Below are 288,358 nucleotides of genomic sequence, written 5' to 3'. Positions count from 1 at the left end.
TCTGCCCTGCACTATCCCCGCCTCCCAACCACCAGCCCCGCCTCCCACCACCGGTTCTGGCACAGACCATATAAGTCTGCCCAGCACTAGCCCCGCCACCCAACCGCCAGCCCCGCCTCCCACCACCGGTTCTGGCACAGACCATATAAGTCTGTCCAGCACTAGCCCCGCCTCCTAACCACTAGCCCCACCTCCCACCACCAGCTCTGCCACCCAATCTCCGCTAAGCTTCTGAGGATCAAATGTCAGGAAATTATTTTTTTCACAGAGAGGGTGGTTGATGCCTGGAATGCCCTCCCGAGGGAGGTGGTAGAGATAACAACGGTGATAAAATTCAAAAAGGTGTGGGTTGAACACAGAGGATCTCTAATGAGAAAATAGATGGTATAAAAAGCCTAAACTTAAATGGCTGCCTGTGTGTGGATGTGTCGAGTGACACTTCGATGGCGACTCCAGCTTTCATGAACTAGGGCCGGTGCCAGGCAGGCTTGGACAGTCTGTGACCCACAAATGACAGGACAGAGAGACTGGAGTGGGCTTTGATGGCAACTCCAGTAGTTGGAATGTAAGGTAAGGACCGGGCGGACTTCTATAATCTATGTCCCAGAAACGCCAAAGAAAGACCGCCATCAAATATTTTACATCGTATTCATGGTTGATTTAATCGTGAATTTTGATAATGAGCGTGACAGTTGGGCAGACTGGATGGACCGTTCAGGTCTTTATCTGCCGTCACTTAGTACGTTACTATGTAATTAAAAGAAAATGACTTAAGACATAAGCATCGCCACACTGGGACGGACCAAAGGTCCATCTAGCCCAGCACCCTGTCTCCGACAGTGGCCCATCCAGGTCACAATCACCCGACAAGATCCAGGGAGCAAAGCATTTCGTACTGCTTGTCCCAGGAATAGTGGATTTTTCCCTACATCCATTTAATAACATTCTATGGCCTTTTCCTTCAGGAAGCCGTCCAAACCTTTCTTAAACTCTGCTAAGCTAACCGCCTTTATCACATTCTCCGGCAATGAATTCCAGAGTTGAATTACGCGCTGAGTAAAGAAAAATTTTCTCTTACTTGTTTTAAACTTACTGTACTCCAGCTTCATCGCATGCCTCCTTGTCCCAGTATTTTTGGAAAGCGTGAACAGACGCTTCACATCTACCCTTTCAACTCCACTCATTATTTTATAGACCTTTATCATATCTCTCCTCAGCCGCCTTTTCTCCAAGCTGAAGAGCCCCAGCCGCTTTAGCCTTTCCTCCTAGGGAAGTCGTCCCATCCCCTTAATCATCTTTGTCGCCCTTCTCTGCTTACAATAAAGTAGTAATCAGTACAAATCCATCTTTCAGCCTACTCCGTTGACTAAATACAATATGGAGGTCATTTTTTGCAGCCTTGCCCATGGTTTATTCAACTTAATGTTTTGCTGAGCATCCCAACGAATTAGAGAAAGAGCAACGTATTGATAAAAATAATCATATAATAGACAATATATGAATTCCTAAGCACATGATCCCAGCAATAAAATCCCACTTTATAAATCAGTGGTACAGAACCTCGTCCATGACCTTTTCCCCCCAAATCTCTTTAGTTTAATTCAAACCTAAACTCAGAAGGCAATCTATTCCCCGGCGCCTCTATTTTCCGAGATGCACTGATTCAAAAGGGCGTGATTTGGGCCATCCAAAAGTCTATCGGGTCAGTGTTCAGCATGAATTAACCGGGTATGAGGGGCTCCCAGCTGGTGAACTCATGCAAATGGAGTCCTGCCCACATATTAACTGCCTGGTGCCAGGGGCGTAGCCAGACACCCAATTTTGGGTGGACTTGAGCCCAAGATGGGTGGGCAGAAGAACTCTGCCTTGTCCTACAAGTGACTTGGTCTCTTCCTCTGTGGCCTGCATACCATATGGTCTCTCAAACATTCCCCCACCCCCACCCCCCCCCCCGCATACCTTTTAAATAGATTTTCACCGGCAGTGAGCAGCAACCAATACACACTGCTCATGTTGGCCCTATAGCACGTATCTATTTACAAGGTATGCAGGAGGGACAGTTGTTGGGGGTTTTCGGCTGGTGGGGCTTGGGAAGAATGCCTGCCAGCCACATCATAGCTGTACTGCTACTGGATGGGCCTGAGCCCAAAGTGGGTGGGCCTGGGCCCACCCTTGGCTACACCACTGCCTGGTGCAACTGAATTTCTGCTCAAAGCAGCCGATTAGTGCCAGGGCAGCCTGAGGGTGGAATGCTGGGGGAAGCTGGGAGTTTCCCAGTTAGCAAACCAGGTAACTGCATAGATGAAGTTAAGCCAGTAAAACCGCTGTTCTTTCGTTATCCGGGCAGTTATCTGGCTATCGGTCTGAATATTTCTGACACTTGGATAAGTACCGGCAGCCTCCCAATCCCTGAATGTTCAGCGAGAGTATCGGTGGATGACTCAGTGCTGAATATTTGAGTGTTTAAAAAATTACTGACTGCCGTAGATTGACTATCACATGGTATGAGATAAATTCAATAAATAAATGGCACTGAAATGTAGGCGCCAGGATGCTGCACGCCAAATGCGAATTCTATAATGGCAGTTCAGTGCCAGCACTTACACCAGCGCAAAGGCTGCTGTAACTGTTCACGCCTAAGTGCCCGACGTGCCCCTGCCCCACTCCTACCCCTCCTATGTCCACGCACCTCTTGAAGTTGCGCGCTCTGCGATTGTGCAACTTCTAGAATAGCCACGACGGGCAGTTATATGCATATCTGCTAATTGGTTCCAATTAAAGCCGAATACAGCTAATTATTGACTGTTAACTCCAATTAACTGCCAATTATGGAATTAAGTTGCACACGCAACCGATCTTATCCTATGAACTGCACCCATGCATAGAGTTGAGCACCAGCTTTGTCGAATTAGGGGGTAACCCCCAGATCCTATATAGTGCGACTTACATTGCGTGCACAAATATGGTCGTATTCTGGATTTGCGAACATGACTAAATTACTTAACAAGCCCGTCAGCGCCAATAATTGGCAATTAACAAGCAATTATTGACACTAATTGGCATTAATTAGAATTTATACACACAATTGTCTAAGTATATCCTGCAACATGATGTCTGTAAATTCTAAGTCACATAGTTGAAAAGGGAGCGCGGCCATAGACGGGTTGTGCGCATTTCTAAAATCTACGCATGTTGTTATAGAATACACAGGCTCCGCACGTAATTTAGGCATCACATTTGCATCACGTTTTACTTGGCGTAACTGCGCACAACTAAATGTAGTCATGTGGACAGGTGTGCGGCGTAGTCTCTAGCCCATGTGGAAATTTAGGCATATTCTAAAAAGTATACCTAATATTTAGGTGTATTTCATAAAATATGCCCAAGCGTATTTTTTTTCGGTGCTGCTTTTTCAGGTAGCATATTTAATTTTGTTACATTTGTACCCTGCGCTTTCCCACTCATGGCAGGCTCAATGCGGCTTACATGGGGCAATGGAGGGTTAAGTGACTTGCCCAGAGTCACAAGGAGTTGCCTGTGCCTGAAGTGGGAATCGAACTCAGTTCCTCAAAGTCCACCACCCTAACCACTAGGCCACTCCTCCACTGTTGCTACTATTTGAGATTCTACATGGAATGTTGCTATTCCACTAGCAACAATCCATGTAGAAGTCGGCCCTTGCAGATCATCAATGTGGCCGTGCAGGCTTCTGCTTCTGTGAGTCTGACGTCCTGCACGTACGTGCAGGATGTCAGACTCACAGAAACAGAAGCCTGCGCAGCCTTCTACATGGAATGTTGCTAGTGGAATAGCAACATTACATGTAGAATCTCCAATAGTAGCAACATTCCATGTAGAATCTCCAATAGTATCTATTTTATTTTTGTTACATTTGTACCCCGCGCTTTCCCACTCATGGCAGGCTCAATGCGGCTTACATGGGGCAATGGAGGGTTAAGTGACTTGCCCAGAGTCACAAGGAGCTGCCTGTGCCGGGAATCAAACTCAGTTCCTTAGTTCCCCAGGACCAAAGTCCACCACCCTAACCACTAGGCCACTCCTCCACTCCACTATGTAGAATCTAGTCCAATTCTGCAGTAGGAATATCTGCATATTTTAAAAACATATCTCTGAGGCATAGAGAGGGGGGGGGGGGGTATAGCACCATAATTTAGGTGTCATGAAGGTTCACACTGAACCCTATTCTGAAGGGTGCCTGATCTTTATAGAATACTGGTATAACGGGCAGGTCACACCTCACTCTGGGCACTGGATTTACACCTTGAACACCGAAGAGAAGTAATTGATTAGCACATTCGCTTTTTCTTCATCACTCTCCACATAGCCATTCTCATTATCTTGCAGTCTTGCAATTCCATTCCTATTTTTTCTCCTTTCTCCAATATATCTGGAAAAGGCCTTGCAACCTCTCTTTGTGTCATGTCCCCTACCTCAACACAAGCGGCGTCCTCGGGCTGCGCAGGGTCCCGTTGACACACACACTTGACTGGCACAGCCCTGAGCCATGTGTGTGTAGTTCTTCTCTAGCTGTAGGCTCCTTGATTGCTTTTCTTCCATGCACCTGGCTCTGCTCTCTCTCTGCCTGGCTTCCAGGCTCCTTGATTGCTTTGCTTCCACTCACCTGGGTCTGCTCTTCCTCTGCCTGGCTTCCCTTGCTTCTCTCCTATTGGTCTCCCGGTTCCTCCTTCTCCCTGCTGATGTCAGACTAGCTCTCCCTAGACTCCTTGCTTCAGCTTTGGTAGGTGTTACTTGCTCAGTAGTGTACTTCTCCTCTACTTTGTTCTTCGTTGCTGACTCTGCCTGTACCTGGATTACTCTTGTGTCTGTTGCCTGCCTACTGACCTTGCCTGTACCTGGATTACTCTCGTGTCTGCTGCCTGCCTACTGACCTTGCCTGTACCTGGATTACTCTCATGTCTGCTGCCTGCCTACTGACCTGCCTGTACCTGGATTACTCTCGTGTCTGCTGCCTGCCTACTGACCTTGCCTGTACCTGGATTACTCTCATGTCTGCTGCCTGCCTACTGACTGTGCCTTTACCTGGATAACTCTTGTGTCCAGGACTAAAACTTAGATGTTTTGGGCTAGACCTGTTTTTATTAAAAAAATAGCTGCGGTGGGAATTGAACCTACTACCCAGCATCAAAGTTCGCTGTACTAGCTACTAGGCTACTCCTCCAATCCACATTAAAAGGTGCCCCAAATGACCACTGGAGGGACTCAGGGATCACCTCCCCTTACTCCCCCAGTGGTCTCTAACGCCCTCCCACCCCCCAAAAATTGTGATTAAAAATATTACCTGCCAGACTCTATGCCAGCCTCAGATGTTATACTCAGGTCCATTAGAATAGCATGCAGGTCCCTGGAGTAGTCTAGTGGTGGGTGCAGTGCACTGCCAACAGGTGGACCCAGGCTTCTACCTCTCCCTACCTGTTACACTTGTGGAGGAAACTGTGAGCCCTCCAAAACACACCAGAAACCCACTGTACCCACATATTGGTGCTTCCTTCACTTGTAAGGGCTATGGTAGTGGTGTACAGTTAGGGATAGTGGGTTTTGGGTGGCTCAGCAGAAAAGGTAAGGGAGCAATGGTGAGATGTGTACCTGGGGGCATTTTATAAAATACACTGCAGTGCCCCCAAGGATGCCCTATTGCTTTCCTAGGATGTCACTTTTCCACTATTCTACCTGATGCCAAGCTTTCTATTTTTTTATAACATCTGAGCCTTATGTCTATTGTTTATCGGCAGATTTGGGCTTTGAATTCATATCTATAGATAAAAAGGAGGTCTCATTACATATATCTAAATTCCAGAGTGCTATTTTTCCATACTTCATAGCAAGAGTTTACATTCCCTAATTACCTGTCCCAATACAACTGAAGCTTTTACCTCCTCAGTGCATGTAAATCGTTTCATCCCTGTGTGGATTCTCTGATGCCATGTGAGGCTTTCTTTCCAACCAAAGCTTTTACCACACTCAGAACATGTAAATGGTTTCACTCCTGTGTGTATTCTCTGGTGCATTGTGAGGTTTACCTTCTGACCAAAGCTTTTACCACACTCTATGCATGCAAATGGTTTCTCTCCCGTGTGGCCTTTCTGATGCGCTTTGAGATTTACATTACAACCAAAGCTTTTACCACACTTAGAACATGTGAATGGTTTCACTCTATTGTGGATTTTCTTGTGTATTTTGTACGTTTTGCATCTGAATGTTTTTGTTTGAAAAAGGACCAAAAAAATAACACGTCCAAATCACAAAGCGTTTTTCCAAACAGTATTTTCAAAAGGAAAAGAGAGACGTTTTTGTTTGTTGAAAATGACCTTCTTTCCTTGTAGACGTCATATCGAAAATGCCCCGCCATGTGTTTGAGACTGCCTTTGTTGATGCTGCAATGCAATACCCCCTTATCTAAGTGTTCTTCCTCCTCAAGCTGTCCTGTTATTATTCTTGCAGTTGCTTTCTATCTTTGTATTTGTTGATTGTAAACTGCTCAGATAGTATGTACTTACTTACTTATTTATTTACTAGAAAAAAGGCCCGTTTCTGAACACAATGAAACGGGCGCTAGCAAGGTTTTCCTCTGAGTGTGTATGTTTGAGAGAGTGTGTGTGAGAGTGACTGTGTGAGAGAGAGAGAGAGAGTGAATGTGCGAGTGTGAGTGTGTGACAGAGAAAGAGATTGAGACTGGGTGCGAGTGTGTTAGTGAGAATGAGAGTGTGTGGCAGGGTCCCCCCTCCCCCTCCTCCCCTTCCTCCCGTCCAGTGCCAGCCCCCTGTCCTGCCGCCCTCGCCACAATGCCACGTCCCCCCATGTCACTGCCACCACCGCTCACCCCTCCACCACCCCCGAGGTCTCCGGTGGCGGAGGCGGGTGGGACTGTGGCGCCGGGCCCCCCTTGGGGGGGGCGGCGGCGACAACCTGGGGGTGGGGTGGCAGTGGGGGCGGGGCCCAGTCTCTCGGCAGCCCTGCTTACAGTTTACATTGAAATTGCAGTAGTGTTTTACAGTTGTGACTTGACAAGGTCCTTTGGAGTGGAGGAGTAGCCTAGTGGTTAGTGCAGTGGACTTTGATCCTGAGGAACAGAGTTCAATTCCCACCGCAGCTCCTTGTGACTCTGGGCAAGTCACTTAACCCTCCATTGCCCTTGGTACAAAATAAGTACCTGAATATATGTTAACTGCTTTGAATGTAGTTGCAAAAACCTCAGAAAGGCAGTATATCAAGTCCCATTTCCCTTTCCCTATTTGAGATTCTACATGGAATATTGCTACTATTTGAGATTCTACATGGAATGTTGCTACTATTGAGATTCTGTTGCTATTATTTGAGATTCTACATGGAATGTTGCTATTCCACTAGCAACATTCCATGTAGAAGCCTGCCCTTGCAGATCAGCAACGCGGCCGCGCAGGCTTCTGTTTCTGTGAGTCTGACGTCCTGCACGTATGAAGCCTGCGCGGCCGCATTGCTGACCTGCAAGGGCAGGCTTCTACATGGAATGTTGCTAGTGGAAGAGTAGCCTAGTGGTTAGTGCAGCAGACTCTGATTCTGGGGAACTGGGTTCAATTGCCCCTGCAGCTCCTTGTGACTTTGGGCCACTATTTGAGATTCTACATAGAATGTTGCTACTGTTTGAGATTCTGTTGCTACTATTTGAGATGCTACATGGAATGTTGCTAGTGGAGGAGTAGCCTAGTGGTTAGTGCAGCGGACCAGTGGCGTACCAAGGGGGGGGGGGTGGTGGGGGCGGTCCGCCCCGGGTGCACTCCGCTGGAGGGGGGGGGGGTGCCGCGCGTCTGTCGGCTCTTCGTTTTCATGCTCCCTTTGCCCTGGAACAGGTTACTTCCTGTTCCGGGGCAGAGGGGGCATGAAAACGAAGATCCAGCAGGCACGCAGCACCCCCCCCCCCAGCGGCGTGCACCCGGGGGGGGGTTTCTTTCACCGGGGGATCGGGGGTTCTTTTGCCAGGGGGGGGGGCGTCTCGCTGTTCCAAGGGGGCGCTGCACCCGTGGGCGGGGCGCATCGGCGATCCGCCCCGGGTGTCAGCCCCCCTAGGAACGCCACTGCAGTGGACACTGATTCTTCGGAACTGGGTTTGATTCCCACTGCAGCTCCTTGTGACTCTGGGCAAGTCACTTAACCCTCCATTGCCCCTGGTACAAAATAAGTACCTGAATATATGTAAACCACTTTGAACGTAGTTGCAAAATACCACAGAAAGGCAGTATATCAAGTCCCATTTACCTTTCCCCTTTGTGGCCTGTGTAATTAGCTATTGAATTTTTTTCAGTTCTTTCCTGAACTTGAGGTAGTTAGTGATGCTTCTTGTGGCTTTTGGATCCCAGGTAGCTAAAACCTGCTGAGTAGATGGTTTTCTATGTTAAGTTCGTGCGTTGGGTAGTTGGAGCAGCAGGTAGCTTCTGGTGTCTGGGCTTGCATTTCTTGGGGATAATTCAATCATGGTTTGCATGTATTCCAAATAGTATGATGCAGTCTATTAAGAAGAAATAACTTGAACTAGCCTGAAGTTAGGCACATAACTGTAGGCTTACGCTAGTGTAATTATATAGTTAATTGCTGATATAGAATTTCTGCATAACGTGTCATCATGCTGGTGCCTGATTTTAGGTGACCCGTAGAGAATTACCCCCTAAGAATGTACCTTGGTTCTGGCTACGAGCCATTTGTGAAGGCTTTTAAATGCTACCTCTATGGGAGAGCCGCCGAGAGATTGACCCAGGCCCAGGGCCGCCGCCACTGCCGGCCTCCTCCCAAGACCACCGCTGCCACCCCCCCCCCCCCCCGGCCACATAGCCAGACTGTAAAAATTGGGGGAGGGAGAGGAGGCGGAGCCCAAAGTGTGTAGGTGTGTGGGGATCAGGGCCGCTGAGAGGGGGGGCAGGGGGGACAAAATTCCCCGGGCACGGTGCCGCAGTCCCACCCCCCGTCCGTCATCGACCGTCTGCCACCGGGCTGGGCCCCCTGCATTGAAATCACAGCACCTCTCACCTCCATGTGAAAGCGCTGCAGGCAGCAGGGCAGAAGATCGCTTCCCTTCGGGCCTCCTTCCCTCCCTGTGTCCTGCCCTCGTGGAAGTTACGTCAGACGAGGGCGGGACACAGGGAGGGAAGGAGGCCCGAAGGGAGGTGATCTGCTGCCTGCAGTGCTTTCACACGGAGGTGAGAGGCGCTGTGATTTTCAATGCAGGAGGCCCGGCCCGGTGGCGGACGGAGGGGGGCAGATGGAGGCCAGCAAAAGCCTTCCTCCAGCGCTGTTCTCCACCACAATGCCTGCCGTGCAGCGGCCGGAGTTTTCTCTCTCCTTCTCCTGTCAGCATACTGGGGATTGGGAGGGAGAGAAAGTGAGTTTACAGAACGGGAAGGCGGTAGAACGAGAGGACATGAAATGAGATTGAAGGGGGGCAGACTCAAGAAAAATGTCAGGAAGTATTTTTTCACGGAGAGAGTGGTGGATGCTTGGAATGCCCTCCCGCGGGAGGTGGTGGAGAGGAAAACGGTAACGGAATTCAAACATGCGTGGGATAAACATAAAGGAATCCTGCTCAGAAGGAAGGGATCCCCAGAAGCTTAGCCGGTGGTGGGAGGCAGGGCTGGTGGTTCGGAGGTGGGGATAGTGCTGGGCAGACTTATACAGTCTGTGCCAGAGCCGATGGTGGGAGGCAGGACTGATGGTTTGGAGGCGGGGATAGTGCTGGGCAGACTTATACGGTCTGTGCCAGAACCGGTGGTGGGAGGCGGGGCTGGTGGTTGGGAGGCGGGGATAGTGCTGGGCAGACTTATACAGTCTGTGCCCTGAAAAAGACAGGTACAAATCAAGGTAAGGTATACACAAAAAATGGCACATGTGAGTTTATCTTGTTGGGCAGACTGGGTGGACCATGCAGGCCTTTTTCTGCCGTCATCTACTATGTTACTATTTTATGATGTCTGTATGTGAATGAGTGATCACACACATCTGGAACACCACCATCACAAGCCATAGAAAAAACCTCCCAAGCTCACGGACACTCTGACCTCCTCTCACTTGTCACAAGGTTTCTCCTTGGTCCTGATACATATATCTAGATGTCCCTCAGAACAGAGATTTCCTCACAGGGGGAAAAAAACTGCAGCAGATGTGATAGACAATGTGCTCAAATGAGACAGAAGGCATGTCAGGAGCAGGAAAGAGACAGACCCCGGCGTCAGGTCCCCCTTGGAGGCCAGGCCCAGGGAAATCTCTGCAGCCTCAGCCAGCCTAACCAGCAGACTCAGGGACTGAACCCAGATCTCTGGTACGGCAGTGCTTATCATATACCTAATTAATTACCGGACTAGAGGGGAGATATGATAGAGGTCTATAAAATAATGAGTGGAGTTGAACGGGTGGATGTGAAGCGTCTGTTCATGCTTTCCAAAAATACTAGGACTAGGGGGCATACGATGAAGCTACAATGTAGTAAATTTAAAACGAATTGGAGAAAATTTTTCTTTACTCAACGTGTAATTAAACTCTGGAATTCGTTGCCAGAGAATGTGGTAAAGGTGGTTAGCTTAGCGGAGTTTTAAAAAGGTTTGGATGGCTTCCTAAAGGAAAAGTCCATAGACAGTTATTAAATGGACTTGGGGAAAATCCACTATTTCTGGGATAAGCAGTATAAAATGTTTTGTACATTTTTGGGATCTTGCCGGGTATTTGTGACCTGGATTGGCCACTATTGGAAACAGGATGCTGGGCTTGATGGACCTTTGGTCTTTCCCAGTATGGCAACACTTATGTACTTGCGATTCTAAGTGGAATCTTGCTACTCTTTGGGGTTCTACATGGAATGCTGCTACACTTTGAAATTCTGCATGGAATCTTGTTATTCTTTAGAATTCTGGAATCTTGCCACTCTTTGGGGTTCTACATGGAATGCTGCTACACTTTGAAATTCTGCATGGAATCTTGTTATTCTTTAGAATTCTAGAATCTTGCCACTCTTTGGGGTTCGACATGGAATGCTGCTACACTTTGAAATTCTGCATGGAATCTTGCTATTCTTTAGAATTCTAGAATCTTGCTACTCTTTGGGGTTCTACATGGAATGTTGCTACTCTTTGGGTTTCTGCCAGGTACTTGTGACCTGGATTGGCCACTGTTGGAAACAGGATGCTGGGCTCGATGGGCCTTTGGTCTTTCCCAGTATGGCAATACTTATGTACTTCTGAATAATTACTCTTCCTTCTTATAGCACCAAATTCTTGCAATGGTTCATCTTCCTAGAAGTACTTTAATTCTTCAGAGCGTGCATAAAAGTGATTACAGCCCACGTGTGAGGCACATTTATAGTTTTATTGTACATTTTTGGGAAAGCACTTCTATAGATATGATGCAATTCTGAATGAGCAATGAATGATTTTTCACAATTTGCTTGTAACTGGGCCTGGAGTCATTAAGTGATACGTAAAACAATATTTTTTTAAGGCTGAAAAATGTAAAGAGTTGTCCAAAAGAAATAAGGGCCTGTCAAAGCAAAGTACAAATGTTTACACAACTCTTCCACACACACACATACACACACAGGCCAAGTCATTTCACAAGAGTTTGTGCAATACACAAAGGTAAACAGCCTCCCATTTCCCCCCAACTTGAAATCAAAAGCAGTGAGAGAACTCAGGGAAATGAAACCAAACAAATATGAGAGAGGCCCTGCTGAGCGAGGACAGCCAAAGCTCATCTTAATTTTGTTGTTTTGTTACATTTGTACCCTGTGCTTTCCCACTCATGGCAGGCTCAATGCGGCTTACATGGGGCAATGGAGGGTTAAGTGACTTGCCCAGAGTCACAAGGAGCTGCCTGTGCCTGAAGTGGGAATCAAACTCAGTTCCTCAGCACCAAAGTCCACCACCTTAACCACTAGCAACATTCCATGTAGAAGTCGGCCCTTGCAGATCAGCAATGTGGCCGCGCAGGCTTCTGGTTCTGTGAGTCTGACAGTCCACCACCCTAACCACTAGGCCACTCCTCCACTGTTGCTACTGTTTGAGATTCTACATGGAATGTTGCTATTCCACTAGCAACATTCCATGTAGAAGTCGGACCTTGCAGATCACCAATGTGGCCGCGCTGGCTTCTGCTTCTGTGAGTCTGACGTCCTGCACGTACGTCACTGCTTCCACTGCATGCAAATCTCTCTCATGAATATTCATTGTGGGTATCCTGAAGATCCGACTGGCTGGGGTGCCTCCAGGACCAGGTTTGGAAACCACTGAGCTGAGAGATAACTAAGAGGCCTGATGCAGTGATTAAAGGATGGTTGAAGGGTCAGGTGTGAGTAAAAGGCCTGAGATGAATATCCTTTCCTTTTGAGTAAAGAAGTAGCCTACTGGTTAGTGCAGTGGGCTTTGATCCTGGTGACCTGGGTTCAAGTCCCACTGCAGCTCCTTGTGACCTTGGGCAAGTCACTTAACCCTCCATTGCCCCAGGTACAAAATAAGTACCTGAATATATGTAAACCGCTTTGAATGTAGTTGCAAAAACCTCAGAAAGGCAGTATATCATTTCCCCTTTCCCTATTTGTAGATTCTATGTGGAATGTTGGTACTATTGAGATTCTGTTGCTACTAGTTTTTTTTTTAGTTACATTTGTACCCCCGTGCTTTCCCACTCATGGCAGGCTCAATGCGGCTTACATGGGGCAATGGAGGGTTAAGTGACTTGCCCAGAGTCACAAGGAGCTGCCTGTGCCTGAAGTGGGAATTGAACTCAGTTCCTCAGGACCAAAGTCCACCACCCTAACCACTAGGCCACTCCTCCACTGTTGCTACTATTTGAGATTCTACATGTAATGTTGCTATTCCACTAGCAACATTCCATGTAGAAGTCGGCCCTTGTAGATCACCAATGTGGTCGCGCAGGCTTCTGTGAGTTTCCTCAGGACCAAAGTCCACCACCCTAACCACTAGGCCACTCCTCTCCATGTAGAAGTCTGCCCTTGCAGATCAGTCGCGCAGGCTTCTGTTTCTGTGAGTCTGACGTCCTGCAGGACGTATGTGCAGGACGTCAGACTCACAGAAACAGAAGCCTGCGCGGCTGCATTGCTGATCTGCAAGGGCAGGCTTCTACATGGAATGTTGCTAGTGGAGGAGTATCCTAGTGGTTAGTGCAGTGGGCTTTGATCCTGGCAACCTGGGTTCAATTCCCAATGTGGCTCCTTGTGCCTTGGGCAAGTCATTTAACCCTCCATTACCCCAGGTACAAAAAAACTGAGATTGTGAGCCCTCTAGGGACAGAGAAAGTACCTGCATATAATATGCATAGTGATGTTTACATCTAGTAGAGCTATGTAAATACAGTGATACCTCGGTTTTCGTCGATAATCTGTCTGAAAACAATGGGCGAAATCCGAAACCGATGAAAACCGAGGCAATTATTTCCATATGAATAAAAACACTGGAAAGCAATGGAATTGTTTGACTAGACGTGCGGGGTGATGCTCACCCAACGAGAAACAACGCCACACTGAGCAGGAGAATGCATTTTCGCAAAATTAGCGGTGAGGTCATGTGGGCACGTTGACGAAATCTGAGGCAACCGATGAAATCCAAGACAAATTTTTCACGAAAAAATCTACGAAAACCGAAACCGATGATAACCGAGGTATTACTGTAATAATAATAGTAGTAATTTCCATCTGAACTGTGTTTTAAAGCAGAAGAGCAGAGGTTGTCTACAGAGAACAGGATGCCCCAGGGGTTTGGGAACAGTGAGTAAAGAACAGACCATCAAGAAATTACAAACAGCCCAGAATACCGCAGCTAGGCTCATTTTTGGAAAAACAAAATATAAGTACATAAGTAATGCCATACTGGGAAAAGACCAAGGGTCCATCGAGCCCAGCATCCTGTCCACGACAGCGGCCAATCCAGGCCAAGGGCACCTGGCAAGCTTCCCAAACGTATAAACATTCTATACGTGTATTCCTGGAATTGTGGATTTTTCCCAAGTCCATTTAGTAGTGGTTTATGGACTTGTCCTTTAGGAAACCGTCCAACCCCTTTTTAAACTCTGCTAAGCTGACCGCCTTCACCACTTTCTCCGGTAACGAATTCCAGAGTTTAATTATACGTTGGGTGAAGAAAGATTTTCTCTGATTTGTTTTAAATTTACTACACTGTAGTTTCATCGCATGCCTCCTAGTCCTAGTATTTTTGGAAAGCGTGAACAGACGCTTCACATCCACCTGTTCCACTCCACTCATTATTTTATATACCTCTATCATGTCTCCCCTCAGCTGTCTCTTCTCCAAGCTGAATAGCCCTAGCCTCCTTAATCTTTCTTCATAGGGAAGTCGTCCCATCCCCGCTATCATTTTAGTCGCCCTTCGCTGCACCTTTTCCAATTCTACTATATCTTTCTTGAGATGCGGCGACCAGAATTGAACACAATACTCAAGGTGCGGTCGCACTATGGAGCGATACAACGGCATTATAACATCCTCACACCTGTTTTCCATACCTTTCCTAATAATACCCAACATTCTATTCGCTTTCCTAGCCGCAGCAGCACACTGAGCAGAAGGTTTCAGCGTATTATCGACGACGACACCCAGATCCCTTTCTTGGTCCGTAACTCCTAACGTGGAACCTTGCATGACGTAGCTATAATTCGGGTTCTTTTTTCCCACATGCATCACCTTGCACTTGCTCACATTAAACGTCATCTGCCATTTAGCCGCCCAGTCTTGTAAGGTCCTTCTGTAATTTTTCACAATCCTGTCGCGAGTTAACGACTTTGAATAGCTTTGTGTCATCAGCAAATTTAATTACCTCGCTAGTCACTTCCATCTCTAAATCATTTATAAATATATTAAAAAGCAATGGTCCTAGCACAGACCCCCGAGGAACCCCACTAACTACCCTTCTCCATTGTGAATACTGCCCATTTAACCCCACTCTCTGTTTCCTATCCTTCGACCAGTTTTTAATCCACAATAGGACTTTTCCTCCTATCCCATGACCCTCCAATTTCCTCTGTAGCCTTTCATGAGGTACCTTGTCAAACGCCTTTTGAAAATCCAGATACACAATATCAACCGGCTCCCCTTTGTCCACATGTTTGTTTACTCCTTCAAAGAATTGAAGTAAATTGGTCAGGCAAGATTTCCCCACACAAAAGCCGTGCTGACTCGGTCTCAGTAATCCATGTCCTCGGATGTGCTCTGTAATTTTGTTTTTAATAATAGCCTCTACCATTTTCCCCAGCACTGACGTCAGACTCACCGGTCTATAATTTCCCGGATCTCCCCTGGAGCCTTTTTTAAAAATGGGCGTTACATTGGCCACCCTCCAATCTTCAAGTACCACGCTCGATTTTAAGGATAAGTTGCATATCACTAGCAGTAGCTCTGCAAGCGCAAGACCTCTAAGAAAAAAAACTACACTGGCTTCCACTTAAAGAACATACCGCATTCAAGACCTGCACGATTGTTCATAAAATCATATACGGAGATGCCCCATCGTACAGGATGGACCTCGTTGACCTGCCACCCAGAAATGCTAAGAGATCTGCCTGAACATTTCTTAACCTACACTTCCCCAGCTGTAAAGGAGTAAAATACAAACAAACACATGACCAGCTTTTCCTACATAGGCACGCAGGCGTGGAATGCACTTCCAACTCACTTGAAATCGATCAACGAATTAAGTAGCTTCCGCAAATCTCTGAAAACTCACCTCTTTAACAAGGCTTACCAGGGGATCCCATAACTAACCATGACACAACTCCTAACTACCTTTATTCAGAACTTATCTATCTATGACCAGATCCTCTTGCTTTCCTTGAATCTGTATAACATCAATTTTGTACCCTGGTATGGCGATGCCATAACAGGTCTCTGTAAGCCACATTGAGCCTGAAAATAGGTGGGACAATGTGGGATACAAGTGCAATAAAGAAATAAATAAGGGTAATATTGATTTGGGGACCATGAAAGGACTCCTGATTTTCTTTTCATGGGAAGAAGCCAAATGCCCCCACACTAATAGTCTGCTGTCGGGTCCTAACAGTAAAATACAAATGGGCTTGATCCAGTGTCCAAGAATCTGGGGCATGAGCTAACTTTGCAATGCTGTCCTGCACATCATAAGGAGGAGGAGGAGGAGGATAGAGGTGTATTGTAAAGAATAAACTGTTCCCTGGTTTGGCTGGCAGGGCTTGGGGACCCCCGCCAGCCAAGGTATGTGGAGTTGTGGCAGGGGGCAGGGAGGTGGGGCAAAATGTGCTCCCCCCCCCCCCCCACCACACACACACTTTTGACTCTGGCCCTCCCATTCAAGTCTGTCTATGCGTATGGAGGCAAGAGCGGCCTGAACGAGCGAGCGAGGGAGGGGCGGCAACTGCATCTGTGTCCTGAGTGGTGAGGCCTGGGGGGGTGTGGTGGCGTCGGTCCTGCCCCAGGCCTGGCTGTCTCTCACCGGCCCTGCCCAACCCAAGGTACCTTCCTGAGCCAGAACTAAGCATTTGGAGGAGGAGAAAAAGTTACCCTACATTACATCTGTGGTGTCCAGTGCTACTGAGGCTTAGTAACCACAGTAACATAGTAGATGATGGCAGATAAAGACCTGTATGGTTCATCCAGTCTGCCCAACAAGATAAACATAAGTACATAAGCATCGCCATGCTGGTATAGACCAAGGGTCCATTGAGCCCAGCACCCTGTCACCGACAGCGGCCAAAAGAACAAGCAATTTGTCCCGCCCCTCCTAGAAATACTGTATTATTCCCTCGTCCATTCAATAACATTCTTTGGCTTTTTCCTCCAGGAAGCCGTCCAACCCTTTTTTGAAGTCCGCTACATACATATACTTGATCTTGATTTGTCCTTGCCATCTGCAGGGCACAGACTGTAGAAACCTGCCCGGCACTGGCCTTGCTCTCCGGTTAATGAAGTTGAATCTGTTCAGCCATGATCAGGGCACTGATCGCAGAAGCCTTCCCAGCACTGGCTTTGCTTCTCAGTTACTGGTGTTGCCATCTAATTACTGCTAAGCTTCTTTGGTTCCATGTCTTCTATACTGGATTCCTTTGTGTTTATTGTGCACATTTTTAAGTTCTGTAACTGCTTTTATCTCTGCCACCTCCCATGGGAGGACATCTTTTCTGATACACACTGGTTAGATTGAGCCACTCTGACTGGATAGTGAGGGGGAAAATGAAAAGTTCACTATTCCTATATGCCTGTATGGCATTTATTTTTATTTTTTTATTTATTGCATTTGTATCCCACATTTTCCCACCCATTTGCAGGCTCAATGTGGCTTACAGAGTTTTGTTATGACATAGACATTTCAGGATATCAGATACAATTGGTAATGTATAAAGATTTGGTGAGGGAAGAGAGAAGGAAGGTGTACTGCAGGATAATATAGAAGGTGGACTTTAATAACTGGGTGGTTTGGAGAGGTAGTTATGTAAGGTTATGGGTTCTCTTTGTAGGCCTTGTTGAAGAGATGTGTCGTCAGAGATTTGCGAAAGTTCGTTATTTCGTCAATGGTTTTCACGCCTGTAGGTAATGCGTTCCACAACTGCGTACTCACTTAGGAGAAGGTGAAATCATGGGATAAGATGAAATACTAAACTTGACTCAGTGGAAGAAAGGATGCTGCCTACAGATTCCTTGCAGTACATCTAAAGTTCAAAAGAGCAGTGGAGAAATGAAAATAATATTCCTGGGTACAGAACTGTTTCTACAGCATCCTATCAGGGGAAACTTTGCATCCGTTATAAGAATTGCCCTATAAGAGCTGGAGGTTGAGAAATCAGACTCTTCCCATGGGTCTGATTGATTTTTCTTCTGAAAATCCCTCCCTCAGGTTTGAGGGGGAGGCGGAAGGGACTAGAATGTTAATGAAAAATGGACTCTAATGTGAAACGACAGGAAGAAACACCCAGCTTCTTACAATGTCCTATGAGGCATCAGCCTTGGGCGGAGGATGTGTGATGAGACCCTGTGAATCCAGTAAACACCAGACTACAAATTTGCATAGGACAGAAATCTTAATTCTATGATTTAGTCTTGACCCCGTACCATCAAATTGCAATCCAATGTTGCTTCATAAGTAAAGAATAATGAAATCCTGGGGCTCAGAACTTTTATAAGAAAGAAGAATATAGATTGGGGAAATTGAGACAAGCGTTTAGAAATGCTCTTATCATGTAGGTGGATTCTCAATTTACTATATTTATTTTATTTATTTACATTTCTATACCATTTCCCTGAAAGATTAGTCATTCAAAACTCCATAAAACAGTAAAAGCATGAATCAAAGAATAAATAGACAGCCAAGAACAAAAATAACATTGAAGGAACAATAAAACCAAATAAAACCTATACACTTCTTCATTGTTGCTTCATGCTCAAATTAACTAACACAAAAAGTAGAATCTAATTATGGGGAAACAAAAATGTTTTTAGCTTTTTCCTGAACATCACGAGATTCCTTGTGAAATTTATTCCACAAATCTGGTCCAATCACTCAGAAAGACTTTGACCACCATCTGGCCTTTCTAAGAATATCCACACCTGGAACCTGAAGTAGGTTACCTTGGTTCAATCGCAGTGGTCAATTTGGTGTATAAGAAATAAGTTTCTCTTTCAAATATATGGGTCTCTGACTGTTAAACTCCTACCTTGCTGCTCCTGGTGGCGGCCATATTGAGAGGTTCATCTGAGGGGCGGCCATCTTAAGAGGCTCGATATCAGTTCCTGAAGGTCAGCCATCTTGAGAAGAGCATCTGCATTGGTTCCTGCGGGGCAGCCATCTTGAGAGGCTTATTCCTATGGATGTGCCCAATGAGGTTCCTCGCCTGTCAGCTGTGGCAGGGATCTCCTGATGAGAGGCCTATTTAAGAACAGAACACTGTCATCAGTTTGCTTCGGCTTCTATCTTGTTAGAGGTCTGGTGCTCTGGATTGTGCCTTACTCCGTCTGCGTCTTCGCTGGCCTTGACCGTGGACTGGACCTGACTCTTCTTTGCTTTGCTGCCTACCCTGACTGTGGATTGGATCTGACTGTTCTCTGCTTTGCTGCCTGCCACGGCCGGCGGCCGTTTGACCCCGTTTGTAACCAGAAGTCCTGGTGGCCACCTGCACCTGGGGGCTCAACTCCTGGGGAACGGTGGTCACTCCCAGGTGAAGCTGGGGTTGTTCAGCTGCCCGATCGAGTGCGTGTCCACCGTGCTCTGTCGGGGCACAAGGGCTCACAATCGCAGTTTTAACACTGACAATGTAACACCTTAAAAATCAAAGTTAGTAACTTAAAATAAACCCTTTCCTTCATAGAAAGCTATTCAAGAGAGGTTTAGCATTCTCCCAATGATCCTCTTCTAACAATAATCTAGCCCCCGCATTCTGAACTATTTGTAATTTCTTCAAATGAAAGGTAGGTAAACCCACATATAAGACATTGCAGTAATCCAAAATACTTAATAAAAAGACGTTTTATCGTTATTAACATCTTCATATCCAAAATGGTTTCAGCTGTCTAATTAACTTCAATTTAACATAGGCTTTCAGTGAGACAGCTGCTATCTGATCTTTCCTAAGCTCATCATGACCTAACATGACTCCTTTGACTACTACTACTACTACTATTTAGCATTTCTATAGTGCTACAAGGCGTACGCAGCGCTGCACAAACATAGAAGAAAGACAGTCCCTGCTCAAAGAGCTTACAATCTAATAGACAAAAAATAAATAAACTAAGCAAATCAATTAATGTGAACGGGAAGGAAGAGAGGAGGGTAGGTGGAGGCGAGTGGTTACGAGTCAAAAGCAATGTTAAAGAGGTGGGCTTTCAGTCTAGATTTAAAGGTGGCCAAGGATGGGGCAAGACGTAGGGGCTCAGGAAGTTTATTCCAGGCGTAGGGTGCAGCGAGACAGAAGGCGCGAAGTCTGGAGTTGGCAGTAGTGGAGAAGGGAACAGATAAGAAGGATTTATCCATGGAGCGGAGTGCACGGGAAGGGGTGTAGGGAAGGACGAGTGTGGAGAGATACTGGGGAGCAGCAGAGTGAGTACATTTATAGGTTAGTAGAAGAAGTTTGAACAGGATGCGAAAACGGATAGGGAGCCAGTGAAGGGTCTTGAGGAGAGGGGTAGTATGAGTAAAGCGACCCTGGCGGAAGATGAGACGGGCAGCAGAGTTTTGAACCGACTGGAGACCCTCACAGACTGCTGCCAAACTAATACCTGACCCAATGTAGGGAACACTCTTAGGTTAGTGTGGGAAATATTGCCGGGTTGATCCCTTGGGCTACTATATTTTCTAAGCAAAGAAACAAAATTGCAAAAAAGTGATCTACAGAACTGTCCAGACTTCACTTACCTAGGAACCAAACTCCTGACCACCCAAAAGAAGAAATATACAGGAATATACTAGATTCCGCAAGATCCTCAAATCGTTCCTATTCAAACAAACCCTCACAAAGAACAACCATATCTCAAACAATTAATTATGACCTGAATTGGTTATTACTCTAGTTACCATTAACTTTCTCTTTGCTTCATGTACAATTTCTCATTCATAATAGATTTTCTAAATGTTAAACTTCCATAGTTATCCCAGTATGTTTATGATACTGTATTGTAAAATTGGATTCTTACAACATATTACTTTCTTATGTATTATTCTTTGTTATGTATCCTATACTGTTTATTATAAGCCACATTGAACTCAAACGTGTTTGGGATAACGTGGGATATAAATGTCACAAATAAATAGATAAATGCAGCCAAGAAGAAAAGGTATAGTATTCCTTCTGTAGATTACAGAGGAAGACTGTCATATGATGTAGCCTCTCGCAACTATGAAGGGCAAATCATGTATCTAGTGTTTATTTATTTAGATTTTGTTCACACCTTTTTCAGTAGTAGCTCAAGGTGAGTTACATTCAGGTACTCTGGATATTTCTCTGTCTCAGGAGGGCTCACAATCTAAGTTTGTACCTGAGGCAATGGAGGGTTAAGTGACTTGGCCAAGATCACAAGGAGCAGCAGTGGGATTTGAACTGGCCACCTCTGGATTGCAAGACCGGTGCTCTAACTACTAGGCCACTCCTCCACCCCAAAGAATCTTGTTACTCTTTGGGGTTCTACATGGAATGTTGCTACAATATGGAATCTTGTTATTCTTTAGAATTCTAGAATCTTTATTTATTCAGATTTTGCTCACACCTTTTTCAGTAGTAGCTCAAGGTGAGTCACATTCAGGTACTCTGGATATTTCACTGTCCCAGGAGGGCTGACAATCTAAGTTTGTACCTGAGGCAATGGAAGGTTAAGTGACTTGCCCAAGATCACAAGGAGCAGCAGTGGGATTTAAACCAGCCACCTCTCGATTGCAAGACTTGTGCTCTAACCACTAGCCCACTCCTCCACTAGCAACATTCTATTTAGAATCTGAAATAGTAGCAACATTCCAGAATCTCAAAAAGTGGCAACATTCCATGTAGAATCTTCAATAGTAGCAACATTCCATATATTTATTTGATTTTGCTCACACCTTTTTCAGTAGTAGCTGAAGGTGAGTTACATTCAGGTACTCTGGATATTTCTCTGTCCCAGGAGGGCTCATAATCTAAGTTTGTACCTGAGGCAATGGAGGCTTAAGTGACTTGCCCAAGATCACAAGGAGCAGCACTGGGATTTGAACTGGCCACCTCTGGATTGCAAAACCGGTACTCTAAGCACTAGGCCAGTCCTCCACTCTAGTAGACCTTTGATCACTGAACTTTGGAGCAATGGCAGAGCGTTGCTATAATGGACTGGAACCAGTAGCAGAGTGCTGGAAGAGTTTTAGTCCAAGAGCACCGCATCAGCACTGGAGTGACAGGACCAAGGATCCAGTATCAGTACAGAGGCAGAACTAAGTAGACTCAGCAGTGGGGAAATTGTAAGTGTTTTGTCTTCCAGGAATGATGTAGACCAGGGGTTCTCAACCCAGTCCTAGCCAGTCAGGTTTTCTGGATATCCTTACTGAATATGCATTTATTATGTAAATTGGTTAAAAGAAATTACAATATAGCTGTAACAATCACATGTATCTATCTCCAAACAACTATGCCGCTATTGAGTAGAGGAGTGGCCTGGCCTAGTGGTTAGGGTGGTGGACTCTGGTCCTGAGGAACTGAGTTTGATTCCCACTTCAGGCACAGGCAGCTCCTTGTGACTCTGGGCAAGTCACTTAACCCTCCATTGCCCCATGTATTGAGCCATGAGTGGGAAAGCGCAGGGTACAAATGTAACAAAAATAAAATAGATACTATTGGAGAGAATTCCATGTAGAATGCGCAGGCTTCTGTTTCTGTGAGTTTGACTCACAGAAGCAGAAGCCTGTTCGGCCACATTGGTGATGATCTGCAAGGGCTGACCTCAACATGCTACATGGAATGTTGCCTAATGGAATAGCAACATTCCATGTAGAATCTCAAATAGTAGTAACAGTGGAGGAATGGCCTAGTGGTTAGGGTGGTGGACTTTGGTCCTGAGGATTCCCACTTCAGGCACAGGCAGCTCCTTGTGACTCTGGGCAAGTCACTTAACCCTCCATTACCCCAGGTACAAATAAGTACCTGTATATAATATGTAAGCTGCATTGAACCTGCTATGAGTGGGAAAGCGCAGGGTACAAATGTAACAATAAATAAATAAAAATCTTTATTAAATACTCAAACACTTGGTAAAAAAAACAAACAATTGGTATATTCCCACTTGGACTTATCTCAACCTCCCAATTATTATAAAACCGTAACTCTCTAACATGACTAATAGAGCATATCTGCCTGACTCAAAATCACTCCACAAACACATGATCTATTAATAACATACACATGGTGTCCCACCCAATCCTGATCATGAATGTACTTGTCTCATGCCGAAGCATGAAAATGTCTTCCCAAAGTACTTTTTGTATCCATCTGGATGTTGATATCAATTGCCAAGTTCATCCACCAAATGTGGTAAAATCCTCCAGTTTCGGGAGCTGTGCAACCATCAGGTGCCCCGTGTGCCAGGCTGAGTACGTCAATATTTCAAGTCAGTAAAACCAGAAATCATAGTATTGCATGGATTCCAGTTGCGATTTCTCACAAAAACGTCCAAATCAGTATTTTTGAAACCTCTTTTGCAGACGTTTATTTATGCAATTCATCTGTATTTCATCCAAATCACAACGGGGCATATCAGAGGCATTTCGGGGGTGGGATTAGGGTGTTCCTAACACTTGGATGTTTTACAGCCATAATGGAACAAAACGAAAACGTCTAGGGCTGAAACCTTTTGGTCTACACCCGTTTTTGGAACAAACAAAGCACAAAAAGGTGCCCTAAATGACCAGATGACCACTGGAAGGAATTATTATTATTATTATTTATTGCATTTGTACCCCACATTATCCCACCTATTTGCAGGCTCAATGTGGCTTACAGCGTGTTGCTATGACATAGTCAAGGCAGGATCTTGGATACAATTGGTGGTAAGCAGAGATTAAAAGAGGAATTAGAGCAGAAGGTGGTAGATAGGGTAGTGTTGGAGGTGTATTTTGGTATTGGGGAGGGTTGGTGTGGTGATTTTGTGTCGTTAAGGGTTCTCTTTGTAGGCTTTGTTGAAGAGATGTGTCTTCAAGGATTTGCGAAAGTTGCTTAGATCATCAATGGTTTTCAGGGCTGTGGGTAGTGCGTTCCATATCTGTGTACTCCTATATGAAAAGAACGTGGCGTATGCCTGCTTGTATTTAAGTCCTTTACAGCTGGGGAAGTGCAAGTTGAGGAATTTACGGGCTGATCTTTTGGCGTTTCTTGGAGGTAGGTCCACTAGGTTTAGCATATATAGTGGAGCATCTGCGTGGATAATTTTGTGTACACTCGTGCAGATCTTGAACTCAATGCGTTCCTTGAGTGGGAGCCAGTGAAGTTTCTCTCTTAAAGGTTTCGCACTTTCATACTTGTTTTTTTCCAAATATGAGTCTGGCTGCTGTATTCTGGGCTGTTTGGAGTTTTTTAATAGTCTGTTCTTTACAGCCAGCGTACAATGTGTTACAGTAGTCCAGATGACTTATTACCATTGACTGTACTAGGGTACGGAAGATGTTTCTCGGGAAGTAAGGTTTTACTCTTTTGAGTTTCCACATTGAGTAGAACATCTTTTTCGTCGTGTTCTTCACATGGGTATCGAGTGTGAGATTTCGGTCAATGGTGACGCCAAGGATTTTCAGGTTTTCTGAAATAAGAAGAGTGCAATATGGTGTGGTTATGGTGGAGTACTTATTTGAGTTGTATTGAGAAGTGAGTACTAGACATTGAGTTTTTTCTGCATTGAGTTTTAAATGTAATGAATCTGCCCAGGAGTGCATGATTCAGAGGCTTTGGTTGATTTCGTTAGTGATTTCGTTTAGATCGTGTTTGAACGGGATGTAAATCGTGACATCGTCAGCATATAAGTAGGGGTTAAGGTTTTGATTGGCTAAGAGTTTGGCCAATGGCATCATCATTAGGTTGAAGAGAGTCGGCGAGAGGGGGGATCCCTGAGGAATTCCGCATTCCGGTATCCATGGAGGTGATATATCAGCGTTCGTTGTTACTTGGTAAGATCTTGTGGTGAGGAATCCTTCGAGCCATTTGAGAACTGGGCCTCCGACTCCGAAGTACTCTAGTATATGTAAAAGTATTCCATGATCAACCATGTCGAAGGCGCTAGACATGTCGAATTGTAATAAGAGTATGTTCTTACCAGTTGCAATTGTTTTTTTGAATGAATTCATTACGGATACTAGTACAGTTTCGGTGCTATGATTTGATCGAAATCCTGATTGAGACTCATGTAGAATTGAGTGTTTAGTTAAGTATTCAGTGAGTTGTTTCGTCACTATACCTTCCATTAGTTTGGTTGTGAGCGGAATGGATGCAACTGGTCGATAATTGGTTAGATCCATTGTGCTTTTCTTAGCATCTTTTGGCAGCGGAGTGAGTAGGATATTTCCTTTATCCGTTGGAAAGAGGCCATTTTGGAGTCTGTGGTTTACATGGTTTATGAGGTCTTTTTTGAATTGTTTGGGGGCGGATCTTATTAGGCTAATAGGGCAAATGTCTAATTTGCATTGAGACTTGGCGTATTCCCCCAGTGGTCACTGACCCCCTCCCACCCCCCAAAAATGTGAATAAAAATATTATTTACCAGCCTCTATGACAGCTTCAGATGTTATATCTAGGTATATTAGAGCAGCAACCAGGTCCCTGGAGTAGTCTAGTGGTGGGTACAGTGCACTGTAGACAGGTGGACCGAGTCCCATAACCCCCCTACCTGTTACACTTGTGGTGGAAATTGTGAGCCCTCTAAAACTCACCAGAAACCCACTGTATCCACATATAGGTGCCCCCTTCACCCATAAGGGCTATGGTAGTGGTGTACGGTTGGGGGCAGTGTGTTGTTGGTGGGTTTTTGAGGGCTCAGCAGACAAGATAAGGGAGCAACGGTGAGATGTATACCTGGGACCTTTCATTTGAGTCTAAAGCAGTGCCCCCTAGGTTGCTTCACTGCTCTCTTGGGATGTTTGTGTGACCAGTATACTAAGAATGCTGGCTTGACCTACATCCCAGTGGCTTGATTTTGTGCGTTTTTCACTTGGAACATTTTTTTTTTTTAAATGGACCAAAAAGATAAACGTTTTCAGTACAAAATATCTAGAAAATCGTCATTTTTGAAAAAGAAAGATAGACATATAGTAACATAGTAGATGACGGCAGAAAAAGACCTGCACGGTCCATCCAGTCTGCCCAACAAGATAACTCATATGTGTATACCTTACCTTGATTTGTACCTGCCTTTTTCAGGGCATAGACCGTACAAGTCTGCTCAGCACTATCCCCGCCTCTCAACCACCAGCCCCGCCTCCCAACCACCGGCTGTGGCACAGACCGTATAAGTCTGCCCAGCACTATCCCCGCCTCCCAACCACCAGCCCCGCCTCCCACCACCGGCTCTGGCACAGACCGTATAAGTCTGCCCAGCACTATCCCTGCCTCCCACCACCGGCTCTGGCACAGACTGTATAAGTCTGCCCAGCACTATCCCTGCCTCCCAACCACCAGTCCCGCTTCCCACCACCGGCTCTGGCACAGACCGTATAAGTCTGCCCAGCACTATCCCCGCCTCCCAACCACCAGCCCCGCCTCCCGATCTTGACTAAGCTCCTGAGGATCTATTCCTTCTGCACAGGATTCCTTTATGCTTATCCCACGCATGTTTGAATTCCGTTACCGTTTTCATTTCCACCACCTCCCGCGGGAGAGCATTCCAAGCATCCACTACTCTCTCCGTGAAAAAATACTTCCTGACATTTTTCTTGAGTCTGCCCCCCCCCTCCCTTCAATCTCATTTCATGTCCTCTCGTTCTACTGCCTTCGCACCTCCGGAAAAGTTTCGTTTGCGGATTAATAATTTTCAAATATTTGAACATCTGTATCATATCACCCCTGTTTCTCCTTTCTTCCAGAGTATACATGTTCAGGTCATCAAGTTTCTGCTCATACGTCTTGTAACGCAAATCCCTTACCATTCTCGTAGCTTTTCTTTGCACCGCTTCAATTCTTTTTACATCCTTCGCAAGGTACGGCCTCCAGAACTGAACACAATACTCCAGGTGGGGCCTCACCAACGACTTATACAGGGGCATCAACACCCCCTTTCTTCTGCTGGTCACACCTCTCTCTATACAGCCTAACAACCTTCTAGCTATGGCCACTGCCTTGTCACACTGTTTCGTCGCCTTCAGATCCTCAGATACTATCACCCCAAGATCCCTCTCTCCGCCTGTACCTATCAGACTCTCCCCGCCTAACACATACGTCTCCCGTGGATTTCTGGCTTGTTCCCCACTTGAATTTTGGACATTTTGAGCAAAACATCCAAAGTTGAACTTAGACGTCATATCGAAAATGCCCCTCATAGTAACACAGTAGGTGATAACAGATAAATAACACATTCAATTTGCCTAGTAACTCCTGTTCCATTCTGGTACCTCCCCCCACCCCCACTAAATACATTTTTTTAGAGTTCTGTTTTATTGTACACTTCTTTGATTGGTCAATGGGAACGGAAAGGCGGTACTTTTAGAAATAAACTGCACAGAGCTGCATTTACAGCCCTGGCCACTTTCCAGGGCAGGACTATAAGATGTCTGAAGGATGGTGGGAAAGTCTGCAGAGACGGTGATCATTTTCCCATGCTCTGCTATTTTTATTATCCAAGGCTTATTTTTTTAATTGTGTGTTGTTCATTCAGGTTGCTGTTTGAAGAGGATTGTAATATTTACATTTTGTACACTGCTATAGATAGGGTTTTGGTATTGAGAAAGTGGTTCATGTGGATTTTAAATAAACATAATGATGCAAGCAAAAATAAATAACATAATTGAAAGGACAGTGCCAGGAACGAGTGTTTTACATTTTGTGCAGTAGGGTCAAGTTTGGCTAAGTACATAAGTAATGCCACACTGGGAAAAGACCAAGGGTCCATCGAGCCCAGCATCCTGTCCACGACAGCGGCCAATCCAGGCCAAGGGCACCTGGCAAGCTTTCCAAACGTACAAACATTCTATACAATCAAGCCATTGTGACATCACTAATGAGGTTGGCTCTTATTGGTGGAATGAGCCACTATGACATCACAATAGGTTAAATCACTGCTCTATGTAATAAAAGTGAGCCAAGTAGAGGACAGAAGTACATAAGTAATGCCATTCTGGGAAAAGACCAAGGGTCCATCGAGCCCAGCATCTTGTCCACGACAGCGGCCAATCCAGGCCAAGGGCACCTGGCAAGCTTCCCAAACGTACAAACATTCTATACATGTTATTCCTGGAATTGTGGATTTTTCCCAAGTCCATTTAGTAGTGGTTTATGGACTTGTCCTTTAGGAAACCGTCTAACCCCCTTTTAAACTCTGCCAAGCTAACCGCCTTCACCACGTTCTCCGGCAACGAATTCCAGAGTTTAATTATATGTTGGGTGAAGAAAACATTTCTCCGATTTGTTTTAAATTTACTACACTGTAGTTTCATCGCATGCCCCCTAGTCCTAGTATTTTTGGAAAGCGTGAACAGACGCTTCACATCCATCTGTTCCACTCCACTCATTATTTTATATACCTCTATCATGTCTCCCCTCAGCCATCTCTTCTCCAAGTTGCTCTAATTTGTTCATTAACACTATCCGTCACTGACACATGTTTTATTTATTTATTTTATTTAATCATACTTGCACCCCACAATTATCCAAAAATGAGTCTTGGGTCAATATGGCTTACATTTAACAGTTGTGAGCGATTATATTGATTCAATTACATTTACAATGTTGTATGTTCTAGAGATCATTCTGTCTCCTGACGTGGGCAAGTGTTGCTGAAACACAGACTTGTCGAGTCCCTTTTTATGATTGTACCACTGACCTTGGTTGATGATTTTAGCATCTATTTATTATCAATAGAAATCAAACAAAATAAAACATGGAAAAGAAAATAAGATGATACCTTTTTTATTGGACATAACTTAATACATTTCTTGATTAGCTTTTGAAGGTTGCCCTTCTTCCTGAGGAGATCGGAAATAAGCAAATGTGGTAGTTGATAGTGTATATAAGTGAAAACATTCAAGCATTACTATGACAGTAAAATAGATACCATTGGAGATTCTACATGGAATGTTGCTACTATTGGACATTCTACATGGAATGTTGCTATTCCACTAGCAACATTCCTGCGCAGGCTTCTGTTTCTGTGAGTCTGACGTCCTGCACGTACGTGCAGGACGTCAGACTCACAGAAGCAGAAGCCTGCGCGGCCACATTGGTGATCTGCAAGGGCCGACTTCTACATTGAATGTTGCTAGTGGAATAGCAACATTCCATGTAGAATCTATAGAAATCAAACAAAATAAAACATGGAAAAGAAAATAAGATGATACCTTTTTTATTGGACATAACTTAATACATTTCTTGATTAGCTTTCGAAGGTTGCCCTTCTTCCTGAGGAGATCGGAAATAAGCAAATGTGGTAGTTGATAGTGTATATAAGTGAAAACATTCAAGCATTACTATGACAGTAAAATAGATACCATTGGAGATTCTACATGGAATGTTGCTACTATTGGAGATTCTACATGGAATGTTGCTACTATTGGACATTCTACATGGAATGTTGCTATTCCACTAGCAACATTCCTGCGCAGGCTTCTGTTTCTGTGAGTCTGACGTCCTGCACGTACGTGCAGGACGTCAGACTCACAGAAGCAGAAGCCTGCGCAGCCACATTGGTGATCTGCAAGGGCCGACTTCTACATTGAATGTTGCTAGTGGAATAGCAACATTCCATGTAGAATCTATAGAAATCAAACAAAATAAAACATGGAAAAGAAAATAAGATGATACCTTTTTTATTGGACATAACTTAATACATTTCTTGATTAGCTTTCGAAGGTTGCCCTTCTTCCTGAGGAGATCGGAAATAAGCAAATGTGGTAGTTGATAGTGTATATAAGTGAAAACATTCAAGCATTACTATGACAGTAAAATAGATACCATTGGAGATTCTACATGGAATGTTGCTACTATTGGACATTCTACATGGAATGTTGCTATTCCACTAGCAACATTCCTGCGCAGGCTTCTGTTTCTGTGAGTCTGACGTCCTGCACGTACGTGCAGGACGTCAGACTCACAGAAGCAGAAGCCTGCGCGGCCACATTGGTGATCTGCAAGGGCCGACTTCTACATGGAATGTTGCTAGTGGAATAGCAACATTCCATGTAGAATCTATAGAAATCAAACAAAATAAAACATGGAAAAGAAAATAAGATGATACCTTTTTTATTGGACATAACTTAATACATTTCTTGATTAGCTTTCGAAGGTTGCCCTTCTTCCTGAGGAGATCGGAAATAAGCAAATGTGGTAGTTGATAGTGTATATAAGTGAAAACATTCAAGCATTACTATGACAGTAAAATAGATACCATTGGAGATTCTACATGGAATGTTGCTACTATTGGACATTCTACATGGAATGTTGCTACTATTGGAGATTCTACATGGAATGTTGCTATTCCACTAGCAACATTCCATGTAGAAGGCTGCGCAGGCTTCTGTTTCTGTGAGTCTGACGTCCTGCACGTACGTGCAGGACGTCAGACTCACAGAAGCAGAAGCCTGCGCGGCCACATTGGTGATCTGCAAGGGCCGACTTCTACATGGAATGTTGCTAGTGGAATAGCAACATTCCATGTAGAATCTATAGAAATCAAACAAAATAAAACATGGAAAAGAAATTAAGATGATACCTTTTTTATTGGACATAACTTAATACATTTCTTGATTAGCTTTCGAAGGTTGCCCTTAAGAGTGGACTAACACGGCTACCACACAGCATCTATTTATTAAAGACCATTGTTTACACTATTGGATTGTCTTCATTTGACTTTTTACCTCACTTTCTCCACCGAAATTTAATACTATGCCATCATTAATGGAACAGCATATTACATTTTTCAGTAGCACCGTGGGTATTTCTGTGAATGAAATACATAAATACTAAAATGTCACCATTAATGTGGGAAAACACAAAAAATGTTAATTAACAACTTACTATTCCACATGGCTGCCTTTGGTTCAATCACTTGCTAAAGATCAAAATGGCATCTGTATTTAGATAAGACGCCCAGTCACTGGCTGCTATAGCCATGACGTCTTACCAAAATGAGCCAATATCTTGAGAAAAAAAAGAAGTCACCCAGATTAAAAGAAAGCATTGCATTCTACATGATCGTTTAAACTAACCGATATATCCAACGTTGATCGTGCTGTCTTAATTGTTGGACACAATCTCCTCTTCCTCTATTGGGGGGGGGGGGGGGGCTCATGGTCAATGACCAAACTTGCAGGTCATTGAACACATTTGTTCTCTCAATGCAGTGCACTACTTAAGGGTTCCTCCATTTTGTTTCTCTTCAGACTGGAACTTGTCTGCTTGTCTGACCCACATATAACTTTCTACAATATATATAACAAACTCCGACTTACAGTTTTCAAACCATCTAAGATAGCAAATCGTATTATCATTTGGGTTAACAAATTCCTTCTGTTGCAGAGTGATTTGGCAACTACCACATTTGTAACGTCTCAAAGTTCGAATATTCTTACACTGACATGTTGATGGTAAAGCTGGGCTCTAGATCTCCTTCAAATTCTTATTTCTGGAAGAAAGCTATCCGTAATTTAGTGAGTCAGGGCCTTAAAAAAACCCCATGTGATTTTATGATTTCCCATCTTTTCTTGATCACATTCGTAACAAAGAAGCTGCCCTCAGAGAATCTTAGGACACAAGCTTGCAGAGCTTCATCGTGGTCTTTACGTCTAGGTTGTACCAAAAATTCAAGGTGACTGTATTTAGCTCAGTTAAGACTTTGTCAGAATATCCTCACATTTTCAGACCTCTGGTTTACAAACCGGTTGTTTTGCTCATGTTTTAAATACAGGCTCTTGTGAACATAGTCTTCTGTAATGCAACATTTGGGAATACGGTAAACTGTTTTCTAATCTAACTGGATGGCAACTGAAGAAGAGCATCACGGTCAGTTGGTTTTGCAAAAACTTTGGTGTCAAAATGATTATCCATCTGGGTAATCTCCACTACAAAAATTGAATTCTATCTCTGGAGTATTGATAAGTAAATTGAATGCAAGAGGAACAGGAACTGAGGCAAGTAGAAAATTGTTGAAGTTGACTGTCACCTCCAGTCCATCTTCGCCATCTGTGAATCCTGCTGAGAAATAGAGAATTCTCAATCCATTCTGTTTTAAATCAAGACATATATAAGTTGGTGACTGAGGGTGCAACCAGAGGTTTATATCCAGGGGGGTGAGAGCTAAGTGTCTGCCTAAAATCCTGACATCCTCTGTTGGTGAAAGGTAACCTCAGCCTTTCAAATAAAGGAACTCTTTTACTACCCAGGGGTAGGGCTTGCCACTGGGTTTGTGTGCAGGAAATCGGCCCTACTACCGGGCTTGATCAGGAGCCTGGTGGTAGTTCTGGCTTCCTGCGTGTGCTGTTCCTGGCACTAGGAATTTTAAAAACTTTTCTAGCACCAGGGACGTGCCCGGTGGTAATCACCACCTCCCAGGGCTCCCCCAGCAAATGGCCACACGCCAATGTGTTTCGTTAGCACATGGCCATTTACTGGGCCTTTAAAGAAAATGACCTTTTACCCACGGTGGTAAAAGGTGACCTTTGTGCCTGGCAATCCCAAAATGGAGATGTTGGAAAATAAGAAAATGTGACCATTTAATTAATTTTCCTGACCTGTAACACCTGGATATATGATAAATAGACTAATATTCCGCCAAAGTCGCTATGCTCATATCAGCCCTCTCCTGAAGTCGCTTCATTGGCTCCCTACCCATTTCTGAATACAGTTCAAACTCCTCTTATTGACCTATAAGTGCATTCACTCTGCAGCTCCTCAGTACCTCTCATCTCTCCCTACTCTCCTGCCCAGAAACTCTGTTCACTGGGTAAATCTCTCTTATCTGCACCCTTCTCCTCCACTGCTAACTCCAGACTCTGTTCCTTTTATCTTGCCGCACCATATGCCTGGAATACACTTCCTGAGCCGCTACGTCAAGCTCCATCTCTGGCCGCCTTCAAATCCGGGCTAAAAGCCCACCTGTTTAATGCTGCTTTTAACTCCTAACTTTTTCACTTGCTGGTAACCCTTATCTTATCTTCCTCACTTCAATGTGTCCTGTCTGTCTGTCCTGACCCTTATCCCTTATTTGTCCTGTCTGTCCAAATTAGATTGTAAGCTCTCTTGAGCAGGGACTGTCTCTTCATGTTCAATTGTGAAGCGCTGCGTACGTCTGGTGGCGCTATAGAAATGATAAGTAGTAGTAGTAAATAGATGCCCTTCTGATGCCCTGCTTCCTCTTTCAAGGGTTCAGCACCTGCCCATCCTTGGTATTTAGTTGGACACAGCTGTCATAACAATCCCTTGAGGAAGTGGCAGCCAGAATGACCCTTCTTGGCACCAAAGCTGGCCTACTTCTGGGGGGGGGGGGGGGGGGGGGGGGGGAAGAAAAGCAGCTGCAGTCAAAGCAAAACAATATGTTCCGACAGCCATAAAACTCATAGAACTATCAGTGAGTACTTTCACCGCAGGAAGATTGGGTCATTTTCAAACTTTCTGTGACACTGTGGATTTATTATTTTGGTGAATTACAGACTGTGGTTATTCCCCTTTAGGCTATATGACCCTCTAGCCATCGCTTTGATTTTGTGTTGAAGGGAATTCTTTTGAACTTTAACAAGTATGCTTTTGAAGATTATGGGGCTTATTTTGAAATTATAAATGTATTATTGGGGAGTTGTTGTTTTTTTTTTTACCTATGATAGACAAAAGTTACAGTCTTACATATCAAGGGCTCTTCAGCATTTTTGATTGAAGTTTATACATATTCTACTACTACTTAACATTTCTAGAGCGCTACTAGGGTTACGCAGCGCTGTACAAATTAATAACTAAGGACGGTCCCTGCTCAGAAAAGCTTACAATCTAAAGGTTTATATGTTTATAATGCTTAGCTTCTACAGGTCACAGCGGTTTACAATTGAAAAAAATATACAAAAACAAGTATTAAGAAAGGAACTCCATTAAAAATAGGATATTTAAACTCAGGAATAATAACTTTAATAGGCTACAGACTTGCTTATTCAAACAATCCGATATTCAATTAATGCAAGTCTTTTTACAATTTCTCTTATGTCTTAAATAACTTCAAAATTAGGGGGAAAAAAGACTTCAGAAGCTCAGCCGACTGCTTTATATTTAAGGTTGTCTTGAATTGAAAGCAAATTCCCAGCTGAGCAGGCGTCCTCATAAGTCTTTAAAAACACCTTTATTTTCAAAACATATTTATGGATTGATTTTTCGTTTTCATTTTCTTGAACATTTTTCTGTATAATTTTTCATTACCGCTTCACACCCATTATGAAAAAAATATATACATAAAAATATTCAAGAAACTGAAACATCAATAAAATCAATAAAATGAAAAATCATGTTTATTCACTCCTATTGTAGCTGAGATAACATTGAACCATCTCTCTGACCTCATGTGCAACTTTCTTTAAACTAGTCACCTTACTTTCTAACGCTTCTTACTGTCTTACCTATCTGTGGGCCCTGTTTACTAAGGCGTGTTAGTATTTTTAATGCGCCTATAATTAGCACACGCTAACCATGTAGCCTATAGGGATATTGTAGGTACATACATGGTTAAAGCCCGTACATGGTTAATGCATGTTAAAAACATTAATGCTGCTTCTTGCTGGCCTCCCACTTAGTCACCTCTCCCCTCTCCAGTCAGTTCAAAACTCTGCTGCCCGTCTCGTCTTCCGCCAGGGTCGCTTTACTCATACTACCCCTCTCCTCAAGACCCTTCACTGGCTCCCTATCCATTTTCGCATCCTGTTCAAACTTCTTCTACTAACCTATAAATGTACTCACTCTGCTGCTCCCCAGTATCTCTCCACACTCGTCCTTCCCTACACCCCTTCCCGTGCACTCCGCTCCATGGATAAATCCTTCTTATCTGTTCCCTTCTCCACTACTGCCAACTCCAGACTTCGCGCCTTCTGTCTCGCTGCACCCTACGCCTGGAATAAACTTCCTGAGCCCCTACGTCTTGCCCCATCCTTGGCCACCTTTAAATCTAGACTGAAAGCCCACCTCTTTAACATTGCTTTTGACTCGTAACCACTTGTAACCACTCGCCTCCACCTACCCTCCTCTCTTCCTTCCCGGTCACATTAATTGATTTGATTTGCTTACTTTATTTATTTTTTGTCTATTAGATTGTAAGCTCTTTGAGCAGGGACTGTCTTTCTTCTATGTTTGTGTAGCGCTGCGTACGCCTTGTAGCGCTATAGAAATGCTAAATAGTAGTAGTAGTAGTCTCTTGTAACCAGAGCTAATAGTGTGATGTCATAATGCCTCAGTCCACCAATAAGAGCCAACCTCATCAGTGATGTCACAATGGCTTGATTGTCCTATACTTGGCTCACTTTTATTACATAGCTCTTTGAGCAGGGACTGTCTTTCTTCTATGTTTGTGCAGCGCTGCGTACGCCTTGTAGCGCTATAGAAATGCTAAATAATAGTAGTAGTAGTAGTAGTACTATAACGTGGTTTATTAAACATGGATCTACTGTATATATTCCACCTTTGCTTATACCCTACGCTGTCAATTAAAATGTTCTATTACGTATTGTGTTGACATTGTAAGTAGTAACTATGCCATACCATGTATTGTTATTTGAATATTTTTACTGCTGTAATTGTCTGTTGCTCATGTTTGATCTATTCTTACTGTACACCGCCTTGAGTGAATTCCTTCAAAAAGGCAGTAAATCAATCCTAATAAATAATAATGAATAATTTGTTTTGAAAATAAAGGTGTTTTTAAAGACTTATGAGGACGCCTGCTCAGCTGGGAATTTGCTTTCAGTTCAAGACAACCTTAAATATAAGGTAGTCGGCTGAGCTTCTGAAGTGTTCCCTGCCCCCCCCCCCCCCATTTTTTAAAATTTGTACCCCGCGCTTTCCCACTCATGGCAGACTCAATGCGGCTTAGGTAATTATTTGTACCTGGGGCAATGGAGGGTTAAGTGACTTGCCCAGAGTCACAAGGAGCTGCCTGTGCCTGCAGTGGGAATTTTGAAGTTGTATAAGACATAAGCGAGATGTAAAATGACTTGCATTAATGGAATATTGGATTATTTTGACTAAGCAAGTCTGTAGCCTATAGTTTAATTATCAAAATATTGGAAAGTGGTTCTAGGAGTCTAAAGGAAAATTGAGAGAGGGTGCAACACTGAAGGGTCACTTACGGGCACCTAATAGCTCTGCACTAGATCTGCTTGAAACTGCACAGAAACCGGACTCTCAGGTCATCTATCTATATATATAAAACTCACCCTCAACGTTCTATTGGCTGCTGATGTCACTGAAGCCAAGGTTCGTATGTTCAAAGCTCTGAAGCCTCGAAAATCACAGTCTCTGGGCCCCGCCCTTGCGTCAAACGTTATGACATTGACGGCGGAGCAATTCACCGCCCCCGCGTCAAACGTTATGACGTTGAGGGCGGAGGCGGAGCAATTCACCCACATCGACGACGGGTGGGGGGGAGGGAGCCATAGGAAAGCCTTGCTAGCGCCCGTTTCATTGGCTCCAGAAACGGGCCTTTTTTTACTAGTATTTCCATAATAAGGATGTATTGCTTCTTAGTCAGAAAGTCAAGGATTTCCCTGACTTCTTTAGAGTTTCCCAAGAAAAGAGAAGACAATTTCTGTAACAGTTATCCAGAATTATTGAGCTGGCTGCTGAATTGGTCTTTTTATTATGCATGTCATGAGAAATTTAAATTTAGCCTCTGAGCATGTAGTGTGCTTGTTTTTACGAACCCAGCTGCAGATGATATTAGAAAAATGTAGAGCTCACTCGGCAGCTGGGACACATCCTCAGTCTGTTAGAGGATCTGCTTACTGTTCAGGTTTTTATTCTCCCCACAGATTTGGTATTATGCCAAGATTCCTACTGGTGGTGGGTTTTTTTCCTTTTAAGAGTTCCTTGATGTAGGCGTCTTATTGCATAACGTGGAGGGGCATAATCGAACAGGGCCGCCCATCTCTAAGGGCGTCCATCTGTAAGGACGGGCCGGCAAAGGGGCGGGGAAAATCGTATTATCGAAACAAGATGGGTGGCTATCTTTCATTCTGATAATATGGTTGGGGATGGCCAAATCTCAACATTTAGGTCAACCTTAGAGATGGTCGACCTAAATGTTGAGATCACCGGACTTAGAGATGGCCGACCTCGGTTTTCGCCAATAATGGAAACCGAGGCCGGCCATCTCAAAAACGACTAAATCCAAGTCATTTGGTCATGGAAGGAGCCAGCATTCCTAGTGCACTGGTCCCCCTCACATGCCAGGACATCAACCGGGCACCCTAGGGTGCACTGAAGTGGACTTCAGAAATTGCTCCCAGGTGCTGAGCACCCCAAACCCTACAACTGTACAACACTACCATGGCCCTTAAAGGGTAAAGGGGGGGCACCTACATGTCGGTACAGTAGGTTTCGGGTGGGTTTTGGAGGGCTCCCATTTACCACCATAAGTGTAACAGGTGGGGGGGATGGGCCTGGGTCCGCCTGCCTGAAGTGCACTGCAGTACCCACTAAAAACTGCTCCAGGGACCTGCATACTGCTGTGATGGAGCTGGGTATAACAACTGAGGCTTGCATAGAGGCTGGCAAAAAATGTTAAAAAAATTTTTTTTTTGGGTGGGAGGGGGTTGATGACCACTGGGGGAGTAAGGGGAGGTCATCCCAGATTCCCTCCGGTGGTCATCTGGTCAGTTTGGGCACCTTTTCGAGGCTTAGTCTTGAAAAAAAAGGGACCAAGTAAAGTCGGCCAAATGCTTATCAGGGACGGCCTTCTTTTTTCCATTATCGGCCAAGGACGGCCATCTGTTAACCACGCCCCCGTCCCGCCTTCGGTACACTGTTGATGCCCCCATGAACTTTGGTCGTCCCCGTGACGGAAAGCAGTTGAGAAATGGCCAAGTTGGCTTTCGATTATGCCGATTTGGCCGACCTTGAGAGAAGGCCGCCCATCTCCTGATTTGTGTGGAAAGATGAGCGCCCTTCTCTTTTGAAAATGAGCTGCATAGTAACATAGTAAATGACGGCAGATAAAGAGCTGTACGGTCCATCCAGTCTGCCCATCAAGATAAACTCATTATACATGGTACTTTATATGTATACCTGAGTTTGATTTGTCCTTGCTTTTCTCAGGGCACAGACCGTAGAAGTCTGCCCAGCACTCTTCTTGTACTAAGTTCTGAAGCTAACGTCGAAGCCCCTTAAAATTTACACTTGAGCCCATCCATATCTATTCAGTCGCAATCAGGGCATAGACCATAGAAGTCTGCCCAGCTCCCATTTTGTTTCTCAATTACCAGCGTCGCCACCCAATCTCGGCTAAGATTCCGCGGAACCATTCCTTCTAAACGGGATTCCTTTGTGTTTATCCCACGCATGTTTGAATTCCATTACTGTTTTCATCTCCACCACCTCCCACGGGAGGGCATTCCATATATCCACCACCCTCTCCATGAAAAAATACTTCCTGACATTAGTCCTGAGTCTGCCCCCCTTCAACCTCAATTCATGTCGCCTAGTTCTACCGCCTTCCATCTCCGAAAAAAGGTTCATTTGCGGATTAATACCTTTCAAATATTTGAACGTCTGTATCATGTCACCCCTGTTTCTCCTTTCCTCTAAGGTATACAAACATGTTCAGCCCGAATTGGGATGTTTTGCTGAAAACATCTCAAAAAACCCGTCTAGCTCACAGCTATAATCAAACCAGAAAAACGTCTAAATTTCTGGTTCGATCATGGCTTCCCAACTTTAAGGGTTAACGGTTGTTATTCAGGATCAAAGAAAACTCAGCAAACATACAACTTTCCAACAAGTCTAGGCAAACACACCATGTAGGTATTATTCTGTCAAGCAAGCATGACAGAATAATAAGCAAAAACATCTGACAGCAATGACTCAGTAACACATGATCCCTTTTTGTTTACAATAGCTTTTCCATTACCCTCCAAACTCACAACTCAATTTCCGTTCAATTTTGACAAATCTTGCCAGGTATTTGTGACCTGGTTTGGCCCTGTTGGAAACAGGATGCTGGGTTTGTTGGACCTTTGGTCTGTCCCAGTATGGCAATACTTAAGTACTTATAGTAATATAGTAACATAGTAGATGACGGCAGAAAAAGACCTGCGCGGTCCATCCAGTCTGCCCAACAAGATAAACTACTTATGTAAGTGCGTTTCTTGGAGGAAGGCGATGCACACCTTCTGTCTGTTTAAGGCTTGAAGTATTTTTTGACGCTTAATTGAGGAAGAGATACCTCCCACATTCCAGGTCACTATTTTGAAGGGCATTACGTGAGAACATTATACATAAGTACATAAGCACCGCCATACTGGGAAAAGACCACGTGGCCAACAAGCCCAACATCCTGTCTCCGACAGCGGCCAATCCAGGCTTCAAGAACCCGGCAAACCCCCCCCCCCCCCCAATTTTTTTAAAATAATGTTCAATGGGCTTTTCCCTCAGGAATCTGTCCAAACCCCCTTTAAATTCCGTAAGGCCAGCTGCTGTCACTACATTCTTCGGCAATGAGTTCCAGAGTCTAACTACACACTGAGTAAAGAAAAACTTTCTCCTATTTGTTTTAAATCTACCATATTCTAGCTTCATCTTGTGTTCCCTGGTTTTGTTGTTGCTTGAAAGTGTAAACAAATGCTTCACATCTGTCCACTCTACTCCGCACATTATCTTGTAGACTTCTATCATATCACCCCTCAGCTGCCTTTTTTCCAAGCTGAAGAGCCCTATCCTTCTCAGCCTTTCCTCATAGGGAAGTCGTTCCATTCCCTTTATCCTTTTCATCGCCCTTCTCTGCACCTTCTCTAATTCCTTTATATCTTTTTTGAGATGCGGTGACCAGAATTGGACACAATACTCAAGGTGCGGTCGAACCATGGAGCGATACAACGGCATTATAACATCCTCGTGTTTGTTTTCCATCCCTTTCCTAATAATTCTCAACATTCTGTGCGTTTTCTTAACTGCTGCAGCACAATGAGCAGAAGTTTTTAATGTCTTTTCAATGATGACTCCCAGATCCCTTTCTAGGTCCGTAACTCCTAACAAGGAACCTTGCATGATATAGCTGTAATTCGGGTTCCTCTTACCCACATGCATCACTTTGCTCTTGTCTACATTGAACTTCATCTGCCACTTGGACGCCCAATCCCCCAGTCTCACGAGGTCCTCCTGTAATCTTTCACACTCCTTCTGTGACTTGACAACCCCGAATAACTTTGTGTCATCTGCGAATTTAATTACCTCACTAGTTACTCCCATCTAGGTCATTTATAAATATGTTAAAAAGCAGCAGTCCCAGCACAGACCCCTGCGGGACCCCACTAACTACCCTTCTCCACTGAGAATACTGACCAATCAACCCTACTCTTTGCTTCCTACCAGTTCTTAATCCATAGTAATACCCTACCTCCGATCCCATGACTCTCCAGTTTCCTCAGGAATCTTTCATGAGGCACTTTGTCAAACGCCTTTTGAAAAACCAGATACACAATATCCACCGGCTCCCCATTGTCCACGTTTGTTCACCCCCTCAAAAAAATGCAGTAGATTGGTGAGGCAATACAATGATACAAGTTGATAATCATTCTAAGAGGGTGATAAGGGCATCCCAGCCAGTGCCTCCACCTCCCCAGCCTTACTATCTTCTGGTGCATGTTCTCACATTTAACAATCCGGAGTTCCTTGATTACATCCAACCTCCTAACCCTCACAATCCTAACCAAACCTCCCACACTCCACTCCCCTCCCCTCCTCCCCTTCCTCAGCCCCTCCCCACCGCTAAAGGGTACCATAAGGTGCACGACTTCTGTACCCCCGGTTGCAGACCCCTTCTTGAAAAATAAAATTGATAAAGGCAATGGGTTCATAAGCACATAAGCACCGCCATACTGGGAAAAGGCCAAGGGTCCATCAAGCCCAGCATCCTGTCTCCAACAGTGGGCAATCCAGGCTTCAAGAACCCGGCAACCCCCCCCCCCCCTCCCAAATTAATAATGTTCAATGGACGTTTCCTTCAGGAATCTGTCCAAACCCCCCTTAAACTCTGTAAGGCCAGCTGTTGTCACTACATTCTCTGGCAACGAGTTCCAGAGTCCAACTACACGCTGAGTAAAGAAAAACTTTCTCCTATTTGTTTTAAATCTACCATATTCTAGCTTCATCTTGTGTCCCCTGGTTCTATTATTGTTTGAAAGTGTAAACAAATGCTTCACATCTGTCCGCTCTACTCCGCTCATTATCTTGTAGACTTCTATCATATCACCCCTCAGCCGCTTTTCTCCAAGCTGAAGAGCCCTAACCATCTTAGCCTTTCCTCATAGGGAAGTCGTTCCATCCCTTTTATCATTTTCGTCGCCCTTCTCTGCACCTTCTCCAATTCCTTTATATCTTTTTTGAGATGCGGCGACCAGAATTGGACACAATATTCGAGGTGTGGTCGCACCATGGAGCGATACAATGGCATTATAACATCCTCGTGTTTGTTTTCCATCCCTTTCCTAATAATACTCAACATTCTGTGCACTTTCTTAGCTGCCACAGCACACTGAGCAGAAGTTTTCAACGTCTTATCAACGATGACTCCCAGATCCCTTTCTAGGTCTGTGACTCCTAACGTGGAACCTTGCATGACATAGCTGTAATTTGGGTTACTCTTACCCACATGCATCACTTTGCACTTGTCAACATTGAACTTCATCTGCCACTTGGATGCCCAATACCTCAGTCTCGCGAGGGCCTCCTGTAATCTTTCACACTCTTCCTGCGACTTGACGACCCTGAATAACTTTGTGTCATCTGCGAATTTAATTACCTCACTAGCTACTCCCATCTCTAGGTCATTTATAAATATGTTAAAAAGCAGTGGTCCCAGCACAGACCCCTGAGGGACCCCACTAACTACCCTTCTCCATTGAGAATACTGACCATTCAATCCTACTCTCTGCTTCCTATTCTTCAACCAGCTCTTAATCCATAGTAATACGCTACCTCCAATCCCATGACTCTCCAGTTTCCTCTGGAGTCTTTCATGAGGCACTTTGTCAAACGCCTTCTGAAAATCCAGATACACAATATCCACCAGCTCCCCATTGTCCACGTTTGTTCACCCCCTCAAAAAAAATGCAGTAGCTTGGTGAGGCAAGACTTCCCTTCACTAAATCCATGCTGGCTTTGTCTCATCAGCCCATGTTTTTGTATGTACTCTGTAATTTTATTCTTAATAATAGCCTCTACCATTTTGCCCGGTACCGATGTCAGACTCACCAGTCTATAATTTCCCAGATCTCCTCTGGAACCTTTTTAAAAAATCGGCATAACATTGGCTACCCTCCAGTCTTCCGGTACCATTCCTGATTTTAGGGATATATTGCATATTACTAACAGTAGCTCTACAAGTTCATTTTCAGTTCTATTAATACTCTGGGATGAATACCATCTGGTCCTGGTGATTTACTACTCTTCAGTTTGAATATTGCAGCATGGAAAACAGAGGTTCAGTCTGTAAAACTAAAAAAACCCCAACCAACCAACCAAAAAAAAAAGCCACACTCCACACAGAGTTTATATTCCCCCCAGCCTCATAACCACAATCAAAAAGTCTCAGGTGTAATACTGAGAGTCTCAAGAGTCATTCGGCCTCTCTCGTTCCAGTTGATCCACATAGGCCTTGGCTGCCTCTACTTTATCATAATAATGGAAAGTGCCATTATGATGGATCCACAGCTTAGCTGGATACAACAAAATAAAGCATACTTGCATCTTGTGTAAATGGCTACAAAGCGGGGAAAACCTTCCACTAAAGAGAGACTTTGGAAGAATAATCTTGAAAACATAAGATCTTATGTCCTTCAAACTCAAGAGTTTTACCACTTTGAAGAGCAGCCAATCTCTCCATCTTATGATGATAGTGAAGCAGTCTAATAATAACTGTCCTAGGGCGTTCCGTTGTTGATCGTTTGGGGCCTATCCGTTGTGCACGTTCTATATGCAAAGGGACAGCTGTACTGTGATGTTGCAGGAATCTTGGGAACCATGCTTCCAGAAAGCCATGCAGTTCTGCTTCAAGTATTAATTCCGGCAGTCCAACTAGTCTCAGATTGTTCTTTCGAGAGCGATTTTCTAAGTCATCAACCTTCTCCTCCAAAGCAGCCTTATCTTGATGGCTCTTGATTTCCAATGAAGATGCTTGGGTTGAGGTTTCCACCTCTCCAATTCTCTGTTGGACCTCCTGAAGGTCTTTGGTAAAGGTAGCAAAGCGGTGTTCCATGCCATTCAATTTATCAATAATCTGTTGCAACTGCATGCCCATAGTCTGTTCTACTGCCTGGCGGACCAACTATTTCCGATGACCAGGTGGATACTACAGTAGGCGAGGGAAGTGTACTTCTCTCCGCTATCTTTAGTCCTCCTCCCTGATTCTTCTCCGCGTCTTTCCTGGAACCATGAGCAGCCATGCGGAAACACTACTCTCTCCAGGAAAGTCTAATGCTTCAGTGCCTCTCCACAAACAGGGTAGCAAACCAGCTCCACCAGGAGGCAGGAAAAAAAAGCCTCTCGGCCCTGCTCACCGTCCTTGGAAGAATCAGCCAAAGAAGCAGCCAATGCAGTCACTTCAATGTCAGCCCAGGTTACATGTGTAATTCAGAAACAGGGAGCAGTTCTCCAAAGGGTTGCAGGCCAGATATCGCCTCTGTTCTCCCCTCATACTGCCCAAACACATGTCCCAGGACTCAGCTCAGCGTCTGCCTGACATTGGATGTCTCGCCTTCCATCGTTCCCACACCGCCACTCCTGCGCTTCCCTCAGCAGTAATTGCTGCCGAGCAGTTCCTCATCTTCCCAACTTTATTACTACCTCCACCAAAATGCAAAACACATGTTATCACATCTTCACTCTCCTGAGTTTTACTTTTAGGAGTAAATAACATCTCACAAGTATTGTATAAAGCTCTTTTATAAGCTGTTTTCACTATGTTTTTCGGATATCCTCTAACGTGAAGCTTTTTTCTGTAGAAATTTTGATTGATGTTTGAAATCTTCCTTTGAAGAACAGAGACATCGATATCAGAAGAACTGCAAAAGGTAAACTATTTTTTTAGAGCTCAGGGATGACAGCTATCATAATGTAAAAAAGTGTTCCGATCTATAGCCTTTCGAAACACTGTTGTAGAAAATCCATCTTCTCATCTTCAAATCTCAATGTCCAAAAATGAAATACTCCGCTCCTGTGAATTCATCACAGACTTAATAGTTGAACAACAATTGTTCAAATAACATTAAAAAAATCTTGCATTCTACATGACATTCAATGTTCCTGTGCTTCATTGATTGATAGTACAGTAAAGTTCCAGTTTTTAAGTTAATTCCTGGTGTGGTCTGGATTCTTGTGTGGATGGAAGTCTGATGCCTGCCATGTCCAGCCCTCTGGCTCTAAGATTGGCCCCCAGCCCTTATGTGCCCTATCTCCCACCTCAACTAGGAGGCTTACACCATAATGACAGCACCATAATGATTTGGAGCAACCCAGTTCATGTGTGACCTAATTTTGGCACTGACACTTACCTTGAGGGTTTCCAGAAACCAGTGTCGCTGCTGTCTGATGTTTATGTTGTGTATTTAATGTCATAAATATCATTCAGTTTTACAAATACTTCAGAACTCTACTGTGTAAATGCTTTATAACAACATCCGAGCAATTAACGACTATCTACCCTTCTGGAAAATGTTGAAGACACATCTCTTCAAGCAAGTTTACCCTAATGACCCAACTTAATCCTATCAGCCCATCTACACAACTCTTGCTCTGACACTGACACGAACTCTGACACCGATTATACTTTTGACCCAGTGCATTTTTTCTAGCAAAAAAGGTACCGGTACTCAAATGCTAGGCCACCCTTCAGGGGTGGAGTGATCACTGAGGGGCCCACCCCACAATAGCCAGGCTCCCTACAACCAGTCACAGAATCCATGGCAAGGCAGAATTGGTGTGTAAAACCTGAGCTCTTTCATTAAAGTTTGGGGTCCATGGGTCAATTTTAGCACACAATGGAAAAGGTGCCGGTACTCAGTACCCCCTTAAAAAAAGCCCTGCTTTGACCTCGTCTCCCAATCTCCTTATACTCATCCTCCAGTCTTTTCTTCTCCATCTTTCCTGTACCATAACCCTCCCAATCTCTTCCTTTTGCCTATCTATCTTTCTTACCTTCCCATATCCAATTCATATTTTCTTAAAACCTTACTATTATTACGTTTATTGCAGTTTGTAATATTCTTCTTACAGGACGCTGTAATTCTTTTTTTTACTATGTAAGCCGCATTGAACCTGCTGTGTGTGGGAAAGCGCGGGGTAAAAATGTAACAGAATTCAAGCACGCGTGGGATAAACATAAAGGAATCCTGTTCAGAAGGAATGGATCCTAGGGAGCTTGGCCGAGATTGGGTGGCAGAGCCGGTGGCGGGAGGCGGGGATAGTGCTGGGCAGACTTATACGGTCTGTGCCAGAGCCAGTGGTGGGGGGCGGGACTGATGGTTGGGGGGGTGGGGATAGTGCTGGGCAGACTTACACGGTCTGTGCCCTGAAGGGGACAGGTACAGATCAAGGTGGGGTATACACGGGGGGGGGGGGGGGGGGTAGCACTTGTGGGTTTGTCTTGTTGGGCGGACTGGATGGACCATGCATGTCTTTTTCTGCCGTCATCTACTATGTTACTATGTTACTATATATGTGCAGTACAGATTGTCTTAATATATATGAATAATTGTGTACACATGTACATAAGTATAGCAATACTGGGACAGCATTCTGTTTCCAACAATGGTCAGTCCAAGTCACAAGTACCTGGCCAGATCCCCAAAAAGTACAATACATTTTATGCTGCTTATCCTAGAAATAAGCAGTGGATTTTCCCCAAGTCCATTTTAATAATGGTCTATGGACTTTTCCTTTAGGAAGTCATCCAAATCTTTTTAAAACCCCGATAAGCTAACTGCTTTTATCACATTCTCTGGCAACGAATTCCAGACTTTAACTACACGTTGAATGAAGAAATATTTTCTCCGATTTGTTTTAGATTTACTACTTTGTAGCTTCATTGCATGCCCCCTAGTCCTAGTATTTTTGGAAACAGTAAACAAGCGATTCACGTCTACCCATTCCACTTGTATATCACAGAGGCCCATAGCAAGATGTAAACCCTTCTATATTTCTAGTTTATTATTTTAATACTAGTAAGAAAGGCCCGTTTCAAAACGCAATGAAACGGGCGCTAGCAAGGTAAATTCCCACCCATCCTCCCTCCCTGGCAAGTTCCATACCCCCCCTCCCAACCCCCCTCCGTCCCTCCGTCTCTCCCTCCCTACCGAGTTGCAGACCCCCTCCCTCGCAGTTCAAGGCCCCCTTCACGCCCCTCCCACCGAGTTGCAGACTCCCCCTCCCTCCGATTAGAACCCCCCCATTCGCGTTACTGCCTGGTCCCCCCCTGTGGCGCGACCCTGTGGACACCACCCTTTCCTCTGCAAAACCTGCCCCCGAAGCCTCTGCGTACCTCTTCTGACGGAGGCGAACTTCTCTTCTGGGCTGCGGGGCGTTCCTTGTTGATTGAACATCTGTTGAAGTTTCTGTGCGTGCGTCTGATGTCAGACGCACGCACAGAGACTTCGACAGATACTCCTTCATCAAGCCACGCCCCGCAGGCGAGAAGAGAAGTTTGTTTCCGTTAGCAGAGGTAGGCGAAGGCTTCGGGGGAGGTTTGTCGGAGGAAAGGGTGGTGTGCAGAGGGTCACGGCAGGGGGGTCCAGGGGGCAGTAATGCGGAGGGGGTGTGCTGCAATCGGAGGGAGGGAGGAGTGTGTAACTCGTTGGTAGGGGTGTGACGGGCCTTGAAGTGGGAGGGATGGAGGAAGGAAGGGAGTAACGTGTGTGGGTGGGGGCGGGTGTGTGGATGACCGTCTGTGTTCTGCCCTCGATGTCATCACGTTTGACAAGAGGGCGGGGCACAGAGACATGGTGAGTTGGATGGCTTCACCACCATGAACTAACGAACCCTTCAGGGAGTGTGCTGATGGCTTCAGAATGTTGGCTTCAGAACGTTGAGGTTGCGTTTTATGTACAGATGGGGCGTGGTTGAGGGCGGGTCTATGAGTGAGGGTGAGTGGTCCTGATAGCCTAGCCTATGAAGAGTACAGGAGTTCAGTGCTTCACTGCCACGGAGTGAGCTTCAGAACGTTCGAGGTGGGATTTATTTATATAGATAAGCTATTTTTGCTTTTCTTAAGCTGGGAGCAGACTTAAGAGTTGCAAAAGAGTTATAAAATTGCTTTTTCTGAAATACCTTTCTAGGGCTGTGGTCTGACCTATGCTAACTTGTGATAAGATAACTGTAAAGGACTAAAATACAGATTAACACATGCGTCCAGCTTTTCCTACATGAGCACGCAGGCAGTTGTGGAATGCATTGTCACTTGACGTGAAAACAATGTGCGACCCAATCAACTTTCGGAAATTACTGAAGACTTATCTCTTCAACAAAGCATACCACAATGATCCATCATAGGACCTGTAACGCATCACCGTTTACCTGATATTCAGAACATAATCTTTCTATACTTGATTGCTTAATTCTATTATATCAGACATGTTCTTTATGTAATACCAACTGTATCTTTTTACTCTGGAATGGAGATTGCCATGACTGAACATTGTAGGCCACATTGAGCCTGCAAATAGGTGGGAAAATGTGGGATACAAATGCAACAAATAAAATAAATAAGTTGGCGGTCAGCAAACTAAGAGCCAGAGACTCCTATGACTAAGGACGCCTGCTGTATCCATAAACAATTGTAGGGAGAAGTAAGTGGGTGTGGGTAAAACTGTAGATTAAACCAAAGGGTGGAGGGGGCTAGTATGATGACTGTGCATACCAAGGACATAGGTCAACTCATATCAAATGAAAACTTATGCTTTATATGACAGGTTTTAAACTGTCAAATAAATAATAGAAAGTTGGAACATGATAGAAAATGCTAGAAAAGGATTTTTTTCCATGAAAGGAATAGAATGTTCTGGAAAGATGCATATTCATTAAGTAGGAAGGGTAATTAAGAAGAAGGAAAGAAAATGTATATAAGAGGAAATAGAACTAAGGATGGGGGGCCTCAGTGTGTCCACACTAGTAGGTGGACATATTTTTTTTGTTACATTTGTACCCTGTGCTTTCCCACTCATGGCAGGCTCAATGTGGCTTACATGGGGCAATGGAGGGTTAGGTGACTTGCCCAGAGTCACAAGGAGCTGCCTGTGCTGGGAATCGAACTCAGCTTCTCAGTTCCCCAGAACCAAAGTCCACCACCCTAACCACTAGGCCACTCCTATGGACAGCATCCCAGGGAAAGCTATGTTTATTTGCTACATATTATACTCTATTGGGGTCTTATATTTAGAAAAACGCGATATGAAAGCGCAAAACCCCTCCGTGAAAAACTACACTGGCTCCCAATCAAAGAACGCATTACCTTCAAAATCTGCACCATGGTTCACAAAACGGTGAAGCCCCTGGATACATGACAGACTTGATCGACTTACCAACTAGAAACACATCAGAATCAACACGAACATATCTAAATCTGCACTACCCGAGCTGCAAAGGCCTCAAATACAAATCAACTTACGCATCCAGCTTTTCCTACATAAGCACGCAACTCTGGAACGCATTGCCAAAAGCCTTGAAAACGACGCACAGCCACCTAAACTTCCGGAAATCACTAAAAACTAACCTATTCAAAAAGGCATACCCTGCCGATCCAACCTAAATGCCTGATCTCTGCGACGCAACAAAATTAAAGTATGTGATGGACATAAACTCAATGCCTCCGCTGCACGTTTCCCTAAATGTGACTTTTGCCACGTGAACTTTATTCTGCCACTATATCACTTTGTATCTGTTCTCACCGGAGCAGGCAAACGCCTTCCGGTACTATGTAAGCCACATTGAGCCTACAAATATGTGGGAAAATGTGGGATACAAATGCAACAAATAAATAAATAAATATTTGACTAATTGCTTATTAGCTTCTTTATATTGGTTTATCTGAATAAACATTTATTGAATCTAATACTTATTTACTAGCAAGAGTTTTTTGTTGCCTGGAGTTCTGCCTGGGGAAGTCAAGATTTACTTGAGGGTCTAAACCCCCCCCAGACCTCCAGAAGGCAACTCCTCAGTGGCATACCAAGGGGGTGGGGGCGGTCCGCCCCGGGTGCACGCCGCTGGGGGATGCCGTGGCGCGCCCCTACTCCGAGTTTGCTAAACTTCATCGCTCGTTCGCTGCAGCTCCTTCTGCCCCGGAACAGGTTACTTCCTGTTCCGGTCAGAGGGAGCTGCAGCGAAGTGAAGTTTAGTGAACTCGGAGCAGGCGCGCGCCACGGCACCCCCCCAGCGGCGTGCACCCGGGGGGGGGGGGGTGTCATTTCGCCGAAGGGGGGGAAAGGTGTAATTTAGCGGGGGGGGGGGGGGCGCTGCACCCGGGGGGGGGGGACGTATCGGCGCTCCGCCCCGGGTGCCAACCAGGCCAGGAACACCACTGCAACTCCTGTCTCTGAGGCACAGACAGGACTGCACACTCCACTCATTATTTTATAGACCTCTATCGTATCTCCCCTCAGCCGCCTTTTCTGCAAGCTGAAGAGCCCCAGCCGCTTTAGCTTTTCCTCATAGGAAAGTTGTCCCATCCCCTTTATCATTTTTGTCGCCCTTCTCTGTATCTTTTCTATTTCCACTATATCTTTTTTGAGATGTGGTGACCAGAATTGTAATTCTTGAAATTGTCACGTCTACATATAAGACTGATGGAACAAAAGCCCATCATCTTTATGGGTCTTATAGGCCACTCATGCCACAGAGAGACACAACCACCCGTCTGTTTTGTGGGAAACTTGTTTTCTACTTGTGTGCATTGCAATGACGTCTGTGCTATGGCTGACTGCAGAAGAGGGACCAGCAGGAGCAAGAGAGAATCAGAGCTCTGTTGTCAGCTAGAGCCAGACCTTAAGAGCAGAGGAAGTGGGCTGGGAGCTGGGGAGGCCTCGCGTCATGCAGGTTACCTAGCAGCAGTGATTGGCGTTAGACTCTTAGAAGCAGAATGTCAAGTCAGACAGAAACCTACAGCTGTAGACTTATCTGCTAACCCTGAGAGGCGGAAAAAGAGCCGAGTCCATAGGCAAGAACAAGAAATAAAAATAGACTAGATTGCTCTCACTTCCTCCAAAAGTTACATGAGTAATGTGGCACAAAGGAGCACTAAGAGGGGCATAATCGAACGAAAACGTCTATCTCCATGGGCGCTTATCTCCGAGACCGGGTCCGTGAAGGGGCGGACCGAACCGTATTTTCGAAAAAAATAGATGTCCATGTTTTATTCGACAATTTGTGAGCTGGGCGTTTTTGTTTTTCAGTGATAATGGAAAATGAAAGCGCCCAGCTCAAAAATGAATAAATCCAAGGCATTTGTTCGTGGGAGGGGCCAGGAGTCGTAGTGCACTGGTCCCCCTCACATGCCAGGACACCAACCGGGCGCCCTAGGGGGCACTTTTACAAAAACAAAAAAAAAGGTAAAAGAGCTCCCAGGTGCATAGCACCCTTCCCTTGTGTGTTGAGCCCCCCAAATCCCCCTCAAAACCCACTGCCCACAAGTCTACACCATTACTATAGCCCTAAGGGGTGAAGGGGGGCACCTACATGTGGGTACAGTGGGTTTGGGGGGGTTGGACGACTAAGCATTAAGCAGCACAATTGTAACAGGTAGGGGGGGATGGGCCTGGGTCCACCTGCTTGAAGTCCACTGCACCCCCTAACAACTGCTCCAGGGACCTGCATACTGCTGCCAGGGAGGTGGGTATGACATTTGAGGGTGAAAATAAAAAGGTGTGAAACATCATTTTTTGTGGTGGGAGGGGGTTAGTGACCACTGGGGGAGTCAGGGGAGGTCATCCCCGATTCCCTCCAGTGGTCATCTGGTCATTTAGGGCACTTTTTGGGGCCTTATTCGTGGAAAAACAGGGTCCAGGAAAAGTGCCCTAAATTCTCGCTAAAATCGCATATTTTTCTTCCATTATCGGCGAAAGGCGCCCATCTCTGATCGCCCGATAACCACGCCCCAGTTCCGCCTTCACCACGCCTTCGACACGCCCCTATCAACTTTGTCCGCATCCGCGACGGAGTGCAGTTGAAAATGTCCAAATTCGGCTTTCGATTATACCGCTTTATTCGTTTTTGTGAGATAAACGCCTATCTCCCGATTTAGGTCGCAATATAGGCGTTTTTGTCTTTCGATTATAAGCTGCTAAGTGAACTGATAACATTTTCAGATGACACAAATTATTCAAAGTAGTGAAAGGCATAAGAAAATATTTCTTCACCCTATTATTTCCTTCACACTTCTGGTGGAAACTGTGAGCTCTCAAAAACTCACCAGAAACCCACTGTACCCACATCTAGGTGCCCCCTTCACCCATAAAGGCTATTGTAGTGGTATCAGTGGCGTAGCAAGGGCGGGGCGATGGGGGCGGTCCGCCCCGGGTGCACACCACGGGGGGGGGGGGGGTGTCGGCTCCGCTGGTTCCCTGTTCCTTCTGCCCCGGAACAGGTTACTTCCTGTTCCAGGGCAGAGGAAGCAGGGAACCAGCAGAACCGACCCCCCCCCCCCAGCGGCGTGCACACGGGGACGGGGCTTGATGCGCCGAGGGGGGCTTGGGTGATGCGCCGAGGGGGGGGGGTCTGTTGCACCAAGGGGGGTGTCATGCTGCACCCGGGGGGGGGGTGCACAGCGGCGAACCGCCCTGGGTGGTAGCCGCCCTCGCTACGCCACTGAGTGGTGTACAGTTGGGGGTAGTGGGTTTTGGAGGGCTTAGCAGACAAGATAAGGGAGCAACGATGAGGTGTGTACCTGGGAACATTTATTTGAAGTCCACTGCAGTGCCCCCTAGAAGGCCCCATTACTCTCCTGGGATGTTTTGGGGACCAGTCTGCTAAAAATGATGGCCCTTCCTACATCCCAGTGGCTTGATTTTGTGTGTTTTTAACTTGTGTGCTTTTTTTTAAATTTTGAAAATGACCTGAAAAGATAAATGCACAAAGCACGAAACCTTGTTCGAAATGATATTTTCGTGGAAAAAAAGATGTTTTTCTTTTTTCGAAAATAGGTATATTTTCTATTTGGATTTTGGACGTTTAGCACTAAATGTCCAAAGTCCCTCCACATGATACAGAGGATGACCATCAAATTATCCAAGACAAACCCTCCAAATCCCCCTCAACAACGTGACCCCCACACACCCAAGCCAAGACTCAAGTAAACAAAGAATGTGTATGAACAAAAAGAGACCTATGAAACCACTCAAGTGGGATCACAATACACTAAAGTTCTAGATCATTCAACAAACCATGATGAACTCTCAAAGGCAAAGTAGTGAAATAGGCATCCCAGAGTTTAAGAAATCCTTTCTTTGCAGTTTGACCTCGGAGGACCACCATCATCTTTTCCATCCTAAGCAAGTCACGCATCTGATTACGCCACTGGGTGATAGAAGGGGGAGCTGAATCTATCCATTTCAACAAAATGCAGCGTTTGGATATCAAACAAGCTTTGCACAATAAGAACGGAGAAACTGTCATGCCCTCCAAGACTCCGTCCAAGAACAGAGAAACTCTCGTGCCCTCTAAGACTCAGTCCAAGAACGGAGAAACTCTCGTGCCCTCCAAGACTCCATCCAAGAACGGAGAAACTCTCGTGCCCTCCAAGACTCCGTCCAAGAACGGAGAAGCTCTCGTGCCCTCCAAGACTCCGTCCAAGAATGGAGAAACTCTCGTGCCCTCCATCGAATCCAAGTGAGATCTGCAGGGCAGCGCTTCCCAAGCACAGTTGTGCATAAAGCCCAAGTGATTCCACAAACTGGTCCAGGAGTCCAAAATTAAGGGACACTTCCAAATACAATGCTTGTAAATCACTTTCGGGGTTGAGTATTTCAAACAAGCACCATCTGTAGGAAAATCCCATTTTGTTGGCACAGTCAGGATGGATATGCAGTTGTAATAGAAATTTATAATGTAATTCATGGAGGTGAGCACTCTCCACTAGCCTTTGCCCATCTTGGATACTCCATTTCAACTGGTCCATGGAAAAAGCTCCAAAATCCTGCAGCCCAGTGGCTTAGCTACAGGGGGTCAGTGGGGCCTTGGTCCCCCCAATTGCTTCTGGGCCCCTGGTTTGGATAGCGGGAGTCCCCAACCCCTGCCAGCTGAAACGCTTGTCCAGCGCTGGTCTCCGCCACATTGCCTGCTCTGCTCTTACCCTCACGTCGCTGCATGCTCGTTTTAGTGAAACTGAGCATATGAGCGCATGCTCAATTTCATTAAAACGAGCGTGTGGGACGTGAGGGGAAGAGAGAGCAGGGCAGGCAATGTGGCAGAGACCAGCGCTGGATGAACATTTCAGCCAAGGTATGTGCAGTGGCAGCGGTGGGGTGAGGAGCGGTGGCAGGGAGGCGGACTAAAATCTGCCCCCCCCCCCACTTTGGGCTCTGGCCCCCTCTCACCTCGAGGTCTGGCTACGCCTCTGCTGCAACCATTTGGGATATGTACTTTTAATGTATTTATACCGCCTTGAGTGAATTCCTTCACAAAGGCAGTAAATAAATCCGAATAAAAAAATGTGTGCTCTGGAAGAGGGAGCAATTAGTGAGGTGATCAAATGTATAGATGCCACAAAATTCTTCAAGGTTGTTAAAACAGCAGAGGATTTTGAGGATTTGCAGAAGACGCTTGTGTCTAGGAGACTGGGCATCTAATTAGCAGATGAAATTTAACGTGGTCAAGTGCAAAGTGATGCACATAGGGAAAAATAATCCCAATTACAGGTAGAAAAAATGTTGGGTTCTAAGTTAGGAGCCAAAACAAAGAAAAATATCTTGGAGTCTTTATGGACGATACGTTGAAATCAGTGGAGGAGTGGCCTAGTGGTTAGGGTGGTGGACTTTGGTCCTGAGGAACTGAGTTTGATTCCCACTTCAGGCACAGGCAGCTCCTTGTGACTCTGGGCAAGTCACTTAACCCTCCATTGCCCGCCGCATTGAGCCTGCCATGAGTGGGAAAGTGCAGGGTACAAATGTAACAAAAAAACATGTATTTATCTTAAAACTTTTCAGAATTTTTTGAGTCTAATCAGTCACTCTTCCAGACTGAATAAGATTTAATATGGCATCTTACCATCTTATATGATAGATCTCATTAAGTTATCACCATGAAACACCACCTCATCATCTAAAGAATATCTCATATTACATTTCTCAAGTTGTAAAAATGTAACCTACAAAACTATCCATAATACTAATTTTTCTTACCAAAGTACCAAACTCTGGAATTCATTACCCAAGTATATCAGACACTCAGTCGATTATATGTCATTTAGAAGTTTGCTTAAAGCCCACTTCTTTAGATCATAAGTACATAAGTATTGCCATAATGGGAAAGACCAAAGGTCCATCGAGCCCAGCATCCTGTTTCCAACAGTGGCCAATCCAGATCACAAATACCTGGCAAGATCCCCAAAAAGTACAAAACATTTTATACTGCTTATCCCAGAAATAGTGGATTTTCCCCAAGTCCAATTTAATAATGGTCTATGGACTTTTCCTTTAGGAAGCCGTCCAAACCTTTTTTGAAACTCCGCTAAGCTAACCGCCTTTACCACATTCTCTGGCAACGAATTCCAGAGTTTAATTACACGTTGAGTGAAGAAAAATGTTCTCCGATTCGTTTTAAATTTACTACATTGTAGCTTCATCGCATGCCCCCTAGTCCTAGTATTTTTGCTAATAAGAAAAGAATTTTTTTTAAATAGTTGTATTCTTGTCTTGTAATGCTTCTTCTTAATTTGTTATATAAGCCGCGTTGAACTTAAGCTGTCTTGGGAAAATGTGGGGTAGAAATGTCATAATAAATAAAATAAATTATACACTTGATTCTAAAAGCATTATCAGAATAGGGAAGAACACACACCAGGTCCCTGAATCCATGTAATAGTAAATCCCTGTTTGCCTATAATGCTCTTTTGTGTGCTTTTTAAATCACCTTTAAAGGGTAACCTCACTCCACGAACTGTTGTATCATAGATTCTACCTTCTGTTTATAATTGGCCACATCAGAACATAAGCGTCATGACTGGATCATTGAGAAGACCATGTTGGTCGGTGAAAGTCCTTTCAAATTAAGATGAGCATGTTTTACAAAATTATCTCTCTGAAGAGCACATTTTCACTCGTTTATCAGGATTTGAGTTTTGTAAGTCTCATATTCAACGAAAGTCAAATGGGGATACTATATTGCTTAGCCGGCGGTGGGAGGCAGGGCTGGTGGTTGGGAGGCGGGGATAGTGCTGGGCGACTTATACGGTCTGTGCCAGAGCCGGTGGTGGGAGGCGGGGCTGGTGGTTGGGAGGCGGGGATAGTGCTGGGCAGACTTATACGGTCTGTGCCAGAGCCAGTGGTGGGAGGAGGGGCTGGTGGTTGGGAGGTGGGGATAGTGCTGGGCAGACTTATACAGTCTGTGCCCTGAAAAAGACAGGTACAATCAAGGTAAGGTATACACAAAAAATGACACATGTGAGTTTATCTTGTTGGGCAGACTGGGTGGACCGTGCAGGTCTTTTTCTGCCGTCATCTACTATGTTACTATGTGAAAATATTTTCTTTCAGAGTTTGGAATATAGGTTTTCCCTCTCTATACTTTTGAATTTCCCTGAGCTTCGAGAGGTGTAATATGGCAGGGTTTGTCTCCATCTCCGCGGACCCTGTCTCCATCCCCATCCCTGTGGGTTCTGTCCTTATCTGCAGAAGTTTAAAACACTTATGATTTTATATTTAAATCTTGTTATTAAAGTATAAAAAGGAACAATATTCTGTGCAACTGTTGTTTATAAATCACAAATCGATAACAATAATAACAATGAACAATTATAATAGCCCCCACCATCATCACCCTCTACCTTTCCAACCTCAGCAATAGCTGACTTCTACTACCCCAAAGAACCTTAATCCACCCTTTTAAAATGTCTTTGAGTACAAAATACAACCTGCTCTGTATGCCCTAGTGGAGCAGAAATATGCCCTACGAAGCAATGTTATGAGTTTGTAATCTGTGGATGAATAAGAAGTCATCAATAATCTCAGGATTCAGTCTAGTTCTTCTGCTTTCCACAGACCTTCCTGCAATAGAAAATCTCTTCTCAGAAGACGTACTGGTAGCAGGAATGCACAGGATCCTCCATGCAAATTTTGTCAGTTGTGGTCAGCATTTTTGCTTGTTTCGCTAAAAAATGAAAACATCGTGGTCTGCATCACTCAGACATAAATAACTGCCCAATTCATTAACAGCCTGCAAAGTGGAGAATGGCACGGTGTCAATATTTGTCTCCAGCCCCTGCAGACTCTGTCCCCTCCTCCCTCCCCGTGGGTCCCCATCCTTTACCGTAAACGCCAACAGACCACTTTAAGAAGACTTCAAAATTCTACTGTGTTCATAATGAATCGATCACTTAAAGAGGGTTTTATAAATAAAGCATAAGACTTTGAACTTCACTTGAAAAGCAGTAGGAAGCCAGTGAAATGCGCCCTACAAGACTGTAGCCCCAGTATCCCGCACATGCCGCAGATTGTCTAGTTATTTCTGATAAAGCCCCATAAAGAAAATGTTACCGTAATCTACATGACTAAATACGAAAGCTTGAACAACTGTGGATAGATATTCAGCTGACAAAAATGGTTGTAAATTCAATTTGTTTCAAGTGTCTTACCAGTTCACCAAACTAACTGGTAAGACACTTGAAACAAATTGAATTTACAACCATTTTTGTCAGCTGAATATCTATCCACAGTTGTTCAAGCTTTCGTATTTAGTCATGTAGATTACGGTAACATTTTCTTTATGGGGCTTTATCAGAAATAACTAGACAATCTGCGGCATGTGCGGGATACTGGGGCTACAGTCTTGCAGTCATGATAGGACCAGGGTGGAAACACTCCACCAGAGTGTTTCCACCCTGGTCCTATCATGTTTGTACACTGCTTTTGATGTTGCAACGTGGAAGGCGGTTAAGCAAATATAAAGAAACTAAATTAAAGCTCTGTCTTACAAGGGAAATAACTTGTTCCACCTCACTTCTACTACTACTACTACTACTATTTAGCATTTCTATAGCGCTACAAGGCATACGCAGTGCTGCACAAACATAGAAGAAAGACAGTCCCTGCTCAAAGAGCTTACAATCTAATAGACAAAAAATAAATAAAGTAAGCAAATCAAATCAATTAATGTGAACGGGAAGGAAGAGAGGAGGGTAGGTGGAGGCGAGTGGTTACAAGTGGTTACGAGTCAAAAGCAATGTTAAAGAGGTGGGCTTTCAGTCTAGATTTAAAGGTGGCCAAGGATGGGGCAAGACGTAGGGGCTCAGGAAGTTTATTCCAGGCGTAGGGTGCAGCGAGACAGAAGGCGCGAAGTCTGGAGTTGGCAGTAGTAGAGAAGGGAACAGATAAGAAGGATTTATCCATGGAGCGGAGTGCACGGGAAGGGGTGTAGGGAAGGACGAGTGTGGAGAGATACTGGGGAGCAGCAGAGTGAGTACATTTATAGGTTTGTAGAAGAAGTTTGAACAGGATGCGAAAACGGATAGGGAGCCAGTGAAGTGACTTGAGGAGACGGGTAGTATGAGTAAAGCGACCCTGGCGGAAGACGAGACGGGCAGCAGAGTTTTGAACCGATTGGAGAGGGGAGAGGTGACTAAGTGGGAAGCCAGCAAGAAGCAGATTGCAGTAGTGTAAACGAGAGGTGACAAGGGTGTGGATGAGGGTTTTGGTAGAGTGCTCGGAAAGAAAGGGGCGGATTTTACGGATGTTGTAAAGAAAGAAACGACAGGTCTTGGCGATCTGCTGGATATGAGCAGAGAAGGAGAGAGAAGAGTCAAAGATGACCCCAAGGTTTCGAGCTGAGGAGACAGGGAGAATGAGAGAGCCATCAACAGAAATAGAAAATGGGGGGAGTGGGGAGGTGGGTTTGGGGGGGAAAATCAACATTTTGGTCTAAGAACATACCAGTAAATGTACGATTAGGAGCCTCTCAGTGACCACCTACCTACCCAATGTCCTCCAAGATGTCCAAGTCCTGCCTCTCTTCAATCATTCAGCACACCTGCACTTGCTCTCTTCCCGGGCTGATTCAGAAAGCCTCACACTGACAAAGTATGGGCCAGATGCACATGGAGGACATCACACACATGCGTCAATAGATCAGGTGACCTCTGATGCTGTTGGCCTGTGCATGTGACAGTGTGAGCTTTGCTGCATCAACCTGGGCAGAGAGCGAGTGCAGCTGCGCTGAATTATTGAAGGGAGGAGGAGGCAGTACTTTGGGCGTCTTGGAGGACTCTGGGTAGGTAGGTGGTCACTGAGAGGCTCACACACACACAAACCGCCACGGACCTGGAGGGGATTTCTGCAGATTCTCACAAACCTCATTGCACTCAATGGCTCGCTACAGCATAACAACCGTGCACAAAATTCATGCAAACTTTAGCACCAGCTCTCGTGAGCTGGTGCAAGCCGGCTCCAGCACATCACTGGATTCAAGGGTCAGGTCCAAACAGAGCAAGCAAGTCACAAAAGCTGTGCATCAGTTATGGTAAAAGGGCAGTTTTTTGTCCAAAGCTTTTTCTTCCTCGAATTTCTGGGAAGAAGAAAGCCCTGCATCTCTGAATCTTAAATTTAGCATTTTGGCCAAAAAGTCCCATCCTGCTTGTTAAAAAGAGTTTGCCTATGCATGCTTTTTGTACAGATTTTTTTCCTGTTTCTTGAAGCTGTTTAACTGGAAACCCAGAGCAGGAAAAACAGAGAAAAATCATAAAAAAACCTACAGTCATTATTCATGGTGGATGAGTCATGGAAAGAAATAGTCCTTGCTCCATTTATATTGGTTTTCTGGCCCATTTCTTTAATCTTGCATTTACTGTTGACCCAACATTTGATGAACAGTATTTTTATAACTTCACATGGTTCACACAAGTGGCTTTGTGGCTACATTTTATTGATGATGTGTTTTGCTTCTGCATATCTACAAAGGGGCATTTGCAGGAATTTCTTGACTGGTTATAGTTGTTGAATAAACATCTTTGTTTTTTTTTTTATGACTGTATTCCAATCAAATGTAATTGTTGGATGTGTTGATTCATAAAGAAGGAATAGTTTTGACATCTATAGTTTTTCGTAAGTCAGTGGAACGTAATAGTTTCTTGCATTTCACTAGTCATCATCTTTAACATTGCTTTTGACTCGTAACCACTTGTAACCACTCGCCTCCACCTACCCTCCTCTCTTCCTTCCCGTTCACATTAATTGATTTGATTTGCTTACTTTATTTATTTGCTTTGCTTACTTTATTTTTTGTCTATTAGATTGTAAGCTCTTTGAGCAGGGACTGTCTTTCTTCTATGTTTGTGCAGCGCTGCGTATGCCTTGTAGCGCTATAGAAATGCTAAATAGTAGTAGTAGTAGTAGTCATCACCAGGTGACTTACCTGCCTGGTGCGAAGGTGGCGGACCTCACGCGTCACCCAGATAGTATTTTAGATAGTGCTGGGGAGGAGCCGGCTGTCTTGGTACATGTGGGTACCAATGACTTAGGAAAATGCGGAAGAGAGGTTCTGGAAGCCAAATTTAGGCTCTTAGGTAGCAAGCTCAAATCCAGATCCTTTAGGGTAGTATTTTCTGAAACGCTACCAGTTCCACGCGCAGGGCCCAAGAGACAGGCAGAGCTCCGGAGTCTCAATGCGTGGATGAGACGATAGTGCAGGGAGGAGGGTTTTAGATTTGTTAGGACCTGGGCGACATTCTGGGGTAGGGGGAGCCTATTCCGAAAGGATGGGCTCCACCTTAACCAGGGTGGGACCAGGCAGCTGGTATCGGCATTTAAAAAGGAGATAGAGCAGCTTTTAAACTAGAAATGGGGGGAAGGCCGACAGTCGCTCAAAAGCGAATGGTTCGGGACAAGGTATCTTTCAAAGATATCACCAAAACAGGGAAGATAGGGTATCCTGATAGTGAGGTTGCAAAAGACCGTACTAGATCAGGTGTCCTTAAATAAAAATAAAAATCAGACAAAAGATTGCAAATTAATACTGTCAAGTGCTAAGCATGATGTAAATAGGAACAACAAACACCGTTTGAAATGTCTATATGCGAACGCCAGGAGCTTAAGAAATAAGATGGGAGAGTTAGAATATATTGTACTAAATGAAAAATTAGATATAATAGGCATCTCTGAGACCTGGTGGAAGGAGGATAACCAGTGGGACACTGTTATACCGGGGTACAAATTATATCGTAGTGATAGGGTGGAAGAATTGGTGGAGGGGTAGAACTGTATATTAACGAAAGCCTTGAATCAAATAGATTGAAAATTCTACAGGAAACAAAATACTTCTTGGAATCACTGTGGATTGAAATTCCATGTGTAAAGGGGAAAAAGATAGTGATAGGAGTGCACTACCGTCTGCCTGGCCAGGATGAACAGACGGATTCAGAAATGTTAAAGGAAATTAGGGACGCAAACAAACTGGGCCACACAATAATAATGGGTGATTTCAATTACCTCGATATTGACTGGGTAAATGTAACATCGGGACACGCTAGGGAGGTAAAATTCCTTGATGAAATCAAGGACAGCTTTATGGAGCAGCTGGTACAGGAGACGAGAGAAGGAAAAATTCTAGACCTAGTCCTTAGTGGAGCACATGATCTGGTGCGAGAAGTAATGGTGCTGGGGCCGCTTGATAACAGTGATCATAATATGATCGGATTTATTATTAGCTTTGAAGTAAGTATACATAGGAAATCAAATACGTTAGCGTTTAACTTTAAAAAAAGGAGACTATGATAAAATGAGAAGAATGGAGAAAAAAAACTTAGAGGAGCGACTGCGAGGGTCAAAAATTTACATCCAGGAAGCCCAGGCCAAATATATTCCACGTATTTAAAAAGGAGGATGGAAGACCAAACGACAGCCAGGATGGTTAAAAAGTAAGGTGAGGGAAGCTATTAGAGCTAAAAGAAAATCCTTCAGAAAACAGAAGAAGGAACCGACTGAAAATAATAAACAGCATAAGGAATGTCAAGTCAAATGCAAAGCACTGATAAGGAAGGCTAAGAGGGACTTCGATAAAAAGATTGCATTGGAGGCAAAAACACATAGTAAAAGTTGTTTTTAGGTATATTAAAAGCAGGAAGCCGGCAAAATAATTGGTTGGACCACTAGATGACCGAGGAGTAAAAGGGGCGATCAGGGAAGACAAAGCTGAGGCAGAGAGATTAAATGAATTCTTTGCTTCGGTCTTCACCGAGGAAGATTTGGGTGGAATACCGGTGCCGGAAATGGTATTCGAAGTTGACGAGTCGGAGAAACTTAATGAATTCTCTGTAAACCTGGAGGATGTAATGGGGTAGTTCTACAAACTGAAGGGTAGCAAATCTCCTGGCTCGGATGGTATTCATCCCAGAGTACTGATAGAACTGAAAAATGAGCTTGCAGAGCTATTGTTAGAAATATGTAATTTATCCTTAAAATCAAGCGTGGTACCGGAAGATTGGAGGGTGGCCAATGTAACATCGATTTTTTAAAAAGGTTCCAGAGGAGATCTGGGAAATTATAGACCGATGAGTCTGATGTCGGTGCCGGGCAAAATGGTAGAGACTAACAAAATTACAGAGCATATTCAAAAGCATGGATTAATGAGACAAAGTCAACATGAATTTAGTGAGGGGAAATCTTGCCTCACCAATCTACTACATTTCTTTGAAGGGGTGAACAAACATGTGGATAAAGGGGAGCCGGTTGATATTGTGTATCTGGATTTTCAGAAGGCGTTTGACAAAGTACCTCATGAAAGACTCCAGAGGAAATTGGAGAGCCATGGGATAGGAGGTAGTGTTCTATTGTGTATTAAAAACTGGTTAAAAGATAGAAAACAGAGAGTAGGGTTAAATGGTCAGTATTCTCAATGGAGAAGGGTACTTAGTGGGGTTCCTCAGGGGTCTATGCTGGGACCTCTGGTTTTTAACATATTTATAAATGACCTAGAGATGGGAGTAACTAGTGAGGCAATTAAATTTGCTGATGACACAAAGTTATTTACAGTTATTAAATCGCGAGAGGATTGTGAAAAATTACAAGAGGACTTTATGAGACAGAGACTGGGAGTCTAAATGGCAGATGACGTTTCTCAATGGAGAAGGGTACTTAGTGGGGTTCCTCAAGGGTCTATCCGCAATCCGCAAACGAACCTTTTCCGGAGATGGGAAGGTGGTAGAACGAGAGGACATGAAATGAGATTGAAGGGGGGCAGACTCAAGAAAAATGTCAGGAAGTATTTTTTTCACGGAGAGAGTAGTGGATGCTTGGAATGCCCTTCTGCGGGAGGTGGTGGAAATGAAAATGGTAACTGAATTCAAACATGCGTGGGATAAGCATAAAGGAATCCTGTGCCGAAGGAATGGATCCTCAGGAGCTTAGTCAAGATCGGGAGGCGGGGCTGGTGGTTGGGAGGCGGGGCTGGTGGTTGGGAGGCGGGGATAGTGCTGGGCAGACTTATACGGTCTGTGCCAGAGCCGGTGGTGGGAAGCGGGACTGGTGGTTGGAAGGCGGGGATAGTGCTGGACAGACTTGTACGGTCTGTGCCAGAGCCGGTGGTTGGGAGGCAGGGCTGGTGGTGGGGAGGTGAGGATAGTGCTGGGCAGACTTATACAGTCTGTGCCTGTGCCAGAGCCGGTGGTTGGGAGGTGGGGCTGGTGGTTCGGAGGTGGGGATAGTGCGGGGCAGACTTATATGGTCTGTGCCCTGAAGAGCACAGGTACAAATCAAAGTAGGGTATACACAAAAAGCAGCAAATATGAGTTAGCTTGTTGGGCAGACTGGATGGACCGTGCAGGTCTTTTCCTGCCGTCATCTACTATGTTACTATGTAATGTGAGCAAGTGCAAAATGATGCATGTGGGAAAGAGGAACCTGAATTATAGCTACATCATGCAAGGTTCCACATTAGGAGTCACGGACCAAGAAAGGGATCTAGGTGTCGTCGTTGATGATACATTGAAACCTTCTGCTCAGTGTGCTGCTGCAGCTAAGAAAGCAAATAGAATGTTAGGTATTATTAGGAAAGGAATGGAAAACAAAAATGAGGATGTTATAATGCCTTTGTATTGCACCATGGTGCGACCGCACCTCAAATATTGGGTTCAATTCTGGTCGCCACATCTCAAAAAAGATATAGTAGAATTAGAAAAGATGCAGAGAAGGGCGACGAAAATGATAAAGGGGATGGGACGACTTCCCTATGAGGAAAGGCTAAAGCGGCCAGGGCTCTTCAGCTTGGAGAAAAGGCGATTGAGGGGAGATATGATAGAGGTCTATAAAATAATGAGTGGAGTTGAACGGGTAGACATGAAGTGTCTGTTTATGCTTTCCAAAAATACTAGGACTAGGGGGCATGCGATGAAGCTACAATGTAGTAAATTTAAAACGAATCGGAGAAAATGTTTCTTCACTCAACGTGTAATTAAACTCTGGAATTCGTTGCCAGAGAATGTGGTAAAGGCGGTTAGCTTAGCGGAGTTTAAAAAAGGTTTGGACGGCTTCCTAAAGGAAAAGTCCATAGACTGTTATTAAATGGACTTGGGGAAAATCCACTATTTCTGGGATAAGCAGTATAAAATGTTTTATTTATTTATTACGATTTATTTGCCGTCTTTTTGAAGGAATTCACTCAAGGCGGTGTACAGTAAGAATAGATCAAACATGAGCAACAGGCAATTACAGCAGTAAAAAATTCAAGTAACAATACAAAGTATGGCATGTTATACTACTTGCAATGACTACACAATAAGTAATAGAACATTATACTTTTGTACTTTTTTGGGATCTTGCCAGGTATTTGTGACCTGGATTGGCCACTGTTGGAAACAGGATGCTGGGCTTGATGGACCTTTGGTCTTTCCCAGTATGGCAATATTTATGTACTTATGTACCTTTGCAGGTTAAGATGAGTGCTGCTGAGAGACCGATTTCTAAGGCACAAACGCATTTGTATCACTTTGCCTTTGTTCACATTTTGACAGCAAAACTTTGGTTTAGGGGTATCCTCCTTTTGTCAGCCATAGAGCCTATGTTAGAGTGTTATATGCTAACAGGGATTTATTACTTCTAGATCAACCTATTGCAGAAATGGAAAAATTAGTTTGTGTTTTGAATTATTCAGATTAGCACCTGAAGTGGCACATTAAGGGGCAGATTCAGTAAATGGTGTGTAAAGTTCAGAGCTGGGATACAGGTGCTAAGCACACATTCTATAATGGCAGTTCCATGTGGAAGTGCGTATTTAGGTGTGAACACTTACGCCAGCCACAGGCCACCCCATAACCTCTGACAGTTAGTTGCAAAAATGCAAGTATTCTATAAAACCATGCCTAAATGCTGGGCACACACCTGACCTGCACAGTTCCTTCCCTGGCCACGCCCCTGATGTGCCCATGTCCCTCCCCTGGCCATGCCCCTTACCTACACGTGTCCCTCCCCTGGCCACACCCCTGACCTGCACATGTTCCTTCCCTGGCCACACCCCTGATCTGCCCATGTCCCTCCCCTGGCCATGCCCCTTACCTACACGTGTCCCTCCCCTGGCCACACCCCTGACCTGCACATGTTCCTTCCCTGGCCACACCCCTGATCTGCCCATGTCCCTCCCCTGGCCATGCCCCTTACCTACACGTGTCCCTCCCCTGGCCACACCCCTGACCTGCACATGTTCCTTCCCTGGCCACACCCCTGATCTGCCCATGTCCCTCCCCTGGCCATGCCCCTTACCTACACGTGTCCCTCCCCTGGCCACACCCCTGACCTGCACATGTTCCTTCCCTGGCCACACCCCTGATCTGTACATGTCCCTTCTGTGGCCACGCCCCTGACCTGCACATGTCCTCCCCTGGCCACATCCCTGACTTGCATGTGTTCCTCTCCTGGCCATGACTCTGACCTGCCCATGTCTCTCCCCTGGCCAAACCCCTGACCTGCATATGTCCTCCCCTGGCCACACCCTTGACCTGCATATGTCCTCCCTTGGCCACACCCTTGACCTGCACATGTCCCTCCCTTGTACGTACCCCTTCTGTGGCCATGGACCTGACCTGTACATGTCCCTCTCCTGGCCACGCCCCTGACCTGCACGTGTCCTCCCTTGGCCACACCCCTGACCTGCACATGTTCCTCCCCTGGCCACACCCCTGACTTGTACGTACCCCTTCTGTGGCCATGGACCTGACCTGCACATGTCCCTCTCCTGGCCACGCCCCTGACCTGCACATGTTCCTCCCCTAGCCTTGCCCCCTTTGGAGTTGTGCACTATAAAAATGAGGTGCACAGTTTATACAATAGGGTGGAGATGAGTTATGCGCATAACTGCTAATTTGTGCCAATTAGCACATGTTAAGGCCGATTATTGATAGTTATTGAGTGGAGGAGTGGCCTAGTGGTTAGGGTGGTGGACTTTGGTCCTGGGGAACTGAGGAACTGAGTTCGATTCCCGGCACAGGGAGCTCCTTGTGACTCTGGGCAAGTCACTTAACCCTCCATTGCCTGCCATGAGTGGGAAAAGCGCGAGGTACAAATGTAACAAAAAAAAAAAAATTAAGCCAATGTGCACAACTGACCTTACATACCTTACATAGTAACACAACGGGGGTTACATATGAGAGAATGGGTGACGGCAAGGGGCGGTACATATGAGAGAGAGAAAGAATGGTTGACGGCAGAGGGTACTATATGAGAGAGAATGGGTGATGGCAGGGGAGACAAATCAAGGTAAGGTATACACAAAAAGTAGCACATACGAGTTATCTTGTTGGGCAGACTGGATGGACCATGCAGGTCTTTTTCTGCCGTCATCTACTATGTTACTTACAAAGTTCCATAGGTTAGTATGGAACTTTGTAAGTCTAAGTGCTTTGAAAATGAGCCCCATAGTAAAACAGTAGATGATGGCAAATAAAGACCTGTATGGTCCATCCAGTCTGCCCAATAAGATAAACTCATTGCATATGGTATGAAGTGATACATCTGATCTTGCTTTATACTTGCCATTTTTAGGGCACAGACCGTAGAAGTCCGCCTGGCACTGGCCTTGTTCCAAAATATCTGAAGTTCTTGTCAAAATCCCTGAAAAACTCCACTGCATCTCATCCAAATCTATTCAGCCTCGATCAGGGCATAGACCGTACAATTTGCTCAGTACCTAATCTCCGCTATCCTTCTCTGGATCCGATTCTTCTAAACAGGCTTCCTTTGTGTTTGTCCCACCCGTTTTTCAATTCTGTTACCTTGTCATCTCCACCACCTCCCTGACATTATTCCTGAGTCGGCCCCCTTTCAACCTCAACTCATGCCCTCTGGTTCTACCACCTTCCCGTCTCTGGAAAATGTATGTCTGTGGGGTTAGACCTTTCAAATATTTGAACATCTGTATCATATCACTCCTGGATAGAGCTGGTCTAGAGGGTGGCTACGAATCTGGTAAGCAGTCTTGGTCATAAAGCATATAGGGACAGGCTTAGGGACCTCAACATGTATACGCTGGAAGAGAGACGGGAGAGTGAATATGATAGAAACATTTAAATACCTCAGTGGCATTAATGTACAAGAGGTGAGCCTTTTTCAAATGAAGGAAAACTCTGGAATGAGGGGGCATAGGATGAAGAGGAAATAGGCTTAGGAGGAATCTAAGAAAATACTCTTTCACGGAAAGGGTGTGGAATGGCCTCCCGGTGGAGGTCGTGGAGAACGGGGACTGTGTCAGAATTTAAGAAAGTGTGGGACAGGCATGTGGGATCCCTTAGGAAAGAGTTAGTGGATACTGAGGATGGGCAGACTGGATGGGCCTTTTGGCCTTTATCTGCCGTCGTGTTTCTACGTTTCTTCAATGTTTCTCCTTTCCTCCAGCGTATAAATGTTTAGATCAGCAAGTTTTTCTATGTATGTCTTGTTATGCAAAGTCCCTACCATTTTAGTCGCTTTTCTCTGAACCGCTTCAAGTCTTTTTACGTCCTTAGCAAGATATGGCCTCCAAAACTGAACACAATACTTATTCTATGACTGTGCACACAGTTGTGCACCTACATTTGAGCGCCATTTATAGAATTTGGGGTTGATACAGAAGCACCGGCATGCATTACAAACTGTTTTGCAAGCGGGACCCTGCATTGCACATGAGAGGGGATGTAATGTTAGAGACACGATTGTACAGCCTAACAACTTTGTGGTGCATGATAGGAAAGGAATGGATCCTCAGAAGCTTAACCGAGATTGGGAGGCGGGGCTGGTGTTTGGATGATGGGGCTAGTGCTGGGCAAGACTTCTACGGTCTGTGTCTTCAGAAGCTTAGCCGAGATTGGGAGGCGGGGCTGGTGTTTGGGTGGTGGGGCTAGTGCTGGGCAAGACTTCTACGGTCTGTGTCTTCAGAAGCTTAGCTGAGATTGGGAGGTGGGGCTGGTGTTTGGGTGGTGGGGCTAGTTCTGGGCAAGACTTCTACGGTCTGTGTCTTCAGAAGCTTAGCCGAGATTGGGAGGCGGGGCTGGTGTTTGGGTGGTGGGGCTAGTGCTGGGCAAGACTTCTATGGTCTGTGTCCTGAAAATGGCAGATACAAATCAAGGTAAGGTATACACAAGAAGTAGCACATATGAGTTTATCTTGTTGGGCAGACTAGATGGACCGTGCAGGTCTTTTTCTGCTGTCATCTACTATGTTACTATGGTGCACGATAGAGTTCACGGGGAACACTAGAGTATATGGGCAGTGTGATTTCTGTGGCACTGCTGTTACAACCACTGTTTCCTCTAAGCTGAGTTGGAGTCCTCCACATACAGTCCTGCCAGTAGGCGGCGCTGTTTCATTATCACATTTCCAATAGTCAAGGACAAGCAAGCTGTACAGGGCTCCCTAGTGATTGAAAACACAATATTGAAGCACCGCCCCCAAGTAGCAGCAATGCTATTGGAGGATTCCCGCTCAGCTTAGGGGAACAGTGTTTACAATTCCTCTGTGGACTAATCCTATTGCAAATAAAACGTAGCTCAAACACAACACTTCCTGCACCTCTTATTTTACTATTTAGGTTATCATTGGTCCTTGCCAACAGATTTCCGTGGCGTGGGCAGCACCTCTTATCCTCTCATGACTATCGCAGTCATCTCAATACACAAATCCCCGGCACCCAAAGCGTGCACAAATTAATTGAACAATGAGCCCTTATCTACCAATAATTGTTTGCTAACAAGAAATTAATGATGTTAATTGGCAATCATTGTGATCAATGGTAAAGCAAAGCTTAGCAAAGGGTCCGATAAAATCCCCAGACTGCGTCAGCAGCGTCTTCTTTGTTTTAAAAGGTATCCTTTTGTCCCTGAGACTCCTTTTTGCATGTTTTTGTCTTTTCAGGACGCTAATCTGGTGCCGTGATAATGGTATGTAACTTTTAAGAGTGTTTAGGGCTATCTCTGGTATAGCCGCTATTAAGTCATCCGAAGCGATACGGAGGATGGCTTTTCTCTGGCGGGGTAAAAGCCTGAACTAAAAGTTTTAAAAGCTCCTCTTTAAACGGCTAGACATGTCATTGCCTGTGAGAGCGCAATTACAGGGTGTGGAAAAACCGGTGGCTCGTCATTTCTTTTTAAAGGCGCCCGCTGTTTTCTCACTCTATATGACCGTCAAAGCAGGGGGGAAAGATGTCCATCCTCAATCTATATGCCTCGGGCGTCAAGGCATTCAAATCCACGATGAGATAGCCATATGGTTTTCTGGTAGCGTCTTCAAAGGCCTCAAGAAAGAAACACGTCTTGCCTGTATACATTTGTCTGGTGAGACCAGCTATCTGCTGTTTATCTCGCAGATTCTTACACAACACCATATATATTTTGGACTTAAGGTGATGGTGCAGCTTGTTCTGCCTTGGCAAAATTTTTTTGGACGCTATATATAATACTTAAATTTCTGTGGTAGGTATATTTAGCAAAGGCTTTTTCAATCTCATTATTTTTACAACTGGTCTCCATAAAATCAACGATGACCAGATTTACTTTATGAGGCGGAAACAACAGGTCATCGTTAAACGGGTAACGGTTTGACAAATGTATAAACGGATAATGGTTTTGACAATTCTTCATACATAGGTTGCCAACAGATGTAACACCCTATGGTTTGATCGGATTTCATGCTGAATTTAAGATTGGTGTGGTCTAACAATTTCTTAACAAAGAAACTTTTACCACTATTAGAGGGCCCCTCCCATGATGCGCGAGAAGGGATGGCAGAAGCGTGCGTCAAACTAGTCAGTAGCCATAGCAAAAATGTAAACTCCCAACCGCCTCTGAATCATAGTAAATACTGCTTAGGATTTTTTTAAAACATGACTTCATAGGGTGGTGTTAGTTTCAACACTAGCGGTGTAGGTTGGGTGTGGAGCCGTCTAAGGGGAGTGAGGAGAGTAGGTGTAGGATTAGCCGCACATTGCATCTATGTACAGTGCCCTGACTGCAGCCGGTTGGCATGATGGTTTTGCTATATGAGAGGTAGAAGGTGGGGGACCAGGGGGAATGCAGAGAGAGAGAGGTTTGCTTATCTGTAACTTTTTTCCCCAAAGCAGGGAGGAAAAGTACATCTGCCTTATGGTTACTGATTATGTCCACACTTCTTGGAAGGGCAGAACTAGGATTCCCTGTAAGTTTGCTGATGGTGAGAAAAAGGAGATGGGGTCATGGTGGAGGTTGCAGACCTATTGATCTCACAAACAGAGAATGGCTGCTTGCTGAAAGCTGAGAGGAGGAGGAGAGATTGAAACCACCTTTTCAAAAACAGCTAGAGTTGCACACAGTATAAAATGTGTGGGTCTGGAGTTTTTTTCTCTGCCTGTTTATTGTGTGGGGTGGGATTGTGGCTGAAGACTGATTTTTTACATAGCCAAGAACAGCGTGCTGTACAAAGCAATGAGATAACATACAGCCATTGTGATCTCTTGAAAAAGAACGTACAGCATGCTAGTTCTTCCTGTCATTCTTAAAAGCAGCCAGAACTCATTACAGTTTAAATACAAGGTATCCTTTTGAAAGAAAAAGAAAACAAATGCCTATTTTCTTTCCTGTAAGAAAAAAAAGTTAAGCTGAATATGCACATATTCCTCCGAGGCTGTGCGTGTGTTTGGGGGTGGGGTGGGGGATTTTTGACATCATTTCATGTGACCCCATCCAAGATGGCAGCCAGTAATCGAAACAGGAAGTGATGTCGTACATCCAGTAGTAACCGCAATCTTGGGACAAGGGATGTGGCTATGACATCACTAAAAGGGGGCAGGGTTGGGGGGGGTAGAGTTATGCAAAAGAAGTGTGGCTTGGACAGGGCTACAACATATCCAGTGACATCAACAAGGGGGTGGGGCATGGGCAGTGATGTCATCAAAGGGGGTGGGCATCAGTGGGGCTTGGGTGTGCGGGCATGTCACCTGTCAAAATCAATTAGTTTCAACAAATACAGGCAAGAAATACTAGTAACAGTGTATAATCAAATGTGGGCAAGAGACACCGGGAAGAGAAACCATGGGTGAAGCAACCACGGCAGCAGAGAAGCTTTATTCACTGAGAACAAGATCCATTGCGGCCATGTTTCAGCAATGCCTGCATCTGGGGTATACAATCAGCATGAAAAACAATATGCTTATTAAACTGTTGATATGTTGCCTTCAATAAAAAAAACCACCAAGCAAAGCAGTTAACAATCAAAATATTATTACAATTATGGACAGAAGAGAGAAGAAGGGAAAAGGGCCAGAGAGGGAGGTAGCAGGGGGAGAGAAAGGGCTACTGCAGATAGGCACCACTTACCGTGCGAACTGATCTAAAGTAAAGAGATGAGTTTTCAGGACATCCAGAAATTTTGGATACGATTGTTTAGAGCGTAGTGAAAAAGCAAGAGGGTGCTAGAGCAAAGGTACAATCCTGCGTATGTCTAGTAGCGCTATAGAAATGATAAGTAGCAGTAGTACAATCCAGAAGAACGAACTGAAACGTGATGACTCCAGGCGGGAGCAATATCTAAAACACTAAGCGGCTCATTTTCAAAGTACGTAGACTTAAAAAGGTACATTTGTTACTATGGAACTTTGTAAGTCTATGCGCTTTGAAAATGAGCACCTTAATGAGTCAGTACAGTGCAGAGCACTCAATGCAATAGTCTGGGTGGTGAACAATCGCAGGTACTCTGCTGCTATAGCTGTGTTTTCCTTATTCTTGGCTTATCTTCCTGCTGTCCCTACTACTATTAAACATTTCTATAGCGCTACTAGACTTACGCAGCGCTGTACAAATCAACATGAAAAGACAGTCCCTGCTCAACAGAGCTTACAATCTAAATTGGACAGATGAACAGACAGCTAGGGGTGGGGAAATTGCAGTGGTAGGGGTGATAAGTGAGGGCGTTGAGTAAGAGAGTCATGGTTAGGAGTCGAAAGCAGTAGCAAAGAGGTGGGCTTTAAGCCTAGACTTGAAGACAGCCAGAGACTGAGCCTGACGTACCGGCTCAAGGAGTCTATTCCAGGCATAGGAAGCAGCGAGATAGAAGGAACGGAGCCGGGAGTTAGCAGTGGGGGAGAAGGGGGACGACAGGAGACATTTACCCAGCGAACGGAGTTCACGGGGAGGAGTGTAGGGAGAGATGAGAGCGGAAAGGTACTGAGGAGCTGTGGTGATTTAACCAGAGCTGACATTGTGATGTCATAATGCCTCAGTCCACCAATGCCTAAGAGCCAACCTCATCAGTGATGTCACAATGGCTTGACTGTCCTATACTTGGCTCATACTACTACTATTAAACATTTCTATAGCGCTACTAGACTTACGCAGAGCTGTACAAATCAACATGAAAAGACAGTCCCTGCTCAACAGAGCTTACAATCTAAATTGGACAGACGAACAGACAGCTAGGGGTGGGGAAATTGCAGTGGTAGGGGTGATAAGTGAGGGTGTTGAGTAAGAGAGTCATGGTTAGGAGTCGAAAGCAGTAGCAAAGAGGTGGGCTTTAAGCCTAGACTTGAAGACAGCCAGAGACTGAGCCTGACGTACCGGCTCAGGGAGTCTATTCCAGGCATAGGGAGCAGCGAGATAGAAGGAACGGAGCCGGGAGTTAGCAGTGCTATAGCTAACTATAGCTGCCGCTATAGCTGTGTTTTCCTTATTCTTGGTTTATCTTCCTGCTGTCCCCTGACCACACTTAATTATAGACCACCATGTGTTTCAATGCCTGTCCAATCTCGTCTCCCTGCTCAGATTGCCAACAACTGTCAATTACCACTAAACTGTGCCTTCTGGAGCCAGGCTAGCAAAAAGCTGTCAGTATTCCAGATGTCTACCAACCAGAGCCACCTTTCAAGCAAGAGCCCCTGGCGCACACATTAGGAGTGTGCTGCTATCATTCTCAAAATAATTCCCTAATCCCTTGTTGCATTTGTCAGTCTTGAATAGATTGCAAGCTCTGTTGAGCAGGGAATGTCTCCTACATGTTTTACTTACAGTGTTGCATACATCTAGTAGCGCTACAGAAATAAGTAGTTGCAGTAGTCATCTAGTCACCCGGCTGCTGGCTTCTTGAATTAGTCAGAGGAGGCAGAACACCTCAGGCTTCACGTTGTGAAAAGACGGGCTCCTGTTGCTCAGACAGCCTATGGAAGACCAGTCCCAAGCAGATAAATATACAGATCACAATTCTTTGTAAAGTCAATCATTTGTTTTAATTATGGCGATAATAATGATCTTACAAAAACTGCTCAGAAACCTACAGCACCTCCCACCATGTTTAAAATACTGTAACAATGCACTAGCTACACATTTTGCTCTATGAACAAAAAGAATATTAAAAACAGATATGACTTTTTCCCTTGATACAGACATTGCATGTCAGAACTCAAGTAAGTTGGGTTATTTTTCTATCCATTTTACTGCTGGTTTCAGTTCCCCCCCCCCCACCCCCCCAGAGGATATGCTCTTTGATCCTGAATACTGTTTTCACAGCTATCATTGAATGAGCAGCTGAGTTGTATTTTCACTTCTAATCGGGGTCCTCAACACCCTGCCAGTCAGGTCTTCAAGATACCCACGATGAATTTGCATGAATAGCTTTGTATACAATTGAGGCAGTGCAGGGAAATTTATTTTATGCACGTCCATGGTGGGGATCCTGAACAGCTGTCTGGGTGTGTCTAAAGGACTGGATTGAGAACCCCTGCGTTAAAGAATCTATTCTTAGTGGTTCCTAAACCTGGTTCTGAAGGCACCCCAGCCAATTAAGTCTTCAAGATATGTACAATAAAGCGAAAGCTACTTACCTGTAGAAGGTATTCTCCGAGGACAGCAGGCTGATTGTTCTCACTGATGGGTGACGTCCAGCGGCAGCCCAGGTCCTGGGCTGCCACTGGACGTCACCCATTAGTGAGAACAAGCAGCCTGCTTGTCCTCGGAGAATATTCGTTAGAGAGATTTGCATGCACTGCCTCCACTGCATGCAAATCTCACTCATGTATATTCATTGTGAATATCATGAAAAGCTGGCTGGCTTGGTGTGTCCCGACGATGACCGGTTTGAGAACCACTACGTTAATCTGCTGATCACATTTTTCCTCAAATATTTTTTGACACTTCCATCTTTGGACAGATTATCATTCAAAGTATACCTCCGTTGTGCCTGCTTTCGTGTTTTTCTTCCTAATGTAGGAAGGATGAATAGCCCAAGTGGCTGCTGTCTTCCTATCTGAATTCTAGAGTCATCCCTTTCGTAACGGGAGCTGGGAGAGTTTATGTCTACAATCAAGCAGTTCAGTATGTAATAACAATGACAACTTTAAGACAAATGTCCCTTTTTATTTCACACTTTTACATCATTGTCAGGACTGAAGTTTATAAAATTTCCTCTCATCAAGGTACTGCTGTGCTGATGATAATCAGAAACCTGTGCTATCACCCCCTCCTGCCTTCAAAACACCTGTAGGATGAATACTGCACAGTATTAAAGGATGAGTAGCAGGAAAGGGGGGGGGGGGGGGGGGAAGGAGGGCAGTGATAAGAAAAAGTTACACTACAAGAAAAATTAGAGCAAGGAAAGTGACGGTAAAGCTGGGGAAAGACTCAAGAAACAGGGCAACTTCTGTTTTAAGGAGTGAATGTAGTACTTTGCTGTTAGATTTGAAAGGTAATTCATCAAATCAACTAACCGCCAAACAGCATCAGATATCAGGTTATCATTACAGGACAGTATTATATGACGGCCTGATGATCTCATGAACTTTGTCACTAAATGAAATTAAGCAGTTATAACTGTTAAAGTTCTAAATATTTTTCAAGGATTTTGCAGTGGCTTGAACAGGATGCTAGGAAAGCTGAACTCTGCTATCTGTTTACCCAAACCTACAAGTGATGTACTTTCTGGGCGTCTTCACTGACATCAGAAACTAAGCAGGAAGGGCAACGATTTATGTGGCGCTCTTGGAACGGGATCTCAATAACACACTGACAGTATCCAATGCAAACAATACAGCGATTAAAAATGCCAGCCTGCTGAAAAAGGCTTAAGCAGGTCTATTCCAATCCAGAAACTCCATTATACCATCCATATGAAGATGTGCATGGTTGCACTGTAGGCAGAGTACAGTGGCCAGCTCTGATGAAGTCAGCTGAGCCACCAAAGATGCTGTGTGCTACCACTGCTTCAGAAGGGGGTTGGCATCAGAGGAAGGCACCAACATTACTATGAACCCCTACTTGTTTGTCCTGCCTTCCAGTCTGACCTGATGTAAAACTGTAACCCATAACCAAGAGAGCCTCAAAGCAAGCATGGTCAGGTGTAAGACATTAAGAAATGCAAATGCTAGTCAATGGTACGGTAGAAGTGAATGGAACTTGGTCTTTCTAATACCAAGATAAGAACGTGCAAGATGCAATCAATTAACTTCTGCAGTATGGAAGCTAACTGGAGAACAGCTCACATTCAGATTTGGGTAGTTGTGTTTTGGGGGTGGGTTTTACAAATACTGTGGCTGAAAACAGAGTGGAAAAGCCCAGAAAGTCAGAGAAAATTGATCCATTTCTCTGAACTTCAGTCCTGTCCCCCCCCAGCTCTTACCCTTATTCCGGTATTGAGATCCACACAGCTCTACCGATGAACCTCAACCCTACCCTGCAGTGCTGGTTTCCTACTGAGGCCCGGCAGAATTCCCTACTGTTCTTGTATTGAGACCCACACCACTGTAATAATGTACCTCAATGTAACCCCTGCATTCTTTCTTTCCCAAGACAATGCCAGAAAAGCTGTGTGCAACAGGATGGTGGCATTAGGTGGGCAGATGTCCCTTAGAGACAAGGCTAAGCAGTCATTTGTTTGCATGCTCTGTTAATCTCTTATTTCTACACACAGTAGTTGTACCCAGTGCTGCTTAGGACTGGCCTGGCCCATCCTTTTCCATTGCTTGATACAGTGATACACACTGAGAACATAGGCTGCTGTGCGTAGTCTGCTTATAACACAGAACTGTTTAAATCAGTGGCTCCATTTATCTCTAAAGAGACCCAACCTCATATCTGCAAAAGGGACAGATGGGGATGGAGCTCACATTCTTGTAATCTCAGATTTAAAAAGAAAAAAAAAAAAAAAGAGAGTCCTTTAACATGTTTGCCATAATAAATTAAAAAAAACAAAAGCCCAACATAACACCCCCATTCTTCTGCTAGTCTCTTTCCTTATGCCCTGGAGGCATTGCGCCGGCAGCTAAAATCCTGAGTGGTGAATGAGAAATTGTAGATTTCCTTGGCTAGCTTTTCTCCAAGCCGACATGGCCTCCTCTCTTCCAGATGGGCTTCACGTCTACTCTGGGTCCTTTTCATTATTCCAAACCAAGGATATAGTTGATTCCTTGTACCAGTCCAATAATCACAGGCTGCCAAGCAACTAGATAACGCAACCAGTCCAGCAGCTGTCCATACATCACGTGCGGCCTTTCCCAGCTGGAGATCAGTCAAGTTAAAGAGAAAAATAAGCAAGTACAGAGACACGACAGAGCCAATAACTTACAGCAATATCTGGGTAAAGACTGTTCTGATGTGCTGCTCCCTGCATAATACAAACCAACCCACACCTGCAACAAGACACTGTCCTGAGTTCCAGTTTCTCTTGGGTTGAGTAAAATTTCATTATCACCGTAGCTGTGTGCTATTTCTTCTTGGAATACTCTCATGCATTATGAAGCATGGAAGAAGTCTGTGAAAGTTAGGGCCACTTCTTTCAACATCGGGCTTTAGGAGAGGGGCACACTAACCAAATTGGGGGGTGGAAACGTATTTGATATATCACCTTGTTGTAATACAAACAAGCAGTTTACATACATTATATGCAGGTACTTTCAAAATACATAACAGCACCCATTATACAAACACTCTGTCCCTTCACTGATCCTGAATGAGGGAAAAGGTAGAAGCAGACAGCCATTTCTATAACTAGTGAGTACAGACAACACAGGTTCATTATGAAATCCCCTCTCCATGGAGGAGATGCTTAAAGAGCAGACGCCATGTTACTAAAGATTTTCCATGGGGCTGGATCACAACAATCATGGTCTGAGGAGAAGGAATTCCAACTGGTCAGGTTGTAGGGTATGATCAACCCAATCCTCAGGGACCACCTGGCCAGTTGGGTTTTCAGGATACCCACAATGATATATATCTGCATGCAATATAGGAACTGCATACTAATACATCTCATGCATATTAACTCTGGACATCCTGAAAATTTGACTGGCCAGGTGGCCCCCGAGGACTGGGTAGAAAACCATCGCTCTCAGGTGAGTCCGTGACTTGAATCCAACAAGGTTAAAAAAAAAACCTGAGAAAATGAGGATTCAAATAACTACAACCCTGACCCTATTTACCTTTTCATACTCTTAAGAGCAAGGAGTTGATCTGACAGTTATTGAGAAGCCATACTAAATCAATAAACTTGGCGCTTCTAGAATGCAAAACAAAGTCCACCTTTTCAGAAGAGATGGTCATTTAACCTCCAATTCTCAAAGAAATATTAACCCCCCCCCTCTTTATGCCAAACAGGTTAGAGCCCAACAACTCAGAGATTTATCAAGAACACAGGGTCATGCTTGAAAACAGCAGAGTTGTGAAAGCACAGTGGAAAGTAAAAAAAGGGGACCCATGAGGAAATGTAGAAGTAGCATTTGACAAACCACATAAGAAAAGGCATACTTCATAAACCACTATTACACTCATATTGAGCAGAAGCAGAACATTAAAGGCCGAACAATGATTACCTAGGGAGGTGGAGAAAACTAGTGTAAAGGCATCGGAAAGGATGACAGATAGCAGGTAGGAAAACACAGATACTGCTCTGTAAAAAGGCTCATGTGGTTCTCATTCTCAACCCCCCACCCCCAATGCCAATCACAGTAACAGGGAGAAAGACTGCATACCAGGCAACATCCCCCTGTTCTGTCACCCTGGGCCAGACTGCCAGTTTAAATTATGGGAGATACCATACAACTACACAGTATCTGACTTCAGGCAGCAAAGAGGGTGCATTTCGATGTGGAGTTACTTTTTTCCTTCTCTATTGCTGGTTGGGAGGCGGGACTAGTGCTGGGCAGACTTATACGGTCTGTGCCGGGGCTGGTGGTTGGGCGGCAGGGATAGTGCTGGGCAGACTTATACGGTCTGTGCCAGAGCTGGTGGTTGGGAGGCGGGGATAGGGCTGGCCAGACTTATACAGTCTGTGCCCTGAAGAGGACAGGTACAAATAAAAAAAGTAGCACATATGAATTTATCTTCTTGGGCAGACTGGATGGACCGTGCAGGTCTTTTTCTGCCGTCATCTACTATGTTTTGCTGCTTGATATGTATGGTTGGGGGGGGGGGGGGGAGATATAGAGAGCAAGGTGGGGGTGTGCCACAGGGGGATCAGAGGGAGGGAGTGCAAACTCTGGGATAGAGAAAGAACTGAGGCAGAGAGGGCTAGGCATAGGGAGAGACAGCAATCTACAGCAGGAAGAGAGATCTGGAAGACTTGCTGGGAAACAGGGTGAAAAAACCAGGAGAGCAGACAGGGATGGAGAGAGGTGAGAAAGAGCTGAGGGACAGAGAAGTCTGCCTAAACTGGAGAAGGGGCACAGAAAGCTAGGGATTTAACCTGATCGGGAGAAGGGGAAAAGGTTAGGGGACAGGGTGGAACATGGAGTTAACATTCCTGAGGAAGGAAAAATCTGGGGAGGGGAGGGGTGGGATAGGAGGAACCAGGCCTTATGATGGAGGAATTCTGCACATTAGAAAAAAAGGTGTTAGATAATTCCAAAGAGACAAAGTGTGCAGAATTTTTTAAATATTATGAGCAAGCTGGACTATTGTAATGCATTGTACTTGGGGAGGGGGGTATCAGTTTCTGCAAGTGAAACAAAACAGCAGCACGACTGCTCACTGGGGCCTCAAAGTGCATTGCATGTGACACCCATCTTGAAGCAACTGTACTGGTTGCCACTGGTCAGTAGGATCCAATTCAAAGTACTGACACTTACTCACCAAGGCCTTCATGACACAGCACCATGGTATCTTTTGCAGATTTAAAAGTGTACCACTCAATGTGGTCTGTGGATACAAACTGTAGAAAGAGAAAGGTCATGGCTCTGGGGGAGATGGGTGATGCTGACACAAGGGCAGCGGCCCTTTGAATTACAGGTCTGCTCTCATGGAAGCACTGGCCCAGATCTTTACGTCTTCGTACAAATTTAATGACTCATTTGGGTTTTTTTTTTCTCTGGCTTACGATGTGGCTCAGAGTATTGGCATAGTAATACGAGACATTTCAGCACACGCCCTCATTTATTTTGTTGGATGTTGTTTTTCTTGTGTACTTTTTTAAATGTGTGTTTTATTGTAGTCTGCTTAGTTCATAGGTGAAATATAAATTACTAAAATAAATAATTTTCACAGAATTTAAAAAACTTTTGCACGGTAATTTTTTCAAGAGTCATTTTTGGACCTAGCAGGTAGCTGCCCTTCCAGCACATCTTAAAGCATTATCATGTCACAAAAAACAACTTTTTAAAATGATGTGCTGTACAAATGAGTCTGTATGTATTTGTAGAATGTGTCTTCTGTTACAGCTCATGCCTGAGGCATATCCCCCTTCTTCAGTACTATTTATGGAAGTAAACTCCCCCCCCCCCCCCCCCCCCCCCCCGTACTCAGACCGGATCTTCAATTGCTATCTCATATCCAGTGACCAGCATTGAAGATCTGGATTCATTTTTGACCGTGGCAACTTAACCAGTCAAGCTGCTATTCAGCGCTAACCAGTTAAGTGCGTAACGGTTATTTTATTTTTTGTTACATTTGTACCCTGCGCTTTCCCACTCTTGGCAGGCTCAATGCGGCTTACATGGGGCAATGGAGGGTTAAGTGACTTGCCCAGAGTCACAAGGAGCTGCCTGTGCCTGAAGCGGGGAACAGTTCCTCAGTTCCCCAGGACCAAAGTCCACCACCCTAACCACTAGGCCACTCCTCCACTGTTGCTACTATTTGAGATTCTACATGGAATGTTGCTATTCCACTAGAAGTCGGGCCTTGCAGATCACCAATGTGGCCACGCAGGCTTCTGCTTCTGTGAGTCTGACATCCTGCACGTACGTGCAGGACGTCAGACTCACAGAAACAGAAGCCTGCGCAGCCTTCTACATGGAATGTTGCTAGTGGAATAGCAACATTCCATGTAGAATCTCCAATAGTATCTATTTTATTTTTGTTACATTTGTACCCTGTGCTTTCCCACTCATGGCAGGCTCAATGCTTACATGGGGCAATGGAGGGTTAAGTGACTTGCCCAGAGTCACAAGGAGTTGCCTGTGCCTGAAGTGGGAATCCAACTCAGTTCCTCCAAAGTCCACCACCCTAACCACTAGGCCACTCCTCCACTCTATTTATGCAGCCCATTTTAACCAGTAAATATAGCCGGTTTGGCGCTGAATATGCACTGGTAATCGCAAAGACTAAGAAGGCATAACCAGTTATCTCCTGCTGAATAGCCATGGTTAGGTGCTAAAATGCTATTTAACCAGGCAGGAGCCGTTCCTTTAAATAGTTTTGAATATCTGCCAGACTGTGAAGACTTCGGCAATCAAAAAATTTTGGTTATATAGTGAGGACAGTTCCAAATGAGCGAGGCAAACCAGAAGTAAAAGCATCAAAAAAGTTTATTTGCCAAAATCTACTGCTACAAAGACCCTACCCAGGCCATGTTTTGGCACAAAGCCTTCCTCAGGGGTCGTAGCAGTTCAAAGCAAGTCAGCTTCAGAGTTACATACGGAAAAACACCAATGTTACACTGGAGCAATACCTACTGCAAGGCATAACAACCAGTCGCCTGTGATGCTTTTACTTCTTGTTTACCTCCGTCATTTGAAACTCTCCTCACTCTCACCCTCGTTGGTGCTGTGTGTAGATCAGTGAAACAGACTCCCGCTTTCATGCATTTTAAATGATATTTTTAGACACCAGAAGATAAAAGTGGCCTAGTGGTTAGGGTGGTGGACTTTGGTCCTGGGGAACTGAGTTGGATTCCCACTTCAGGCACAGGCAGCTCCTTGTGACTCTGGGCAAGTCACTTAACCCTCCATTGCCCCATGTAAGCCGCATTGAGCCTGCCATGAGTGGGAAAGTGCAGGGTACAAATGTAACAAAAATAAAATAGATACTATTGGAGATTCTACATGGAATGTTGCTACTATTGGCGATTCTACATGGAATGTTGCTACTACTGAGATTCTACATGGAATGTTGCTATTCCTCTAGCAACATTCCATGTAGAAGGCTGCGCAGGCTTCTGTTTCTGTGAGTCTGACGTCCTGCACGTACGTGCAGGATGTCAGACTCACAGAAGCAGAAGCCTGCGTGGCCACATTGGTGATCTGCAAGGCCCGACTTCTAGTGGAATAGCAACATTCCATGTAGAATCTCAAATAGTAGCAACAGTGGAGGAGTGGCCTAGTGGTTAGGGTGGTGGACTTTGGTTCTGAGGAACTGAGTTCGATTCCCGGCACAGGCAGCTCCTTGTGACTCTGGGCAAGTCACTTAACCCTCCATTGCCCCATGTAAGCCGCATTGATACTGCCATAAGTGGGAAAGCGCGGGGTAGAAATATAACAAAAATAAATAAATAAAAAAACAGACGGATGTGAAGATTTACATGGTGCTGTCCCTAAGAAACATCTCTCCAATCCCCCATCCTAACTCCAAGCAGTTCCAACACATTCCTGTAGTGATTGCTATCATCACAATCGCTCTTCTGCACTGATCCACCCTCAGGGAACGCACACACGACCCCCCCCATTCATGTTCCACTTTCTGCAGTAACATTATAAGGCACTTCCCAGAGTTGCATCAACTTTCAAAAACAAAAAGAAACATTTATCATGCAGGCTGACGTTTCCAACAGGACAGGCTTGTATGCCAAGTCTTTTAAACAATCACCATTCATAAAAGTTTCAGGGGCCGGTATGTTACCTCTATTCTGACCTTGGCACCACAGCAGCTAGTAAACACTGGGTCCATTTAAACTATCCTGACTTTAGAAGCAGTAGGGGCTCCTATGAGCTGGGCCAGTCCCAGCAGGTTACAATTATTCTGTTTGAGGTTGTGGAAAAGCGGAATGTACACTCACAGAAGGCTTCTTAGCAGCTATACCTTACATAAGATCTATGCTGTTAAATCTTTCCTTAAAGGAAATAATATTAAATTACTAACATATGTTGTGACAAGCAGCCGCCTCCTACTATTTCACTAAAATATCTTCACTCATTCATTATGCAGCCGTTAAGTTATTCCTTCAGGGCTGACCGAGTTTCCCCTCTTTTCTTCACTTCCATTTGCTCCCCCTGTTACCTTTAGGTTCATATCTTAAATTTTGCTGTTGGTTTTATGGCTTCTTTCTCCGAATCAGCCAAATAATCTAGCTAGCTGGGTTATCCCTTAACCTCCTCTCGGCCTCTATAGTTCTCTGAAGGCAAACTGCTGTCATAAATTTCTAATCACGGGATCATCCAGTACTGATAACTATGTTTCCGTGACCAGAAGCAGGCCCTAATTGATCCTGTTCAATCCAGTCTCTTATAATTTTGCGTTAAACATAAGCACAGTGAACTGGGGGTGTTAAGATACAGGAGACAAATTTGCTCACTTGATGGTAATCAAGTTTCTGAGCTTAACTACATAAAAAAAATAATTCCTGTTCCTACCTAAGACCACTGGAATAACATTAGGAACTAACTGAATAAATGACCTTGATGGATTAGGAAAATTTTGAGAGAAAAACTGAACGGAATTCAAACATGCGTGGGATAAACACAAAGGAATCCTGTTACGAGGGAAGGGATCCTCAGAAGCTTAGCTGAGATTGGGTGGCAGAGCTGGTGGTGGGAGGCGGGGCTGGTGGTTGGGAGGCGGGGATAGTGCTGAGCAGACTTATACGGTCTGTGCCCTGAAAATGACAGATACAAATCAAGGTAAGCTATACACAAAAAGTAGCACATATGAGTTTATCTTGTTGGGCAGACTGGATGGACCGTGCATGTCTTTTTCTGCCGTCATCTACTATGTTACTATGTTGTCCGTCCCTTCACCAACAGATATTTTTCTCCAGTCCTCTGCATTGCTGGCCCTGACCAGCTGCTACTCTAGCAAAGAACTGAGAACGTTGCTGGTGAAATTGAAGGAAGGTGTGAAGCCTGCTTCTTTCAGTACACAACTGCTAGTCAAGCATTTTGAGAAACGCATGGATGATAGAAGTAGTCAAGAGAGGAAAATCTGTCTCTTTTTTTTTAGAAATTGTAAACTGCTTTGATGAGGAATGTGAACGATTACAGGAGGACCTTGCGAGACTGGGAGAATGGGCGTGCAAGTGGCAGATGAAGTTCAATGTTGACAAGTGCAAAGTGATGCATGTGGATAAGAGGAACCCGAATTATAGCTACGTCTTGCAAGGTTCCGCGTTAGGAGTTACGGATCAAGAAAGGGATCTGGGTGTCGTCGTCGATGATACGCTGAAACCTTCTGCTCAGTGTGCTGCTGCGGCTAGGAAAGCGAATAGAATGTTGGGTGTTATTAGGAAGGGTATGGAGTCCAGGTGTGCGGATGTTATAATGCCGTTGTATCGCTCCATGGTGCGACTGCACCTGGAGTATTGTGTTCAGTACTGGTCTCCGTATCTCAAAAAAGATATAGTAGAATTGGAAAAGGTACAGCGAAGGGCGACGAAAATGATAGTGGGGATGGGACGACTTTCCTATGAAGAGAGGCTGAGAAGGCTAGGGCTTTTCAGCTTGGAGAAGAGACGGCTGAGGGGAGATATGATAGAAGTGTATAAAATAATGAGTGGAATGGATCGGGTGGATGTGAAGCGACTGTTCACGCTATCCAAAAATACTAGGACTAGAGGGCATGAGTTGAAGCTACAGTGTGGTAAATTTAAAACGAATCGGAGAAAAGTTTTCTTCACCCAACGTGTAATTAGACTCTGGAATTCGTTGCCGGAGAACGTGGTACGGGCGGTTAGCTTGACGGAGTTTAAAAAGGGGTTAGATAGATTCCTAAAGGACAAGTCCATAGACCGCTATTAAATGGACTTGGAAAAATTCCGCATTTTTAGGTATAACTTGTCTGGAATGTTTTTACGTTTGGGGAGCGTGCCAGGTGCCCTTGACCTGGATTGGCCACTGTCGGTGACAGGATGCTGGGCTAGATGGACCTTTGGTCTTTCCCAGTATGGCACTACTTATGTACTTATGATGTAGCTCCCCTCCTCCCCACTCCAAGAACAGTCAAGAAAAGTTTTTAAACCAGATTACACATTGATGCGGAAGAACATTTCCATGTTATCAACTATACAGAATACCAAAAGCCCCCCCCCCCCCCCCCCCCCCCCCCCAAAAGGGCTCCAGTAGGTGCTGTGTCTGTATGGTGCATGCCATATTATGCAATGTTATAGGACATGGAGAAGGAGTACCCTAATCGTTAGTGCAGCAGGCTTTGATCCTCATGACCTTGGGCAAGTCACTTAACCCTCCACTGGCCCAGGCACAAAACCTTGAGACTCCAAGCGTTCTAGGGCCAGAGAAAGTACCTGCATATAATGCGTGCAGTGCTGCGTACATCTAGTAGCACTATAGAAATGATCAGTTGTAGTAGTAGAGGAATCCACTGAGAACTGATGGGGATCAGTAGAATATAAAAGACTTTTTAAAAATAAACCCATTCTGACACATCTTAGTTTCAACTTGGGTCAAAGTGCATGTGGTTTAAAGTGATTTCTGCAATATAACAGAGAGGGTAATAGTGATGTTTATCAGTAACACAGAGGCTAACTAGTGGAGGAGTGACCTAGTGGTTAGAGCACAGGTCTTGCAATCCAGAGGTGGCCGGTTCAAATCCCACTGCTGCTCCTTGTGATCTTGGGCAAGTCACTTAACCCTCCATTGCTTCAGGTACAAACTTAGATTGTGAGCCCTCCTGGGACAGAGAAATATCCAGAGTACCTGAATGTTAACTCACCTTGAGCTACAACTGAAAAAGGTGTGAGCAAAACCTAAATAAATAAAAGTTACTTGGAAAGTGAGGAGGTTAAGGCTAGTATCCAGCTGAGAAAGCAGAGAACACGGCTCACTCCTGCCTTTTAGCAGTTCATGTTTTACAAGACCATGAGGCTGCTGCTAGGGTTGCCAACTTCTTGAGCGAGGAAAACCCAACATCTCCTTGTGGACCTTGCTCCACCTCCTACCATTCCTTGCCCCTCCCCCAGACCCTCCAAACTAACACTCTGCCAATAGCGTAACTAAATCAAAAGGAAAAACAGCCACTTCTCTAATTCTTTAACAAAATAACGTGTGAAATAATCATAGACTAGGCAGCACAAACGTAACACTGCAGAAATCTAACATAATAATTTGCTCCTCCAACATTCCAATGTGTGTCACTGGGATTATAACCACCTGCTGACGTCACTCCAACATTCTCCGTCCTCCCTCCCTCCCAGTTAGGAGTTAAAAGCAGCATTAAACAGGTGGGCTTTTCCAAACATCATAACTTACCACCTGCAGACCTGGGAAAGGGGGGAATGGACTTTCTCATGCTGAGGACTAATGGGAGAATGGGAATAACAAAATGCAGTCATTCTGCTGTGACCCTCCTGTCACCCAGTTGTTTCTGCAAAAGGGATTGTTCAACTGAATTCTCAGGGACAAACTGAAAAAAACTGAAATTCCAAGGTAGTATAAAATTTTTATGCAAGAAGAAAACATTTTTCTTGTGACCCAGTTGCACGCAGGTGTTTTATAAAAAATAGATTTCCAGGGAATGTTAATGGATTCTTGCATTTTTCACAGAAGAGCCGCATGCAGTTGGGTCGCCAGACAAATAGCGAGGGCAAGAGCAGCAGAACCAGGCCTGGCTCCAGGGCAGATTGCAACTCAATGACCTGCATGTGGAGATATTGTAATTGTTTGTGGGTGGAGGTTCACTAGATTCTCATACCAGAGCATCCTATTTTAATTATTTGTACTGAAGATGTTTTCCTCTGGCGGATACCTTTATTGTATTTGATCCGTTTCTCTCTTATGTACTGTATGAAACTCAGAAGAAAAACAGATAAAATAGGAATGAATCATGTGTCAGACCTAATTTAAAAAAACCCCCCACAAAAAATCTTTATTGATTCCAAGACCATGTTCAAAAAAAGACTAAACTATAAAGGCATAAAAAGGCCTCACACATTTGAACAGCTCTGGAACTCATTGCCAGAGGATATGGTAATGGCGGTTAGCGTATTTGGGTTTAGAAAAGGTTAGGACAGGTTCCTGGAGGAAAGGTCCATAGTCTATTATTCAGATGGACATGGGGGGAAACCACTGCTTACCCTGGGATTGGTAGCATGCAAATGTTGCTACTAATTGGGATTCTGTCAGGTACTTGTGACCTGGATTGGCCACTGGTGTAAGCAGGATACTGGGCCAGATGGACCATTGGTCTGACCCAGTATGGCTTTTCTTGTGTTCTTAACAACCCTTACTGCATGCCAATTACATGCTCTCTCAATCACTGGTCTTAAAATTTTTTTTTTCAAATCAACATTTAAACTGAATACCCTACTTTTTTCTTCTGAAAATGCTTTGATGTCCCCATGAATACCCCACCCTCCCACTCTGTCAGACTGTCAAAGTAATGCTTTGATGTTTCTCTTATATATACTATCTGCTAACACATTTGCTTATTTCCGATCTGACGAAGAAGGGCAACCTTCGAAAGTTAATCAAGAAATGTATTAAGTTATGTCCAATAAAAAAGGTATCATCTTATTTTCTTTTCCATGTTTTATTTTGTTTGATTTCTATTGATATTCTTCTGAAAACAAACCTATCTTAAAACGTGAGTGTTCTAATGATTTCACCAACAAAATTAAAAGTTCTCCATTAGGTCCTACAGTCTCATCAAGCTGAGGAGAAGACTTCCTCTCCCTCACTATGCATAGCCAGCTGGGACTCATTCTACCAGGGCACAGACGAATTTCTTGAAAAAAAAAATCCTCAAGGGTCTAAAAGGCCTAGAACCTGCCCTCTCGACCCCTTCCCAGCAAACATACTATGAGTTAGCAGAGGCCTCATTGAAGTCACTAAAATTGTTAACGCCTCTCTTGTGGAAGGGCAGCTGCCAACAAAACTAAAAAGAGCTGTGGTACGCCCCCTACTGGAAAAGAGCTCCCTTACCGTTCCTCTCTTGGCAAGAGTCTGCAGTTAACTCAACAACTGGCTAACTGAAGTGAATTGGCTAGACCCACGTCAATCTAGCTTCAGACCTTGGTATGGAACAGAGACCGTTCTTGTTTCCCTTCTTGATGATCTGCCTCGATACTAGTGTTGGTGGATTTCTCAGCAGCCTTTGACATTGTGAATCATAATATCATGCTTACAAGACTGGCAGAATCAGTGGCACGGTATTTACATGGTTCAAATCAGGTCTGGTCAACAGCAGCACTTCAGTACCTCGGGAACTGAACGGAGGTGCCACAGGGATCCATACTGTCTCCCATTTTATATCTACCTCAAACCGCTGGTTGAGCTGCTCCGGTTGACGGACACAAAATTCTTATATCTATTATGATGATGCGCAGCTCTATTCATACCCGTTGAATGAGATCTACACCCAGCCTTGAGTGGAGGAGTGGCCTAGTGGTTAGAGTGGTGGACTTTGGTCCTGGGGAACTGGGTTCGATTCCCACTGCAGGCACAGGCAGCTCCTTGTGACTCTGGGCAAGTCACTTAACCCTCCATTGCCCCATGTAAGCCGCATTGAGCCTGCCATGAGTGGGAAAGCGCAGGGTACAAATGTAACAAAAAGAAAATAGATACTATTGGAGATTCTACATGGAATGTTGCTACTATTGGAGATTCTACATGGAATGTTGCTATTCCACTAGCAACATTCCATGTAGAAGGCTGCGCAGGCTTCTGTTTCTGTGAGTCTGACGTCCTGCACGTATGTGCAGGACGTCAGACTCACAGAAGCAGAAGCCTGTGCGGCCACATTGGTGATCTGCAAGGGCCGACTTCTACATGGAATGTTGCTAGTGGAATAGCAACATTCCATGTAGCAACAGTGGAGGAGTGACCTAGTGGTTAGGGTGGTGGACTTTGATCCTGGGGAACTGAGTTCGATTCCCGGCATAGGCAGCTCCTTGTGACTCTGGGCAAGTCACTTAACCCTCCATTGCCCCATGTAAGCCGCATTGAGCCTGCCATGAGTGGGAAAGCGCAGGGTACAAATGTAACAAAAAGAAAATAGATACTATTGGAGATTCTACATGGAATGTTGCTATTCCACTAGCAACATTCCATGTAGAAGGCTGCGCAGGCTTCTGTTTCTGTGAGTCTGACGTCCTGCACGTACGTGCAGGACGTCAGACTCACAGAAGCAGAAGCCTGCGCGGCCACACTGGTGATCTGCAAGGGCCAACTTCTACATGTAGAATCTCAAATAGTAGCAACAGTGGAGGAGTGGCCTAGTGGTTAGGGTGGTGGACTTTGGTCCTTGGGAACTGAGTTTGATTCCCACTTCAGGCACAGGCAGCTCCTTGTGACTCTGGGCAAGTCACTTAACCCTCCATTGCCCCATGTAAGCCTGCCATGAGTGGAAAAGCGTGGGGTACAAATGTAATAAAAAATAGACTAACCGAAACTCAGGCATGAGCAAGCAACAAACTCTGCCAGAACCCAAACAAAACAGAGATTCTTTGGGGACATAACACATTTGGACAAATACCTTTTGGGAAGTATGAACTCCCACTAAAAACACAGGTTGGGAATCTTGGGATACTGCTGGCCTCACTCACTCTGATCCCACAAATTTTGACAACCTTTAAAAATGGTCTCTATTGCCTGCGGCAGCTACAAACTTTATCTCCATATATTGATAAGACGAGTCTGACCAGTGGTCCTTGCCATGATAACATCACAACTAGACTACTATAATGCCCTGTACACTGGTCAAAGCAAAAAGACTTTGTATCAGATCCAATTAATTCAGAATGCTGCAGCACGAATGATAGAAGGCTGCAAGCGGCGTGACCACATTACACCTTTCCAGCAAAAACTACACCGGCTACCAGTACTTTACAGGGCTAAACTTTGATTTTCAAGGTCCTCAGACAAAATGGGCCAGAGTACATAAAGAATGTTAGCCCTTTAAACTCCTCTGAGACCTTTAAGGTCCTCTCAAGGAGCATCACTATCTGTAACCCCATCAAAAGAAATTGTACGATGTGATACCCGCCAGTAAACTCTCTCAGGAGTAGCCCCGACGCTCTGGAATTTACTCCCAGAAGGGCTACATATAACGAGACTACCTCTACTTCAGGAAGCAGGTGAAAGTCTGACGCTTCTTCCAAGTCTTTAATACTTAGGGTGACTGACAGTATACACCACTCTGCACCTGGACTAGCTTGCTAGACACACTGTAACTTACACCAGTTCCTTATATCTTGTTTAAAACTGTACGAAGAACGACCCTTCCCTTTATCCTAACTCTGTACCACCCATCAATATATTTGCACTTGGCTCCCTGGCTACATGGTAAGCTGTACTGTAGAAAATCAGTAGTATCATATCTATGCTATTTGAATGCTCCAATGCATGTTCATTAGATGATTCAGTAGTAAGAACATAAGAAAAGCCATACTGGGACAGACCAAAAGTCCATTAAGCCCAGCATCCTGTTTCCAACAGTGGCCAACCCAGGTTACAAGTACCTGGCAAGATAACAAAAAAACAGTACAATACATTTTATACTGCTTATCCTAGAAATAAGCAGTGGATTTTCTCAAGTCTGTTTTATTAATGGCTTATGGACTTTTCTTTTGGGAAGCTATCCAAACCTTTTTTAAACCCCGCTAAGCTAACTGCTTTTACTACATTCTCTGGCAAAGAATTCCAGAGTTTAATTACATGTTGAGTGAAGAAATATTTTCTCCAATTTGTTTTAAATTTATTACTTTGTAGCTTCATTGCATCCCCCTAGTCCTAGTATTTTTGGAAAGAGTAAACAAGCGATTCATGTCTACCCATTCCACTCCACTCATTATTTTATAGATCTCTATCAAATCTCCCCTCACCCGTATTTTCTCTAAGCTGAAGAGCCCTAGCTGCATGACTCTTCAATTTCCTCTGGAGTCTTTCATGAGGTACTTTGTCAAATGCTTTTTGAAAATTCAGATACACAATATCAACCAGTTCACCTTTATCCACATGTTTATTCACCCCTTCAAAGAAATGTAGTAGATTTCCCTTCACTAAATCCATGTTGACATTACATTATATCTCAGTTATCTGAATTTCAGTGCTGTTAAATGTGTATACTTTTGATACTGTTTCATGGCAGTCCTATTAGGTTTTAATCTACTGTTCTCAAATTTATATCATTCTACTTGTCATTTTACTACCGTTATGCTGTTAACAACATTGTAGATTTGATGTTAAACTCTATCTGTTGTACATCACCCTGGGTGAATCTCTTCATAAAGGCAGTTAATAAATCCCAATAAATAAAAATAATGTAACTCCCTTCAAAAGGTATGCCACATACAACTCTTCTGAACCACCACTTAAGTTCAGTCTTTTGCTGTTATCTCATTTGGATTACTGTAATGGTTTATACGGTTCTCTTTCTATTCAATCTCTTTCTGGACTTCAATTCCTTCAAAATACAGCAGCTAAAATGATTTTTTTTGTTTGAAGAAGTTACGCTGGCTGCCTCTCCAGACTTTTGTGAGACAAATGTGGAATTAAGAAATGATTTGTTCTTTATGATGAATGTCTTTGTCTTACCAACACAAACTGCAAGACTGCATTTTATGTATGAGGAAAGCTCAGCAGACATTTTGCCTTTGAAAGTACTTGGCATGAAAAGGCAGATTAGATGCAAATAATGTAATCTGAAATATCTTAAAAAATTGTCTGCCAAAACTTTTCCAAGTGGTCCTTAGAAGAAGAGTGCAAATGCTAAATAGACGCTGAAGTCTTCTGTCTTCTTCACCTCTTCCATAACGACTTTAATCAACACTAAGTTGTTCCTTTCAGCTTTCTTCCATTTTTTTTGTTAGCTAGCCATTCAGATTTCATTCATATTATCCAGTCTACCATCTCCCCTCTTTTTACTGCATCTACCTACAGCTTTTCATCTCTTTTCCTCATTCTGGCCCTCACATTCTCCTTTCTCTTATTCCCCAGTCTTTCACTAGCTTTTTCCTCTCTCACACTGCCATTCAGCATCTCCTCTCTCTCTCTCTCTACTGGTCTGTGCCAGAGCCGGTGGTGGGAGGCGGGGATAGTGCTGGGCAGACTTATAGGGTCTTTGCCAGAACCGGTGGTGGAAGGCGAGGATAGTGCTGGGCAGACTTATAGGGTCTGTGCCCTGAAAAAGACAGGCACAAATCAAGGTAAGGTATACACAAAAAGTAGCACATGTGAGTTTATCTTGTTGAGCAGACTGGATGGACCGCGCAGGTCTTTTTCTGCTGTCATCTACTATGTTACTATGTATTATTTTTAAACAGGCACGTCTGGTCTATAAAATATTTGATGATTTGAGTCCAGAATATTTGTTTGGCCTGTTCTGCTTTCCTTCTCACCCTAATTTATCCTGAGCTGTTGAATTCTTCTTTAATTTCCTTCTTTTTCAGGTATATGGTACAAAAATCTGTTGGCAAAATCATTACCTTATCAGGCTGCTCAACTCTTGTCCTCTTTGCCTGACGAGTTGAAAACGACGCTCTCTCAGTCCTTTTTGAAAAGGACTGAAAACTAATAGATTTTTATTGTAATTTTTTTTTCTTTAACTGTTTATGGTTTTGTTATCCACTTTGAATCTTCATTGGGAGTTGGCGGAACACAATCATCATATCATATATCTGCACTTCATTGCACTGCTCTTATAAGGCTTACAGTAAAGCATAGGAAGGTTACTCATATACAGGCTTTATACTGAAGTAGTTAATAAGAGCTCTTAACTTATGGTAGACAGAAAGCTGATATACAGTTCTTTGGAAAATATTTCACTTCCTGCACACAGTTCATCTAGAACTTAATTTACACTGCTCTGTAAAACATCTACTATAATAAAACTCACCCTCAACGTTCTGAGGACACTGACGTCAGTGAAGCCAAGCCCTGACTTCCTTCAAAAAGGTTCGAAGGTTCGTGGTGGTGAAGCCACCAAAATCGCTCCGGGTCCCGCCCTCGAGGGCGGAGCAATGGCAGAACAACAAAGGGGTTGGCAGGGAGGGAGGCGGGGGGTATGGGAAATCGCTCCGGGCCCCGCCCTCGCATCAAACGTCATGACGTTGGGGGCGGAGCAATGGCAGAACAACGAAGGGGTTGGCCAGGGAAAGGGGAGTGTTGGCGACGAAAACCTTGCTAGCGCCCGTTTCATTTGCTCTGAAACGGGCCTCTTTTACTAGTTCTGAAAATAAATCTGCTGTAAGGCTCAGAACAGAGCTAGTGGCTGGAGCAGTACAAGTTCAATATCCAGTAATCCTCTATTTTTTTTTCCTTTGTATAACTTTTGGAAAACAAAATGCATCTCAAAGGTAGGATGGGTGCTGCAATGATTTAATCTCCGATGTGCTACTCTATAAAGCTGACTTATGTAAAGAACATGTGGAGTGGAGGAGTGGCCTAGTGGTTAGGGTGGTGGACTTTGGTCCTGGGGAACTGAGGAACTGAGTTTGATTTCCACTTCAGGCACAGGCAGCTCCTTGTGACTCTGGGCAAGTCACTTAACCCTCCATTGCTCCATGTAAGTCACATTGAGCCTGCCATGAGTGGGAAAGCGCGGGATACAAATGTAACAAAAACAAAACATAAGCGTTGCCCATATAGGGACAGATCGAAGGTCCATTAAAACCAGTATCCTGTTTCCGTTACCAATCCACGTCACAAGTACCAGGCAAGATCCCAGAACAATAAAACAGATTTAATGCTGCTTATCCTAGAAATAAGCAGTGGATTTTCCCAAGTCCATCTTAACAATAGCTTATGGACTTTACTTTTAGGAAATTATCAAAACCTTCGGTAAACCCTGCTAAGCTAACTGCTTTTACCACATTCTCTGGCAACAAATTCGAGTTTAATTACATGTTGAGTGAAGAAATATTTTCTCCAGTTTGTTTTAAATTTACTACTTAGTGGCTTCATTGCATCCCCCTAGTCCTAGTATTTTTGGAAAGCGTAAATAAGCGATTCACATCTACCTGGTCCACTCTACTCAGTATTTTATAGACCTCATGTATCATATCTCCCTTCAGCTATCTCTTCTCCAAGCTGAGGAGCCCTAGCCGCTTTAGCCTTTCCTCATAGAGAAGTCGTCTCATTCCATTTATCATTTTCATCGCCCTTCTCTGTACCCTAGTTCCATTATATCACTTTTGAGATGCGGTGACCAAAATTGCACACAGTATTCGAGGTGTGGTCGCATCATGGAATCACACAAAGGCATTATAACATTCTCATTTTTGTTTTCCATTCCTTCCCTAATAATTCATAACATTCTATTTGCTTTCTTCGCCACCGCCACACACTGAGCAGAGGGTTTCAACATATCAACGATGACTCCTAGATCCTTTTCCTAGGCAGTGACTCCTACTGTGGAATCTTGCAACACGTAGCTATAGTCTGGGTTCCTCTTTCCCCACATGCATCACTTTGCACTTGCTCACATTAAACATCATCTGCCATTTGGCTGTCCAGTTACCCAGTCTTATAAGGTCCTCTTCCAACTTTTCACAATTCTCTTGTGCTTTAACAACTTTGTGTCATCAGCAAATTTAATTACCTCACTAGTTACTCCCATCTCTAGATCATTTAAAATATGTTAAAAAGCAGCAGTCCCTGCCCAGACCCCTGGGAAACCCCACTATCTACCCTTCTCTATTGAGAATACTGACCATTTAACTCTACTCTCTGTTTTCTATCTTTTAACCAGTTTTTAATCCACAATACAACATTACTTCCAACCCATGACTTTCTAATTTTCTTTGGATCTTTCATGAGGTACTTTGTCAAACGCCTTTTGAACATCCAGACACACAATATCGACAAAATTTCTCAAAGAGACACACTGCTGCCCAGCTCTTATCCTATATAATAATTCTCACCTCCAACAGGATGTGCCTGGGACCGTGCCTGCTGGAAGTGGTCTGCTAGGCAGGCACGCACTGACCTCAATGACAGACAATTTGGCAAAGCAAAACAATCTGAGTGCTGGCCATTAGGACACAGGGTTGATAGGAGAGTTTTAAAAGACTGAAGGAAACAAAAGTGTTAAACTGGAGAAGGGGGGGCGGGAGTTGTGAATGACTGAAAGACGTGCAAATTTGGGATAGGAAAACAATCTCATTAGCACACAGGGTACATAGGACAGTTTTAAAAGACTGAAGGAACCAAAAGTGTTCAGGGTGGGGGGGGGGCAAGTTCTGAATGAATGAAAGAAATGAAAATTTACGAGAGGAACACAATCTGAATGCCGGGCATTTGTACACAGGGTAGATAGGACACTTTTTTTAAAAAATGAAGGACGTGAAAGTATTACATCTTGGGGGAGGGGTGAGGAGGAAAGCGGTGGGGTATCCGGATACTGGGCGTTAGGGCCACGGGGGTACATAGACTTTTGAAAGCCTTAAGGAACCCAAAGTGTGGGGAGGAGGAGGAAAAGGAGGGGAGGGAACGGGGTGAGGGGCATTAGGAACAGGGGAGGGGGCCCTGTCACACACTCTCATTCTCACACACACACTATCACACAGACAGTCTCACTCTGTCACACACCCGCACATTCACTCTGGCTCTCTCTCTCAAACATACACACTCCCAGGAAAACCTTGCTAGCGCCGTTTCATTCGTTCCAGAAACGGGCCTTTTTTACTAGTAAAATATATAAGAAGGCTGAAAGCAGGAGCTTAGTCGCACACAGTCTTCACACTAGAAGCAAACAAAATTAAAAGCATTTCTCTTATGGGAGAATTGATGTGCAATAGAAAAAGTTGCTCATGTTCACAGTAGTTTTTCGTGCTTTGCTGCAATCGATTGTTGGGCCAGAGCAAGAGTGGTGGTAAAATTAACTGGATGCATGCATCATTAGGCCAGTCTAATAATTAGTACTATAAATGATATATAACGTTTAATATACGAGTTATTTTTCTTTTTACTGCTCTGCAGTTTCATCTTGTGTCCATGGGTTTAGCAGAACTGGAAACAACCGTAGCTGGTTGATAATTATGCTTGCAGTATGACAATGGGTAGATAGGGTAGTTTCAGTATGAACAAACCTAGAGTTTCAGTCCAGAGGTAAAGGGAAATGAGCTCTTTCCTCTTATGAATGTCTTTATCAGTTTGTGTTTTCAAACTTAATTTTGATGTTAATGTTTAGATTTTATGATTGTGTCTTCCATTTTATTATGTTCAGATTGCTGTTTATTATTATTACAAACTGCTTTGGGTAACTTGTTTGAAACCAGGATGTGGTCTAGACAATGCAAGGAGTTCCCATCCCTCATCCAGTTTAATACTCCCCCCCCCCCCCCCCCCCCCAAGCAGGACTTTTAGATGCTGCCGTTTAGGTGTTGATACACACTGGTGCTGGACTATTTGGCACCCAAATGTCATGTAGCCCCTGAAAGCCCAGCTAGCTGGAACCTGCATGTCTGGAGTGGAGGAGTAGCCTAGTGGTTAGTGCAGTGGACTCTGATCCTGGGGAACTGGGTTCGATTCCCACTGCAGCTCCTGTGACTCTGGACAAGTCACTTAACCCTCTGTTGCCCCTGGTACAAGTAAGTACCTGAATATATGTAAAACGCTTTGAACGTAGTTGCAAAAACCTCAGAAAGGCAGTATATCAAGTCCCATTTCCCTATTTGAGATTCTACATGGAATGTTGCTGTTGCTACTATTGGAGATTCTACATGGAATGTTGCTACTATTGGAGATTCTACATGGAATGTTGCTATTCCACTATGTACATTCCATGTAGAAGCCTGCCCTTGCAGATCAGCAACGCGGCCGTGCAGGCTTCTGTTTCTGTGAGTATGACGTCCTGCTGATCTGCAAGGGCAGGCTTCTACATGGAATGTACATAGTTGAGGAGTAGGCTAGTGGTTAGTGCAGTGGACTCTGATCCTAGGGAACTGGGTTCGATTCCCACTGCAGCTCCTTGTAACTCTAGGCAAGTCACTTAACCCTCCGTTGCCCCTGGTACAAAATAAGTACCTGAATATATGTAAACCGCTTTGAATGTAGTTGCAAAATACCACAGAAAAGCAGTATATCAAGTCCCATTCCCCTTTAACTCAAGTTGTTCTGTGAATGGTGTGGTACCTACCCTATTCCTATATGTATCTTTGTCAACCATCTCCAGGGTTTTTTCCCCAATTAACACCAAAGTATTTGTCAGCATCACATCGATCCTCAGCACCTTTGAATCTTGTTAATTTCATTTCTGGCCTTCCTCCTCTCCCTAATGTATATGAAAAATAATCAAGTCACCTCATTTTACATTTTTAGTCATTTCTTTCCTTCTGCCTATTGTACATCTTTTACCTTAACTCTGTCTCTAAGGTTTATATTGCAGGCCGTGTTTTATTTTGGTGACCTTTCACATCTTACCTCCCCTTTGCAGATGTAATATCCAGCATTGGACGACTGTTAATCTGCTTTTTGTGTTCCTGTATTTATCATATGTTATATATATTTTTATTGGACTGTGTCTTCATTTGTTAACTGCATTAGATGACTAAGCCAAAAAACTAGTATACAAAAATTTTAAATAAACCATCTTATGAGTGTTTATGTAAAAATGTGGTTTTATGGGTATTCTGCAGCAGCACAGACTTCCGTTACTGAGGCACTAAACCTGATCCCCATTTTTAAACTCAAGATCTTTTTTTTGGTAGAAGAAAACTGGGCTATTGCTCATTTTAACAGTCTAAATTTTTCAAGTTTGTGAAGTATTTACGTATCGATCTAAGTTTTTTTTTTTTAACATATAAAAAGACTTACTAATCAGAGGTTTGACTGATTAGGTGATGTCATAGAACAATCCATGTCAACTCCTAAGATTCTCGAACATGAGTCCAGCGCAAAAACATTGATGCCAATTGAAACATGTTGAGATAATTCAATGGAATCTGAAGGACCCAACCACAAAAATGTGGTTTTCTCAATTTTAAGCAATTATCAAGGTTAGCTTGGCAGAGTTTATAAAGGGGTTGGACGGTTTCCTAAAGGAAAAGTCCATAGACTGCTACTAAATGGACTTGGGAAAAATCCACAATTTCGGGAATAACATGTATAAAATGTTTGTACGTTTGGGTAGCTTGCCAGGTGCCCTTGACCTGGATTGGCCGCTGTTGGGGACAGGATGCTGGGCTCGATGGACCTTTGGTCTTTTCCCAGTATGGCATTACTTATGTACAATTTTCAATGGTATGCACTCAAAGTAATATTGTGTAGAGTATCAGAGCAATCACCTAAAATGGGAAACACCTTTATATCATCTGCATAGATACAGTATGGATGGAACTTTAAAATTTTCCAGGATAGCCCCTAAAGGCTTGGGGCAAATTTTAATATTTCGTAATATTCATAGGTCCAAGACATGCATGTGTGCGCATAAGCACACTCACGCTCTCTCTCTCTTCCATGTGACAAGTAACATAGTAGATGACGGCAGAAAAAGACCTGCATGGTCCATCCAGTCTGCCCAACAAGATAACTCATATGTGCTACTTTTTGTGTATACCTTACCTTGATTTGTCTCCCCTGCCATCACCCATTCTCTCTCATATAGTACCCCCTGCCGTCAACCATTCTTTCTCTCTCTCATATGTACCGCCCCTTGCCGTCACCCACTCTCTCTCATATGTAACCCCGTCACCCATTCTCTTTTTCTCTCTCATATGTACCCCCCCATCACCCATTCTCTCTCACATGTAGCCCCCTGCCTTCGGCAATTGGTACCAAGGGAACAGACTCAACTTCAGGTGTCACATGGCTCAAGCTACTCTCAGCCGAGAAACGTATCCTATTGGAGGACTTCACCCAGAGCTTCTGCGGTCTGGCCTGCGGTCTAGACAAGCCAGGTGTATGGGGTCAGGTGGGTGCTGAGGAGAGAACAAATGGAATGTGTGTGCTAGGTGAGAGAGAGAGAGAGAGAACGCTATAGGTGCATATGTGCGCTAGCTTTAGGGGGAGGGGGAGAATTGGTTTCAGAGTAAGAAATAAAGAAATATATACGTGTGTGAGAGGGCAAGAGGAATGAAAGGAAGCTGTATCGGGATGGAGTGTGAACAATGAGGGGGTGGGATGGGAGGTTGCGACACAGCGCTATGAAAAGAAAACTGTGGGTCTTGCTAGGAGAGAGAAAGTAAGTGAGGGGTGTACACCATAGAAAGGGGGCAGAGAACACTAGGGACTGAACCTGCCAGGCAGGGGTGCTCACCGACAGTCCTCAAAGACTGCAACTCAGTCAGGTTTTCAGGATTACTCCTCTTAAGCTACTTGACACGTTACCTCTATCAGCATTGAAGGTAAAATTACTGAAAAGATATGGCTGAGCTAGTGATTTTCCATAATTACTTTATGTTTCAAAACATTTTATTTCAACAAATAAAAGGGGTAGCCATGGGGGCTACAGTAGCCCCCACGGTGGCTTGTTTGTATATGGACCAATTAGAAAAGTAGTTTGTTTACACGTCGAGATATTTTGGGGAAGTAGTTGCATGGTTACGGTACATCGATGATATACTGTTGATTTGGTGTGGCAATAAAGATAATTTGGTAAACATTTATGGAATATTTGAATTCCAAAAGTGCACATATTAAATTTGTATATCAATATAGGTCAGCATGAAGTTAACTTTTTGGATGTCAACATGGGACAGTTTGTGACCAAGGCGTATCGAAAAGATACGGATCAGAATACCATACTACATTATCGTAGTCATCATCCGCAGATGTTAAAGAATAGTATACCAACTAGTCAGCTACTTCGCATCCGTAGGTTGTGTAGTTCCCGGGATGAATTTAAAATACAAGCTGGGCAGATGATGTCCAGGTTTTCCCAGAGAGGGTATCCCCATAAAATATTGAAAAAAGCAGCAAAAAGAGAATTTAATTTTCAATGGGAATGGTGCCGCCCTAATAGTTTGGAAAAAGAACGAACGACCACCTTTGACATGTGTGCTTCTGTACACTGAAATGTCAAAAGATATAGTTCAAATCATAAAAAAACATTGGTCGATTTTGGGCATACATGAAATGTTTCAGAACTTCCCTAGGTTTGCTTTTTCCCCCGAGGTGCTAAACTGGGCGAACGTCTGAGTCCTAGCAGGAATACCATACAACAGAACAGATTAGTTGATGAAGGTCCCGGTGTGTGCAATCACTGTGTATATATTGTCAATATGCATTACAAGTTCAAGAAATCACTATCCCTCGTACTAATGGTAAAAAGTATAAATTGATGGGTTACACAGATTGCAACACGATGAACTGTGTTTATGGCATTGAGTATCCGTGTGGCTTATGGTATATTGGCCAAACCGCTCGGAAAATTAAAACTCATATTGCCCAACACTTGAGCAATCTGCGCACTGGTCGTACAGAAGCCCCCATAGTGTCTCATTGGCAATTAAAGGAACACACAATACAGGATTTACGCTTTGCAGTATTGAATCAAGATAGATCTGAGAGAGGGGGGTAATATCCCCTTGATGTTATTAAGAAAGGAACAACGCCTTATATTTAGGTGGAATACGGTAATTCCCCACAGCCTTAACAAAGAAATTGAGTGGCTAAACATTTAGGTGATGGTGGTGAGTTCCTGTTGTAATCCATACGCATTCGTGGGCGTCCGCTTTTGGCGTCTTCACGAGCAATTGGTTTTCGAGTGCTCAACAACCTTTGGTAGCCGGTAAGCATGACACGTTTTGTATATATATTTTATGAACATATGTGAAAAAGGAAAAGACAGATTATGATGTATTGTTGTTCATTTAGAATATACAACCCCTGAAGATGCTCTACGGCGCGAAACACGTGCGTGTAGGGTCTTGATGTAGATGTGGATATATCACTACAACAGACGATACCAGTATGAAGTTAGTTACCAATTACTGAAGTGACAAGAGTAATCATGTGATCCTCGGGCCATTTATATATTATGAAGAATGTGCTCAAAATCTTTAAAAACCGAAAAGAACTCAATGAAAAGGAACAGACTTGTTAACTTCAATTTATGAGAGTAATAAACAACAGACTAATGTGGACTGCATTGTTTGGAAATGACTTTTGAAGAATCCTGAGTCATTTGTGGATTATAAAGATCATGTTTCAGTCAATAGATGTTGAAAATAACTTGATAAAGAAACAGGAGTATTAACTCCGATTTATTCGAAGAAACAACAGATTGATGTGATCTACAAGTTTTGTTTTTTTTTGTTACATTTGTACCCCGCACTTCCCCACTCATGGCAAGCTCAGTGCGGCTTACATGGGGCAATGGAGGGTTAAGTGACTTGCCCAGAGTCACAAGGAGCTGCCTGTGCCTGAAGTGGGAATCAAACTCAGTTCCTCAGGACCAAAGTCCACCATCCTAACCACTAGGCCACTCCTAAAACGAACTGTTCCTTAAGAGGAGTAATTACATAGTAACATAGTAGATGACGACAGAAAGACTTGCACGGTCCATCCAGTCTGCCCAACAAGATGAACTCATATGTGTTACTTTTTGTGTATACCTTGATTTGTATCTGTCTTGTTCAAGGCACAGACCGTATAAGTCTGCCCAGCACTAACCCCGCCTCCCAACCACCAGCTCCGCCTCTGCCATCCAATCTCCGCTAAAACTAAATGGGTTAGTTTTGCACATACCATGACAGGCATGAACCTCACTCCTAAGACAAGGTATGTGGACAAGGTACGTGGAATACGATTGCAGTCTCTCAGATTTACTGCTAACATGTGCCATAGTACTCGCATCATGCCAAAAAGACTAAGAGAGCTTCCTTTTTAGTTCCTAACTTCACATGTGTTGTGTCTGTGGAGGATAACTCGGGGGAGGGCAGTTTGTGGGATGGTAGAGCAGTTGTAGGGGTAGGTTTTGGGAATATGAGCAGCTGCATGGGGCAGTTAAAGGGATAGTTTTGGAAGGTGGGGTAGTTTGCAAAGCAGAGGGACAGTTGTAGAGGTAGTTTATCAGTACAGGTTCAACTTGCAGGATGATGGGAGAGCTGTGGGGGTAGTTTTGGGGTTTGGAGCAATTTGCAAGGTAGTGAGGCAGTTGGGAGATGTATTTTTTGGGGTAGGGCAGTTTGCAGGTAGGTGGGCAAGACCTAAGTGCAATTTTGGAGGGTAGGGCACTTTGCACAGTGGTGGGGCAATTATGGGGTGTTGAGGCAGTTGAAGGGGTAGTTATTGGGCATGCAGGCAGTTTGTGGGGTGATGAGGTGGGTTGCAGGAAGGAAGTTGCTGGGGGTGAGATCAGTTTGCAGGGAGATAGGAGAGTTGCAGGAGGCAGGTTTTCAGGATGGGGCAGTTTGTGAGGTCTTGAGACTGTTGCAGGGGAGAGTTTTGGGGATGGGAGCAGTTTTCAGGGAGGTGGGAGTTGCAAGAGGTAGTGTTTTAGGGTGGGGCAATTAGCAGGGTAGCAGGGAAGAGGCAGTTTGAAAAGGAGGTATTGCCTAACTATTGTGTTTCCCTGTTTAATAAGTTTCTATGCTAGAGAAACTAACTCCTTTTTTCAAAGATAACACACACTGGGCCATTTTTTTTGGAGGGGAGGAGGGAGAGGGATTATTTGGCCCATTTTCAAACTCAATTCGTCTTTTTACCAGTTTTTCTTCCATGCCAAGTTTCATCCCACCCCATTAAATTTTCAGAGATTTGTTTTTTTCCCAAGTCAGACATTTTTCACTACTTCTGTATATTTTTTTCCAACTTCTACTGGGTTGGAAATAATAAAAATCATTATTATTATTATTATTATTATTATTATTATATTTAGAGGTGAGGGAAGGGGTGGAACTTTGATATTGGACCGGAGGTTGGATCAGTGGCAACTACCGCCAGAAGTTAAGCACACTGTGTCAATCTGTTCCACTAAAGGATCCCTGTCCTCATCAGCAAAGTGCACTAGTAGGTATTAGTGAAAGAACACTGACACAGATACCATCACTCCCCAGAAAAGGATACGGGTTACTGAACATTCGCTTCAGATCCACCTTCTCTTTACAGTAAGGACACGTCTGCTTCTTCCCCACAATGCACCAACCACGGATACAGAACTCGTGAAACCTGGTGGAGGAAAATGGTTAAGGAAGGAAAACAGTAATTACGTATCACAGTGAGAGTCAGCATCCAACAAATCAAAGTGCGAGGGTAATACCAAGCTTCAGTCAGGTCAGAGTTGGACAGATATATTACAGGGAACAGGCAGTTTGAAAGAACACCAACGGCTTGCTCCACACCTTGACAGGACAACAGAAAAACCCCAGACATCTAAGGGTTGGCCACGCTTGCACCATGGCCAGAAGGTAGGGCTGAACTGTATCACTCAGCCAGAAGACTGTCACCACTGTGTCCAAGTGATTGAGTGGTGAGGTGTGCTCGGACATCTGTGAATGAATACTTCTGCTGACACAAGAGCAAAGCTGAAGCAAACTTCAACTGGGCACAAGCTGAAAAGTCAGGAGAGCCCTTTCAAAACAAAGACAGAAGATAAGCTGGGTGAGGTCACCGACAGTTTCATAGGATGTATATCCTTTTATCTTGCTGCACCATATGCCTGGAATAGACTTCCTGAGCCGGTACGTCAAGCTCCATCTCTGGCCGTCTTCAAATCTAAGCTAAAAGCCCACCTTTTTGATGCTGCTTTTAACTCCTAACCCTTATTCACTTGTTCAGAACCCTTATTTTATCATCCTCACTTTAATATTCCCTTATCTCTTATTTGTTCTGTTTGTCCGTCCTAATTAGATTGTAAGCTCTGTGGAGCAGGGACTGTCTCTTCATGTCCAGTGTACAGTGCTGCGTATGTCTAGTAGCGCTATAGAAATAATAAGTAGTAGTGTTTGGAATTGCGGAATCTTGCTACTCTCTGGGATTCTGCACAGAATCTTGCTACTTTAGGATTATGGAATCTTGCTACTGTTTGGCATTCTGGATTGTTGCTACTCTTAGGGATTCCAAATCTTGCTACTCTTTGTCCTTATCCCTTATTTGTCCTGTTTGTCTGTCCTAACTTGATTGTAAGCTCTGTCGAGCAGGGACTGTCTCTTACACGTTCTGTACAGCGCTGCGTACGTCTAGTAGCGCTATAGAAATGATAAGTAGTAGTAGTCTTTGGGATTCTGGAATCTTGCTACTCTTTGGGATTCCGGAATCTTGCTACTCTTTGGGATTCTGCATGGAATCTTGTCACACTTTGGGATTCCGGAATCTTGCTACTCTTTGTCCTTATCCTTTATTTGTCCTGTTTGTCTGTCCTAATTAGATTGTAAGCTCTGTGGAGCAGGGACTGTCTCTTCATGTTCAAGTGTACAGTGCTGCGTACGTCTTGTAGCGCTTTAGAAATAAGTAGTAGCAGTAGTATAGGCTATCTCAGAATGGGACAGCTAGTAAGCAGAGGGTATTAGAGAGGAAATATAACAAAAGGTTTCTGGAAGGAATTTCCTATACTATCTTCCACTGTAATTTAATAAATAGAAAAACACTGAAAGATAATATGGAACCAATTCTACAACAATGGTAGTGATCCAATGCAGAAAAAGTTATGCCAACTTATCTTCTTCCTCTTGGGAACCAAGTGATGGGTACTGGAGTGCAGGGGGAAAAAGGAGAAAACTGAAAGGCTGATATAGAAAAAGGCTGGTTAGACTAACGCAAACCCTGCTACTCATCCTGTCCTGGACTGCTGCCCACCAACCAGGCAGACTTCCTGAAATAGTGTTATTCCATTTCCGGGTCTGCTACTTCCTTCAGATAGCAGCATTTAATAAGGCAATTGTATACAAGCAAGAATAAAGTTCTTTCACAGCACATAACCGCTTTAAGAGACTACTGTTTTCGTTCTTTAAATCCAACTTTGAGCTGCAGGGCTCTTCAAGGCTCCTTGTAAGCCCTGCTCACCTGGAATGGAAGCTCTAGGTTTACCTGCTTCCGTCCAACTGATCTTGCTTCTCTAGCTTCATTTGGCAACTTCTTGACCTTCTGCTCAACAGCTGCCGTTTCATGATTAAACATCACCTCAATTGGCCATACTTATCTGCATTGGAACTACATTACCCAGCACCCTTCTAGCCACAGCAACATCACTTCCTCTCATTTTCCTCATTGCAGCGCTCTGTGCTTTCTGGTAGACTTGTTACATCTTACCCCTAATTTACTCGCAGATGGGTGACAACCTAACTCTACTACAGACTACAAGCCCCCAAGACTACTACTACTACTACTATTTAGCATTTCTATAGCGCTACAAGGCATACGCAGCGCAGCACAGCGCAGATCTCTTCCTTAAAGCTAAATTCTTTTTTATAATGTTCTTTGTTACTGACACCCATGTACTCTGGGTCTGCAGACTGCTTCTCGTTATGTGAAACCTTGGTTAACCACACTTATCCTAAAAGTCTACAAATGCAAACCTTCCCCACTTGGCCATGAAAACATTTCTGAATATATATATATATTTTTTTTTTTTTCACTTTACACAAGGAAAAAAATAAGTTTTCAAAAATCCCCTTATGAACCAGCAAACCAAAATAGCCTGAAATGAAGATTTATTTCAGAGTTAGGGCACAGCTCACATGTGAGGTACAGAGATAAAACAGGTCACACTGGAAAAAAAAAAAAAAAAAAAAAGAGGAACAGGAAAACATTCATATGATATGTTTGCTCACACAATAGTAAAAACCTCAAATGCCCTGGTAAACACAAATCATTTTTACAAAACATATTTTGGAGAGGATTACTTTTCTGGCAGGGCTATTTATATTCGAAACACATGCAGGGAGAGGTCACTGAAGTCACATACTGACTTCACTCTCTCCATTGTGTCTGAATTTTCTTGCTTTGATGAGGCAAGCGATTACCATCCCTTTGCGAGATTGTCCTAGTGTTTGAATGAATAAAGTGATGAAAATGCTTTCTGCTTTCTCTTTTTTATTTTACTGTTGGGACCTGTTGCATTACTAAGGATGGTGGGGCACTGGGTCTAGGAGAAACCTGAAATATTAGTCGAGCGCGATGTTTTAGGAGCTTTTAAGATCAGAGGCCTATCTTTAGCAGGATAACTATACAGCTCCAAGTCTAAGGACACAAGCTGACCCAGCCCTGCTTTTTGGCAAGTTTCATGTGGGGAGATGTAATCTCGTCTTTATGAAAGAGAAATCAGAATTCATTCTTGCCCAGCTTGTTGCCCTTGACGTTGGATTACGTTAGTTCATCTCAACCCAATCCTTGGGGTACATCCAGCCAGTTGGGTTTTCCAGATATCCACAATGAATATGCATGAGAGAGATTTTTCATGCACTACCTCCTTGGTATGTAAATCTATTTCATGCATATTCATTGTGGATAACCGGAAAACTCAACTGGCTGGGTGTACCCCAAGGACTGGGTTGAGAACCCCTGGATTATGAGCACTATTAAGTGTGCTATAACATAAATCTATGCATTGCTCAGTTTACTGGTTAAAAAGGGTTTTTTTTTTTTTAATGTGGTGGCCAAATATCTCAACTGTCAGCAATGTGTTTCAGCAGTTTTCTGCATAAAACCCACCTTGCTTAAAAATTTAAAACAGAGGATCTGGATATCTTATCAGTATTCAAATATTAAAAAAAAATTGGCGGGGTGGGAGAGGAGGGTCAACAATTTGCACCTGCTGCTGTGGGCTTTCAGCTCAATCAGAGCTGATCTCTGTTTGGCTATGGGGTGGTTTTCCCATTTTTTTAAATAATTACCTCCGCCCTAATTAGCTCAGGCAGCGTAGTGACAGTCCTCATCTAAGGGACATAGACCATGGCTTGCTCTGGAATTCAGTATGCATACACCCTTGGTCCGGCCAGCAGGTGTCACTGTTGTGTAATAGCTAAAAGGGTCCTCTGTCCCTCCAGGGGCTCAAGAACATTGTCTGCACTTCATTCCTACCCATCTTGAGGAGCACAAGCCAAGGAAAGCAATTAAATCACATACACTAATCCAAAATTAGAAAAAAAAGGCTTTTTCATCATTCATGCCTGTCTGGGGAAAAGTAAAGCGAAAAACGATGATGCTTAAATCCGTTTACTTGCTCAGCATACACCAGCCTGTACTCTTGTTTTACTGGCACACTGATATACCGACACTACTCTATTACCAGTCAATGCGCAGAACAAGGGTAAGATCTTCCACATCAATGAACTGTATACGTACGCCTGCCTGTACCAGGAAACCCGAGTCATCGCACACTCAAAAGGAAAACTATTAGTAGAGCCCAAGAATTTCACTTCAAATGGCAGCCTTACAGCCAAGCGTGGGCAAACCCACATCATTAATGGACTCACACTAAGTGACAAACCACTAGTCTGAAACGGATGTAAACGGGACACTTACAAGTTCTGTCAGAAGCAGCAATGCTTGATTTACCTAGTGAGGATAGGAGATGGTTAAAGTAAACTGAAATCTAACTGAGCCTCACCACAAAACTATTATAAAATCCAAAGTTAAATCTCAAATTAGAATGCCCGTTTCCCCCTTTCTTCTTTTTTATGATCTAACACATTCCCAGTTACAACAGTCCCGTTTGTAAACCGCTCTGCCACCACAAGCCCTAAACCATGCACATGTCTCTCCCACCCTCAACCCTTCAAGTCTTATTCTGAAAGCCTTCCAGTGCTTTCTGTGATAGCATGAGGGATCAGTGCCCTGAGCCTTTAAACACAAAGGTTTCAGTTTAAAGGCAGTGAAAGAATTCACATAGTTTATGCTCAGAAACACAAAACCTTTACTCCAGACATGAGAGCCTGCTCTATCGTGCAGTATTATCGTCTCTAATCATGCAGGCATCAAAACTCTTCCTGAGGGGTCCTGGAATCTGTCCTGGAGGTTCCTTCCTCTTCCCTCTAGACCTCCCCGACTTACCCAAACCTCAGGCTTTTATACTTTTTGTTTTGGGGCCCCACCATGTTGATTAGGGTTCCCTGGTCTGGCTGTGTTAACAAGGGAATATGTTTGAGGAGGGCTGGAGGTTTTCTTATACGTTCCCTCAGACTTCTATCAGTCCTACATCCTTACCTCTCCCTCTGTAATTCTTCCAGCGGCTACAGACCTACGCCTTTCCCCTTGGAAATCATGCCGATTGCCATGCCCCCTATGCTCTCAACTGCTGACAGCTAACCGTCTACAGTTATAGAATTGCAAGACTCCCGACTTGAAGATGTCTTTTTTCATTGTAAAAAACAACCACACTTTTCCTTCCTTCCTCTCACGAAAGATGCAGATCCCAGCACGGTGGTTTTAGAGGTTATAAAAGGATACACATGGTTGCAGGATAGTCTGTAGGTGTTTTCTATAATTCCTTCTTCATTAACATCTACAAAGATGGGTTGACCACACACTGCGCAGACGCTGTCAGACAGGTGCTTTGTCGGCATCCCTGAAGCACTGTAAAACTACACACAATGGGAAGACAGGGGTAACAAGAGAGAAAACATTATGATCGCCACTCCAAATCCAGAAAGAATTATACAGTCTGCAAAAACTAAAAACACATATACGTGTGTGCATATTTAACACTGGCAAGTACCAAACAGCTTACACTAGTGGAATTAGTAATTCTGAAATATAGTTACCATAAATTAGCAAACCATACACTGTACTTTGTGAATTATCATCAGAAGTGGCGAGTACATTTATGTTCAGCACTTGATATACCTCAAATGATCCCTGAGGTGACTATGCAGTTAACAATTTCTATTACAGATACTTTGCCCTGTCCCTTATGGGCTCACAAAGCAAAGATACTTACCTGTAGCAGGTATTCTCTGAGGACAGCAGGCTGATTGTTTTCACATGTGGGTCGACGTCCTCGTCGGCCCAGGAAATGGAGCAAATTTTTTGAAGCGAAAATAAGAAGTTTTGCCCAGAGTCTTCTGACGCGTGAATTACATGCACCGCGCATGCGCGGACTTCCTGCCCGTCGTGCAAGCGTGCCCCTTAGTTAAATCAAAAAGCATACAACAAACTAGTAACAACTCCAAAAGGGGAGGTGGGCGGGTTTGTGAGAACAATCAGCCTGCTCTCCTCAGAGTGGAGGAGTGGCCTAGTGGTTAGGGTGGTGGACTTTGGTCCTGGGGAACTGAGGAACTGAGTTCGATTCCCGGCACAGGCAGCTCCTTGTGACTCTGGGCAAGTCACTTAACCCTCCATTGCCTGCCGCATTGAGCCTGCCATGAGTGGGAAAGCGCGGGGTACAAATGTAACAAAAATAAAAAAATAATACCTGCTACGGGTAAGTATCTTTGCTTTCTCAGAGGACAAGCAGACTGCTTGTTCTCACATGTGGGGGCTTCCCTAGCAACCAGGCTCACTCAAAACAATGAACATTGGTCAATTGGGCCTCGATAAAACAACTAACTGAGAGTGCAGCCTGGAACAGAACAAAAATGGGTCTAGGGGGGTGGAGTTGGATTCTAAACCCCGAACAGATTCTGCAACACTGACCGCCCAAAACGACTGTCGCGTCGGGTATCCTGCTGAAGGCAGTAGTGAGATGTGAATGTGTGGACTGATGACCATGTTGCAGCCTTGCAAATCTCTTCAACAGAGGCTGACTTTAAGTGAGCCACTGATGCAGCCATGGCTCTAACATTATGAGCCGTGACATGGCCCTCTAGAGTCAGCCCAGCTTGGGCATTAGTGAAGGAAAAGCAATCTGCTAGCCAATTGGAGATTGTGGGTTTTCCGATGGCGACTCCCCTCTTGTTGGGATCAAAAGAAACACAACTGGGTGGACATGTCTGAAGGGCTTTGTCCGCTCCACGTAAAAAGCCAATGCTCTCTTGCAGTCCAAGGTATGCAAACTGCTTTCGCCAGGGCAGGTATGAGGACGGGGAAGGAATGTTGGCAAGACAATTGACTGGTTCAGATGGAACTCCGACACCACCTTCAGAAGGAACTTAGGGTGCGTGCGGAGGACTACTCTGTTGTGATGAAACTTGATATAAGGTGCATGCACTACCAAGGCCTGAAGCTCACTGACCCTAGGAGCTGAAGTAACAGCCACCAAGAAAATGACCTTCCAGGTCAAGTACTTCAGATGGCAGGAATTCAGTGGCTCAAAAGGAGCTTTCATCAGTTGGGTGAGAACGACATTGAGATCCCATGACACTGGTGGAGGTTTGACAGGGGGCTTTGACAAAAGCAAACCTCTCATGAAGTGAACAACTAAAGGCTGTCCAGGGATAGGCTTACCCTCTACACGGCGATGAAAAGAACTAATTGCACTGGTGAACTCTTACATATTTTGTCTTGAGACCACATTCAGACAAGCGTAGAAGGTATTCAAGCAGGGTCCGTGAAGGAGTCCATTAATCCATTATTCTCTGAAGTGGTGACAGATTAACTATTTCTGAAGCCCAGCATAGTATTGACCTACCAGGCTTTTGCGGACTTTTGGCTATGGTCATTTTTAATCAAACTGAGATTCTGCAAAATCTGCACGATGAGTGTATGATAGTGTGGTAATATAATCTTGCACCTGTTGATAAGAATACCAGTTCCATGGCTGCAGCAAATAGGTTGTCCATATCACTTCATAAAATAAATTGACCATTCTTGAAAGCATGATGTATTAAAGCCAAACCTCAAGATGTTGACATCAAACATCTAATATCTATCTATTTATTTTATTTATTTGCTGCATTTGTACCCCACATTTTCCCACCTATTTGCAGGCTCAATGTGGCTTACACTATGTTGCAAAAGGTATAATCTTAAACAGAGCAAGAGGTATGGTCTAATTTAACATATTACTGTGTAAGAAATTAGGTAGATAGGTCAGTAGAATTATCTATATATAGTAATACACAGATCAAACTTGTTGGCAAGTACTGTATAATCTGGTCAATCTGTACAGACACTTCCATCTGCTGGTGGAGACGGATGTGCTGCAGAATCAGCACACAATTAATACTTCTGTCAACTCAGACACCTGAACGGATGACAAACATACCAGAGACATCAACTGAACAAGGGCCTACTCACAATGATGCAAAAGATAATTCAGTACAAGCCAGATACATGCATTAAAGAGAATGCTATTAGCAGAACGATCACCACTACAAATTCTCCGACAGGGAAGGAAATGAATTGCCTCAAAATGGTTGACTAAATATATGCTTGGGTCACTTTCAGGCTTATTTTCGAAAGAGAAGGGCGCCCGTCTTCCGACACAAATTGGGAGATGGGCGTCCTTCTCTCAGGGTCGCCCAAATCAGCATAATCGAAAGCCGATTCTGGGCGTCCTCAACTGCTTCCCATTGCGGGGACGACCAAAATTCACGGGGGCGTGTCAGCACCGTAGCGAAGGCGGGACTGGGGCATGATTAAGAGATGGGCGTCCTCGGCTGATAATGGAAAAAAGAAGGGCGTCCCTGTTGAGCACTTGGCCAACTTTACTTGGTCCATTTTTTCTTGCGACCAAGCCTTAAAAAGGTGCCTGAACTGACCAGATGACCAGCGGAGGGACCTCCCCTTACTTCCCCAGTGGTCACCAACCCCCTCCCACCCTAAAAAAAAAAAAAAAAAAAAAAATTTTGCCAGCCTCAAATGTCATACCCAGCTCCCTGACAGCAAGCAGTATGCAGGTCCCTGGAGCAGTTTTAATGGGTGTAGTGCACTTCAACAGACGTACCCAGGCCCACATCCCCCACCCTGTTACCCTTGTGGGCGTAAATGTGAGCCCTCCAAAACTCACGGGAAACCCACTGTACCCACATATAGGTGCCCCCCTTCACCCCTTAGTGGTGTACAGTTGTGGGGAGTGGGGGTTTTTTTTTTGGGGGGGGGGGTTTGGGGGGGCTCAGCTCAGCACCCAAGGTAAGGGAGCTATGCACCTGGGAGCAATTTGTGAAGTCCACTGCAGTGCCCCATAGGATGCCCGGTTGGAGTCCTGGCATGTGAGGGGGACCAGTGCACTACAAATTCTGGCTCCTCCCAAGACCAAAGGGCTTGGATTTGGTTGTTTTTGAGATGGGCATCCTCGGTTTCCATTATGGCTGAAAACCGGGGACGACATTCTCTAAGGTCGACCATCTCAACATTTAGGTCGACCATCTCTAAGGTCGACCTCAATGTTGAGATTTGGGCGTCCCCGACCGTATTATCGAAACAAAAGTTGGGACGCCCATCTTATTTCGATAACATGGGTTTCCCCGCCCCTTCACGGGGCTGTCCTGTGAGGACGCCCTCATGAAAACTTGGGCGCCCCGTTCGATTATGCCCCTATAAGTCCCATGCAACACATTAATACTTTAAACTCCAATACTGCTAAAAATCTTGAGATATAAGATGTGAATTTTCTTTGACTTCTAAATAGAAATTAAATCAACAGATACAAACCTTAATACAGTGTGAAATTCATGGAGTGTTAATGTGAGGATGTCAGTGTTTCTTCTTGCTTAGAGGTTAGCACTGGGGGCATTGAGGAGGGTTCTAAGGTTTTGTTAGTGAAGAAAGATGTTCTGGTGTTGTCTGGTGGCTTTGGCCCCAGTCAACATGGGGCCCTCAAAACACTAATTCTCCTGTCTAGGGCAGGAGGGGGAAGGCGACTTTCTCCCAACTCCTCCTGGGGGAGGGTGGGTGGGAGGGTTTCTAAATTGGAGATCCTGGGCTTGATCTCCAGGATGGAGCAAATTTATCTGGCTGTTTATCTCAGTAAATTTTATGCTGAGATATTATCTAAGTTTTCTTCAGTGTAAGAATCACTGAAGATATTGCACACTGATGTCCATGATAAGAATAAGATGACTGAGATCTTGTAGGTCTCTAATAGAGGTGCACAATGCGATTATTTCAAATTTGGACTATTATAATCTGATGTACCTAGATCTTACTAAAAAGTAGCTACCCACATTGCAAATATTCCACAACGCTGCTGCAAAGATTATGGTGGGTGCAAAAAACAGGCCAGAGCATCTTTACAATTCAATTTGGATAACTTACCTTTTTCTGAAAGAATAAAATGTATTAACTACACTACCTAAAGCAATTTCAATTTGGGGTATTGGCTAAGGTTATATCGCTAGTTTTTTGGTCTTCACTCCCAGTCCGAGGGCTGCCAATATGTCAAGATTTTGTTAGGGGAGAAGGGATGGGGGAGGGAGGATCCGAAGGAGGGCGGCCAGGGAATTGGAAAGGCTGCTGTCTTTAAAACGTTGTGTGGGTCCTGGCTGATATTCAGTAAGGGCCCACATAACTGTCTTATGTGGGCCCGACTGTATATTGGCTGGAATCCGCATGACATGGCTCAGCACTGAATATATGGGGCTAATTTAGCCGTCGATGCTCAGCACATTAAACAAAAACAATTGACCACTGTCAGCTGAACACTGGTCCATTAAGTGTCCATAAGAAGCAATTGAGGCAGTACATATTTAGGCCAGGCTTATTTCTGTGGGGAGGGGAAGGTTTCCCCCATTTTTTCATGGCCATTTTCTCTCCTTGTGGGTTTATGAGGAAGACTCACGTTGTACTATTTTGAATGTATTATGGTGTTAAAAAAAATGTCATATGGGCAACTCTCCTTTTCTTGTTTATCCAGGGTTTCCGTTATTGGAAACAAATAACAAAAATTAAGAGGTCCTTTTACTAAAGCTTAGTGTGCGTTAACTGCTAAGAAGTCCGTAGATATGAAATGGGCTTCTTGACATTTAGCGAATACTAAGCTTTAGTAAAAAGGCCTCTAAAGAAAAAGAAATGCAAGAAACTAGTCAGGCAAGCAATGGTTATGATACAGTAACATGCAGACAACAGAAACTTCAGACTTACACATACAGCAATGTTGAGTTCATTAAAATAGATGCATGTTTAAGGCTGCAAGTTAATCGCAGTTAACGATATGATTAATACATCACAAAACGCGATTTTTAAAAAATTAATCGTAATTAGAGAATTTAATCCCATTGCAGCATCTCTTGTCTCCTCCAACATCTTTTCTGCTCTCTTCCACTCCTGACCCCTGTCTTCAGTATGATCCAGCATATTTCCCTCCAACCAGGATTCAACATCACCCCTCGCACGTTAACCTACCTTCAGGATTCAACATCACCACTCGCATATCAACCTACCTTAAAAATGGTCTTCTGTTGGTCCCCAGCAGCACATATGCTGCCTGCGATCTGCTTAAAAGCTTTCCTTCTGGCCCGTTCTGCCTCCTCCGATATCACTTCCTATTTTTGCACGGGCAGGATGGGTCAAAGGGAAAGCTCCAGACATAGCCGCAAGCAGCCACTGCCAGGGACCAACAGAAGACCACTTAAAGGAAAATTGGAGGTGGGGTGGGGGGTGGGGAGAAGAGATGCCGAACCCCAAGCGGGAGTGGAGTGAGCTGCAGACCTGTCAGCAGAACTAGATGGATCACCAGAGGAAGCTACTGACAAAGCAGAAGCTCCAACAGCCACAAAGAGAACGTTGTATTTGTTCATCAAGTTTGTGGTTTTTTGTTACATTTGTACCCCGCGCTTTCCCACTCATGGCAGGCTCAATGCGGTAGGCAATGGAGGGTTAAGTGACTTGCCCAGAGTCACAAGGAGCTGCCTGTGCCTGAAGTGGGAAACGAACTCAGTTCCTCAGGACCAAAGTCCACCACCCTAACCACTAGGCCACTCCTCCACTGTTGCTACTATTGGAGATTCTACATGGAATGTGCAGGACGTCAGACTCACAGAAACAGAAGCCTGTGCAGCCTTCTACATAGAATGTTGCTAGTGGAATAGCAACATTCCATGTAGAATCTCCAATAGTAGCAACATTCCATGTAGAATCTCCAATAGTATCTATTTTATTTTTGTTACATTTGTACCCTGCGCTTTCCCACTCACAGCAGGCTCAATGCGGCTTACATGGGGCAATGGAGGGTTAAGTGACTTGCCCAGAGTCACAAGGAGCCACCTGTGCCTGAAGTGGGAATCAAACTCAGTTCCTCAGGACCAAAGTCCACCACCCTAACCACTAGGCCACTCCTCCACTCCTTACTACTCATGAAGAGGTGGAGGGGAGGGAGGGTGAGGTGCTGAACAATAGGAGGGAAGGAGAGAGAAAGATAATGGACCTGGGTAAACAGGAAAGGGAGATGTGTTGATCTGGGTGCGGGAGGGAGGGAGACTATCAGTCCTTTAGGGCAGGAAAGGGGGGATGGGATTTGATATACCGCCTTTCTGCAGTTACAATCAAAGCGGTTTGCATGGTATATACAGGTACTTATTTGGTACCTGGGGCAATAGAGATTTAAGTGATTTGCCCAAAGTCACAAGGTGTAGCGGGAAATAAACAAATTGTGCGATTAATCACAATGAAAACTTTTTAACTGTGTTAATAACCGTGATGAAAAAAATGTAAAAATCGACGGATACATTGTGTTGAGAATAATTAGGAAGGGAAGGGGAGGTATGGGGGGATGAAGGTGGGAAAAGGAATGATTTAAGTTGGTAATATATGGATCTTTGATTGTTATGTTATTGGAATTTTTCATACAATTGCAGATCTATATTAATAAAAAGGAGTTAAAAATGTAAAATTGAGCTGCGGCCCTAATTTTACCCATTGTTTCTTTTCAATTTTGTTTTTTAAACATGTAAAAAATGTACACACATGGTCGTAAAATGAAATTGAAGATAAGCACATCCCTAGTGTCCTATCATAAATTTAAGGACACATGTAAAACAAGCATGAGAACAGGCAGCAACACAGTGAAGAGAGAAAATTCTTACAGAGCTAGAGCAACATCTTGTTAATTGTAATTCTGAAGAGTACTCTAGTTGGCGATGGCTAATTCTGTTAAATTCTGAGGTATTACTTCCTATCTAACCTCTCAGATAGAAGACTATGATGGGAAAATTCAGCAACACCCAAAGATGTCCGGTCTTAATCACAAGTATAGAAAAAACACTTGCTGGAGAACAGCAAGATCTGAAGGTCACAAAAGCAGACTTACTGTACCACTATTTACCGAAATGAAACCTATTTCTGATCCACAACCACGTGAGAAATACCCACACTGCAAGTTCTTAACAAATACACATATGAACACATTAATTCCATGGCTAGGCTCTTCGGTTCACAAAAGCATAATAAATAACCTTAATAAACAAAATAAAAAAAGTTACATGAATCTTAATCTTTTACAATCTCACAAACTTAAATGACAACTCAATAGGTTTTCCAGTTCTACATTCAAGCTCTCACACCTTTCATCCAGGCCACCTTTTTTATATATCTGTATTATATGTGGATTAAAAAAAACTGGATTGTAATTTGCAAACCGATATGGATTTTTGAACTCTGTATCCTGTTTGCACTGTGATGCTACTAGATCAGCTCCACTACACGTAATGATTTTCTCTACTTGCATCAAGATTTAAGCCCTTTAACAACTCAAAACAGGTAGCTTGTATGCTTTTCATTACCCTGGGATTTGTGAGAACATCGGAAGCCTACAGCCCTGAAACTCTCATTCTCTTCCCTTTCAGGAGAACGTGTGGGGCCAGTGTGCCCCCATCTAGCCCATGTGTGGGCAAGGAAGCAGAGGCTGCTTCCACAAGTGAGTTTTTCAGGAAGGAAGACCATGATACCAGAGAGAAGAATCAACAGAAGTAGTATCCAGATGCACAAAAAACTCAGAAGAGTAAAAAGTGGAATCTCATTCTGAAGAATAACACCAAGAACAACTGAAATGCCTAAGTGTATAAGATTAGGTTCTAGTGTGAGACAAGAAAGGGCACTTTCGATATGATGTCTAAAGTTGGACTCTGGACATTTTGTGCTAAACGTCCCAAATTCAAATAGCCATTTTTGAAAAAGCAAAACACCTTCCCCCCCACCCCCTAAAAAAAATGTTTGTGGTAAGGTTTTGTGCTGTATGTTTATTTTTTCACGCTATGTTTGGGGGGGGGGGGGGGGGAGAACCCTGAGAAAATCACACACAGCAATGTGGCACCCCAGGGGACATTGCTGTGGACTTCAAATAAATGTTCCCAGGTACACATCTTGCTGTTGCTGCCTATCTTGTCTGTTGAGCCTTCCCAAAACCCACCACCCCTAACTGTACACCACCACAATAGCCCTTAAAGGTTAAGGGGGCACCTATATGTGGGTACAGTGGGTTTCTGGTCAGTTCTGGAGGGCTCAGTTTCCACCACAAGAGTAACAGGTAGGGGGAGGTATGAGCCTGGGTCTGTCTGTTTACAGGGCAAAGCACCCACCCACTACACTACTCCAGGGACCTGCATGCTGTTCTAATGGACCTGGCTTTAACATCCGAGGCGGTCAGAGACTGGTGAGTACTATTTTTCACTATTTTTTTTTTGGGGGGGGGGGGGGGGGGGGTCAGTGACCACTTGATGAGTAAGGTCCCTTGTGATTTGGATGCACTGCAGATGAAATGCATAGATGTAACATAGTAGATGACGGCAGAAAAAGACCTGCACGGTCCATCCAGTCTGCCCAACAAGATAAACTCATATGTGCTACTTTTTGTGTATACCCTACTTTGATTTGTACCTGCCCTCTTCAGGGCACAGACCGTATAAGCCTGCCCAGCACTATCCCCGCCTCCCAACTCATCTGGAAGGCGCTCCAGGACGTAACGGTGGTAGTAAATAATTTTGCTTCAGATATTATCTTATTAGTGAGCCACATGGATAATCGAATCGAATCCTTTGAGAATGAAAAATTGATACAGCAAATGAAGTTCTACAGGAGTAGGAAACGGTTAAGATTTTGAAAATGATAATAGACCAGAAAAATTTGAACAAAATTAATATTATTACAGATGATTAATATAGAGATTGTTGTTTTCCCAGAGTTCCGGGTATGACTCCTAAAGTTTTTTTTCCTCCGAAATGATTCCTCTTAGTATATCTATTCAAACGTCTGCAAAACAGGTTTTGAAAATACTGGTTTGGACATTTTGAGAAGAACTGCGTCCAAATAGTGCTTTATGATATTTTTAGACTTTTTTTTTGCTCTTTCGAAAATGAGACCTAAGGTGTGGTGGAAATATGAACTATCCAACTGCCTTGTAAAGACTTGAGTATTGTACCAGTATCTCTCTGAAGAGTGGGGTAGTATTACCCATATGTCCCTCTGGCTTTCATGTATTCAAAAGAACTAAGATAAGTGGGCCTAAGAAAGAAGAAAACATGAAAAAAAAAACTCTCTCGACCTGCTGTAGAGACTCTCTTCAAGATCATCCTTAATTTGGAGACTTGGCATTGGGGCTGTAGCAGAAGGAACATGCCATACTAGTCACAGAACTAGATTGCAAAATTCAAAAGTACTGCATTACCTGGAGGGGCCAGAGATGAGCCACCTCACCCATTCTGGTACAATTTTTCTTCCCGAAATACCTTTTGAGCATATCACTTCAGAGCTCATCACAAACAAAAGTTTACAAGTCATACAATAGCATAACAACATTGTTCCCTTTAACGTAACTTAACTGTGCTCCTTCCCTCCCTCCTCCCCCCCCCCACTTCTCTGATTTGTAATGGTGATATCCCATCTGCCTTTGATAAGAATTTCCACTTTTTTCCTCCCCCCCTCCCCTTTCCATCTCATTCATACACAATTGCTCCCTGACCCCTGCAGCTCCCCATTCCCTCTCCTCCTTGTGACTACCACTGAATTTTGTACCCCCTTCTCATCAGTTCCGCCTTGGTGTCTTGTAGGCAGTAATTTATAATATTTAGACCATACTGCCTTTTGATTCTCCCTGAGCCTTTTATGCATCAAGCACAATGCCATTATTCCATCTGCAGAGTTTCTCATTTTGTCCTTCCACAGCTGGAACGTCAGGAGTAGACAAGCTGTACATGAGTCGCTTCACTGGCTCCCGTTCCGCTACCGTATACAGTTCAAGCTTCTCCTAATGACCTTCAAATGCACTCAATCTGCAGCCCCCCATTACCTCTCTTCCCTCCTCTCCCCCTATGTCGCCACCCGTAACCTCCGCTCTCAGGACAAACCACTTCTATCTGTACCCTTCTCCACCACCGCTAACTCCAGACTCCGCCCCTTCTGCCTCGCATCACCTTATGCCTGGAACAGACTCCCCGAGCCCATACGCCATGCGCCCTCCCTGCCCATCTTCAAGTCCTTACTCAAAGCCCATCTCTTCTCCCTTGCTTTTGGCGCTTAACCGACCTTCCCCATTCATGATACCTACACTGACTACATAGCTTGTTACCTTTAGATTGTAAGCTCTCTTGAGCAGGGACTGTCCTTCCCCATGTTTTAACTTGTACAGCGCTGCGTAACCCTTGTAGCGCTATAGAAATGCTAAGTAGTAGTAGTAGTAGTACATGAATGGGGCTTGTGGGACAGTTATGAAAAAAGTTTACTGTGGGATTCCCGCAGGAGTGTAGTCAAAATCTCTGGCAACTCCACAATGAGGCTTGGCATGGACTGCACCAGAATGAGGCTTGAATGTACAGAGGCATGTGGAGCACCAGAATGAAGCTTGGAATGCCCAAAGGTGCAGCTGGAACATCAGAATGAGGCTTGGAACACTCATTGGTTGAATAGTGAATACCATCCATAAAACCACAGGAAGTTGTTGGGGTTGGGAGGAAACTGCAAGCAAGTAAATAATAGCATCAACTTCTGCGGGTATGGGTGGGGATAGAGGAGATAAATTGTGGGGATGGAATGGATCTTAGTGGGTACAGGTGGGTATGAGTGAGAATGGCTGAAATTTCTGTTCCCGTCACTTAGTAAAACGAATAAAAGGGCTCCCAACTAACATGCATTCTTTTGCCACTAACAATGCAAACCTAGACTGTTTCCATGGATTCCTTTTTGAAGAGGAATACAAGATGAAGTGACTCTGCTCAGTGTGCAGCGGCAAAGAAAGAAAATAGAATGTTAGATATTATCAGGAAAGGAATAGAAAACAAAAATAAAGACGTTAAAATGCCTTTGTATCGCTCCAGGTTGCGACCTCACCTCGAATATTGTGCTCAATTCTGGTCACCGCATCTCTAAAAAGATTTAGTGGAATTAGAAAAGGTACAGAGAAGGGCGATAACAATGATAAAGGGGATGGGACAACTTCCCTATGAGGAAAGGCTAAAGTGGCTAGGGCTCTTCAGCTTGCAGTAAAGATGGCTGAGGGGAGATATGATAGAGGTCTATAAAATAATAAGTGGAGTGGAACGGGTAGACGTGAATCGTTTGTTTACGCTTTCCAAAAATACCAGGACTAGAGGGCACGCAATGAAGCTACAAAACAGTAAATTTAAAACGAATTAGAGAAAATCTTTCTTCACTCAACATGTAATTAAACTCTGGAACTCACTGCCGAAGAATGTGGTAAAAGCGGTTCGATTAGTGGAGTTTAAAAAAAGGTTTGGATGGCTTCCTAAAGGAAACGTCCACAGACCATTATTAAAATAGACTTGGGGAAAATCCACTGCTTATTTCTAGGATAAGCAGCACAAAATGTTTTGTACTTTTTTTGGATCTTGCCAGGTATTTTTTTTTTTTTTTTTGTTACATTTGTACCCTGCGCTTTCTCCCACTCATGGCAGGCTCAATGCGGCTTACATGGGGCAATGGAGGGTTAAGTGACTTGCCCAGAGTCACAAGGAGCTGCCTGTGCCTGAACTGGGAATCAAACTCCCAGTTCCCCAGGACCAAAGTCCACCACCCTAACCACTAGGCCACTCCTCCACTGTTGCTACTATTTGAGATTCTACATGGAATTCCACTAGCAACATTCCATGTAGAAGTCGTCCCTTGCAGATCACCAATGTGGCCGCGCAGGCTTCTACATGGAATGTTGCTAGTGGAATAGCAACATTCCATGGAGAATCTCCAATAGTAGCAACATTCCATGTAGAATCTCCAATAGTATCTATTTAATTTTTGTTACATTTGTACCCTGCGCTTTCCCACTCATGGCAGGCTCCTTACATGAGGCAATGGAGGGTTAAGTGACTTGCCCAGAGTCACAAGGAGCTGCCTGTGCCTGAAGTGGGAATCAAACTCAGTTCCTCAGGACCAAAGTCCACCACCCTAACCACTAGGCCACTCCTCCACTGTTGCTACTATTTGAGATTCTACATGGAATGTTGCTATTCCACTAGCAACATTCCATGTAGAAGTCGGCCCTTGCAGATCACCAATGTGGCCGCGCAGGCTTCTGCTTCTGTGAGTCTGACGTCCTGCACGTACTTGCAGGACGTCAGACTCACAGAAACAGAAGCCTGCGCAGCCTTCTACATGGAATGTTGCTAGTGGAATAGCAACATTCCATGTAGAATCTCCAATAGTAGCAACATTCCATGTAGAATCTCCAATAGTATCTATTTTATTTTTGTTACATTTGTACCCTGCGCTTTCCCACTCATGGCAGGCTCAATGCGGCTTACATGGGGCAATGGAGGGTTAAGTGACTTGCCTGTATTGGTCACTGTTGGAAACAGGATGCTGGGCTTGATGGACCTTCGGTCTGTCCCAGTATGGCAATACTTATGTAAAAATGCTAGCGCATCTTAGTGAACAGGGACCTATATAATTTGAATAATCTGGCAAAGGAAAAATCTGGTCCTTTAATCAACCATGGTAGATAATGACCAGAGTATGGAAGTCAGCTCTCTCAGTATTGATTTCAGCATCACTGTTACAAACAGCATATTTTATAATGCATAGAGCCATCTGGTCCCCCCATTACAAGTATTTAAATTAGCAAAATGCAGAAACAAAATGTTGGTACTGTAATGCTATAGGAACAGTCTCATATTTGTTATACTTCTGTAGCAAGCAAAAAAAAAAAAAAAGAGGGAAAAACTCCGCTAGAATTTGTGTTGTACAACAGTGATATACAAGTGAGTCAATTCTTACAACATGTAGGATATCAGAATAAGTGAAGGGGGAGCAAAGACCTCAGACGGGTGACACACAGCAAAATTGCTGAAATTACAGTGGAGGAGTGGCCTAGTGGTTAGGGTGGTGGACTTTGATCCTGGGGAACTGAGTTCGATTCCCGGCATAGGCAGCTCCTTGTGACTCTGGGCAAGTCACTTAACCCTCCATTGCCCCATGTAAGCCGCATTGAGCCTGCCATGAGTGGGAAAGCGCAGGGTACAAATGTAACAAAAATAAAATAGATACTATTGGAGATTCTACATGGAATGTTGCTACTATTGAGATTCTATTGCTACTATTGGAGATTCTACATGGAATATTGCTACTATTTGAGGTTCTGTTGCTACTCTGAGATTCTACATGGAATGTTGCTACTATTGGAGATTCTACATGGAATGTTGCTATTCCACTAGCAAACATTCCATGTAGAAGGCTGCGCAGGCTTCTGTTTCTGTGAGTCTGACGTCCTGCACGTACGTGCAGGACGTCAGACTCACAGAAGCAGAAGCCTGCGCGGCCACATTGGTGATCTGCAAGGGCTGACTTCTACATGGAATGTTGCTAGTGGAATAGCAACATTCCATGTAGAATCTCAAATAGTAGCAACAGTGGAGGAGTGGCCTAGTGGTTAGGGTGGTGGACTTTGGTCCTGAGGAACTGAGTTGGATTCCCACTTCAGGCACAGGCAGCTCCTTGTGACTCTGGACAAGTCACTTAACCCTCCATTGCCCCATGTAAGCCGCATTGAGCCTGCCATGAGTGGGAAAGCGCAGGGTACAAATGTAACAAAAATAAAATAGATACTATTGGAGATTCTACATGGAATGTTGCTATTCCACTAGCAACATTCCATGTAGAAGGCTGCGCAGGCTTCTGTTTCTGTGAGTCTGACGTCCTGCACGTATGTGCAGGACGTCAGACTCACAGAAGCAGAAGCCTGCGCGGCCACATTGGTGATCTGCAAGGGCCGACTTCTACATGGAATGTTGCTAGTGGAATAGCAACATTCCATGTAGCAACAGTGGAGGAGTGACCTAGTGGTTAGGGTGGTGGACTTTGGTCCTGGAGGAACTGAGTTTGATTCCCACTTCAGGCACAGGCAGCTCCTTGTGACTCTGGGCAAGTCACTTAACCCTCCATTGCCCCATGTAAGCCGCATTGAGCCTGCCATGAGTGGGAAAGCGCAGGGTACAAATATAACAAAAATAAATAAATAAATACTCATGGAGAGTCACCACAGTTTAATCATCGGTCATCAACCAACCCCCTACCACAACGTGAAAAATTATATATATATATTTTTAGGAGAAAATTTTCAAAAAAACATGCTAGTCCACTATGTGCCAAACAGTTTATGAAAAAGTAAAGTGCAAACAAAAACCGCTTAGCTCAAAGCAGTAACGTGGAAGGGCTTCCCCGCTGCCCAACGGACCTCTTTCGCTGGTGGGGCTTCTTCAGGGGAAAGGACGCCCAATAAACTAGCACTGCTCAAATGGCCAATGCAAACGTCACATAGCCGGACAGACTAGCGAAACCTTATATTTCATAAATATGAAAGTGGTAGTTGAAAAGGACAGATAGGCAAAGTGCATGGGTAGAAGAAAATAGATTTATACAGTATACCATTAAAAGTCAAGCAGTTTTGTTTATATTGGTGTGTTGCGTTGTAAGCTTTGACTTGAACAATGAAATGTAAATTGAATTTGAAATTTCTGAACTCTTATCTCGATTGTGTTTGCATTGGGATTTTGCCAAGGTTTTAAAATTATTTATGGTTTATCCTAATATACAAAGCAAACATCTTGAATAGAAAAATGAAAACATTAAAAAAAAAAAATCACTCAAAGATCTGAAAATATATTATGGAGAACCCAAAATGTGTTTTAAGGAACACAGTCCAAAGACAGAGTACAAAACACAAACATATCAATGGTGATAATTATTTCTAAAGAAATACTTATCTAAGGAGGGACAATAGGTTGATGTCTCAGATGGTTTCAAATCTTTATTAGCTGCGGTATCAGTTAAACATTTAGTGAGCTGAGACCAATGAGAAAAAAAACCCACACACATTCTAGTATTTAACCACACACTTGCACAGGAAATTCAATGAGAAAGCACATACATACAAAACCCCAAGCCCTGACAGCAAATAGCATACCTTCTTAGCCTGGGTTAGCTTAAGAAACATTCATACTTTCTTATTTAAAGAAAACAAACTCCTCTTTATAATGAAAAAAATAAATAAAGTCCAAGGCAAAGCAATCAGAACTGCTGCAACTGGGACTTCGTCAGATGATGCTAAGAACTGTGAGATTCAGGGGGGGGGGGGGGAACCCCCACAACCAAAAACACTAAGCCCTGGGACAAATAGCTCGACCCCTTCTTTTCTCCTGCTTCTCAGTTATGTATTTAGGAGTAAATAGTAAAGGTTGAGAGATCACAAGGGTCACTTTATCAGGAATTTTAAGTGTCTTGAAGATTTTCTTTATTGAAATGTTAAAAAAAAAAAAAAAAAGGAGTTAAATTTGAGGAAGCTGATCAGGTAAATATTCCTATGCCTGACCACATTCTCTAAGGCCTGTCTACTTCGTTCAGCAGCTAAAAAGTCCCTTTCAACAAAGAACTATTAAAGTCTTGAAGTTGATCCACTTTTTCTCCATAGCCCTTAATATATTGCTGACGGGCTTTCATTTTCTGAGCTGCTGCAAATTCCAAAGCTGATTCGACTTGCATGGTAATCTGCAAAGTTGCCTCGACAACATAGACCACAGTACATAGCCAAAGTTGTTAAATTAGCCACTTTTGGCTTAGGCAACAAAATCCCCAGCCCTTAATGGAAATGGACATAACACAACTCTTCCGTTCTCCGATTCCCTAATGTGGATGTGCCACATGAACTTGATCTTACCACATCACCACCCTGTATTTGTTCACACCGGAGCCTGCAAAGGCCTCTCCGGTACTATGTAAGCCACACTGAGCCTACAAATAGGTGGGAAAATGTGGGATACAAATGTAACAAATAAATAAATTAATGAACAATTTGGGGAAATTCATTGGCACACACCGACCCAAGTTCTTCTCATTCTTCTAAATTCCCTCTGCACTGGATATTATTGCCTCTCCTGAGATGTACTTCCCGAAGTTCTTTCTCCATTTTTCCAAGGTCTGTGGTCTCCCTCGACATGGATTTCCAATGGCGAGAAGGGAGAGTCAAACTCTTCTTGCACTCTACCATTTAATCTTTTGAGTGAGGGGGGGGGGGGGGGGATCATATTGCTCAAGGGACAACACTGTTTCAAGTGTTGAGTCTACTCTCCTTCTCCTGCCTTAAGACTCCAGCACAGCTCCTGCAGAATAAACAAATGCACGCCCAGGGGCTATCACACAGCACTTACTACTACTTAGCATTTCTATAGCGCTGCCAGGGTTACGCAGCACTGTACAAGTTTAAACATGGGGAAGGACAGTCCCTGCTCAAGAGAGCTTACAATCTAAAGGTAACAAACTATGTAAGTGTAGGTATCATGAATGAGGAAGGTGGTTAGGCGCCAAAAACAAGGGCGAAGAGATGGGCTTTGAGTAAGGACTTGAAAATGGGCAGGGAGGGCGCATGGCATATGGGCTCGGAAAGTCTGTTCCAGGCATAAGGTGATGCGAGGCAGATGGGGCGGAGTCTGGAGTTAGCGGTGGTAGAGAAGGGTACAGAAAGGAGTGATTTGTCCTGAGAGCGGTGGTTACGGGTGGGAACATACAGGGAGAGGAGGGTAGAGAGGTAATGGGGGGCTGCAGATTGAGTGCACTTGAAGGTCAATAGGAGAAGCTTGAACTGTATACGGTAGCGGATCGGGAGCCAGTGAAGCGACTTGAAGAGAGGGGTGATATGAGAGTATCGGTTCACGCGGTAGATAAGACGTGCGGCGGAATTTTGGACAGATTGAAGGGGGGATAGGTGGCTAAGCGGGAGGCCAGTGAGGAGAAGGTTGCAATAGTCAAGACGAGAGGTAACGAGCGAGTGGACGGGGGTTCGGGTGGTCTGTTCAGAGAGGAATGGGCGAATTTTGCTAATATTATAGAGGAAGAAGCGACAGGTCTTAGCTGTCTGCTGGATATGGGCAGAGAAGGAGAGGGAGGAGTCAAAAATTACTCCGAGATTGCGGGCTGAAGAGACGGGGAGGATGAGGGCGTTGTCAACAGAGACGGAAAGTGGGGGAAGAGGAGAAGAGGGTTTGGGTGGAAAGACAAGGAGCTCAGTCTTTGCCATGTTCAGTTTCAGATGTCAGTTGAGCATACACAGCTGGATAAACCTGTGCTTTTGCTTTGCACTTCCCCATAAGGTAAAATTTTAATACATACTCAAAAAGTATACACTTTTAGGGAGGACAATCGCATGGTGAAGTAGCTGGCCACTAGCATGCAGCCATCTCAGATCCTCCTGTAAAAGGTTTCATTTTGGTGTTGCATGCTTTTCTTTACAATAGCACTAAACCAAAGAAAAAGAACTGATGATCTGCACCCCATGTACCTCTAGGAATTGTTCTATGTTTTCTAGAAGATCTATGTGCTTTTTAAAATAACATGAACCCAAACATTATAAATTCAAAAACTTGAATACGTTCTAGAATGAGTTTGGGAATCCTCAGAAGACACCACTTACGGCACATTCAATAATGAGTTTAGCCTAGTGGCATAGCGTCTCCTCATCGGAAAATCCCTTAGGTAACTATTTTAATGGTGCAATTGCAAACACACATGCTACAAAAAGTGCTCAAAGCTACATGTGCTCGCTGCTACAAGTGCTCTAAATCAAAAATTGTTTAAAAGGACTTATCTTAAGTTCCACTCCGTGATAAGTACTGTTGGAGTCCTCTTTGGCTTTCCCTAGATAACGCCCGACACCGCGGGTTTCAATATTTTCATCAGGGACTCGGGTTAACATTTGCCCGTCTCCCCTTCACAACAGTCTGTACTTCCGGACATCGGTAATTCTCCCAGAATATGTAGGCTGACTGAGTTCCAACTCCATTGTGTTTTCAGCCATAGTCTCTGCAGCACCAACTGAGGTCTCTTCAACTCCTTCCCTCTCTTCCCTGGCAGCTGCCTCTAAGTGACGTCATGATAATGAGACAGCATCGTGCAGCCTTTAAGAAGCGCCTGTGAAGAACAATCGAGTGTATCCGGGAGAATTACCGATGTCCGGAAGTACAGACTGTTGTGAAGGGGAGACGGGCAAATGTTAACCCGAGTCCCTGATGAAAATATTGAAACCCGCGGTGTCGGGCGTTATCTAGGGAAAGCCAAAGAGGACTCCAACAGTACTTATCACGGAGTGGAACTTAAGATAAGTCCTTTTAAACAATTTTTGATTTAGAGCACTTGTAGCAGCGAGCACATGTAGCTTTGAGCACTTTTTGTAGCATGTGTGTTTGCAATTGCACCATTAAAATAGTTACCTAAGGGATTTTCCGATGAGGAGACGCTATGCCACTAGGCTAAACTCATTATTGAATGTGCCGTAAGTGGTGTCTTCTGAGGATTCCCAAACTCATTCTAGAACGTATTCAAGTTTTTGAATTTATAATGTTTGGGTTCATGTTATTTTAAAAAGCACATAGATCTTCTAGAAAACATAGAACAATTCCTAGAGGTACATGGGGTGCAGATCATCAGTTCTTTTTCTTTGGTTTAGTGTTATGACAAGTTGAATTTACCAAAGATTCTAACGTTTAGGAGATTTTGAGTGGTTTCTTTACAATAGGACATTTGCAGAAGCACAGGGCCCCGGGCCCTGAAAGACTAAAGTTACATTTAATATGTATGAAAATGTGCTGTATAGTACATAAGTAATGCCATACTGGGAAGAGACCAAAGGTCCATCGAGCCCAGCATCCTGTTCCCGACAGCGGCCAATCCAGGTCAAGGGCACCTGGCAAGCTACCCAAAAGTACAAATGTTTTATACATGTTATTCCCGAAATTGTGGATTTTTCCCAAGTCCATTTAGTAGCGGTCTATGGACTTGTCCTTTAGGAAACCGTCCAACCCCTTTTTAAACTCTGCCAAGATAACCGCCCTCACTACGTTCTCCGGCAACGAATTCCAGAGTTTAATTATGCGTTGGGTGAAGGGTGAAGAAAAAAAGGTTTCTCCTATTTGTTTTAAATTTACTACACTGTAGTTTCATCGTATGCCCCCTAGTCCTAGTATTTTTGGAAAGCGTGAACAGGCGCTTCACATTCACCTGTTCCACTCCACTCATTATTTTATATACCTCTATCATGTCTCCCCTCAGCCGTCTTCTCCAAGCTGAAAAGCCCTAGCCTCCTTAGTCTTTCTTCATAGGGAAGTCGTCCCATCCTCGCTATCATTTTTGTCGCCCTTCGCTGCACCTTTTCCAGTTCTACTATATCTTTCTTGAGATGCGGCGACCAGAATTGAACACAATACTCAAGGTGCAGTCGCACCATGGAGCGATACAACGGCATTATAACATCCTCACACCTGTTCTCCATACCTTTCCTAATAAAACACATTGTAATTGTATCTTCCATAGGAACTGAGCCATATTCAATATCTTCTTTGGTAGACTTAACATGGGTACCATTCAGTTCAGTGAGGAATCCACTAATAGGTAGCTGTGTCAAATAGTGAGGCCAAGCTTGCCACGTGCTTTGCCAGATGGAAACCGCTGCTCTCTCACATTTGCAAACACATACCTGAATGATTTTTTTTAAACGTCTTTTATGATAATATTACATGATAGAGGAGTCAAACAATACAAGCCCCATTACGTCTGGCATAAAGCAAATATGGCATGTCACAGTCAGAACATCATACCAACAGTCAAACATTGTGGTAGAAAGAAGGTATGGGGATGCTTTGCTGCCCAGAATGGCAGCCCATCAAACCTTGGCTACCCAAACCATTGAGGAGCCTAGCAGCACAGAAATCAAACCAAAGCAAGGCAATGCACCACCGCTTAATTTCAGTGTTCAGCTGTAACGAGTGCTCACACACTAATTTGGTAGGTTACTACACCACAGCAAATGCCAAGCACATGGAAGCAGGCCATTATACTACTACTACTTATCACTTCTATAGCGCTACAAGGCATACGCAGCGCTGTACACCATACATGAAAAGACAGTCCCTGCTCAAAGAGCTCACAATCTAAACAGGACAGACAAACAGACAGAACAATTAAGAGGTAAGGGAATAAGAGGGGTACAGGGCAAGTGAGTAGTGGTTAGGAGTCAAAAGCAGCGTTAAACGGGTGGGCTTTTAGCCTGGATTTGAAAACGGCCAAAGACGGGGCTAGACGTACAAACTCGGGAAGTCTATTCCAGGCGTGAGGTGCAGTGAGATAAAAGGAACGGAGTCTGGAATTAGCAGTAGAGGAGAAGGGGACAGACAAGAGAAATTTATCCACAGAATGGAGTACTCGAGGTGGGGCGTAGGGAGAGACAAGAGTGGAGAGGTACTGGGGAGCGGTAGAGTGAATGCACTTATAGGTCAATAAGAGAAGTTTGAATTGAATGCGGAAACGGATAGGGAGCCAGTGAAGTGACTTGAGGACAGGGCTACATCTACAAGAAAGGAGATAGCCACAAGTGCAAAAAATACCAAGGGATCAGTCTACTCTCTCTCACTAGAATATTCATGCAGATAATTCAATAGCAAATACAAAACTGAAGAGAATAAGTGACCCATGAAGAGAGGCTGGATTCTGCCCAAGCTGCGGATGCTGTGACCAATCATGGAAGAATGAATCTGATGTGGCACTGCGCGCAGTGTTTATCACTCAGTGTTGTTGCTAATAAATTGTACTTTGGAATACTTTGGACTACTTCAGTCTATTTTTTTTTTTGTTACATTTGTACCCCGCGCTTTCCCACTCATGGCAGGCTCAATGCGGCTTACATGGGGCAATGGAGGGTTAAGTGACTTGCCCAGAGTCACAAGGAGCTGCCTGTGCCTGAAGTGGGAATTGAACTCAGTTCCTCAGGACCAGAGTCCACCACCCTAACCACTAGGCCACTCCTCCACTCCCTTTCTGCTACTTCTCTACCTCCGGTGGATCCTTGGCATTACTCAGAGACTGAGTAAGAAACGAAACAAACCATCAGCCAGCAATGCTACAAGCAGCCAACCATAGTGGGTTAAATCCAAAAAAATGGTGGCTGAAATGGTACAGGCACCTTTGTAAAAGGGACCCATTATGATATCCATACAGGTTACTCTGGAGAGTACACCTGCCCAGATTTAAAGGAAGTGTGCCACGAAAAATTTGCATAAAATAAATTGAAACCAACCTAGCCCATTGCAAACTGGATTTTCAAATTGCTAATTTATAGCATATGGCATTATATGAAGTTTCTAAAAATAAAATACAATTTTTAGAAATGAAAAAGAATTTAAAGTACTACATGGAAAAACTCTTTCTTTCTATATGCTACATTTCAAATCAACAGTAGCCATCTTCAAATCATCTGAACACTTGGGGGGAGGGAGGAGAATCAAATCAATAGGACAGATGCAGCTCCTTTAACAGTTCCAGCTTCTGCCCTTCACACCAACAAGTCCCTTATGAACAGTCAAGATGGTATCATCATACTCCAACCCAAAGGACAAGAATAAGCATCTCGGAGTCCTACTTGAATCCTGTGGACAAAAAAGCCTAAAATCATCTCCAGGAGCTGCTGAATCAATCATATGACTGCCCAAGCTACATAACCTCCACAGACTGTCACCTAGACACCAATGGCCATGGAACTAAAAGCCTATTTAAGAAACAGTGTCACGAAATGCCTAGCCACCTGTCTGGGGATACCCCGTGGCCAATTAGAGGGTCTATCCCCAACACAGCTCAGGTTCGCCTGCACCTGCTGCCTGTGCTGTACACTAGCACCCTCCTCCCACCGACTGGGTCCCAACCGCCTCTGGTCAAGATGTTCACCTGTGATTTCTAGGTTACTGGGGGGGTCACAGTTCCAAGAAACCCTCACAGACCCAACACACCAACCACCAGGATTCTTAGGCAGTCCAGACAAGCAGAGAGAATAAACTAAAAATGTTTATTGTCATGAAAAATACTGAACAGTGAACCATAAAAAGAGATGGAACAAAAAAAAAAAAAAAAGCACATAACTGGTAACTGAATATGGATTAATTATAAAGGTATCTTAAACATTTGTTCACTACCTGAACAGTGCCTGGAGAGTACAGGAAATATACCTGCTCACAGGTTACCAAATACAACTGTTCACAGGTCTCATCAAAGAGATCTTTCTCTTTTTTCTCCCTGGCTAAGACTGGAAAAAAATCCAGTATTTCCAAGATGAATTTGAGCTCCTGGGCCAATCAGAGCCCAGAACAAGTTTTAAAAAATAGCTGGCCACATTACGGCAGGTTACCTCTTATCTGTATTAAAGAGGGAACAGTCATTTCTCGGTAACAGCTTTAAACATACACATGAGCCACCTGCTGGTCAAACTAGAGCAATACACTTCAAGAAATAATCAATACAGTTTTACAGGCTTAACAGCCCATTGTTTTGTCACAAACAGCTCTACCTTTCTGTCATGAGCATCCACAAGGACAGAACCTCCTTCAACTGGAACAATGGCTCTACTGTCACTAAGGCATCCACTTTCAAGACACACAAAAAATGGTACAGATACAGCTTACTCATCAATTTGGAATTAATGAGGACCAAATACAGACTTCCCATTCTGTAAAGACCATACATAACAAAGCTCTGTGAAACAAAAAGGCCTTAGCAGATTTTCTCAAATCCTCCACGACAAAGACCACCATCATAAGTCTGCTCCTGCAAAGCCAGGAGTTATGAGGGTGGAGACAACTTGATCAATACCTCTTCCCAGTGAAGCAAACTGTTCTCTGACCTTATGAGCTTTGACAAGACCCTCTAGAATCAGCCCAGCCTGGGCATAAGAGGAGGAGATACAATCTATCAGCAAATTAAAAACTGTGCGTTTGACGATGGCTACCCCTATCCTGTTTGAGTCAAAATAAACAAAAGTCTCGTTGGACTCTATGGGCTTTAGTTCACTCCAGATAGAAGGCTAAGGCTCACTTGTAATCTAAGCTATGCAGTGTATTTTCCCCAAACCACATTTCCATCCTGGCGAAAACTTTTGGCAGAATGATTGACCGATTAAGATGGAACTCTGACACTACCTTAGGAAGGAACTTAGGGTACGTGTAGGAGAACTACTCTATTATGGTGAGACAGTGTAAGGTGGATCAGCTACTAGGGCCTGAAGCTCACTGATGTTATGAGCTGAAGTGACTGCCACCAAAAACACAACTTTCCAGGTCAAATACTTTAGATGATGGAAATCAAGTGGCTCAAAAGAAGCTTTCATCAGCTGAGTGAAGACAATGTTGAGATCCCATGACAATTGGAGGTTTGACAGGGGGCTTTGTCAATGAGGCTGTACAGAGATGGGCTTACCTCCTACATGATGATAAACTCCAACTGCACTGAGATGAACCCTTACACGGCTGGTCTTCAAACCAGACTCAGAGATATGCAGGAGGTAATTGAAGCAGTTTTTGTGTAGGGCAAGTGAAAAGATTTAAGGTCTTGCCCTCACACCAGACAGCAAACCTCCTCGAGTAACACCTCTAAGTTAAGCCTTTCTTGGAAGCCTGCAAGATGTGGGAGACACCCTTCGGAAAATCTAAGGATTTGAATTCTATGCTCTCAACATCCAAGCACGAGGGGCTAGGGTTTGGAGGATTGTATGCAGAAGGGCTCCCTTGTTCTGCGTGATGAGGATCAGAAAATATTCCAATCTCCACGGATCTTTGGAGAACTACAGAAGAGGAAACCAGATCTCCCTCGGCTAGTAAGGGGCGATTAGGATCATAGTGCCCTGGTGTTGTTTGAGTTTCAGAAAAGTCTCCTCTACGAAAGGTATTGGAGGATACGCATATAGAAGACCCTGTCCCCGATGTACTACTACTTAACATTTCTAGAGCGCTACTAGGGTTACGCAGCGCTGTACAATTTAACAAAGAGAGACAGTCCCTGCTCAAAGAGCTTACAATCTAATAGGAGATGTAGGAGAAAGGTATCCAACACTAGTCTGCTGTGTGATCTGAGCCTGGAACAGACCTATGGTACTTTATTGCTGAGATGAGTGGCAAAAAGATACACTGAGGGGGTGCCCCACTCTTGGAAGATCTTGCAGGTTACGTCCATGTTGAGAGACCAGTCGTGCGGTTGCAAAACCCTACTCAGTCTGTCTACCAGGCAGTTGTCCTTTCCTGCTAGGTATGTGGCTCAGAGGACCATTACATAAAGGAAGGCCTACTGCCACATCCCCACTTCTTCCTGAAACAAGAGGTAGGATCCCATACTCCCCCTTACGTTTTCACACAGAACATTGCAATCTGGTTGTCCATTTGAATGAGAATAATTTGGTTCTGTAGCCAATCTCTGAAATCCTTTAGAGCATTACAAATGGCCCTCATTTCGAGGAGGTTGATATGGAGATGTTTGCTGAACAGACCAAGTCCCTTGGGTGTGAAGTCCATCCACATGAGCTCCCCATCCCAGGCTGGACACATTCATTGTTAGCACCTTCTGAGGAGATGGAATTTGGAATGGTAGTCAAATTCATTCAAATTGTCCACCAGAGAAGGGTATGAGTCAACTCTGGAGGAATCCGAATTACATCTGCTAGATTCCCAGCCACCTGAGACCACTGGGAAACTATGGTCCACTGGGCCTCTCTCAAATGCAGATGTGCCAAGGGAATGGACATGCACTGTAGAGGTCAAGCTCAACATTTGCCGGAGCTGTGACCTGCTTGCTGCTTTGGACCTGCAAGGTGAGTTTTGTCAAAGTCTCTGCTCTCACTTGTGGAAGAAAAGCCCAAGCCTGCAATACACCAAGCAGGGATCTTTTGTACGCCAATCGCTGAACCAGGAGAAGGTGGGACTTGCGGATAATTTATGACAAACCCCTAGTAACTCCAACATCCGAACAGTTAAACGCATTCTCTGTTGTAGAGAGGTGCACGGGGACAGAAATCTAACCTGTCCCCGCTGGAATCTTACTGTTCCCACTCATCCCCGCAAAAATTTAATGGTACCTAATCAAAACATAATTCCAGTCTCTCTCGGTCTCTGGGTTCGAGCCGCAGCACTGCAGGCAAGGAAGAAATGGAAGTTGGAAAATTGGTGAACATGTAAGGCTCATCTCTGATACGCTGGCACTGTGTGCTGAGAGGTCACCATATACACGTACCAATAAGTCAGGTAACCTTTGATGCTCATGCCTGTGCATCAGCCCATAAGCAGAGAGGGTTATAAGAACATAAGCATTGCCATACTGGGACAGACCCGAAGGTTCATCAAGCCCATTACCCCATTTCCAACAGTTGCCAATCCAGGTCACAAGTACCTGGCAAGATCCCACAACAGTACAATAAATTCTACATTAATCAGTGTGCACATTGTGCTCTACCAGCTGGCATCACACAGCTGTGAGAACACAATTGACCTGCTTGACCTTGGAGAAAAATTGGTGATCCACCATTAAGTCCCAGTTAAAAAGGTAAATAATGCATACAGAAAAATGTTGTTAATGATCTACGTTATGGTTAAGTTCATGTGGCGTAACAGTACAGTATAAAATTTGAACATAACGTGCTGTCCAGCTCTTAAAAGGAATTTATCAATGTCCCCTCCTCTTTAAGCGGGTCTTGGCATATATAGTATGCAAAAGCAGTAGTCCTCAAACTTATGTTGTGGTGAAAAATATGAACTAAGGCACTTTTCCAACTGTAAAAACACAGGCATAAATTATGTAGCAATCTATGTGGTGTCTTATGCACTCAAGTCCAACAAGGAGATTCATAGAACATAAGAGTGCAGAAATTCTAGTATTCAACAGGCAGCCGACACGTGCAGCTGGCACCATCTAGTGGTAGTACTGTACACTTGTGAGTTACATTCGGCTCACAATCTAATTTTGTACCTGATGGAGAACTAAGGAAACGTTTGTGAACCAGAGAGAGAGAGAGAGAGAGAGAGAGAAAGAGAGAGAGAGAGAAAGAGAGAGAGAGAGAGATTCTCTCAAGTGACCAAAAGATATCCTTATGTTTTGAATGTCCCAAAGAGCAGGTATAAAATGTAAGCATATAGTTTTCCTGGGGTAATTTCCAAAGCAGAAATACGCATGTACTTCCTCTCTGAATATTCAGCAAAGTCTGTACACTTTTACTCTTAAAGAGTTTGGGGAGCATCATGGATAATATCAGGGCTGCCGAGAGACGCCGCCGAACCCGGGGCAGGACTGAACTGCCACGCCCCCCTCCCCTTGGGACACCATCGCCACTCTCCCACAATCGGCAGGCACAGAGGCAGGAGGTGTTGCTCCTGCCTCCAATGTTTTAAGGTATGGGGTGGGGAGGGGGTGCACTGGACTCCGGTGGACCCCCTCTCGAGCTTCCCCCCATGCAACTTAAAACACCCCCTGGTGGTGTACTGTCAACTATATCTGACAGCAATGTCAAATGCATCTGACAACTTCAAGTCGCAAACAGCGACTGATGCAAAGAGGGATCTGTGCATGTCATTTATATGTGATCCCCTTCGTGACTTAAATTTTACTGCGGCACCCGTAATTAACGGGTACCTTTGTGCGTATCTGTCTTAATCAAAATAATACAAAAATAAAATGATTTAAAAAGAAGGACTTGCATCCTACGATTTCCAAAAATCAACATGGCTTACAGCTACAATATACAAATTCAAATAATCAGTACGAACACTAAGATCAGATCTTTAAAATAACACATAAAGGGCTCCTTTTACAAAGCCGTGCTAGTGATTCCAGCACGGAAAATGCGACGAAGCCCATAGGAACTGAATGGGCTTCGTTATATTTGTTGCGCTGGAATTACTAGCGTGGTTTTGTAAAAAGAGCCCTAAAATAGATAGCAAAGAAAAATGCTCTACGTGCAGCACAAAAAAACACAAGAATATAAATTATCAAACCTATAAAAGTGGGGGACTAGCTCAAAAGTCTTTGCAAAATGATGCCAAGTTATTAAAACTTACACACGTTTTCAAAAAAATCATGCATTGCCTAAAAAGTTTTAAAGGTCACTTTTTTTTTTTAACAAATTACAAAAATGTTAGTCCGACATAAGAATTCTATAAAACATTCAATGAAAAATGTGCAATTTATATTCTGCGACTTTTATTTTTCAAATTCAATCTAAAGCAGAAGTTCTCAAGTCAGTCCTCAGGACACACCAAGGTAGCCAGGTTTTCTGGATACCCGCAATGAATATGCATGAGATATAACTGCATACAAGGGAGGCAGTGCATAAAAATGTATCTCGTGCATATATTCATTGTGGATATCTTAAAAACCAGACTGGCTTGGTGTGTCCCGAGGACTGGGTCGAGAACCCCCTAATCTAATGGTTTAGCGTTTTATTTGCATCTCACAAGTGGTGTGAGCAGTACAAGTATTTATTGGCTTCCAGGAAGTAACAACTAGAAAGGTAATTCTAAGAATGAAGGAATGAAATCCAGTCAAAAATGGTTTGATGATCTAAAACAAAATTGTGGTTAGCCAACTTCAGAAGATTAAGTGCTAAACCACTAAACTAGTCAGTTTGCAATAAGTATGCATTTTCAATTAGTTTATCTATAGCTTTATATAAACAAAAACATGCCATCTTTCCAACTGTATACCTATGCATAAAAAAAAATAAATATAAAAACACAACTCTGAATTGTGTGTAGTCTCTCTCTCTCTAAAATTTCAGGGTTTAATCTCTTTCCAGCGACTAGTTATTTGATGCCTTTATTTTTATTTTCAATCCTTAATATTTAAGGAACCGCCTGGCTCTGCAAATTATAATCTACCTGTCACGTTCTCAAAACTGGAAACTAGGTTGTGAGCCCTTGGGCCACTGCCGAGGAGCGGCAGTGGCAGGCAAAACCACCCCACGCTAGAAACAGGGCAAATCTCAGGCAAGCAGTTAGGCTTCACCTGCACTTGGCCACTTTTCACCAAGAGTTGAGCTCTGGGCTTCAGGTGGCCGGCAGGACTTGCTGGACAGGGCAGGACTGGATAACAGCAGACTGGGCAAGGAAAGGAACGCTAAAGGGCAGAACAGAAAGCTGCAGAACAGCCACTAAACAAGGAACAAACACTGACTAACAAGACACAGAACTAAGAGCTGCAAGCAGCCCCAAAGCCAGAACCCAGACAAACAGAAACTAAACACAGAATTACAAACAAGAAACCAGGCAAGGAAAGCAAGTAAAACCTAAACTAAACTAGAAATAGGCAAGAATCTCAGGCAAACAACCGGACTAGCAGAAGTGCAACAAGCACCAACATATCAGGGCCTTAGACGCAATGCAAAGGCAAAGCAGCAAGGTTTCAGAATGGCTAATAAGCCCAGCAGCACCTGGAGCGCAGCTGCAACCATCACCAGGAAACTACGGGTGCTGTGTAGGTTCAATCCCAGCAAGCAAGTCTGGCAGCCCAGAAGATCCGGACCGGACTAGGCTGAAATCTGGAACGGGTGACGGTCCACAGCAGCCACCGGTTCTGGCCACCAGAGGGCGAGGTGAGCACAGACGTGACACTAACTTTTCAGGAAGCTCTCAACCAGGGCTACATTAAAAAAAAAAATTATTTTTTTTTTAAGATATTGCGCCGGGTACGGTTCTCTATACCCTCCAGCTTGTCAGTAAGCTCCTGCAGGAACATCCTCAATCCATCTCAACTGTATCTATCCGCATCTCTACACTGTCCAAACGGTTACTCATATCTAATAAGGTCAGGTCAGAGTTCCTGAATTGCTTTGCGGATCTTTACTTTGAGGAAATCTCGGACTTCATCTCCATCATCCACTCATGCAGGTCTGCTTTAGTGACTCTGTCAGCGGCCACAGAGACTGGCGTATCCGGGTGCTCATGCTCCATGCCAGCCATCCCCTCCAGTGCTTCGATGCCATGTGCAGCATGGGCCACTTTGCTTCTCTCACCAATACAGGGAGCCGCTTTGTCCCCATGGGCGACTGCACCACTTTCTGCCTACTTGGACTACCGCCAAACTCCAAAATCGCTGCTCAGATGTTACTATGCACGAGGTATTGCTCTGGCTGCAGATGGAGCACCCGATTCAGGTGTCTATCTTCCTCGGTGACGTCACTTCCTCCCTTTCTGACAAATTTTTAACTAAAGCTTACAACTGAGCCCCCTCCACCCACAAACCTTCTTTTGGCAGAAAACTGGAAATTTTGTTCAAGATAAAAACTGGAGATTAAACAAAAATCCGAAGGTTCCCCTAAATCTGCTTAGAATACACTTGTATTTAATAGACACACATACATCCAACGAGTTAGAGCCTCCTAAACTTGTCTTAATGGCTGACCCCACCCCCCCACTCTAGTTCTCAGGATATCTGCAATGGATATACATGAGAAATCAGAATGCTATATAGACATACAACATATAGATGCTCACTTTATAAGTCTATGTGCCTTGAAAATAAGCCTCATAGTATAAGCACAATACATCCATGTTCACTGCAGATATCCTGAAAACTTGACTGACAGATGGGGGCGGGGGGAAACGATTAACCAAGACAGTTTTAGGACCTGTGTACCCTGTGTTACGCACAAGTGAGCTCTAACCATGCTACCTGGGTCATGTTTGCTTAGACTGAACTTAGACTATCTGGAACTTTTCCTTAAGTGCTCAAAATGGTTCAGTGCTCATACTATGAGGCTGTTACCATATGCTAACTTTGAAGAACTTCTCTGCACTGCAAGAAAACTACCTCCTATATGGACCAACTTCAAGCCTACAGAATGTCCAGCCACCCTTTTGCTCTCAACTCCAGTAGCCCTGGCAATATGCTCACTGATGATTTTTTTTCTATGAATTTGTATGTATGAATTGCGCTTTGATTTTATATTTTTATAATGTAATTTATTGTATATCTTTTGTGAACCGCTTTGGTTGGACTATGTCTAGAACAGGTAATATACAAATACAACATAACATAATCCATCCCAGAAGTCACTTACCCCTATTGTGGATGCCATATAATCGGCACACATTTCTGCAAAGTCACGCCCAAGAACTCCATAATACAGGCCGTAAAAGAGGAGAGAAATCCCAAAGTCCATCGCATCTTCTGGTTTGATTCTACAATTAAAAACAGCAAGAACATAGCAGTAACTCAACTGCATGCTTAAAAAGCTATTATTGTAAAATGGTCTTATGTCTCAGTGATTAGTACATTGCATTCTTAGGTGTCAGAAAAAGGCATATTTCCCATCTGGTGCCACAGGCATTAAAAAAAGCACCACTTATTAGAGAGAGACACCTGCTGGTCACCCTCTGCATAACATGAGAGCTGACTAGGACTATTGACTGGTTCCTTGGTTGCGGGATGCTTGCGGTATTCGGCAGAGTTGTGAGTGGAGATGGAGCAACTGAGGAAGTGCTTAAAACCAAGTCATTTGTTCAGGTCTTGGGTAAAATATAATAAAAATAGCTCACCTGCATTCTTTTTTTTTTTATAGTGGGAAAATCTACTGTAGGATCCATTAACTATCTCATAGGTAAATGAATCTCAAAGTAAATTTATTTTGTTGCTGCTGCAAGCTGAGAACATTATATGGCAATTTCTTTCATACAGATTTATTGTGTACATCTTGAAAATCCAACCAGCTGCAGGGTCCCCAGGCCAGATTTCAGAACCCTGCTTTAAACATGGCTATAAGTAAATGTACAGTATCAGTTTCAAGCCCCCAACATGGGAGTAATTTTACAAGTCATTTCTGCACATCAGAGGTCTGTGAGTAGAAATGTTTTGTTATAAAATTGCCCCAGGTTAAGCACATAATAGTAACTTTCAAGCATATTTTCAAAGCACTTTGGGAGGCTAAGTTCCATAGGTTTCTATGGAACTTTGGGAGGCTAAGTGCTTTGAAAATGAGCTTGATAGTAACATAGTAGATGACAGCAGAAAAAGACCTGCACGGTCCATCCAGTCTGCCCAAGATAAACTCACATGTGCTACTTTTTGTGTATACCCTTACCTTGATTTGTACCGGTCTTTTTCAGGGCACAGACCGTATAAGTCTGCCCAGCACTATCCTCGCCTCCCACCACCGGTTCTGGCACAGACCCTATAAGTCTGCCCAGCACTATCCTCGCCTCCCACCACCGGTTCTGGCACAGACCCTATAAGTCTGCCCAGCACTATTCCCCACCTCCCACCACTGGCTCTGGCACAGACCGTATAAGTCTGCCCAGCACTATCCCCGCCTCCCACCACCGGCTCTGGCACAGACCAGTAGAGAGAGAGAGAGAGGAGATGCTGAATGGCAGTGTGAGAGAGGAAAAAGCTAGTGAAAGACTGGGGAATAAGAGAAAGGAGAATGTGAGGGCCAGAATGAGGAAAAGAGATGAAAAGCTGTAGGTAGATGCAGTAAAAAGAGGGGAGATGGTAGACTGGATAATATGAATGAAATCTGAATGGCTAGCTAACAAAAAAATGGAAGAAAGCTGAAAGGAACAACTTAGGGTTGATGATAGTCGTTATGGAAGAGGTGAACATAGTAACATAGTAGATGACGGCAGAAAAAGACCGGCACGGTCCATCCAGTCTGCCCAACAATCTGCAGCCCCTCATTACCTCTCTACCCTTATCTCCCCCTACACTCCTACCCGAAACCTCCGCTCACAGGACAAATCCCTCCTCTCTGTACCCTTCTCCACCACCGCCAATTCCAGGCTCCGCCCTTTCTGCCTCGCCTCTCCCTATGCTAGTAAAAGTACCCTCTGTTTCTTTTACTTTGTGTGGTTTTTGGGACCAATTATTTTGGCTTTGATTATAACTGCCCTTGGGCTTCCCTAGAGCTGTTGCTAGGAAGAGGTGAAGAAGACAGAAGACTTCAGCGTCTATTTAGCATTTGCACTCTTCTTCTAAGGACCACTTGGTGGCAGACAATTTTTAAGATATTTCAGATTACATTATTTGCATCTAATCTGCCTTTTCATGCCAAGTACTTTCAAAGGCAAAATGTCTGCTGAGCTTTCCTCATACATAAAATGCAGTCTTGCAGTTTGTGTTGGTAAGACAAAGACATTCATCATAAAGAACAAATCATTTCTTAATTCCACATTTGTCTCACAATACAGTGGTCTGCAGAAAATGAGGGCCTCTAATTGCTTTTAAGTGGGCTTTGCTACTTGCCTTGCAGTGTCCTGATTACGCTTAGCTTTCTTGTGAACTCGCTCAGTGTAAACAAACTATGTCAATGTTCTTTAGCTTATAAAGAACTACAATTACAAATTTTATTGCTCGGTGTTATCACCGAGCAATAAAATTTGTAATTGTAGTTCTTTAAAAGCTAAAAGCTAAAGAACATTGACATAGTTTGTTTACACTGAGCGAGTTCACAAGAAAGCTAAGCGTAATCAGGACACTGCAAGGCAAGATACACATTCATTAGCATACCTTAATTTTAATGCATTGCAAAATCAATTTAATATACATTAACGAATGGAGAAATGTGGTCTTCCCTGCCAATTTTCTTTCCTCGGGATCCAGCAGACCAGTCCAGGATGTGCGGGCTGTGCCTCTCTAACAGCGGACAGACAAAATAAAAAGATTTGGCGTTCCTCCTCATAAAAGGCACTGTGTAGCCTGCCCCCCCCCCCCCTTCAGTATTATTACATCAAAACTCAAGGTTCTCCCAGATTATTAAGATGAGCAGGGAAGGGAGATTATCTGATGGAAAACTGAACCACAAGCATCAACAAAATTGCGATGAGCCATAACAGCCCTTATTCAAGCAATCGCTCTTCTTGCAATAAAGCAGGTGGTCTCTGAACCAGTCAGGTCCGATAGGACTCAAGGAAAGAAAATAAGCTGCAGAGACCAAATTTCTCCTTCCTTATGTCCAACAAACCAGATGTATCAAAGCACTTCAACTGGGCAGGACTCCTAACTGAAGCCCCAAGTGCACTCTGACCAAAGGTGGCATCTTCTGTAGCCCAGACATCTAACTGGTCATGCAAGCAGTTCCAAGTACCTCTACAAATTTTTGTGGGTGGGACTGTGTGCTTCGTCTAGAACTCATCACCCTCTTAGAGAAGTGAGCTTTAAGGCTCTCTGGGACCAGGCGCCCTTTCAGAATGTAAGCCTATGCTACCACCTCTTTCGATGTTGCCTCGTTTCTTCAGCCCATCAAAAAGGAGAAACATCCGATTTGCAAATCTCATTCATAACTTCCAAGTATACCATCAAGCCTCCACACACATTTAAGTGATGCAGAAGTCCAAACTCTGCTGCTCTTTCCAAAAAGACGGCACAGAAATCAGCTGATTAAAAGGGTGAGGTCATCTTAAGAAAAAAGGAATGAAATGCCCGTAGAGAAACTCCTGCCTCGTAAACACCACAAAGGTAAACGGTATGCAAGTGCCATGGTGAAAATAGACCAGATGAAACTGGTCTGTTGATGAATTTATTAAATAACTACAGCACAAAGAGGATTAAAATAAGTGCCTGATTAAGACTATGTTTTACTCTCCATAAGGGCTGCATCAGGGGCAATTAGAAACAAAAAATGGTGTTTTTAAAATGGATACACCACTAAAATAAAAAGCAGTCTCTCCATTTTAAAAACACCATACTCATTTGGGGTCAACTTTCCAGGCTCCAGGAGCACCACTGATTATCAGAGTTCAGCTGGATGGGCCCCCGTTTACCATCTACTGGAGAGGGAGAAATACTGAAGGGGGATAGACTATACACTGTCCTTTATAGGGAGGAATGAGCAGTCTTTTGTTCTTTGTCTCCATCTGCTGGTAGAAGGGCACAAACTGAACCTCTGGAATGGTCTTGGTGGACAATAAGGAACAGCATATGTAAAATCAATGTGCCCACATTAAAGATTTTATTAAAACAAATGTGAAAAAAAAATGGGGTGAACTATCAATGTGGGCTTCTAAAGTCTCTCTCTGCATATGTGCAGTATCTTTCATCAATTCTACTGAGTTGGTCTATGACTTGCTTTCAAAACAGCTGCACCACCATACTGTCCAGTAAAACATTTTCTTCCTTCCCCCACCTCTTTTTGAGAGAAAGATTTTGTCTAAGGCCTTGCTGATTTTCCTCCTCATATCTGAGCCACAGCTCTGCATCGACTTCTGTCCCATACGCAAAAAGAAGACCTCAATGGGTAGTCACAGGGGTGGGCAACCTTTACATACAGAGAGCTGTATGAACATCAGCACTATCCCTGGCAGGCCGCAACACTATGTAATGTCGGAACTGGAAATGCACAGAGCTCCATAGACCTTCTGTGATAAGTAAATAAAAATATAACTAAAAATGACAGGAATATTAGCTAGAGTGGCTATTCTGAAAATATATGCAAGATTAAAATTGAATTGTCAGACTCTGGTTGATGACGTTTTCTGTGTAAAATTCAATGGTGGGCCACATTAGGCCTACAGATTGCCCACATAAGTACTGCCATACTGGGAAAGACCAAAAATCCATCGAGCCCAGCATCCAGTTTCCAACAGTGGCCAATTCAGGTCACAGATACCCAGCAAGATCCCCAAAATGTACAAAACATTTTATACTGCTTATCCCAGAAATAGTGGATTTTCCCCAGTCCATTTAATAATGGTCTATGGACTTTTCCCTTAGGAAGCCGTCCAAACCTTTTTAAAACTCCGCCAAGTTAACCGCCTTTACCACATTCTCTGGCAACGATTTCCAGAGTTTAATTACACGTTGAGTGAAGAAATATTTTCTCCGATTCGTTTTAAATTTACTACATTGTAGCGTCATCGCAAGCTTCACATCTACCCATTCAACTCCTCTCATTATTTTGTAGACCTCTTATTATATCTCCCCTCAGCCGCCTTTTCGCCAAGGTGAAGAGCCCTAACTGCTTTAGCCTTTCCTCATAGGAAGTGTTCCCATCCCCTTTACCATTTTCGTCGCCCTCCTCTATACCGTTTCTAATTCCACTATATCTTTTTTGAGAAGCGGCGACCAGAATTGAACATAATATTCGAGGTGTGGTCGCACCATGGAGCGATACAAAGGCATTTATAACATCCTCATTTTTGTTTTCCATTCCTTTCCTAATAATACCTAAAATTATATTTGCTTTCTTAGCCGCAGCAGCACACTGAGCAGAAGGTTTTAACATATCATCAACGACAACACCTAGGTCCATTTCTTGGTCCGTGACTCCTAACGTGGAACCTTGCATGACATAGCTATAATTCAGGTTCCTGTTTCCCACATGCATCACTTTGCACTTGCTCACATTAAACGTCATCTGCCATTTAGATGCCCAGTCTCCCAGTCTCGTAAGGTCCACTTGTAATTTTTCACAATCCTCACGCGATTTAACGACTTTGAATAACTTTGTGTCATCAGCAAATTTAATTACCTCACAAGTTACTTCCATCTCTAGGTCATTTATAAATATGTTAAAAAGCAGCGGTCCCAGCACAGAGCCCTGGGGAACCCCATTAACTACCCTTCTCCATTGAGAATACTGACCATTTAACCCTACTCTCTGTTTTCTATCTTTTAACCAGTTTTTAATCCACAATAGAACACTACTTCGTATCCCATGACTCTCCAATTTCCTCTGGAGTCTTTCATGAGGTACTTTATCAAACGCCTTCTGAAAATCCAGATACACAATATCAACCGGCTCCCCTTTAGCCACATGTTTGTTCACCCCTTCAAAGAAATGTAATAGATTGGTGAGGCAAGATTTCCCTTCGCTAAATCCATGTTGACTTTGTCTCATTAATCCATACTTTTGAATATGCTCTGTATTTTGTTCTTAATAATAGTCTCTACCATTTTGCCCAGCACCGACGTCAGACTCACCGGTTTATAATTTCCCGGATCTCCTCTGGATGCCATAACAGGTGCTTGTAAGCCACATTGAGCCTGCAAATAGGTGTGAAACTGTGGGGTACAAATGCAATAAAATAAATAAATAAAAATCGGCGTTACATTGGCCACCCTCCAATCTTCCGGCACCACACTCGATTTTAAGGATAAATTACATATTTCTAATAGCTCCGCAAGCTCATTTTTCAGTTCTATCAGTACTCTGGGATGAATACCATCCGGTCCAGGAGATTTGCTACTCTTCAGTTTGTAGAACTGCCCCATTACATCCTCCAGGTTTACAGAGAATTCATTAAGTTTCTCCGACTCGTCAGCTTCGAATACCATTTACGGCACCGGTATCCCACCCAAATCTTTCTCGGTGAAGACCGAAGCAAAGAATTCATTTAATCTCTCCGGTACGGCTTTGTCTTCCCTGATCGCCCCTTTTACTCCTCGGTCATCTAGCGGTCCAACTGATTCTTTTGCCAGCTTCCTGCTTTTAATATACCTAAAAAAATGTTTTACTATATGTTTTTGCCTCCAACGCAAGCTTTCCTTATTACCAGATTCACACAAAACATTAGTACAAGGCCACAATGATTGTGGCTGTGAAGTCTGTATTAAGATCCAACACAAATGGTTCACCAAAAGAACCAAAGTTCTGCTCCTCAAAGCTGGCATATTATATATATATATATATATGGCTAAAGATGTTAGACACTAGAATGCGGGCACAAAAGCGTCGGATTTTGTTGCTTTGTGATAATTGTGCTGCACACAGTGATGATGTCAGGCTGTCTAACGTTAAGGTGATCTTCCTGCCACCAAACACTACCTCTCTGATCCAACCTATGGATCAGGGCATAATAGCCAATTTCAAACAACATTATTGGGTTCTTGTGCTACGTCGTCTGATGAGCGTTATGGATGACCAGACTGGCAAGGATAAAAGTGCTGTTGAACTGGCTCGTAATCTATCACTGTTCGATTCCCTACATATGCAGAAAGAAGCATGGAATCATGTTACACAGGCAACCACTGTGAACTGCTACAAGCGGGCAAGCTTTGTTAAGGATGTGGAGAGAGACAAAACAGATGCAGCTATTGACATCCCAGCCGGTGCTACTGAAGAGGAGTTTCATCACTATGTAGCTGTTGATTACGATATACAAACAGCTGACGACAGCACTGATGTCCAGATATGCGCCTACAGGCAGGCAATGGCTAATGATTTAACAGATGATGAAATGAGCAGCGAGGCACATGCTGATGAAATTCAACAACCTCCTGTCACTTTTGCAAGAGCGCTGGAGAGTCTCAACACCATGTGGGCCTATCTGGAGGCCACTGGATGTCAGTGCTATGACAGTTTTTACCATCTGGCAGATATATTCTATGGAACTCACAGACACAAGAGTGTACAGAGGACTATGACTGATTACTTCAAGTAATCCTAACGTCAATTAACGGAGACTGTATACTGTACGTATAATAAACAGTACTGTACATATGTTTATCAGATGTCAAGCTTCTTTGGGTCACAACGGTTAAGTGCACACTCCGGTTAACTGCATGTATTTCTTTGGTCCCAGACCCTTGCACTTAAGCGGATTGCACTGTATTCTGGCTTAGATACTATTTGCGTGATTTTAAAGAAGTTCCAGGCTTTGTTGGGTATGATGAAGATGCAGTGTTTTAATCAAACTTGTGGCATGCAGAAGCTATATTTTATGAGAAAGGAACCTGCAGTGATTGTTTTCAAGCACAAGCACTGGTCAACTTATAGTGTTAGTAGGGAAAAGATATTACAGTGACATGAAGTTTATATATTAGAATATAGTTTGACAAATGTATTGCTATCGATTGTAATTTTTCAGAGTATATAGTCCTCACATTCAGTAACATCAATGTGCTTTTTTTTTTTATCCTGGATTGTGCACCAGGCTGGACTCCTTTACCCTATTTTAGGAAGAATCTATATCATGTTTGTCCTTTAACTAAATATAAAATCAGGAAACATTTCAATGCTACTTTCTCTTGTTATTTGTGCACAGTTGGGTAAGAATAAAAAAAGCAGGTAATCATGATTTTTTTTTTTTTTTTTTAAACACGTTCGCACAAAAGGTCCTGTCTCGGAGGATATTTAACTACATCTGCACTGATCTGGGAACGTAAAACGTGCCAGGCTTGTCGAGAAGTCCTTGCTAAAATGCCTCTCCCAGTTGTCAGTCGGTGCTTGCTGTTCCTGGAACTGGAGGGTAATCTCCTGTGGCTTTAGCAAAGGGTTGCCAACTACAAGCTCTGACAATCCCCAATGGGCCTCATTAGTTCACATTCATAAAACTGAACTTTAGTTTTGTTATCGCCCGATAACGTTTCAGCAGCAGTTCAACAAAACAAAAAAAACAACAACTAAACAATTTCGGTTTGTCTCTATATCACAGAGCCAGTAGCTCCCCTCCTACACAGTAAATGTCAGCAGATAAAGGCCTGCATGGTCCATTCAATCTGCCCATCAAAGTCGCCAGAGTTGAATCTAGCACTCTGCACAGGCTCCACGTCATGATTAAATACTGGTATACTTTATCTTCATCTCTCCTCGTCTCCCAACTACCAGAGTTACGTCTCCCAACTACCAGAGTTACTGTCGAAGCCCACTCCAGCCTTGATCCCGATCCGTTTTTGCCATTTACGGAACCCGGACTGTAGCCGTCTACACAGCATTGGTCTTACTTCCCAACCTCTGAAGCTGCAGTCAAAACTCACTCCAGTTTTGAGGTCATTTAAGTTTTGCTTTAATTGGATTCCATCCTTTTCCTATATAGTATCCCTGTTTATCCCGTCACCGTTTTTTGTCTTCACAATCTCTCGCGGGACAGCATTGCAGGCATCCACCATTCTTTCTGTGAAAAAGAATTTCCTGACATTTTCCTAAGCCTCCCACCCTGCAACCTCAACTCATGACCTTTAGCTCTACCGCTTCCCTGTCTCTTTGCCCACTCCCCTACCCCATTATCACCCAGTCTTTCTCTTTCTTCTCTACCAGTCTCTGTCCTCAATCCCACCAAATCCTTATTTCCCTATTTGGCTAACCCTCACAATCCAGGACCCAAGCCAGCTAGTCTCTTCTCCCACCTACAGACTCATCACAGCCACTGGATAGCCAGGCAACCATCCTCTCATTCCTATTAGGCCAGGACCACTCATCTTGCCTCTCTCACTGTTGCCAACAGAAGCTCTCTCTTCAATGCATGCGTGGCTCCACATCAGATCTCATCATGAGACTTGAGGGGAGCACAGGAGTTTCTGCACTGCATGGGTCAAACTTGGAGATGCATGTTTTGACCGACATCTGCTAATGGGTGGGAAATATATATAATACATCTCTGGTAATCCCTCTTGTTGTTGTTGTTGGTCTTCTGGGGGAATAGAAAGGGTATTGGGTTTGACAGCTTTTTGTCAAATAGTTATTATTATTTTTAAAACTTGCAGTGGGGTTGTATTATGAGGCTATAAGTTGTTTGTTCTCATAGTAGATTGTAGGGTGGGTTTTATATACTGAATCTGATAATGTTGTTAGTTACAAAGTGATGTATTACTGCATGATTATTTATTTATATTGAGTTTTTTTGCAGTGCTCTTGTGCTCCGATTGCTATGCTTTTTGAATTGTTGAAACCACCCAAGTTATTTAAAAAAAAAATAAAATAAAATTAACCTCAGTGAAGAAGCTGTTGCTCAATAGTGGAAATCAAATACAATACAGGGCAAGAAAATCCCAGGCATCAGAACGTAATTTCTAGTCACCGTGGCTACCTGGCATCTGGGATTTGTCGAGCCCTGCAACAAGCAGGTGCTCACGTAATGCTGAAAAAGTTCATGGGGCTGCTGCTCAATGGAATCCAGATCCGATTGAGCTGGAAGCGCAGAAGGAACAGCAGGAAAACTGCCAGGAACAAAAGTAAAATAGTTGTTAAAAACAATATAATTAAAAACTACGGAGGCAGAGGACAACATGGATTTAAAAGGAGTGACCAAGGAAGAGATACGCACCTGAACAGTAAGTTCAGCCCAAAAAGAGTGAACATGATAGCCATATATCCTACAATCCCAATGGCATAGCTCATTTTGTACAACAGCAGAAACCATTTATAAACCAATCTGAAAGAGAAGTAAAGAGGTAAATAAATAAACCATCAAACAGAACAAGACTGGAGACTGCTGTAAGGAACTTAATTGGATTTAGCTCGCACCTTTTCCGGCACTAGCTCAAGGTGAGTTACATTCAGGTACACTAGGTATTTCCCTGTCCCCAGTGGGTTTACAATCTAAGGGCTTCTGTCACAAAGCCTCATTAGCGATTCACGTGTGGCAAATGAAAGGAAGCCCAGAGAACTAAATTTATTTTCAGTGTTATTGGATAGGGCTTCATTTGCCATGCCGGGACTCGCTAGAACCCTTATTTTATCATCCTCACTTTAATATTCCCTTATCTCGTTTGTTCTGTCTGTCCTAATTAGATTGTAAGCTCTGTCGAGCAGGGACTGGTCTCTTCATGTTCAAGTGTACAGCGCTGCGTACGTCTAGTAGCACTTTAGAAATAAGTAGTAGTAGTAGTTTTAAAGAGACCCTAAGTTTGTACCCGAGGTAAGAGGGTAAAGTGATTTGCCCAAGGACACAAGGAGAGGCAGCGAGATTTGAACTGGGCTTCCCCGATGCTCTACCCACTAGGGCTACTCCTCCACTACACACATTCAGTGTCATCGAGACAGAAATCAGTCCCCAGAAAAGTTAATGATAGAGGTATATAAAATAATGAGTGGAGTGGAACAGGTGGATGTGAAGCGTCTGTTCACGCTTTCCAAAAATACTAGGACTAGGGGGCATGCGATGAAACTACAGTGTAGTAAATTTAGAACAAAATCGGAGAAACTTTTTCTTCACCCAACGTGTAATTAAACTCTGGAATTCGTTGCCGAAGAAAGTGGTGAAGGCGGTTAGCTTGGCAGAGTTTAAAGGGGGGTTGGACGGTTTCCTAAAGGACAAGTCCATAAACCGCTACTAAACGGACTTGGAAAAATCCACAATTCCAGGAATAACATGTATAGAATGTTTGTACGTTTGGGAAGCTCTGGCCTGGATTGGCCGCTGTCGTTGACAGGATGCTGGGCTCGATGGACCCTTGGTCTTTTCCCAGTATGGCATTACTTATGTGTGTTATAGGACAGGAATGTAGCAGCTGAGATTTAAATGCTGCCTACCCTCAGCCCCTTTGGGATTTTCTGGCTTTGCTTACAATGAGATTTTCTCCCAGAAATACACAATGCTCCGAAGTATTGTATAGAGCTGTTTGGTTTTTCAGATCAGTCAGCTTTGTATAATTCCTTTTTTTTTTTTTTATCTAGTAGGGCAATTAGCTAGCTTCTGTCTTGGTTTTCTCACAGACCAGGCTTGCTTAGCCTTAGTAAAGCGCAGACTGGCAGAACACTAAACATATGTATTGCTTTTATCTAACTAGATTGTAATTGAAATCGTAATTTCTTTTCTTTTGCTTTTCCTTTATGTTTTAATTTTTTACTTTTTTACTCATTTTATTATTTTTGTCAGTATAGCCTTATAGCAGTATATTAAATGAAAATAAACTGTAAACGTATAGCAGGAAAACCTTACCAAGTCTGAATGTGGCAGAAAAGTACAATTCTTGATACTGAGCAGTCATTACTCCTCCAGAATTGGTTTACTTTTTCTCTCTTATAGTTTGAATAGTGCTCTGTATAGTTTGAATTCTCTAGCCCTGTTTATTTTCCGCTCCTACTTGGAGGATTGTCATTATACTAACGACGGGGGGGGGGGGGGGGGGGGGACGACCCTCTAATGACTAAGGGAAGACTCAGGCATCTTAGCCTTAGACGTGAGCTGAGGAAGGTTCCAAACAGGGTTGGAAGCACAAACGTTCAAAAATGATGACATACATTTCAATTATGGCCGATGCCTTCACTTTTCTTACACAAGACACTATGGTTCGATGAAGGCAGGAGATAAGTCCCTGTGAAATTAACAAAATCATCTACGGTGAAGCCCTGGGAATCATGACAGACTTGATCGACCTACCAACTAGAAACACATCTGAATCAACACGAATGTACCTAAATCTGCACTACCCAAGTTGCAAAGGACTCAAATACAAATCAACCTATGCATCCAGTTTTTCCTACATAAGCACACAACTGTGGAACGCATTACCAAAAATCTGGAAATCTATGTACGACCACCTAAACTTCCAGAAAACACTAAAAACCAACCTGTTTAAAACGGCATACCCTATCGATCCAACATAAATGCCTGATCTCTGCAACACAACAAAATTAAAGAACGTAATGGACATAACACAACTCTTCTGTTAGACGATGCCCTAATGTGGTTGTGCCACATGAACTTTTATCTTACCACAACATCACATTGTATTTGTTCACATCGGGGTCTGCAAAGGCCTCTCCGGTACTATGTAAGCCACATTAAGCCTACAAATAGGTGGGAAAATGTGGGATACAAATGTAACAAATAAATAAAATATCTATCTTCTCTTGAACTTGGCATAAGCCAGTTTGAGTTTCCATAGGATTTTGTTAGATCTTTCAAAATCACATTTAAGCCACCATCGATACTTCAAAAGGGTCATCAGTGTGACACTGGCAGCGAATCCAACCCCGGATACAAACTCTCACCACAGACCTCTTATGCTGCTAGCGTAACTGAGTAGGAAAGCAGTTGATTTACTAATTGAGGTGGTATATAAAACCCAGAGAACTAAATTTAGTTCCAGTTTTATTGTATAGTTACCTTCCACAATGCAGAATGTTCTATGCAGGGTTTAAAAATTAAGACACAGTGGGCTGCTGTGTTTGATGCTAGTGTCAAGACCTAAGCTCAGAAAATTTGCAGACTTAAACCGAGGTCAGCTTAAAACGTCATTTGTGAAGGCACCTCTTCTTCGGGAATATTTTTTCCCTCTATATTTTGTGTTGGCAGCTTCAGCGATTCTCTCCTCCCCCCCCCCTTCTTTATGTTGGGCTAATTCTTTGCCTTATTAGCAAATTAATTAAGAAATATTTTATATGGAAGCTCGCCTAGTTCAAGTGTTTGCTTTAGCAATTTTATTAAATTACTAGTAAAAAAAGGCCCGTTTCTGACAAATGAAACGGGCGCTAGCAAGGTTTTCCTCGGAGTGTGTATGAGATTGACTGTGTGAGAGAGAGGGAATGAGAATCAGAGTGTCAGGGGCCCATCACTCCCTCCTCCCTGCCAGTTGCAGGGTCCCCCTCCCTCCCAGTTCCAGGGTCATCCCCTTCCCCCCTCCCAGTCCCAGGGTGCGTCCGAGTTTCAGGGTCTCCCCCACCCTCCGTCCCTCAGAGTTTCAGAGTCCCCACCGTCCCAGTTGCAGGGCCACCTTCCCTCGCAGTTGAAACAGCTGTAGACTTGTTTCTGATGGAGCAACAATTTAAAAACAACAATATGGAGCAGCAGCTGCTAGGTTTGTTTGGTTTAGAGTGTATGGCAATGACGGCAGCGTGGGTGAGTAAAGGCAAGCTCCTAAGACTCTGGGAGGAGTTAATTCTTTTAGTTGCAAGGAGCTGTGCACCCCAGCTGACCTTGTTAATCACCCAGGGCAACCACTCCAGGTACCTGAGAAAACAATGAGCTCCCTCAGCTATTTCTCTCTGCTTGTTTTACGACTCTCTTTTCCTTTGTGTACTTGCTAAACCGGATATCTATGCCACCTCATGTTTCCGGCTGGAGGCTTCAATTAGAACGTTGGAGGTGCCTTTTATATATAGAGATATACCTACTGTACATGAATGCAACTTAACTTTAGCTACAACTGAAAAAGCCACGAGGCAAACTAAATATTTAACATACAAAAAAAAAAATTAAAAAAAAAAAAAAAAGTTGGTGTCAGCTGTCACCCTTCAAAGATATTAATTCTATCTCATTTCTGTATAAAAACTGTAGGAATCCTAAAATGACTACAGGGGTCAAAGGGATGAGAGCATGTGGAACTTCAACGAAATTAAATAGTCAAAATCACAAAAGCACCAGTCAGTCTCACCTGGGGGTGGTCTGCTCAAGAGGCTTGCGGGTTGCTCGGAAGGTGATAAACGCCGTGACAGTGGAGAAGACCACCCAAATACCAAGGAACCTCCACCAATGCAATTTTACTGTGAAATACAAAGGGACGATCCACATCTGGAAAAGCGTCACCATCTGAAACCAGAGCAGATGAAGGACATTCCCTTGTTGATTCAAATTATATATTATAAAACTCTTGGAGAGAGATAATACAAGAAATTGGAAAATCTTAACATAAAGAAATATTCAATGTTATCAATAATAGAAATCTTTTCCCCCACTTTCGACCACTATAATTAGGTAAATTAGGTCCAAGAGCTTAAATAAACCCATTAATCTAGGAAATCAATTTATAATTATTGCTACCTAGTTAGTTTACTCCAAGCAATCATACAGTGTACTATCTGTGACTAGACTATAACATTTACCTCTTCTTTAGACAGCAAAAATTCTTCTGCTTGGGATCAAAGAATTGAAATTGTTAAGACTGAAATAATACTCGACATATGCAAGGAAATTTAAGTACATAATTTGCACCTAATGCCAAAGTCCTTGGGTGTAGAGCCAAAAAGGCTTTACGCCTTTTCTGTGTTTCTCTAGCCAAATCAGGATAAATTCTTATTTTAGATCACAGGAAGAGAGTCTAAATGACGAAAAGAAAGTTTCAACACAGCATCTCGATCCATCTCCAAAGCAAAGGAAACCACCACAGTTGTTCTCTGGTTAATAACCTCTAGTGAGGATTGCAAGAAAGATGAGAGGTTCATATTATCTCCTACTTGGGGTTGAGAAATTCCAGATGAATGTTTAACGTTACTCTGCAAATACTGTGCCCAAGTTATTGGAGGTAATGAGTTCCCATCATTTCTATCGGTGTAATCAAAGGTTATCTGGGAAAATTGGTCAGCCTCAGATTTAATCTCCTAGACTGGAATTCTTAGAGAATCAATCTACGAAATGTAAAATTTCTGTCCCTAATTGAGACTTGACCAAAAGATTCCAGTTTTTGAATTTTTTCATCTAGAAGTTTCACTTCTGAGGATTGCTGAGCAGTTGCTATGCCTGGATAAGGACTGCTTCAGACAATACCTTAATTTCACTAGTATTTTTGATCAATAGTTGTAAAGATGACATTTATTTGTTACATTTGTATCGAACATTTTCCCACCTATTTGCAGGCTCAATGTGGCTTATATAGAGCTGGAGATGCGATTTGTCTCCAGTGTAAACAAACACAGAGTGATGTTGAAATAAGAAAGTTCATGTGGTATTGCCACATGAGATAAAGTTCAGGTGATATAGCTACATTGGGGTGTCGTACACGGAAGAATTATGTTGTGTCCATACCGTATTTTGGTTTTGTTGTGTTGCAGTGGTCAGGCATTTATGTTGGGTTGGTAGGGTATGCCTTTTAAACAAATAAGTTTTTAATGTTCTCCGGAAGTGTAGGTGGTATTCAAGCAATACAAGGTTTATCTTGTACATCTCAAGGCAATTTCTTATCCAAGTTAAATGTCAGGTCCCAGAGTGACTCCATTGTCACTACGGCTGATTTTGCCAAAAGCCCCAAAGAAGAAGCAGGAAGGGGAGCCTTTAAAGACTGATTTAAAGTACTCACTATCTGCGATGGCATTGTCTGTGCTGCAAGTTGTTCATCCAGCTGGCTGCTCATAATCGATTCTCCCCGCTTGGGCAAGTTCCCTCCCTGTGCGTTTATCTCCTCTACATTGGGAGATTGAGCTACAGGACTTGACTCATGATGTTCCTTCCTGGTTGTGGGGGAGCCGCACGTAAGACGGGGCTCAAAGAGACCCCATCGACACTGCTGGCCAGCGCTGACACGCTGGCTCCGACTGCAGGAGAAGAGGCTTGCCTGGGACCGGATGTCAGCCCAAACTGCTCCAAAGTTGTCTGTTGATGAAGGTGGGTCCCGGTGGGGGTCGAGGGGTTCTCCCGCACCTTCCCTCTCCTTTTCCCCATTATTCACGAAGGTCCGGAGCCGTTCATAGCAGTGCTTGAGGAGAGTGTCTGAGCGCGTCTGGTGCAGTAAAACACTACGACGCCATCTTGGATCTACCTTCAAGGAATATCTTGTTGAAAATGTAAAATATTCCTCTGAGCTTATTCCTCCAGTTAATAAGCTATATTATCTATCTACAAAAAGCTTATTGGGGGGGGGGGGGGGGGGGGGAGGAGGGGGCTCTGGAAAAGGTGAACAAGGCAATGGACAAGAACATAAGGATTTAGAATACCTTTCCTCGATACTGGAGGATTCGTTGTCTGAAGTTACTAACAGAGCTACACTATTGGTTTCCTTTGTGTTCGAGCAAGATCTCAATTTAATCATGAGAATATATTTTAAAAATGCACAGCAAAAATTTTATGGTCAAAAACTTTGTTCCCAGCTGTTACAAAAACTACCCAAGATAAATGAAAGCTTTTCTTAGATATGCGAGAATAAGTTAAGAAGATTGGGGCAACAATTTTGCTCGCATAGCCTTGTAAACACACTATAGGTTTATATATATACCAGGAAAAAAGGCCCGTTTCTGACACAAATGAAACGGGCGCTAGCAAGGTTTTCCTCAGAGTGTGTGTGTGTGAGTGTGTGATACAGAAAAAGTGAATGTGTGTGACAGAGGGAGAGTGAATGTGTGAGACAGAGAGAGTGAGACTGTGTGCGTGTGAGAATGTGAATGTGTGCCAGGGGCCCCCTCCCTCCCAGTTTCAGGGTCCGCCTGCACCCCCTCCCTCCCAGTTTCAGGGTCCGCTCTCCCTCCCTGCCACCCACTCAGTTTCAGGGTCTTTTCCCCCCCCCCTCCCTCCATCCATCTCAGTTTCTGGGTGTGCCTGGCCCCCCTCCAAGTTCCTGGGTCCAGCCGCCCACCCTCCAAGTTGCAGGGGCCGCCCACCCTCCCACCCAGTTCCAGGATCGTTGCCCCCACTCTCTCCCTCCCAGTTCCAGGGTAGTTGCCCCCTTTCTTTCCCTCCTCTCCCCTCCCCCTCCAGCCACCCACCTGCAACGTTGTGAAGCTGACTCCGTGGCTTCAAGTGAAGGATTCGTAATTTTCGTCAGGTTCGTCGCTCTTTGACTATCTGTCGGCCCCGCCCTCGTGCCTCTGATAGGTCTGCTGCCTTAGACGTCAAAACGTGATGACGTCGAGGACATCAAAACGCGATGACGTCGAGGGCGGCGCCGAGCGAGATGGTGACAGAGCGACAAACCTAATGATCCTTACGAACCCTTCACTTGAAGCCACGGAGTCAGCTTCAGAACGTTGACGGTGCCTTTTATTATAGTAGATATATATATATATATATTTTTTTTTTTTTTCTTTTGTGTGTGTGTGCCTGAACAATAATCTTTTCTAAGTTTAGAAAGGGTATCTAATAATGTCATATCATCTTGACATTACGGAGTAGTAACTGAGTGCTTGTGGATAATAGCATGTTACAGCCTTTTCCTCTATTTTTGATAAAGTTGATAGCTTTACATTTTTCCTTTATGTAGGATCTCCTCAGCTATGTAGCCACTGTCCCCATTTTTGTGGTCTGAGGAAGGGAAGTATAATATGATATAATGTTACTTGTGTTTTTGTCTTATTGAGTGTAAAAGGTCACTTAACCCTCCATTGCCCCTGGTACAAAATAAGTACCTGAATATATGTAAACCGCTTTGAATGTAGTTGCAAAAACCTCACAAAGGCGGTATATCAAGTCACATTTCCCTTTCTTTATAACCCTGCTTTTTCATGTAACAAGTGGATGCTTGTAAATTTCTTATATATTATAAATAAATGGAAAACAAATTGACCAAACAAGAGGCAGCTGATGGAAACAAAGAGACTATGACCCCATGGATATCCATACTGGATCTTACATTATACGAACGAGGGTGCCGTTGTTTCCACTGTACCAAGATAAGCTGTGCCACCACCAGTGTGGCAATGAGGATGAGGACCATCTCAGCGTGCATGGCTTCGTGGCCCCGGTGCTTGGCATGCATCCGGGCATGTTCCACTCTGAAAGTAAAGCCAAGAGTCATTCCTGCACCAATCTTAGTCATCACAGAAGCAGAAAACTTCCTGGCACAAACTTGAGCAACACTAGTGCTAAACTTCACAACTTTTGTTTTCACTTCCAATAAAGCTGTTAGATCCACATAATCAAAAGGTGAAAATTAAATTAGGGGCTACTCAGAAATGTATAGAAACTAAGGAACAACTATTTTTCCTTATTTTTTTTTCTCACTTTATTTTGCTTGGCTTTTTGTCTTGTTTCATGCTTTTTCTGATTTGTAGGTGCCAAGGGCCAAATTTAAGGAACCCTGGGCTCCAAGGATTTTTAAACCCTGCATATAACATTCTGCACTATGGATGGCAACTAGACAATAAATTCTCTTTTCTAGATTTCACATGCCACTTCAATTAAATCACATAAAATCATCATTTTGATATCTATTCTAACTTGCATTTGTTGCTAGAGAGACAAGAGGCATTCTAACTTTCAGCTGGAATGATGTTAGCCACTTGTTCAAATAGGGTTGTTGTTGGGTTTTTTTTACAACTGGGATATGCAATACATTTGAAATTTCCTTGTGTAAATGACACACTGGGGGCTACTCCCAGCTAAGGCACTGTGGTAGTTATTTTGAAGCAAGCTGCTAGAAAATAAAATAAAATACCAAGGCACCTACCTGCATCCTGCTGGCAGGACCAACCCATGAGAAGACAGTGGCATCAGTTTGAGGCATTACGTCCTATCCATTAACATATCAACAATTCATATAAAATGTCATTGCACAGAGCAGAACTTCTAGATATTTGCTGGTTTACGCTGAAAGAGGTTCTCCAGGATTTTGGCACAGGATTGGTAAAACAACCAACCCACTTGGAACTAGCCTCTTGGGTAGTGGTACCATGAGCTTTCATTTATACCTATATGAAGTAAGTATTTCCCCTCATTTTTACCACCCCCTCTCAGACTAATCATTGCGTTGACAGCCCTTGGCCAGAAGCCACAGACTGATTCTCTCTGGACCCCTGGTACACATGCGCCTTAGTTCCAGTCAGTAGGCGTTGCCACTTAGCAATGACTGGGATGCTGTAAGCGCCACCTCTACTGCATCCCCAGCCAGCCCAGGCAACGAAAGCCAGTCCTGCGAGCAGAAGAGTTTTAAAAGAGTTGAGAATGAGGTTTAAGCTGAACCTATGAAAATGATATTTATATTATCTACAGATATCTACATATATCCCAGTGAATTAAATTTTACACACAGACACACAAGTGGGTAGCCAATAAATATTAATCTATACCATTGTGAGGGAGTGGATAGTACAGTGAAGAGCACTCCCTCACTGATAATACAGTTCAGCCATCTTGCAGCAGGTGGTGCTAGTCTGCCAAGGCTGAGTCAGAGGAGTTGGGCTCAGGCCCAGACACAGAAATTTCCAGGAGAGAGATCTAGAGAGGAGTGAACTCCCATTGCAAGCTGAGCTGTAGTACTTGAGGAGACAACCAGGGAAATGGTGTGGCTTAGGCTTCATTGGTATCAGAGTTGTGTGGGAAGACTGGCAAGATAGGAGACACCTTGAGTTATGTTCAGAAAGTACTTGTTTTGATGTGAATAGACAACGTGTTGGGCTGGGCTGGGAGCTAGCCCTAATTAGAGACTGGGCTTGTGCTGGATGAAATCCTGTCAACAGGGGCACTTGGGTGTATCAAATAAAATATTTTCCCTTTTCCTTGCAAACCCTGTGTGTCTGAGTTTGTGCCCGATCCAAGCTATGCCCTTCACCACAGCTATATTTATTGAACAAGGATAAATTTTATTTTTATTACATTTGTAACCCACATTTTCCCACCTATTTGCAGGTTCAATGTGGCTTACATAGTACCGTAAAGGCGTTCGCCAAGTCGGCTGATAACAAATGCAAGGTTATATAGTGGTTGAATGAGGTAGGTGTGAATCAGGCACCATGAGGGTCGAAAGGAATAAAGATTGTATATTGTCCAGTACGATCACTGGTTATGCTGTGTTGCTGTGTGGGGATTTACGTTGGATCGGTGGGGTAGGCCTTTTTGAAGAGGTTGGTTTTTAGTGATTTCCTGAAGTTTAGGTGGTCATGGATTGTTTTCAAAGCTTTTGGGAGTCCATTCCATAGTTGTGATAGATACTGCTTGGAACAGCGGAACCTGAATCATACACCACAAAGTAAATTTTACAATTTGCTCTACTGCATCCAAGCTGAAAGATTACTTGAAGCTTGAGCTCCTTCCCTTTCTTTTGGCTTAACTATTTAGATAAACTTAATAGACTATTACCAAAGGTGGGAGGAAGGGGATAGTGTTCATGTAGAATTCACAAAGCTACTCACCTCCAACGTTCCTCTGGTGACAAATTTGACATATCAATCTAGAAAAGAAAACCAGCCAAGAGAAATTACCAGAAGCCAGAAAATATATTACTATGACTAATGTTAACAATATTAATATTATTAACAAAAAACATTAATATTTTAATATTAATATGTTAATCTAATATGTTAATATTAACATTAATATTATTAACAAAATATAACAAAATTCGCCCTTTCCTCTCCGAGGACGCTACCAAAACCCTTACCCACACCCTTATTACCTCTCGCCTAGACTACTGCAATTTGCTTCTCGCTAGTCTCCCGCTCAGCCATCGATCTCCTCTTCAATCTGTCCAAAACTCTGCTGCGCGTCTTATATTCTGCCAGAGTCGCTATACTCACGTTAGCCCTCTCCTCAAGTCGCTTCACTGGCTCCCTATCCACTTCCACATACGGTTCAAACTTCTCCTTTTGACCTACAAGTGCATCCACTCCGCAGCTCCTCAGTACCTTTCTGCTCTCATCTCTCCCTACACTCCTCCCCGTGAACTCCGTTCGCTGGGTAAATGTCTCCTGTCATCCCCCTTCTCCCCCACTGCTAACTCCTGGCTCCGTTCCTTCTATCTCGCTGCTCCCTATGCCTGGAATAGACTCCCTGAGCCGGTACGTCAGGCTCAGTCTCTGGCTGTCATCAAGTCTAGGCTTAAAGCCCACCTCTTTGCTACTGCTTTCGACTCCTAACCATGACTCTCTTACTCAACACCCTCACTTATCACCCCTACCACTGCAATTTCCCCACCCCTAGCTGTCTGTTCGTCTGTCCAATTTAGATTGTAAGCTCTGTTGAGCAGGGACTGTCTTTTCATGTTAATTTGTACAGCGCTGCGTATGTCTAGTAGCGCTATAGAAATGTTTAATAGTAGTAGTAGTAATGTTACCACAGATTCAAAACTTGATGCAAACTATAAGGACTTTATCCAGTTTTACTGTACATCATTTTAACTGCATCCAGAACTAAGCATGCTTCTTAACCGGTCCAGAGGGGGGTAATGTGCCTTGAGTTTAGTACCCATGAATCATTTGGCTTTTGTGCAGTTTAGGTCAGGAATAAATACCCGTCACATAAAAACTATCCATTTTACTTATATCAAATAGATCTTAAGAAAAAGAATGACTAGTAGTGAAACATTACTGAAAAGAATTGCTATCGGGGATAAGGAGAAATTAGGTCTTACCTGATCATTTTCTTTCCTTAGTCCTTTACACTATTCCAGAACTTGTGGCTTGGTCGTGTCCAACGACCAGTAGATGAAGATAGAGAGCACAGAAGTGAGATGAAGCATATTAACCACAGACTGCTAGCTGAGCCCTGCAGTATATATCTAAACAATTAGTAGGACTGGTAGACAAGACTCAAGAAACCAGTTAGCCAAGACCAAAAATTCTCTCTCTTTTTTTCCAACAATCAACAACCTGAACAAATCTGCAGAAAGTGATGCTATTGCTCATCACAGAGCAAGGAGCACGGAGGCAGCATGGAATAATGATGCATCTACCTGAACACCTGCAGAAATTAAAAAAAAAAAAAAAAAATCACCAGAAGGGCTTCTGTAATAGTGAAAAAGACTAATGGAAAGAAAAGTATCAGTTAAGACCTAATTTCTCCTTCCACATCATCCTTAAGCTATTCCAGAACTTGTAGGATGTTCCAAAGCAGTCCCTACCAAGGGTGGGCCCCTGGCGTTGCCACCTGCAAGACTGAAGCCCCAAACATATTCTCAGACCCAGCCACAACATCCATCCTGTAATGCCTGACAAAGGAATGGGGGGGGGGGGGGGAACCATTGGTTTGCCACCCTGCAAATCTCATTGGAGACGGAGATGCTGCCTCTGCTGAAGTCGTAGCAACTCGTCTCACAGACTGCACCATCTTTCTGCTTACTGAACAGCACAAAGAAGTGATCAATTCTCTGAAACTCATTAGTGACCTCAAGATAACAAAAGAAGAGACCGCCGCATAACCAGGAAACTAAGGGATGAAACCTGCTCCCCACAAAAATGAGGGGAAATCCACTAACTGGTTAATGCGAAATACCAAGTCTACCTTACGCACAAAGGATGAAACTGCCTATAACGAAACCTCCACCTCAAAAACCCACCAGAGAAAGGGATCCCAGCACGACAGGGCCTGCAACTCTGAAACGCAGAGGTAATGGCCACCAGAAAAAAACATCTTCAATGTGAGGTCCTCTAGGGAAGCTTGCTTCAGGAGGTTCAAAGGGTGCCTTCTGAAACTCCTGAAGAACTAGGCTGAGGTTACAGTCTGGGAAAACTGGATGAAAGGGAGGCCGAAGATGGCCTACTCCTTTCAAACAGCATACAATGTCTGGGTGCACTGCCAAAGAAGAATGTTATAATCTGCCCCGGAAACAAACCAAAGCCACCACCTGCACCTTCAGCGATCCCAATGTCAAACCCTTCTCCAAACCTATAGAAAGAAAAGCTAAGATGTGACCCAGCAAGGCAGAAAACGGAGAAAACACTCTGTCTGCGCACCAACTCTTAAACATCCTCCAAACCCTAGCACAGCACTTCCTACCCTACAGAAGCATCGTAATCATAGGGTCCGCATAAACCTTGTGCCTCAAATGTGCTCTTTCAAATAGCCATAAAGACCAAAGGGGGAACGGATCTTCCATTAAAACTGGCCATGAAGCAGTAATCTTTGATCATAAGGAAGGTGAAGAGGTTGCCTGTCAAGAAGCCAAATTAGAACTGTGTATCATGGGTGCATTGGCTAGTCCAGAGTCACCACGATGACCCAGGTTGGAAGAGATGGATGAGATGCGATTCTCCAGACAACATGGCCCACCATTGGCCAAGGAGGGAAGGCAAAGCAGGATGTTGATCTGCCACAGCAAGAAAATAGCATAGAGTCCCTGTGAACCAGACTCCCTCCTGCAGCTGAAGAAAAGAGCATAGAGTCCCTGTGAACCAGACTCCCTCCTACAGCTGAAGAGAAGAGCATAGAGTCCCTGTGAACCAGACTCCCTCCTACAGCTGAACAAGTTGGCTATTTTGGAATTGCTCCTGGAGACCATCAGGTCGAGAGACGGGAGACCCCAGTGACTCACAATGAGCTAGAAGGCTTCCTCAGATAAATCTCATTCCCCCAGATCCAAGGAGTTCCTCCTGAGAAAGTCCACTTGCACAAAGAACCCACAATGTGCACTGCCAACAGGCAAAGCAGGTGTTGTTCTGTCCAGAACATTAATAGCGTGGCCTCAACCACCATCTACCTGTTACAAGTGCTTCCCTGCTTACTGACAGACCACCGCTGTGGCATTGTCAGAAAACATTTGGACCAGGGATGACCTCAGGAAGGGAGTGAACGCCTCCAGGGCATAGCAAATCACTGAGTTTTAGCAGACTGATGGGCCAAGATGACTTCAACTGAGACCATGTGCCCTGAGCCAGATGACCAAGGTAGTGCGCTCCTCATCCAGCCAGGCATTTGCCATTACTATCTTCCAATGCAGGACTGGAAAATGGACACCCTTGGCCAGGTTCCTCTCAGACAACCACCACCGAATGCTTCAGAGGGCAGCCAGCGTTGCCGAACAGTGTAATCTTCCAAGACCGGAGACCAAAGGCTGAGCAGCAATTGCTGAAGTGGGCGAAAACAAGCCCTCACCCACGGCACCAATTCAATCGCCACCAACATACACCTCAACACCTGGGCTAAGTCCCAAGTCTGAGGCCTGTTCTGATGTAGAACAACCTGCACCTGGATCAGTTTCTCCTGTATGCACTGGGCGAAGATCATCTCCTGTCTCATGTCGAAGAGCATCCCCGAGATACTCCAACAACTGAGAGGGAACCAGTCTGCTGTTCTCAAAATTGCTCACCCAGCCCAACAACTGAAGAAGGGGAAGGGAAATGAGACTTGATATACCGCCTTTCTGAGGTTTTTGCAACTACATTCAAAGTGGTTTACATATATTCAGGTACTTATTTTGTACCAGGGGCAATGGAGGCAGAGTCACAAGGAGCTGCAGTGGAAATCGAACTCAGTTCCCCAGGATCAAAGGATCACTGTAGCCATTACAGACTCACTGTCAGCAAAGGATGAAGCCTAAATGAGCCAATCATCAAGATACAGATGAACTCATATCCCCTGACATCACAGGAAGGCCGTGACCACCATCCACCATCATAATCTTGGAAAATGTCCATGGAGCTGTGGTGAAGCCAAAGGGAATCGCCTTGAATTGAAAGTGGTGGCCCAGCATCGCAAACCTCAGAAACAGTTGGTAAGGAGGGCAAACGGGGATATGAAAGTATGACTCCTTGAGATCCAGCGCCATCAGGAACTCCCCCAGTTGCACTGAAGCTATCACAGATCGCAAGGTTCCCATGCAAAACTGGGAGACTGAGCATCCAAATGGCAGATGATGTTTAATGTGAGCAAGTGCAAAGTGATGCATGTGGGAAAGAAGAACCCGAACTATAGTTACATGATGCAAGGTTCCACATTAGGAGTCACCGACCAGGAAAGGGATCTTGGTGTCATCAATGGATGAAACACTGAAAACCTCTGCTCAGTGTATAGAGACAGCTAAGAAACCAAATAAAATATTAGGTATTATTAAAAAGGAATGGAAACAAAAATGAGGATGATATGCCTTTGTATCACTCCATGGTGCAACTGTTTCTTGAATACTGTTTGCAATTCTGGGCACTGCATCTCAAAAAAAAAGATATATTGAAATTAGATAACGGACAGAGAAGGGCGACAAAACGATAAAGGGGATGGGACGACTTCCCTATGAGGAAAGGCTAAAGCGGCTAGGGTTCTTCAGCTTGGAGAAAAGACGGCTGAAGAGGGTATGATAGAGGTCTATAAAATACTGAGTAGAGTGGAACAGGTAGACTTGAGATGCTCTATGCTTTGATGATGCTCTTCTAATTCCATGACATTTTACTTGCTGTATTTTTGGGGGGATGTATATTTCTGTCTTTGTACTGGTCCTTATCTCTGCCTTAATAAAGATATTAAAAAAAAAAACCCAACTCACATTCAACCTAATTTTGGCCTCCCTCTCCCCCTGACTTCAGGTTCCCTGTTCTTTGAAAGATGACAGTAAAAAACTATCCAGCATATGCAATATTTAAATACACACATACATACTCTTATTTATGTTGTTCTTTTGGGGATAAAGTGCAGAGCATCAAACATATAAATTGCGAGTGACCGTACTCACCGCAAATGCGCAGTAGAGACCGATCATTCAAGGAGCAACACTCCAAACCCCGCCTCCACCAGCAGCTCCTGTACCGAACGTAATGCAGCCAATAGGGAGGGAAGGAGGGGGCGTGGAAATTGGAGGAGGACGTAATGCAGCCAATAGGGAGGGGAGGGGCGTGGAAAACGGAAGAGGACGTAATGCAGCCAATAGGGAGGGAAGGAGGGGGCGTGGAAATCGGAGGAGGACATAATGCAGCCAATAGGGAGGGGAGGGGGCGTGGAAAATGAAGGAGGACGCAATGCAGCCAATAAGGAGGGAAGGAGGGGGCGTGGAAATTGGAGAAGGACGTAATGCAGCCAATAGGGAGGGGAGGGGGGGCGTGGAAATCGGAGGAGGACATAATGCAGCCAATAGGGAGGGGAGGGGGCGTGGAAAACGAAGGAGGACGCAATGCAGCCAATAAGGAGGGAAGGAGGGGGCGTGGAAATTGGAGAACGTAATGCAGCCAATAGGGAGGGGAGGGGGCGTGGAGACACTGAACCTCCACTGACACACAGCTCCAACAGCTGACTACAAGGAGACACTGAACCTCCACTGAGACAGGGAGTACTAACAGCTCACAAGCACTCTCTCTCACTCACACACTCTCTCTCATTCACTCACTCACACACACACACAGAGACACCCAAGCACACACACACTAGCTGCTCACTCTCACACTCACTGTCTCTTTGGGAGGGCAGGGAACAGAGGACTGTGGCTTGACATGGGGTGAGGGAAGAGGACAGAGGAGGGTTGCTGGACATGGGGGGGAGGACAGGGGACAGAGCAGACTTGCTACACATGGAGGTGAAATTAAAAAAACTCGCCCGTTTTAACGGGCTTAACGGCTAGTATTTTATAAAAAAAAAAAAAAATCAAAAGAACATGGAATCAATTACCTTCAACAATATGGCAGGAGATTAGTTTTGAAACTAAAGACACATCAGGTTGGATTACGTATGAGTTTTAGATTTGTGCCTTATAGGGTTAGGCGGTCTGAGTCTCACAAGTTAAACAAAGTTTTGTCTCGTGACTACTGCCTGCTTTAATTATGTTAATTGTAAACAGCCTACTTTTTGTGGGATAGGTAGGTTATAAATCAAATAATTTATCATCCCCCACTTTGAATCCAACCATAGAATCAGAGTAAAGGATGTTTATTCACAAATTTGATATACTGCTATACCAGAGTCTGATCAAAGCGGTTAACAAAATTGTAAATTCATAAAAAAACAAAGGAAAAGAACGTCAACATGCAGGAGAACTTGAGCTTTAAAAAAAAAAAAAAAAGGGGGGGGGGAACTAAGACAAGAAATCCCAATCAGTTCAAAAGAGAAGCACACTGGGGAACAGTGTATATACCCTTATGACTATTCAAGATATTTCTCAGATCTTTTGACCCATGTAAATAGTTCTCAGATCACTCATGTAAATAGCTTCCACCTTGGTTAAACAGCTTTTGAATCTACCCTTCTCACTAGAACTGAAGAACTGCTTGGGTAGAAACATAGAAACACTTTACAGTGAAGGCCAGACACTACTGCTGCTTAGTGCATTTTTTCTAGTGAAAAAGGTGCCGGTACTCAAATGCTAGGCCACCCTTCAGGGGTGGGGTGATCACTGAGGGACCCACCTCACAATAGCCAGGCCCCCTGCAACCAGTCACAGAATTTGTTTGTAGAACCTGAGCTCTTTCATTAAATGTTGGGGACCATGGGTCAATTTTAGCAGACAACGGAAAAGGTGCCGGTACTCAGTACCCCCTCAAAAAAAGCCCTGCTACTGCTACACAGGCTTCTAAAAGCAAAACCTGCTTTCAGATTTTAAACCTCAGGCCTCACCCCAAGGCAACTAGGATAGCAAATAATGGCCATGGTTTCTTCCAGCTGCTTTTCTCTCATGATTGTTCACCCTAACCAATGGCCTTCATTTTGGTCTTCTACTTGTGCCTTTTTAAAAAATTATTATTTCTACTTAAGTATGTGTAATGAGCGATTTCTGTCCTATCATTTTGACATTCTTTTCATGTAACTCTTGGCATGTTGTTTTATTGTGTAAACTGCTGTGATCTGTGCTCCAGAAATGGCAGTATATCAAATTGTAAACAAAGAAATATTTATTTATTTTTGTTACATTTGTACCCCGCGCTTTCCCACTCATGGCAGGCTCAATGCGGCAATGGAGGGTTAAGTGACTTGCCCAGAGTCACAAGGAGCTGCCTGTGCCTGGCCCTTACAGATCATCAATGTGGCCATGCAGGCTTCTCCTTCTGTGAGTCTGACGTCCTGCAGGACGTCAGACTCACAGAAACAGAAGCCTGCGCAGCCTTCTACATGGAATGTTGCTAGTGGAATAGCAACATTCCATGTAGAATCTCCAACAGTAGCAACATTCCATGTAGAATCTCCAGTAGTATCTATTTTATTTTTGTTACATTTGTACCCCACACTTTCCCACTCATGGCAGGCTCAATGCGGCTTACATGGGGCAATGGAGGGTTAAGTGACTTGCCCAGAGTCACAAGGAGCTGCCTGTGCCTAAAGTGGGAATCAAACTCAGTTCCTCAGTTCCCCAGGACCAAAGTCCACCACCCTAACCACTAGGCCACTCCTCCACTGTTGCTACTATTTGAGATTCTACATGGAATGTTGCTATTCCACTAGCAACATTCCATGTAGAAGTCGGCCCTTGCAGATCACCAATGTGGCCGCGCAGGTTTCTGCTTCTGTGAGTCTGACGTCCTTCTACATGGAATGTTACTAGTGGAATAGCAACATTCCGTGTAGAATCTCCAATAGTAGCAACAGAATCTCAATAGTAGCAACATTCCATCTAGAATCTCCAATAGTAGCAACATTCCATGTAGAATCTCCAATAGTATCTATTTTATTTTTGTTACATTTGTACCCCGCGCTTTCCCACTCATGGCAGGCTCAATGCAGCTTACATGGGGCAATGGAGGGTTAAGTGACTTGCCCAGAGTCACAAGGAGCTGCCTGTGCCTGAAGTGGGAATCGAACTCAGTTCCTCAGTTCCCCAGGACCAAAGTCCACCACCCTAACCACTAGGCCACTCCTCCACTCCTATTTCAGCATATCCTTGAAACATTCTGAATCTCATGAGCATTTTTGTACCTAGTTGCTCATGTTTTAACTGGAATATTTTTTGAACACTAGCCTCTACCAGAAGTTAGACTACCAAGAAAGGGAATAAAACTGTTTACCTACATTTCAAGACAACAAAGCAATGCAATTTACAAAACGAATATCTTAAAAATAGAAAAGGGGAATAAGTTAATGCCACAAACGGCAAGAAGGCATACAAAGACAGCAACATACGTGGTGAAAAACCACATCTCATGAGAAGTCGTAAACGTCAAAGAGAAGAATGTGACTTTCAACCAACTTTGAATTTTGGAAAAAGATGGCTCAACAGAGTTCAAACTAAATACCCAATCAGAGTTTTTGGAATATCACCGAATATCAAACTAGGATAAACTATTGAAAGATATCCAAACAGAATGCAAAACTGTGATGTGCTGTACTTCATTCATCTTAGGCTCAAAAACCACCTAGATGTAAAAAGTGCAAACCTTGAACCGTACTTTTTTTTTTTACTTAAAGGTCCTAAGTGGTTCACTTACAGTGGGGGAAATAAGTATTTGATCCCTTGCTGATTTTGTAAGTTTGCCCACTGACAAAGACATGAGCAGCCCATAATTGAAGGGTAGGTTATTGGTAACAGTGAGAGATAGCACATCACAAATTAAATCCGGAAAATCACATTGTGGAAAGTATATGAATTTATTTGCATTCTGCAGAGGGAAATAAGTATTTGATCCCCCACCAACCAGTAAGAGATCTGGCCCCTACAGACCAGGTAGATGCTCCAAATCAACTCGTTACCTGCATGACAGACAGCTGTCGGCAATGGTCACCTGTATGAAAGACACCTGTCCACAGACTCAGTGAATCAGTCAGACTCTAACCTCTACAAAATGGCCAAGAGCAAGGAGCTGTCTAAGGATGTCAGGGACAAGATCATACACCTGCACAAGGCTGGAATGGGCTACAAAACCATCAGTAAGACGCTGGGCGAGAAGGAGACAACTGTTGGTGCCATAGTAAGAAAATGGAAGAAGTACAAAATGACTGTCAATCGACAAAGATCTGGGGCTCCACGCAAAATCTCACCTCGTGGGGTATCCTTGATCATGAGGAAGGTTAGAAATCAGCCTACAACTACAAGGGGGGAACTTGTCAATGATCTCAAGGCAGCTGGGACCACTGTCACCACGAAAACCATTGGTAACACATTACGACATAACGGATTGCAATCCTGCAGTGCCCGCAAGGTCCCCCTGCTCCGGAAGGCACATGTGACGGCCCGTCTGAAGTTTGCCAGTGAACACCTGGATGATGCCGAGAGTGATTGGGAGAAGGTGCTGTGGTCAGATGAGACAAAAATTGAGCTCTTTGGCATGAACTCAACTCGCCGTGTTTGGAGGAAGAGAAATGCTGCCTATGACCCAAAGAACACCGTCCCCACTGTCAAGCATGGAGGTGGAAATGTTATGTTTTGGGGGTGTTTCTCTGCTAAGGGCACAGGACTACTTCACCCGCATCAATGGGAGAATGGATGGGGCCATGTACCGTACAATTCTGAGTGACAACCTCCTTCCCTCCGCCAGGGCCTTAAAAATGGGTCGTGGCTGGGTCTTCCAGCACGACAATGACCCAAAACATACAGCCAAGGCAACAAAGGAGTGGCTCAGGAAGAAGCACATTAGGGTCATGGAGTGGTCTAGCCAGTCACCAGACCTTAATCCCATTGAAAACTTATGGAGGGAGCTGAAGCTGCGAGTTGCCAAGCGACAGCCCAGAACTCTTAATGATTTAGAGATGATCTGCAAAGAGGAGTGGACCAAAATTCCTCCCGACATGTGTGCAAACCTCATCATCAACTACAGAAGACGTCTGACCGCTGTGCTTGCCAACAAGGGTTTTGCCACCAAGTATTAGGTCTTGTTTGCCAGAGGGATTAAATACTTATTTCCCTCTGCAGAATGCAAATAAATTCATATACTTTCCACAATGTGATTTTCCGGATTTAATTTGTGATGTGCTATCTCTCACTGTTACCAATAACCTACCCTTCAATTATGGGCTGCTCATGTCTTTGTCAGTGGGCAAACTTACAAAATCAGCAAGGGATCAAATACTTATTTCCCCCACTGTATCTCTCAAGCCACGCAGTCGTGTTCCACTATCCACGGCCCGATTTCAGCCCAAGTTTCGACGTCTGCCTCAGGGTCCATGGTGCCCAACGACTGTATTCATTGTTGCCGTTCCTAAGTGAACCTCAGGACCTTTAAGTTAAAAAAGTACGGTTCAAGGCCTGCACGTTTTACATCTAGGAGGTTTTTGAGCCTATGATGAATGAAAGGGGGCTCCCTAAGGTTGTAAGATAAATCAACAATGGAGTATCCCCTTAGCATTTGAGGCTTTTCCTCTTTTCAATATAAAGTACAGCACATCACAATTTTGCATTTTGTTTGGATATCTTTCAATAGTATCACATTGAGCCTGCAAATAGGTGGGAAAATGTGAGACACAAATGCAACAAATAAATAAATAAATAAAGCAGAGTTCATCAGAAATTTGTTCCAAGGGAAAGGGTCAAGGTAATTAAATGAAGAACAGCATGTAATCTCCAGATGTATTCTTGTAAGAGTTGGAAGATCAAAGTGCAGAATCATTTCAAAATGTGTTTACTTTTATTAAAGTAGAGTAAAATAGGTACAGCAAGTTTTTATGTGCACTGGGCAATTGTACAAATCGTCCAAAACTTCAATCCATCTCCTTCAACAAAAACATTACATTAGCTTATCAAACAGTCATCTTGACTTCATTTTTTTTTTCTATTTAAATGATGCCCTAAACCAGAGCTTAACTTCAGCAGGGGCAGAAGGGCTGGAACACAGTTCCGTGACTTCTTTTCAGACTCCAGGAGCATTCTACTCCAAGCAGCCTGGACCAGAACAGAGAACAAATCACTCTACTCCTTAAAACTAGCCCCTCTTCTCCTGACCCCTCCCCCAGCTCTACAGTTTCATTTCCTTTTTGTCTACAAAGTAAGGGACACTAAAGAACACTAAGCCACGCTATCGTTTTCAGTGAGCGCTAATGCTAGAGACAACCATAGGAATATATGAGTGTCTCTAGTGTTAGCTTGTGCTAATGTTTAACAACGCTAAACAGGGCCCTAAGTCCTGCATACAACAAATCACATACAGGTACACTACACTGATTCTACCAGAGGCAAAAGAAGACAAAGGAACATCCCAGTGTCAGGGCAAATTTAAGTGGCAAAAGAAGGATTCTAATTCAGGTCTTCTATTTTTCAGCTCACTATTCTTTACCTCTTGGTCAATACCTATGTTGATCTCATGGCCACCTTTACAAGATACAATAAAACCCAATGGCATCAATACTTACAGCCGCTATTTATGATGTATATTTTTTTAATAACATTTTTATCTATTTTTGAACTCTGTACACCACCCTAAGTGGGTTTTGACATGGCTAATAAACTAATGAAAGATATAAATTTATTTATTTTTGTTACATTTGTACCCCGCGCTTTCCCACTCATGGCAGGCTCAATGCGGCTTACATGGGGCAATGGAGGGTTAAGTGACTTGCCCAGAGTCACAAGGAGCTGCCTGTGCCTGAAGTGGGAATCCAACTCAGTTCCTCAGTTCCCCAGGACCAAAGTCCACCACCCTAACCACTAGGCCACTCCTCCACTGTTGCTACTATCTGAGATTCTACATGGAATGTTGCTATTCCACTAGCAACATTCCATGTAGAAGTCGGCCCTTGCAGATCACCAATGTGGCCGCGCAGGCTTCTGCTTCTGTGAGTCTGACGTCCTGCACGTACGTGCAGGACGTCAGACTCACAGAAACAGAAGCCTGCGCAGCCTTCTACATGGAATGTTGCTAGTGGAATAGCAACATTCCATGTAGAATCTCCAATAGTAGCAACATTCCATGTAGAATCTCCAATAGTATCTATTTTATTTTTGTTACATTTGTACCCCGCGCTTTCCCACTCATGGCAGGCTCAATGCAGCTTACATGGGGCAATGGAGGGTTAAGTGACTTGCCCAGAGTCACAAGGAGCTGCCTGTGCCTGAAGTGGGAATCCAACTCAGTTCCTCAGGACCAAAGTCCACCACCTTAACCACTAGCAACATTCCATGTAGAAGTCGGCCCTTGCAGATCACCAATGTGGCCGCGCAGGCTTCTGCTTCTGTGAGTCTGACGTCCTGCACGTATGTGCAGGACGTCAGACTCACAGAAACAGAAGCCTGCGCAGCCTTCTACATGGAATGTTGCTAGTGGAATAGCAACATTCCATGTAGAATCTCCAATAGTAGCAACATTCCACATAGAATCTCCAATAGTAGCAACATTCCATGTAGAATCTCCAATAGTATCTATTTTATTTTTGTTACAATTGTACCCTGCGCTTTCCCACTCATGGCAGGCTCAATGCGGCTTACATGGGGCAATGGAGGGTTAAGTGACTTGCCCAGAGTCACAAGGAGCTGCCTGTGCCTGAAGTGGGAATCCAACTCAGTTCCTCAGGACCAAAGTCCACCACCCTAACCTCTAGGCCACTTAAAAGCATTGGACAGTGGACAGGCCACTTCCTGAATGTCCCAAATTCCATATTAATGGGACTACAATATATATGAAACCAAGGAACTGGAATCACATGTTTGGCACTTGAGCCTCCAGAAAACATGCAGTGTATTAGAATTTGTGGGGTGAGCCCCCAAATGGGGATGCATCATCAGTGCATTGTCACAGAAAGCGGGTTTACATTGTAACCCACGCGCAGTAATTGTAGGCAAGAGTGGAGCCTGTAAATCAGTAAATGAACATTCACTGAATCACAAGCTGTGCTCCCTCCTCCCCTATGAGTTTCTGAGCGTCCTCTTTTTTTTTAAGGGGGGGGGGGGGGGGGAAATCCCTGTAGAGTACGGGAATCTGAGAGCACATTGGCACATGTAGCCTTCTGCTGACTGTTGCCTTTGGATAAGAGGGGAGGGGGAGAGGAGGAGGGGAGAAGTGCATTACAGAAGGGAATCACCTGTGGTCACATTGGCTAAAAAGTTTGGGAAACACTGCTCTACCCAATGCTTTAAAAATAAAACAAAAAAACTCCAGCAGTCTCTCAAAACCTAGCTTCTGGCAAGCTTTCTAAAAAAAAATACTCCTGCATGATCAATCACTGGCCACCACTTAGGATTCTCATCAAATCTTCAAAACCACCTTTCTGAAGTACAATCCCCAAGTCACCATCTCTCAAAGAGATCCTGCTGTTCAGGTTCCCTAAAACATAAGTACATAAGTACATAAGTAGTGCCATACTGGGAAAGACCAAAGGTCCATCTAGCCCAGCATCCTGTCACCGACAGTGGCCAATCCAGGTCAAGGGCACCTGGCACGCTCCTCAAACGTAAAAACATTCCAGACAAGTTATACCTAAAAATGCGGAATTTTTCCAAGTCCATTTAATAGCGGTCTATGGACTTGTCCTTTAGGAATCTATCTAACCCCTTTTTAAACTCCGTCAAGCTAACCGCCCGTACCACGTTCTCCGGCAACGAATTCCATAGGGCAGGGGTTCCCAAACTTATCCTGGGGGGAAACCCAACCAGTCAGGTTTTCAGGATATCCAGAATGAACATGCAAGAGATAGATTTACACACCAAGGAGAATGTATGCAAATGAATCTCGTGAATTGTGGATACCCCAAAAACCTGACTGTCTGGGATTTCCCCAGGTCATGTTCGGGAATCACTGCCATAGGGTGCCTCAACTCTCAGGGCACATTAGAAGTTTCCAATGAGTTTGCTAACAGTTTAAGGCCATTAAAGATACAGAAATATATTAGAACATACAGAAAGCAATATGATCCAATATCTGGCTTTCTGACAGGCAGGGCCAGTTTAAGCACTAGCCAGACTGTACTGCTAAAGAGGGCAACTTCGGGGGGGGGGGGGGGGGGGGGGAAGCATGCAGCAAAGAGCAGTAACAGTGAAAGCAAAACATTGGGTCCTGACAATCACACAAACTGAAAGAATCAGCAGCACATATCCCCACAAGAAGGATAGCTCATTCACCCAGATACCTAATATTTGGGCTGCAAAAACACCGAAGGAACAGTACAGTTTAGGGGGTGAAGAACTTTAGTGCAAGAAAGAGGAGCGGCACCTGGGTGTGATCGTAGGTAGCCAAACAGGTAGAAAAGGGAACAGCAAACGCTAGGATGCTTGGGTGCATAGGGAGAGGAATGACCAATAGGAAAAGTTAAGTGATGATGCCCATGTATAAGACTCTGGCGAGACCTCATTTAGAATATTGTGTACAGTTCTAGAGATCACACCTTCCAAAAAAATATAAACAGGATGGAGTCAGTCCAGAGGGCGACTACTAAAACGGTTAGTGGTCTTCATCATAAAGCATCATAAGATCTCAATACATATACTTTGGAAGAAAGGCAGGAGCGGGGAGATATGCCGTGTAGTTATTTACATGTCTCTATAATAAATGCACCGGAGGTGAGTCTCATGAAAGGAATCTCTGGAATGAGGGGCCATAAGATGAAGGCGAATGGAATAAGCACATAGAATCTCTAAGGGAATGATAATGTGAAGATTTCCTACAACTATGGGAGTTTCACAGGACAAACACGCAGCCAACTCACATCAAAGGACACACACTAGACATTGTCACGCACAAATTTGATCCAGACTTGAACCTTATACTAACAGACACAAAATGGACACCCGCACCATGGTCCGATCATTATAAAGCAAACATCTCCCTCCAATGGTGTACAAAAAACTCGCCGAACAAACAAGAACGGAAAACCTACACCACGAGAGGAAAAATAGATCCGGTAATATTCTGGCAACAGATCTACTACAATGAATGGACAATAAAAACAGATACAATCCAATTCCTCCTAGAATGGGACGACAGATGCAGATCCATATTAGACAAGATAGCTCCAATCCAAACCAGAACCTCACATAGGAAGAATTCAATACCATGATTCAATGAAGAACTGAAAAAACTTAAAACACAAGTTAGAAGGTTAGAACGACCATGGAATAAAAAGAAAGAAGAACTCACACTTAACGCCTGGAAACAACTCCAAAGAAAATACAAATATACCATAAGAAACAAAAAGATTACAAAACTATAATTAGTCCAAACTTCAAGGACACACAAACTCTTCCAAATCGTGAATAAACTAATAGATATTACACCAGTCACAACCAATAGTAAAGATGCACCAGGAGCAGACAATCTCGCGAGATACTTCAACGAGAAAATCGTACAACTATGACTTAAGGTACCTGCCAGTACCATCGACTATGCTGAACTCCTTGACTGTCCAGACCCAGACCCTGGCATTTACCCAGCAAACAGAACCTGGACCAACTTCGAGACATTACCAGAGGATATCATCTCCCAAATGCTCAAAAGATTTGCCAAATCTCATTGCAAACTAGACATATGTCCAAACAACCTTATGACATCAGCTCCTCAACAATTTATAACAGACATAACAAAACACTTGAACTACATGTTACAAAATGGACTCTTCCCGAAGGAGAAAGGAAATATTCTACTCACCCCCATCCCCAAAGACGCAAAGAAAAGCGCCAGTGAACTAACTACAGTCCAGTAGCATCCATTCCATTATTAACCAAAATAACAGAAGGGTTGGTGACCAAACAACTGACAAGCTATCTAAACAAATTCTCAATACTCCATGACTCCCAGTCAGGTTTTCAGTCTAACCACAGTACTAGTCACCCTCATGACTAAATTCAAATAAACGATCGCAACAGGAAAGAACATACTACTTCTACAATTTGACATGTCAAGCGCTTTTGACATGGTTGATCATGGAATATTACTACACTAGTAAAAAAAGCCCAGTTTCTGATGCAAATGAAACGGGGGCTAGCAAGGTTTTCTTCTGTGTGCATGTGGGAGTGTGTGTGTCCCTGCCCTCTCTCCCCTCCCCCCTCTGAGTCCTTCACTGTTACAGCAGAGAGAGCGATTCGATTTCGTGCTTTGTGTTACAGAGAGGGCAGGGCAGACACTCATGGGGAAACCGGATATCTCTCCCCCTTCACACTTCCGGCTGGAGGCTTCATAGAACATTGGTGGTGCCTTTTATATAGAGAGATATTCTTGAATACTTCGGAATTGGAGGCAATGTTCTCAATTGGTTCAAGGGATTCCTAACCACACGATCATATCAAGTGACATCCAACTCGACTACTTCAGCCACATGGATACCCCCTATCGCCGTCCCTATTCAACTTAATGATGATACCCTTAGCCAAACTACTATCAAACCAAAACCTAAACCCATACATATATGCAGATGACGTAACGATTTACATCCCATTTAAACAAGATTTAAAGGAAATTTCCAACGACATCAACCAAAGTCTCCGTATCATGCATTCATGGGCGGATGCTTTTAGATTGAAACAATGCAGAAAAAACCCAATGCCTAATTACTCACATCTCAACATAACAAGAACAAATTCACAGCCATTAATACACCAAATCTGAACCTTCCTATTTCGGATACCCTAAAAATTCGTGGAGTTACCATCGATCGACACCTAACACTCGAAAGCCATGCGAAAAACACAACCAAGATGATGTTCCACTCAATGTGGAAATTAAAAAGAATAAGACCTTGCTTCCCAAGGAATGTTTTCCGTAATCTGGTACAATCAATGGTGCTCAGTCATCTAGATTACTGCAACGCACTCTATTCCGGCTGTAAAGAGCAAATAATCAAGAAACTTCAGACAGCCCAGAACACTGCAGCTAGACTTATATTCGGCAAAACAAAATATGAAAGTGCCAAGCCCCTACAAGAAAAACTACACTGGCTCCCACTCAAGAACGCATCACGTTCAAAATTTGCTCCCTAGTTCACAAAATCATTCATGGAGTTGCACCAGCCTACATGTCAGACCTGATAGATTTACCACCCAAGAATGCCAAAAGATCATCCTGCACATTCCTTGATCTGCACTTCCCTAACTGCAAAGGTCTAAAATACAAAGTAATGCACGCGTCAAACTTCACCTACTTAAGTACACAGTTATGGAACGCACTGCCGCGCAACTTAAAAATGACCTACGAACTAACGAACTTCCGCAAACTACTGAAGACCTATCTCTTCAGCAAGGCTTGCCACAAAGATCAACCAATGTGAATATACATACCTGCCTGTCATACTATTATCATGTCTTATCATTATCATGTTACCAACAATTTTCTGTAACACTAAATGCCTATTTTTCTATTATATTTCCACTATCCATGATGTATTGTAAGCCACATTGAGCCTGCAAAGAGGTGGGAAAATGTGGGATACAAATGCAATAAATAAATAAATGATAGAGAGTAGATGGTGTGGATGGGCAGACTAGATAGACCATATGGTCTTTTATCTGCATACTACTACTACTACTTATTTCTAAAGTGCTACTAGACGTACGCAGCCCTGTACACTTGAACTTTATTTTTTGCATTTGTATCCCACATTATCCCACCTATTTGCAGGCTCAATGTGGCTTACATAGTATTAACATAGTTATTCCAATATGTTAGGTACAGTGAGTGTTGTGAAGAGATTAATTAAGGGAAGAAAGGAGGAGGAAGGGATTTATTAGGTTAATTATAGGAGGTGGTCTTTCATAACTGAATTGGTTGGTTAAGTGGATTAGTGGGGTTGTAGGTCCCTGCTCGACAATGCTTACAATCTACTTAGGACAGACAAACAGGACAAACAAGAGAGAAGGGAATATTAAAGTGAGGATGATAAAATATGGGTTCTGAATAAGTGAATAAGGGTTAGGAGTTAAAAGCAGCATCAAAAAGGTGGGCTTTTAGCTTAGATTTGAAGACGGCCAGAGATGGAGCTTGACGTACCGGCTCAGGAAGTCTATTCCAGGCATATGGTGCAGCAAGATAAAAGGAACGGAATCTGGAGTTAGCAGTGGAGGAGAAGGGTGCAGATAAGAGAGATTTACCCAGTGAACGGAGTTCCCAAGGAGGAATGTAGGGAGAGATATGTATGCACACACATACATATATTCACACACAAACCATAATATAATATCCAATTATGCATTTTCATAGAATTGTTCTGAGGTGGTGAATAATGATGATGAGTTTAATAATGAAATATTGGGGCAAGGGACAGGTAAATAATGACCGCCTAAGGCACCTAATACCCCAGTACCAGCCTTACTAAAACAAGGATTCCTGCTATACTATAGTACTTATTCTGCTTCTTTCAAACAGAAATAAAATAGGGCTACAACACATATCCCAATTCACCGAAATAAACGTTCAGTGCAGTGGACTTTGATCCTGGGGGACTGGGCTCAATTCCCACTGCAGCTCCTTGTGACTGTGGGCAAGTCACTTAACCTTCCATTGCCCCTGGTACAAAATAAGTACCTGAATATATGTAAACCACTTTGAATGTAGTTGCAAAAACCTCAGAAAGGTGGTATATCAAGTCCCATTTCCCTTCCCTTTCACAACCTAGGAAATGTGCAATTCCCTTCCCAAAATCTTGGCTACCTTGCCAGCTTTGTGGAAAGGAATGTCTTATAGTACCAGTACAGACGCCCTACAGTAAAATAAATAAGCTAAACATGGGAAGTGGAAACCCGCTGGAAATGTGACTAAGACAGACCGGTCTGTGCCCTGAAAAGGACAGGTACAAATCAAGGTCAGGTATACACAAAAAGTAGCACATATGAGTTTATCTTGTTGGGCAGACTGGGTGGACCGTGCAGGTCTTTTTCTGCCGTCATCTACTATATATGTTACTATGTATGTTACAGGTAACACAGTAGATGACGGCAGAAAAAGACGTGCACGGTCCACCCAGTCTGCCCAACAAGATAAACTCACATGTGCCATTTTTTTTGTAGCAATCGTTAGAGGCAAAGTGACAGAAGAACACACAAGTCTCCAGAACACAAAGGTGAGTGGGCACTTCCTGTCTGCCCAGTCTCCTTCCTACGTGTCAATAGCCCAGTGCCTCCAGTTCACTTGCTACTAAGTCTTCTGTGAACTCAAATCTCACCACTCCCTTGTCTGACCTTCCATCAACTACAGAACTGTCCCTACTAAGCTCTTTGGGGAAGGGACCCGGTGAAAGCACAAACCCGGTCTCCTTCCACAAGGACCCTGAGCGAGCGAAGCCACCAGCGCCTACCCTCCTCTCCCCCGGGGGAGTTTCTCCAAACCACCCTCCTTCCACCGCTCATTTTTTTTTTACCTCCTGCACATTTTGCTCCTCGTCCACCACAACCTCCACTTCCAGCACCGCCGCCATTTTACACAGCCCAGCCTGTGAGCCGCGGCCAGCTGGTTCCGCCGCGGGGACCAATGAGCGCGTTCTTCCGCCACTCCAGCAGCCAATCACGGCACGAAAAGGAAACCGAGGCGGCGGCGGCCAAAAGGGACGGTGGACGAGGAGGGACAAAAATCGCGGAGCATGTTGGGAGCTGTGGTGGTGGCGGAAAGGGCGGGAAAATACGTGGCGTTCAAGAGGAGGAGAGAGAATAATTAATAGCGGAAGATGCGGCGCACCAGGGTTGGAGCCGAGGAGGTTGGATGAAAACCGATGCCTGAGGCGACATGGGAGGGGGGGGGGGAAGCTTGACTATGTGTCTGAGGTGACGGGAATGAATTTGGGGAAGGGGAGGTAGAGGAGAAGGGGCGATGTGTGGAGGGAGTAGGGTGGTTGGGGACGGGGAGGAGATGCTGGACAGAGAGGGATGATGATTTGGAGGGGGGGTGTTTGACTATGTGTCTGAGGCGGCGGGAATGAATTTGGGGAAGGGGAGGTAGAGGTGAAGGGGCGATGTGTGGAGGGAGTAGGGTGGTTGGGGACGGGGAGGAGATGCTGGACAGAGAGGGATGATGATTGGGGTGGGGAGGGGAGGGGGTGTGCTTGACTATGTGTCTGAGGTGACGGGAATGAATTTGGGGAAGGGGAGGTAGAGGAGAAGGGGCGATGTGTGGAGGGAGTAGGGTGGTTGGGGACGGGGAGGAGATGCTGGACAGAGAGGGATGATGATTTGGAGGGGGGGTGTTTGACTATGTGTCTGAGGTGGCGGGAATGAATTTGGGGAAGGGGCGATGTGTGGAGGGAGTAGGGTGGTTGCGGACAGGGAGGAGATGCTGGACAGAGAGGGATGATGATTTGGGGAGGGGAGGGGGGTGCTTGACTATGTGTCTGAGGTGGCGGGAAGGGGAGGTAGAGGTGAAGGGGCGATGTGTGGAGGGAGTAGGGTGGTTGGGGACGGGGAGGAGATGCTGGACAGAGAGGGATGATGATTGGGGTGGGGAGGGGAGGGGGTGTGCTTGACTATGTGTCTGAGGTGACGGGAATGAATTTGGGGAAGGGGAGGTAGAGGAGAAGGGGCGATGTGTGGAGGGAGTAGGGTGGTTGGGGACGGGGAGGAGATGCTGGACAGAGAGGGATGATGATTTGGAGGGGGGGTGTTTGACTATGTGTCTGAGGTGGCGGGAATGAATTTGGGGAAGGGGCGATGTGTGGAGGGAGTAGGGTGGTTGCGGACAGGGAGGAGATGCTGGACAGAGAGGGATGATGATTTGGGGAGGGGAGGGGGGTGCTTGACTATGTGTCTGAGGTGGCGGGAAGGGGAGGTAGAGGTGAAGGGGCGATGTGTGGAGGGAGTAGGGTGGTTGGGGACGGGGAGGAGATGCTGGACAGAGAGGGATGATTGGGGTGGGGAGGGGAGGGGGTGTGCTTGACTATGTGTCTGAGGTGACGGGAATGAATTTGGGGAAGGGGAGGTAGAGGAGAAGGGGCGATGTGTGGAGGGAGTAGGGTGGTTGGGGACGGGGAGGAGATGCTGGACAGAGAGGGATGATGATTTGGAGGGGGGGTGTTTGACTATGTGTCTGAGGTGGCGGGAATGAATTTGGGGAAGGGGCGATGTGTGGAGGGAGTAGGGTGGTTGCGGACAGGGAGGAGATGCTGGACAGAGAGGGATGATGATTTGGGGAGGGGAGGGGGGTGCTTGACTATGTGTCTGAGGTGGCGGGAAGGGGAGGTAGAGGTGAAGGGGCGATGTGTGGAGGGAGTAGGGTGGTTGGGGACGGAGAGGAGATGCTGGACAGAGAGGGATGATGATTGGGGGGGGGGTGCTTGACGATGTGTCTGAAGTGGCAGGAATGAATTTGGGGAAGGGGAGGTAGAGGAGAAGGGGCGATGTGTGGAGGGAGTAGGGTGGTTGGGGACGGGGAGGAGATGCTGGACAGAGAGGGATGATGATTGGGGGGGGGGTGCTTGACTATGTGTCTGAGGTGGCAGGAATGAATTTGGGGAAGGGGAGGTAGAGGAGAAGGGGCGATGTGTGGAGGGAGTAGGGTGGTTGGGGACGGGGAGGAAATGCTGGACAGAGAGGGATGATGATTTGGGGGGGGGGGGGGGGGAGAAGGGGTCAGGTACCCCCGTCCCGGATGAACACAAATGTAAAATGAGTTTCTATGTTAAGGGTTCAGTAGTGAATGAAGTTAAAACTCATTTATTTTTCTCTTTCTGCAGTTAAGAAACAAGTTTGGTGTAGTTGTTGGAGCCTCGATCTCTGCTTACAGTTAGTTGCTGTGTTAGTTTATTAATAAATGGTGGAAAGTATTCTGGTGAGATATATATACCCCAGCCCTAAAGAGCTTAAGATAATGGGAGATACTACTACTACTTAATATTTCTAAAGCGCTACTAGGCTTACGCAGCGCTGTACAGTTCAACAAAGAAGGACGGTCCCTGCTCAAAGGAGCTTACAATCTAAAGGACGAAATGTCAAGTTGGGGCAGTCTAGAATTCCTGCGTAGAGGTGTAGTGATTAGGTGCCGAAGGCGACATTGAAGAGGTGGGCTTTGAGCAAGAATTTGAAGATGGGCAGGGAGTGGCCTGGCGTATGGGCTCAGGGAGATTATTCCAAGCATGGGGTGAGGTGAGGCAGAAAGGGCGGAGCCTGGAGTTGGCAGTGGTGGAGAAGGGTACTGAAAGGAGGGATTTGTCTTGAGAGCGGAGGTTATGGGTAGGAACGTAAGGGGAGATGCGGGTAGAGAGGTAAGGAGGGGCTGCAGATCGAGTGCATTTGTAGGTTAGTAGGAGAAGCTTGAACTGGATGCGGTACTTGTTCGGAAGCCAGAGAAGTGACTTGAGGAGAGGGGTGATATGAGTATAACGGTTCAGATGGGAAGATAAGACGTGCAGCAGAGTTCTGAACGGATTGAAGGGGGGATAGATGGCAAAGTGGGAGGCCAGTGAGGAGTAGGTTACAGTAGTCAAGGCGAGAGGTAATGAGAGAGTGGATGAGAGTTCGGGTGGTGTGCTCAGAGAGGAAGGGGCGAATTTTGCTGATGTTATAAAGAAAGAAGCGGCAGGTCTTGGCTGTCTGTTGGATATGCGCAGAGAAGGAGAGGGAGGAGTCGAAGATGACTCCGAGGTTGCGGGCAGATGGGACGGGGAGGATTAGGGTGTTATCGACTGAGATAGAGAGTGGAGGGAGAGGAGAAGTGGGTTTGGGTGGAAAGACTATGAGCTCGGTCTTGGCCATGTTCGGTTTCAGGTGGCGGTTGGACATCCAGGCAGCAATGTCAGATAAGCAGGCCGATACTTTGGCTTGGGTTTCCGCAGTGATGTCAGGTGTGGAGAGATAGAGCTGGGTGTCATCAGCATAGAGATGATATTGCAAACCATGAGATGAGATCAGTGAGCCCAGGGAAGAGGTGTAGATTGAGAAGAGAAGTGTTTGGTGGCTGACCTGCCATAGAAAATGCACATTTTATTGTTTCTGCACAGTGAATACATCTCAAGTCCTGTAACCAGTAGCTTAGGCCTCTTTCACATAAAACTGTTGAAGCTTGTGATATTAGGCTATCTCAAGTCCCTTCTTTAGGTGTGCAGTTTTGATAGCTCGTGTACGTTGTACCCAGAAGACCACTCAAAATACTGGCAACTCTGTAGTATCTGTGTAAGTTAGGGTGAAGCAAAGGTCCAAATTTAGCTGTGAGCATAAAGTCTGCGACTGTTATGGGTATATTAATGTGTACGAGCTTCTGGGGGATGTGTGCCTAGTAGTAGCTGTTAAGTGGATTAGCTAAAAACCAGTATGAGTTCCAGCCAAAGTACATATGCCTTATTAACCTTCAATCACATTCTTTTTGACTGTTCTCGAACCTTCAACTTTTGGAACACTGGCGTGTGATTTCTGACATTTTTCAGTTAGTAAGATCATATTTGGTTCGCATATTATTGAAGGTGCTCTAGACAAATATTCCTCCAAACTATATGATACGTTAGTTGCTGTAGGCTTAAAAATGGTTTTAACAAACTGGAAGGATAACTCCTTTCTTAATTCTCACTTTTGGTGGCATTCTGTTTTACAGATCCACAAATTTGAGCTATCTTTAGCCCTCAAAGTTCGAAATTCCTTATATGTTGATAAAGTGTGGCTGCCTTTAACAACCTATCTTTCTTTAAACAAGAGTTCTACATAATACTGGAGTGTAAATTGCAGATTTTGCTTTGAATGCATTCACAAATTGCTTCCCCCCTACCTCCCTCCTCTTCCTCCCTTTGTTACCCGTCCACTGATATTCTTTGGTGTGATTTACCTGATTGTTTCTTGTAATTTGTATTTCCTACCCCTGTTCTTGAAATTTAATAAAAAAATTTCTAAAAATGAAATGTACATATGCCATATCAAACCAGAAGCAGTTTTAGAAGAGATTTCCTTTCATATACTTGGAGTGGAACATTTCTGTTCAGGAATTAGAGAACTATCAAAATGGCAACAGAACTTAAATGAAACAAAGGTCAGAATAAAAAAATAACAGGCTTCACTTTGGCCAATTCAAAAAGCTAACTGCTTTGAAAGTTCAGCAATGGGCAAAATCAGAAAAGGCTGCGCTGTCGTTAAAATGTAGAAAATGCAAAATATACCAATATTAGCCACTAAATGAACAAAACCCATGTAGTGGAGGAGTGGCCTAGTGGTTAGGGTGGTGGACTTTGGTCCTGAGGAACTGAGTTCGATTCCCACTTCAGGCACAGGCAGCTCCTTGTGACTCTGGGCAAGTCACTTAACCCTCCATTGCCCCATGTAAGCCACATTGAGCCTGCCATGAGTGGGAAAGCGCAGGGTACAAATGTAACAAAAATAAAATAGATACTATTGGAGATTCTACATGGAATGTTGCTATTCCACTAGCAACATTCCATGTAGAAGGCTGCGCAGGCTTCTGTTTCTGTGAGTCTGACGTCCTGCACGTACGTGCAGGATGTCAGACTCACAGAAGCAGAAGCCTGCGCGGCCACATTGGTGATCTGCAAGGGCCGACTTCTACATGGAATGTTGCTAGTGGAATAGCAACATTCCATGTAGAATCTCAAATAGTAGCAACAGTGGAGGAGTGGCCTAGTGGTTAGGGTTGTGGACTTTGGTCCTGGGGTACTGAGGAACTGAGTTTGATTCCCACTTCAGGCACAGGCAGCTCCTTGTGACTCTGGGCAAGTCACTTAACCCTCCATTGCCCCATGTAAGCCGCATTGAGCCTGCCATGAGTGGGAAAGCGCGGGGTACAAATGTAACAACAACAAAAAAAAAACCTCTCATCCCTGCAATCCCATTTAGAATCCAGGTTCAATACCTACTATCAGTTAATCCCAACACTGAAAACTGTGATTCTGAAAATGGCACATTTTTAAAAATCCTCCTTCGGGAAGAAGTATTCCAGTGGTTTAGAATGGACCGTGAGAAACCTGTTGCTTCAGGCTCTTGCATAGATTCTGAACTCTCTGGAGTGAGGGATTATCGTGTGCAAGTTTGAACAAATTCTGTAAATCACTTTTAGCCTTACTTGGAAAAAGCAGGCTAAAAATCCAGATTTCTTTTGTTTTGGTTCAGAATAAAGGACTTTAGTGTTTTCAGAGGTAACCTCACTGTTCATTTCATTTTAGATACCCGTCATGATCAGGATTACTGTTAAACAGCTTACATGCAGTTACGGTTGGACACTGCAGAGCACGGACATCTGTGTGGCTCTGTGAAGGCGGATGGGAATTAAATGGATTCTGTTCTGATCCAGCTCATTTATCCAGGCAAGTTGTAGAAGATTAAATGCACAACCCTAAATATGACTGTTGCCTTAGGAAAATGTGTTCAGAAAGGTTTACCGTGTAATATTCAAACCAGAGGTGTAACCAGACACCCAATATGGGCAGGCCAGAGCCCAAAGCGGGTGGGCACAAGAACCCCTATCCCCCACCCTGCATCTTTCCCTCTCGTCCCCCAAGTGAACAGGGGTGTCTTCTTAACTCCATCCCCCCCTTCCTGCATCTTTAAGTCCTTTAGTTCTTTGCCGGCAGTGAGCAGCAACTCATAATTGCTGCTTGGGGCTGGTGATGTTGACCAGTAAAAGAAAAGAGAGAGAAATGCCTGGTTCAATTGTGGGGGGTGGTGGTGGTGGTGGAAGCAGGGTTGGTGGGCCTGGTGAGGGGCATGGAGGGTGAGCTGCTATCAGTTTGGGTATTGGGAATTTGTGAGCTCATCTGTCCAGGGTGGAGAGAGAGGACCTCAAATATCTGTACAGACTGAGAATGAGCTAAAACGGTTTTTATCTGCCCTCATTTACAAGGCTGCCATAAGCTTGGAATGGGAGAGGATCCTTGCTCAAACGGGTCCTTCAGTGGTGGCAGTTGCACTGAAGTTTATTAAGGGCGGGGGAAGAGAATTAGGGTGTTTAAGGTATCATCTTTATTTCTGTATTTCTTATTGGACTCGCTGAATACTTTTCTTGACAAGACGATACCAGAAAATATGATTCTTCTCATAATAGTCTGAAGGAGGTAGGGGGAGGTTTGAGGGGCAACAGCTGAGGCAGGAGCAGAGTGCTGACTCCTCCAGGCTCTTGCTTTGTCCCTCTTGTCGCTCTCCTCCTCGCCGTGGGTGCTGCTGGCCAGGCGGTATGAGGTTAGACTGTCTTGTATGCAGTGGTTGTACATTGCAGCACTAGTTAAAGCACATAGGATATGTTTTGTGTATTCAGCTGTGGCTGGGGGGAGATTTTGAAGAGAAAGATGCCCTGATCTTACGAGTTTTTGTCATTGTAGGCCAGAAGAAAACGGCATTTTCACCTGGACTTGTTTGGGGTTTTTTGTGATCCAGTGAGAGGAAACTCTGGAATGGCTCCAATTAAAATTCGACATGTCGTGTCCTTCAGCTCTCAGGTCAGTGTCCTAACTCCAAGGTTCCAGTCCACGTTCAGAAGCTGTCACATCACTCTGAGCACACCTGTGGCAGGAAATAACCTCCAAATAGGCTGCTTTCCCTACTTAAAGGTTAAAATAATCCCTAGAGAAGTGTGTACACAGAGAAACAGAATCTGATGGCAAATAAGGACCGTAAGACCCAACTAGTGTGTCCAGTTTTCGTACATGGCACAGTGGCTTAGACCCCCAGCTGACCTCTAGCTTTTGTCCCGTGTGTGTTGAGATTCCTGGCTCATGTATCACAGTGAGACTTTAGTTCATGACCCAGTGGTAAGTGTTTTGGGGCCTTAAATTCATGGGCCTAGAACAGGTGTGGGCAGCCTTTATATACAGGGGGCCACGTGACTGTCGGTATTACCCCTATTGGGCTGCAACATTACGTAATGTTGTAACCAGAAATTTACAGAGCTCTATAGTCCTGTGATAAAGTAAAAATGTAGCTGAAATTGATAAACTTCTAGGTGGCTACTGAAAATATTTGTCAAATATTCTGTGTTTACTTCCCATGGTCTTGGGAGCTGCATAAAATTCATTGGTGGACTGCATTTAGCCCATAGGTCGCAGGCTGCCCATCCCTGGACTAGAAGAACTATCAATATCACGGTATAAGGCAGGGTTCTACAAATCCTGGGTGCCAAGTCGTCATAGCGCCTAGAAATTGCATCCTGGCACCCAGGATTTCATACCCCTGAAAGATTATTTTACCTTCCTACCACAGCGCTGCCTGAAACTGCTTCTCTCCACCCTGCACAGCAACCAGGCTCTCCGTATACTTGAGCTGTGCTCTGCAGGAGGTTCAGAAAGTCTCACGAGACTTGAAACCATCAGATTTGCCTGACAGCACCTGCCTCTAGTGAAACCATGTTGCCTCGGGACCTGCACTCCATTTGATTCTAGAAACCTCACATTCCTCCATACCCCGTGGCCTCCCCCCAGCTCCTGTGAGGGACATGTAACAAACAGTATGCTCTTATTGTAAAGCAGTGTTTCCCAAGTTGGCCCTGGAGTACCCCCTCGCCCATCAGGTTTTAATGAGTTTCACAATGAAAATGCATGAGATTGATTTGCATATACTGCCTCCATTGTATGCAAATCAATCACATGCATGTTCATTGTGGATAGATCCTGAAAAGCTGACTGACGAGGGGGTACTCCAGGACCGAATAGGGAAACGCTGATTTAAAGGTTGTCCTAGTTCTGCAGCTTGTGCTGAAGTTTCGTGTTTAGTTGCTTCTGGTAGGCTGTGGACATGGAGGGATCTGATTGGTAATGCAGAGCTGTCCTGGGATTAGAGATGTGGTAAGGGTTACTTCCTGTCCTCTGGTCCCGTTGAAAGCAGCAGTCCATGCAGTCAAAGGTTCTAGAGGATCCTTTCTGCAGCCCTGATTTGGCTGTTGGCTCACTGAGCTCCGAGGCCAGGATGAAAACTGAAAGTAGATTACTCCAAGATGGAAGGGAGTAGGGTGAGGGAAAACCTGAGGAGGCTACACTGATATTAATTCTACCTCGTCTGTCTCATTCAAGCTGGTTACAGTGAGGCCAAGGGGACCTTGTAGTTTGTAAGAAAGCAAGAAGGCAATTTGTCTACAATATCCACTGTGGAACAAAAGACAAAAGAGCAGATCTTGCTGAAGAAAATGCAGTCTTTATTAATGCTCCCAGGATACACTCTCAAATGCTCAACATGACCATGTTTCGCCTGGAATACAGGCTGTGTCGGGGACATACAATACTACAATAAATAACATAAAAACCAGTCAATAAAAGTTATACAATACTACAATAAATAACATAAAAATCAGTCAATAAAAGTTATTCAATACTACAATAAATAACATAAAAAACGGTCAGTAAAAGTTATACAATACTACAATAAATAACATATCAATAATCTGTAATCCCTATTACTATGTAAACCGCATTGAACCTGCTTTGAGTGGGAAAGCGCGGGGTACAAATGTGATGATAATAAATAAATAAAAACCAGTCAATTTGCTGATCTGTTGCTGAGCAGGCAGTCAGATCTGCTTCTACGCTTACCTTAAGCCAGTGGACTAATGCCTTACCCGTGAAAATAACACCGGTGGTGAAGTCAGTTTTCTGTTGTAGCTGGTGAGTCCTGTCTAGCCTCTTTAAGCTGTGGTAGTCTGATCTGTTTTCAGCTGAAGTATGCAGCCCTAGGTATCCCGTTTCCTTTTCTGTTAGGATCCTAGGTACCCAGTGGAGAATCTGCTGAGGGACAACGGTGTCCTGCCGTGGCTGAGCTGCCCTGGGGACCGAAGTCGGCAGCTGCGCCTGGAGCTGCAGCTGGAACAAGCCAGTCTCATTGGCTATGTTGATGTAGGTACGGTGACCTGTCAGCTTTTTTTTTTTTATCTTGGTTTGCTTTGCCATTTTGCCTTGTCAGACTATATATTGTGGATCTTCTGTTGAGGACTTTGTGGAGTTTTCTGTGAAAGACGAGGAAGGGAAGAGGATGACCGTGTGTAAATGGAGGACTACTGGGGCAAAAGTGGGGCTTCTGGGTATGGTAGGAGTGGCCAAGGTGCTAGTGTGATGGGATAAAGGACAGCAGAGGGAAGATCCCTGCTGAGGCACCTGCATACTGACTGCACACCTTGGTCCTGGTGGAACCAGAGTGTTCAAATCCACCTTGGTTTCATTGGGCTCTGCTAAAGCACCTGGGGGAACTGGAGTACTTTAGACCAATGTTGCAAACTTTCTGAAAGGTCCTGGACCTATCTGCTTGACATTTATCTCCATTGCCAAAAAAGAAGGTGGTGTCTCTTTCAGATGGTCATGATGGCAGCTGGGAGATATCCTCGGCATGATGGAAGGGAGGAAAATGAGGGCAAGAGGAGGGATATGGCCAGAGCTAGAGCAGTACAGCTGGTGAAGGTGATACTTCAGCCTTTTGAAAGAGCTCGAGAAGCATAGACAGGGGAACTAATTATACCAGTAGGGCTAAATGGTCTTTATCTTCGAACATCTGCTACGTATTTGTATGCCAGCCTTCCTAGTTGCTCATCCTGTGAAACTCTGAAGGGTTGAAATCCATAGGGCCAGTGTGTCGCGCTTTAAGGAGGACTTGCACATATGTTATAAACCGTTTGGAGAGAGGGAGGTGAGGTCCTTTTTGTTTCCTAGATAAATATCCATCCTGTAGGGTCAACGTGTACTGCTACTACTACTACTATTTGACATTTCTAAAGCGCTACTAGGGTTACGCAGTGCTGTACAATTTAGCATAGAAGGACAGTCCCTGCTCAAAGAGCTTACAATCTAAAGGACAAATGTACAGTCAGTCAGGTAGGGGTAGTCAGATTGGGGCAGTCTAGATTTCATGAAAGGTATAAAGGTTAGGTGCCGACAGCAACATTGAAGAGGTGGGCTTTGAGTAAGGATTTGAAGATGGGTAGGGAGGGGGCTTGGCGTAAGGGCTCAGGAAGTTTATTCCAAGCATAGGGTGAGGCGAGGCAGAATGGGCGGAGCCTGGAGTTGGCGGTAGTGGAGAAGGGTACTGAGAGGAGGGATTTGTCCTGTGAGCGGAGGTTTCGGGCGGGAATGTAAGGGGAGATGAGGGTAGAAAGGTAGTGAGGGGTGGCAGACTGAGTGCATTTGTAGGTAAGAAGGAGAAGTTTGAATTGAATGCGGTATCTGATCGGAAGCCAGTGAAGTGATCTGAGGAGAGGGGTGATATGAGTATATCGGTTCAGGCGGAATATAAGACGTGCAGCAGAGTTCTGAACGGATTGAAGGGGGGATAGATGGCTAAGTGGGAGGCCAGTGAGGAGTAGGTTACAGTAGTCAAGGCGAGAGGTGATGAGAGTTCGGGTGGTGTGCTCAGAGAGGAAAGGGCGAATTTTGCTGATGTTAAAGAGGAAGAAGCGACTGGGCCTGGAATTTCAGAATTTCCTAACTCTCTTCATTTCCTCTTCTATCTCTGTTTCCTTATACTCTTCTCTGACTTCTGCTTTCTTTCCTATTGTCCCCTTTCCTCAGTGCCCTCGTGGGATTTTATTTTGTAAACTGCTTCGATGCAGTATAGCTAGCAACAGCATGTCAAATATCAGTAAATAGATAAAAATATGCTCAGAAAAGCTTTGTTAGTCCAGGCTTCCATCTTTGTTACTTACCGTATTTTTTGGACTATAAGACGCACCGGACCATAAGACGCACCTAGGGTTTAGAGGAGGGAAATAGGAAAAAAATTTTTTTTTCCTTTTTCCCTCCTCTAAAACCTAGGTGCTCCGATGCGTCTTGTCCGAGTTCGGGATTCCCCCCGGCCCTGTCACCACTTCTCCCCTACTCACGTCACGCGATGTTCCCTGGTGGTCTAGTGACGTCGGGGCAGGAAAGAGCCCCCTCTTTCCTGCCCAGCGCGCTGCTCTCCGTCCTCCTGTATGCTGCCTGACGGTCTCGGCGAGATTCAAAATGGCCGCCGAGACTTCAATTCTCGGCGGCCATTTTGAATCTCGCCGAGACCGTCAGGCAGCATACAGGAGGACGGAGAGCAGCGCGCTGGGCAGGAAAGAGGGGGCTCTTTCCTGCCCCGACGTCACTAGACCACCAGGGAACATCGCGTGACGTGAGTAGGGGAGGGCGATCCCGAACTCGGAACTCGCTACCTTCGGACTATAAGACGCACCCCCCCATTTTCCTCCCAAATTTGGGGGGAAAAAAGTGCGTCTTATAGTCCGAAAAATACGGTATAAAGCCCTCTTGTAGGACCTGCAGGTCAACAGTATGAGAAGTTGAAATTGTCCCCTGTGCGTAATCTGTTCCCCCATTTGTCAGGCAACTGCGGTTCAGCCCTGCTTCAGATTGACGTGGGTCGCTCCTCCTGGCCCCTGGACAGACCTTACATCACCCTGCTCCCCGCCACCACGTTGATGACGCCAGCCAACTGCAAGCTGGGTGAGAACCGCACCGGAGTCCGGATGTTCAAAGAAGGTGAGTGGATGTGGGCTTTTTCCACCACCCATCTTCACATTTCTTAGAAGAGAGAATGCTCTAGAACAGGGCTGGCCAACCTCGGGCCTCGCCAGGTCGGGTTTTCAGGATTTCTCCAGTGAATATGCATGAGATCTATTTACATACAGTGGGGGCAGTGCATGCAAATAGATCCAGAAAACCCGACTTGATTGCAGCCCTCAAACTTGAGGTTCAACTACCCTGCTCTAGAATGAGGCTGAAAGGGGTCAGACTCGGGGTTAAGTCTTTATCTGCTACTTAGTCTATAAATCTTGTTTCCCAATTTAGTTTCATCTTTTTTTTTGTTTGTTTTTTTTGTTACATTTGTACCCCCACACTTTCCCACTCATGGCAGGCTCAATGCGGCTTACATGAGGCAATGGAGGGTTAAGTGACTTGCCCAGAGTCACAAGGAGCTGCCTGTGCCTGAAGTGGGAATGGAACTCAGTTCCTCAGGACCAAAGTCCACCACCCTAACCACTAGGCCACTCCTCCACTGTTGCTACTATTTGAGATTCTACAATGGAATGGTGGATCCTCTTCTACTTCTATCCCTCTACCTGTCGGCGTACCTCAGGGTTCTGTTCTTGGTCCCCTCCTCTTTTCTATCTACACTTCTTCCCTTGGTTCATTAATCTCATCCCATGGCTTTTCCTACCATCTCTATGCTCATGACTCCCAAATCTACCTTTCTAACCCTGATATTTCACCTTGCATCCAAACCAAAGTTTCAGCGTGCTTGTCTGACATTGCTATCTGGATGTCTCAACACCACCTGAAATTAAACATGACCAAAACCGAACTTCTCATTTTTCCCCCAAACCCACCTCCCCACTCCCCCCGTTTTCTATTTCTGTTGATGGCTCTCTCATTCTCCCTGTCTCCTCGGCTCGAAACCTTGGGGTCATCTTTGACTCTTCTCTCTTCTTCTCTGCTCACATCCAGCAGACCGCCAAGACCTGTCGTTTCTTTCTTTACAACATCCATAAAATCCGCCCCTTTCTTTCCGAGCACTCTACCAAAACCCTCATCCACACCCTTGTCACCTCTCGTTTAGACTACTGCAATCTGCTTCTTGCTGGCCTCCCACTTAGTCACCTCTCCCCTCTCCAGTCGGTTCAAAACTCTGTTGCCCGTCTCGTCTTCCGCCAGGGTCGCTTTACTCATACTACCCCTCTCCTCAAGACCCTTCACTGGCTCCCTATCCGTTTTCGCATCCTGTTCAAACTTCTTCTACTAACCTATAAATGTACTCACTCTGCTGCTCCCCAGTATGTCTCCACACTCGTCCTTCCCTACACCCCTTCCCGTGCACTCCGCTCCATGGATAAATCCTTCTTATCTGTTCCCTTCTCCACTACTGCCAACTCCAGACTACGCGCCTTCTGTCTCGCTGCACCCTACGCCTGGAATAAACTTCCTGAGCCCCTACGTCTTGCCCCATCCTTGGCCACCTTTAAATCTAGACTGAAAGCCCACCTCTTTAACATTGCTTTTGACTCGTAACCACTCGCCTCCACCTACCCTCCTCTCTTCCCTCCCGTTCACATTAATTGATTTGATTTGCTTACTTTATTTATTTTTTGTCTATTAGATTGTAAGCTCTTTGAGCAGGGATTGTCTTTCTTCTATGTTTGTGCAGCGCTGCGTACGCCTTGTAGCGCTATAGAAATGCTAAATAGTAGTAGTAGTAGAATGTTGCTATTCCACTAGCAACATTCCATGTAGAAGTCGGCCCTTGGAGATCACCAATGTGGCCGCGTAGGCTTCTGCTTCTGTGAGTCTGACTCACAGAAACAGAAGCCTGCGCAGCCTTCTACATGGAATGTTGCTAGTGGAATAGCAACATTCCATGTAGAATCTCCAATAGTAGCAACAGAATCTCCAATAGTAGCAACATTCCATGTAGAATCTCCAATAGTAGCAACATTCCATGTAGAATCTCCAATAGTATCTATTTTATTTTTGTTACATTTGTAACCCGCGCTTTCCCACTCATGGCAGGCTCAATGCGGCTTACATGGGGCAATGGAGGGTTAAGTGACTTGCCCAGAGTCACAAGGAGCTGCCTGTGCCTGAAGTGGGAATCGAACTCCCCAGGACCAAAGTCCACCACCCTAACCACTAGGCCACTTCTCCACTCCTCTTACATTGTAAAGTGGTGTGGTAGCCCTGTTGGTCCTCTTTTAAAGGTAATACATAGAAATAAAACATAGCTTTAGCTATCATCTTATTTTCTTTTCTATTATCTTTCTTTTCTCTAGTTTTGTTTTATTTCTATTTATTATCTTACATTGTAAATTCCACTCATTTTCTTTTTTCCTTATCTACTTTTGTGTAATTTTCATGTTTTTAGAGAACTTGCATACATTGCTGTGCACGTTGATGGGACTTTCTAATTGTTTGAATACCGTGATTAATATATTAATTTTTTTGCTGAGGATAGAATTTGTTTTACTGTTGGATGAATGCTGCCACCTGGTGGATAGTTAGAACAATTGCATTTTGTCTGGTGTCTTCCATGTTACAAGTGGAGAAACACAAGTGGAGCACAGCTCCTAGAATTTTTCTCACTACTGTCCACCGCTTGGGAACAATTCTTCCCTGTATATTTGCACTGCACTGCTCTGTTTTGAGTCCTGCAGCGCTTGAACTCCAGTGCTGGCTTTTGTAATCTCCTCATGAGACTGAGACAGCACAGGAGTTTGGACACTGTGTGGCTCAAACTCACTTAAGAGATGTTCAACACACATAGTGGTGGGTGGTGGTATTTGGAGAGAGCGGTATCTGGTCAAAATAGCCCCGACAATAAAGCTCCCAACATAATATCCCTGACATAACAGCCACTGTCAAAACGGCCTGCCCACAAAATAACCCTTGACAAGTTAGCCTCCCCCCACCCCCCCACCCCCGACAAAAGGGCCTGATCAGGCTGCCCAGAATATGGCACTGCATTTTTTTCGTAATAATCTTACCTTGCCAAACAGGATAAGGTTGGTAAGACTATGAAAATGATGACAATATTGTTTTTTTGTTTTTTTTTTAATTAGCATGTTGATAGAAGAATAGTTTCTTTAAATAGCAGAACAGATCATGAATACCAGTTTGTAGCTACAGAATTTTGTTTATTTATAATGCTTTATGCAATTGAATGCTGGTAGGAGTCTTTATCAGTGAAGATTTCAGTTGTAGTTTATTATATATTTTGTGATGTGTTATTTTTTCTTAGGGGGTTATTTTGTGTAGGGGCCATTTTGTCAAGGGCTATTGTGTTAGGCGTGAAATGTCAAGGATTATTTTGTTACAAGGCTGTTTTGTTGGGGCTATTTTGTCAGGGCTATTATGACTGGGTGCCGGAGAGAGCATCCAAAATCCCAGGTGCCATGACAAAAACATCTACTAGTACCTGGGATTTGTTGAGCCCTAGTGTAAATTCTTTACTGCCTTTAGGTTAAAAAAATTTTTTTTCAAGTTTCTGCGTGGAAGCATCTGATTACAGCCTCCCTGATCCTCAGCTTTGTACTGAATTGTTGATGGTTACATGACTAATAAAAGAACTTTTCTTAATGGGGCTCAGCAGAGCTGTAAGCACTAGACCATACAGTATTGTCAGCTTGTTGACCTTCCCTTGTGAACAAAGGAGAGGCGCTGGAAAGTCCCTGACACTGAGTTCTGTTGCCGGCTCCAGGAGACCTTCTGTCCGCATCTTTGAGTGAGAAATGGGATCGAGTCCGGGTTACCTGCAGCCAGCCCTTCCTCAAGCGCTCCCAATTTGGGCTGTCCTTTCTGCGATTCCGCACCCCACTGGATGAGGAGAAGAACGAGATGATTGAGGGCCAGAGGCCAAGTGAGGTACCAGCTCTTTATCACTAACAGACTGATGCCATGATTTATAAATGCAGGTATTCTGTTAGGCCATGTCCCCTCCCAGAGACAGAGCCCACAGGCGACCACTAGCTGGTTGGGAAAGGAGGCATAGGGTATGTGTAATGTGTCTGTGTTCTGTATTTAAAGTAGTCACTTAACTTGTCTTCCCAAGGTGAGGTATGATTGAGCAGAATATTCCACTAGCAGCAAGAATCTCTTCTGAATGCAGCTGCAGACCTGACTAATTAACAGCTCATCATTCTGTGTTCTGCAGGACCGGACTGGAATGTAGCAATGAAACTGGTCCGTGAGGTAGCCAGAGCCCAGACTATGTGTAATTTTTAGAGCCTTTAACAGTCGGCCCCGTGTTAGACGGGTCTAGACGTAGGAATTGAGTCACCCTGACTACAGTACAGGAGAAATGGACGTTTATGTATACGCCGTGCCCCCTCCCTACCCATCTTCAAATCAATGCTCAAAGCCCACCTCTTCAATGTCGCCTTCGGCACCTAATCACTACACCTCTTCTCAGGAAAACTTATCTACCCCAACTTGACATTTCGTCCTTTAGATTGTAAGCTCTTCCGAGCAGGGACCGTCCTTAATTGTTAATTTGTACAGTGCTACGTAACCCTAGTAGCGCTCTAGAAATGTTAAGTAGTAGTAGGTGTGTTAGGCATAAACATCCATTTTAGAAAAAATAAATGTATATAATATGAACAGGTTAAAGCCAGCACGTGACTGGTTATCTTTCAGACTTTGGAAACATAACTGGGTATTTATCTTGACAACGGTCACGGTGACTAGTTTCCCTTGCCAATTTGGCATTTGGGAGGGACAAAAGCCACTACGGGATTAGAAGGACAGCCTCGGCAGTGGAGTGCTGCTTGATAGGAGCCGCTTACCAAATCCTAAACCTGTCTGGTAGCAGGTGTAACTCCCGATGTTTAACCCCCTTTGGAAATGGGGAATAAACACCGAGCTACTTGCCATGCCTTTGACCTGCCCAAGAGTCACCTAGACCGCGTGCGCTTGGATTTGAAAAGGACATGTCCCAGGCTTTGTAAAATAGGGACAAATGTTTATTCAAGACAAGTGTTTAAATGCTGGTTTATGCACGTATCAGACGCAAATAGGGCTTGTAAAACGAGGGCCAGTATGTGTGTGAGATTTTGCCAATTGTTTTTTTTTTTTTTTTTCCCCCATGCACACAGAATGAAACACCGCTCAGGGAGTCTGACACAACTCCGTGGCTTTCCAGTCCAGCTGTACGGAGGGCATTCTTCCCAGAAACCCAAACGTAAGGAGGATGTGGATCTGTCTTGCTGAACCGTGGGTGGTACAAATCAACATGAGCCATAAGCAAATGAGCTCCACAGTTGCTCTCTCCCTTCCTTGTGAATTTCCACCAATGATGAATCATTATGCCTGGTAGCCTCTAGTTTTAAGCAGAGCTGTGTGATGCGCAAACCTTCTTCATTCACAACTACCTGGAAATAATCTCTGGTTTGGGCCCCTCTTCCTGGTCTGACCCAGTCATCATGGCTGTGGCTCCCAGTGAAACTTGGTATAAGAGGACTCTTGAGCCGGTCTGTAGATGTTGCTTTGCCTGGTGGTTGGAAGTTCGGTCTCTTCCGCCAGCCATGATCACCGTCTCAATTGCACCTGAGACTGACCCTGGGAGCTGGCACTGGAAATATGATCGGCTTTTCTGCACAGCGCTGCTGCTGGTCCGGCTCTGTTCTGTGCTGTGTTCTGTTCATTATTTTTATTTATTTATTTTATTTATTTATTGCATCTGTATCCCACATTTTCCCACCCATTTGCAGGCTCAGTGTGGCTTACGCAGTACTGTAACGGCGTTCGCCAATTCCGGTATAAACAGTTACACGGTGATGTTGTGGTAGAATGAGGTTCATGTGGAACAAACGTATTAGGGGATTGTATAGAGGAAGAGTTACGTTATGTCCATTACGTGCTTTGGTTTCGTAGTGTTGCAGGGTTCAGGTATTTTAAGTAACATGACGGCAGAAAAAGACCTGCACGGTCCATCCAGTCTGCCCAACAAGATAACTCATATGTGCTACTTTTTGTGTATACCTTACCTTGATTTGTATCTGTCTTTTTCAGGGCACAGACCGTAGAAGTCTGCCCAGCACTAGCCCCGCCTCCCAACCACCAGCCCCTTGATTTGTATCTGTCTTTTTCAGGGCACAGACTGTATAAGTCTGCCCAGCACTAACCCCATCTCCCAACCACCAGTAGGATTGGTAGGTTATGACTTTTTGAACAGGTAAGTTTTTAGTGATTTCCGGAAGTGTAGGTGGTTATATGTTGTTTTCACGGCTTTAGGTAGTGCGTTCCATAGTTGTGTGCTTATGTAGAAAAAGCTGGATGCATAGGTTGATTTGTATTTGAGTCCTTTGCAGCTTGGGTGGTGGAGATTTAGGTGTGTTCGTGTTGATCTTGTTGTGTTTCTGGTTGGTAGGTCTATGAGGTCTGTCATGTATCCCGGAGCCTCGCCGTAGATAATTTTATGGACCAGGGTGCAGATTTTGAAAGCTACATGTTCTTTGATTGGGAGCCAGTGCAATTTTTCTCGGAGGGGTTTGGCGCTTTCAATTGGCGTTTTTCCAAATATAAGCCTGGCTGCCGTGTTTTGAGCAGTCTGAAGTTTCCTTATAATTTGTTCTTTACATCCCGCATGTTTAAGTTATGGAAAAAGGTCAGTTACAATCATAATAATGAACTGATAAACTGTTGGTACTAATTAACAAGCAACTGCCCTTACTCTCTATTCTATACAGTGTGTGCACAGATTATATCATGTGCATTTACTAGGGGGTGTGACCATGGGAGGGGCATGGGCAGGTCAGGGACATGCCTAGCAGTCACACGTGCATGTTGTAAGGAGCGATCCCTTACACCAGTCTTTGACGTGGCCTAATGTGCTTGCACTTAGGCACATACATGTGGACTTTGCTAGTATTCGGTAATAGCGAGTGAGCATGCCGTTGCCTTTATGGAATCTGTGCTTAGCCTGCCTGTTTCTTGAATCTACCCCTCAATGTCTGGGAATGAGAGGCTGGTGGATATGCACTCTAGGTAACGTGGAGGGGCATAATCGAACGGGGACGACCATCTCTAAGGACGTTCCGGTGAAGGGGCGGGGCAACGCGTATTATCGAAAGAAGATGGACGTCCTTCTTTCGTTTCGATAGTACGGTCGGGGACGCCTACATTTTTGACCTTTAGGTTGACCTTAGAGATGGTCGTCCTCGGTTTTCGGCGATAATGGAAACCAAAGACATCTATCTCAAAAATGTCCAAATCCAAGCCCTTTGGTCATGGGAGGAGACAGCATTTGTAGTGCACTAGTCCCCCTCACATGCCAGGACACCAACCGGCGCCCTAGGGGGCATAGCTCCCTTACCTTGTGTGCTGAGCCCTCCAAAACCCACTACCCACAACTGTACACCACTACAATAGCCCTTACGGGTGAAGGGGGCACCTACATATGAGTACAGTGGGTTTGAGGTGGGTTTTGGAGGGCTTCCATTTACCACCACAAGTGTAACAGGTGTGGTGGGGGGATGGGCCTGGGTCCGCCTGTCTGAAGTGCACTGCACCCACTAAAATCTGCTCCAGGGACCTGCATACTGCTGTGATGGAGCTGGGTATGACATTTGAGGCTGGCATAGAGGCTGGAAAAAAATGCGTTTTAATTTTTTTTTTTTTTTTTTTTTTGGGGTGGGAGGGTTTAGTGACCACTGGGGGAGTAAGGGGACGTCATCCCCGATTCCCTCCGGTGGTCATCTGGTCAGTTCGGGCACCTTTTCGAGGCTTGGTCGTGAAAAAAAAGGGACCAAGTAAAGTCGGCCAAATGTTCATCAGGGATGCCCTTCTTTTTTCCATTATCGGCCGAAGACGGCCATCTCTTAACCACGCCCCGTCCCGCCTTCGGTACACTGCCTACACGCCCCCTTGAACTTTGGTCATCCCCGCGATAGAAAGCAGTTGAGGACGCCCAAAATCGGCTTTCGATTATACCGATTTGGGCGACCCTGAGAGAAGGACGCTCATCTTCCGATTTGTGTCGGAAGATGGGCACCCTTGTCTTTCAAAAATGAGCTGGATAGTAACATAGTAGATGACAGAAAAAGACCTGCACGGACCAGCGAGTCTGCCCAACAAGATAAATTCATATGTGCTACTTTATGTGCATACCTGACCTGACTTTGATTTGTATCTGCCATTTCAGGGCACAGACCGTAGAAGTCTGCCCAGCACTGGCTCTGACACCCAATCTCCGTTAAGCTTCTGAGGATCCATTCCTTCTGAACAGGATCCCTTTATGTTTATCCCACACATTTTAAAATTCCGTTACCTTTTTCATCTCCACCACCTCCCGCGGGAGGGCATTCCAAGTACCCACCACTCTCTTGTTGAGGAAGCCCCATCTCTTCGTATTGCTCAGCTTGGCAAAATAGAAAAAAAAATCTGTGATAATAAACATCAGACTGCGGGAGTTAGCTGGGCCTGCCTCCCTCGGTCGGTGCTGAGCCTGGATATTCAATGCCGGGCCATCTCCAGTTTACTTTTTGTCTGGTTTCAATTTAACTGGCCAAGTCAATATTCGGCACTGGCCGGTTAAGTTGAAACCAGCCAAGGATAGGTCTGCTATTTCGGCGGCCCAATTTGGCTGCTGAACTTAGTCGGCAATGCGCTGAAAATTGTCTGCTATTAGTTATGTCTTTCACAAAACTCTAAACGCTTTTACTTAGGAAATACGGAGAACAGTAGCTTTGTAAATTTGCCTGACTTTATGTATTTTTACCTATAATTTTTTTTTTTTTTTGTAGGTTTGATTAGTTTTGTATTTTCTGGTGACTGTCCAGCTTCTTGGTTTTGTAATCTGTGTGGAACCGCAAGGTTGACTGCGGAATAGAAACCCGCTCAGCGCTGACCAGGAATATCTCCCGCTGAGTATTAGAGGATAGCTGATTGAGCACTATTTAACCGGCCAGGAGCTGTTCCTGGCCGGTTAAATAGCACTGAACATCGGACAGATGGTGTTGTCCTCATCCTGGAACACTGCTGAATAAAAATCAGGAGATCGGCCGTATAAAACTGGGGTCTTGGAGTATAAGCTTGCTGACGGTTCTAGGGTTAAGGGGTAAAAAGAAGGGAGAGAGGAGTGAATCCGTAATGAGAGAAATTGAATGGCCGTCTCTGTGCTTCCCTTATTACAGGAGTGCTGTGGAAGAAGCGCTGAAGAGCCGACTGCAGCAGCTGGACCCAGGCTCTGCACCCCGCGTAGGGAACAGTGTGTGTCTGAGTCGCACTGCACGCATGGTGATCTTGGCTGCTCGGTCTCGCAGGCTCATTTTCCCACCAGGGGGCAGTAGCGGTATGGAGGAAAGGAAACATGCCCAGGAGGAGGACGGAGGGGCATCAGTGAGCCGCTCTGAGTCGGGTGAGGTTGGAAGTCTTCAGTCAGTGGTGTATTCAGCACGCTAGGTGGACACAGCAGATCTCACAATAACTTATCTTTATCAGTGAAAGATTCTGTACTGTACTGCTGTTGATGGGGATGTGTGAGTCTGAGCAGTGCTTGAAGCATTTCTGAGTTCAGCGTTAGAAGGGCATCCTAGAGCTGTCTGGCAAACGTGAAATAACTCAGGAATGATAGTGCCATAGTAGCTTCCCATTATTCCAGAACCTATGGGATGGGGTGGAGATAGACATTTCTCTTGGCATCCAGTCCAGCTCCTCAGTATTTTCTGTCTCCAGCAGATGGATGGATGCATTTTTCAGCCACACAAAAACTGCCTTAATACCTATGACATCTGCTGTAGTCAGGTTTAAAGATCAACTCTGTTAGAATTCACCTTAATGTATTTATTTTTATTTATTTGTGGCATTTACCGTATTTTTCGGACTATAAGACGCACCAAACCATAAGACGCACCTAGGTTTTAGAGGAGGGAAATAGGAAAAAAAAAAAATTTGCTTTTTCCCCTCCTCTAAAACCTAGGTGCTCCGGTGCATCTTGTCCGAATCCCTCCCTCCAAGTTCGGGATCGCCCTCAGGGTTGCCCCCTCTTTCCTGCCCAGCGCGCTGCTCTCCATCCTCCTGTATGCATTGCTGCCTGACGGTCTCGGCGAGATTCAAAATGGCTGCCGAGAATTGAAGTCTCGGCGTCCATTTTGAATCTCGCCGAGACCGTCAGGCTGCATACAGGAGGATGGAGAGCAGCGCGCTGGGCAGGAAAGAGGGGGCTCTTTCCTGCCCCGACGTCACTGGACCACCAGGTAAGATCGCGTAAGTAAGGGGAGAAGTGGTGACAGGGCCGGGGGGAGGGCGATCCCAAACTCGGAGGGAGGGCGGGCAGCCAGCCAGCCAGCCAAATCTCTACCTTCGGACTATAAGACGCACCCTCCATTTTCCTCCCAAATTTGGGGGGGAAAAAGTGTCTTATAGTCCGAAAAATACGGTATACCCCGCTGTTTCCCGCTCGACAGCAGGTTCAGTGCGGCTTACAAAGTGTGGTACAAAGTATCACGGAGATAATACAGGTATGGAAACAATGTATCACAGAGATGACATAATTACATAGAGTAGGTTCAGTGCGGCTTACAAAGTATGGTACAAAGTATCACAGAGATGATACAAAGTATTAATTTTGAGCACCATGTAACCCGCCTCTGCATCCTTTAGTTCAGTTTATGCAGGGCTTGTTTGTGTTGAAACCTGCCATCTAACTACCTGCTGTGTCTTTGGATTTGATTGATTTATTAATTTTGTTTATTTAATTAATTATGTCTCCTGAAAGTTATCGAAGCAATGTGCATTCAGATACGGTAGATATGTATATATATATATATATATATATATATATATATATATATAACGCACCTCCAACATTCTAATGAAGCCTCACTTTCCCAACGTTCTAAAGTGAGGCGGCAGAGACCACTTTTTGAACATCAGTGTTTGCCCCGCCCACGTGCTGCTGATTGGCTGTGCCTCAGGTGATGCACACAAAGTACGGTTCCACCTCCCAAACACTCACATGGACTTAGAAACCACCAAGCCTTTGAATGGGACCGGTGCTGCAGAGGAGCAGGAGTGGGACAGCGAAGAAAATGCAGCGGCGTTCAGGAAAAAAAAAACAAACACACACGAGTCCCGCCCCTTCCTGAGGAGGGGGTAGCTACCAGCACGGGGACCAACCGCGAGGAAAGCGCGGACAAAGAACGCCACTAAACAACCACTACATCGCGGACCTTACTCTGCAAGCTGTTCATGCGGTGAGTCTCCAAGCCGGCGTTCAGTGCCTACAACAGAGACTTCCAAACACATGCGCCCTCAGCCCCGCCCCCCCTACAGAACGCCACCCACATTCCACACTAAAACCAAACCAACCCCCCCCCCCCCAAAAAAAAAAAAAACCCCACCCAAACGGAAACCTCCGGCGCCCAACCCCCCCCTAAAAAAAACGGATCACAGCCCACCTGAGTGCCCAGCTGAAATCAGTGCCTACAAGGAGACCTCCAGACACATGCGCCCTCAGCCCCGTCCCCCCCCTACAGAACACCACCCACATTCCACACTCGAAAAAAACCCCATATCTACTCCTACTGCCTGCCTGCAACGGATCCCTCTGGTTTCAACAAAAATACAAGTGCCTACAAATACCACATCAGAGTGCCCTGCTGAATTAAGATTACTGTATCACACTCGCACGCAGAGAATCACCCCCTACCAGCCACAAAAAAAACCCCACATCTAATATGGACAATCAGCATCACTCACTAACACACATACATACAACCAAACTGCCCACCACCCAAAATGCCACACACTGCCATGGACAGACAACATCTTGCTTTCACACTCATACACACACACACCCCCCCACAAAATGGTACCCACAACCCCCCTCAAAACCACAAACACTCATACAGAACAACGCTACCCTACCCCACAAACACCCCTCCCCCCAAAAAAAAATAGCATACACCCATAGACCCCCACAACCCCCCCTCAAAACCACAAACACTCATACAGACTTTTTACAACTTAAAAAAAAAAACTCTCTTCCTTTTTAAAAAAAAAAATATATCCCTTAATATCAAACAGAAAAAGAAAAAAAAAAAAACAAAAAACACATGCTAGCGCCCGTTTCATTTGTTTTGGAAACAGGCCTTTTTTACTAGTGTATATATATATTTATTTATCCCCAGAGAGCTCAGTCTGAGTTTCTTCTAATCCAGCTGATGAAAGTTTTCTTTGAGTCATTAGATTCCTTCGTTTGTTTGTGGCATTCATATTTACTGAGCCTCCAGGCTTTAATGACTGATTCACCCTATACAGATTTTCATCTGCACACCCATCGAAAGGTTCTCTCTAAGGTGGTGTCAGATTTCCACTTTAATTTTCCTACCAGTATTTTCAGGAAGCCACATAAATAAATCTTACATGATTCGGATTACAAATGGTACCATAGGCTTGTACTTGGCGCAGACTAGGTTAATAGGGCAGGAGCAGGCCTAAATGCCAGCCTGTATAACATACGTGTAAATCGTGATTCTGCACACACCAGCTTGCAGTGCTGACCTAATTTTTAAAAGATGCGCGAGAGGTTCATGAGTCTGCCCTCAAATCCACCCGGCTTTTTGTTTTGACCCCTAGTAATCCTGGGCAGACTGTATCACCTTCACTTACGCCATGCTTTGGTAGATTTTCCTTTTGATTTAGGATCCAGCAGCTGAGACCTCTCCATCCCCATGGTCTCCATTAAAATTGAGGAGTGGGGAGATACTTTCTGTAGTCCACTGTTGCTCCTTTTAGGGTCTGATTTACTGAGCCTGTTTTCCCTTTCCATGTCCAAAGGAAAAGAGAAAGCTTAGTAAACGAGACCTTTTATTTTATTCTATTTATTTATTGGGATTTATTAACCGCCTTCATGAAGAGATTCACCCAAGGCGGTGTACAGCGGGTACAGTTTAACATTAAAGTTACAATTTTGTTAACAGCGTAACAATACTCTTGCAGTCTCCCCCCACCCGACCAGTCTGTTTCTCTTCTTCCCTCCCCCACATCACCCAATCTTTCTAGCCCATTCCTCTCCACCACTCTTACAGACTGTGGCCAGCCCTCAACACCCAGCAAGCCACTTAGGGGGGCTTTTACTATTGCTCGCTCACGTTTTTGTCGCGCACTAAACATTAGAGACGCCCGTAGGAATGCATTGGCATCTCTGTTTAGTGCGTGCCAAAAATGTGAGCCTGCCATAGTAAAAGACCCCCTTAGCCACTACAATCACTCCCCAGCAATCAGTGACCCTAACCTTGCAAGCCAGTCAGCCTCCCTGCTTTCTTCTCTCTCTCCCCTCCCCAAGCCAAATAACTTGCTGTGGGAGTAGGAACGTTCTCTCCCCTGAACTTTGTGGGGCTTTCTGCGAGTCTGAAACTGCACAGTGCAAGAACTCCCACTGGTCTCCGTTTCTCAAGTCCTGTGAGACACGAGTTCCTGCACCGCATGCTCAGAATCACATGGTGCAGGCAGGGGAAAGTCCCTGCTCTGGCAACACATATGGCAGCAGCTACTACGACAAAAACACCTTTTATTTATTGCATTTGTACCCCACATTTTCCCACCTATTTGCAGGCTCAATGTGGCTTACATAGTACCGTCAGAGGCATTTACCCAGTTGGTGGATAACAAATACAAAGTTGTATAGTGATCGTATGAGGTATAAGTGGAGGGTCGAAATGGATGAAGATTGCGTGTTGTCCTGTTCGATCATAGTCATGCTGTGTTGGTAGGTGAAGAGGGTTACGTGGGGTCGTTGGGGTAGGCCTTTTTGAAGAGGTTGGTTTTTAGTGATTTCCTGAAGTTCAAGTGGTCGTGGGTTGTTTTCACAGCTTTTGGGAGCCCATTCCATAGTTGTGCGCTTATGTAGGAGAAGTCGGCTGCGTAAGTTGTTTTGTATTTCAGTCCTTTGCAATTTGGGTAGTGTAGGTTTAGGTAGGATCTTGATGATCTGACTTTGTTTCTTATTGATAAGTCTATGTGGTCTGTCATGTATTCTGGGACTACGCCGCATATGATTTTATGGACTAAGGTGCAGATTTTGAAGATGATCCGTTCTTTGATTGGGAGCCAAAGCAACTTTTCTCGGAGGGGTTTGGCACTTTCAAAGCGTGTTTTGCTGAATATCAGCCTGGCTGCTGTATTTTATTATATTTGTATCCCGCACTTTCCCACTAAAAGCAGACTCAATGCGGCTTACATAGTAATAGGTAACACAGAATTTTGTTATGTAAAGTAGGCAGTCTGGAGTTTTTTTATGAGTTGTTCTTTGCAGCCCGCGTAGATTCCGTTGCAATAATCTGCATGGCTTAGGACCATTGATTGTATTAGGTATCGAAAAGTTGCTCTTGGGAAGAAAGGTTTTAACCACTTTACCTCTATTCCGGAAATCTAGACTGCCCCAACTTGACATTTCGTCCTTTAGATTGTAAGCTCCTTTGAGCAGGAACTGTCCTTCTTTGTTAAACTGTACAGCGCTGCGTAACCCTAGTAGCGCTCTAGAAATGTTAAGTAGTAGTAGTTTTAATCGTTTGTGCTTCCACATTGAATAGAACATTTTCTTTGTTACAGAGTTTACTTGACTGTCGAGGGTAAGGTTGCGATTGAGTGTGACACCGGCGTATTTTCAAACTGTCCGAGGTAGGGAGGGTATGTCTTGGAGTATAAATTTCTGGTCACCGTGGGATTTGCTAAGTCTTGTCTTCTGCTCAAGCAGGCCTGAGCTTAGAAGTTCTTGTCAAGGCTGACAATGTCTGAGCCATGGCTGCATCTAGAGCCCACTTGAGATCAGCCTCTGTGGAGATTTCCAGAGTGACAGCATGGACTTCCCGTAATTGTATGGAAAGGGAGTCCCAGTGCAGTAGTAGATTTTCTGTCCATTCGCCGGAGTCTCTTTGAAGTTTAGAATCCAACTCCTTTTTCTCATAGGGCAAAGTTATCTCTAGCCCTTCCAACCAGAAACACCACAAAATCTGCACGATCATACCTAAACCTCCATTACCCAAGCAGCAAAGGACTCAAGTACAAATCCACCTATGCATCCAGCTTTTCCTACTCAAGCGCACAACTATGGAACGCATTACCAAAAGCAGTAAAAACTACGCTCGATCACCTAAAATTCTGGAAAGCACTAAAAACAGACCTGTTCAGAAGATCATACCCCACCGACCCAACATAAAAATACCTGGATACCTGCGACACAACTTAACCAAAGACCATAATGGACATATCCTAACTCTTCCTCTCCCTCTCTAAGTTCCCCCCAATTGTACCTACCATACATGTACCTCATTCTACCACAATATCACCTTGTATTTGTTCAGACTGGAATCGGCTAACGCCATTTACGGTACCTTGTAAGCCACATTGAGCCTGCAAAAAGGTGGGATAATGTGGGATACAAATGTAACAAATCCTATATAATAAAATGCACCTCCAACATTCTGAAGCTGACTGCATGGCTGAGGCATTCCTGCTCTCTGTATCCATCTCCTGAATTGACATCACGTACGTCCGGGTTCGTCACAAGCAGAAGTGACCAACCACACGAGGTTTCTCGGCTTCAGAATGTTGGAGGTGCATTCTATTAAATAGGATTGGTCAGTTCCTTGAAGCACAGCCAGAGCTCAACGTCCTGCACAGTAACGCTCAGACACCAGAGAGAGGGGGGGGGGGGGGGGGTATCTCTGTCACACACACACTCTCTCTCTCACACACTCTCTCTCTCACAGTAAATGTCTTTCTCTATCACACTCTGTCTCTCACACACTCTGTCTCGCACTGTATCACATTCACTCTCTGTGTCACACAGTCACTCACACACTCTCTTGGTCTCATACACTCAGTCTCACAGAGCGTCTGTGGCTCACACACACTCTCGCACACACTGTATCTGTGTGAAACACACTCTCTCTCACACTGTGTCTCACATACGCACTTGCACACACTCTCATTCTCATAGACACACTTGCACCCAGACTCACTCTCTCTCTCTCACACACACACACTCGCACATTCACTCTCTCCTGTGGCATGTGAAGTTTGCATTGCTTTTGTACATGGTTTACCAGTTCAGTGGGTAACAGGTTCCAGTTTGCTGCTTTCAGTTCACAAAGAAACTTCTAGTAAATAAAAGCATGAGAGTAGAAGAATTCAGTGATGTGTGTTGTAGTTCTCTGTCCTGTCCGCACCTCGAATATTGTATTCAGTTCTAATCACTGCATCTCCAAAAAGATATATAGTGGAATTAGAAAAGGTGCAGAGAAGGGCAACGAAAATGATAAAGGGGAAGACTACCCTATGAGGAAAGGCTAAAGCGGCTAGGGCTCTTCAGCTTGGAGAAAAGACGGCTGAGGAGAGATATGATAGAGGTCTTTAAAATAATGAGTGGAATGGAACGGAAGATGTGAATTGTTTACTCTTTCCAGAAATACTGGGCATGCAATGAAGCTACAAAGTAGTAAATTTAAAATGAATCGGAGAAAATTTTTCTTCACTCAACATATAATTAAACTCTGGAATTTGTTGCCAGGGAATGTGGTAATGGCAGTTAGCTTAACAGGGTTTAAAAAAAGGTCTGGACAGCTTCCTAAAGGAAAAGTCCATAGACCATTATTAAAATGTACTTGGGGAACATCCACTGCTTATTTCTGGGATAAGCAGTATAAAATGTTTTGTACTTTTTTGGGATCTTGCCAGGTACTTGTGACCTGGATTGGCCACTGTTGGAAACAGGATGCTGGGCATGGTGGACCTTTGGTCTGTCCCAGTATGGCAATACTTATGTACTTAAAATAAGTACATAAGTAATGCCACACTAGGAAAAGACGAAAGGTCCATCGAGTCCAGCATCCTGTCCACGGCAGCGGCCAATCCAGGCCAAGGGCACCTGGCGAGCTTCCCAAACATACAAACATTCTATACATGTTATTCCTGGAATTGTGGATTTTTCCCAAGTCCATTTAGTAGTGGTTTATGGACTTGTCCTTTAGGAAACCGTCGAACCCATTTTTAAACTCTGCTAAGCTAACCGCCTTCACTTTCTCCGGCAACGAATTCCAGAGTTTAATTATGTGTTGGGTGAAGAAAAGGTTTCTCCAATTTGTTTTAAATTTACTACACTGTAGTTTCATCGCATGCCCCCTAGTCCTAGTATTTTTGGAAAGCGTGAACAGACGCTTCACGTCCACTTGTTCCACTCCACTCAATATTTTATATACCTCTATCATGTCTCCCCTCCTCTTGCTTTCTTGTCAGACACACATGGATCTTGATTGGGGGATCTCCTCACTGTCCTTGCTTTGCTCTTTAGGCTCCTGTTCCGAGTCCTCTGGGGCTCCACCTGTGAAGAAAGTCCAGCAGAATCCGAGTGGAGAGAGGAAAGCGAGACAGCAAAGCAACACAGGAAGGTAAACTGATGAAACAAATTGTTTTCCATATGTAAGCTGAATCTGATTATTCCCCTCTGGAGACCTGCTGCAGCAGCAAAGCTCCTAACTCTGTCATCTTGAGTATCTGCTGCCCCCAGGGGCATCCTTTCAGCTTCCAGCCTGCGCTTAAAGGGAAAGTAACCTATAGCTTATCACCTAGCAGAATTATTAAGCAAGGCAGTAACAGCTAGAATTTGCTTGGGGGCTGGGGTTTCACTCTTTTTGGGTTTGTACTGGCAAAAGTAGTATTCCGATTGTTCCATTCTTGTAGAATTTGTCCGAATACGGCCTGCAATTCCATTCTTAAAACAGTTGATTTTTTACAACTCGGACAATTTTGTAATGCTGGGATATGTAGTGCTAGTGTTTGAGTAGGAGACACGGTTGTTTGGTTTTTTTTTAAATGTTGAATTCTGCCTTATTAAGGTATACACACAACCTGCTTCTGCACTATAATACATTACAAATAGTTTTTATTAAAATAAATCACAGTCTAGTTGGAAGGTATGTTCTGTGTGCCCGTTTAGAAGATTTATTTATTTAGATTTTGCTCACACCTTTTTCAGTAGTAGCTCAAGGTGAGTCACATATCTGTACACTGGATATTTCTCTGTCCCAGGAGGGCTCACAATCTAAGTTTGTACCTGAGGCAATGGAGGGTTAAGTGACTTGCCCAAGATCACAAGCAGCAGCAGTGGGACTTGAACCAGCCACCTCTGGATTGCAAGACCAGTGCTCTAACCACTAGGCCGCTCCTCCACTCAGATATTAATAGATCTCGGATTTAGTTTCATAATTACACTTTTGCTCTGTGCCAATTATTTATTCATTTAAAATTTGTCTCGCACCTTTCTCAATGTAGCTCAAGACAGGTTACATTCAGCTACAGTAGGTAATTTCCTGTCCCTGAAAGACTCGGTGTAAGTTTGTACCTGAGGCAGTGGAGGGTTAAGTGACTTGCCACAGTGGGTTTTGAATTGTGGCTTCCTTGGTTCTCAGCCCACTGCTCAAGCCCTTAGGCTACTCCTCCACAGTGGCTTTTTCTTTGCCAGGGACGTGTGGGGGGGTATAGTGGGGGTTTACCAGCTTCAGGGGTTGGCCTTGTAGTGGCAGTTGCCCTCTGTCATCGGATCCCTAGCACATCACGATACACCTAAGGCCCTGAAGGTGAGGAAACCTCCTGAGCTGCAGGTCACACTCTGTAATGCACATGCTGGACTAAGTTGCTGCCCTTGAAACCACAGGTCTGTGTCTCGCACATCCTCTGGACTCAGACGGGGGAGAGGAGGGCGAAGGGGCCAGAATGGCGTCTCACGGATGAGAAGATCTACTACCGTGGGAAGCAGCCCTGGTGTAGGCGAGGAAGCCGGAAGCTGTCCTATCTGTGGAGGTGAGTCTAGCAGCTGAGAAATGGTTTTCACCTGGAATGACGCCTCAACATACTTATATCCTGCTGGATGAAAGTCTCCTTCCCCTTCCCTCCCCCTCCCAGATACCTCTACTACTTTAGTCCCTCTGTTGTCCGAATCTCTTGGGTGTGTGACTTCTCTTTCCTATTGAAAAATGCAGTTCCTTTCTTTTTTTTTTTTTTAAATTCTTTATTTATTAATTTTAACATTCATAATATATACTTATGAGTGAAAATACACCAAAAGAAAAATCATCATTCAATATGCAAATATAATCGACCTCAAGGGTACTCAACTATCGCCCACAAATTTAAGTAATTGATCCAAGAAAAAGGAAATATCTATACTTAAATCTTAAGCAATTTCACAAAAGGGGGGAAAAAAAACCAGCTTAATTCCTAAGTGGGTTACTCTAATCTGCCAAACAGTGTTACATATGAGACTAAACCTGTACTCTGACCTCTTCTCTGCTTATTATAAAGTCCTCCAGCTGTTTTGGTTCAAAAAATTGATATTGTTTAAGTTGAAATTTTATTCTACATATACATGGGAATCTGAGAAGAAAGTCTGCCCCAATTGCTATTACCCTAGGGTGTAACAACAAGAACATCTTAAGTCTCCTCTGAGTTTCCCTGGATAAGTCAGGAAATACTCTAACTTTTGAACCCAAAAACAGCGAATCCAAGTGTCTCAAAGAAAGTTTGAGCACAGCGTCTCTATCTATTTCCAACGCAAATGTGACCAGTAAAGTGGTCCTTTGGGTTATAACCTCAAGAGAAGACTCGAGGAATGCCGTGAGATTCATTGCATCTTGCCTCTGTAAATTTTCTGGGATATTCCCATCCACTTGTATATAATAAGCACGGGTTATAGGTGGCAATGAATTCTCAGGCATTCCCAGAGTTTCTATTAAATATTTTCTAACCATCTGGATTGGAAGTATTAAAGGGGATCTAGGAAAATTTATGAAACGTAAAGTCAATCTCTCTTAGAATAATTTTCCAAATGCTCCAGGCGTCTTAAAGTGAAGTTTTTGTCCTTAATTAAAGTTTGTTCCACCAGTGCAAGTTTTTCAGTTTTTTCTGACAATTTCTTAACCTCCGAAGCCTGGAGTTCACAAGTTTGTATTTGATTTAACGCAGTCTCCGAAAGTGCTTTAATTGTCTCCATATTTTTCAAAACTAGAGCTTGTAGTGCAGATTGGGTCGTAGAGGTTAAGTCCCATAGTGACTCCAAAGTCACTACGGCAGGTTTCACTACCATTCCCACTAAAAACTCCGGAAGAGGGGCCTTGGAGGCTTGCTCCAGGATACTCACGGTTTTAGAAAGAACGTGAGTAGATGATAGTCCCGGTCCCTCCTGCTTATCGGCTCCAGATGTCCTCTCGTGCTGGCTCCCTCCCTGTTCGCCTTGTATTCCTCCTAGGATTGCAGCGACAGGGCTCGCACTTAGAGCTTCTCTTCCGGGTTGTGGAGGTGCCGCACGCTCGACGGGGCTCAGGGAAGCCCCGTCTCCACTGCCGTCTAGCGTCAAAGCGCCAGCTTCGGCTGAAGGAGTAGACGCCAACTCAGGAGCGGAGAAAACTCGGAATTGCTCCAGCGTCGTCTGGAGTAGCTGGGGCGTTCCGCCCGGGACATGGGGAGCCTCCCGGACTTTGCCTCTCCTCTTCCCCATCGATAGATAGGTAAGACGCTCTCACAAGAGTCAGCTGCTGCAATCTCTGAGTGTGTCCGCTTAAGCTGCTCGAACCGTCACCATCTTGGATCCCAGTTCCTTTCTTATTTGTAATTTTTTGAACTGTATGTGGAAATGGATAGGGAGCCAACGAAGTGACCTGAGGAGAGGGCTAATATGAGCATAGCGACACTGGCAGAATAAAAGTAGAGTGTGCTTTAGACAAGGAAGCAGGGCTGTTATAAAGCAGTACACGTGCTTAAGAAGTTGACACTGCAAGGGAGCATCGACTTTATTACAATCCGCATGTAGCTGTTCTGATTTTGAACAGAGCTGGAGCAGAGGTTATAATGTACGTGTGGATTTTGTAAAGTATACACACGGATTTAAAAATGTTTGAAAACTTAAGACAGCCCTAGTGAGGTTGTATGTTTCAAATGAATCCCTAATGCAAGGCCTGTGGGCTAGAGGCGGCCCCTGTGGAGTGGCCCCTGCTGTCATTCTGCTTTTCCCTGCTGGATGCAGCCACAGCCTTGCATTGAAGAACAGTGTGCTGGGCCACTTCCTCCACCGGCCAGCAGGCCAGTTCCCTCCTCTGTTGTCCTTCCATAGCCGATGACCTAATGTATGTTATAATCCAATTATCACCCAGGAACCTTCAAGCAATACCATAATGTATTCTTCTTTACCATGTATGTATGCACATGGGATATATATATATATCATGAACTGTTACTACTACTACTATTTAGCATTTCTATAGCGCTACAAGGCATACGCAGCGCTGCACAAACATAGAAGAAAGACAGTCCCTGCTCAAAGAGCTTACAATCTAATAGAAGCTGTTCCACGTATGTGATGTTCCATCTAGGTTGCCATGTATACATGCACCTTAACGCAACACCATTTGTAATTTTGTTACCCGGAAATGGCAACCGCCACTACGGCAAATGTAAGCCACATTGAGCCTGCAAATTGGTGGGAAAATGTGGCATACAAATGCTACAAATAAATAAGTACGTGGCTGCTCTGCAGAGACATCCTGCCTGCCTGGTTTGAGTATTCACAATGCATGCTTGCTCCTGTTCCCCCATCCCTGCAGTCGGCATCTCTCTCATATCCTTCTCCTTACCTCTCTTGTTACCGCCTGCCATCCTTCAAACCTCCATGTCTTTGCCTGCAGCGATTAAGCCAGGATGCCTCTGACTGACCCAGGGGCCTTCCCTCTTCCTTGTCCTGCCTCCTCTGATGCAACATCTTGTTTATATGTGGGTGGGATGCAGCAGAAGAAGAGTCTCGGGGGAGGCGGTGGCCCCAGAGGCAGCCTGGGTTAATCACTGTTGGTGAAGACATGCAAGTTCGTAGGACTGGAGTAGGGGAGATGCTGGACCCTGGGGGGGGGGGGGTGGGGAGGGAAGAGGGAGATACGCTGGACATACAGAAGAAGGAAGAGTGAAGGTTGCCAGACTGGGGGAGAACGGAGAGAGGGAGATGTGTGGGCTTTGAAGTAAGAGGTGCAGATGGAAGGGAGGAGGGGGAGAAGCTGAACACAGGAAGGGACAGGGACACAGTGGCAATGCTGGAAAAGGAGAGAGGGAGATGGAAACAGAGGGTCAGCGCTGGACACAAGAGGTAGGGTAGGGACACACACACACACAATGGCAGTGCTGGATAGAGGAGAAGGGAAGAAAGATGAAATACTGCACATGGATGGAGGGGAAGAGGAGAGCTAGCAAAAGCTGTAAGTGGATGGGAAGGAAGAGGGAAGATATGGAAAACTAGATTTGAGAAGGAGACAGAAAAATGGAAGAAAGCGGAATGTGAAAGATTGTTGCTAAAAATGGATGTAGAGTAGGAAGTGAAGAAAGGACAGGAGGCCATAGAAAAAGTTTCCTGCTGACCGCTCTTCCTTGCAGATCACTGCCCTCTAAGCAGCACTGCTGTGGAGCTCTGAGGGCAAGTATTCGAACGTCTGCTAAACATTTCAGCAGTGATCTGTGGGTTCGTTTTTGCAGCTATGACTTTTTTCAGAGCCTTGACTTCAACAGTTCCATGTAGCTTCCATTTTCTTAACAGTGTTTTTGACAGTGGAAATTGCCTTCTCTCTCTGTACCAGTGAATGATCTTTATTTACAAATGCTTAGACTGCTATATAGAAAAGACCGTGGCTGTTGAAAGTAGACAGAACAGCAATCACAAGCTAAGACATTAGAAGGGTCAGAGTATTGAACTGCGCAACTGTCTTTACCTGAATTGTAGGCCTAAACATTATTGAGCATTATTAACAACTTAAACTGGTAATGAATCAACTAGAAAGGTGTCCAAACTTTGCACCTTTCAGAGTTGCTTTTATTATTATTACTAGACTTTGAGCCCGTAAAAACGGGCTATTATAGGAAGGGGGGGGGGGGGTTGAAAGGCCCGCCCCCACCGCCAAGTTCGCCGCTGCCCCTCCCCCTCCGCGTTCGCGCCCCCCCCCCCCCCCCCCCCCCCCCCCCCCCCCCCCACCGAGCCGTCACCACCCACCTTCCACCCGGCCGGGCCCTCGCTCCGCTATTGAAACAGTGAGGGTCCGGGAACGCAGCACTGAGCTCTGCTGAGCTGCCGACGTCGGCCTTCGTTCTTCTTCTCTGCCTGTCCCGCCCTCGTGTGACGTAACGTCGTCGAGGGCGGGACAGAGGCAGAGAAGAAGAAGGAAGGGCGATGTCGGCAGCTCAGCAGAGCTCAGTGCTGCGTTCCCGGACCCTCGCTGTTTCAATAGCGGAGCGAGGGCCCGACCGGGTAGAAGGTGGGTGGCGGCGGCGACTCGGGTGGGGGGAGCGTTAGACGGCGGTTTCCCTCCCTCAGCATTAATGCGCAGTACAGACCCTCTGTGTTCCGCCCCCCGTCATCACGTATTGACGTGGGGGCGGGGCAGAGAAGGTCTCTACTGCGCATTTGCGAGTGAGTACGGTCACTCGCCGTTTATATGTTTGATTATTAGCATTTGTATAGCGCTACCAGACGCACGCAGCGCTGAACACCTGATACAAAGAGAAAGTCCCTGCTCAAAAGAGCTTACAGTCTAAGTCATACAGACAAACAAGACAGGTACGGGTGAGGGAAGTAATGGGTGAGAAGGGAGGAAGGGACAAGGGGAGGGCAACTGTGGCTAGGAGCTAAAAGCAGCAGTGAAAAGGTGGGTTTTCAGCATAGATTTGAAAACAGGTAGAGATGGAGCTAGACCTATAGGTCCAGGAAGTCTATTCCAGGCATATGACAACATAATTCTGCAAATTTTAATGCATAACTGTTTAACATAACATTGTACCTTTATGTTATCTTCTGTTTGTTCGTTTCCAAGAATCCTTAAGTAATTTAACCAGGGCTAGTTAAGTTTCTACCCACAAACGTGTGTAGGTGTGAATTTGTGTGAGAGGGTTTGTCTGCTATGCAAAGTCATTGTACAAGGCCGTTTTGTAAAGGTATATAAGTACCTGTGTTGCTTTATAAAATAAATGGCTTTTTTGACTTCTCGCATACGTGCCCTGTTTATGAAATTGGCTGCCACCTGTGTACAGTGACCAGCATTTCTCCCTTTTTCTCCTGTGTTCTGCTCCCTTCCCCTGTTTCTAGGTCAAGCACTGCATTTCTGTATGTGACCGAGAGCACTAGCTGACAATTTAGCTCTCTCTACTACTACTACTAATCATTTCCACCATACACAAAAAGACAGTCCCTGCTCAAAGAGCTCACAATCTAAATATGGAATGTTGCTAGTGGAATAGCAACATTCCATGTAGAATCTCAAATAGTAGCAATAGAATCTCAAATAGTAGCAACATTCCATGTAGAATCTCAAATAGTAACAACATTCCATGTTCCACTGCACTAACCACTAGGCTACTCCTCCAATAGCAACATTCCATCTAGAAGCCTGCCCTTGCAGATCAGCAACACAGCCGCGCAGGTTTCTGTGAGTCTGACGTCCTGCACGTACGTGCAGGACGTCAGACTCACAGAAACAGAAGCCTGTGCGGCCGTGTTGCTGATCTGCAAGGGCAGGCTTCTACATTACTACTACTTATTTCTATAGCACTACAAAGCATACGCAGCGCTGTACACCATACACAAAAAAGACAGTCCCTGCTCAAAGAGCTTACAATCTAGATAAGACAGGTAAACAGACAGAACAATAAGGGTAAGGGAATAAAGAGGTGAGGATAAAAGGACAGGGCAAGTGAGTAGTGGTTAGGAGTCAAAAGCAGTGATAAAGAGGTGGGCTTTAAGTTTGGACTTGAAAACGGCCAGAGACGGGGCTAGACGTACAGGCTCGGGAAGTCTATTCCAGGCGTGAGGTGCAGCAAGATAAAAGGAACGGAGTCTGGAATTAGCAGTAGAGGAGAAGGGGACAGACGAGAGATTTATCCACAGAACGGAGTACCCGAGGGGGAGCGTAGGGAGAGACGAGTGGAGAGGCACTGGGGAGCGGCAGAGTGAATACACTTATAGGTCAATAAGAGAAGCTTGAATACGGAAACGGATAGGGAGCCAGTGAAGTGACTTAAGGAGAGGGCTAATGTGGGCATAGCGACTTTGGCGGAAAATGAGTTGCGCAGCAGAGGTTTGGATTGATTGAAGAGGAGAGAGATGGCTAAGAGGGAGGCCGGTGAGTAGTAGGTTAAAATAATCAAGACGAGAGGTGATAAGAGAGTGGATAAGGGTAAGCTGTCTCCCCTGTTTCCTCTCCAGTGTTATTGGACAGCTGTCCATTTTTCATACTTCTTCGCAAGTTTGTTTCTGGCCACTAGTCATAGCTTTTGAGTATCTTTCTGTCTTGCCTCTGTACAGCCTTTTAGCTATGTGATTGATATATTTTTAGCTGTGAGTAATCCTGTGTCTTGTCTTTCCTTGCCCACAGATTGGTTCCAGCTGGATTTCCTTCCCCTTCATGCTTCTCGCTGTGGAGAGGTAGAGGATCTTGAAGAGTCGTCGTCGACGTCCTCATCAGAGGAGGTTCTGCACAATGGTGACTTCAGTTCTTCCTTCACGGAGGAGACTCGCTTTGTCTCGTGTCCTCTCTGTGGCTTTCGGTACAGTGCCACACTGATCGAGCAGCATGCCAGCACATGTGGAGAGTAGGAAGACCCTGCAAACCCCTGCCACCTCCTCACTTTGGGTTGGATAGGACAGAAGCATCACCTCTGATAACCGTGGGTGACGTCTCAGAAGTTTGCACTGTTGCCACTGTTTACGTTTCTCTGCTGACTCGGATTTTCCAAACTCCAAACATAGCAGAAGGCCTGGGCATGACCTTCTGAATATGAAGGTGGCAGTGATGATATTGTGTTTTTTTTAATGCTTCCTTAGTCCAGTGTCACCAGCCAGACTCACCCAGTTCTGGTTTTCTGATTTACATTTTGGTCTTGCCTGTAGCAGTGGTTTCAATCCTTTTTTAAAATGCTATAGTACCTCTGATCCTGGTTTATTTTGTCGTGACACACCACCGCCTTCCTTCTCTTCCTTAATAATTATACTAGTTATTTTGATAACCCTGCTGGCTGTAGGCAGTGGTTCTCACTGGTGATAATTCTTTAGTTACACTATGTCCCTGTCCTGAAGAGCTTACTACTTACATAGGTTCCTGAGGGAATGGGAGAGAAAGTGATTTACCTAAGGTCACCATGAGGCCTCGTCACTCCACCTTCTGCATCATCAGTATTCCCCCTCCCCCCCTCATTCCCCGTCCCCGCTGGCATTAGCACCTTCTCTTCCCTTCCCTCTGGATGGCCTCCAGCCGACAAGGGAAATCAAGCAAATGGGGTTCCTTACCTTCTGCTGTCACCGTCTCCTTGGCCAGCTCGTTCTGATGTCGGAACAGGTAGAGTTCTGTAATCTTGTGAGACCTTGCTGGCTTCATGCCTTCCAACTGCAGAGAGCAAAGGAAGAGACAGCAGCAGGTAAGAGTGTCATTTATAGATTTTTCCCTAGCAGCAGGGGCCTGGGGAAAAAGAGGAAACTGAGACCTTAACTGCCAAATGATTGTGGTACACTTGAGGCTGGAAGGCTCTGGTCTCAGGCCCAGCAGCAGACTGCACTGAAAGGGGAGTAAGTCAGTCCTTTTCTAACAGGCACATAAGTTAACTCCATGAAATGTCGACTGCACCTGGATAATAATTTGTATCTTGAAAAGCGCTTTCCCTGTTCCTGTGGACAGAATCCACAATGGGGATGCCAGTGGGGCACATGCTAATGTCACAGACTTTTTTTTTTTTTCTGCAGCTGCTGGTCCAGGACCAGCCAGGATCTCTTCAGAATGAGATGACTTTGGTCCCCGGGTTGCCGCTTTCATCGGAGCAGCCATTGGGGCCCAGACGTGCTTTTTGAGCACAAGAGCTTCCCTATTAAAAGCAACTAAGGAGACCATGAACTGTAATTCTTCTTTCAACTGTACTCGCTTAGCTGCTGCCTAACCTGACTGGTCTGCTACTGTATATTCCATGGTTTGTTTTATTGATTTATAGTCCACCTGGACCAAGGTGGATCACATTTTATACATATATAATCATAAACAAAACTAAAACATCACATACAAAAGTCAATGGTGTATCCTGACTACATAAACTGAAATAAAAACAGTCCTATCTTTTACATATTTGGTTGTATTCAAGTGAGGCACTTTAAAGCATTAAGTACAAACTAAGACGATGCTGGGACCTTTAGACTAATTTATTCAAACACAATCCTGGTTTAACTTATCAAAATTTCCCACTAGTACAATAATAATTTTTTAAAGGAACAACGTACAAAGACACATCATCTTTATGCATTTATAGTCAAGATCGAGAGGAGGGGCTGGTGGTTTGGAGGCAAGGATAGTGCTGGGCAGACTTATACGGTCTGTGCCAGAGCCAGTGGTGGGAGACGGGGCTGGTGGTTGGGAGGCGGGGATAGTGCTGGGCAGACTTATACGGTCTGTGCCAGAGCCAGTGGTGGGAGACGGGGCTGGTGGTTGGGAGGCGGGGATAGTGCTGGGCAGACTTATACGGTCTGTGCCAGAGCCAGCGGTGGGAGACGGGGCTGGTGGTTGGGAGGTGGGGATAGTGCTGGGCAGACTTATATGGTCTGTGCCCTGAAGAACACAGGTAGGGTATACACAAAATTAGCACATATGAGTTATCTTGTTGGGCAGACTGGATGGACCGTGCAGGTCTTTTTCTGCCGTCACCTACTATGTTACTATCACCAAACAGGGCTTCAAATTTACAACTAGATTTATCCTCCATAATTAGGAGTTACCTTTCTACCACTTTTGCTTACTTAGCCAGCTGTGATGGCAAAGGGACTTTTGATCGGCTCTGCATCTTTCTCGGTGCAATTTTTAAGTGGGGTGGGAGCAGTGAGCTCCATTCTCGGCCCCAGTGTGATACTACGTCCAAGCGTACTGCTGGTGACATGGTACCAAAGGGGCACACCCCTTCAAGAAACATTTAAGCGTTTTGAAGGTTTGAGGGGCCTGCTTGTCTTTCTGTGTATATATTTTCAGTGCTACTCTTGGTCTGCATAGGCAGCAGCAGAACTTGAGCGCAACCTCTGAGTTGAGGGACAGGTATGCTGAGTAAGCCCCATGATTACTAGGCAGGACCAATAAGGGTTAGAATCGATGCTTTTACACTCATTTGCTGTGCTTAAAAATGCTTCTTTAATCAAAAAAATTATTCTTACGCAGACAATGCCTTTATCAACAGGCCTTCCTAATTTAAAATGATTGTATTTGTTTGTCCTAGAAATACAAGACTACTTAATGATTTAATAGTGGAAAGAAAATCAGACGGCTGCAGTATTTTGGAGTCCTGTGCCTTAGAGGTCCACTTGTGTTTCTTAAAACGGAACAGTTGGGGAGGGCTGATAACAGTTTTATATTTTAGGGCACTTTTGCCTTGTAATTGCAATATCTTATGTTGTGTGTTCTACTGTAGCCAACGTGCACCCTCATGTTCTGAGCCATACGCTATTTTGAAATAACGAACAAGATGACTTAGATGACGTTTTCAAAAGCTCTAGTAAATGAGAAGCCTTTCAATGACTTTGTAAAGGCTGCCGCATCTGCTGTCTACCTAATTTCTAATGGAAGCTGACCATGTGCTTGATCTTTCACTGGAAAAGGGGTTCTTTTCTGTATTTCCAGCAGTTGTCAAGGTGACATGGGCCTTCAGATCTTAATGTTCAGGTAGGAATATACTGGTCAGTATCCAGCTGGAGGGCAGTCAGTGTCTTTTTAATGCTGACCATTGCCGGCTTAAGTAGCCTCAGATATTCGGGACTGGGCCCTGTGTAGGCACTGGCCTTGAATATCTGAGCGTTGCTGGACTGCGCTTGGTCTGCCGAAACTTTTATACGGGTCCTGGCTGAATATCAGCCAGGAACATAAAAGGGAGAGGTTCAAAATACACAACACAAACGGTCCAAAAAAAGAAGCACAAAGGGCTTTCAAGAGTGGTACAAGTGTGCTTTATTGATAACCCGACAGGGGCTGTGTTTCAGCATAAGGCACAGCTGTCTCGGGGGTCAACTCAGTCAACTGACACTATTTCATAAGCTGTAGCTGAAAGCAGCATTGTAACAATCCGCTCGGAGGATGAAGAATCAAAATCTTTGCATGGATCAAATTGCCTTGTAAATGCGCCATTTTTGGGACCCTTGACAATTGATCTTGCAAGCTAAGGGCCTTGTTTACAAAGGTACACTAATGTTTTTAGCGTGCACTAACCATGTAGATGGCCATATGGCTGGCTGCATGGATAGCGCATGTGTGCTACAAACCAGTAGCATAGCTACCTGGGGCCTGGGCCCCCGTAGATTTGGCCCTGGACCCCCCTGCCGATGACCCTCTCAAACCCCCCTCCTGCCGCTAACCCTCCCACACCGCCACCGTGGGCTACTTTTGCTGGCGGGGAGCCCCAACCCCCCCCCAGCCGCGGTCCTCTTCTTTCCGCGCAAGGCTTTGTTCTGTTTCTGACGTCCTGCATGTTGTATGTGCAGGACGTCAGAGTCACAGAAACAGAACAAAGCTTTGCAGATCAGCCAGCACGTGCAGGATGTCAGACTCACAGAAACAGAATGAAGCCTTGCGCCGGAAGAAGAGGACCTCAGCTGGCGGCGATTGGGGTGCCCTGCCAGCAAAGGTAGGCGGTGGGGGAAGGTTAGCAGCAGGAGGGGGGGGGGGGGGTAGAGAGGGTCAAGGTGGTGGTGGTGGCGGGTGGTGCCAAAATGTGCCCTCTCACCTCGGGCTCTGGTGCCCTCTCCCGCCAAAGTCTGGCTACGCCCCTGCTACAAACTAGAGAATGACACGGGGACAGACCCACGGGGGTGGGGGACAAACTTTGTCCCTGTGTCATTTTCTACTTTGAAGCCTGTTAATGAACTGTGGACTGTTATTTATGTTTGACTGATGCCTACAATGATATTTTGATTTTTTGGAAAAACAAGCAAACATACTGGCCACAACTAGCAAAATTTGCATGGGGGATCCTGTACATCCTGCTACCAGCACATCTTCTAAGAAGACAACTTGTATTCCAGGAAGGACTGTGGAAGACAGGAGAGCTAGATTGAATGACGACTTATTTATCCACAGATTAAAAAAACGTAACAGTGCTTTATAGGGCATGTTTTTCCCCTCTAGGGCATATAGAATGGGTTGTATTTTATACCCCTGGACATTTTAGCAGTGTGAATTAGGATTCCTTTATGTAGTAGAAATCACCTATTGTTGGGGTTGGAAGGGTAGAGGGTGGTGGTGGGAAGGAGGGTTATTATACTACTACTATTTATCATCTCCATAGCGCTACAAGGCATACGCAGTGCTGTACACCATACACAAAAAAGACTGTCCCTGCTCAAAGAGCTTACAATCTAGATAAGACAGACAGACAGAATAATTAAGGATAAGGGAATAAAGAGGAGGTTAAAGGACAGGGCAAGTGAATAATGGTTAGGAGTCAAAAGCAGTGGTAAAGAGGTGGGCTTTAAGTTTGGTCTTGAAAACGGCCAAAGACAGGGCTAGACGCACAGGCTTGGGAAGTTTTATATATTATAATATATATTATATATTAATAGCTGCTCATTGTTATTATTGTTCTCTATTTGTAATTTATACATAACAGTTGCCCAGCATATTGTTCCTTTTTATATTTTAATAAAAAGATTTAAATATAAAATCATAATGTTCGAGGCTTCTGCAGATGAGGACAGAGCCCACGGGCATGGGGACAGAACCTGCAGGGATGGAGACAGGGCCTGCGGGGTCGGGGCTGGGATGGAGACAGAACCCACGGGGACGGAGACACACCTTGTCCCCGTGTCATTCTCTACTACAAACTCTAGCGTGTCTTTGTAAACGGGATTCTTAGTTTGATCACATTCCATATGTTTTTGGTAAAGCACTGTTGGGCACAGTTACATTGAGTTTTCCTTATGATGAATGTACTGTGATTATAACATGTGAACTGAGTTAAGACCAGCTGGCCTGTGGTGGTCCAACTGAAAGTTTGAGCACATTTATTTCACAAAACAATTTAGAAAAATCATTAAATTGTGTTTATTTAGATTACTTTGGCATTTTTTTGAGTAAATATAGTGCAGAGAATGGCATTGACGAATAACTGGAATTATAAAATGGTTTAATTAGCCCTTCCAAGCCTAATATTTCAAATGAACTGTTTTGTTCTTGAGATACGGAATGAGATGTATGAGAGAAGTAGAGTGAGAGGGGATTGTTTCTCAGTATTGGAATAGTACCTGCAGGTGCACCTTATTCCTAATGTTGGAAGCACCAAATTCATTGTTCCCCATCCCAACGTGAGAAGAAACCCAGAATCTGCATAAAATATAATAATACATCGGGTCCATTGAGCCTGCTCAGTTTACTTTCTGGTGCTGTTCCACTAACCCAGCTGCTCTGGATTTTCCCAGCCTTCTCTGTTTATAGCAGGCCTTCTTGTATTATATTAGTTTTGGCTTCTGCCACCTTCCCTCTGGAAAAAATATTTTCAGATTTACTAGGGATGTTGCAAGATGTGGACAAGCAGGTTTCATAGCCCTGGAGGTGCTGTGCATTTTGAGTCAGTCTGAGAATGCATAAAACAGCTTACAATGATTTCTTCACATTCAAAATGCAGCTAAACCCTCACCACAGCCAGAACAAAGGAGCACAAATTAGAAATATGAAGATAAAAAATGAACACAACACATTTCACAAAGCTACCATATTCCTGTTCATAAATTCAAAATAAAACACTTTTTCTACCTTTGGTCATTTTTATTTTTCCATCCATTTTTCTCTTTTGTTCTTTCTTTAGTGGGGGCGCAAAGTGATGAGAGGAGGATATTGAGTACAGAGGGTAAAAATGTAATGAAGAGTAGATGAAAGATGGAAGGGAACAGGTTGAAGGAGCAAGATAGGCGAGCTAAAGGGTGAGAGAAAGAGTTGGAAAGTTGATAAATAGGTGAAAAGTAAGAAGGAGATTTTGAGTAGACGGAGGCAGAAAAGAAATAAAGAGTAAGCTAAAAGGGAAAGATCAATATGTCAGACATATAATGAGGAAATGTAACAAGATGAGACAGCAGTGAAGAGAAAAGACAAATGCACAGTAGACAAAAGAGAATTATTAGAATCATAGGCCTTTTCAGCATCCATGGACAATACCACCAACAAATCGTGTAACACTAGTGCAATTGTCAGGATCTTCCAAAAGGTTTGCAAATTATGTGGGGTAAGTCTACCTATGAGCTAAACGAGGCAAATAAACTGAAAGCCTCATTGAAAGCATCCTACGAAAGTAAAGAGAAAATTAACTCCCCCCACCAAACTCCCTATCCATTGTAGAATTACACACATTCCCCTTACATGCTCCAGTATCTACTATCTATACTCTGCACTACTATTCCAATCACAGAATTCCACTCCAAACTTTCTCAGCTGCCATCCACTCTCCAACACACATCCATACTCAAACAAAACAAAAACTCTACGTAAGTCCTTTTTGTCCCTTTAACAACCAAATCCAAGTAGTTCTTCAGCTACTCGGGATCCTCAAATGTTCCGGTAGTATTAAATAAAGTTAGCTGGAGTCCCTACATTTGCTCCCTCAGTGCCAAAAACGTCGTCCTCTGCACTGTAGCCTTGCTTAAATCAGGGAAAATCCTCGTCTGCTGACCCTCAAACTGCAGTGATGCCCTGAGTTTAGCTCTTTGCAAGATCACCTGCACCTGTGAATAGTGCAGCACTCACAGTATAACTGGCCTTGGGTAGGGGACGCTGCTAGTTGAGTAGCTGGGGCCAGTGTGCATACCTGATCTCAAATGGCTTATCAACTTTCGACTCCAACATGTGTAGCAGCAAGTTTTCCATAAATCTGGTGCAATCTGGACCCTCAGTTCCTTCCCTGATGCCTAAAAGTCTTAAGTTGTTTCTCTATGCTTGGTTAGACTGACCCTCCACTTCCCTCTGCAAAGCGTCAATCTGTTTCAATTTCTGTTGAACCTGGTCCAGACGATCAGTATTGACTGTGCAGTGTTGAGTCAGAACCAGCACTTCCTCCCTAGATCTGCCTATCTGTGATTGAATATTGTTAATGCCTGATTGCAGATCTGCTAGAGCAACAGAATTATCCTGCAAAATATCTTTAATACTCAGGATCTCCTCCATAATTCTTTCCTTTATTAGGAGCCAGTGTAATTTTTCTCAAAGAAAAATTACACTTGCTCCCAATAAAGGAAAGAATTAACTTCAACATTTGAACCCTAGTCCACAAATTCTTTATGGAGAAGTCCCAGGAAACATAAGTACATAAGTAATGCCACACTGGGAAAAGACCAAGGGTCCATCGAGCCCAGCATCCTGTCCACGACAGCGGCCAATCCAGGCCAAGGGCACCTGGCAAGCTTCCCAAACGTACATTCTATACATGTTATTCCTGGAATTGTGGATTTTTCCCAAGTCTATTTAGTAGTGGTTTATGGATTGTTCTCCGGCAACGAATTTCAGAGTTTAATTATGTGTTGGGTGAAGAAAAAGTTTCTCCGATTTGTTTTAAATTTACTACACTGTAGTTTCATCGCATGCCCCCTAGTCCTAGTATTTTTGGAAAGCGTGAACAGACGCTTCACATCCACCTGTTCCACTCCACTCATTATTTTATATACCTCTATCATGTCTCCCCTCAGCCGTCTCTTCTCCAAGCTGAAAAGCCCTAGCCTCCTTAGTCTTTCTTCATAGGGAAGTCGTCCCATCCCTGCTATCATTTTAGTCGCCCTTCGCTGCACCTTTTCCAATTCTGCTATATGATACATGAATAACCTAATCAACCTTCCTTCTAGGAATACATCAAGAACATACCGTTCATTCCTAAACCTCCATTATCCTACCTGCAACAGCTTCAAGTATAAATCTACTTACGCTACCTCCTTTTCCTTTATCAGCACCCAATTATGGAATGCTTTACCAAAAGCTGTCAAAACTATCCAAAATCATCTTAACTTTAGGAAATTACTCAAGACCAGCTTATTCAAGAAAGCCTACTCCTAGGATCCAACATACAGTGGGGGAAATAAGTATTTGATCCCTTGCTGATTTTGTAAGTTTGCCCACTGACAAAGACATGAGCAGCCCATAATTGAAGGGTAGGTTATTGGTAACAGTGAGAGATAGCACATCACAAATTAAACCCGGAAAATCACATTGTGGAAAGTATATGAATTTATTTGCATTCTGCAGAGGGAAATAAGTATTTAATCCCTCTGGCAAACAAGACCTAATACTTGGTGGCAAAACCCTTGTTGGCAAGCACAGCGGTCAGACGTCTTCTGTAGTTGATGATGAGGTTTGCACACATGTCAGGAGGAATTTTGGTCCACTCCTCTTTGCAGATCATCTCTAAATCATTAAGAGTTCTGGGCTGTCGCTTGGCAACTCGCAGCTTCAGCTCCCTCCATAAGTTTTCAATGGGATTAAGGTCTGGTGACTGGCTAGGCCCTCCATGACCCTAATGTGCTTCTTCCTGAGCCACTCCTTTGTTGCCTTGGCTGTATGTTTTGGGTCATTGTCGTGCTGGAAGACCCAGCCACGACCCATTTTTAAGGCCCTGGCGGAGGGAAGGAGGTTGTCACTCAGAATTGTACGGTACATGGCCCCATCCATTCTCCCATTGATGCGGTGACGTAGTCCTGTGCCCTTAGCAGAGAAACACCCCCCAAACATAACATTTCCACCTCCATGCTTGACAGTGGGGACGGTGTTCTTTGGGTCATAGGCAGCATTTCTCTTCCTCCAAACACGGCGAGTTGAGTTCATGCCAAAGAGCTCAATTTTTGTCTCATCTGACCACAGCACCTTCTCCCAATCACTCTCGGCATCATCCAGGTGTTCACTGGCAAACTTCAGACGGGCCGTCACATGTGCCTTCCGGAGCAGGGGGACCTTGCGGGCACTGCAGGATTGCAATCCGTTATGTCGTAATGTGTTACCAATGGTTTTCGTGGTGACAGTGGTCCCAGCTGCCTTGAGATCATTGACAAGTTCCCCCCTTGTAGTTGTAGGCTGATTTCTAACCTTCCTCATGATCAAGGATACCCCACGAGGTGAGATTTTGCGTGGAGCCCCAGATCTTTGTCGATTGACAGTCATTTTGTACTTCTTCCATTTTCTTACTATGGCACCAACAGTTGTCTCCTTCTCGCCCAGCGTCTTACTGATGGTTTTGTAGCCCATTCCAGCCTTGTGCAGGTGTATGATCTTGTCCCTGATATCCTTAGACAGCTCCTTGCTCTTGGCCATTTTGTAGAGGTTAGAGTCTGACTGATTCACTGAGTCTGTGGACAGGTGTCTTTCATACAGGTGACCATTGCCGACAGCTGTCTGTCATGCAGGTAACGAGTTGATTTGGAGCATCTACCTGGTCTGTAGGGGCCAGATCTCTTACTGGTTGGTGGGGGATCAAATACTTATTTCCCTCTGCAGAATGCAAATAAATTCATATACTTTCCACAATGTGATTTTCCGGATTTAATTTGTGATGTGCTATCTCTCACTGTTACCAATAACCTACCCTTCAATTATGGGCTGCTCATGTCTTTGTCAGTGGGCAAACTTACAAAATCAGCAAGGGATCAAATACTTATTTCCCCCACTGTAAATCCTAAAGTCCTCCAAAGCAATACATTAATGGACTATTTTGGACTCTTGTTCCTTTCCCTTTTCCCTCCTTTCAACTTGTTCTTCTACACTCTCTGTTTACCACAATATATTGCAATTGATTAATAACCGGGTTGGCGATTGCCTTCTCGGTTTAATGTGAGCCTGCAAACATGTGGGAAAATGTGGGGCATAAATGTGACAAGGCGGTGGCCTTAGCTAGAAGATTGCTAGGCTGTATAGAGAGAGGAGTGACCAGCAGAAGAAAGGAGGTTTTAATGCCCCTGTATAAGACGTTGGTGAGGCCCCACCTGGAGTATTGTGTTCAGTTTTGGAGGCCGTTTCTTGCGAAGGATGTTAAAAAAATGGAAGCGGTGCAAAGAAAAGCTACGAGGATGGTATGGAATTTGCGTTCCAAGACGTATAAAGAGAGACTTGCTGACCTGAACATGTATACCCTGGAGGAAAGGAGGAACAGGGGTGATATGATACAGACATTCAAATTTTTGAACTAGGAATGATTTTAAAGCCCTTCTACATAGGCCATATATAAACAAAGACTTGACCACTGCTGGTAAAATATTCCACCAATGAGACGACAAATAAGTAAAAGTGGCCGAATGAAACGTTTTAAAAAACAATATTCTTGCAACCTGGAAAAGATAACATTAAAAAAATTCCTAGAACAAAAATCAGTATTACTATTAGCTGGGGACAATTCCATGTGTCATTTGAAAAGTAAGTGTAAAGAGCTTAAACATTGGGGGTATTTGGCTGGACTTATTTCATGGTGTGACATATTGGCCGCTGCTCTGTACTGGAGTTTGAAGAGAGTTGATTTAGTTTCCCGGTATTTGAAACTTACCGTATTGCTGCTCCCTTTTGAGTATCAGCGCTGCGTAACCCTAGTAGCGTGCTAGAAATGTTAAGTAGTAGTAGTATCAGTGTGGTGTCTATAGTTGAATTGCTTATCTTCACTATTTGATATCAGCGGTCTTGCTGGTAAACTCTACGTAAGTACATACTGGGACAGACCGAAGGTCCATCAAGCCCAGTATCCTTCTCCATCTTTTGTCTTTTTCATTGACGTGGGACTTTGAAAGCATGACACCTTAGCTTCTACCCCGATTATCACTGACCTTGCCGACAACAGCCTGACTCCAGGAGTTATCGATTCTTCAATAAATAACAGGGAGCCTAACTTTCAGACAACCATCTCCATCAGAACTTAGGAGGTAAGCCAAATGGACACAGAGACCCTGCAAGAGAGTTAAGAGAAGACAGAAGAAAGCAGAAACCAGAGACTGGGACTAACATGATGAGGAAATTAAATGACCTGGTGAGAACGGTAGAAAAGGATTTGTACTTTCTGTTTGTTGATTAGAACATGTCAGTTTTTGGAATGTACTTGTGCCAGAGCTGGTTTTAGACATGGCCTGGGCCCTACGAGAAAAACCTCACTCACCGGCCTTCAGTCTCCAGCTTTAGCATGAGCCACCTTTGGCATCTCTGAATTCCTGCCATTGCCAGCAAGTCCTATAAAGAAAACCTGTTAGACCAGGGGGGGTTGAGGTGGAGATGTTAAACCACTGGAGCTCCTTGTAGCTGTGGGGCCCTGTTTGCCCTGATTCCAGTCTGTTAGGACCTGTTTCCTAGGGTGGGACAGAGAACTGTCAGATTTTGTGAGACCTTCTCTCAGGCTTTGTAATAAGCGAGGCGTAGTGCCCTCCGGTGCATGGAGCCAAACATAACATGGCGCCGTGCCCCGACGGGCATGCGCAAACTAACCCAGCGGGGCGGGGGGAGGGGCCGGAGCAAAGGGGGGAAGGTTTCCCGCCGGCCCCTGGTACCCCGCTGGGAGGGGAGGGGACGGACAAGGGGGTATAACTCCCGGGCCGAGCCAGGACGCCATAGTCTGTTAGGACCTGTTTCCTAGGGTGAGACAGAGGACTGTCAGATTTTGTGAGACCTTCTCTCAGTCTTTGTAATAAGCGAGGCATAGTGCCTTCCGGTGCATGGAGCCAAACATAACATGGCGCCGTGCCCCGAGGGGCATGCGCAAACTAACCCAGCGGGGGGGGGGAGGGGCCGGAGCAAAGGGGGGAAGGTTTCCCACCAGCCCCTGGTACCCCGCTGGGAGGGGAGGGGACGGACAAGAACAAGGGGGTATAACTCCCGGGCCGAGCCAGGACGCCATAGTCTGTTAGGACGTGTTTCCTAGGGTGGGACAGAGAACTGTCAGATTTTGTGAGACCTTCTCTCAGGCTTTGTAATTGATTTTTAGACCAACGAATAATTGCACTCTGGGAGTTTGCCTCCTTAGTTTATCACATGTATAAATGCTTCAGCTACCTGAGTGCAATGAGACAGTTCTCAGGGTGGGGAAAAGAACAAGGCGGGGAAAACAGCAGCAGAAAAACAGCTTTAATTCCCCTGCTGGGGCCTCCAGGGCTTTGATTCCAACACTAGCGTTCCCCATAATGACAGGCCTTACTTGCTCACAATGCCTCTGAGGAACAGCCAGGTAAATTCAGCATTTCACCTGCCCCTGTGCCTGAAAGGAGCACATTCCCTTCCATCCTACTGTGCAAAAAAGGGAGATTGAGAAAGGAAAATCCCATTTCAGCTTCCTGCCTGGGGCTTGGGTTTCCTTGGGCACTGTTCACTTTCACGGCTACATTTTGATTTCTCTTTATTTCACAATGGATCTTGCTGCTAAGGAGCTGCAGTATCTTCAGTTTCCTACAGGACTTTAGCTCATGATATTTCGCTAGAGAGGGAAAGTAAAAGGAGTCATGGAGAACCTGACAGTAAGTACTGCAGAAAGGTGGAGCTGGCGTGGGTTTTGGCGTTTTCTCCTTTTGGGGTACAGCACTGGGTGTGTTACTCAACCCTAAGCAATTTGAAAATGTGCTTCTATGGTGTTTAGCAGTTTCTACCTTCAGGGCTGGCAATGCAGTGTTAAAAGGATCTTTGAAACTTGGGGACCCCCCCCCCCCCCCGTCCCTCTTTTTCCCAAATCCAGGTTCTATCTGGGCTGTTTTCACTGTGCGACCTTCCTGAGATGCAATGGGTCATGCATTTGATATACTGCTTTTCAGTTGTACAATCAAAGTGGTTTATATAATATATATATAGTTATTTTTTCCATTCATAGTGGGCTCACAATCTAAAGTTGTTGTTTTTTTTGAGCAATGGAGGATTAAGTAATTCGCCCAGGGTCACAAGGAGCCACAGTGAGAATTAAACCCTATTGCCTTGGTTTTCAACCATTAGACTACTCCACTCCCAAGCCCAGTTCAAAGGTAGCCAAAAAAAGACATATCTTAAAGTACCACTGAAATGTACTAGATTATAGAATCCTTTGCAAGACACAGGAAATAAATTAGTCATATTTGAATTAAGGTAAACAATTGTTCCACCAAGTTTAGGTCAGCTGCCAGTCTATTTCCTGTGTCAAATTCTCTTGTTTTCCTTAAGTTTCCATCTCCACTTTCTACCATTGTCTGCTTTGATTGTATTAAGTTGGATAATGGAGGTATCCTTATCCATACCTGAGAAAACTAGTTTTGGTAGATTGTTACACTAGGGGGAAAAAAATAACCTCTGTCCTTTCATTAGATATGAGCTGACCGACCCAATCTTCTGCTGAACATTACATCAGCTATTGAAGAGTTTTGGATTCTAACTGATAGGTTTTCACACAGTATCTGTCTAAACTCCGGAAACCATTTCTTATCTCCTGAATATTGACTGCTTTGTCCTTTTCTGTCTTGTGTCCCCTCTAGCCAGGTGTCATGCACTGACCACCAGTTTGAATAAGACCTGTGCTTTTCAGCTTTTTTTGAATTTTGACTCTTCACTACTACTACTACTACTTAACATTTCTAGAGCGCTACTAGGGTTACGCAGCGCTGTACAAATTAACGAATAAGGACGGTCCCTGCTCAGAAGAGCTTACAATCTAAAGGACGAATCACAGTGAATCACAGTGAAGGGAGAATCTCTCTTCTGGGGGGTGGTGGGCATTTATATATGATGCAGTTGGGGGTGAGAGGAAAAGGGGTGACGATCTACTATTGCAGGATACACTCTTACTGTAAGATTAGCACTGAAGGACTGAGCCTTTCTATTGATGTGACCGCACCTTGAATATTGTGTGCAGTTCCGGGTACCGCATCTCAAAGGTATAACGGAATTAGAAAAGTACAGAGAAGGGCAACCAAAATGATAAAGGGGATGGGATGACTTCCCTATGAGGAAAGGCTACAATGGCTAGGGCTCTTCAGCTTGTAGAACAGAGAGTTGAGAGGAGATATGATAGAGTTCTATAAAATACTGAGTTGAGAGGAATGGGTAGGCATGAATTGCTTGTTTACTCTTTCAAAAAGTACTAGGACTAGGGGACAAGCAATGAAGCTACTAAGTAGTAAATTTAAAACAAACCAGATAAAATATTTCTTCACTCAACATGTAATTAAACTCTGGAATTCATTGCTAGAGAAAATGATAAAAGCAGTTAGCTTAGCAGGGTTTTAAAAAGGTTTGGACAAATCCCATAAAGCAAAGTCCATAGACCATTATTGAGGTGGACTTGGGAAAATTCACTGCTTATTCCTGGGATAAGTAGCATAAAATCTGGTTTGCTCCCTGGGGTCTTGCCAGGTACTTGTGATCTGGATTGACCATCCTTGGAAACAGGATACTGAGCTGAGTTTGATAGACATTTGGTCTATCCCAGTGTGGCAATGCTTACGTTCTCATGAGAGGGGACTTGCTTTCTCAGATCATATCCAGACTGGGTTGTTTTGTTGTTGTCAGTGGACAGTAAAGCAATGGAAGACTTAATTACCCTGCAAAGCAGAGAGCTGTGGGGGTTCATCTGCAGGGATGCTGTACAGTGGTATCCACTAGCACAGTGCAGGGGCATAGCCAGACTTCGGCGGGAGGGGGGTCCAGAGCCCGAGGTGAGGGGCACATTTCAGCCCCCCCTGGCACCACCGATGCCCCCGCCACCGCTGCCACCACCAACTTTGACCCCCCCCCCTGCCGACGACCCTCTCGACCCTCCTCCCACCGCCAACCCGCCGTCGCCTACCTTTGCTGGCAGGGGACCCCAAACCCCGCCAGCCGAGGTCTTCTTCCGGCGCAAGGCTTTGTTCTGTTTCTGTGAGTCTGACGTTCTGCACGTACAAGTGGTGCCTCAAGATATAATTCCTGACCCCTAGACACCTCCGTTAATCCACAGAATATTAGGACCATGACTTGTCTAGTCTCCTACACTCCATAATGCACTTTTTACATTACATTAGCTATTTCTATCCCACATTAGCCGTGAGGATCAATGTTGCTTTCAAAGTGATCAGAAAATTAAATATTGCTCAAGAGTCAGGAATTTTTGAACTAGGAATGATTTTAAAGCCCTTCTACATAGGCCATATATAAACAAAGACTTGACCACTGCTGGTAAAATATTCCACCAATGAGACGACAAATAAGTAAAAGTGGCCGAATGAAACATTTTAAAAACAATATTCTTGCAACCCAGAAAAGATAACATTAAAAATATTCCTAGATCAAAAATCAGTATTACTATTAGCTGGGGACAATTCCATGTGTCATTTGAAAAGTAAGTGTAAAGAGCTTAAACATTGGGGGTATTTGGCTGGACTTATTTCATGGTGTGGCATATTGGCCGCTGCTCTGTACTGGAGTTTGAAGAGAGTTGATTTAGTTTCTCGGTATTTAAAACTTACCGTATTGCTGCTCCCTTTTGAGTATCAGCGCTGCGTAACCCTAGTAGCGCGCTAGAAATGTTAAGTAGTAGTAGTATCAGTGTGGTGTCTATAGTTGAATTGCTTATCTTCACTGTTTGATATCAGCGGTCTTGCTGGTAAACTCTACGTAAGTACATACTGGGACAGACCGAAGGTCCATCAAGCCCAGTATCCTGCTTCCAACAGTGGCCAATCCAGGTCACAAGTACCTGGCAGAAACCTAAATAGTAGCAACATTCTATGTAGAACCCCAAAGAGCAGCAAGATTCTAGAATTCTAAAGAATAATAAGATTCCATGCACAATTTCAAAGTGTAGCAGCATTCCATGTCGAACCCCAAAGAGTGGCAAGATTCCATTCAGAATCCCAAGTACATAAGTATTGCCATACTGGGAAAGACCAAAGGTCCATCGAGCCCAGCATCCTGTTTCCAACAGTGGCCAACCCAGGTCACAAGTACCTGGCAGAAACCTAAATGGTAGCAACATTCTATGTAGAACCACAAAGAGCAGCAAGATTCTAGAATTCTAAAGAATAATAAGATTCCATGCACAATTTCAAAGTGTAGCAGCATTCCATGTCGAACCCCAAAGAGTGGCAAGATTCCATTCAGAATCCCAAGTACATAAGTATTGCCATACTGGGAAAGACCAAAGGTCCATCGAGCCCAGCATCCTGTTTCCAACAGTGGCCAACCCAGGTCACAAGTACCTGGCAGAAACCTAAATGGTAGCAACATTCTATGTAGAACCCCAAAGAGCAGCAAGATTTTAGAATTCTAAAGAATAATAAGATTCCATGCACAATTTCAAAGTGTAGCAGCATTCCATGTCGAACCCCAAAGAGTGGCAAGATTCCATTCAGAATCCCAAGTACATAAGTATTGCCATACTGGGAAAGACCAAAGGTCCATCGAGCCCAGCATCCTGTTTCCAACAGTGGCCAACCCAGGTCACAAGTACCTGGCAGAAACCTAAATGGTAGCAACATTCTATGTAGAACCCCAAAGAGCAGCAAGATTCTAGAATTCTAAAGAATAATAAGATTCCATGCACAATTTCAAAGTGTAGCAGCATTCCATGTAGAACCCCAAAGAGTGGCAAGATTCCATTCAGAAGAGAGTCTCATCCAGTCACCATAATAATCTTTAACACCACTTTGGTGTATGTCCAGGTACTTCTCGTGCCCCAGGTACTGGTCTTGCCCCCCGAGCGATCAAAGGACTGACTGTATAGCGAAGGACTGACTGTATAGCGAAGGACAGTATTAATACGAGATAAGTACACACGGCTAGGCTGAATGTAGATAACACAGCCGACAGAGCCGCTATTACTAACTGATACCGGCTGCAATTATTCAATCTGTAAGGGAGTATGCATAACTACAGCTGAGAAGCATAGAAATGATATAAGCTTCATCATTGACTGTATGGATGTGAACATTGAATAGTCAGAAAAACTATATAAAAACATACAAACATCAAGCAGAGGTAGGAGGGAGGCACTCAATGATTAAAATTGTCATCATTTAAAAGACATACACCAGTGGTGTTAAAGATTATTATGGTGACTGGATGAGACGCTCCCTTTATTAGTAAATAGCATTAAGTTGCACATTAAGATAACAATATATACTTCTGAGATCTCCTCTACTGGTTTAAGTATTGAATATCCTAGAAATAAGCAGTGGATTTTTCCCAAGTCCATTTTAATAATGGCTTATAGACTTTTCTTTTTGCAAGCGACCTTTTAGAAAGCAACCTTTTTTAAACCCTGCTAAACTAACTGCTTTCACCACATTCTCTGGCAACAAATTCCAGAGTTTAATTGCATGTTGAGTGAAGAAATATGTTTTACGATTTGTTTAAAATTTACTACTTTGTAGCTTCATTGCGTGCTCCCTAGTCCTGGTATTTTTTGGAAAGAGTAAATAAACTCTGACCATGCCAAAAGCTCACATATAGATATAATATTAGTGTATTGGACTATTTGTTTGTTTTCTTAAGGTGCCAGCATGACCTGTTGGTGGCACTGCGCATGGAAAGCATGGGCTCCATTTCCAGGCCTGATTTTTGACTTTGAGACTGAGGATGCTAAGGAGATGGTGATCGGAGTCCCTAGGCGGGCAGGGAGTGCCAATCATTGTAGCATAGCCAGGCTGAGGTTTCCAAAGAGAACCACAGTGGGTGGTCCCAAATCATGACATCACAGTGGCTGAGGAAGGGTTGCATAAGAGATTTAAAAAAAAAATCTTACTTGAATATTTTGCTAATTTTTGTACAGATGTAAGGTAATCTTTTTCTTCTTATTATTTTATTTGGTGAGAGCTTCGTGTAACAAGTTTGGTTTCATCACTGATCACATGATTTATAATCTTAAAGTTAATAAAACATAACATCGAAATACAACTGGCTCTGAATCAGAATTTGAGATGACACGGGGTTTGGTTAATAGTGTAATTCAGTTGTCCTTATAAACTCTTGTCTGCTGGCTGCCCTAAATGTAAAGATCCTGTACAATGGCCTTTTTGAACCAATGCTGGCTTATACTCAAGATAACACCTTTGATGCCCAGTTTTAACTATCACAGAATTGAACTGAGGTAAATGCTTATGTTTTAGGAAAGTAGCATTTTGCCGGCTAAGTGCTAATATTCAGTGTGAGATAGCTGGTTATCTCTGTTGAATATTAGCGCTTAGGGCTAGATTCTATATATGGCACCCGAAAAATCCGCACTAAATACATTTCCTTCTATGCATATTCTATAAGCAGCACCTAGATTTAGGCGCAGTATATAGAATACAATTAGTTGATATCCCAGTGCCTAGAACTATGTGCATCCATTAACACCAAGGGAAACATGGCGTAAATATCGACATGTAGATTTAGGCACAGAGGGGCATATTCTATAACAGTGCGTGTAAATTTTGGAGTGTCCATTAAATGCCCATTTCCAAGCTCCTTTTGGCTCCATACGTTAACATAAAACATAAGAACACAAGAGTAGCCATACTGGGTCAGACCAATGGTCCATCTAGCCCAGTATTCTGCTTCCAACAGTGGCCATTCCAGGTCACAAGTACCTGGCAGAAACCCAAATCGTGGCAACATTCCATGTAGAACCCCAAAGAATAGCAACATTCTGGAATCCTAAAGAGTGACAAGATTCCATGCAGAATTTCAGAGTAGCAACATTCCATGTAGAACCCCAAAGAATATCAAGATTCTGGAATCCTAAAGAGTGATAAGATTCCATGCAGAATCTCAAAGAGTAGCAACATTCCATGTAGAACCCCATAGAATATCAACATTCTGGAATCCTAAAGGGTGACAAGATTCCATGCAGAATTTCAGAGTAGCAACATTCCAGACTACAAATCCCAGGGCAAGCAGTTGCTTCCCATGTCTGTCTCAATAGCAGACTATGGACTTTTCCTCCAGGAATTTGTCCAAACCTTTTTTAAACCCAGATACGCTAACTGCTTTTACCACCTCCTCCAGCAAAGAGTTCCAGAGCTTAACTATTCATTGAGTGAAAAAATATTTCCTCCTATTTGTTTTAAAAGTATTTCCATGTAACTTCCTTGAGTGTCCCCCTAGTCTGTGTACTTTTGGAACGAGTAGAAAATCAATTTACTTCTACTCGTTCTACACCACTCAGGATTTGTAGACCTCAATCACATCTCCCCTCATCTGTCTTTTTTCCAAGCTGAAGAGCCCTAACCTCTTTAGCCTTTCCTCATACGAGAGGCGTCCCATCCCCTTTATCATTCTGGTCGCTCTTCTATGCGTTACAGAATACACTTAGTGAGTTATGCATGTAAATTCTAATTATCGCCAATTACTGCTCATTATTGCTTGTTAAGAGGTGTTATAGTACTACTACTATTACGTATCATTTCTATAGTGCTACTAGACATACGCAGTGCTGTAGACTGGACATAAAGAGACAGTCCCTGCTCGAAACAGCTTACAATCTAAGTGGGACAAGCTGATTAGCTTGTTAAGCCAATTAAGTTATGCATGCTTGTTATAGAATACGCTTGGATTTTGGCATGGAACGCTAGGTACGGTATATAGAATCTGGTGGTTACTGTATAGCAGCTAACCAGCTATATCGCATGATACATCCAGCTATCTGTGAATATTCAAGTGCTGGCCGGCTGTGTGTTAGATTTTGTGCATGGTTAACTTGAGCAATTTTTTTTTAATAGGGACCCACAAAATTGTGTGCTAAAGCCTAGCACACTTTTCTGCCCAGTGTCTTTCAGAGCTGATTAAGCTTGTGTCGGAGGTGCCATTATCCTGAAGAGAGGCCCAACTCTTTCTCTGTTTCTGAAGCAGAGTGGTCTGTTCAGAAAACACTGCAAGTTAATTGGAATCCAAGGTCGTTGTCATTATCTTCTTCCCCAGGGTTTAATTATGGTAGAGGTGTAAACTATTAGAATGAAATAAACTGAACTTTCGGTAAGAATGTGAGAGACTTTACCTCTGAGAAAGCAGAAGACACTGGAAAATACCTTGAATTTGTACAGCTTTCTTGCTTCATCCCAACAAGACGCCAACACACTTTATAATATGTCAATATATTTTACAATTCTAGTACTTTAAACATGTGTAAGTGCACAATGCACTGTTCGATGAGGTACTGGGTGATTGCTAGGGGTGTAGATGTGGGCGGAGCATGAGAGGGGTGTAGGCATGTCTCCTACTTATGTGTGTAACTTATAGAATACTATCAGTCATGTTCAAAGCGTGGCACAGTTAGGCATTTGCCTATTTACACCTATCCTTGACTGGGCATAAATGGACGCACTTAACTTGGGTGTACCAGTGTGGATCTATGCCCTTATTCAGTGATGGAACCTTGTTGTTACAGAATAGATTCTCCCTACGCATCATTGGGATGTACCTTGATACAGAGTTGCCACCCCAGGGGGTAATTCTCTATAGGGAAAGGGAAATGGGACTTGATATACCACCTTTCTGAGGTTTTTGCAACTAAATTCAAAGCAGTTTACATATATTCAGGTACTTATTTTGAACCAGGGGCAATGGAGGGTTAAGTGATTTGCCCAGAGTCACAAGGAGCTGCAGTGGGAATCGAACCCAGTTCCCTAGGATCAGAGTCCACTGCACTAACCACTAGCCTACTCCTCCACTATGTACATTCCATGTAGAAGCCTGCCTTTGCAGATCAGCAGGACGTCAGACTCACAGAAACAGAAGTCTGCGCGGCCGCATTGCTGATCTGCAAGGGCAGGCTTCTACATGGAATGTTGGTAGTGGAATAGCAACATTAACATTCCATGTAGAATCTCAAATAGGGAAAGGGAAATGGGACTTGATATACTGCCTTTCTATAGTTTTTGCAACTACATGCATACCTCCTACCCACCCTCATCCTCCCACCCTGTCAGACTGTCATAGTAATGCTTGAATGTTTTCACTTATATACACTGTCAGCTAGCACATTTGCTTATTTCCGATCTGAGGAAGAAGGGCAACCTTCGAAAGCTAATCAAGAAATGTATTAAGTTATGTCCAATAAAAAAGGTATCATCTTATTTTCTTTTCCATGTTTTATTTTGTTTGATTTCTATTGATAACCTTAAGAGTGGACTAACACGGCTACCACACTCCTCTACTCTGCAACTACATTCAAAGTGGTTTACATAGTATATATGGGCACTTATTTGTAGGTTAAGTGACTTGCCCAGAGTCACAAGGAGCTGCCTGTGCCTGAAGTGGAAATCGAACTCAGTTCCCCAGGATCAAAGTCCACTGCACTAACCACTAGGCTACTCCTCCACTCATCTAAAGTTAGATGCCAGGATGATACATGCTAAGTGCAGATTCCGTAACAGCAATTGTGCATGTGATTCCTGTTATAGAATGGTAGTGTAAATCCGCATTTGTGCGTCTAACTTTAGACACGAGCATCTATGCTAGCTTAAAGATAGGTGTACATGCTCATGCCCTTCCCTTGGCCCTCCACACTCCTTCCTTTACTCTTACCTTCCCTTCCTCTCCAGGGGCTCAGATCCTTCCTTCCTGTTTCTTACCTCTCTCCTCACCCCACGATTAACACTTCTTGGTTTGAATATGCATACTATGTTACAATCCTCCCGATAAATGGTCTAAAGCTTACCCTCAATTCTGCAAATTTGTCATAAAAAACTCAATTGAAAGTTCCTATAATCTACTACTGGGAGGCATTAATGTCCATTTAGAAAACTTGCCAGACACCAACAGGACTGAACTCCATGCTTTTCTGTCCTCTCTAAATTATGCGATACCTTCCCCCACACCAACACACAGTAAGGGCCACCAATTAGATCTGGTTGTCAGGATTGCTGGAAGTCAAATTTATTGCTGGACATACTTATATTAATATTAAACCAGCTTCTGACCTCTGAGAACTTCCCCCCTCCCCTTCAGGAATCAGAGGAGGGGAAAATGGAACAAATTGTGTTGAGGGCCTGCTAGCCCTGTGTTTAATTGCTCTTGATCAGGATACCTTTTGTTCCATCTGGCAGCAAAGCTCTCTCTAAGAACAAAGGAGGCCAGACGTAGAGGCTCCATGACTAGTAACTTCAAAAAGGACAACCTGTGAAATTGCTCACCTCTCCTGGCTTCAAAGAAAGCAAACGGAGTTTTGATAATGGAAACATGAATCCAACTATTAGACTATCAGATGTCTGCTGGGAAGAATCACTATGATCCGACCTTTACAGTTGCTCTTTTCCATTCAACTGGAACCACTTCAAGAACAGCTCCAACCTACAACAACACGTTACATCCAGAAGGAGAATAGAACCCAACACCTTCTGGGAAGCTGTACTACTAAATCTGCCTGAAGACAGAATACTCGATTTAGAAATCGACTGGCCTAAAATCGGTCTCGAGATCCTGGATGAGATAGCACCTTTCCGGTCCACAAACATAAACATCCCAGATTATACCCTCCCTATCTCAGACAGCCTGAAAATTCTCGGTGTTACAATTGACTGTAACCTCACACTAGAGAACTAAGTGAAATCTACAACAAAGAAAATGTTCCACTCAATGTGGAAACTCAAACGCAAGTCACTTAATCTTCCATTGCCTCAGGTACAAACTTAGATTGTGAGCCCTCCTGGGACAGAGAAATATTCAGAGTACCTGAATGTTACTCACCTTGAGCTACTACTGAAAAAGGTGTGAGCAAAAATCCAAATAAATAATACCACTGTTATCCTGTACACTTTTGACCTATTCATAGCCTTCCACCTACTCAACCATACCTTGCTGCTTTCCTGCCTACTTGAGTTAGGTATTCAAGGTGCCTCACTCTCTCTCTCTGCATTTTATTCTGCTGTCTGTTATGTGCTGTCTCTTCTTGTCCCTACTCTTTTCATTGCTTTTTTAGACCCATTGCTGCTAGTAATCCAAACTCTTGGCTGCAGCCCTTATCGTTATGCTTACAACATTTATTTATTTGTTACATTTGTACCCCACATATTCCCACCTATTTGCAGGCTCAATGTGGGTTACATAGTACCGTAGAGGCGTTTGCCGCAGTGGCGTAGCCAAGGGTGGGCCCAGGCCCACCCACTTTAGGCTCAGGCCCACCCAGTAGCAGCATATCTATGATGTGGCTGGCAGGGATTCCAAAGTCCCACCACCTGAAAACTCCCAACAACTGTCCCTCCTGTATACCTTGTAAATAGCAGATCTTCACCTGCAGTGAGCAGCGACTAATGCATACTGCTCACACCAGCACCACAGCCTTTCCTCTGATGTATTCCTGCCTATGCGGAAACAGGAAGTTGCATCAGAGGGAAGGGTGTGGGGCCAACGTGAGCAGTGTGTATTAGTTGCTGTATGCTGCTGGTGAAAATCTGCTATTTAAAAGGTAAGTGTGTGTATGTGTGTGTGGGGGGGGGGGGGGGGGGGGGTGTATGAGAGACCATATGACATGCAGGTGAGAGAAGGAGAGACCAAATCACCTGTGGAGTGGGGCATGGTTCTTCTGCCCACCCAAAATTGGGTGTTTGGCTACTCCCCTGGTTTGCCGATTCGGTTGATACTACTACTATTTAGCATTTCTATAGCGCTACAAGGCGTACGCAGCGCTGCACAAACGTAGAAGAAAGACAGTCCCTGCTCAAAGAGCTTACAATCTAATAGACAAAAAATAAAGTAAGCAAATCAAATCAATTAATTGTACAGGAAGGAGGAGAGGAGGGTAGGTGGAGGCGAGTGGTTACTAGTGGTTACGAGTCAAAAGCAATGTTAAAGAGGTGGGCTTTCAGTCTAGATTTAAAGGTGGCCAAGGATGGGGCAAGACGTAGGGGCTCAGGAAATTTATTCCAGGCGTAGGGTGCAACGAGACAGAAGGCGCGAAGTCTGGAGTTGGCAGTAGTGGAGAAGGGAACAGATAAGAAGGATTTATCCATGGAGCGGAGTGCACGGGAAGGGGTGTAGGGAAGGACAAGTGTGGAGAGATACTGGGGAGCAGCAGAGTGAGTACATTTATAGGTTAGTAGAAGAAGTTTGAACAGGATGCGAAAACGGATAGGGAGCCAGTGAAGCAACTTGAGGAGAGGGGTAGTATGAGTAAAGCGACCCTGACAGAAGACGAGACGGGCAGCAGAGTTTTGAACCAATTGGAGAGGGGAGAGGTGACTAAGTGGGAGGCCAGCAAGAAGCAGATTGCAGTAGTCTAACCGAGAGGTGACAAGGGTGTGGATAAGGGTTTTGGTAGAGTGCTCGGAAAGAAAGGGGCGGATTTTATGAATGTTGTAAAGAAAGAAATGACAGGTCTTGGTGATCTGCTGGATATGAGCAGAGAAGGAGAGAGAAGAGTCAAAGATGACCCCAAGGTTTCGAGCTGAGGAGACAGGGAGAATGAGAGAGCCATCAACAGAAATAGAAAACGGGAGGAGTGGGGAGGTGGGTTTGGGGGGAAAAATGAGAAGCTCGGTTTTGGTCATGTTTAATTTCAGGTGGCGTTGAGACATCCAGACAGCAATGTCAGACAAGCACGCTGAAACTTTGGTTTGGATGCAAGGTGAGATATCAGGGGTAAAAAGGTAGATTTGGGAGTCATCAGCATAGAGATGGTAGAAAAAGCCATGGGATGAGATTAATGAACCAAGGGAAGAAGTGTAGATAGAAAAGAGGAGGGGACCAAGAACAGAACCCTGAGGTACGCCGACAGGCAGAGGGATAGAAGTAGAAGAGGATCCACCAGAGTGAACACTGAAGGTGCAGAGGGAGAGGTAGGAAGAGAACCAGGAAAGGATAGAGCCCTGGAATCCAAGTGAGGACAGGGTATCGAGGATAGCAGATACAAAGTTATATTGTGGTCAGGTTAGGTAGGTGTGAATCAGGCATCATGGGGTCGAAGGAAGTGAAGATTATAAATTGTCCAGTACAGGGTGCTGGGATTTATGTTGGATCGGTGGGATAGGCCTTTTTGAAGAGGTGAGTTTTGAGTGATTTCCTGAAGTTTAAGTGGCCATGGATTGTTCTCACAGCATTTGGGAGTCCGTTCAGACTGTATTTATCATCAGTTCCTCTTCCACTGCTATAGGTTGTCTTCAGGCTGTCATTAGATGGCTTGATAATGTATTTCTGAACTATAAAATCTGAGGCTATTCATTTCCACAGTCCCTACTTGGTGCCCCCCCCCCCTCTAATAATAGACTCTGATTTCTCTTTTCAGGACATGGTTCTCATTCTTGTGGCCACCCACATTGCAATCTTTTTCCTACAGAATATTTGTTCTGTTTGATTCAATTTATTTATTTGTGACATTTATATCCCACATTATCCCAAACAAGTTTGAGTTCAATGTGGCTTTTAATAAACAGTATAGGAAACATAACAAAGAATAATGCATAAGAAAGTAATTTGTTGTAAGAATCCAATTTTATAATACAGTATCATAACCATACTGGGATAACTATGGAAGTTATACATTTAGAAAATCTATTATGAATGAGAAATTGTACATGAAGCAAATAGAAGGTTAATGGTAAATAGAGTAATAACCAATTCAGGTAATAATTAGTTGTTTGAGATATGGTTGTTCTTTGTGAGGGTTTGTTTGAATAGGAACAATTTGAGGATTTTTTGGAATCTAGTATATTCCTGCATATTTCTTGTTTTGGGTGGTAAGGAGTTCCACTATTGAGTTCCACCATTTAGTTCCTAAGTAAGCGGGCGTCTGCAGAGTGGGCAGTTTTGTAGATTACTTTTTTGCAATTTGGGAGGTGTAGTCTGAGGTAGTTTCTTGCCTCATATTTGGTGTATCTTTGAGGTAAGTTTATTAATGGTACCATATAGTCTGGAGCTGTGACATTTAGTATTTCAAAGATTAAGGTACATAATTTGAAGGTGATTCTCGCTTTGATGGGAAGCCAGTTTAATTTGATTAATAAAGGGGAGGCACTTTCAAAACGAGTGGGCAAACGCCTTTGACGGTACTATGTAAGCCATCTTACACTAAGATTATGTAATGACTATATCATATTAACACCCTGTAAGCCACATTGAGCCTGCAAAAAGGTAGGATAATGTGGGGTACAAATGCAATAAATAATAATAATAATAATAATGTTGAGCCTGCAAATAGATGGGAAAATGTGGGGTACAAATGCAATAAATAAATAAATATATGAACCTGGCTGCAGTGTTGAGCTGTTTGGAGTTTTTTCAACAGGTATTCCTTACAGCCAGCTTATATGGCATTACAGTAATCGAATTGGGATAATGTTAATGATTGTACCAATAGTCTGAATGTTTCGGATGAGAAATAGGGTCTGATCCTTTCTAGTTTCCAAAGAGACCTAAAAGATTTTGTGATTACTGAGGAAACTTGAGTATCAAATGTTTATCTATAATTGTACCTAGAATTTTCAGATTATTGTCAATGGGGAATGAAGTGTTGACAATTGTGAAACTGTTGTAGTCATTTTGGTCAAATAGGTTGGTAATGACCATGAATTTCGTTTTTTCTTTATTTAGCTTTAGTTTGGATTCTGAGGCCCAGGTTTCCATCAGATTTAAGCCAAGTTTTGCCTTTCGTAAGATGTGTTTAATGTTCTTTTTGAAGGTTATGTATATGGTAACATCAGCATATATGAATCTTTTGAGTCCTGCTGTTTCTAGTCTGTTACCTAGAGGTGACATCGTTGCATTAAACAGTATGGGCAGTGGAGAACCCTGAGGGACGCCACAGTCCGGTGACCAAGGAGAGGATAAGGTTTCTTTCATTTCACTTTGTAAGATCTTGACTTTAGGAATCCTTGAAATCGTTTGTGGACTGTGCAACATATACCAAAGTTGTCTGGTATGTTTAGTAGGCTATTATGATCTACTACATCGAATGCGCTAGACATATCGAACTGCATTATTAAGATCTTAGACCCTATGCTCATTAATATTCTGAGATTTGATAGTAGGGTAGTAAGGACAGTCTCGGTGCTATAGCATGGTCTGAAACTTGATTGCGATTTGTGTAGTAGGGAGAAATGTGAAAGGTAGTCCATAGTTTGTGCTGCTACTGTTCCTTCCATCACCTTTATCATCAAAGGAATGGAGGCTACTGGTCTGTAGTTTGTTACATCAGTTATGGTGATTGAATTGTTTTCTGGTATTGGTGTTAGGCTAATAGAACCTTTATTATTAGGGAAAGCGCTGTGGAATAGTAGGAAGGAGATTAATGCATTCCCTCTTTAACATATAGTGCTACTATCTTTACCCAGATTGATCCACTTTATCATTGTGATATAATTTTTACTCTAGTATCGTAGTATCCCATTGATCATCCTTCTTCCATCAGGTCTCTGAAATGCCTATTATATCTACTTTCTCATCTAGTGTTACATACTCTAACTCTCCCCATCTTATTTTTTAGGCTTCTAACATTTACATACAGACACTTCAAAGTGTGTTTTTTTTTGTATTTGGATCTACAACCTGCTTGGCAGTTGACATGAATAATTTGTCATTTGTTCTCTGTTTGCTCTTTTATTAAAGGCATCTGCTTCCTTTTGCCTTTGTTGCAACCTCTCTATCAGGATGCCCCAGTGGCGTAGCCAAGGGTGGGCCCGGGTGGGCCCAGGCCCACCCACTTTGGGATCAGGCCCATCCAGTAGCAGTACACCTATGATGTGGCTGGCAGGGATCCCCAAGCCCCACCAGCCAAAAACTCCCAACAACTGTCCCTCCTGCATACCTCGTAAATAGCAGATCTTCGCCTGCAGCAAGCAGTGATTGATACATACTTCTCGCACTGGCCCCACAGCCTTCCCTCTGACGTGTTCCTGCCTATGCAAAAACAGGAAGTTGCATCATGGGAAGGCTGTGTGGCCAACATGAGCAGTGTGTATGAGTTTGTGCTCGCTACTGAAAAGGTATGCGGGAGAGGGGGGATGTTTGAGAGACCATATGACATGCAGGTGAGAGGAGAGACCAAATTATCTGTGGGATGGGGTGGGGCTCTTCTGCCCATCCATCTTGGCCAAGGCCCACCCCAAATTGTATGTCTGGCTACGCCCCTGGGATGCCCTAACTGTCCTGTTTTGATAGTATCCTTCAAAGGTACCTTATTCTGAACCATGAACTCCTGATCAACTGTTAGCTATTCCCTAGGTACCAGTTTAAAAGCGGTTTTATCTTCTTTTTAAACATTAGCACCTGCAACCTGGTTCTCCCCCACTTAAGGCGTAGCTCATATTTTCAGAATAGGCTTTCCATTCCCCAGAATGTTGCTCACTTCCTAACAAATCTAAATCCCTCTTCCTTGCAGTACCTTCCAGGGCAGCCGAGAGGGGGGCGGGGGGGGGGGGGGAAATTTCCCAGGCCCGGGCCTCCAAGGGGGGGGGGGGGGCAGCGCCGGGGTCTCTCTCTCTCTCTCTTCTGTTCCTGACGGGTTCCAGGAGATTGTGTCCTGACAGGAGCAGGAGAGAAAAAAAACTCCGGCACCAGGCCCCCCTTGATGGCTGGAGAGGACCTGGAGGAACAGACACAGTGTCTGTCGCATTGCCTTCCCCATAGACGGTCGTAGCCAACTGTTTTGGGGAGGCTAAAGGGGGCGCAGCTTGCCTCCGTGGCGACGTCAATGAAGTCGCATCGCTGCCAAGGGGGCGGAGGGGCAGAGCTTACCTCCATGGTGATGTCAATGATATCGCGTCACTGCCAAGAGGGCGGAGCTGACCTCCGTATTCTCCGTCAATGACGTCGCTGCCACGGAACTAAAACAATTAAACTGCACGCAACACCCAGAAGTCGACCATTGGGCTGGGGAGGCTTAGCCTCCCCAAGCTTCTTATACGGGGCGCCTATGGCCTTCCCCTGCAGCTGCTTTTCCCCTCAGGCCTCGAATGCACTACCTGAGAGAAAAAGCAGCCACAGGGGAAGGCCACGTGGCAGAAGGAGGGAAGAGCAGCACTGGAGAACTGCTGGCGGGGCCAGGGCGGGCAGCAGCAGTGATCGGGGAGGGTGGGGCGGCGGCTCCTGGGGGGGGCCCAACAGTGGCGGTGGCAACGACAATGATCCTTGGGGGGGCCTGGCAGTGGCGACAATGATGACAGTGATGATCCTGGGGGGGGTTGTCTGACAGTGGTGACGATCCTAGGGGGGGGGCTGGCAGCGGTGATGATCCTTGGGGGGGGGGGCGGTGGCGGCCTTGCCCCAGGCCCGGCTCAGTCTCTCAGCGGTCTGGTACCTTCTTATCCATGTATTGAGACTCCAGAGCTCTGTCTGCTTCTTGGGTCCCACATGTGGAACAGGGATTTTGAGAATGCTACCCTGGAGGTTTTGACTTTTAATATTCTACCTAAGCCTAAATTTGGCTTCCAAATTATCCTTCCCACACTTTCCTATGTCATTGATACCCACCTGTTCTAGCACAGCTAGCTCCTCCCCAGCACTCTCCAAACTCTTGTGTAGATGATGTAGAAGGTCTGTCATGTTCATACCAGGTAGGCAAGTGACCAAGCGATCCTCACACTCACCAGATACTGAGCTAGCTACGTGCCTAATAATCGAATCTCCAACTGAAAAAGCTGTCCTAACTCTTCCCTCCTAGGTAGAAGCCCCTGGAGACACCTTTATCCACATATTTATTCACCCCTTCAAGAAATATAGTAGATTGATGAGGCAAGATTTCTCTTCACTAAATCCATGTTGGCTTTGTCTCATTAATCCATGCTTATGTATATGCTCGGTAATTTTGTTCTTTATAATATTCTTTACCATTTTGCTCGACACCGATGTCAGGCTCACTGGTCTTTATTTTTCCGGATCACCTCTGGAACCCTTTTAAAAAATTGGTGTTACATTGGCCACCCTTCTATCTTCCGCTACCATGCTTGATTTTAAAGGTAAGTTACATATTACTAACATATTTGAGCAAATGGATTTCCAGATACTATTCTGATCTCAGTACAGTTGGGAAGTATAGAATATGAGTAAATGTATTTTGGAAGGCTTTCATAGAGCAGCTGTTGGTAAAAGGAAAATGTTGACTAGAATAATCTGATGTAATTTAATGCTTCTTTTCTTCCACCAGCAAGCCAACTGGAGGGAAATAGTCAACAAGAAATTGAAGTTCCCTATTGCGCTCATTTCTGCCATTCATGACGGAAACATTGGCCAAGTACAGCAACTTCTGCAGGTTGGCGATGGGATCTTACGGCAACTGGATGACAGTGAGGACCGCTCCTGGCGGGAGGCCCTCAACCTGGCCATCCGTACCGGCAATGAGGAAATCATGAAGACTCTCCTCCATTGTGTCAAGTTTGACTTCCGTCAGATTCATGAAGCTCTTCTGGTGGCTGTGGATACCAACCAGCCCCATGTGGTCAGGATTCTGCTGGATCGGCTTGACCAGGAGAAGGGGATCAAGATGGACATCAAGTCCTTCTCATTGGCCTTTTTTGATAACTCCATCGACAACTCACGCTTTGCCCCTGGCGTGACCCCTCTGACTCTTTCCTGTGAGAAAGACCTATATGAAATTGTGGAAATGTTGATGAAAAAGGGACACGTCATCACTACACCTCATAAGATCTCCTGCAGTTGCTTGGAATGCAGTAATGGGCGCAAGTATGACCTGCTCAAATTCTCTTTGTCACGCATCAATACGTACAAGGGCATTGCCAGCCGGGCGTATTTGTCCATAGCCAGCGAAGATGCTATGCTGAGAGCCTTCAAGCTAAGTAGGGAGCTCAAACGTTTGTCCCGAAAAGAACCAGAGTTTAAGGTCTGTCTTATTTTGTTCTTTATTTCATTTACAATTTTTTGATGTTACATCTCTGGTCCAATCATTTGCTCTTGGGTTTTGTAAGCAGTTCTGCTCAGCTACAGTGGTAAAACTTTGCAGCTCAGGGTTCCCATATCTGCTTGAGATTTGCACTGAGCAGTAAGCAAACAAAAAAAAAGCAACACTGGGCCTTCAAGACTGAGACAACAGGAGTGTTTTATTGACAATTGACCCGACACGGGCCGTGTTTCGGCGTGAAACAACGCCTGCCTCAGGGGTCAGGGTTTAGTGGTAAAGTGTATGTCCAATGCCTCTGAAGACAAATAAGGAAAGTCTATGAAATCAAGCGTTCCGTCGTGAAGGACAGCCCCGATTTAGGAAAAAACTCCTGTATTAGCCTTGTTTTTCAGCAAACTCCTGTATTAGCCTTGTTTTTCAGCAAACTCCTGTATTAGCTTTTGCTGAAAAACAAGGCTAATACAGGACTTTTTCCTAAATCGGGGCTGTCCTTCACGACGGAACGCTTGATTTCATAGACTTTCCTTATTTGTCTTCAGAGGCATTGGACATACACTTTACCACTAAACCCTGACCCCTGAGGCAGGCGTTGTTTCACGCCGAAACACGGCCCTTGTCGGGTCAATTGTCAATAAAATACTCCTATTGTCTCAGTCTTGAAGGCCCAGTGTTGCTTTTTTGTTTGTATACTTTCTATGTATGCTGTATACCAGGGGCGTATCTGGAATCCGGCGGTAGGGGGGCCAGAGCCAGAGAGGGGGGGCACATTTTTGCCTCCCTCCCCCCGCCGCCGCCGCCGCCACCGCCGCCGCCGCCTCCCCGCCGTCAACCCTCCCCCGCTGCTTACTTTTGCTGGCGGGGTCCGACCCGCAATCTCCATATTTCGGCTTCCTCCGTGGCCATGTGCTTCCAGGAAGTAACGCTGCAGCGCTGATTCGTTGAATCTAGTTCGGCGTCTGACGTGTGGGACGTCAGACGCCGAACTAGATTCAACGAATCAGCGCTGCAGCGTTACTTCCTGGAAGCACATGGCCACGGAGGAAGCCGAAATATGGAGATTGCGGGTCGGACCCCGCCAGCAAAAGTAAGCAGCGGGGGAGGGTTGACGGCGGGGAGGGGGGCCAGGGCGAAATCTGCGGGGGCCCAGGCCCCTGTGGCCCCACGCAGATACGCCCCTGCTGTATACCCTCTCTGATTGACTTGCACTGAGCAGTAAAGACATCTGTCATAAGTACAGAAAACTGGAATCTCATTATTAATTTAAAGAATGTTGAACTGGTCACAGTAAAAAAGACTGGGGAACATTAATGGTGGTAGCAGAGTGTTATTTTGGAACAGTGGCAGTTAGGCTCTGATACACCAAGGGCCCTGTTTACAAAGCCATGCTAGACGTGCATTAGCATTTTTAATGCATGCTAAGCATTCATATGGGTGTCTACATGGTTAGTGTGTGCTAAAAATGCTAGTGCACCTTAGTAAATAGGGCCCCAAATGTATGGCTAAGAATATATAAAACAGATATGTAAAAGTTACCAAGAGGTCAATGATTATATGGTCTGTGACATCAAGAATTACAGACTATTACATAGTTCAGTTTTGGTCACCGCATCTCAAAAAAGATATAGTGGAATTAGAAAAGGTACAGAGAAGGGTGATGAAAATGATAAAGGGGATAGGATGATTTCCCTATGAGGAAAGGCTAAAGCGGCTAGGACTTTTCAGTTTGGAGAAAAGACGGCTGAGGGGAGATATGATAGAGGTCTATAAAATGAGTGGAGTGGAAAAGGTAGACGTGAATCACTTGTTTACTCTTTCCAAAAATACTAGCACTAGGGGGCATGCAATGAAGCTAGAAAGTAGTAACTTTAAAATGAATTGGAGAAAATATTTATTCACTCAACATGTAATTAAACTCTGGAATTCATTGCCAGAGAATGTGGTAAAAGCAGTTAGCTTAGCGGGGTTTAAAAAAGGTTTGGACGTCTTCCTAAAGGAAAAGTCCATAGACCATTATTAAAGTGGACTTGGGGAAAATCCACTGCTTATTTCTAGGATAAACAAAAAAACTGTATGGCTTGACTTGCTCCTATTAAGATATAGATTACTACAATAAATGGAAAGAGGAGAAAGTCTTTCAGAATATTTGTAATTAGTGTACAGGTGGAGTCTCATATATTTAGTTGCACGGATATTCACATCACTCCCTTGGTGACTCTATTAACGTGCACAGATTTAATCATTGACTGAAGCCACCTCCACCCTAAAGTTACAATTCATTGAACTTAACATACTAAAAAGTGCAAATATATATAAATATGTGCAAAAAGACACTTAACTTGCGGAGCATATAAACTCCCTTATTCAGATTGAAGTGTGTAGAAGCCCCGACAGTGCCTGTTTCGCTACGCTTCTTCTGGGGGAACCCATACCATTTAACCTGATGATATAAATCATAAAATGTAAAGTGTCAGTCTTTCGTTCCTATTACAAATATTCAGAATGCTTAAATTGACGTGGACTTACTGTGTCGTGTCTTAACGAAGCTCCTTGGCTGTTCACACTAAAATGGCGCTTCTGCTCTCTTTCAAATCCAGTTACCGGAAATGATTATACATCACTTCCGCAAGGGGAACCTTGAGCACTCACATAAAACTGCCCCATTGTAACATAGTATTGAGACCCTCCGGTTCCACCGTATTTAAACGATGTATCCAGAAGGTCTCACGCTGCAACAGTTTCCTATTAAAGTCCCCACCTCTTATGGCTGGATCAACTCGTTCAATCACTGTACATTTGAGATCTTCAAAACTGTGATTTTTAATCACACCATGTTGGACTAAAGGAGCCCCAAAATTGCGTGCATTGATCCTGGATTTGTGTTCTATAAGTCTAGCATGCAATGATCGAATAGATTTACCTATATATAGTTTTTGGCAAGGACACTTGATATAATAACAATGCCTTGAGTCTGGCACGTTGTGTGTTTTTTTAACTTATATATCTTACCATTATGGAAAAAATGGTCACTCTCTTCTGTGATCTCACATGTCTTACAATGGGATTTACCGCACCTATAGTGTCCCATTATTTCTAACCTGTCAGGTGTCTCATTCAATAACATAGGTAATTGTGCAGGACTCAAAATTTCTTTTAAGTTCTGCGAACGGGAGAAAGCAGTCCTTATTGAATAATTCTCAAAAAGAGGATGTGATCTAACTATGTCCCAATGGTAACGAATGATATCTGCTATTTGCTCACCACCGGGAACGTAACGCAACACGAAAGTAAAAATATCTTCTGCTTGTTTGTTTGAATGACTGGGTTGCAAAAGTAGTTCTCTATTGTTGAACTTAGCACGTGTCTATGCCTTTTTCAAGATCTTATGTGGATAATGTCTTTGCAGTAATTTCGCCCCTAGGGCATCTGCATGTGCTTTATAGTCTTGTACATCAGTACAGATTCTTTTGAATCTGAGAAACTGGGATATGCAGCATAAAATATATTGTACTTTTTTGGGATCTTTCCAGGAACTTGTGACCTGGATTGGCCACTGTTGGAAACAGGATGCTGGGCTTGATGGACCTTCGGTCTGTCCCAGTATGGCAACACTTATGTACTTATGTATGTTACAATTTATTTCAGTGAAAGTTAGATACTTATATATTTAGTCCAGCAAATAGGTATCACCCACAGCTTGTTTGCCTTATTTCTTACGTGGTCTAACCTCATTACATTATAATTTTGAAACACCATCAGTAGGCTTGAAAGGGTTAAGAGCCTAGAATAAATGGCCCATTGTTCACATGCAGACTGCAGATTGAGGGGTGTTCTAGTGTCCAGTCAGTGCTGCAGTTGTGTCCCACATCCCACATTTAAGAGCAGGCAAGAAAGCGAGATGTGTCTCATGGTTGAAGCTGTGCTACGCATCTGGCACACAACTGAGTTCTCACCCATCAGAATATACTGGTGAATAAAATGCTTATGATCAGTGTGTATTCTGGCCAGCAGCACTTCCTTTCTGTGATCCCTATGAGGGTAACTCTGTAGCAACCCAAGGTCTGGTTTATTCTGGTGGACTCATGCTTTCTTCTTGAAGGCTGCCAGGTTGATGCCAGCTTAGCTTTGCTGTCCCAGAAAAGGTGGTATTCTTACTACACTCCTTAAAAAAAAACTTTGAAAAATATTTTAGAAAAATCTTTCTTAATCCATCAAAACTCCATATCTCAGAATTCTCTGAGAATAAGAAGGTTCTCCAGCATGTAAAGTCCTCATATAATTTCACAAAAAAAGATAAGAAATCTCACATAAACATGGAGGAGTGGCCTAGTGGTTAGAGTGGTGGACTTTGGTCCTGGGGAACTGAGGAAGTGAGTTCGATTCCCAGCACAGGCAGCTCCTTGTGACTCTGGGCAAGTCACTTAACCCTCCATTGCCCCATGTAAGCCGCATTGAGCCTGCCATGAGTGGGAAAGCGCAGGGTACAAATGTAACAAAAATAAAATAGATACTATTGGAGATTCTACATGGAATGTTGCTATTCCACTAGCAACATTCCATGTAGAAGGCCGCGCAGGCTTCTGTTTCTGTGAGTCTGACGTCCTGCACGTATGTGCAGGACGTCAGACTCACAGAAGCAGAAGCCTGCGCGGCCACATTGGTGATCTGCAAGGGCCGACTAGTGGAATAGCAACAACATTCCACGTAGAATCTCAAATAGTAGCAACAGTGGAGGAGTGGCCTAGTGGTTAGGGTGGTGGACTTTGGTCCTGGGGAACTGAGGAACTGAGTTTGATTCCCACTTCAGGCACAGGCAGCTCCTTGTGACTCTGGGCAAGTCACTTAACCCTCCATTGCCCATGTAAGCCGCATTGAGCCTGCCATGAGTGGGAAAGCGCAGGGTACAAATGTAACAAAAATAAAATAGATACTATTGGAGATTCTACATGGAATGTTGCTACTATTTGAGATTCTACATGGAATGTTGCCACTATTGGAGATTCTACATGGAATGTTGCTATTCCACTAGCAACATTCCATGTAGAAGGCTGCGCAGGCTTCTGTTTCTGTGAGTCTGACGTCCTGCACGTACGTGCAGGACGTCAGACTCACAGAAGCAGAAGCCTGCGCGGTCACATTGGTGATCTGCAAGGGCCGACTTCTACATGGAATGTTGCTAGTGGAATAGCAACATTCCATGTAGAATCTCAAATAGTAGCAACAGTGGAGGAGTGGCCTAGTGGTTAGGGTGGTGGACTTTGGTCCTGGGGAACTGAGTTTGATTCCCACTTCAGGCACAGGCAGCTCCTTGTGACTCTGGGCAAATCACTTAACCCTCCATTGCCCCATGTAAGCAGCATTGAGCCTGCCATGAGTGGGAAAGCGCAGGGTACAAATGTAACAAAAAATAAATAAATAAAATGGGTATTCTACACATCAAACTGCCGTCTCAGCTCTGCTCCGACCGGTTTCACCCACATTGGCCTTCTCCAGGGAGCATCGTAGATGTCGCGAGGCAGCACCGCTCATCCCATGACTGAGGCAATATGAGAAGACTCCAAAACTTGAATTGCAGGGCTACACATAGCTAGAGATTCAGCACCGCAACAGAAGTGAAACCTGCTTGGGGAAAGTAGAGATGATAGTGGTATGACCAGGGAGAAGTACTCCGTTCTGTGGATAAATCTCTCTTGTCTGTCCCCTTCTCCTCTACTGCTAATTCCAGACTCCGTTCCTTTTATCTCGCAGCACCTCATGCCTGGAATAGACTTCCCGACCTTGTACATCTAGCTCCGTCCTTGGCCGTTTTCAAATCCAGGCTAAAAGCCCACCTCTTTAACGCTGCTTTTGACTCCTAACCACTACTCGTTTCCCCTGCACCCTTTTATCCCCACCTCTTTAATTCCCTTACCTCTTAGTTGTTCTGTCTGTTTGCCTGTCCTGTTTAGATTGTAAGCTCTTTGAGCAGGGACTGTCTTTTCATGTATGGTGTACAGCGCTGCGTATGCCTTGTAGCGCTATAGAAGTGATAAGTAGTAGTAGTAATGTAGAAGCCTGCCCTTGCAGATCAGCAACACGCCGCGCAGGCTTCTGTTTCTGTGAGTCTGCGCGTGCAGGACGTCAGACTCACAGAAACAGAAGCCTGCGTGGCTGCGTTGCTGATCTGCAAGGGCAGGCTTCTACATGGAATGTTGCTAGTGGAGGAGTAGCCTAGTGGTTAGTGCAGTAGAACATGCAATGTTGTTACTATTTGAGATTCTGGAATGTTGCTGTTACTTGAGATTCTACATGGAATGTTGCTACTATTTGAGATTCTGGAATGTTGCTATTGAGATTCTACATGGAATGTTGCTACTATTTGAGATTCTGTTGCTACTATTTGAGATTCTACATGGAATGTTGCTAGTAGAGGAGTAGCCTAGTGGTTAGTGCAGTGGAACATGGAATGTTGTTACTATTTGAGATTCTGGAATGTTGCTATTACTTGAGATTCTACATGGAATGTTGCTACTATTGGAGATTATAGATGGAATGTTGCTACTATTGAGATTCTGTTGCTACTATTTGAGATTCTACATGGAATGTTGCTACTATTGAGATTCTGCTGCTACTATTTGAGATTCTACATGGAATGTTGCTACTATTGGAGATTCTACGTGGAATGTTGCTACTAGTTAAGATTCTACATGGAATGTTGCTGTTGCTACTATTGGAGATTCTACATGGAATGTTGCTATTCCACTAGCAACATTCCATTTTTAGATTGTGAGCTCTTTGAGCAGGGACTGTCTTTTCATGTATGGTGTACAGCGCTGCATATGCCTTGTAGCGCTATAGAAGTGATAAGTAGTAGTAGTAGTAGTAGAAGAGGTTGGGTAAATTACATTAGGAGGAGCTGGTTAGGAAGTTTTTGGAGTCTTGTCATAGTGCCTCAGTTGTGGGATGAGCAGTCTTGCCTTGCAACATCTATAATGAAGAAGGCCATGGAGGGTGAAACCGGTCGGAGCAGAGCTGATATGACAATTTGATGTGTTAAATATTCATTTAAAATGTTTATGTGAGACTTCTCTTTTTTTTTTTTTTTTTTTTTTGTGAAATCGTTTCTGAGGACTTTTTCCTTGCTGAAGAACCTTATTCTCGGAGAACTCTGAGATATGGATGTTTTGATGGGTCATTTTTGAAAGTTTTTTTTAAAGGAGTATAGTAAGAATATCACCTTTTCTGGGACATCATTTGAATTTGGGTTGGTGGCCTTTTATTTTTTTAACCAGATTACTGTATACTTGGGATCAAGGAAAGCAGTGAAGAACTGAAATTGTACGCTGGAGAACAGAACTACTGAGTAAACCAATTTGCAAATGGATGCTTTATGCCAGTCCTAGATAACTGGCTCTCACTTCTGATGCATTTTGGTACCTTGATTTCGAATGAAAGAAGCAGGAGTAGAAACAACATAAATCTCCCTCTAAGATCTGGGTGGCTTTGTAGATCTGTGGAGAAAAGGAATCTTAGCACCACCACAGACGGCTAACGGTACAATGTACACCAGGACAGGAGCATTCTAGAAATCTGAATATGTTCTATGTAAAGTGTCTTTTCTTTCTTGCACTTTTATTCTTCATTTCTAATTTGTCTCTGATATCACCCAGATCTCTCTCTCTCTGGTTTTGTAAGCCACATTGAGCCTGCATGTTTGTGGGGATAATGTGGGGTATAAATGCATTGATAAATAAATAAATAAAATGTTCTGGAAGGTTCTCTTTTCTCTTCAAGCCCGAGTACCTGAGCCTGGAAAAACTCTGCCAGGAATTTGCCGTGGAACTGCTGGGAATGTGCCGGAACCAGAGCGAGGTCACGGCTGTGCTGAACGATGCCGGAGATGACAGTGACGAAGAAGGGGTGGATAACCAGGCTTTTGAGGAAGGCATCCCCAATCTGGCGCGGCTCAGGCTGGCCGTGAACCACAACCAGAAACGGGTAAAGCTTGAGTCTAATGGTTCTCTGGTAGCGTTTAATTACCCCTTTTCAAACTGTACTGTATGTTGGAATTCTGCTTTGGTCTTGTTGGCCAAGCAATGAACCTGTTCACACAGACTTATACTGTGTACAATTGTGTATTTCTAATTGCCAGCTTTCTGTTCCTTCCATTATAATTCAAAGCCACTGGGATCAGCTATAACTCTAATTGCTGGGCTACATATAGCTAGAGATGCAGCACTGCAACAGAAGTGAAACCTAGAGATGAAACAGAAGAAAAACTAGAGGTGGTGGTGATATGACCATTTGTAATTCTGTTAACCGGAAATGGCATCCGCCACTACGGCAAATGTAAGCCACATTGAGCCTGCAAATTGGTGGGAAAATGTGGGATACAAATGCTACAAATAAATAAATAAATAAATGACCGGGGCACTTGAGTACATTACCTCAGGGGAAGCTGGTTTGGGTTAAGTATAGGAACCTCTATGTTCATGTACTCAAAAGTAGTAGGAAACCATAGACGAAGTGGGCAGATTGGGTGGGCCATTATGAGGGGCATAATCGAACGCGAACGCTCATTTCCTTGGGCGTCTATCTCTGAGAACGGGTATGTGAAGGGGCAGGACAGACTGTATTTTCAAAAAAAATGGGCGTCCATCTTTTTTTTGTGATAATACGGTTTGTGCCGGGCAAATGCATCGGATTTGTGCGGATTTGAACTGGGCGGTTTTGTTTTTCAGCAATAATGGAAACTGAAGGCGCCCAGCTCAAAAACGAACAAATCCAAGGCATTTGGTCATGGGAGGGGCCAGGATTCGTAGTGCACTGGTCCCCCTCACATGCCAGGACACCAGTACCACAGCACTTATGGCTGAAGGGGGGCACCTAGATGTGGGTACAGTGGGTTTTGGGGGCGGTTTGCAGCGCTTCCATTTACCACCACAAGTGTAACAGGTAGGGGGGATGGGCCTGGGTCCACCTGGCTGACGTCCACTGCACCCACTAACAACTGCTCCAGGGACCTGCATACTGCTGTGATGGAGCTGGGTATGGCATTTGAGGCTGGCATACAGGCTGGAAAAAAAGTTGTTAAAGTTGTTTTTTTTATGGTGGGAGGGGGTTAGTGACCACTGGGGGAGTCAGGGTTGGTCATCCCCGATTCCCTCCGGTGGTCATCTGGTCATTTAGGGCACTTTTTTGGGACTTGTTCGTGAAAAAAAAGGGTCCACAAAAAGTGACCCAAATTCGCGCTAAAAACGCCTTTGTTTTTTTGATTATCGGTCGAAGGTGCCCATCTCTCCTTGGCCGATAAACACGCCCCCAGTCCCGCCTTCACCACTCCTCCGACACGCCCCCATCAACTTTGCTTGTTTCCACGACAGATTGCAGTTGAAGACGCCCAAAATCGGCTTTCGATTATACCGATTTGGGCACCCACGGGAGAAAGATGCCCATCTCCCGATTTGGGTCGAAATATGGGCGTCTTTCTCTTTCGAAAATAAGCTGGTATGTATTTTTCTACTGTCATCTGTGAAGTTACTGTTTTAAAGGGAAGAATTAAAAACAATGATTTGCTCAACAGATTAGTTGGTGAAGCAGAATGTTGCTGGGATATTCTACTTATCTTTATAATAATGCTTGTTGATGTACTCTGAGCAGCCACTGAATCTCATCACCTGTCTCCTGACCTGCGGACATCCTGCAGATGTCAAGCAAGCTGCCTCCTACTGTATACATCGATGGCCTGGCAGTCTTCGGGGTTCTGAACCTTCTTTCTGTTCTCTGGCTAGTTTGTGGCCCATCCTATCTGTCAGCAAGTGCTCTCGTCCATTTGGTGTGGCAGCCTGTCGGGGTGGCGAGGCAGCAACAACATCTGGAAGCTCTTCATTTCTTGTACCATCTTTGTCACCATGCCTTTCCTCTGCTTGGTTTACTGGATCGCTCCAAAATCTAAGGTACGCAACATCCGAATGTAGTTCAGCACATTGCAATTTGTCCTAACAGGCTTCTCTAACTCTTTGCTCCATTGTTTGTCATCGTAGTGTCCCCTTCAACAGACTGTCATCATACCCCACTCCTACTTAGTCATTATGTTGACTCTTCTGCCTTTGACGGTCATCCTAATGTATTATCCCCTCCCGCTCACAGTGATCATACTGCCTGCTATCTCCTACTGACTCTCATCACACTGAGCTCTAGAAATGTTAAGTAGTAGTAGTAGTAGTAGTATAATGATTGTAGGAAACAAAGGATGGTATAATAGCAGTTATGACCGAAGGGTGGTATGATCACTGCCAGGAGGTAAGAAGAACTGATAGGATGACTGTCATTGAGTGAGAGTCATTACATCATTCTCTCACTCAATGACAGTCATCCTATCAGTTCTTCTTACCTCCTGGCAGTGATCATACCACCCTTCGGTCATAACTGCTATTATACCATCCTTTGTTTCCTACAATCATCATACTACTACTACTACTACTACTACTACTTAACATTTCTAGGGCGCTACTAGAGTTACGCAGCGCTGTACAAATTAAACAAAGAAGGACGGTCCCTGCTCAAAGGAGCTTACAATCTAAAGAACGAAATGTCAAGTTGGGCAGTCTAGATTTCCTGGGTAGAGGTGTAGTGGTTAGGTGCCGAAGGCGACATTGAAAAGGTGGGTTTTAAGCAGTGATTGGAAGATGGGCAGGGAGGGGGCCTGGCGTATGGGCTCGGGGAGTTTGTTCCACGCATGGGGTGAGGCGAGGCAGAAGGGGCGGAGCCTGGAGTTGGCGGTGGTGGAGAAGGTTACTGAAAGGAGGGATTTGTCTTGAGAGCGGAGGTTACGGGTAGGAACGTAAGGGGAGATGAGGGTTGAGAGGTAAGGAGGGGCTGCAGATCGAGTACATTTGTAGGTTAGTAGGAGAAGCTTGAACTGGATGCGGTACCTGATCGGAAGCCAATGAAGTGACTTGAGGAGAGGGGTGATATGAGTGTATCGGTCCAGGCGGAAGATAAGGCGTGCAGCAGAGTTCTGAACGGACTGAAGGGGGGATAGATGGCTAAGTGGGAGACCAGTGAGGAGTAGGTTGCAGTAGTCAAGGCGAGGTGGTAATGAGAGAGTGGATGAGAGTTCTGGTGGTGTACCCCCTTTCCTATTCAGTCATGTCATATCCCCACTCCCTCTGGCAGTCATCCTATTCTATGTTCCCACTTCCCGACAGCGAACATATTTCATTTTTCAGCATTAAAATGTCTAAACTTTAGATAATTCCTCAAATTTTGCTACTTCCCTTCTAATGTTGGTCATTCTTTCATGGGTGTCTAAGTGTATGACAGAATAAACAACCCTCCTTTCGGGGTCAGCAAGAATTAACTGATCGTTTTGATGTCAGCAGCAAAGACGCAAACCTTTCTCAACAGCCCCTCCTCAATATTGTTTGCAAAAATCTTGAAGAGAACCAGACCAAGGACCAATCCCTGCTCACACCATTGCTAACATCCCTTTCCTCAGTGTGAAAAGTGTCTAAGCAGCTGAGCGTAACCCCGTGACCTTGTAGGATATCACTAATCTCTTCACTGCCTCCACTCAGATGACCTGAGAAATAGAAGCCCAAGTCTCCTACATGGCCAGGGCTACTGGTAGACCCTCTGGCTAATCCTAAAGTAATCTCTTTGATGTCCTTCTCATGTTGGTGATTTGCAACTGGTTCTGCTGGAGCTCCTGAAGAGGTATAGACAGATGCTGCGTTCGGCACCTAACCCTTACCGTTCAGTGAATCCAGACTGCCCCAATTTGACTGCCCCTATCGGACCGACCGTTCACTTGTCTATTAGATTGTAAGCTCTTTGAGCAGGGACTGTCTCTCTTTGTTAAATTGTACAGCGCTGCGTAACCCTAGTAGCGCTCTAGAAATGTTAAGTAGTAGTAGTAGTAGTAGTAGTATGTAATCCATCAAATCTTAGCAAACAAAAGGAAAGAGAATGTAATAAAGAAGACAAAAGATAATTCTGATAATTGATTAGGGTTTTGGTTGTGGAGGGACAGAACAAGGGGTACAGCTAGAGAAGGGGTACAGCTAGGCATTTCACTTGGACATGTTATGACTGGCTTAGATTCCTGAAGTTTAGTGTATATTCAGCTTGATATATCGCCAAATTCTGATAAACAGGTCAAAAATAAAAGATTGAAAGGGAAGCCATAAAAATCAGGTTAGAAAACACTCACTCAAAGGTTAAAAATATAAAATGAACAAAGTACACTAAACAGAATAAACAACTCCAGTCTGCCAGGTAAATGGGACACCCCCCCCAATAGTCTTTACTGATGAATAATATTAAAAGCCAGATCAAAGTAATGTCTCGTTAATAAAGTTTTATACCAAGGAAAAGAAGTTTTAAGAAGGGCATTCCATAATTTGGGTGCTAAAAAGAAGAAAGCGGTGTTACGAGTGGATTCATAGTGGGCCATCTTTAGAGATGGAAGAACAAGACAATGAACGGAGAAGTCGATGGGGAGTGTAAGAAATAATAGATACAAAGATAAAGATGGAGTCCCTCAGTGATAAGCTTCAAATGCCAGGCAAAGAGGCTTAAAGTTGGACCAATAGGATACTGGCAACCAATGTAAAGAAGGAAGAAGAGGGTTTAGATGGTTTTTCCTAAGATCCCAACTAAGAAAGCAAGCAGCTGTGTTTTGGAGAGTTTGCAACCTACGAAGTTGATGCTTTGTAATACCTGCATAGACCATGTTACAATAGTCCAGTTGTGAAATAATGAAAGCCTGAACAAGTGTATGTAAAACAATGGGAGAGAGAAGATTATGAAGTGTACGGAGACAACGAAGAGAGGGAAAAAAAACAGTCTTCAGTAGTTGCAAAACCTGTTTATCAAATGATAAGACTGAATCAAAAATAATACCCAAGTAGCAAAAAGAATCTGTTGGATGAATGAGAATGCCAACAAATAATGAAGGAATGAGAGATGATGGAAGAAGAAGAGAACCAGTAAACCAACAAGTAATGGTTTTTTTCCGGGCTAAGCAGAAGCGTATGAGAACTAAGCCACGAGGCCAATTTGGATAAACATGGCTGTAGGGTTAGGAGGGTTGGAGATAGTGGTGAAGTAGGAAAAATCAGAAGGACATCATGAGCATACAGGGGAGACTTCCTTCTGTGGTACAGATCCTTGGAGGGACATCTTTTCTGTGGCACACCCTCAGCACTGTTAATGAACCACCAGGGTTGGAACTCTAGTATATTGGGCTTCCTTTCATCCCTCTCTGGACCTGTGTGTGCCATCTCTGCAGCCTCACTCCATCAGATGGGATCAGCCCTATGCACTCATTCTTACTGGCCACGAGTGAGATGTAGTATTTGTGAGATAATTGGTCGTAATGTTCTTCTCCTTTTGACCTACAAGTGCACCTCAGTACCTTTCCGCTCTCATCTCTCCCCGTGAACTCCGTTCGCTGGGTAAATGTCTCCTGTCGTCCCCCTTCTCCCCCACTGCTAACTCCCGGCTCTGTTCCTTCTATCTCGCTGCTCCCTATGCCTGGAATAGACTCCCTGAGCCGGTACGTCAGGCTCAGTCTCTGGCTGTCTTCAAGTCTAGGCTTAAAGCCCACCTCTTTGCTACTGCTTTCGACTCCTAACCATGACTCTCTTACTCAACACCCTCACTTATCACCCCTACCACTGCAATTTCCCCACCTCTAGCTGTCTGTTCGTCTGTCCAATTTAGATTGTAAGCTCTGTTGAGCAGGGACTGTCTTTTCATGTTAATTTGTACAGCGCTGCGTAAGTCTAGTAGCGCTATAGAAATGTTTAATAGTAGTAGTAGTAGTAATGTTCTGAGAATGGCTTCTTCCAGTTTTTATAGGCAATACTTAAATCATTTCCAAAAATAATAACTGAAAACTGACATTGTGAATGGCCTGCGAGATGTGACGTGTTTTCTTTTCCTTTTGTTTTTTGTTCCCTCCAGCTTGGGAAGGTCTTGAAAATCCCTGTAATTAAATTCCTATTGCACTCTGCCTCTTACCTCTGGTTCCTCATCTTCCTCTTGGTAGAGTCTTTGATCATGGAACAGAAGCACAATTTGAATGCTGACAGAGACCAGAACCTCTTGCAGAACTCCTTTCACATGATCTGGGTAGCAGGTGGGTCTTTCCCCCCATTTACTTCAGTGTGTAAACCATTATTTCATTAGCATGCCCAGAGCAAGATGTACATCATTAAACATCAAGTTACCAATCAGCAAGAACACAACTGTAAGGCCCATTAGGCCTTCGCCATAGAGTCGAATGTGGGAAATGCCAGTGGGATAGAGTTAGGTCTAGGTAATTTGCATAGCTTATCCCCATGAGGAGGTCCCTTTTCTTCTAATCTGTTTACCTAGCCCAACAAGTGGGAGGAGTCAGGTAGAGAGTTAACAATATCGTACACTTCTGGGCCCTGCAGAGGAAAAGGGCAGATTGCCTTTTCTTTTTTTGGGGAGTATTTGCAGTATCTTCTGTTGGTGGATTTACATGGTAAGATACAGCAGATAAGGACCTGAATGGTCCATCCAGTCTGCCCAACAGTCACATTCATTATCAATTCAAGATTTAAATCAAGAATGAACATGATATTATTTACTTGATCGTGGTCTTTCTTTGATGTTTTTGGGACATAGACCATAGAATTCCGCCCGGCTCTGTCCTTATATTCCAGCTACTGGAGTTGCTGTTGAAGCTTGGCCTATCCACACCACCCACACTTAGGGAGGATGGTTGTTTTATTTTTGTGAAAAACGAACATGGTTTCCTCTCCATTTATCTTTCAAGTTGAGAAGACTGTAGGTCCTCACGATTACAAAACCTTTTCAGACCATGGTATCACATAATTCCAAAACTCCCTCTACTCAGTAAAATAACCTATTTATCCTGGTGACCATAGGACTGGAGGAGAATGGCAAAATACCAGCTATTGCCCACCCTTGACCCAGGCCAGCTAGAGCAGAAATCTTTACTTTTGTATCTATAATTTGTCTTATTTCTTCTGTCTCTGCTTCCTCTTTGCCTTCATGGTCATTGTCTTTTATTAATTATTTTCCAGTCTTCTCATTTCTTTCATTTCTCTTTACTCCATGTGGTTGATTCTCCATAGCCTTCTTTCATCTCACTTCCTTCTATTGTCACCCCCTAACATCCCTCCTCACCCTTGTCATCTTCGTATCTCTTCCCTCCATCTTGACCTCCCTTTCCTCTCACCTTTCTCTCAACCCCTGTTTTCTCAGTCCCACATATATACATTCCATCTCTTTCAGCTCCTCTTTCATTTGCGTCTTGCATCCCCCTCTGCCAGTCCTTCTTCCTCTTAGAGGACGACCAGAAACTGCTTTTTTTCAGTTCAGCTGAAAGTGCCACCAAACTAGGGTTACCATATGTCCAGATTTACCCGGACATGTCCTCTTTTTGAGGGCATGTTGGGGCAACCGGGCAGGTTTTGCCAATCTGCCCGTTTGTCCGGATTGGCAGTGCATGACCCTAATTATCGAGCCTTTAGGCTGATATGTACCTATGATTTGGGAGAAGAACGACTCTTGAATCTGAACACCCCACCCCTCCCATTCCTCTATACATAAAGCCCCTAATTCATAGTGCCCAAATTAAGCCCGCAATTTAATTGTCTAATGAGCCAATTAATACTGATAATTAGGTGCTAATTGGCAATGTTTGCATCCCCATCTTTACAGTTGCTATCCTATAAAGATGTGCATGTCATTTTTTTCTGTGCGGATCCAAAAAGGGGGTGTGGCCATAGGAGGGCCATAGGTGGGGTCAAGGGCATTTCTAGGGTTTACACGTAATATTAGAGAATACGGGAGATCTAGGCCTAATTAAGGCACAGAGATTTACACCAGGGTTCAGTTGGTATAAGTCCTTGCTCCCAAAATCAGGCGTGGATCCCAGCGCTAAGTGCTATTCTATAAACCCTGCCCGACTTTGAGTGCCGTTTATAGAATAGCTCAGTGCGCTAAATTTGGGCACCACTTCCAGAATTGAGTCCTAAAGCGAAAGATTTATTCTTGGGCAACTTCTGCAGTTAAATTTCATGTTTATTCCCAAAGATTATATCACAGCTTAAGCAAAATATGGTGTTGGGAATGGTAGAGTGTTAGGTTTGCTGTACATGAAGATTTTTTTTGTGTGTGGGGGAGGGGGGAGGGGGGTTGTGAGAGATCCTTGGAATACGTTAAGATTTCTTTTCTTGTGAATTTCATGGTCTTATTGTTCAATTCTAGATGCTTTGCATGACAAAACTCTCATCTTTTTCTCTCCTATTGAAGGCTTCCTCTGGTTTGAATGCAAAGAGGTCTGGATTGAAGGCTTACGCAGTTACTTCCTGGACTGGTGGAATTTCCTGGACATTGTGATCATTAGCATGTACCTGGCCTCCTTTGCCCTCAGAGTCCTGGTCACCCTGAAGGGGCATTTCATCTGCCTGGACATGCCCTCATCTAAAGAATGCTACTACTTCACTAAAAGCAGTGAGACGCCGTTTCTGAAGCCTGCGCCATCTGTTTCTTTCTCTTCCCTCCTCTTTTACATTCCGATCGCAGAATTTTCCTTTGTCCTGTTAGAACCACTGCTTTATTGCTGAAGGTCTTCTCCATGGGGCTTCTCTATGCTCTTGTGAATTTTCAAAAATCACGCTAAACAAAAGCTAACTTAAAATGAGAAGCACGAGATCCCCTCTACCATAAGCACACCCCAGTAGCGGAGCCACCCCCAGAGACTTCGTTAAAATAGATTTCTACTTTTATCCGCCCTATCCATGTCAGTGGCGTAGCCACAGGTGGGCCTGGGTGGGCCCAACAGTAGCACACGTTTAGTGGTAGTTGGTGGGATCCCAAGCTCTACCAGCTGAAGACTTCCTCCTAATGGTAACGAAAACGCTACTCTCCAAGATACCGGCACCTGCGTATGTTCAGTTTTCAGCGCATGCCTGCTGCAGACTGCCAAGGTGGAAAGAAGCGTTTTCCCACCAGCTGAGATATTTTTTGGGTGGTGGTTAGGGGGTGGGAGAACAATTGGTGCCCACCCAGTTCTTCCTTAGGCCCACCCAAAATCTGTTGTCTGGCTACGCCCCTGATCCATGTACAAAGTCCTGTACCAGATGAATTGCACGGTTACAGTGTGCCTTCCCAAAATAGTTTCCATCTGACTTTTCTATCAGGCACTTCACTGATTTGTTCAGCATCACTCCCTGTGGGGAGATGCTGGTAGCAGAGATGCTGGATCTCCAACTCCAAGTTGCAGGGCAGCACTGATGCTATTAGTTTTGAAATCTGTTGAGGCTGGGGACATAAGGTATCATCTGTGGTATCGTGTGATTATGCACATATTCAGTATTAGCCTTTCTTCGTACTTTCCTACCCCCGTTCCTTTCCTATCTCCTTCTTCCCCATCTTCTGGGGTCCCCGAATGACTCACGTGTGTGTGTTTGTGTGTGTATTTTTTACTTTTTACTTTTCTATTCCCAAAATTTTGGAGTTCCGTTCACTTGTTAATTTTATTGTTACTTTTGTAAACAGCTTTGTTTTATGTTCAATAATGTTTAATAAACGATAAACGATTCAGAGTCTTTCAGCAATGGTTTGAGGAGTGCTCTTCAAAGGAGAAGTGGCAGACTCTTTGTGATGGGGGAGGGAATGTCCAAGTGGAGTCACCATAGCCTATGTCTTTCTTTTGTTGAATTAAGCCCCACCCTTCTCTCTCTGCAGAGACATTCCTTGGTAGGGGACCCCATGATGCTGCTCCCTTTAAATCCAGTATACATACACCCTGAATCTTACTCATAGGTGTCGCTGCTTCTTTGTCCCTAGAGGTTATGAAGGGGAGGTCTTTTATATAAACCACCTGATAAAGTGAGAGACAGAGCATGATGGGAAGCAGTATGAAGAGAAGCTTACATTCCTACCCGTAACCTCCGCTCTCGAGACAAATCCCTCCTTTCAGTACCCTTCTCCACCACCGCCAACTCCAGGCTCCGCCCTTTCTGCCTCGCCTCACCCCATGCGTGGAACAAACTCCCTCAGCCCATACGCCAGGCCCCCTCCCTGCCCATCTTCAAATCATTGCTCAAAGCCCACCTCTTCAATGTCGCCTTCGGCACCTAACCACCACACCTCTACTCAAGAAATCTAGACTGCACCAACTTGACATTTCGTCCTTTAGATTGTAAACTCCTTTGAGCAGGGACCATCCTTCTTTGTTAATTTGTACAGCGCTGTGTAACCCTAGTAGCGCTCTAGAAATGTTAAATAGTAGTAGTAGTACTTTGTGGGTTGGGATAACTGCCTCTGTCTCATTCATTGACATCTGCTCTTTGGTTCTCCAGATAGGTATGAATGGTATACTGAGGATCCCCAGTTCATTGCTGAAGTGCTATTTGCAGTGACCAGCATGCTGAGCTTCACCCGACTGGCATATATCCTCCCAGCCCATGAGAACCTGGGTACCCTGCAGATCTCCATTGGCAAGATGATCGATGACATGATCAGGTTGGATAGCTCTCCCATTCAAATAACTGATGTGCTTACTTCTCAAGCCTTCTCAGTTTCCAGCAGGGCAGGGATAAAGTGTAGGCAAACTAGGCATGTGCCTAGGGCCCTCTCAGATGTGCTAATGCGATACTCCCACAGGCAGCATTTAACCCCTGGTAAGTCAGCTGTTGCCAGGACTGAGTATATAGAGGGGCCAGAGCCATGACTGCCCACTACCCACCGCACCCCACACCCTCTGCATTGTCTTCCTGTCAGCTGGAGGAGTTGGAGAGCAGAACTTCTGACCTGCTGCTTTCTCTACTGCTTTTCCTCTATAGTCAGAACCATTTATGGTAATTTTAAAGCGTATTTATATTATGGTAAGGGGTTCAGCACATTTGTTGCCTAGGGCACACCAAAGGGTAAATCATGTCCTGATTTCCCAGTTGAGGTGTGTCCTTTTTAGGACAACATATGATAGGGTTGCTACCATGATCTGAGCCAGATAGTATAACTCACCTTCCATGGGACATCCTCAAAAGAAAGACGGGAGAGGGGAGAAATGATAGGGATGTTTAAATACCTATGAGGCATAAATGCACAGGAGATGAGTCTCTTTCAACTGAAATGAAGCTCTAGAATGAGGGGGCCTAGGATGAAGGTGAACGGGGATAGACTCAGAAGTAACCTGAGGAAATAGTTCTTCATGGAAAGGGTGGTGAATTTGTAGAATGGCCTCCTGGTGCTGAGATAAAATCTGTAACTGAATTCAGGAAAGCTTGGGACAGGTACAGTACATAGGATCTCTAGGGGAGAGGAAGGGATGGACTGGATAGGCCATATGGTCTTTATCTCCCTTCATTTTTCTGTGTTTCTATATATTCCCAAACTAGTTATCTGCAGCTGGACCATCATCAGGGCTCTCTTTAGGGGGGACTGGTGCAGGGGTCTCTCTCTCTCCTGCTCCTGATGGGACCCGGGTGATCACGTCCCAACAGGAGCAGGAGAGAGAAAACTCAGTCACTGCCCTCCCCCTGCATTGCCTGCCCTCAGATTGTGCATGCTCAGTTTTGAGACCTGAGAAAAGAAGCCACAGGGGCAGGCAATGCTGGGCAGAGGAAGGAGCCGCGCTGCCTGAAGCTGGTGGGACCAGCCAAGGTACTTTAAGAGGGTGGGCGGTGGCGGCAGTGGCGATGACAACTTGGGTGGGGGGCAGCGGCGGCGATGATGATTCTGCCACGGGACTTGGCTGGTGACTCTCAGCCTGCAATCCACCATGTGGGATCCAAGGGTGGCTTAGGATTGAATTGTCTTGCCTGGTAGAATTTTCCTTCCGGTTCTGATTCTGCTTCTTTTGATGTGTCCTTTTAGGTTCATGTTCATCCTCATGATCATTCTCACAGCTTTCCTGTGTGGCCTGAACAACATCTATGTCCACTACAGTGCGTCAGAAAAACTTGGGAAGTATGTGCTTCTAATGCTTTCTCTGGTTTATCCTGCTTATCCGACATTGCTGCCTGGATGTCCAACCGCCACCTAAAACTGAATATGTCTAAGACTGAACTTATTGTTTTCCCACCCAAACCCACTTCCCCTCTCCCTTCACTCCCTATCTCAGTTGATAACACCCTCATCGTCCCCATCTCATCTGCCCGCAACCTCGGTGTCATCTTCGACTCCTCCCTCTCCTTTTCTGCGCACATCCAGCAGATAGCCAAGACCTGTCGCTTCTTCCTCTATAACATTAGCAAAATTCGCCCCTTCCTCTCCGAGCACACCACCCGAACTCTCATCCACTCTCATCGCCTTGACTACTGCAACCTACTCCTGACCAGCCTCCCACGTAGCCATCTTTCCCCCCTTCAGTCCATCCAGAACTCTGCCGCACGTCTTATCTTCCGCCTTAACCGATATACTCATATCACCCCTCTCCTCAAGTCACTTCACTGGCTCCCAATCAGATACCGCATACAGTTCAAGCTTCTCTTACTCACCTACAAATGCACTCGATCTGCGGCCCCTCCGTACCTCTCTACCCTCATCTCCCCTTACGTCCCTACCCGTAACCTCCGCTCTCAAGACAAATCCCTCCTTTCAGTACCCTTCTCCACCACCTCCAACTCCAGGCTCCGCCCCTTCTGTCTCGCCTCACCCCATGCCTGGAACAAACTCCCTGAGCCCATACGCCAAGCCCCCTCCCTGCCCATCTTCAAATCCTTGCTCAAAGCCCACCTCTTCAATGTCGCCTTCGGCACCTAATCACTACACCTCTTCTCAGGAAAACTTATCTACCCCAACTTGACATTTCGTCCTTTAGATTGTAAGCTCTTCCGAGCAGGGACCGTCCTTAATTGTTAATTTGTACAGCGCTGTGTAACCCTAGTAGCGCTCTAGAAATGTTAAGTAGTAGTTAAGTAGTAGGAGTTTATGCTGAGCTGTCTGGGAGAATTCTTTCCATCAGGGCCACGGGCAGAGGAACACCTTTTTGACTGGAGGGGGCCAAACAAAGTAATCACTAGTCCCGCCCCCAAACTCTCTAGTGTCTAGTGATGTGTTTTGCAAAATATTGAGGGAGGGGTGGGCATGGCCTCAGTGGCCCCACAGAAGTGGCCCAGTGGTTAGAACACCCATCTTACAATCCAGAGGTGGCCGCTTCAAATCCCGCTGCTGCTCCTTGTGATCTTGGGCAAGTCACTTAAGCCTCCATTGCCTCAGGTCCAAACTTAGATTGTGAGGCCTCCTGGGACAGAGAAATATCCAGAGTACCTGAATGTAACTCACCTTGAGCTACTACTGAAAAAGGTATGAGCAAAATTTAAATACATAAATAAAGATTCTAGAATTCTAAAGAATAACAAGATTCCATGCAGAATCTCAAAGAGTAGCGACATTCCACGTAGAACCTCAAAGAACAGCAAGATTCTGGAGTGGCCTAGTGGTTAGAGCACCAGTCTTGCAATCCAGAGTGGCCAGTTCAAATCCCACCACTGCTCCTTGTGATCTTGGGCAAGTCACTTAACCCTCCATTGCCTCAGGTACAAACTTAGATTGTGAGCCCTCCTGGAACAGTGAAATATCCAGAGTACCTGAATGTAACTCACCTTGAGCTACTACTGAAAAAGGTGTGAGCAAAATCTAAATAAATAATATGATCTGGGCAGGTGGGGCTGGTGGGTGGAGGTAGGCACAGGATGGGATTGGAGTTAAATGTGTCTCCCAAGATCCCTTCTTTGGCTGACTTAGGAATTCATAGATAATCTCCTCTCTGGGAGGTTATTTTAGAAACTTTTCCTGTGCATAAAAGGTCTCTTAGAATATTACAGCATGGGTAAAAGCAGGGCTTTTTTTTGAGGGGGTACTTGGGGGTACTGAGTACCGACACCTTTTCCATTGTCTGCTAAAATTGACCCACGGTCCCCAAGTTTTAATGAAAGAGATCGGGCTCTACACACCAATTCTGCCTTGTCATAGATTCTGTGACTGGTTGCAGGGGGCCTGGGCTATTGAGGGGTTGGTTCCTCAGTGATTACCCCACCTCTGATGGGTGGCCAGGCATTTGAGTACCGGCACCTTTTTTGCTAGAAAAAACTCACTGGGCAAAAGTTTACACAGGGTGCAATGGAGGTGCAGAGTTGTAGAGCAGGGCGTGTTCAGAGGAGCAGTGTGGGTGTTCCGTAGCAGTTTCAGGGTTTATTTGTATATTCTAAGCCTGATCCCAAGACGGTATAAAATCTGCACCTTCAATGTATGCACTGTTCTTCAGGATTTGTGCTATTGTTCTATAAAATTGAACCTTTGACGTAGGGAGAAACAGTATCAAACACCCCAGCTACTGATTTTCTTACAACCTCAAAAAGTTTCCAGCTTCCTCATCGGTCCATATTTACAATAAGCGTTAACCATTAATATCTCTTAAACAGCCTCTTCGATTTATGTCAGTTTCTAAAGCAACAAGACTTTATCTGTAATATCTTTCAGGGACCAGCTGCCAAGATGAAGTCATGTTTCAGTGTCTGCATCAGGATAGCTGGTCTCCTGCAAAATAACGCAGAAAAATCTGGACAAAATTTCAGCGAGTCTGAACTATATTGTCAATAATGAGCTGAACTCAATTAAACAATCTATAAGTATTCATAACATATAGGATGTGATATCTATCTTTTATCTCTTTTTATTACAATCTTTTTTACTTTTTTCTTTTTTTCTTCTTTTTTAATCAAAATGGAGAAAAAGACCTCATCAGTCCTAGCATAACGATATTCTTGTTCAATACATATAATCGTCTGCTTTCTTAGGACTCCATTATAATCCTTGGTCTTAAAAAACTCCACTTTTTTTATTATAATAAAAATGTAGTACTCAAGGTGGAGGAGTGGCCTAGCGGTTAGGGTGGTGGACTTTGGTCCTGGGGAACTGAAGAACTGAGTTCGATTCCCACCAGGCACAGGCAGCTCCTTGTGACTCTGGGTAAGTCACTTAACCCTCCATTGCCCCATGTAAGCCGCATTGAGACTGCCATGAGTGGGAAAGCGCAGGGTACAAATGTAACAAAAATAAAATAGATACTATTGGAGATTCTACTTAGAATGTTGCTACTATTGAGATTCTATTGCTACTATTGGAGATTCTACATGGAATGTTGCTATTCCACTAGCAACATTCCATGTAAAAGGCTGCGCAGGCTTCTGTTTCTGTGAGTCTGACGTACGTGCAGGATGTCAGACTCACAGAAGCAGAAGCCTGCACGGCCACATTGGTGATCTGCAAGGGCCGACTTCAAATAGTAGCAACAGTGGAGGAGTGGCCTAGTGGTTAGGGTGGTGGACTTTGGTCCTGAGGAACTGAGTTCCATTCCCACTTCAGGCACAGGCAGCTCCTTGTGACTCTGGGCAAGTCACTTAACCCTCCATTGCCCCATGTAAGCCGCATTGAGCCTGCCATGAGTGGGAAAGCGCAGGGTACAAATGTAACAAAATAAAATATACTATTGGAGATTCTACATGGAATGTTGCTACTATTTGTAGATTCTACATGGAATGTTGCTATTCCACTAGCAACATTCCATGTAGAAGGCTGCGCAAGCTTCTGTTTCTGTGAGTCTGACGGACGTCAAACTCACAGAAGTCTGCGCGGCCACATTGGTGATCTGCAAGGGTCGACTTCTACATGGAATGTTGCTAGTGGAATAGCAGCATGTAGAATCTCAAATAGTAGCAACAGTGGAGGAGTGGCCTAGTGGTTAGGGTGGTGGACTTTGATCCTGAGGAACTGAGTTCAATTCCCACTTCAGGCACAGGCAGCTCCTTGTGACTCTGGGCAAGTCACTTAACCCTCCATTGCCCTATGTAAGCCGCATTGAGCCTGCCATGAGTGGGAAAGCGCAGGGTACGAATGTAACAAAAATAAATAAATCGTGATATTTTCCAAAGAATAATTTTAACTTAATGTTACTTAGCTTTTGCTCTGCCCTACGGGGCTCTCCGTTTCGCTATATGTTATATTATATGCTTCATCAGGGGGCGTTCACTACCGGTGTCATAGGAGCAGGAGACGCCATGTTGTAAGTCACCGTGATTTGCCATTCGTTACTTGGCCCCCTGATAAAGCATATGATATAACATATAGCGAAACGGAGAGCCCCTTAGGGCAGAGCAAAAGCTAAGTAACATTAAGTTAAAATTATTCTTTGGAAAATATCACGATTGAAATATCACGATTGAGTACTACATTTTTATTATAATAAAAAAAGTGGAGTTTTTTAAGACCAAGGATTATAATGGAGTCCTAAGAAAGCAGACGATTATATGTATTGAACAAGAATATCGTTATGCTAGGACTGATGAGGTCTTTTTCTCCTGCAAAATAAAACAGCTCAGACATATCTCACATAACCTCTGAAAGTACCCATATCTGTGGATTAAGAGTCATACCTATATATCATTTTGCAACATCTTCACTCTATATTCAACATTTAAAGATGGTGACAGCATTTTTCCTTGATATAAAGTCAGCTGACTTTCAACAAGCTGTGACACCTACTCTAAAGTTGCATTCAAGTCTTGCACCATAGTAACATAGTAACATAGTAGATGACGGCAGAAAAAGACCTGCACGGTCCATCCAGTCTGCCCAACAAGATAAACTCATATGTGCTACTTTTTGTGTATACCTTGATTTGTATCTGTCATTTTCAGGGCACAGACCGTAGAAGTCTGCCCAGCACTATCCCCGCCTCCCAACCAGCCCCCCCCCCTCCCACCACCTGCTCTGCCACCCAATCTCGGCTAAGCTTCTGAGGATCCATTCCCTCGGAACAGGATTCCTTTATGTTTATCCCACGCATGTTTGAATTCCGTTACCGTTTTCATTTCCACCACCTCCCGCAGGAGGGCATTCCAAGCATCCACCACCCTCTCCGTGAAAAAATACTTCCTGACATTTTTCTTGAGTCTGCCCCCCTTCAATCTGATATCATGCCCTCTAGTTCTACCGCCTTCCCATCTCCGGAAAAGGTTCGTTTGTGGATTCATACCATGTGTAAACTTTTACCCATACTGGACATGTCAAACATTATTGAGCAGGTGATCCTTAATTTTTGTTACTTTATGGGTGGGTTAGAAGAAATCAGTAGCTGGGTGTTTTTTGTAAGTTTTTATTGTTTTTTTAAAGACACATTGGTGCTTTTGTGGCTTTATAAACATGTTCTCCATCTCCAAACCTAGGCGACCTTTTGTAAAATAAACCTCCACATCTGTATCATGTTATGAGTCCAATTGGACACTCAAAAAGTGTTTCACATCTGTTTCTACACTTCTTGTTACTGTACTAATACCCAGAGACATATGAACATTTCATGATACTGACATTATTTATTTATTCAATGATATACCACATGGTGTACAACATTATAATCAAAGTACAATAATACAATAAATAAGTAACATCTGGAAGAACTCAAAGTACTGATTTTTTTTCCCTCTTTATTTTTACTTCAAATGGACTTATCCTCCTGTACTCAGTAAGCTAAATCATTTCTAAGCCTCCCCAGCCCAACTGTGACCTTCTTCCCCTGCTGCCCCCACAAGCGCAGGGCTCCTTCCCTCCCGACTCAGCTTCCCGACCAGCAGCCCGACTCCTCTCCGTTCCTCCCCCCCACGTGTGTTTTACCTTCCGTGACCTTCTTCCCCTGCTGCCCCCACAAACGCAGGGCTCCTTCCCTCCCGACTCAGCTTCCTGACCAGCAGCCCGACTCCTCTCCGTTCCTTCCCCCCCGCGAGTGTTTTACCCTCTGTGGCAGCGATGTCAGTGAGGAAGAAGGCACTGCGGGCTCGTCTCCGGCTCCAGCTTCTCCCTTCCCTCTTCACACAGTGAACCGCCTTCTGCGATGATGCATTTCCTGCTTCCGTGAGGGCGGGGCACTCGTAACTGATAAAAAAAAGGCAGAAGTACAAATTCTGATTAACTTTAGCAAGGTAAAAGCACATGGTATCCCAAATTACCTTCAACACTTTGATTTCATCCTTTAGGTGTAGCTGGTGACCCATAAAACCCCACGTGTAAATAGAAGCTTTCTGAAATTCACATTTACTCTTGTGTGTAATATCTATCTATAGATAAGTACATAAGTAATGCCTCACTGGGAAAAGACCAAGGGTCCATCGAGCCCAGCATCCTGCCAACGACAGTGGCCAATCCAGGCCAAGGGCACCTGGCAAGCTTCCCAAACATACAAACATTCTATACATGTTATTCCTGGAATTGTGGATTTTTCCCAAGTCCATTTAGTAGCGGTTTATGGACTTGTCCTTTAGGAAACCGTCTAACCCCTTTTTAAACTCTGTCAAGCTAATCGCCTTCACCACGTTCTCCGGCAATGAATTCCAGAGTTTAATTACACGTTGGGTGAAGAAACATTTTCTCCAATTTGTTTTAAATTTACTACACTGTAGTTTCATCGCATGCCCCCTAGTCCTAGTATTTTTGGAAAGCGTGAACAGACGCTTCACATCCACCTGTTCCACTCCACTCATTATTTTGTATGCGTGATGCTATTTACATGTGGATATGGCTCTAAAATAAAGGTTTATGCCTTGTGCACGATTGATACCACATATCCTGAGTCTGCTCGCACGTAACCTGCTCACGGTAGCTTCTCTTTTTTGCTCTTTCTGGCAGCTTTAATGAAACCTTCCAGTTCCTGTTCTGGACCATGTTTGCGATGGTGGAACGCACTACCGTAGACATGAATCATTACGTGGTGGCGGAGTTTGTAGGGCGTGCACTCTTCGGACTCTTCACCATCATCATGGTCATCGTGCTCCTCAACATGCTGGTTGCCATGATCACCAACTCCTTCCAGAAAATAATGGTCAGTCACCCGAGAAAATCACTAGTGAAAAGCAGCTACTGTATTTATTTGTTATTGTGCAGAGTATCTAGCCAGCTTATTTTCGAACAAGAAGTCCGGCCATCTTCCGAAACAAATCGGGAGATGGCCGGCCATCTCCTGAAGCCGGCGAAATCGGTATAATCGAAAGCTGATTTTCGCCGACTTCAACTGCTTTCCGTCGCAGGACCGGCCAAAGTTCAAGGGGGCGTTTCGGCAGGGTTACGAGATGGCCGGCTTCGGCCGATAATGGAAAAAAGAAGGCCGGCTCTGAGGAGCATTTCGCCGGCTTCACTTGGTCCATTTATTGTTAGGACCAAATCTCAAAAAAGTGCCCCAACTGAGCAGATTCCCACCAAAGGGAATCGTGGATGACTTCCCCTTACTCCCCCAGTGGTCACCAACCCCCTCCCACCCCCCCAAAAAAATTAAAAATCATTTTTTTGCCAGCCTCTATGCCAGTCTGAAATGTCATACCCAGCTCCATGACAGCAGTATGCAGATCCCTGGAGCAGTTTTTAGTGGGTGCACTGCACTTCAGGCAGGTGGACTCAGGCCCATCCCCCCCCACCTGTTACACTTTTGGTGATAAATGCGAGTCGTTCAAAACCCACCACAAACCCAATGTACCCACATGTAGGTGTCCCCCTTCACCCCTTAGGGTTATGGTAGTGTTGTACAGTTGTGGATAGTGGGTTTTGGGGGGCTCAGCATCCAAGGTAAGGGAGCTATGCATCTGGGAGCAATTTCTGAAGTCCACTGCAGTGCCCCCCTAGGGTGCCCGGTTGGTGTCCTGGCATGTGAGGGGGACCAGTGCACTACGAATGCTGGCTCCTCCCATGACCAATTGGCTTGGATTTGGTCGTTTCTGAGATGGGCGTCCTCGGTTTCTATTATCGCCGAAAACCGGGGATGACCATCTCTAAGGTCGACCTAAATGTTGAGATTTGGGTGTCCCTGACCGTATTATCGAAACAAAAGATGGACGCCCATCTTGTTTCGATAATACAGGTTTCCCCGCCCCTTTGCGGGAACGTCCTGCGAGGACGCCCTCAGGAAAACTTGGGTGCCCCATTCGATTATGCCCCTCTGTGGAATTTTGTACAGTTTGTAATGAGGGAATACAAGAAGCTGACAAACCCAAATAAACGATGTTACAATAGTCCAACCCACTTAGTACTATGGCATGTAAAACTCTCACAAAATCAGGCCTAGGCTAGAAAGGCTGAGTTTTCTTAACTAGCACAGCTTAAAATACGAGTTTTGAATCACCAATTGAACCATTTTACACCAGGCCAATCTCAGAGTCCTGTCCCATGGAGAGGCCATTGACCGGGCTAGGGAAAATTCACGGAAGCCCGGGATGGGGAAAAGGGGTAGGATTTTATAACTGATGACTTATTTGTAACTTACAGTTGGAGACTAAGAGAAATGACACTCTTGGCTGGCTGAGCACAGGAGAACATATCCATTTTTGAGGGTTTTTTTTTTTTTTTAAAAGAAAGAAAATCACCATTCTGAACTCTTCCAGATCACTACATTTATCTTTTGTCATACACCCTTATTCTCACTGCGTGGGAGTTGTTGAAAATTGGGTACTGTAACCAGCTAGGGGGTCTCAGCGTCCCAGCATGCCGCTGGCTTTGCTGCGATCAGGACCGGCTCAAGAGACTGTGGTGCTCTAAGACAACTTTTGCATCGGTGTCCCCTACCCCGCCCACTTTTCGGTATCTCTCCTTCCACTCTCTTCCCCCACTCCCGCTGGTGATCCAGTATCTCCTCCTCTCGTCCCCCTCCCCTCCCCCCCCACTAATGATAAAGGGTATCAAAATCCCAGTTCATCATCTCTCCTTCTCTATTTCCTCCCTCCTATCCTGTGGATACTGAACTTCAGGTGAAGGGACAGAGGGAGGGAGAAATGCTAGACGGGGATTATGGCACCTTTTATCACTGTTGCCCTGGGCCAGCGCCTCATCTGGTCCATAGGTTGAGCCAATCCTGGCTGGAGTTCACTTATCTCACTCCTATTGACTTGGTTATGGTGTTCTTTCCAGAACGATGCCGATGTGGAGTGGAAATTTGCACGATCCAAACTCTACTTGTCTTACTTCAGAGAAGGCTTGACCCTGCCAGTTCCCTTTAACATCATTCCTACACCAAAATCTCTCTTTTATGTGCTCAGGTAAGTCTTTTTTTTTCTTTTTATGTATCTGTTATGATCTTTTTGCAAGGGGATTGAACAAGTTAAGCAGGAACAGCAGGAAAGTAGATATAGTCAGAGCCGTACACATAGAAGGTAAGACCGGTAGTCATGTGTATAGATAATGCCTTATTTATTTCCAAAATTTACAGCTTCCTGTTACCAAATGATCATTGCGAGGTATGACTCAAAATACACATCACAAAAAACATAAAGACGGGCATTTTCATAAGGAGACGGAAAGGCGGTAGAACTAGAGGACATGAATTGAGGTTGAAGGGGGGCAGACTCAGGACTAATGTCAGGAAGTATTTTTTTCACGGAGAGGGTGGTGGATATGTGGAATGATGTCCCGCGGGAGGTGGTGAAGATGAAAACAGTAATGGAATTCAAACATGCGTGGGATAAACACAAAGGAATCCTGTTTAGAAGGAATGGTTCCGTGGAATCTTAGCGGAGATTGGGTGGCGACGCCGGTAATTGGGAAACAAAATGGGAGCTGGGCAGACTTCTACGGTCTATGCCCTGAATGTGACTGAATAGATAGGGATGGGGTGGAGTGTAAATTTTAAGGGGCTTCGATGTTAGCTCCAGAACTTAGTACAAGAAGAATGCTGGGCAGACTTCTATGGTCTGTGCCCTGAGAAAGGCAGGGACAAATCAAACTCGGGTATAAAGTATCACATACCATGTAAAATGAGTTTATCTCGTTGGGCAGACTGGATGGACCATTCAGGTCTTTATCTGCCGTCACTTACTATGTTACCTTCGGATCATCACATACGATCACACCCAAGTCCCCTCCTTTGTCACCAGTCTGAGTTCCCTGCTCCTTGCGCTCCCTAACCAACCAAAGCAAGCAAAATATGCCTATGCTTTCTGTACTAAGGGTCCTTTTACTAAAGTTTACCATGTGCTAACGGATATTAGCATGAGTTGTCAGGAAATTCTTAGGTATATAACAGGATGAGTAGCATTTAGTGCATGCTAAAGTCCGTTACAACACATTAAGCTTTAGCAAAAAAGCCCTTAAAGGTTTTCTCCCATTTTGTGTCTATGGGAAATATTGGAGACACTTCCTTTGTCTTTTCGTGTCATTGTGGAGTGGAGGAGTGGCCAAGTGGTTAGAGCACCAGTCTTGCAATCCAGAGGTGGCAGGTTCAAATCCCACTGCTGCACCTTGTGATCTTGGGCAAGTCACTTAACCCTCCATTGCCTCAGGTACAAACTTAGATTGTGAACCCTCCTGGGACAGAGAAATATCCAGAGTACCTGAATGTGACTCACCTTGAGCTACTACTGAAAAAGGTGTGAGCAAAATCTAAATAAATAAATTGTTCTCCCCAAATGACAGGCAAAACCCTGAAATTTTGTTTTGTTTCCTGTCACTAATCGTGCTCACTCTTCCACACACATTAAAAACAAAAAAGTAAAAGTCCTAAAAACATAAGAACATAAGAATAGCCAAACTGGGTCAGACCAATGGTCCATATAACCCAGTAGGGAGGGTCCAAGAAAGCACAAAGGCAGACGGTCTGCAAACTCCAAGATGGAAAACAAAAAAGAGCAGATCGTGTGAAAATAAGATGTAATTTATTTAAACAGTATAGCAATACTCATGTAAATACAAACATATTTACATGAGTATTGCTATACTGTTTAAATAAATTACATCTTATTTTCACACGATCTGCTCTTTTTTGTTTTCCATATAACCCAGTATCCTGTTTTCCAAACGTTGGCCAAGCCAGGTCACAAGTACCTGGCAGAAACCCATATCGTGGCAATATAGGAAACCAAACAGAATGACATTTGTTGTCTTGCACATCCCGATTAGATTATAAGTGTTCTGGGGATAGGAAAATACCCATTGTGCCTTAATTTAACACATCCTCAGCTACCAATGAAAAGACATGCATTAAATCTATATAATAATAATAATAATAAAGAAAAAACACAGCTTCAGAAAGTGAAAAAATGTTTAACTCCTTTTTTTTTCATTGTTTAGGGGTATTTTTCGATTTATATGCTGTTACAACCCCAAGAAAAAACAGGATTATCCTCCTATTTCAACCATTGTAAGTCTATGGTCTACATTCTGCCTTGTGCCTCTTAGAATACAAATCGAAGTGGACCCTTGTTGTTATAGGCAAAGAGACACCCCCACCCCAACTGCCTGATGACAGAACAGTGTCAGACACCACCACACAAGTGACCTCCACTGCCTGATCACAGAGTGGTGTCACACCATTCTCCTCAGCTCCTTTCCTTTCCTATTATCATATCACTGAGCCTGCAGGGTCTCTGATTTTTCCTGAGATTCCTCTCCAGTAAGGATCCTCCATTCCTACCCCAAACCCCTTTCAGTTCTGATACTGCAGCCATCTTGGCAGTGTAGGAGCTTCCTGCTTGGCTTCAATTTTATCTCATGCTACGTAAAAGGTCATGTGAACGTGACCCTCTTTGGACAGGGCAGTCCCAGAGAAATACAAGTGTCCACTTTTGGAGGCTTCAGAGTGCAAAAGCGGATTCTGGGATGGGGACAGCCGATCACTTTTGAGGGTCCCCTTTTGAGGATTAGCTGCAATCTCCCTCACTGTTATGTCACATTTTCAGAAAACTTTCTTGTCAGAGATTTGGTTGCATAGGTTTGATGCTGCTGCTGTTGCTTTCCGTAGTTTAAGATGACAGTTTTCAGAGGAAGAGGCAATACGTGTATTGGGTCTGCAATTTTTAACACGCTGTTGCTTGTTGCTTTAAGTCTGACAGAGGGGAACTGGACATGACAGAACATCGTTCCTCCTATCGGCTGCAGGTGATTAAAGCTTTGGTACAGCGCTACATAGATACAGCCAGACGGGAGTTTGAGGAGAGCAAGAGGAAAGGTATGGACCCCTCCCATCACACACATGCCTTATGCTTCTTCTTAACTCCTTGCTAGGTCAACCTGCTCTGAAGGAGACTTTCAGGTGTTTGACAGAATTCCCTTGGAAAATGATTCACTGCAGTCTGAGTGAATGGTGAAATGTCATTGCTTGGAAGCACTAAAGAGGATGTGGAGAACTCAATAGATCCCACGAAGCGTCAAATGTAAACAAAAAGGTGGGAATATGAGCCAGGCAATCCAATAACTGGACCCAAAATGTAGTTTAAAATAAACAATATTTATTCATTTTCAAGCAAACGATAATAAAACAATTTCCACATTAAAAGTGACTCGACACAACGTTGTGTTTCGGCCAGATGGCCTACATCAGGAGTCTTGATGCTGATGACAGCAGTAAGAATAAAATTATCAGGTAACGTAATAATGGATTTTCAAATCACAGATAAGAAATGTGCAGATCACGATATTAAAAATAGTTGTGATTACTCTTCCTGGATGAGTTGAACTACTGGTAGACCAAGAGGGGTAGAATGTAACACTTGTCAGTGGTGTTGTACTCAGGAAAGTGCACTGTCACTGGTTCTTTGCTACTGGCAGTGTATGCAAATCAGTCTCATGCATATTCATTACAGATATCTACCAGTAGTTCAACTCATCCAGGAAGAATAATCACAACTATTTTTAACATCGTGATCTGCACATTTCTTATCTGTGATTTGAAAATCCATTATTACGTTACCTGATGATCTTATTTTTACTGCTGTCATCAGCATCAAGACTCCTGATGTAGGCCATCTGGCCAAAACACAATGTTGTGTTGAGTCATTTTAAATGTGGAAATTGTTTTATTATCATTTGCTTGAAAATTAATAAATATTGTTTTATTTTAAACTACATTTTGGGTCCAGTTATTGGATTGCCTGGCTGATATTCCCACCTTTTTGTTTACATTGCTTGGAAGCAAACTTTCTACCCTCTGATTCATCAAAGATGAAATCCCTAGAAACCTAGACCATGATGGCAGTTAAAAGTCCATACGACCTATCTAATTTATCCAAAGGAGAGTGATTTTTCTAGCACATAGGTGTTAGAGGACAGTTCCCTAGTTTTTGATTAAATACTGACTGTATTTCTTCTCTGTCCTGTAAGAAAATTCATTTAGGGGTCCTTTTACTAAGGTGCGCTGGAAAATGGCCTGCGCTGTTGTAGGCGCGTGTATTGGACGCGCGCAGGTCTATTTTTCAGCGCACCTGCAAAAAAAGACCTTTTCTTTTTATTGTCCAAAAATGGACGTGTGGCAAAATAAAAATTGGCATGCGTCTATTTTGGGCCTGAGACCTTACCGCTACCCATTGATTTAGTGGTAAGGTCTCACGCATTAACCGGGTGGCAGTTGTCAGCGCGCGTACACTGCTGATTACTGCCTGGTTAGCGCCATGTGGTAGAAAATAAAATATACTTTCTGACGCGTGTATCGGACACGCGTAAAAAATAGAATTACCGCCAGCGGCACGTGGTAGTTCCAAATTGATGCACTTTGGACGCGTGGAAGCACCCACACACCTTCATAAAAGGGCCTCTTCATCTAATTGTCACGAGAGCTTAGAGACATGCCCTAATTCTCACCACACCTTCCTAGATATCCCTCAAAATAGATTTTTGGAAATGGTCCTAGATAGGAGGGATCCAAGCTTTAACATGAGTCGAGTCTGTATGCAGTCTTCAATTCTTCTTGGTATCTCCTAACAGATCTTGGAAACCGAATCACTGAGCTAAATAAAAACGTGGGCCGGCTGCAGCTGGAAGTGAAGCAGCTACGACGCACAGTAGTGGAAAATGGATTGTCTGTAAACCCCAAGGATGATGCTAGTGTCCTGCGTAGGTACATCATGAAGGTGAGAAACAGCTTCCAGCAGTTTGACCAGGAGTCCATCAGCTCGGGCAAAGGTTCTGCTGAGGTGACAGTGCACCAGGACAACAGCCAGGATGCGGAGATAAATTCTACTGAGGATGAGTGCCCACCATACCAAGAAGAGTTGGCTTTCACTACGGAAGATGAGACGCCACCTCAGGAAACCTAGAACAACTCTCAATGTGGGTCTTGGTGTGAGAAAGTTGGAGCAAGGGATGTGACTGAGCACTGAGGTGAGATAAGGATGTACAACAGGGCTGCTCAACCTATCCTGGAGGCTCCATAGCTAGTCCGGTTTTAGGATATTCACAATTAATATGCATGAAATAAATTTGCATACACTGAGTCTCTCCAGTGTTTGCAGATTTATCTCGTAGATATTTTTTGTGGATATTTTGACTTCCCAACAGCTTGGGTGGGCGTGGATGTGTGAGGGTAGGGGCAAGTCTGATAATTCCTGACCTACAGAACCAACTATATAACACTAGTAAAAAAGGCCCGTTTGTGACACAAATGAAACGGGCGCTAGCAAGGTTTTCCTTGGAGTGTATATGTTTGGGTGAGTATGTGTGAGATTGACTGTGTGTGTGAGAGTGAGAGTGAATGTGTGTGTGTGTGTTTTTCTTTTTTTTTTGTGTTTGTTGCTTGTGTGGAAGGTTGGTTTTTCCTTTTGTGTGTGTGTGTGTGTGTGTGTGTGGGGGGGGGGGGGGGGGGGGGGTGTAGCTCCTGTAAGCACTTGGGAACCTGCCTGCCAAGTCGTTAATATGCCTGTGTTCTGATGAGCTGTGTTTGCAAATTTGAACTGCATGTGTATTTGTCAGCATTCCTTGTTCTGTGGAAGGCTGCGTTTTGATGTGTAAACAAGCGATTCATGTCTACCCATTCCACTCCACTTATTATTTTATAGACCTCTATCATATCTCTCTTCAGCCATCTCTTCTCCAAACTGAAGAGCCCTAGCCACTTTAGCCTTTCCTCATAGGGAAGTCGTCCCATCCCCTTTAACATTTTTGTCGCCCTTCTCTGCACCGTTTCTAATTCCACTATATCTTTTTTGAGATGTGGTGACCAGAATTGAACAAAATATTTGAGGTGCGGTCGCAGCATGGCCAAAGACATTTGACTTCTATGGTGTGCCCAGCGGATGATTTGAACCTCACTTCCCCATACCAGGGCATTGTAGCCTGAGCCATCAAACCAGCAAAATGTTTTTTTTTATTAATGTGTGAATTATCTAACAAAAAACCAGTCTTGCCACTATATGCATAGTGATCTTATGTACATTAATTGTGGGTATTCTAAAGTCTGATTGGCTCTGAGGTCACCAGGACAGATTTGGGAAGCCCCGCTTTAATGTGTGGATTTACAACCACCAGGAGCGAGGAGGGGAGGGGATATACACTCAGAAATATTTATTTATTTATTTGTTACATTTGTATCCCACCTTTTCCCACTTATTAGTAGGCTCAAAGTGGCTTACATAGTTCCGGAGAGGTGGTTACAGACTCCGGTGTGAACAAATACAGTATAGGGGTACTATTACAGTGATAAGTACAGTAAAGAAGTATCGGTAAATAGGTTGGGGTGATTCAGACAAAATGTTAGGGTGTGATCATGCGTCGGCGTCTCATGGTTTCCCACTCTGTGTAGTAACACTGAGACTAGCACTAGACATTTTGTAAAGACCCTGAGTGTTGACATGATGCCAAAAGGCAATGCACAGTACTGGTAGTGAAGTATCAGGATGTGAGTATATAAGTTCAGAGAGCATAGCCAATTGTTTTCCTGATCTCGTGGGAAAGAGTGTGCTAAGTCTTGCACAGAGTCAAACAAACAGACGCTTGTAAACAGCTGCTGCAATTGTATGTGTGACACAAGCATTGATGTCTGGAACATCTTCCTCCCAAGAGAGTCCAAGCCCCTAGCTTCTCTGGCTCTTTGAGAGTGGACTCCACCATCATGGAGTTGTGTGGCAACTGATGCCTATCAAAACCAGGTGTACTGTGGATCTGGCACTAGGTATCAAATCTTCTTGGGCATGACAAGGACCACCCCCAGCCTCCCTGTGATGAGATGTGTATACCTTAATCATGGAGTGGAGGAGTAGCCTAGTGGTTAGTGCAGCGGACTCTGATGCTGGGGAACTGGGTTCAATTCCCACTGCAGCTCCCTGTGACTCTGAGCAAATCACTTAACTGTATATAATATGTAAACCGCTTTGAATGCAGTTGGAAAACCCACAGAAAGGCGGTATGAATGAGAAAATGCAGGTTAACATTGGTCATCCCGCCTTGTCAAATGAACTGCTCTTTCCTCCTGCTCTGTTGAGCTCCCAGTTCAACTGGAACGGGTCTGGGAATGGAGAGAGTTGCCAAACAATTTAATTGAATCTGATATACCACCCACATTGCCATATCAAGACAATTAAAGGGTGAAAAGGACATGTGGGCAAGAGCAAGCAGTGGGTCTATGAGTACAAGATGAGAGTCAGTACACCGAAAAAGGGAGACAACGCCTTGGTTCAGTATGATGTAGTTTGGGAGTCTTCCCAATATTCTTTTTGCCTGATTGCTAGACCAAAAATACAGGTTTTGAGGTCGACTTTAAAATATAATGTAAGCTGGTGGGATTTTATTTATTTATTTTTGTATCTAGGGTCCAGGCACTGGCATTCCTAGGGGGGCTGACACCCGGGGCGGATCGCCGATGCACCCCGCCCCCCCCAGATGCAGTGCAATCCCCCCTCCGGCGAAAGGACACCCCCCCCGTGAAAAAGCCCCCCTCCCGAGGCAGAGGGAGTATGAAACGAACGGACAGGCACGCATGGCACTCCTCCAGCGGCGTGCACCCGGGGCGGACTGCACCCACCGCCCCCCCTAGGAACGCCACTGGGTCCAGGTGATCTTGGGCTGATCCAGGAGGGCTCCTGGCCCAGGCAGGGTCATTGGTGGCCAGTTCCAGGGCTCCAGTGCCCACCGGGATCGTCTGTAGTGAGCTGCGCTTTCCTGCTCCTTCCCTGATGCTGCCCAGCCAAGGAGCGCTGTTTCCTGGCCAGGCGCGACCTACAGAATGGCCAGTGTTGGTCTGTGGAGGAGGCACCGGGCATGCACGCCTTTTTGCGTATGTGCGGTAGCACTCCTGGTCCGGCACTAGGCCCAAAATGAAGCCCGGGCCTTGATTTTTGAGGTGCCCTGGTGGGAGTTCCATGGCCACCGCAGTAATTCACGGTGGTTTGCTGCGGCCGCGGAGGGACATCCAGGAACTGGACCGGTGGTGGAGGTTGAGTGAGGACCCTTCAGGGGACCAGATAAGGGGTCTGATGGTCCAAGAAATTGTTTATTTTATTTTTTTAATGTATTTTTTGGTCCTGTTGGGCTGGCATTTAAGGGCTTAATTTTTGAGGGATTCTAATGGTAGTTTTGGGTCCCTGAGAACCTGTTCAGGTGGCCTAGTATTTTGAAACTTTTTGAAAAAATTATTTTTGGGGTTGATTGAGAAGATTTTAGTATGGGACAGTTCTGAGATTTAGATTTTTTTTTTTGAGTGGGCATCGCTCAGGAATGTGGGTGGGGTGATGCAGAATTTTAGAGTAAATGTCTCTAGTTTTATAGAAGTTTTGATAGAGAGATTTATGACGAAAATCTGTAAATGTCTTTAAATATGTGTTTAAATTTATATTAAAAATTTACTGTATGTGTAGTTTGATGGCACTAACAGTTATAGGATATTTTGATCAAATTGTATAGAAATGTTATAGAATTTTTTCTAAAAATGTAACTTGTCTATTATTTTCTGTGGAGAAATTATTTTCCAAAATGGAGACTGTGAAAAAACACTAATTAGGATCTTGAGGCAAACATCCTATGTTCTGAAACCTGATTGGCTAGCAGAGGTCAGCTGGTGACTCAGAGTCACCGTCTCCCTTGGCAACAACTCGCATGGGACTGGGAAGAGGGGCTGAAGACACCGAAGAGTGAGGATATGTGTAAGGGAGCTCTGATTACATAATAGGATTTTTGAGACAGAAAGTATGTGAAAGTTAGTTTTGTTTTAAAGTGTTTGAGCACTGAGTGAAGGTGAAATGAGCTGGATGGAAAAGGTGCTGGATTTGAGCAGAGAGAAAAAAAAAAAGAACTAAAACTGAGGTTTTTTTATGCTGTTTAAAAGTTTTGCAGTTAAGACTGAGGTAGAGAGACCAAGTGCATGATTGTGTAAAACAAGTTTGTGTAAGTGGAGGAGTGGCCTAGTGGTTAGGGTGGTGGACTCTGGTCTTGGGGAACTGAGTTCAATTCCCACTTCAGGCACAGGCAGCTCCTTGTGACTCTGGGCCAGTCACTTAACCCTCCATTGCCCCATGTAAGCCGCATTGAGCCTGCCATGAGTGGGAAAGCGCGGGGTACAAATGTAACAAAAATAAAATAGATACTATTGGAGATTTTACATGGTTGCTACTATTGGAGATTCTACATGGAATGTTGCTATTCCACTAGCAACATTCCATGTAGAAGCCTGCACGGCCACATTGGTGATCTGCAAGGGCCGACTTCTACATGGAATGTTGCTAGTGGAATAGCAACATTCCATGTAGAATCTCAAATAGTAGCAACAGTGGAGGAGTGGCCTAGTGGTTAGGGTGGTGGACTTTGGTCCTGGGGAACTGAGTTCGATTTCCACTTCAGGCACAGGTAGGTCCTTGTGACTCTGGGCAAGTCACTTAACCCTCCATTGCCCCATGTAAGCTGCATTGAGCCTGCCATGAGTGGGAAAGCGCGGGGTACAAATGTAACAAAAAAAAAAAAATCCCACTTAAGCCATTAGGAAAATGGTCTCCAAGGCTTAAGGTTGGGCCTGGGGTATTGCAGCATGTGTGTTCTGCATGATCTGCTGTGTGCTAGAGTGGAAGATTGCATGTTTTTTTGGAGAGACCGAGTTGCTGTGGGCAGTGTGACTAAAGGATTCAATGAAAAGTGCCCTTCCTTAGTTAGGATACACAGTAAAAGAATAGAAAAAAATATTTAAGGTTACAAAATTATTGTTTATTTTGTTAGTTAGAAAGCCACAGGTATCCCTGAATCCCAGCTAGGGCTATTCCTGGTGTTACTCAGGGAGGAAGTCTTTTTTTGTTGATTTTATTTAAAGTGTGAGGCAGTAGGTTCCTGAACTGAAAGAAAAGAACCTGAGCTCCAACGTACAAGCAAGGAGAAGAAAGTAGCTCCAAGAAAGACCAAAGATAAGTCTGCAACTCCCATGCACGGCGAAAGAAAGGACACTGAAAAGTCACGGAGTTTAATCTAATTTACCTGTTCTAGAGACTGGATCTGGGTGTTCGCACCTGAAAGACATAAATTAGTTAAAAAAAAGAATCAATTCTTGAGACATACCACTATAAAGGAAAGTTATAACTATAGAATAAGAGAGAGCAAATAAGATACTTTGGTTAATACTTATCTTATGGTTTCACTGTTGTTCTTAAGCTCTACTACTGCATCTGTTAGAGAAATTTCTGTTGTTAGTTTATGTTTAAATGTGTGTTTATGCAACAAAAGAATCTAATGTGTTAACAACACCACATTTTCTATACCCCAAATTGGGTTTAAATAAACAACTAGTAACTTGTACTTACCATCTGTCTGGTTACTGGGTCTTAAAATCCTTTTAGTTTTCTTTCCTCTCCCTACTTTAGAACTTTGGAGACGAGGTTAGTTTAATTGTCTCTGAGCTCAGAGGTGAACTGCAAGCTTGAGGTATTCGGCTACGGGTAACGGTAGAGCTTGCGGGGCCTTCTGAGACTCGGAAGCTACAATAAGTAAGAGAATTCAACCCCTTAAGTACAAGTATTTCTAAGGGAAGGGGCCAAGCTGAAGGTGGTTTAGTAGTTAGAGTATAATCTGAGAGGCAGAGAAGCCAGAGTTCAAATCCTGCTGACACAGCTTGTGACGCTGAGCAACTCTCTTAACCCTTAATTGTCTCAGATAAATACTTAGGGCCCGATATTCAAAACAATTTAACTGGGCAGGAGAGACTCTTGCCCAGTTAAATTGTCCCGAGAGGGTCAGGAGGTGATGTTCAGCGACACAACTGGGTGGTGCCACTGAATATCCCCTCTGACTGCTGTGGCACTGTTCCGGTGGGTACGTGAGCTTTGGACACTGCTGTTCGGGTGCTGAAACTGCGGTATCTAAAACTCATCTACTTCTCTCCCCACCCCAGCACTAAGCTCTGGATCCCCTCAGGAGCAGGGCATGTGCCTGCTTGCTGCAGCCAGGGGTCCATGGGCAGAAGGGAAATATGGTCCACCCCAGGCGGTGCCTGTGAGGAAGTTTGGTTCGTCAGGAAGTTTTTTTTCTGTCCTCCCTCACAGGCACCGCCTGGGGCAGTCCACATTTCCCCTCTGCCCACAGACCCCCTTTTGCAGCAGCAAAAAGGCACTGGCCCTAAACGCACTCCTAGGGGCAGCCCACAATTCCCTTCTGTCCAAAAGCCCCCAACCACAGCAGTGAGCAAGCAATGGGCTCTGCTCCTGACCACTACTGGAGGTCAGTGCGCCTGTGTGTGTGTGTGTTGGGGGGGGGGGGGCGGAGAATGTCCAAAATGTATGCAGCCCAAAGTCCAGTGATCTAGCAGCAATTCTGAAATGATAGGTTTCCAGCAGTGGTGCTTCAGTCTGGACAGTGTTGGGGAGGTCCAGGGGCAGAATCTGGGCAGGGCCAGGAGTCATGTGGACGCTGGTGATATTCAGTGTTAGTTCCCGCATAGTTAACTGGGCAAGTAGGGCTACATAAATAAATAGCCCTCCTAGCTGTACTCAGTTATGTGGAAATGGCATTTAGCTGTACCAGCATAATTTATGGGTACCATGGCTGACCCCAGTGTTCAGTGCTGGTGCCTGGATATGCTCTGGCACTGAGTATCCAGCTCTAAATTAGCTGGTAGTGGTCAGTGTTTAAAAAAAAAAAAAAAAAAACATTGACCGCTACTGGCTCAGTATTGGCCTGTTAGATTGTAAACCCTTCAGGGCTAGGGAAATACTTGCTGTAGATGATGTAGCTTGCTTTGAGCCACCCCTGAAAAGGCATGAGCCAAATCCATGGGATGTGAACCCATAAGTCTTCATTCTCAACTGTTTGGTATATTCCCTTTCTACTCAGGCCATCATCACAGTGACACTCTTTGGCCAGGGGACAGAGACCACAGGCCACCCAGCTCTTTCCTGAACCAGGTACACCTGCATTCTAAACCTGGCCACTAGGTGTTGCTGTGGTGTGGTGGTGAAGACTCCCTGAAGAGCTGTCGTAGGCACTTCTTATATACACGTAAACCCCTATTAGTTTGGGATAACTACAGAAAGTAAGTCCCTGCAGAGAGTCACTGGGGGGAGTGACTAGGAGGTCCATGGGTGGGAGGAAGGTAGAGTTAGCTGTTATTTAAAAAGTGTTTGCCCTTTAGAGGGGGCCTTTAGGGTTTTGGTTTTCTGTTTGCACCTGAGGGGTCTTTGGTTGCCTGCAAGCCCCTGCCAAGTGACCCAAAGAAGAAGGGGGATTCCATTTAAAAGAACTGAATCCATTGGCTAAGGATAAGGAGAGTTGCTGGGTGGGCAGTGGAGAGACCCAGCCTGGGAGTGCCCATCCCGTAGCCAGGGTGAGCCAACGCAAAGGTCACCTTTGGTGGACTTTAGACCAGGAGGGTCTTAACATGAAGCATAGAGAGGAGCACAGCCTTTGGAACCCTATCGTTGGGGATAGGCACGGACTGGAGCTGTACAAATAACCCTGTTTAAGAGGGCCTTCAAACGTATATACCCCATTAGGAGGAGAATACAGGAGTTCTCCCAGGGAATATCAGAGGAAGA

At 44.4% G+C, this 288,358-nt stretch overlaps 3 protein-coding genes and 1 long non-coding RNA gene across 6 annotated transcripts; 3 read left to right on the top strand and 1 right to left on the bottom strand.

The window, feature by feature from the left end:
* Positions 1-73,514: 73,514 nt before the first annotated feature.
* Positions 73,515-177,996, bottom strand: RNF121 (ring finger protein 121). Its single transcript, XM_030199973.1, has 9 exons — positions 177,921-177,996; positions 158,228-158,265; positions 155,731-155,872; positions 151,831-151,985; positions 147,777-147,884; positions 137,861-137,981; positions 107,155-107,288; positions 101,836-101,937; positions 73,515-76,015 (listed from the first exon to the last, which is right to left on the bottom strand). Exons 1-9 carry the CDS (start codon positions 177,975-177,977, stop codon positions 75,895-75,897), a joined length of 978 nt encoding a protein of 325 aa, XP_030055833.1. The 5' UTR covers positions 177,978-177,996; the 3' UTR covers positions 73,515-75,894.
* Positions 177,997-178,169: 173 nt separating this feature from the next.
* On the top strand, positions 178,170-183,790 carry LOC115468333. The gene is made up of 2 exons (XR_003941848.1): positions 178,170-178,253; positions 183,645-183,790. It is a non-coding gene; the product is annotated as an uncharacterized LOC115468333 (long non-coding RNA).
* A 1,010-nt stretch (positions 183,791-184,800) lies between these two features.
* LOC115468331 (short transient receptor potential channel 2-like) lies at positions 184,801-217,023 on the top strand. Of its 2 annotated transcripts, XR_003941847.1 has the most exons (10): positions 184,801-184,913; positions 187,161-187,299; positions 189,753-189,908; positions 193,618-193,781; positions 195,011-195,096; positions 199,049-199,272; positions 207,208-207,304; positions 208,570-208,715; positions 215,309-215,716; positions 216,670-217,023. XR_003941847.1 is itself a non-coding variant. In XM_030199972.1 (9 exons), exons 1-9 carry the CDS (start codon positions 184,869-184,871, stop codon positions 215,527-215,529), a joined length of 1,278 nt encoding a protein of 425 aa, XP_030055832.1. In that variant the 5' UTR covers positions 184,801-184,868; the 3' UTR covers positions 215,530-216,114. The 2 variants fall into 2 exon arrangements, 1 of the variants encoding a protein (XP_030055832.1); XM_030199972.1 differs by lacking the exon at positions 216,670-217,023 and having other exon boundaries at positions 215,309-216,114.
* A 10,791-nt stretch (positions 217,024-227,814) lies between these two features.
* LOC115468330 (short transient receptor potential channel 2-like) lies at positions 227,815-281,052 on the top strand. 2 transcript variants are annotated; one of them, XM_030199970.1, is made up of 13 exons: positions 227,815-228,390; positions 245,922-246,614; positions 254,403-254,606; positions 256,400-256,564; positions 260,580-260,754; positions 262,926-263,126; positions 264,980-265,142; positions 266,496-266,588; positions 273,300-273,492; positions 275,565-275,692; positions 277,719-277,788; positions 278,472-278,595; positions 280,347-281,052. In XM_030199970.1, exons 1-13 carry the CDS (start codon positions 228,376-228,378, stop codon positions 280,676-280,678), a joined length of 2,556 nt encoding a protein of 851 aa, XP_030055830.1. In that variant the 5' UTR covers positions 227,815-228,375; the 3' UTR covers positions 280,679-281,052. The 2 variants fall into 2 exon arrangements, with proteins under 2 accessions (XP_030055830.1, XP_030055831.1); XM_030199971.1 differs by lacking the exon at positions 256,400-256,564.
* Positions 281,053-288,358: the final 7,306 nt, after the last annotated feature.

This window comes from Microcaecilia unicolor, chromosome 4, assembly GCF_901765095.1.
Source record: "Microcaecilia unicolor chromosome 4, aMicUni1.1, whole genome shotgun sequence".
Classification (NCBI taxonomy): Eukaryota; Metazoa; Chordata; class Amphibia; order Gymnophiona; family Siphonopidae; genus Microcaecilia; species Microcaecilia unicolor.
This window is presented reverse-complemented; position numbering and strand designations above follow the sequence as displayed.

Coding starts and splice junctions, on each gene's coding strand:
- RNF121 (XM_030199973.1), bottom strand. CDS start 177,977: ATGGCGGCGGTGCTGGAAGTGGAGGTTGTGGTGGACGAGGAGCAAAAT. Junction 158,266..177,920: donor AGGAGCAAAATGTGCAGGAG/GTAAAAAAAAAA, acceptor TTTCTTTTCTAG/ATTGATATGTCAAATTTGTC. Junction 107,289..137,860: donor ATATGGCATCCACAATAGGG/GTAAGTGACTTC, acceptor CATTGTGTGTAG/TTTTACAGTGCTTCAGGGAT.
- LOC115468330 (XM_030199970.1), top strand. Junction 246,615..254,402: donor GAAAAGAACCAGAGTTTAAG/GTCTGTCTTATT, acceptor TTTCTCTTCAAG/CCCGAGTACCTGAGCCTGGA. Junction 265,143..266,495: donor ATGATCGATGACATGATCAG/GTTGGATAGCTC, acceptor GTGTCCTTTTAG/GTTCATGTTCATCCTCATGA.
- LOC115468331 (XM_030199972.1), top strand. CDS start 184,869: ATGGCTCCAATTAAAATTCGACATGTCGTGTCCTTCAGCTCTCAG. Junction 193,782..195,010: donor AGGGCCAGAGGCCAAGTGAG/GTACCAGCTCTT, acceptor CCATGCACACAG/AATGAAACACCGCTCAGGGA. Junction 207,305..208,569: donor CAGCAAAGCAACACAGGAAG/GTAAACTGATGA, acceptor TTGAAACCACAG/GTCTGTGTCTCGCACATCCT.